This window comes from Mesoplodon densirostris, chromosome 16, assembly GCF_025265405.1.
Source record: "Mesoplodon densirostris isolate mMesDen1 chromosome 16, mMesDen1 primary haplotype, whole genome shotgun sequence".
Classification (NCBI taxonomy): Eukaryota; Metazoa; Chordata; class Mammalia; order Artiodactyla; family Ziphiidae; genus Mesoplodon; species Mesoplodon densirostris.
This window is the reverse complement of record NC_082676.1, coordinates 45,743,986-45,987,778: the sequence shown is the minus strand read 5'-3', so window position 1 is coordinate 45,987,778 and position 243,793 is coordinate 45,743,986. Positions and strand designations below refer to the sequence as shown.

At 49.2% G+C, this 243,793-nt stretch overlaps 2 protein-coding genes and 1 pseudogene across 3 annotated transcripts; 1 reads left to right on the top strand and 2 right to left on the bottom strand.

Moving 5' to 3' along the window:
• Positions 1 to 1,863: 1,863 nt before the first annotated feature.
• GSG1L (GSG1 like) lies at positions 1,864 to 227,367 on the bottom strand. 2 transcript variants are annotated; one of them, XM_060078770.1, is made up of 7 exons: positions 227,016 to 227,367; positions 145,183 to 145,230; positions 81,925 to 82,077; positions 43,016 to 43,127; positions 28,810 to 28,977; positions 13,951 to 14,021; positions 1,864 to 1,961 (listed from the first exon to the last, which is right to left on the bottom strand). In XM_060078770.1, exons 1-7 carry the CDS (start codon positions 227,365 to 227,367, stop codon positions 1,864 to 1,866), a joined length of 1,002 nt encoding a protein of 333 aa, XP_059934753.1. The 2 variants fall into 2 exon arrangements, with proteins under 2 accessions (XP_059934753.1, XP_059934754.1); XM_060078771.1 differs by lacking the exon at positions 81,925 to 82,077.
• Positions 75,050 to 75,591, bottom strand: LOC132477083 (histone H3.3A-like). Its single transcript, XM_060079380.1, has one exon. The coding sequence runs from the start codon at positions 75,497 to 75,499 to the stop codon at positions 75,089 to 75,091; it is 411 nt and encodes a 136-aa protein (XP_059935363.1). The 5' UTR covers positions 75,500 to 75,591; the 3' UTR covers positions 75,050 to 75,088.
• Positions 134,724 to 134,959, top strand: LOC132476859 (cytochrome c oxidase subunit 8A, mitochondrial-like; annotated as a pseudogene).
• Positions 227,368 to 243,793: the final 16,426 nt, after the last annotated feature.

The following is a 243,793-nucleotide window of genomic DNA, read 5'->3' as shown; positions in this document are numbered from 1 at the left end:
ACCTCCGCTGCTCTCCCTTCTCTCCGCACCTGCCATCTAGACTATCTTAAAGTTCCTATAATGTTCCCAACTTTCTTCCCCTCTACATTTTTGCCTGCCCAACATCTAGACAACTTCATGTCTCAGCTGAAATGTCATTTTCCCACAGGAGCCTCCCCTGACCACCACTCCCCCCCGCAACAAGCAGGTGCTGCCTTTGGGCTCCTGCAGCTTCCCCCCACCCTCAGTTCCCCTCATTGAGGTAACAGCAAACACCGACAAGAGCGTTTGTGTGCCAGGCTCTGTTCTAAATGCTTTGCATACATTCCCTCCTTTAACCCTCAGAATAGTTTCAAGAGGTAGGTGTGCTGATGATCCCCATGTGCCCATGGGGTTGAGGCACAGAGAGGTCAGGTAACTTGCCCAAGGTCTCAAGTGGAGGACCTGGGATCTGAATCCAGGCTGCCCGGTCCCAGAGCACTTCACACGCTGTCCTATATCATCATCTGTCTAGTTATGTGTCCTGCCCATCTGTGAGCTCTGTGAGGACAGATGCCCCCTCTGGATGGTTCGGTATCCTGTCTCAAGTGCCTACCACAGTGTCTGGCACACAGTAGGGGCAGAATGAATTATATCATTGGATAGATGGATACACGGATGGATGGATGGTTGAATAATGAGGATGGGTGATGCATGAAAGGATGATGGATGGTTGTCTGATACAAGGAAGAAAGACCACTGATGGGTGGATAATGGATGAATGGATGGGTGGCTGGCTGGCTGGCTGGATAGGTGGATGGATGGATGGAAAATGGATGATGGATGGTTGGATGATGGGTTTATGAAAGAATGAAAAACATTCTCTACTTGAGGGAAAGCTCTAGAAATCCTTCTGGGAAGGGATGAGGCCTCTTGGAGTCAGGAGTCCTGGTTCAAACCCTCATCTGCCGCTTGCTAGCTCTGTGATCTTGGGCAAGTTACGTCATCTCTGTGACCCCAGGTTCCCTCGTCTTCACAATAGGAATGTTTCCCCAGTCACCTAAGTCTTAAGATTCCATGTAAATGTGGCTCTAGACACAGGGTAAAGGGTCCCTGTGGGAGGCAGGGTAGCTTAGCGCCTGGGTTTGAGGGCCTGTCTCTTGTCCACCCAAAGTTCCCACCTGCCCGGCCCCCATCTCGCCCACCCTCTGGAATACAAGGCAGCCTGCCAGCCTGGCTCCATCCTGACCCCACCCCCCAGACCTAGCCTCAGCTCCAGGTTCCCCACTTTGCCCCACCTGCCCATGCTTCAGTGTCTGGCCCTGACCAGCACACTCAGGGCTGTTTCATCTTCAGGTTCCTTAGGGACCTGATGGGGGGGGCCAGAAGGGGGCAGCCACGGCCCAGAGAGCAACTGGCCTCCACACACGGCAAGGAAACAGATTCAACAAGCATTTATTGAGCCCTTGCTGTGTGCCTGCTGTGTGATCCCCCCTGGTGCCAGCGCCACTGCCCCTCCTTCAGGAAGCCCCACCCATTCCCTGCCCCCCGCAGGGCTCCACACGCTGGGGACCTCCTGAACTTCCCGGCTGGCTCGTGGGTCCCAGGTTTTCGGTGGCCGAGGTCTGTGTCTCTCCCCGCATCCCAGCTGCACCCAGGAGGGCTCTGCATGTGGCGGTGGCGAGAGTTAGGAGTTGCTGTCCCAGAGTCATGCTGTGCAGCCCTGTGCAGTCCCTCTGGCTGCCCTGGCCCCGTTTCCAGGACCCTGAGACCCAGGCAGTGGCGGGCAAGGCAGGCCACACGTGTCCCACACAGACCAGGTTTCCAAAGGCGCCAGACCAGTGGTCTTGCAGCAGGGGGCTGGTGCCGATGACGGTCCGAGGTCTGGAGCCAGGCTGGTCACTGTCACACCCAGTGCCCCAGGACCCAGCACTGGCGGTTCAGCTCCGGCACCTCCTGTGCAGAGCTCCGGGGCCAGGAATCTCCCATGTGTGGCTGGTATCCTGCCGAGAGACGGCGTGGTCAGTGCCAACGGCTGCCTTCCTCCACCCCCACCCCATCGGCCCACTGACACCCACCAGCTCCCCACCCACCCATCTATCAAGCTGCACCCAGCTCTCTACCCACTGTCCCACTCACCGTATCACCATCCGCCCACCCAGCTCTCCACCTCTGCCACGCCCCCATCACCCACCCATCTGCCCACCGGTCCACCAACACCTAGACATCCACCTGCCAGTATCCGCTGCCATGCACTCACCAACCCACCAAGATATCCACCATCACTCACACACGAACCCCCAGGAGCCTGCATAGCCCTAGAACCCACTCAAGCATCTCCCACCTCTCAACACCCATACGCCCACCACTGCCTCATCCAGCCCCCCAGCACCCCCTAATACTCCCACCAGCCTGGCTTCCCACACACACATCTACCCATAACCTGAAACATCCACCCATCCAGCCACCCAGCCACTCTCCAACTCACCCGGTTACTCATCGGCTTCCCAACCTGCCAACACATCCACTAACTCATCAAGTCTCTACCCCTTAACTCACCAACATACCCATCCAACAATCTCACACTGCCCCACCACCAACCCTGCACACCCACCTGCCCTGACGTTCACCCACCCCACTCAAGCCATCCACCTACCAACTTTCCATCCCCCCACCCTTCACCTACCCACACCCTCACCTGCCCCCCAGCCACCCACCCCGTCAGGCTTCCCTGGGCTCCGCTGTGTGCTCCCACGTGCTTGAGGAGCTGTGGGACGGTTAGAAGGAGAACAGTGAAGATGACTCCTGGGCCCCAACTGTACTTGACCTAAGGCCAGCAAGCAAGTACGTGGACGTCCCAAAGCCGGCCCCGAGCAGCTCCCTGGGCCGAGACATGGGGCAGAGACTCTACCACCTCCCACTACGGCCCTCTGCTCTTGACGGCCTGGGCAAGCACAGGGGCTGGGAGGCTCGACTGAGCCAACATGCTCACTCTTCTGTTTTTCTTGATTCTCGGAAGCTTGCTCCCTTGCCTTCACCCAAGCACCTCCTTCATGTCTTCCTAACACACCAGACCCATTTCCATCTCCAAGCTGGGACCTGCCTAAAATGCCCTTTTACCTACTGCTGCATTGAACACCCAAAGCCCAGCTCAAGTTTCTCCTCCTACAGGAAGCCCTCCGGACATCCTCTCTCCAGCCTCAGGGGTCTCCCTCTCTTGGAGCATCCACTCCAAGTGGTGCTCTGTCAGCGCTGCCCCCCCACCCCCCAGGATTAGACAGCCCAGGAGAAAAATGGCTCAACCCTTGGAGAATATTCCATGGTGAATCAATGGAGCCAGAAAGATAAGAACAAAGGAGATCACAGGGAGGAGAGACTGCCTGGCATGGTGGGTGGGACTGGCTCAAAGGGCAAGGGGGAAAACTAACAGTGACAGAGTGCTTATAGTCTACACACCATCCTAGGTTCTGTCCTCACAAGCCTAAGCCCATTTTACAGATGAGGAAACTGAGACTCAGCCAACATAAGCAGCTGCCTTAGGATTCACAGCTACAGGCCTGCTGGGTTGAATTAATTTCTTCCTGATTCGAAACTTCAGCATTAAAAGAAATGTGTTCTCTGCTGGTTTGTTTCCCCCTCCGAGCTCTAAAGGATGCTCAGATATACTTCTCATCCTTTAGGGTCAGACATCCTTCAGAGCAAGCCCCTTGAGGTGGGAATTCCTGCTGAAGCCAAGTAGCTGCTTGCACTCCTCCAAGGACAGACAGCTCATGACTCTTCCTCCACCCCCAAAGTAGTTCTGACTATTGGGAGATTCTTCCCCATAACAAAGGCTGGACGGGAACAGGCAAAGATGGGGATGGTTGTACCAATTGTGCAGAGTGGGCATGCGTGATTTTTTTTTCCTTTGGCGTTTCTTCTGTTTTTAATATTCTCTAATGTTGGTGCTTTGCTAATTTTACTATATTTTTAAAAGGGGTGGGAAACATTTGCCAAACATTCTGGAATCGTTTGGCCTCAGGAAAAACATTTGTTTTGGCCCCAGTCACTGAAACAGTTGCATTCTTTGGAAGTGCCTGCTGCCAAGATATAGGTGTTGGGATTTTTTTTTAAATCTAAAAGCAAATATTTGGTGCTCAGAAAGCCTTGATTGTTTTTCTAAATGAGTATTTAGAAATGATTGTAGCTGCTTACCATTGCCAACAGGCAGAACCTTGGAGAGTTTGTTGGAACAGAGAGAAAGTGATCATGTGATTTTAAGGAAAAAGAAGGGCCATGATCCTTATCCTTCTGTGAGTCAAAATCAGGTCAATTCGCTGATGACTGGGGTCCTCCTCCCTTCTCTAGCCTCCCAGGAGGGGCTTGGGGCCCAGAGCTATTTACAGTGAGGGGAGCCCTGTCCTCACCATACACCCCACCAGCCCACCACGACTCCCCACTCACTTCCCTTCTCCTGGTTCCTTTACTTTGGGGCCAGTCACCAGCCAGGAAAAAAGAAAAAGCCTTATGCTATAAATCAGAGAATCCCACCTCAAAATGCCTACTGGCCCAAGCAAATGACATAATTGGGTGAAGTGGCCAGAAGCAGCCTTTCCTTAGCTTTGGTTAACTGTTGTGGGTAATGTGGGCTGTGATCTCCCAAAATGATCTGAGAAACTGAAAATCGGGATTTTGAAATCAAATCTCCTGGCTTTTAAATGATGACAACTAAGGCTTTTAAAGCATTTAAAACCGTCTGTGGGCCAAGCAGCATCTCTCAGGCTGGACTCAGCCCACAGGAGGCCATTTCTGACCTCTGACTACTTCCCGGCCGGCATCTTTGTCCCATGACTCAGGTCTGTGGCTTCACACATTCCAGACCCTCGGCTGTGGCACCCTTCCCTGCTGTCCTCTGGCCGTTGAGTCCCCCACTCCTCACTTGTGAATGCGCCCTCCTCTGGGAAGCATTCCATGGGCCTCTGTGCCCACACGGCAAGCTGCACATCCTTCTCTCCCTGTGCATGTCCCTTTGTGCTGTCGGGGTCTCCCCAACTAACCTGGGGACTCAGTGCCATCAGGGAGTGGGTCTGCTTCATCCCGGAGCCCGCAGCCCCCAGCACCTGGCTGGGCACAGAGCATGTCCTGAGCTGACTTTTTATAACAAATGAAGAAACCATGCGGGAGGAGAAGGAGCGATCCCTGAGCTGGAGGCACGTGCTCGGCCCACCTTCCCTGAGATTCTGTACATTTGAGAGTCTCTTTGCTCAGCCTCTCCTCCTTTGGGTACAGACTCAGGGTGGGGAACTGTACTTGGAGTCTGATAGTCAAAGGTTCAAATCCAGGCTCCACCACTGACAAGCTGAGTGAACCTATTTTTTTTTTAAAGCTGTGTGACTTTTGACAAGTAACTTCACCTCTCTGGGCCCGCAAATGGATGTTAGTTACTAAGGAGCCAGCAGACCCTGCAGGCCCCCTGCTAGAAGCCTTTCATTATGTGACCTCAGAGAGATGTGAAAATTTTAAAATGCCAGTATAGAGGGGGTTTGGGTTCAACCACCTCTCTTCACAGATGAGGTGGCCAAGGCCCAGAGGTGGGAAGAGATCTATCCAAGGTCTCACTCAGAGGGTTGGCAGCAAGTATGGGGTTCAAATTCCCTTGGAACCTCCCAGGCTTAGCAGAGTATTCAGCCCATAGGAGGTTCTCAGAAGATGTGATTTATCTTCCATTTTTGGTCCAAATATCAAACATGAAGTTTTTTAACATTCAGCCTCTTCCAGTCCTAACATCTCAATCCCTCAGTGGGAAATCACTGTCTCGAACTCTCTCCAAGGCACCAAGATCCCGGGAGATCTGCTCTCAGCTCTGCTGAATTGTGTGAAGTCACATCTACTGTTCCAAAATGGATTCATTGGGTTGGAAGGATCCTTCAAGACCCAGAGCAGCATCACAAATGTGCAGACAGAGAAATGGGGGCGATCACAGAGGAAGTGACTTGTCCAAGGTGCTCCAAAGCCAGTAGAGGAATTAGTGAGGGTGGGCAGGTGGCTGGTATTGCCGTTCTTGACTCCATAGGAGCTCAGCCTATCAGAGAAGAGCCAGATGGACCCTCTCCACCCGCTGTCCAAGGTACTGAAGAACCCTCTCCAGGACTCATGGGCCCATCCAGAGCCTGCTGTCTGGCTGCCCAACCTTGAACTCTTACCTCTAGAAAGACCTGGGATGTGGGGAGAGATGGGGAGATGAATCAAGGTCGGCACTGAGATGTCTGGCTTTGGAGACCCTTCCAGCTAGTGACACCATCATCCCTCTTCCATTGCCGCCCTGACTGCCTCTCCAAGTCAACCCTGCTCTGTAAATCTGCATGCTGAGGGTGCTTCAGAAACTCCATCATATTTGGTAATATCTGTTTACTTATTTCCTTCCATTTTCTTCTTCTAGGCTGTATGGAACATGAGGACACAGACTAGCTCTGCTTTTATTCATCGCCGTGTCCTCGGCACCCAGCACAATTCCACACACAGTGCTGAGAGCATAGATTTGTTGAATGAATACGCTGGAGGATTTGGGAAGGATTTGTGTAGGATCCATGTGGAGGGGAAGGTTGGGTTTTCTGGTTTACCTTGGGGATGGGTTGTCTCCTAGGAGATCGAATGGGGGTCTCATCTCTCTCTTCACTAGAGTCCATCTGCTGGGGACTCCTTCCTGGGCCATAGCATTCTCTCCACCTCTTTCCCACACTCAAGATCAGGCTGAGTCCACTGAACCTGCCACCTCTCCCCAGAGCCACTGATTCCTTCATTTCCTCATTTGTTGAGCACCTACTGTGTGTCCGCCTCCATCTGGATGCTGGGTCTGCAGACAGGAGTCAGATGCAGACCTGTCCTCTGGGTGCTCACAGTCTAGTGAGGGGAAGAGATGACAAGAGCAAACATGCCTCCAGCTCTCACTGTGTCAGGAGCCATTCACTGTGCCTCGTGTTCACTGGCTCATTTAATCCTCAGAAATGGGAGTTAGGTGCCATTACTATGCCCATTACACAGATGAGGAAACTCAGGCTCAGACAGGTTAAGTGACTTGTCCAGGGTCTTACTGCTGGGATTTGAACCTAGGCAGCCTCACTCCACAGGCTGGACTTGTAACCACTATAAAATTCTCCCTCATCTACTCGAGTGCCAGGGAAGGGAAATGCAGAGGTGAACACATCACCTCTGCTAGGGGCTGGAGAGGGGACTGGTTACTATTGCTGGACATCTGAGCTAGACTTGGAAAGCACTGTGAAGCTCACAATTCCACTGGTAGGGTTTGGTTTTTTTGTGGGTTTTTTTTTTTGCCAAAGGGAGGCAGGGAGCAGGTCATTTCAGGCAGAAGGAACAGGGTGTGAAATAGGTTCTTGGCAGGTAAATGAGGTTTTCAGGAGGTGTGAAAAAACTCATGATGTTGGTGGTTGGAGGAAAGCAAGATGGTCTGTGAGGCTGGAAAGCCCAGTACACGGGGCTGGAGGGGTGAGGAGTGGAAGGCTGCAGTTGCAAAGATGCTGGGTGCCAGGGGTAAATGGCCCGGCAGGCCCCTGGGGGGTACAGGGTTTATCCTGCACCTGGGGTTTCTGCTGTATCATCAGACTTACCTGAAGCCAATTCCTGGCCTGCCCCAAACCAAGGAATTGGGATCTCCAGGGAAATCTTTATTTTAACAACTGTCCCCAAGTGTTTCTTAGGATTGGGGATGATTGCAGAAACACTGCCTTGGGCAAAAATGGGCATAAGGAACTACGACACAGCTTGAGCTTAGAGTCGCCCAGGCTTCTGAGCCAAGGAAAATGACATTGTTGCTCGGAATCCATGGAATGGATTTTAAAAATGGAAATAGTCCTCAGAGAAACTACCCCATGAAGACAAAGTGAGCTCAACCATTCACTGGAAAGGTACTGAGGACCAGCCCCGTGCTAGGCACTGGGGCTGCCCCACAAATGTGGTGACAAGGTCCTGGTCCTCATGACATTTCCATTCCAGTGGGGAGAGAGTTAGCAAAGGAGGATTCCAGGAGTGATGAGTGACTGAAAGAAAAGCTGAAGCACGAGCGGGATGGCTGGAGAAGGCTTCCCGGGGAATGTCCAGGAGGGTCGGCACAGGACCTGACACCCACCAGGGATGCTCTCACAGGAAGGTTTGGGGCTGGGAGGGGGTGGAGAAGACATGATTTTGTGTCTTAGGAAGATGGATGGGAAGAGAATCGGCCCGAGAAGCAGCAGTTTCCACCCAGAAGTTGCTGAATAGCCCAAACAGGTGACAAAATGCAGACTCCCTCCTGGCAGCAGCCCAGGGACAAGCGCAGTTCAGAATTTGGTCTGTGGAGCGGCAGAAGCAGCGTCTCTGGAAATGCAGAATCCCAGGCCCCACCCTGATCTCCTCAGCCAGAAACTCTGGGGTGGGACCGGGCAATCTGTGTTTCAGGGAGCCCTCCAGGGGATTCTGATGCTGACACTGGCTCAGCTCTCTCTACCCCAGTGGCAGGGTCTCAGGTATCTCCAAGCTGCATGGCTGTCTGTGTGCCCAGCCAGTTGGCATTGATATTTATTTCAGAAATATTTTCTGTTTCCATTTTAATAAAGGAAGCAGACTCAAGCAGTACTATATTGGATTTGATTTTGATCTAATAAAAATGCCAAGTTGCTCTGAGCCCAGAAAAGTCTGCCTTGAAATTCCCTCTGCTATTTTGAGGGCAGCAGCGGCAGAGACTCGTCTAGATGGAGCTCCCAGAAGCCACCTCTATACCCGGCGAGTGACAGCCTTTCACTCAGCCCAGCCTCACAGACACACCTGGCAAAATCAAAAGCTTGTCTCGGGCATTGAACTGGACAGCTGCAATCAGCTGCAAACCCCAGTTGTCCCTAAAAGGAAGACGCAGACACCTGGACCATATGGCAGCATTGCCACCATCAAGTGTCACATCTGATGTGCCCCCGAGCTAGCTGGTGGCACTGCAAAGCCCCAAAGGCAGGTTTCAAAGGCAAACTCTTTCCTCAGGAAGAAAAAAAAAAAATGTGGCAGAATCTATATCACAGTAGCCCAAGAAAAAATAGCAACTTTTGGAACAGTTAAGATAACCAAAAGTTCATGTAACTCTTTATGTAAAAGTGGCTTCTCGGGTGGGATATGGTGGGAGAAAATGAGAAGTTTAGAGAGGCAATTCAGCACCTACTGTGTGCCACCCACTGTTGTAGGCTCTCAGGATACAGGCGTGAACAAAACAAAAGACAGGGTGCCTAATCTCATTGAACCCAGCGGAGAAAGGCAACAAAACTAAAACCAGGTATGTAAGTATAATTTCAGAGAGGTACAGATATGATGAAGAAAACACAGTGATATGAGGTCGACTGGGGAAGCTGGTGCAGGTTAGGGGAGCTGATCTGAGGAAAAGCTCAGAGAGGAGACAAGGGACTTCCCTGGTGGCGCAGTGGTTAAGAATCCGCCTGCCAATGCCGGGGACGTGGGTTCGAGCCTTGGCCCGGGAAGATCCCACATGCCGCAGAGCAACTAAGCCCGTGCGCCACGACTACTGAGCCTGTGCTCTAGAGCCTGTGAGCCACAACTACTGAAGCCCATGCGCCACAACTACTGAAGCCCATGTGCCTAGAGCCCATGCTCTGCAACAAGAGGAGCCACCACAATGAGAAGCCCGCGCACCGCCATGAAGAGTAGCCCCTGCTCGCCACAACTAGAGAAAGCCCATATGCAGCAACAAAGACCCAACACAGCCAAAAATTAATTAATTAATTAATTAAATTTTAAAAAAGGGAGACAAAGCCAGCCATGCAAAGATTTAGAGGGAGAGCATTTCAGGTGGAGACAAGAGCACATGCAAAGATCCTGTGGAGTGAATGAGTTCTATATGTTCAAGAAAGAGAAAGGCCAGGGTGCCTGGAGCAGAATGAGGGAGGGGAGAGTGGGAAGAAATGAGGTGGAGAGTTTGGGGGCCAGAGCAGGAACGGCCTGGTTCCCAGGATAAGGGGATAGATCTACACGTCAAGCTGAGTTGTACTGCCCGGGGGGCCATAGATCTCAACAAAGTCAATCTGTGTCTCAGAGCCTCAGCCTCTCAGTCTACACAATAAAAACAATCAACCCTCCTTCCCAGGGCTGTGCCAGCCATCAGATGAGACAGCTGTGAAGTGCTCAGCGGGACCTGCACACAGTAAGTGCTTCATCATGCAGGTTCCTGGCACTCCTCCTCTCCCGTGCATGCTGCTGGCAAGTCAGTGCACCAACCAGATCTGAGCAGTTGCTCAGTAGAGGAATGTTGCAAAACTTGTCCAGGCCTTTCCAAAACATTTTCTTGGCCAAAATCCCACTAGCAGCTAAGAGGCCGCATTCTGGAGACGGTGTCATTTCCCTAGACGGTCTGATCAGGCTGCTCTCCAGCCCATGAACCATGTGAGGACCCAGTCCACAGGTGGCTGGGCCCCGCATCCCCAAACGCTGCCTGGGGTCTGGCAGATGGGGTGTGCCCAGCCCACATTCGGTGCCTCCCCCATCAGCTCCGACAGCACATGGGGTCTACCTCTTCCTCACTGTTGTGACTCTGAGACCCCAGCGCCTCCGCTGGTCCCCGGGGAAAGACAGCCATCCGGATAACTCGGCTACCTGCACACATGGCAGAGGTGCTGGGGACTCTGAGGTTCCTTTCTTCCCCGAGAGGCTGGGACCTGGAAAACCTGTGGGAGCCACAGACCCTTCCCCACCAGCTTCCATGCTTCTCTTTGAGCCCCAGGGTGTTAGGACTTCGTGGCTTCTCCACCTCTCCCCTCCCCAATCTCCCTCGATGGTCTCAAAAGTCCCCCAGCTTCAACCATCTCTGTTCTCAACCCTACACGCCCCTCAAACTTGTCCTCTCCAGGTCCATCAGTGGGTGACATCTGGCCCTTGACTGCTGGCCTGAAAGTTCTGTGCATATCTTAGGTTCCTGGCCGCCTCCATCCGTCACCTCAAGTCACCCAAGCTGATGCTGTGGGTGCGCCCTCCCTCCCAGTGGAGCAGGCTGCTGACCTCCTACGGGGCCAGAGCTTTCTCCACCCGCCCCAGGGGAATTCATGCACCCCACCCTACCCCAGCAGCCTTCAAACAACACCTGAGGAGAGCTACTGTCATGTCTGGAGGGAAAACTCAGACCGTGTGCTCTGCACTGGCTCCCCAAGTCACCCAGTAGGGCGTACAGTGATAACCAGCCTGGAACACGGCTTCCACCTGCCATCTGCCTTTCCCCGCTTAGTCTGCCTCCCTGGCACCTATTTGTATTTTCTGGGATCACCCAAATAAGGTACTTGCTGTTGGATCCTTATCTCAGGATCTGCCTCCAGAGGAGCACAAACAAAGCACTCAGACGACTCTTCCAGCAAAAAATTCTTGTATCCTCCCACTTTTATCTCTGTTGTCACAGGTCAGGCCACCGTCACTCCGGGGGATGAGGGGACAGCATCTAAGCTGGTCTGCTGGCCTCTACTCTTCCTCCCCTCCCATCCTTTTCCCACATTGCAGATGGATGGAAGGAGGGATGGATAGATGTGGATATAGGTAAAGATGATGTAGACACAGATATAGCTACAGATACAGATACAGATAAATAATCTGGGCAAGTCTCTTCTGCGCTCAAAATGCCCCTCCCCCCCACTGCAGAGCCAGCTCCTTCCCATGGTCCTGCCTCATGGGCCCCCCAGTCCCATCTCCTCCCGCATCCCAATCCCCACCCCCCATCGCTCTCCCTGCTCCGGCCACGTGGCCTCCAGTGCTGGCTGCTGTGGAGACTTGGCACCTGAAGGCCCCTCTGCCTGGAAGGCTCTTTGTTTGGCTGACTCCTTCTATTTCCTTAGGCCCCAGCTCCAGCGGCCCCTCAAAGAGGTGGCTCTAAAGAGGCCGCCCCCGATCACTCTTTATCATCACGTTCCTTAGCACCTGACATCACCATGTTTGTTTCAGAGTTCACTTCTTTCTTGATTCTCCCTCCCTCTAGACTCCCACCCCACAAGGCAGGAGCTCTGCCTGCTCTGGCTCCCGGCTGCAGCTCCAGTGCCAGCACGGAGGGTCTGCACAGCTCAGTATTTGCCGAGGGCACGAAAGATGGAATTCTCTGCAGGCTGTTGACCTGGGGAATGCATGTGATGCTTGGGAGGTGAAGTGGATGCCAGGACAGAGGTGAGGGGCTGGGTTGGGGGTGGAGGGCTTCTGCGGCTCCGCCGACGCTGGCTGTCCTCACTTTCCATCCCAGGGCTCGCTTTCAGGGCCAGATTTGCTCTCTGGACTCTTTCTTCTATCCTCAGCCCTCAGGGATCTGGCCTTTCCTCCTTCCAGCTCCCTAGCTGCCCCCAAGACAAGCCCCACGACCTCTTTCCACCCAGGGCTTCCTGCTCACTCTGCAGGGGCCTCAGGGGGCTCCAGCCCAAGCAGGGGAGCCAGTGGCACTCTGGAACGTGCCAAGGCTCTCAGCCTGTGTCCCTACCATGTGCTGCCTGAACCCCTGTGGTGGATTCCTGCTCTCTTCTGTTATCCCTGAGGCAGGTGCTCCCCAGCCTCCTCCATGCCCTGGCTCCTGACCCCTTCCTCCAGGAAGGCCCCCACCCTGACACCTGCCATGAAGCCACAGTCTGTGGGTCCAGCATCCACCCCAGTTCCTCGGTCAGGCAGTTAGCGTTCTGGACATCTCCCTGGGCTGGTGTCTCCTACAGGAGCCTCTTCCCTCAGCGTGAAGACCAGACCCTCTCCTCCTCTCCAGCCGGGCCTCCTCCCAGGCTCCTTCACCCACCTCCATCTTCTCCTCTCAGCAGAGCCATTTCTCACTCCGTTACTAGGATCCCAGGGGTTGGGGGCAGACAAACCTGAGTTTAAATCTCTGCTGTCTTAGTTCAGATTCCCCAGAAGCAAACCCTGAGATAGGAATTGGAGCAAAGGGGTGACACTACAAAGATGCAGGGAAACTTGACAGAGCAGGGGACATGGCCCAGGGGAAGGAAGGCGGCCAACCCAGGCAGCTGCTAGACCTGGTAAACCTGGCTAATCCTGCAAATCACACACCTTGGGGCGATACCACTCAAGGGGCGAGGGAGCCAGGGTGTCTATGTGGCAGCTTCCCTGGCACTTCCCGCCTTCTGTGGGTGGAGGTGGGGCAAGCCCCCAGGCACAGAGATGCAGATACTGGCAGCTGGGAGGCACTGTAGCTTCCTAAAAGGCCTGAGAGATACAGGCAGGGCACAGACAGCACCTGCTCTAACGGCTCTGCCACTGACTAGCTAAGCTGTGTGACCTTAGGCAAGTTGCTCCACTTCTCTGAGCCCTCATTTCTGCAACGTGTGGTTAGTAATCCCGGCTGTAGGGGTTGGCGGTCAGCAAGAACAGGAGATCAGGCATAAAAAGCCCTTAGTACAGAGTGGGGTGGGCAGGGAGCATGGGGTGTGCATTCAGCAGGCTCGGATGAGATTCTGTCACCTTAACTTTAGCCTCAGCTCCTTTCTTTTCTGTGCAGAGCAAGGCCTTTCTCTCCTTTGACCTCCCCTTTGCTTTCTGGTCCAGACATCTGTTTTCTGAATGGGAGCCCTAGGTTCTGACCCCCACAGTGAGGCATATGAAGTCAGTGCATTCTGAGCTGCTGCAAGTATCCACTGTTCAAACAGATCTTGTGAGCTACCACCTCCCTGACTTGGCTAGTTCTGCCCCAGAGCTGTTGTCCCTTCCAGCCAATGGCTAACCCCAGCCTGGATGGAGCTGTGGTTCGCCTGCCTGTCTTTAAGGCACCCCCATGTCCCTCTTGCTTCCTTAGCATTCCGACCCCATTGCAAGGGCTGTGGCTGCTGTGTGCGGAAGACTTGCTCTGCTAAGACCCCAGCCTCAGTTTCGCCATCTGCAGTATGTGTCTGGGGAAGAATGCAGGGGGGCAGGGAGAAGTTGGCCTGGCCCATCTCCAGGGTCCTCTCTTCTCAGACGGCTCATGAATCTGCAGCACTGGCTCCTGCAGGTGAGGCCACTTACGGGCAGGGTATCTCTCGTGGCGGCAATCCAAATGAAGGTCCTCCTCCTCGTGCCCATCCCCCTTCTCCATCCTGGAAAGAAAAGAAGCCAAAAGCCGGTGTAAGAAAGAGCAGGCTGAGCTGGCAGAGACCCGGGACCTGGAAAAGTGCAGCCCCGCCCCTCTGGGGAACATTTTGTGAAGCAACTTGGCCCATTGTCCCACGGGATCCTTCCCACGGCCCTGTGAGATGGGCATCGTTATCTTTCCATTTTATTGATGAAGAAACTGAGGTATTGAAAGGTGATGTGACCAATCAGGTGCCATGCAGCTGATAAATTAAAGGCAGAATAGGGATGCAAACCTACGTGCTCTCACAAAAAGATGTTCAATCACGTGCAAATAGCATGTGACACGAGAATGTGTACAGTTTGATTTGCTTAAAAATTACACACGAATATGCACAAAACATTACTTGCCAGAACATATACCAAAGGGTTAGTGGTGATTAACCCCAGATAGTGAGAATATAGTGGATTAAATCTAGAACCTTCTTTTTGAACTTAGCCCTATTTCCTGATTTGGGGGCAAAGGACTTTTATTAGCTGCGTCACTTTCTTTAACTAAATCAAAACGTTCCCTAAAGATGTTTCTACATAGAAACAAAGCCCTGGTCTTCTGACCTCTGCCACAGTGCTCTTTCCCACCAACCACTGTGAGAATTTCTCCTCTGGCATCTCAAGATCACTGCAGTTCCAGAGGGAGCTGTCTCTACTGGCCTGGCCGGGGATGGGATGACAAGCACAGAGCAGAGGAAGGGTCAGAGTGAAAGCAGCTGCAGATTCTCTAACACAGCTCCAGACCTAGACCCTGACCCCCATCCCACCAATGGCTGAGCCAGAGCATGGGCAGGGCCATAGTCCCACCTGGCACTCATCCATGTGTAACCCAAATACATTCCAGAGCTCCACGAGGTCCAGTCCACACGTGCCTCACCTTTAGACAAACATAACCTACGCCTCCAACGTAGAAACAATTCCAACCATTACTGTATGTCCTAAAGAACACTGAAAGCACCCCCGATTCCTTATCTGTGGCCCTGCACCTTGACATCGGCCCTCTATCCCTTGCTTTGCTTTTACTTGCCTTGCAGCTGTCCTAGAACATCTCTCGTCTCACATCTCACTTTCAGTGCCCCCTACGCTCTCTCCAGTGCCCCCAGCATGGTGTCTTCCCATTTCCCCACTGCCCTCTCCTTTCCACTGCTCTCCTCTTTTCTCTCACGCAAGGATGTCTCAATTCTTTCCAAAGCAGATGCCCCACCCCTGTTTTCTGACACTTCCCATCACCTCTTATTCCTAGCTGCATAGCTGTGTCCAGAAGCTTGGGGCTAGAGGAGACGTGGGGCAGGCGGTGACTGACAAGCAAGCAATGCCAGAAGTGTCCCCAGTAGAAGGGAAAGAAATACTCATGCAATGATAATTTGGGTCTCCTAACACTGTTCATTCACGCATTCAGCAGGGATTTCCTGAGGCCCTGCTCTGTGTAGTTTGTACCAGATGCTGCAGAGGGTGGAAATGTCTACTTCATAGTCTCTGCCCTCAAAGAGCTTCTAGTCAAGTAGGAAGTCAAGCACGCACACGAGTTAGAAAATGCCATGCATTAAATAACACACTTCAGGATTGCCTACGATAATGTCTGCACCAGGGGCTAGGCCTGTGCTTCCCAGGAGACAAACTCTGAACACAGATCTTATTAACAAGGACCTTCTGTGGCCTAGGAAGCCCCAGATGGCAGAACAAAGGCCTGAGTGTAGATGCTATAGGAAGGCAGATATCCTATAGATAACTGACGCTATAGGAAGGTTCAAGGGAGGTTCAGTATAAGGGAAGATGTATTTTTGTTTGTTTGTTTGGGTTTTTTTTTTTTTTCGATACGCAGGCCTCTCACTATTTTGGCCTCTCCCGTTGCAGAGCACAGGCTCCGGACGCACAGGCTCAGCAGCCATGGCTCACGGGCCCAGCTGCTCCGCGGCATGAGGGATCTTCCCGGACCGGGGCACGAACCCGTGTCCCCTGCATCGGCAGGCGGACTCTCAACCACTGCGCCACCAGGGAAGCCCTGTAATCTGATTTTTTAACTTACCCTTAAAGTTCCAATGTCTTTATATCAGTACACATAAGTCCCGCTCATCTTTCCTCATAGCTGTACATGAAAGAATAATGAATATTCAATAACCTATTGATAGACATTTAGGTGTTTTCCAGTTTGTTCACTCTTCCAAGTAATGGTGCATGTGTATCTAGCAAGGGGGTGAGTTTCCCTTCTGCAGAGGTGCTAGAGGCGGGAGAATGCCCAGTCAAGAAGGTGCAACTGGGGACTTCCCTGGTGGCGCAGTGGTTAAGAATCCACCTGCCAATGCAGGGGACACGGGTTTGAGCCCTGGTCCGGGAAGATGCCACATGCCGTGGAGCAACTAAGCCCGTGCGCCACCACTACTGAGCCTGTGCTCTAGAGCCCGTGAGCCACAACTACTGAGCCCACATGCCACAACTACTGAAGCCCGGGCACCTAGAGCCCGTGCTCTGCATCAAGAGAAGCCACCGCAATGAGAAGCCCGTGCACCTCAACGAAGAGTAGCCCCCGCTCGCTACAACTAGAGAGAAAGCCTGCATGCAGCACTGAAGACCCAATGCAGCCAAAAATAAATACATAAATAAATTTATTTAAAAAAATAAAAATAAGAAGGTGCAACTGGATTCAAACACTGGATAGGAGGCTGCAGCAGATAACTGAGCCCATTTCATCCTGGACATCACCTTCCTGGCCACGGCTAGAACCTCCGGGTCAATAGATACCAGCCCAGCCAAGTACTGGGCCTCCCACATCCTCCTGCATTTCACAGCCTCAACCTTGAACCCATTCCTCGATCTACTCCAGCTCCCAGTTCTCATAGCTTCTTATCCTGAGATCATCTTCCTCCAGGTCTCGTGCTGGGCACCTCCTTAGGCTCTGCTGGGAGCCCCGCCCTGGGGAGAGGGGCCAGCGAGTAAAGGAGCTGATGCTTTAGGAGAGAACAGCCCCACCTGGCATGGTAAGCCCCGTCCCTGGTCACCCAAACCTTGCTGCTAAGAAGCCCAAAGTTCAATAGTCAACATATAAGAACAGCTGCCAGTTAGTGGGCACCTGCTGAGCTGGGGGCCACGGGGACAGCTCGAAGTCCCCACCCTTGAGATGCTCACACCTGCTATACACATGAACCAATAATCACAACTTCATGTACTAAGTTTTAAGCTAGAAGGACATTACGAAGGTTGAATAAGGGTGACTGTCTAGACCAGGGGTTGGCAAACTTTTTCTCTAAAGGTCTAGATGGTAAATATGTGAGCCCTTGCGTACCACATGATCTCTGTCACAACCATCCAACTGCCCTTGCAGTTGGAAAGCAGCCGCAGACAATATGCAAACGAATGGGCACATTGTTTAATAGACGGTTATGTACAGCAGGTGGTGGCCTGGACTTGCCTTCCGGAAGATAGTAGGTTTAACCTCTGATCTAGCCAGTGGTTCTCCATGTGGAGGCCCCCTGAAGTCACCAGGGGAGTTTCAAGTTGCCCGGTGATCAGAGTGTACAAACAGGGTTGAGATTCACTTGTGTCGGGACCAGCAGAGGCTTCACAGGAGGAAGCGATGCTGGAACTGCATCTCGAAAGTCCACAGGACGCGCTCGCCTCTCAGAGAGGTAGCTGGGATCCAGCGCAGGTCTACCTGTCTTTCTGCTGTGCTGTGTGGCCGTTCTGCAAAAAGCTGGTTCCTTGCACAAATGCAGCCCTCTCCACCAGGTTCACCAATGAAAATAAACAGCCTGCAGGGTCCTGGCAGCTGTCTGGTGAGTGGCTAACGCTCGGTTACGGCAACGCCTGTGACCCTTTGTCCCCCTAACCACCGTGCTTCCTGGCAGAAAACACGCGAGGACAAGAGGATGCTTTGGGCACAACTGAGACCTTGGGCCCTGCAGTGAGGCGGGATTGTGGCTGAGCCCAGCTCTGTTATGAATGGACAGCTCACCCGCTCTGAATCTCTGTGATCTGGAGTTTTCTACATGGCCATGGGCAGGACAGTGGTGGTAGGAATGACCGTAGGACAGCTCCCACCACCCCATTGGTTGTTGTGAGGTCAGAAGCCCAGGACCTGGCACAGAGGGAGGGCTCAGAACAGAGTAGCACTACTACTGGTTTTCAATCTGTTTAATCATTGGTCTCCCCACAAACATTTTAAACTCAGAGAGAAGAAGGATGGAGTTTATCTCCTTCTCCACTTGTAGTCTCAGGGTCTAGCACAGCGATGGCACAAAGTATCCCAAAGAATGTCAGAAGGGAGGGAAGGGAGAGTGGGGTAGGTAGGGAGGAAGGGAATTGAGGAAAAAGCAGCCAAGGCTAAGAGCAGACCACCGGGGAGGCAGCCCAGGTTCATCCAGGGAGGCTGAGCTTTGTATTGAAAGAAAAGGAAATACTCAAATGTCACTAGATGACTGTCTTCTTTAATTTGAAGTACTTCCTGCAGGAAATATTATGTGCTTTCTGAAGACAGGGTTTTTTGTTTTTTGTTTTTTGTTTTTTGTTTTTTTTTATGGTGGTGTGAGGGGTGACCCACGAATCTAAATAAATGCCTTGAAGGGTTAGCGGGGGATGCTTGGGGTGAAGCAGTGCTCAGAAGGGGCAGCGGGTGGGTCCCAGGGCCCCTCAGGCCCTCCACGCACCTGCTGTGTCACCTTCCTCTCCAGGTCTCAGCGTCTCCTCTGTGAGGGAGTGGAGCAGTGGCTCCACCATGTACTCGTTCTCTGAGTCTGGACACGTCCCTGTCATCCCTGAGCCTCGATTTCCTCATCTGATAAATGGGCATTATAATGTACCCACTCTTAGGGTTGTCATAAGGATTCAGTGCATAATACATGCTCTAGCTCCATCTGTTTGGCGTTCTTACAGCACCGCCTGCACTTGCTCCTGGCACAACTGTTACTATCATCGTCAGCATCCTCATTGCTGGGGCCTTTGCGGTCGGTCACTCTGTGACTCTACCTCCCAGCTCCTGATGCAGAAGGATATTATTTTAACATATTAACCAATGCTCCCCCTCAAAAACCCCCACATACACCCCTTCTTCTCATTCCATCATTTTGACCTCGTTGCGTCAGGAAAGGGATGTTTTCCAAGAAGCAGTGAAAAGGCTTCAAAGTATGAAACACCTCTGGATTCAGGGCAGAGGGAAGCACAGGGAGTCACAGCACAGCCTTATGCCCCAGAAGAGAAGAGTCTCCCCAAACTGGGGACAAGGAGAGTCAGAGCAGAGGCTGAGTGAGCCGATGTTGTGACAGAAAGGTGAATGAGCCCTAGGGAAAGGCGACAGAAACAGAGGTAACTGCTCAGACTTTCACAGGAGAGAGAAATAAACTTGTACACTGTTTAAATCCTCGTTATTTGCGGTATAATTACACCTCATTATTTGCGGTATATTTACATTGATTCAAACCTGTATCCCAACCACAGAGGCACTACCATCGTCATCATCTTTACCATCATCCCCATTTCACAGCTGTGAAAACCTTGTAACTTGCCCAAAGTCTAGTGGTGAGCTGGTAACGATCAACAATCAGCTCTGCCATAGAAAGTGCTCTGTTCTGGGGTGCTTGTGGACCTCTGTTGGGTGAATACTCCCAGCATGGCTGATCTGAAGCAGAGAAAAGGCTTCAAGGTGTCAAACACGGGCTTCCCTGGTGGCGCAGTGGTTGAGAGTCCGCCTGCCGATGCAGGGGACACGGGTTCGTGCCCCGGTCTGGGAGGATCCCACATGTTGCGGAGCGGCTGGGTCCGTGAGCCATGGCCGCTGAGCCTGCGCGTCCGGAGCCTGTGCTCCGCGACGGGAGAGGCCACAACAGTGAGAGGCCCGCATACCGCAAAAACAAACAAACAAACAAAAAGTGTCAAACACCTCTGGACATCACTGAACGTGTGATGTCACTGAACGTGGCACCAGGAAGGCATCTGTACACTCTGCTCTCATGGGCCAGCTCCACCCCGGCAGCTGGCTGGTGGCAGGGCAGGGATTTGAACTCAGGTTTATCAAGAAACAGGCCCAAGCCTGTTTCCATTGTGCCCTGCAGATTCCCGGCTGGCAAGGGATGCTCTGTCAGACTCACCATGGGTACACCTACACTATGAGGTCCCCGTGGAAAGTGGGGCTGGGCATCATCCAACTCGGGCTCTCCCAGAACAGCCAGCAGGTGTGCAAATGGCAGTGAGGGGTGTGACCACACCGTCACAGAGTCACTGCTCCAATGACCCACAACATCTAGAATCGGGTTGACCCTGGGCATTTGCTCTTTTTGAGAGAAGAGAAGGACACAAGCGATGGAGCAGGGAGGCTCCAAGGATTTGATGGTTTGAACAAACGTCTTGTCTTACAGGGAGACCCCTGGCACCTGCCCATCTAATTCCAGAGCCAAGTGTGGCCACAGCAGCTGGGGCACTGGCAAGAGGTTTACCAGGTCTTACCTCTGTTGTGGTGGGAGCCCCGGGCCTCCCCAGCACACAGCTCCCAGCACGCTCTCCAGCTGCCGTGGCCCTCTCTGTGCCATCCTCAAAGCCAAACCCTTGCTTGCTGCCCCAGGCTGGCTTGTTTCCCAAATCTCCAGTCACTTCCTAGTACAAAGTGGCAGTCTACGATGTGTGCTTCTCAAACCGTCTGATAAAGGACTATGTTTTTCCCCCTTAATTCTCAATCTACCTCGGATCAAATTTTTAATAAAATACAATAAAAATGAGTTGCTAGAAAATGAAACACACACACACACACACAAAAGGTACGCTTGGGAGTACCAGCGATATCAACTCACCATGAAAGTTTCCAAACACGTGTCTCAGTTCCTCTCCCTATATCATCATGGACGTTTGCAAATGGGCCCTGGTCCAGGGACCACACTTTGAGGAGCACTGTGGTGTAGAACCCTTCTTTATCCACTGGCCCCTACTGGCCATGTCCACCTCCTGACCCATAACTGGGCTGCATCTGCTCTGTCCTCTAGCCCGACGTTTCCCAAATGTGCCGGTGACCACAGGTCACCGAGGAGCTTTTAAAAATGCAGATTCTGGTTCAGTGGGTCTGAGGCAGTGGGTCTGGGGCAAGGCCTGCATTCTAACAGGTTTCCAGGTGGGGTCGATGCTGTTGGGCCCCAGACCACACCTGAGGAACTAGGCATTGGACCCTGGGCTCTGGGCACTTGTGAGGCTCCGCAAAGGGTCAGCCCAGTCACCTTCTACGTCCTGGGCTGTCACCCAGTGGGCCCAGGCCTCCAGTGCCCTCCCCACAGTCCAAGCTGCAAATGAGCTTCACCAAAGAGCCCGCAGTAGTGACGGTGGGAAGGAGGGCACCCGGAGCCCTCCCGCCTCCACTGGGCTGATATTTGGAGAAAACATGGAGGTCAGGGAGCAGCTGTCCTGCAGGATCATTTCCAGTTCAAGGACCACTCTGTTCTTTTCGCTTTCCTTTCACACAGCATTGGTCATCGAGCTAATCTTGGGAGGGCCCTGAAATTTCCATGGAGCCATCTCTAATTTCTGGGCACCCCGCGAGAGGTGCAAGGCATCCCTGAGAAGTAATATTCAAGCGGCGAGAGTGGAAACATCCAGGTAAGAGGGAGCTGCGATCGAACACGTCTCAGAGGTTAAATGGCTAAGAAACAGTCACAGAGGACAAAGAACACAATGATTTTTTTTTTTTTTTTTTTTGGTGATACGCGGGCCTCTCACTGTTGTGGCCTCTCCCGTTGCGGAGCACAGGCTCCAGACGCGCAGGCCCAGCGGCCATGGCTCACAGGCCCAGCCGCTCCGCGGCATGTGGGATCTTCCCAGACCGGGGCACGAACCCACGTCCCCTGCATCGGCAGGCGGACTCTCAACCACTGCACCACCAGGGAAGCCCACACAATGATTTTTAAATGATGCACTGATGATGGAATGAAGGATGAAATGAAAAGAAAATTTGGCAAATGACCACAGGTAGGAGATTAAGATTCTATAACATCCCAGCAGAAGTGCCATTCCAAGACGGCGGAAATAAATGGGTTTTTTAAAAGATGCTTTTTTCTCTCTCTCTTTTGCTATTTTGTGAGTAAGATCATCATGATACAGAACAGTTGGAAAATACAGGAAAGATAAATAGCCACAGTGCCAACGCCCTCCCCTGATCTTTGTGTGTGGTTGACAGTTCTACCTCCTGTTTCTCTATTGGGTTTTAAAAAGAGACCTCTAGATATTAGCGCCTTGAGATTATTTTGGGAACAGCATGGGCTAGAAATTATTACTCAGAAAAACAATCACTAGCGTTAGTGGAGCCCCTACCCCCGCACCCCGTGCCCACCTTCAACAGTTCCAAAGGCCCCTGACAACATGAAAATCTCTACACCTGACTTATCTCAAAGATCAAAAGACCAGGTGAGCAGAGGTGAGCGCACCTGAGCAGCGTGCTGTTCAGCATGGCGGCAGCAGTGTGGGAAAGGCCATGGAAGCAAGACCAGTGGCAGCTCCTAGAGGACAAAGGTCACCTTGGCCAACAGACTGACCAGCGACCTCCCCACAAGGCTGCTTCCCCTCTGCTGTCACCCTCTCCATCCATCCCCTATTTGGGAATAAAGAAGGGAGTGGACCTGCATCCCTGCCCCGTGGAACTTGCATCCGTGGCCAGTGCTGAGAGAGGACGGGCGGGGGAATTCAGTCCAGTTCAGAATCGATGCTTGAGGACTTCCCTGGTGGCGCAGTGGTTAAGAATCTGCCTGCCAATGCAGGGCACATGGGTTCGAGCCCTGGTCCAGGAAGATCCCACATGCCACGGAGCAACTAAGCCCGTGCGCCACAACTACTGAGCCTGCGCCCTAGAGCCCATGAACCACAACTACTGAGCCGGCGTGCCACAACTACTGAAGCCTGCGCACCTAGAGCCCGTGTTCCACAACAAGAGAAGCCACCGCAATGAGAAGCCCACGCACCGCAACGAAGAGTAGCCCCCGCTCACCGCAGCTAGAGAAAGCCCGTGCGCAGCAACGAAGACCCAACACAACTAAAAATAAATAAAATTGATTCTAAAAAAAAAAAAGAAAAGAAAACAAAGAATCGATGCTTGAGGTAAGATCTGCAGGCCCAGAAACAACAAGGCAAAGAATGGGGGGCACCCCAGATAGAGAGGACAGCCATCCTGAGGCTGCATGGAAGCAGAACGACTCTGTCTGGGGAACTTCCAGGGGAGGGGCAGCTGTGTGCAGGGGAAGGGGCCCGGGTCCACAGGGAGGCTCATAAGTTATGGCAGGGAGCTGGGCCTTTGTCCTGGGGCTGTGGGAAGGCACAGCAGTGTTTTAGCAGAAAGATGAGGGTAGAGGCACCCTGATCACATTAGCCTAGTGAAGAGGCTTTGGCTGCTGGGGGAGGACAGATGTGGGGTTTACATCTCACCTCCATGTAGGATGTGAGAGCTGCTGCCCTGGTCGAGGATGATGGGAGTGAAGACAAAGAGACGTGACCCACCCATAGGGGAAAAGCACTGGATTTGGGGTGTCCTGACATGATGTGCAGAAATCTGCTTGCACAAGCAGGACCACCCTGGAGAAGAGCGTGGAAATAGGACCAGGTTTGGTGGAGACCATCATGAGTGGGTACTGGCCGTGTTGATTTTCGATGGCTTTGAGGATCCAGGGTGGAAACACCAGGGAGGCGGCTGGATATGGGGCTGGGGGTCAGGAGGGGACTAAGAACTCAGGAGTCCTGGCGCGTATGTGGCCGCTGAGGCTAATGTCGAGGAAGGGCCTAGAACTGACCTTGGGAGCATCTCCATTTAACAGAACAAGGAGGAGGGGTTGGGAAGGGCTGCCTGGAGCCCAGAAGAATGGCTGGTGGGAGCTGGGGGGAGGGTGTGTGCACATCATCTAGGCCTCTGGGAGCTGGTTCAGCGGAGTCAGGGATGGAGGGCAGCTTGCAGTGGGTTGAGCCATGAGGGGAGGGGAGGAGGTGAAGACCAGCCCTTCCAAAGGTTTCCCTACAACAGACAGGAGAGAGAGCAGAGCCAGTGGGGAGTGGGGTCCTTACGGCCCTTTCTGCTCCAGTCATGGGGATGGGTAAAGAGGGGGTGGTCCTCCACTATGCCAGAACGATTTATGGCCAAGCCAATCGCCCCCAGGTTGGGGTGCAGCTGCTCTGCGTCTGCCCAGAGCCCTGTGAGTCCTGGCACCCAGGAAGGAGGCTTGGGGACGGTCCCCATGCCGCCTTCTCTTCCCAGTAACATCCAGTCCGCTACTGTGCCAGCCCCCCCGCCCCAAATGCTGTGGGAGGACGAGAGAGATGAGACAGCCAGGCCAAACTCCCACCCATACCCTACTCTCAAATCACACCAAACTGCTTAGAGTTTCCTAACTACCCTTGTGTGTTGCCCGTCCTGGCCTTTGCTCGCACTGTTGCCTGTGCCTGGGAATGCCTTCTCTCACCCACTGCCCGTCTGGCCATGCGCGCTGTGCGTACCTTTAAAAACCTGGCTTGAGGGTCTCGTCTGTGAAGGCTTCTCTAGCCTCTGTCTTCCCCGGGGTGCCCAGCCCTCCACCTGGAGTGACCTCCAGGAGACCCCATCGCGGCACCCAGGGTGATTTGCTGCCCTCCCAAGACCAGAGCCGGGGGGCCGGCAGGTGATGGAAGGGGCTGGACGGCTCTGAGGTGAGTGACTCACCTGGGGACTCACAACTAATAAACTGCAGAGCTCATTCCAGCCCTGGTCTATTTCCTCGTGGCTTCCACAGGGTTAAGTGAGAGTGTACAGGTAAGGCCCTCGAACAGTGCTTGCAACAGGGGGGACTGCACCACGATAATGAACAATATAATTACTACGGAAAGTTAATAACTTGAGCATCTGTGGCTCTAGGTGTCAGGGACAGAGCGGAAGCCAAGAAAGCTCACTGCTCTGGCGCGGAGGCAGATAAAGTGCACACACAAGTTCAGAGACTGGGACGCGCGCCTCATGCCTTGGAGCAAGGGCATGTGACGGGGTGATCTGACCCTGGGGAGGGCAGCTGCGCTCCTCCCTGGAGGCCCCGGCCCTTTGCTCCGACCCACCCACTCACGGCGGCTTCCCCGGGAGCGGGATGCTGGCTCAGTTGAATTTCCCCTGGAGTCCGACCCAACAGGGTCTCATTTCCTTCCCCGCATTGTTAAATGAGATCTGAACATCAAGCATTCAAGAAAGCCCCGATGTGCAGATATTTACCTTTCGTCCTGCAGCTTTCGACCCTCCCCTGGGAGGCCCGATTAAGACGCCCTCCTTGGGGACGACAGGCAGGGTGAGGCTGGGAGGGTTTAATGCCAGACGTTTCTCAGAGCTGGGACAGGCAAGGCTGCTCAGAGGAAGCAGGTTCGCCCTCCCCCACAAGCCCAACATACGGGGCACACTGGCCCCTACACATGCGCGCACACACACACACACACACACATCCTTCTTCCACACACCGCTACATTCCACAACCTCTGAAAACGGTTCGGAATCTGCCCAATCACTCTTCAGACTCACAGCTGGCTCCTGCAGAGAAAAATCCAGCAAGACAGGGATGGGGTGCAGTGGGGCGGGCGGCAGTACGGGCCCTGCTACTCCATCAGCCTCCACAGGGCACCGTCTTGTCCTCAGTCAGGGGTGGCTCTCTCGATGATAGTAATGGCAAGGGCGGGGGCGGGGGGCGCCTGGGAAAACCTGCACCCTCTCCAAGGGCACGTCTTATCCCACACCGCTCTTCCGTATTCACAGCCCACTTCGTACCTCACCCACCTGTTTGCTGTGTTTTGTTTTTTTGTTTGTTTTGTTTTGTTTTGTTTTGCTGTACGCGGGCCTCTCACTGTTGTGCTCTCTCCCGTTGCGGAGCACAGGCTCCGGATGCGCAGGCTCAGCGGCCATGGCTCACAGGCCCAGCCACTCCGCGGCATGTGGGATCTTCCCAGACCGGGGCACAAACCCACGTCCCCTGCATCGGCAGGCAGACTCTCAACCACTGTGCCACCAGGGAAGCCCCTACTGTGGTTATTAACGTGCTTCTTAGATGCCCAATATCCACAACACTGTCTTCACCTCCATCCTAAGCTAGTCATTCCCAAGCTTTGTACTTTGTATCAGTCGCAGAAGGGACACATGAAATGCCCTCCATGTGTCACGCACTGTGCTTACCACGTGACCTGGGTCCAATTTGAGCCTTGCCAAGATGACGAGAGCTCTGGGTTCTCCTACTGTAGGTCAGCAGAAATCGACGCAGAGGGGCTCAGTGACTTGCCCCAAGTCACATAGCAGTGAGAAGACAGAACTGGAAAATTCAGGTGGGGGGGCCCTCAAACCCCTATTCTCTCCACAGCACGCCCTGTTCCCCAAGGAGTAAGAAACATGGGCAGGGGGGCTCAAGGATCTCTTCCCTCACGTCCCTGACTATGGTTTCAGGGACTCTGGCCACTGCAGGAGTTCAGCCCTGCTGCTGGGTCCCCACAGACCTGTGTAGACATCTGTCTGTGTGCTCTGAGCTCTTTGCAGAGAAGGTACCAAAAAAAAGAAAGAAAGAAAGAAAAAAAAAAAAATGAACAGCCCAGCTAAGCTGAAATGTTCTCCTTGGAGAGGAAGGGAAATAAAATTTGATGAACCTCTGCATAATGTTCAAGTTATGAACGTGTAAAGTGATATTCTGCACATATGCTGGGAAGCATTTATCTTCTCCCACGTCGTTGGGGCCTGAGCTGTTCAGGACCAGCAAACAGCAGCTTCTTGCTGATGAGGTACAAAGAGGTCCTGTCTTCGGCCTCAGCAAAATGAGGGTGCCCATGGATGCTCCAGGCTCTCCCACAGCACAGGTAACAGAGGAGGCAGTGTTAATGGAGCAGCTTTAGACACCAGGCTGCTCATGTAGCTGCTGTAAACATTTCCTGAGCACCTACTATGGGTCCCGTGCTCTGCCAGTCATCACCACCTTCCTAGTGGACATGCTCTGTCCACAGCCGTGGGCAAGGCGGGCCTGTGTGGCAGGCTGGCCTGACCTCCCTGACCACACCTGACAGGCCCAGGACTGGACAACTGACCTGGGACTTTGATGAAGGGGTGCTGGGATGCTGAACCTACCCAGTGATGGTGGGGCTTGAGCTGCAAGTGGATGAGGCAGTCAGGGCTGAGGTCTCCAAAGAGAAGTATTCAGCCAATCACACACACACACGCACACACACACCCCAAACTAACCCCCAAAATGTTAAATGAGCACCTATTAGGTGCCTGGCCCAGTCCTCGGTGCTCAGAATACAGGGGGGAAGAAGTCAGCAGAGCCCTTCCATCATGGAGCTCACGGTCTACAAACTATCAAACAGATAAACAAATAAAATAATGTCAGGTTGTGTAGGTGATATGAAAAAATAGCAATGATAAAGAGTGACCAGGACTGGGTGTATGGGGGTGTACAAATTTAGATGAAGTGATTAAGGAAGGCTTCGCTGAATAGGTGACATCTGAGCCAAGACCTGAGTGAGCCAGCCAGGTAAGGATTCCAGGCAGGGGCACAGCAGGTGCAAAGGCCCTGAGGTGGGGATGAGCTTGTAGTGTTCAAGAGACAGAAAGGAGGCTCAAGGGGCAAGGGAGAGATGATGGGGTCTGTAGCAGTCAGAGGGAGGTTCCGGTGTGGCCCCCACCATCCCCCACCGTGCAACTTCTTGGCTTAAACCCTTCCATGTGCCCCACGGAGAGTCCAAGTCCTCAATGCTGCCCAGCTCCACAGTCTCCTTCCCCCTTTTCCTCCTCAGACTCTGTCATCAGTTCTGAGAACCTTTCAGTTCCCTGCCACCGAAAGGCATTATGGCATGTCCAATCAGCTCCCCAAAAGCAGGCTGTGATAAAGATTTGGGCACAGGTAGTTTATTTAGGAGATGGTCCCAGGAAATATGATAACCATTTGCTTGTCCTTCCACTCATCCATCATCCATCATCCATCCATCCATCCATCCATCCATCATCCATCCATCCATCCATCCATCATCCATCCATCCATCATCCATCCATCCATCTATCCATCCAGCATCCATTCATCCATCCAGCATCCATCCATCCATCCATCCATGCATCCATCATCCATCATCCATCATCCATCTATCCATCCATCCATCTATCCATCCAGCATCCATTCATCATCCGTCCATCCATCTATCCATCCATCATCCATCCATCCATCCATCCATCCATCCATCGAATTCATCCATATACCCCCCCACCCAACCATACATACATCTGTCCATACATCCATCCATCCACCCACCCACCCAACCATCCATCCATCCATACATCCACCACTATTTATTGTCATCTTCTCTATTCCCAGCTGGACTCTAAGGACTCAGGTGATCAGATGTGGTCCCTGACCTTGAGGAGCCCTCCTCCTCTAGCAACCATCACCGATCCCACTGCTGAGTCTTTTTTTTTCACTCAGTGCTGTGACAGAGCCCAAGAAGGAAACCTTGGTTCTGCCTCTCTGTGACCCTATCTTGGTTCTAAGAAGCATGGGGCCCAAGGGCAAACACTCAAACTTGATTCCCTTCTTGGTTTCTCAGGCTCTGTTCACATAAGCCCAAGGCAACCTCATGCCCCATAAAACATTAAAATGTCCCAGAAATTCCAACATAGTGGGGTCCAAAGTCTGCCTCACCCAGCCTGCCCCTTCCAGCCCACAACCCCCCAGAACACTTCTGTCAGATCACTCTAGTTTTCGACTGGCGCCCTGTGGCCACTGAGGCCGGGCCTCGGGCTTCTGATTCCCAGTGGTGGCCAGAGGTGACCCCATGTGCACTGACCTCTCCCGGAAGTACTTGATGGCCTCAGGGTCTATGAAGGTCGGCTCCTCCCGGTAGCCCTGCTCAAAGACCTTGCGCTTGTGCCGGAACTCAATGACCGTCTTGGTGTAGGAGTTGAGCGTGGTGACAGAGGCTGCCATGCAGCAGGTAAAGGAGCCCCACGCCAGGCTGCCAAGAGATGAGGAGAGAGGTGCCACGGTGAGGGTGGGCAGGGGACAGAAAACCACACCCACCAGACATCCAGACCTGAGCACGTGCTGCCGCAGAGAAGAGTAAGACTTGATCCCTGCCCCACCGTGGTCTGGCCTGGGGGACAGCATTATCTGTACATTGTGATGCAGACACCACAGAGTTCATTACTGGGAGAGGCAAGAAGAGAGCGAGTCATTCCATCCACAGGTTGGCATCAGGGAAAGTGACCAGAATACAACAACACTTGCCGTTGGTCTTGGAGGATGAGTGAGAGCTTACTAGAGGGAACAGCATTCCAGGAGGAGGGAAGAGCATGTGTAAAGGCGTGGAGACAGGAGGCAGGAGGAAGCGCTCCACAAACTGTAGGAGGTTTGGGGTGCCGAGTGAGGGGGTGTGAGGAGGTTAGTTGGAGTTGATGATGGAAAAGTAGAGGGGGGTCAGATGCCCTAGTAGCTGATTTTCCATGAGAGTTAAATCACCCTTGTTCACGAGTGACCTTGGCAAAGGTGTTTTGCCTCTCTGCCTCATAGAGTACCATGTCACAGGCCTGTTGCAAAGATGAAAGGAAACGACCCATTAAAAATATCTTAGAACAGCACCTGGAAATAGTAGGCACTCAAGAAAGGTTTGCCCTTGTTACTGCCATCACTATTATCAACATCCTTCCTACCCACTTCTTTTTTTTTTTTAATTGGGATACAGTTGCTTTACAATGTTGTGTTAGTTTCTGATGTACAGCGAAGTGAAATCAGCTATATGTATACATATATCCCCTCTTTTTTGTCTTTCCTTCCCATTTAGGTCCCCACAGAGCACTGAGTAGAGTTCCCTGGGCTATACAGCAGGTTCTCATTAGTTATCTATTTTATACATATTAGTGTATGTATGTCAGTCCCAATCTCCCAATTTAGCTGGCTTGGTTTCCAAGCTCTTTCTCTGTTAGATTAAGGCTCTCTGCTCACACTTCCTCCAGGCACAGCTGGGGACTCCTGGCTGCGCTCACCTGATGTGGGTGTCAACCAGAGCTGGAGAATCTGTCCTGCCCACATCTGGAGAGAAGGGAAGGGGGGTGTGGAGCTAGGAGAGTCAGCTGGCCAGGATGCTGGTCTTCTCTGCTCCAGCGCCCACTCTAGAAATGGCCTCCTGCCTGCTTCCTCTGATCAAGACCGTGCAGTAACATGTAGAACCAGAAGTGGGGTACCCGCCTTGCTCCAGCTGCACCCGGTCTGGTTCCCAGGTACCTGTTGCCCAGTCTCTGTCTTGATAACTGGTTTCCTACACATCAAGGGCTCAGTTTTGTTGCTGCCAACGCTGCACTGTCTCAGGGCCTCCAGCCTCCCCTTCCACCAGCCACCCATTGGGTCTCTCAACGTCACCACCCCTGCATTCCTCAAGGTCAGTGCAGCCCACCTCCCATACCCACTGCTCTTCTCTGTGTCAGCCTCAGAGCCCCCAGAAGGAAAGCAAAGGGAAATCTGAGGATTCCACCTTTCTCCCAGGGATCCCCATTCATTGTCTATCCTTTATCGCAAAACCCTTTAGGAGATTCCCGTTTTTCATAAGAAACTAATTTAGGTCCTCTAGAAACTCTGAGTATCTATAATAGACAGCTGCAGGGTGTCAGTCTGGCCCCTCTAAGAACTGCCCTGTCCATCAAAGGGCCTAGTAGGTGACCCCACCCTACTGTTCACAGATGACTAGAGGAGGGCCAAACATCTGGCCCAAGCTGGTCCAATCAGATACATTGTTCTCTCTTGTGAACAATGAAACTTAAGAGTCTAGCTCAATCTGGGATGTCTGTTTGAACTAGTGATGGAAATTCAGAATATGAGGACAGAGAATGAAGAAGCAGGCTTTTTCTGGGATTCCATGAGTACACGTCTGTTGGTTTGGCCTGACCAGCACCCATTCTGTAAAGGGACCACTACTCCCCTCCTCTTGGGCCGTGTGGTTCCTGTGGGGTTGGCCTTACCCCCAAACTTTAGGGGTGTGCACATGACCTAGGCCTGGCCAATGAGAGTGTCACTTCCATCTGGCCACAGTAATTGGTTCAGGGATGAACATGTGACACCCTAATTAGGCTATCGAGACTCATTCCCAGGACTTTTGCTGAAGCTATTGGGAAACAGGGCTTATCTTTTTTCTGGGGTGCCAAGCTGGTGGGATTTGAGCCAGGAGCTGCTGGAGCCCATTTGGTCACCCCCGCCCCCGACCCTGAGAATGAAGCTGACTCTAAAGGAAGCAGAGCCACAAAAAGGAGCTAGATCCCTGAGTTGAAGCCATTACTCCTGGACTTTCAATTATAGGAGCCCAAATTCCTTTTTTGGATTTTTTCCCCCCTCAAGCCAGTTTGAATTGGGTTTCTTTCATTGGCAACAAAAGTTCTTATACAATTACTTTCTATAAATTCCCTTCTTTTGCATAAGTTCCTTTTGAAGTGATTTTCTAGTCTTTACAACCAGGGATCTTTACTCTGAACAGGTCTAACTCTTAACTCTGATGACCCAACCAAGATGGAGCATCACACACCCCTGTTTAATTTCACCACAGTCCTCATAACACCCTGTACTTCTCTTGTGTCTTCTTATCTATTATTTTTTTATTCTTTGTTTTTAAATTAAACATTTTATTTTGAGATCATTACAGATTCACATGCAGTTGTAGGAAGTGATTCAGAGAGATGCCTGTGTACTCTTTACCCAGTTTCCCCCAATGGTAACATCTTGCAAATATAGTAACAACCGGGATATTGACACTGATACAGTCAAGATACAAAACATTTCCATCCATCACCACAGTGATCCCTCCTGTTGCCGTTTTATAGACATACCCACATGGCTCCCAATCTCTGGCAACCACTCATCAGTTCTTCATTCCTATAATCTTGTCATTTCAAGAATGTTGTATTAATGGGATCACCCAGTATGTATGTTTGGGGTTGGGTTTTTTTGCTCAGCATAGTTCTCTGGAGATTCATCCAAGTTGTGTGTATCAAGGATTTGTTCCTTTATATTGCTGAATCAGATTCCTAGAGCAATGTATGAGTTGCTCCACACCCTCACCAGCTTTTGGCATTGTCACTATTTATTAGTTTTAGCTATTCTGAGAGACATGTAGAAATATCTCATCGTGGCTTTCATTTGCATTTCCCTAATGGCTAATGGTGTTGAACACCTTTTCATTTGCTTATTTGCCATCTGTGTATCCTCTTTGGTAAAACGGCTGTTCATGTTTTTTGCCCACTTTCTTTTTTTTTATAAATTTATTTATTTATTTTTGGTTGCATTGGGTCTTCGGTGCTGTGCACAGGCTTTCTCCAGTTGCAGCAAGCGGGGGCTACTGTTCCTTGCAGTGGGTGGGCTTCTTACTGTGGTGGATTCTCTTGTTGCGGAGCATGGGCTCTAGGTGCGTGGGCTTTCAGTAGTTGTGGCAAGCAGGCACAGTAGTTGTGGCTCGCGGGCTCTAGAGCGCAGGCTCAGCTGTGGCGCGTGGGCCTAGCCGCTCTGCGGCATGTGGGATCCTCCCGGACCAGGGCTCAAACCCATGTCCTCTGCATTGGCAGGCGGACTCCCAACCACTGCGCCATCAGGGAAGTCCTGCCCACTTTCTAATTGGATTGTTTTGTTATTGTTGTTATTTACTGTTGAGTTTTGAGAGTTTTTATATATCCTAGATATTAGTTCTTTGTCAAATATGTGGCTTCCAATAGATTCTATCAGTCTGTAGCTTATGTTTTCAACCTCTTAACAAGGTTTTTCGCACAGCAGAAGTGTTTAATTTTTTAAAATTAATTAGTTAATTAAATTTTTGGCTGCGTTGGGTCTTCGTTGCTGCGCACGGGCTTTCTCTAGTTGCGGTGAGCGGGGGCTACTCTTTGTTGCAATGCGTGGACTTCTCATCGCGGTGGCTTCTCTTGTTTTGGAGCACGGGCTCCACAGTGTGCCGGCTTCAGCAGTTGCAGCACACGGGCTCAGTAGTTGTGGCTTGCAGCTCTAGAGCACAGGCTCAGTCGTTGTGGCACACGGGCTTAGTTGCTCCGCGGCATGTGGGATCTTCCCGGACCAGGGCTCGAACCCATATCCCTGCATTGGCAGGAGGATTCTTAACCACTGCGCCACCAGGGAAGTCCCAAAAGTGTTTAATTTTGATGAAATCCATTTTATCAATTTTTCCTTTGACGCTTTTGATGTCAAGTCTAAGAACTCTTTGCCAGGTCTAAATCCCAAAGATTTTCTCCTAATTTTTTTCTAAAAATTTTATAGTTTTACATTTTATATCGAGGACAATGATCCATTTAGAGTTACTTTTTATATAAAGTAAGGAGTTTAGATCAAGATTGGGTTTTGTTTGTTCGTCTGTTTGTCACCATTTGTTGAAAAAGTTATTCCCTGTTCCACTGAATGGATTTACACCTTTGTCAAAAATCAGTTGGGCATATTTGTGTGGGTCTATTTCTGGATTCTTTGTTCTGTTCCATTGATCTGTAGGCCTATCCTTTCACCAATACTACACAGTCTGGATTACTGTAGCTATATAGTAAGTCTTGAAACTGGGTAGCCTGATCCGTCCTGCTTTATTCTTCTTTCTCAAAATTGTTTTAGCTATTCTAGTTCCTTTACCTTTCCTAATAAGTTTTAGAATAATCTGGTCTAAACCTACAAGAAATGTTGCTGAGATTTTAATGGGAATTGCATTAAAGCTCTATACCAACTTGAGGAGAATCAACATCTTTACCACGAACACGGTATATCTCTCCATTTATTTAGATCTTCTTTTCTTTCTTTCATTAGCATTTTGTGATTTTCAACAAGCAAGTCAAGTAGCTGTTTTGTTAGACTTATGACTATTTCACTTTTTGAAGTGTACATGGTATTATATTTTTTAGTTTTGTTGCCCAACTGTTTTTTCTAGCTTATAGAAATATAATTGATTTTTAAAATATTTTTATCTTGTATCCTGAAACCATACTGAACTCATTTTTTAGGTCTAGGCATTTTGGAGGGGGTAGATTTCTTAGGTTTTTCTACAGAGACAATCATGTCATCTGCAGATAGGTGTAGCTTATTTCTTCCTTTCCAATCTCTATGCCTTTTATTTACTTTTCATGCCTTACTGCACTAGCAAGAACTTCCAGCACTATGTTGAGTAAGAGTGGTGTTCCCAGTCTTAGGGAGAAAGCATTCAACCTTTCACCATTAAGTATAATGTTAGCTGTAGGTGTTTGTAGATGCTCTTTACCAAATTGAGGAAGTTTCTCTCTATTCCTAGCTTTCTGCAAGTTTTTTTAAAAAATCACAAATGGATGTTGAATTTTATCAAACTTTTTTCTTCATTGATTGATATGATTATGTGGTTTTCACTTTATGCCCCTTAATCTTCTGCCATCAATAATATAATTGCCTTAAGTATTTCCTCTGAGTAATTTAGAACCACATCAGACCACATTATAATTTTTGCTTCAATCATCATGCATGATTCAGAAAACTCAAGAGAAAAGTAAAAATGTTCTTTCTTCATTCCTAACATTCCAAGATGCCTTCTTTCATTTTTTTTTTTTTTTCCTGTTTAGAGAACTCCTTTGGCCATTCTTTTAGGATAGGTCTGCTGACAACAAATTTTCTTAGTTTTCCGTCATCTGAGAATGTCTTGATCCACCTTTCCTTTCCTAAAGGATATTTTTGCTAGAAATGGAATTCTGAATTCTTTTCTTTCAGGAATTGAAATGTCATGTCACTTCCTTCTAGCCCCATGGTTTCTGATGCAAAATCTCCTGTTTAAATTGGTTTTCCCTACAGTTAAGGTATTGTTTCTCTCTTGCTGCTTTCAATTTGTTTTTCTTTGACTTTAGGTTTTTTTAAAACACAGATGTATCATAGTGTGGATTTCTTTGGGTTTATCCTGTTTGGGTATCCACTCAGCTTGACTCTGTAGGCTTATGTCTTTTACAAAACTGGACAGTTTTTCAGCCATTATTTCTCTGAGTATTTTTTCAGCACCCTCTTTCCTCTCCCCTTCTGGCACTCCAATGTCAGATCTTTTGTTATAGTCCCAGAGGTCCTTGAGGCTCTGTTCATTTTTTTAAAGTCTATTTTCTCTCTGTTGTTCAGATCAGGTAACTTCTGTCTTCAAGTTCACTGATTCTCTCCTCTGTCCTCTCCATTCTGCTGTTGAGCCCGCTCACAGAAGTTTTTATTTCAGTTATTGTATTTTTCAGTTCTAAAATTTCCGCTTGTTTCTTTTTCATATTTTCTAGTTCTTTCCCGAGACTTATTTCTTTCCTGAGACTTTCTATTTTTTCATTTGTTTCAAGGGTGTTTATAATTGCTTGTTGAAGCATTTTCATGATTGCTTTAGAATCTTTTTCAGATGATTCTAACATCTCTGTTATCTCAGTATTGGGACCTCATCTTTTTACTTTCAAGTTGAGATCTTCCCAGGTCTTGATATGGTGAGTGATTTTTAGTTGCAAACTTGACATTTGGGGTATCTTTTTTATGAGACTCTGGATCTTGTTTAAACCTTCTGCTTTAGCTGACTTCCTTTGACACTGTTCTGACACAGGAAGGGGGAACACTGCCTTGTTAATGCCAGGTAGGAGTAGAAGTCCAGGTTTCCCACTGGGCCACCACTGACATTCAAGATGGAAAGGTTCCTGGTTACTGTTGGGCAGGGGTGGGAGTTCTGACCCCCTTAGGCCTTTGCAGATACCACTCTGGTTGGGAGGGGCAGAAGTGCCTCATTACTCCTCCCCAATTTGCCTCCACTGACACCACAGGGAGGGGGATGACTTCATCACCACTGGGCAGTGGTGAAAATCCTGACTCTCCACTACTTCTCCTCTGACACCACTCCAGCAGGGATAGGGAGGGTTCTTACTTGTTATTGCCTACTGGGGGTGGGAGTCCAGGCTCTCCAGGTGACCTCCACTGACACTCAGGGGTGGGTAGGGCATATTACCGTCAAGCAGGGCGAAAGTCACAGCTCCCTACTCTGGTACCAGCTTGGCAGGATGTGGGCGTGCAGTTGAGTGCCTCCTTATAGCCTGATGACATGAGATCTAAACTTGGCATGAGTGGGGTAGAGCCACGGGGTGGTTTTGCTGTTGTTGTTGTTTTGGGGTTTTTTTGTTTTGTTTTTGTTTTTTTCCTGTGATGGGTGACTGGGTAGAGCAGTTATTGCTAAAAGTTTTCTGTCTTGGTAGGCTGGCCCTTTTCTGGTTCTTTGACTAGAAAGCAGACTTTTAGAGGCGTTTTTGTTGGGGGGGTGAGGGGGGTCGGTGCCTTTTGGCATTTCTGAGTTGCTGATTTCTTCAGCTCCAAATCTGGGATGTAGGAGACAAAAAGTACTCACCAGTGTGTTATCCCTTGGGTCCTTAGCCAGCCTACTGTCTTCCCATCACCTCTCAGAGGCTTATTATGTTTGTTTTATATATAATGTCTGGGATTTCAGTTGTACTTAGCAGGAAGGTAGGGAGAAGTGTGTCTGCTCCATCTTCCCAGAAGTGCAAGTCCTTATTATTTGTTTTCCGATTGTCTTCCCCCACACTCCAGAATGTCAGCTTTATGAAAACAGGAGCTTTATTTCGTTCACTGCTATATCCTTAGCACCTGCAACAGTGCCTGGCACATAGCAGGTACTCAATAAATATTTGTAGAATGAATAAATACAGATAAAATAAAAACAGATAGAAAAAAAACCTGTTCTGGTTTTGATGTGGGTGAGGGGTTCAGGGGTGCATCTGTGAGTTTTCAACTTCTCTGCTCCCCAAAACCCCCGGCCCTCAGGCCCCCATGCAGGGCACAGATTGAAAACTTCGCATCTAGAATGCCTACTGGTGTTTGCAGCTTACATGGCTGGACTGGTACAGTGAGGTACATGGGTGGTTGGCCTGGTGTTTGGAGACAAGGACAGAGTGGACACTGTGACACGGATGGGGGAGGGGAAGGCGGTGGCTGTCAACTAACTCTCTGTCTTCAGGGAGCTATATGGGTGGGTCGGGGGATGCTAGGGGACCAGATTCAGAGATGCATGGATGCCACCTTGAAATCTACCCCAGGCCCTGCTCGGTGGAAAGATTGTACCTGGTCACTGAGGGAGGCAGCCCCCATCCACCTGCAGGCCAGATGGGCATAGAGTCACTGTCTGGGGCAGGACATGGTACAGATGCTCCTAAGGTAGGCCATCTTCAGTGCCTGTGAACTGAAGGAGCCAGGAGATGATGATGGCAGGTTCTGGGGCACCAGCTGGTCCATCCATGGCAGCAGGGCACCCTTGGGCACCACAGTGCTCTCTCCCTGCCCTGGTTTTAGAGAAAAGGAGGCCAGTGCCACCTGCCTAGGAGGGGGGATGAGTAAGAGCAAGAGATTCCTGCTGACCACACAGCCTCTCGGTAACACCAGCAAACACCCTGTCCAGTGGTTCTCTGTGGCCAAGGCTCTTCCAGAACCCCCCTCCTCCCACTGCAAGGGATCAACTTGCTGAAATGCTAGCTCGGCCCTGCAGAGAGGGCAGGGCAGCCTGGGATCCCCAGAGAGGGAAAGGGCTAGCTTGCTGTTTCCACAGGGTCATGTAGACTGAAGAGGAGGTGAGGGGAAGAAAGGAGGACAGTGGTGAGGCCACCACATGACACACAGATGGGCCCCAGAAGCAAACAGAGAGGGACCACCCTCCTGGGACCTGGCCTCACTTGCTACTCTCACTGCGTGACCTGGGACAAACTACTTAACCTCTCTGGGCATCTAGCTTTTATAAGTTACAACTCCATGATGTTCTACTACCCTCATTCTGTCATGTGAATGCTCAGGATTGGGGTTTCACCGTGTGTGCTAGGGTAGGAGGGCCCCTTTATCCACCCCTCTCCATTTTGATCAAATGCAAAGCGGAAGTAGAAAGTGACTAGCTTTCCATTCTCCCACCATCACCAGGAAAACTGACATGTTGACATTCCAACCGGAGTCACAAACTCCAATTCCTGCAAGGTCAGACAAATGACTAAGTGAGGAAATTGTAAGGCAAGGGAAGGCAATAGGGAGCAGTGGGGACTGGGGTAAAGTAGAGAGCAGGTGCCTCATCTAAAGGGGGCAGCCTCTACTCAGCTGAAGCTGCCTGCTGCCATGCGGCAATTCAGGCTAGACACAGACATATCTTCCAATAGTCAAGAGAAGCCAGAAACCTGGATTGTTTACGTAAAGTTTTTATGAATTTGAATGATAGAAATAAATGCAAATTAAAAAAAATAAATAAACCACTGTGTCAGGTCAAACATAATATCTACAGGCTGGGTTCAGCCCTGGGCTTCATGCAATTTGGAGCCTCTGAAGCTAATTGTGTGACTTGGGCCTTTGCCCTTTCTGAGCCTGTGTCCTCATCCCTCAAGTAGACATGGCAACCCCTCCACGTAGGAGTCAATGGCGGGACGGGAAAGTTCAGGGCTTGTAAAGTGCCTCCTGCTGTGCCTGGTATAAAGTTAGGCGCTGACCAACCTTGGTCTCATCCACCCCTTCCCCACACCAAGCATCTGCTGTGTCCCTGTGCCCCCCACCTCCCAGGGTCTTGCCTTGGCACTGTCATAGGAGGACCTGGAGAGAGTCAAGACAAAGAGCTGAAAAAAAGGAGCAGGCAGGAGAGCTGGAGGGACCAGGGTGCAGGGCAGGGATGGGGTTCCACAGCTTAGTGCGGGCCCACGGAGGGGAGTCTGGGCGTGAGGGGAGGGTGCGGCCAGGGCTGGATCTCAAGGAAACACTAAAGTCCTGAAAACAAGCGTGAGCATCAAGTCGGGGCAGACTGGGGAGAACGGAGTGCAAGGGGCTGCCTGCATGCCCACCGATGTCATCCTCTTGGACATTTGGGTCACATGTCTCTCCAAAAGTGACAGTGGCATTACCAAAGGCCCAATGTCATTATCACCACTTATAATCACTGCCACTTACACTTACTGTGTATACACACTTTAAGAGCTGGGTGTCACATGGCCCTCACAATAATAACCCCATTAGACCTGCATTACTGTGATCCCTACTCTAGAGATAAAGAAGCTGAGACTCGGAGAGGATGGGTAGCTTGCCTTTAATAGCAAAACACATCGAGCACATTCTCTGTGCTAAGTGCCTCATGTGCGTTATTTCACACAGTCTCCAAAGATGCCCCCCACCCCTGAGACACACCTCCTAGGGTTCATGCTTTGTGCAGCACTTTCTCCTTGACCCTGGCCCCATTACTTGCTCTTGACCATCAGAATGCAGCAGACGTGACACTGAGTGGCTCCTGAGGCAGGGTCATAAAATAAACTTGCAGCTTCCACTTGGATCTCTTGGGACACTCTCCAGGGACCCAACCACCATGCCTGAGAAGCCAGTCTCGCTGACAGCCGAGCTCCCAGTGCCAGCCAGCACTGACTGCCAGCATTGTGAGGGGCCACCCTGGATGCCTAGCCCAGCGGGGCCCCAGAGGACTGACCCCAGACAGCATCTGACTGAAACATCGTGGAAGAGCCCGAGGCAGGACACCCAGCTGAGTTGGGTCAACCTACTGAACCATAAGAGATAATAACACATTTTTTATTTTAAGCCACTAAATTTTCTGATGACGCTTGATAAATCAACAGAGAACTAGAGCACCACTCACAAGAGCCCATGACGTGGAAACTCAGGCTGTCTCCATTTTACAGCTGAGGATACTGAGGCGCAGGGAGGGTAAGTGACTTGGCCAGGCCCACAGTTGGTGAAGGTCAGGGTCAGGATCTGCTCCCAAGCTGCCTGATTCCCGAGGCCACCCCTCAACCACACCTTTATGCTGCTCACGGTGGCCGGCAGTGCCCATCAGGGCGAGGTTTGAACCCAGGCTGGTGGACCCCTAACCATGGAACCTTCGCCTTCCCATGCAGGTGTGGCTCTCGAAAGCTGGTCCCCAACATCCATTGAGCTCCTCAGAAGCCTCAGCCGACAAGCCCCTGCAGCCCGTTCTTCCTCTCCTGCTGGGCCAGGAGACAGAGGCTGGTGCTGTCTTGCTATGGAGCTGGCCTCCTCCCTGGTGGGGGGCTGGGGGCAGAATTTTGACAAATGGCCGCACACATATTAAACAAGAGAGATGACACTGCACAGCCCTGGCAAGGCCCCCAGATGCGAGGGATGAAAAATGGGGCTGATCCATCTTGCGGGCCTCAGTGACAAGGAGAAATGGAACAGACCTAATAGGGGCCGCACACTGGGCACCGGCCTTAAATAAGTCAAATGGGAATTGGGTGCCCCTCGAGAGGCTGGCCCGGTGGGGAGCTGAGGAGCAGGGCAGGAGGCCTGGCTTTCAGGGGAAGAAAGTTTCCCGTGGGAGACCAGCAGCCTGGGCTCCAGGCCAGGTGGAGAGCCAGGGGCTGCTGGAAAGAGAGGCACATCGGGGGAGGGGGTTCGGAATCCTGGGCAAGTGACCCAACCTTTCTGAGCCTCAGTGTCTACATATGCAACAGGGGGTTATGGTGTGTGTTAAATTTCATGTCAATAACGATAATATTAGAAGAACTAGTGTTCCCTGAGCATTTACATGTTCCACGGGCTAAACACACATGAACTGTCTTGCTATTAGCCCATCATCCCCTCTGGGAGGCAGAATATAGAGGTTGAGAGCGTGGGCTCCAGAGCTAGACTGCCTGGGTTCAAATCCCAGCTCCGCTGCTCACAAGTTGGATGACCCTGGACAGGTTACTTAAGTTCTCTGTGCCTCAGTTTCCCCTCCATGAACCACCTACCTCATAGTGCTGTTGTGAGGTTTCCCCACGACCGTTCTACTTAAAGGGATCAGGGTCTGTGTTGATGGGTCAAGGTCCCTTTAGGGCACATGGCTTTAGCTTTAAGGGGGCGGAGCCAAGCAGAGAGTGGGAAGGGGCAGAAACACAGCAGGAGTCCCCACTGGTCACAATCGAAGCCTTTCTTGCTCCATTCTGACCACCTTCCCCCCAAGACGCCCTCTCGCTGGCAAGTCTTTGCACCTGCCATTCCTCTGCCCAACACGCTATCTTATTCCCTCCTCCACCAGCTTGCCTGACCAAATTCTCCCCCTAGGACCCTCCCCAGGGGAAGCTGGGTCAGTGACCCTTTCTCTGTGCTTCCGTGGCTGTCTGTGACTCCCCCCTCCCGGAGCCAACCACCCACATCATAGCATGGTTCAGAGTACTGCTTGTGCATTGTCTTAATCCCCTGTTACCACGCTGTCTCAGCCACTGCTGTACCCCCAGCACCTAGGAGCCGCAGCACCAGCTGCCCCCAAATAAGTGCTCACTCGGTTAATATGTGTTAAATGACTGAGTGGATAAATGCCCCTAGGCACCAGAACCGGACCTGGATGCCCTGCGTAACAGACAACTGTGGTCACTGCCTTTTCCAGGGCACATTCCTCCTTTTGAGAACACCTCGCTCCGCCCTTGCCCCACCCCCAGTTTTCCATTAGAGGATCTCTCCGCCATCTTCCTGTCCAAGAGTTTGGATGGGGCAACCCCACCCTCTGCACCACATGACTTAGGCCAGACAATTAGAGCAGCTGAGTCTCCTCAGGGTCTAAATCAGTGGTTGCAGGATGGTCACATGACTTAAGCTAACCCAGTGAAAGTCATAACCAAGATTTTGTCTGGCGATATTGGAAAGAGGCCCCATCTCTCTGCTGGTATTGCTACATTTGTAACATGTAAGCCTAGAACTAGGCTTGGTGACCAAATTTGCTACCACTTGGGGAAAAGCTGCTTATGAATAAAGACACCACAAAGAGAATGGAGTCAGAAGTGGGGAGAGAATGACTGAGTTCCTGATCAATCACCTGACCACCTGGATCCAGCTGTGCCTGAAGCAGACATTGTGGTAGCTCACCCAGCATCCATTCCACTCACTTACCATTTGAGAGTTTTGGACTCATTCCTCGTTCCAGAGGAATGGTCCAGCTGAGCCAATGTGCTCATGACTCTCCCCCAGCCATGGTGACGACTCAGAAGAGAGAAAATGACTTAAGTTGCGCTCATCAGAGGGAGGCTTGGGACTTTAGTGAATCTTAGGGAAAGAGCTCTTTCCCCTCCTGTATGTGAAAGAAGAAGCACCAGCTTCAAAGAAGCTTTCTCACCACTAGGAGGGAAGCCCACCCAGGGACAGAGTTAACATGGGGAGTGGGCAATGCTCAGGTGACCACAGAGGAAGAAAACTCAGCCCTGATGACATCAGAAACCCTGGATCAAGCGTTCTCTGCCAAGCTGCACTTTCCATTTACAGGAACCAAGGTATTTCCTTATTGATTGGACTGAGGTGGGTGGGTTTTTCTGTTACAATCCATGCCCCCACCCCCAGCTGAGCCAACTGGGTTTTTCAGTTCCATGAACTAATACACACCTCCTGTTTACTTAAGCTTGGGACTCTATCACTCACAAGCCAAAGAATCCTGACGGATTCTGCCTTTCTCTTGCACACCATGCTCTGAGGTGCTGGCCCCTGAGGTGCTGGCCCCTGCAGTCAGAACCCTTCACTAGGCGCTCTACAGCTTCCATCCCACCTTCCAGAGCAGCCTCTAAGGCAGAGGCTGGCCAACTTTATCTGTAAAGGGCCAGACAGTAAATATTTTAGGCTTAGTGGGCCATTCAGTCTCTGTCACAACCACTCAGCTCTGCCATTGTAGCATGAAAGCAGCTGTAGACAATATGTAAACAAGAAGCCTGGCTATGTCCCGAGAAAACTTTATGGACACTGAAATCTGAATTTCCCATAATTTTCGCATGTCCCCAAATATTTTTCTTCTTTTGATTTATCTGTTCAAGCATTTAAAAATGTAAAAACCATCCTTAGCTTGAGGGCTACATAAAAACAGGTGATGGGCTGGATTTGGCCCAGAGGCCATAGTTTGTCAACCTCAGCTCTAGGATCTCAAAGCATCTTTGGACTCTGGGCTTCCCCCCCGACGCCCCACCTTCCTCTGTTTCCCAACTGGGTTGAGCTACTGAAGTTCCAGCATGCCTCGGGGCTCTGGTGTCTGAAAGTCAAAAGCCACTTACCAGAAGGACCACCCGTAGTCCCAGGAATGGGGCCTCCAGTCTTCAGGGCCGAGGCTCACGGTGACCTGGAACACCTGCGTGTACATCATGTGGGCTACCATTCCCAGGAGGCCTGTGAGGGGGGAGCAGGACAAGGTGTCAGGAAGCAAGGTGGGGCTTTGTCTACCCACCAGGGGCCTGTTAGTGCCGGGGAGAGCATGGACCCCCAGGGAAGGACAGTCAGCAGGACTGGAACACTGGAAGACCAGAGGGCGGTGGTTTTCTAAGCCTGCCAAGGAGTTTGAGTTGAGCCCGAGGGCAAAGGGAGACCCTGGAGAAATGTAAACCAGGGAGACACAGAGTCAGATCTGCTTCTGGATGGACAAAGTTTTTCTGCTAGGGACCAGATAAGTAAATATTTTAGGCTTTCTGGGTTTCAAATCTACTGTAGCAGCACAAAGGAGCCATAGACAGTACATAAAGGGATGAGCATGGCCGTGTACCAATCAAACTTTATTTACAAAAGCAGGTGTTGGGCTGGATTTAGCCTGTGGGCCAGAGTTTGCTGATACCTGTGTTAGAAGGTCATTTGGGAGAAGTTGCTTAGAGAATGTTTATCAAACTGCAGGTCTTGACTCACTAGACTAGTGGATTGTGAAGTCAACTTCATGGATTGCAACCAGCATTTAAAACAGACAAATATGGACTTCCTTGGTGGCGCAGTGGTTAAGAATCCGCCTGCCAATGCAGGGGACACCGGTTTGAACCCTGGTCCGGGAAGATCCCACATGCCGTGCTTCACGTGCCTAGAGCCTGTGCTCTGCAACAAGAGAGGCCACTGCAATGAGAAGCCCAGAACTAGAGAAAGCCTGCGTGCAGCAGCGAAGACCCAACACAGCAAAATAAATAAATTAATTTTTAAAAATTAAAAAAAATAAACAAACAAGAGTGGAATGGAATAGATATCTGATACCATCAAATGTAGCAGAAGTAAATATTGTTTTGTGAAACTTTTCAGTTCTATACATGTGCGTGTCCACGCGCGCATGCACGTGCGTGTGTATAGTGATTGTAATATGAAATGTTTTTCCATGCTCATGTCAAAAATCTTGAAACCCACTGGCTGGGAGAACTCTGATTCCAAGGGATATGAGTGGGAATCCTTTTCCACCACGTTTCCACTGTGTGGGCCTGGGCGAGGCACCTCACTCTTCTGAGCTTCAAGTCTTTCAACCCTAAGATGAGGATTATGACAAGTAAGGTGAAAAGTGGCTGAAATGAAGCAAGGCAGCCTCCATGTCTGCTGCCTAGCGGGCATGCAATCTTTACAGTTACCAGGATTATTATGAACCTGGGGACATTGCTCGTGTGGACTGTGGCATCTGGAGCCTCTGTGGGCTAACTGGCGTGGACCTAATTTTCAGATGGAGTGATACGGTATTGATGAGGAGGGAAGAGATAGACGACAAGAGGAAGGAAGGAAACCAACAATGCATGTGCACCTACTGTGTGCCAGGCACTCTGTCAGACTCGTTCACCTCTATTACAGTATTAATCTTTTAATCTTCATGACAACCCTCTGAAGTAAGTATGATGATGTGGGCCATGTACCGCTGTTCAGGCTGCCCACTGCACATCTCCATACGGCTCCATTCACATCACAGTCTATGTGCACATCACTCCCTGGTGTTGAAGCAGAACCACACCTCCAAGGCTGTATATAGTAGTCCTGAATATGATTATTCCCATTTTACAGGTGAGAAAACAGAAGTTCAGAGTGGTCAAGCCTGTCCCAGGTCACAAAGGGAGTAGATGGCTTCGTTGTGACGGGGGCCCAGATCCAAAGGCCCTTAAAGCCAGGGCTCTTCCCACGCTGCCTAGAATGCGTCTGTCCTTCCTTTGTTGCCCCAGTCACCCTTTCCCCTGTGGAGACCAGAGAAGAGATGGAGATAAGGAGAGGAGGGGTAGAGATAAGAAAAGACAGAAATAAAGAGGCAGTGAGGTACCGAGTCCTGTAACCCAGCCTTGCAGGCAGGTGTGAGGGCAAAGGGGGACATCCTGTGTTGTCATGGTGTGAAGGTAAATGTTTAACACCAGGTTCCCCAAAGAGGGAGAGAGAGAGAGAGAAAAAAAGCTATGATTTGTAGCGTTTGCCAGTTTCCATGGTGTGAATAATCCCACCATGGCCAATTTCAAGCTACCCGTGTAATGTCACTGAAAGCGGAATAGAGAAGAGGTGTGCACAGCCAGGTCTTGGAAGCTGAGCCAGCAGGATCCAGCACACCTGTCTCCTTCCAGCCACCTGACCCCAGGCCCCTCGGAGACAGAGGACTCAGAGCTGGTTGCCTGTATCTCTGGGCCGGGGCCAGCCCCTCATGGACCTCTGGCCTCAGATGAGAGCTGCTCTCCAGGGCTGGCGGGGAGCACCTGAGTCAGGAAATCCAGGGAGAGGGTGACTGTGACAGGTGCTGAGGCCCCCAAAGATCCCCTAAAGGCTCAGCCTTCCACAGCTGTCTCTGCCAGGCTTAGACCTCATCCCCAGTCATACCCCGGCAGGTATGCTAGAAGCCTCTCGGGTCCCCTCTGCCTTGGCTCCGTTTGTTAAAAGGAGACAAGGGCTGAGCCACTTGGGTATCTTATTTATCTTTACTTGACACAATTCCTGGTCAACTTCCAAGAGGTACATAACAGACGTACCTTATTCTTTGGAACTGATGCATAAGATTCCCTGATAATGACACACCATGTTTTATTTATCCAGTCAGTTGATGGTATTTAAGTTATTTCCAGCTTTTTGCTCTCTAAGCAATGCTGCAATGAACACGTTTCTACAAGTCTCTTTGTGCGGACAAGCAAGTATGTCTCCAGCGTGAACAACAAGGGGAACTGCCAGGTCGTAAAGCGTGTGCATTTTACATTTTAATCAGTGTCAGTGAACTGCTCTCCTGAGCAGAGGTACCGTGTCGTACTTCCGCCAGCTTCGTGAGAGTCCTCACCCAAATCCTCACCGATACTTGATGTTATAAGACATGAACAATTTTGCCCATTGCATGGTAAAAAATGACACCTCAACATTGTTTTAAGTTTTATAATTTCCCTCATTACTAGTAAGCTTGGGCATTTTTCATGTTATTTATTAACCATTTTTATTTCTTCTTCTATGACTGTGCTTGTCTGTATCCTTTGTCAATTTCCTTTTATTAAAAATCTTTCTCCTTATCAATTGATAGAAATTCTTTATGTATTCTGGATACTAAACCTGTCTATTGTATAGACTCCAAATAGCTTACTGCTTGTCTTTCCCCCTGTACAGCACAGGGGAAAAAGCACTTTTTTTTTAAACTAATAGATTTTATTTTTTAGAGCAGTTTTAGGTTTACAGAAAATTAAGCAGAAAATACAGAGAGTTCCAGAGTTCCCAAATGCCCCCTCTCTCTGCCTTCACGGTTTCTCCCATGATTAACATCTTTCAACAGAGTGTATATTTGTTACAGTTGATGAGCCAATAGTGATATATTATTATTAATGAAATCCATAGTTTACATTAGGGTTCACTCTCTGTGTTGTACAGTCTATGGATTTTGACAAATGCATAGTGACATGTATCCATCATTGCTGTGTCCAATAGTTATGGCCCTAAAACGCCCTGTGCTCCACTTGTTCATCCCTCCCTTCCCACTCCTTCTGAACCCCTGGTAACCACTGATTTTTTTTTTTTTTTTGCAGTACGTGGGCCTCTCACTGTTGTGGCCTCTCCTGTTGTGGAGCACAGGCTCCGGACATGCAGGCTCAGCAGCCATGGCTCACGGGCCCAGCCACTCCGCGGCACATGGGATCTTCCCGGACCAGGGCACGAATCCGTGTCCCCTGCATCGGCAGGCGGACTCTCAACCACTGCGCCACCAGGGAAGCCCTGATTTTTTTTTTTAAGTGTACAGTGGGGCTGGGAATCTGTATTTTTAAAAATTAATTAATTAATTAATTTTTATTTTTGGCTGTGTTGGGTCTTCGTTTCTGTGAGAGAGCTTTCTCTACTTGTGGCAAGCGGGGGCCACTCTTCATCGCGGTGCGGGGGCCTCTCACTATCGCGGCCTCTCTTGCCGCGGAGCACAGGCTCCAGACGCGCAGGCTCAATAGCTGTGGCTCACAGGCCTAGTTGCTCCGCGGCATGTGGGATCCTCCCAGACCAGGGCTCGAACCCGTGTCCCCTGCATTAGCAGGAAGACTCTCAACCACTGCGCCACCAGGGAAGCCCCACCACTGATTTTTTTACTGTCTCCATAGTTGGGGTGCTTTCAGAATGTCATGTAGTTGGAATCACACAGTATGTAGCCTTTTCAGATTGGCTTCTCTCACTTAGCAATATGGATTTAAGGGTTCTCCCCTATCTTTTCATGGCTTGTTTGTTCTTTTCTTTTTATTGCTAAATAATATTCCACCAAATGGATGCATCACTTATTGAAGGACATCTTGGTTGCTTCCAAGTTTTAGCAATTATGAACAAAACTGCTTTTGTCATACATTTTGATATTTAATACAGTCAAATTTAGCAGTCTTTTGCTTTTGGTTTTTGCTTCCTGTGTCTACCTTAAGAAAACCAACTCCATCAACACATTATCCTATATTTTTTCTAACATACTTATAGATAGTTATGTTAATTCATCTGGAATTTATCTTGGTGAATGGTGTCAAGTAAGGATCTAACTTAATTTTTTTTAATGAGTCGTTAATTGCTCTGAACACTTATAGAAGGGTCTGCTCTTTCCCCAATGATTTTTTTTTTTTTTTTTTTGCGGTACGCGGGCCTTTCACTGTTGTGGCCTCTCCCGTTGCGGAGCACAGGCTCCGGACGCGCAGGCTCAGCGGCCATGGCGCACGGGCCCAGCCGCTCCGCGGCATGTGGGATCTTCCCAGACCGGGGCACGAACCCGTGTCCCTTGCATTGGCAGGCGGACCCTCAACCACTGCGCCACCAGGGAAGTCCTCCCCAATGATTTTTGATAACACTTTTATACCACATTCCAAGCCTCACATTACATGAGTCTATTCCTAACTCTCATTCTGTGCCATGGATCTCTCTCTGTTCCTGTGACAATGCCACACTATTTTTTTGTTTTGCTGTGCTGCATGGTTTGTGGGTCCTAGTTCCCTGACCAGGGATCGAACCCAGGCCCCCAGCAGTGGAAGCTCAGAGTCCTAACCACTGGACCGCCAGGGAATTCCTGCCCCCTGTTTTTTTAATCGTTGTAACTTATGGTGGAGTCTGTTAGCTGGAAGGACAGGTCTCTCTTCCTTTCGGCCCACTGCTCATTCCCCCTAGAAGTGCTATCCTACCCAGAACCTTGCTCCCTCTGTGGGGCAGGACCCCTTCTTTAGCCCCACCCCCCAACCCCACCCACTGCCCAGGTCCCTTTCTGAAGGCTGGACTTGCTCTCCAAACCCTCAGCTGTTGTAACGGTCAGCTTCTTCCTCACCATGTCTGTCCAGATGCTATCCAAGCTATCTGACCAGTCAGTGCCTTGGTTCTCTCATCTATAAAGTGGGGATAACAGTAGACATAGGTAATTCCAGAGAACATCCACTAAAGAAGGAAAACATTCATGAGAACAACTACTCCATGTACTAGGACAGTGGGGACAGAACAGTATTTTAATACAAAAACTACCCACCAGACCCAGAAGCTGGACCCAGCCTGTTGGCAGAAAAATTAATTTTCCAAATTGTTAGTTTAGAAATGCATTGATTTCTCAATTGAATCCCATTTATTCCCAAATATGAAAGGCCATGCTTTAAGAAAATTCAATAAATGAAAATTACAAATCATTCAAAGATAGGCTGGTGAGATTTTCTGATTGCATTCTAACGATTCTGCTTAAAAAAAGAGAGTCCTCAATCAAGTTTCTGGAAGCATGTTTGTTCTGTAAAGTGAGGTCCCCCACCAACAGCATCTGCTGTAACAATCCTCAGCAGAAGGAATTGTTTCCAGCTCATTCTGAATTAAAAAGTGACTTTCTGCTGAGTTATGGCACCTCCTAAATCAGGGGCAACTGAATGAAGGCAGCTTTCTGTGCTGCTTCTGCTGCTTCCTGGCATGGACTCACACCACGAAACTCACAGCTGTAAATCTCTCATCCTGTGGTTTCTAGAATCTCCCAACTCCTGACACCATAAACGGCCTTCTCAGCGCCTGTGGTGAGGCAGGCATAGCTCCTCCCTGCCCCTTCGGGACCTCGGAGAGCACTGACAGGTGGGGGATGCTGGCTGAGGGCTCAGAGCTGGGCTGGCTGTGATGCCACCCAGAACCCAAGGCAAAAAGAGCTGCCATGACTCCCAGGCCTGCCCTCCGCTGGTCAGACTGAGGAAGCCGAAATCTGTTGTCGAGGCTGGAGGGGCTGGTGTCGGGGCCAGAATTAAGAGCCAAAGTCAGGAGAGTCAAAAGGTGAGCCCACAGTAAAGCAGGGGTGAAACAAAGGGAAAGGGAGGGTCTGGTTTCCAGCTCTGTCTCTTACAAGCTGTATGACCTTGGGTAGGTTACCTTGCCCGTCTGTGCCTCAGTTTCCTCAGCTGTAATATGGGGATAATAATAATGCCTACCTTATAGATTGATATGAGGATTAAGAGGCTTATACTGTAAAGCACTTAGAATAGTGCTTGGCAGATAATAAGCCCTACATAAGTGTTTCATGAATGAATGAATGAATGTATGTTTGAGACTCACTATGTAGACCTGCTCGACCACACACTAGTCCAGGGACCAGGTCTGTTTTCTCTCCACTGAATCCCTAGCACCGAGCCCAGGGTCTGGCACAGTAAGTGTTCCATACGTGTTTGTTAAATGAATAGATGGTTCGTTCCGTTCAATGCTGATTGCAAGGTGCTTCGGAGAGCTGCACTGCCTGGTGTAAAGGTCCAGGGTCTGGGATACGGGAATGAGCTAGGACAGAGCCAGATCTGAGAACTCTGGAGAGCAAATTGTCTCTGTACAGGAACAAACGTCAGACTCATCATTTGTTTATTTATCATTCATTCATTCATTCCATGAATATTTATCGCTGCTTTTCACATGCCAGGCACTGTTCCTGGGGGCAGGGGAGGGGTCTGGTCTCAGAAGTCTCAGGTTCTAGTGGACAGATCCAGACAATAAGCACATTGATTAACAAGAAAAAGTCAGGCAGTGAAAAGTGTGGCGATGAAAATAAAATAGGGCAAATGCCTGGGGCTCACTTCAGAGTGGGCGGTCATGGAGGTCATGGAGGGCCTCTCGGAGGAGGTGACACTTCAACAGAGGTTTGAATGGGGAACTGGAGGCAGCCACAGAGAGGTCTGGGAAAGAGCATTCCAGACAGAGGGAGTGACCGGCTGGGGCAAAGGCTTGAAGGCAACCAGAGCCTGACCTTAGGGGCAAGGGGAGAGAAGGTTTGGCAGAGTGGGAAAGGGGCGGGGCGGGGGGCGGGGTAGAGACGGGTCAGGAAGGCAGGCGAGGACCAGGTCATCCAGGACCTTGTAGGTCACAGTGAGGAATCTGGCTTTCTTCTAGGTACTATGGGAAGCCATAGTAGAGGGCTGAAGCAGGGGCCTAATGTATGTTTTCAGATCATTCTGATTACTGTGTGAAGACAGATGATGGAAGCTGGGGTAAAGAAGGGCACCCAGGCCGAGCTGCTGCTGCTTGGTCCAAAGTTGTTGCCAGCTCTGGGGCAGGTTTCGAAGGTGGAGTCCACAGGACCTGCTGATGGGCTGGGTGCGAGGGAACAGGGCTACCCAGAGACTGGGATGACCTTGGGGTTTGAGTTTGGGCTATTGGGGCAGACGATGGTGCCACTGATGAAGAAGAAGACGGAGGAAGTTGTCTGGGTGGGTCAAACCCCATTTGGGCTACATTAATTTGAAGTGCCTATGTTATACCCAGGCTGAGACAATACAGCAGCACTTGGGTGTACAAGTTTGGGGTCCAGGGGTAGTCAGAGCTGGAGATTTAAATGCGTGAGTCATTGGCGTAAGGACATGGGCCTAGAAGAGGCCTGTAGGGAGAGAAGAGAAGGGCCAGGATGGAGCCAACATCCAGCGCTGAGCAGAATAGGCGGAGCCAGCAGAGGAGGGTGAGGACCAGAGGCCCAGGCAGCAGGAGGAAAACCAGAGTGCGGCATTGCCGGGGCCAGGAGAAGGATGCATATCGAGGAGGAGGAAGTGGTTTGTTAGATCAGAGATGAAGACAGGGAAGTAACTGCTGGATTTGCCAACATGGAGGCCATGGGGGACAGATGCTCCATGGAATACGCTGAGCAGAGGACAGAAAATAGCCAAACGGTTAGAGAGAAGACGTCCAAACTTGCTGTATGGAGAAGCAGAAAAATGGGGTGATAGCTGGAGCAGGCCTGGGGTTCAGGGAAGGATCCTGAAGAGGGGAGATATAGGATGCTCCTACATTTACCCAGAGTGCTCGAGTAGACAGGGGGAGCCTGAGGGTGCGGAGGAGCCAGACAGCAACTGTAGAAGCAAGGGAGAGAGAAGGTTCTGGAAGACAGAGGAGCTGGCTTCTGATGAGAGCAGGGATGCTTGGCCCAAGGGAACGGGAAGCAGGGCGTGCGAGTGAAGATCCCAGTACTGGGGCGGCTTTGCCTCTCCCTCGCCCCGATGAGGCCAGGCCACCAGCCGAGAGCGAGACGGCAGATGTAGGAGTTTTGAGGAACCAGGAGATGGTGTGAAATGGTCCTTTCAGAGCGTGGGAAAGCATAGAAAAACCGTGTGGCCGGTGGGGCAGTGCTGCTGCGTGTGAGGCCTGAGCTCAGGAATTTAAAGTGAGGCCGGGCAGCATGGCCAAGGGATTCGGGTGAGGGGAGAGGAGTCAGCCTGGTCATGCAGAGTGGTGCCTCCTGGGTCTGGAGGACACACAGGAGGGCCAAGCCATGATGCCTCCCCCCAGATAGGGATACAGAGCAATGATGCCCAACTGAGTTCCAGAACTCCTCTTGCCTGCAGCCCCACTTCTCTTTTGCAGGGTTTGTACATACTATGTTAGTGGCATGCTCCGTTTAATTGAGATGGCAGAGGAATCAGCTGATGAATTAATTTATAATAGAGTTTATCATTAAAGATGCTGTTCAAGAAGTTGTTACTCAGAACACTCGGGGAGTGTTCATGTCTAAACAAACATTCCGTGTACGTGGGCACTGGCCTGGATTTGCCAACATCCCATGCATGTCATGTCAGGGACGTAAGACAGAGGGGCCGGTGGGGACCTGGAGGAAGCTGAAACCAGATGAGGTGAGACACAAAGGTAGCAAAGGGAAACCCCTGCTAGGGCAGCCTGACTTTTAGTTAGTCGCTGAGCATGTACTGAGCACCTGCTGTGTACCAGGCCTCCTTCTACCTGGGGGAATATGACTAGGAATGCGAGACCTGGCTTTCAATGCTCTCAGGGAGGTGAGAGACAGAAAACTAGGGACCACTGTGTGGCAGGGCAGCCAACGGGGGACGCCAGGGGCCTGCGGGAACCCTAGCTGGGCTCCTAGGCCAGGTTTAGGTGAGGAGGTCAGGAAAGGCGTCTAGAGGGGGTGACATCCAAGCAGGAGGGTGGACCAGGCAGTAGGGCAGCTCTAGCAGAGCCCACGGGCGAAGTGGTTTGGTGGGGCCTTAATGGGCCTTAGGTAGGGCATGTGGGTGGAGAGAGCGGCTGCTGGGAGGGTAAACAAGACGCTGCATGGAAAATTCTGAAGCCGTCCTGGGAGTTCAGGCTCTCTCCGGAGGGCAATGGGCAGGAATTGCATAATTGTAAGTTCGGGGGCGAGAACCAGGCGGCCTCTTTTTAATGCCCTCTCTTCCTGCTGGTGGAGGACAGATTGGCAAGTAGGTGGGAGCAGGGAGGTCCGGGAGGGGCAGCTGCAGTGAGAGGATGAGGCCAGGCCAAGGGTGCTGAGATTAAGAGGTGGGCAAGCAGGTGGCTGGAGGGAGTCACAGCTGGCACGGCTGAGATGGATGGATTCCCAGCAAAGCCTCAGGGCACTGGAGAGCCCTGACTCAGGAATGGGGACGGACTGGGAGAAGCTGGTGGGACTGACCCAATTAGCATCAGCCCTAAAACATCCTCCCACAGAAAGAAAACTTTGAGATCCTAAGGGCTGGTATTTCATGACACCAATCAACTGGGGGCAGACGGAAGAAGAAATCCCGTATCTATGCAGATCTAAAACATCCATCCAGATGTTTGCCCCGACAGGGGCTAAAGGCTGACTCTCCCTTCTGCCCTTTGGCCTGGGGAGGACCCCACCCCGCCCGCTGCGGGAGGCCTGCACTTTAAACCATCCCCAGAAGCTGAGCTGATGCTGTTTAAAGCTTGCCCAGATCTATTTTTAAAGAACAGGCTATTTTTAGATACTCTCCAGAGAATCCGCAGCCTCTCTTGGTAGCACATTTCAGGCTTTAAAAAGTTCTTCCTTACACGTAACCTAAATCTTTCCAGCGCCAATTGAAGCTAATTTCTTGCTCTGCCCTCTGAGGACAAGGGGGCTGGGGAGTAAGCTGGTTGGCATCTCCCTGAGAAGAACCTTCCCGGAGCTTGGCAGTTGCCGAGTCAGCCCTCAACTCTGTCTTCTTGGCACTACATCATTCCAATTACTCTGCCCTTGCTCCAAAGGTCTCCTTCTGGGCCCCTTGAGTTATCAGCACCACTCCTGATTGGATTCTGCCCATTTCTCTATTTGCCTTTTCAAGTGAAGTGGCCCAAATCAGAGGTGGCATTTAATGAGGGACCAAGGTTTACTGAACCCTCACCAGCCTCGTCCACCCGGCTGCCCCCATCCAGCCCTGAGACGATGAACGGACTAAGACAGACCCCTCACCCGGGGCGGGTGGGGGCGAGTGTCTAGAATGAGTCCTGAGGCCACGCCCCCAGTTCCCAGTGAATCTTGGGGTGGTCCGGGGCAACTTGGTGGTGGATGATTTTTTTTATATTAGTGGGTATGTCCCCATACCCTCCTTCATTAGGGTAACTAGATATAAGACCTCGATGGCCTCGGCTATCACAGAGGACTGAGAAAACAAGAATCAAACCCCTGGCTTTGGGGATTTCAAAAGCCTACATGCAGGTGTTCGAAGAAAGGTTTGGAAGCATATATGATCAAGCAGTTCCTCCTCCCCTCCACCTGGAGACTAGGCAAAGTTGCCCGCCTGGGGGAAGTGGGAGGAAGAAGAGGAGGAGGAGGAGAGGATAGTGGGTCCCAGGAGAGAATGGATGCAATGATGCAGGCGTGAGCAGGGCAGCCCCTGAGGGGGCCCAGCCTCCTCTTTATTCCCGGGAACACATGGGAGTGAAGTGGCCTCCACGAAGGGCCCTGTCCCCATCTGAGTGGACCGGGAACATCCTGGGAGTCGGGCCACGTGCTCACAGACAGGGCCAGTACATCCTGTTCAGAACGATTGCAGTCTGCCTGGGTCCCGGCCCTCGACTCCTGTATGACTCTTCACGTGGACAGCCCCACTGTGACAGCCCTGGATGCCCCTAAGCCCCCCAGGATGGAGGGTCGGGCCTCTGGCTTAGAGGATGATGGTGCGAGGAAGAGGAGAAAGTCCCCCAGCCTGTGATTGGGTGGGACTGAGTAAAGCACGCTGGGAACCTCACACAGACATCCAGGCAGAGGCCGGAGGCCCCCTTCACAGACACACACACCCAAGTCACAGTCCTGCCCCTTTCCCACATCTCCACCCCGGAAATCCATGCACCACGGCATGGGGTCTTGACATTCCACCCAAACCTTGGACTTGGGCTGCCTCTGTGGGGAACAGCCCTGACCCTATGAAACTGAGCAGGACCCTGTGGGGCTCCTGGACACAAAAGCCTTTCTGGGTCCCCCATTTCTTGATTACAGGAAATAGGCTTCATTCAGCCTCTATGACCTTCCCTCAGTTCCAAAGGGTAGGTTCAAACAGTTGCTAATTAGGGAAGGTACTGGATGGGGAGACAAGGGAGGAACAGTCAAGAAACAATAGTGCAGCCTTGGGGCAGGGTCCTGGTTTCCCCTTAAGGGATAGACATAAGAATATCTTTGAGCTGTTTTGCAGATACTGAAACTCCCACCAGGTGGGAGAAGTTAACTGTACACTGCCCACAGGCACGGAGACCCCAGACTGGTTGCAACCAGAAGGTTGATGAGGCTGACTCCCAGTTACCTCACTGCCAACCAATCAGAAGAATGTCCACGAGCTGACCACGCCCTCTTGGAACCATTACTGTAAGACTCCTCACTACCCACTCCAGGTCGGGACGCACAGTTTTGAGGGCCTTAGCCCGCTGTGGCCCCCTTTGCCTAACAAAGCAATAAAAGCTATTCTTTTCTATTTCACCCCAAACTGTCTCCGAGATTTAATCTGGTGTTGGGGTACAGAGGTCGGATTTGGCTTCACCTGGGCATGATGTTCCCAGCCACATGTCTGCCATGTGGCACCTTCTCAGAGGCTCCCAGCCAGCCCCACCTGCAGCCTCTAGGCCCTGCTGCTAAACGGAGATCCCCGAGGATCCCTGAGCACTTAGCGCAGGGTCCGGAGCAGTGGGGGCAAGGATCAGATTACAGGGTGGAGGAGATAGCCAGGGCAGACGGCCCTCTCAAGGCTTAATCACTGCTCACCTCTCCACTGCCCTACTAGGTACAGTGGCTGAGAGTGAGAGGGACCATATGACTGATTGCCTAAGCCAGGACACCTTTGAGATGAAAGGGATGTAACTAAAACTTACCCTGGGACAAGAGGAATACGGGCTCTTGACAATGTTGGTAGATAAATGAATGAGGGAATGAGCCCCAATCTCTCCAGGGATCCCCCTTCTACCTGTGGATGCCCCTAACCTTTACCGAGGGCTTTCCCTCTGCCAAGGACTTTTACACCTGCTATTTCTCTGATGGGGACAGACTCCCCTTACGGTGACCGTCTCACAAGTGAGAAAAAAAAGGTTCACCAAGGAGAGGTTACGTGCCTGACCGACAGTGGGCAATCCGGGAACAGAATCCACATCTTTTTTTTTTGCCCAAAACTTTCTTTTTTCCTTCCTTCCTTCCTTGCTTCCTTGCTTCCTTCCTTCCGTCTGCACGTAACAACGGAGCCCCTACTATGAACCAGCACTGTGCTAGGGGCTGGAAAAAGAGACCAATGAGACAGACATGGACCCTGCCTGCTGGAAGGTCTACCTGGGGAGACAGACACGCAGAAAACAACGGCCAAGGGTCAGAGAGTTAGGAGGTAGGAGGGTCAGGGGCCATAGGGCCTGACATCTGGAGTCCTCTGCTCTGAGGGTCAGGGAAGGCGTCCCTGGGGCGGGCGTTCCAGCTGAGCCTGAAGGATGAGGCGCAGTTAACCAGGTCAGAGCTGCCCAAGTATGGGGCATACCTCCCTGGGGTGCTCAGCTTATTTTAGATCAGGAGTTCTAAGCCTCAGCACTATTGGCATCTGGGGCCAGATAACCCTCAGCTGCGGGGGTGAGCTGCCCTGTGCATGGCAGGTTATTTACTCATTACATGCCAGGAGCATTCACCTCCCGGCTCCCCTGGTTGTGACAACCCAAAACGTCTCCAGATGTTGGGACTTCCCTGGTGGTCCAATGGCTAAGACTCCATGCTCCCAATGCACGGGGCCTGGATTCGACCCCTGCTCAGGGAACTAGATCTCACACGCATGCTGCAACTAAGAAGTCCGCGTGCCACAAAAAAGGAGCCCGCGTGCCACAACTAAGACCCGGAACAGCCACATAAATAAATAAATAAATAATCAAAATGTCTCCAGATGTTACCAAATAGCCCCGGGGGTGGGGAGGGAGCTGAGAGTGCAAAATCATCCCCCCCACCCCCCCGTGAGACCACCGTTTTAAATGCTACATAAACGTCTTTACAATGGTAATGTTTTTATTGTTACAGATTTACAATTCCCTTCTATTTACTGCAAGGGATATTGGCTTTTTATTTCCAAAAGTGATCTGAAGCTTCCTTGCTGGATAAATTTAAATTTCAGAAAAAGTGAGTGATTTAGAGGGAAAAAAATGCTAAGTAAATAATGGCACATGGATGTAGCTATAGTCGTGGAGGAAGAATGCCCAGGCCTGAGGGCTGAGAAACGCTGAGTCAGGTGAGAGTGGGGCGTGTGGCACCTAAGGGAGCTGAAGGCTGGGGTGTGTGTGTGTGTGTGTGTGTGTGTGTGTGATGCTTGGGAATCCCCCAGGGCATGCCATCCTGGAGAGCACGCCCTTTCCCTCGGGAGTTCAAGGCCAGCTTTCCTCCTGCCTGGCAACAGATTGTCTCTCTTGGGTTGGGCACCAGAAGAAGGAATTGGCTAAACTTTGGGGGCCCAAGTGGTATGAAAGATAAGAATCTTTAGAAGCACACTCGTTGAGGCAAGATGCTCGCCTTATGAAAGGCATTGGGAGCCCTGAATCAATGGAGGCAGGGCCAGCACACTGGACAATCCCATCTCACTGTCCTTCTGGGGCACGTGTTCATAGGGGCCACTAGGCAGACCCCCTCCTTTTGGCTTTTTTCTCTTTCTGCCTCTGGCTCTGTCTCCCTCTTTCTTCTATTTCTGCCTTTGACTCTCATTCTGTGTCTGGCACTCTCTCTCTCTCTCTCTCTCTCTCTCTCTCTCACTTTCTCATTGCCCCAGGAATATCTAGATACATGAACCCAAGTTATAAGCAGGAATAGTCACTGTACTCAGGTCTCATGCAGTGGGCCTCCACTTCGCCTCCCACTTGGCCCATGAGGGACCCTGGCCTTCACAGAAAAACCTGGGGTGGGTTTGGGGCTGAAGTTTCAGGCCCACGCCTCACCCCCTGCCCGCTGACTCTTTCCACCTCAGCACAGAGTGAGTGGAGACCTTCATAAGCAGCCTCGAGAACATTCCTCCCAGGGCTACCCTTCCATGCTTCCGTCACATAAGCTGAAATGCAAATCCGACTCTTCTGGCCGGTTAGATCTTAAGTGCTCTGAGCTTCCAACTTCCCCGCAGCGCAGCAAGGCTATGATACCATCCAATTAGTTTCACTGCCTGGGAAGCTGCCTGTGCACTAGGAAAATGAGATGCCTTACTGCAGAACCTCTAGAGAACAAAACCTCTGCACAGCCCTTCCCTTCCCTGGGGACCCTACAGTTTGTAAAGCACTCAACTGTCCCATATCTCATATAATCCTTGCCTCATCCCAAGGAGGCTATGTTTGGTGACACCCTATTTAACAAATGAGAAAGTGAAGCTCAGAGAGGTAAAGCAATCCACCCAGCAAAGCACAGCATGAAAGGAGTGTGTTTGAGTCCAGGTCTGCCCAACTCCAAGTCCAGATGTTTTACCATTCCATCATAGCCCTTTCCATCCATTCATTCAGTCAACACATACTTGTTAGGTACTTATTGTGTACCGGGCTCTCTTCATGGTTCAGGATATAAAGGAGTATGTAAGACAAGCAAGGTCCCTGCCCTCACGGAGCTGATAGTCTTATGAAGGAAGATAGAAAATAAACACAGAAGCATATCTAAAATTTAGAGTTTAGGGGACTTCCCTAGGGGTCCAGTTGTTAAGAATCTGCCTTCCAATGCAGGGGACGCGGGTTCGATCCCTGGTCGGAGAACTAAGATCCCACACGCCCTGGAGCAACTAAGCCTGCGCTGTAACTACTGAGCCGGTGTGCCAAAACTAAGAGAGCCTGCATGCCTCAACTACTGAGCCTGTGTGCTCTGGACCCTGCGCACCACAACTCGAGAGAAGCCCGCGAGCTACAGCAAAGAGCCCGCTTGCTGCAACGAAAGATCACGCACGCCGCAACAAAGTTTCCGCGTGCCACAACTAAGACCCAATGCAGCCAAATAAATAAATTAATTAAAACAAATAAATTAAAATAAAATTCAGAGTTTAGTAAATGCTGTGAAGGAAAAGAGGGGGCATGAGGAAAAGAGAGATTGGGTAGTTAGTCTGGTCAAGGAAGTCAGGGCAGGCATGTCTAGGAAGGTGACCTTTAAACCGAGACCTGCATTTTTTTGAAGATTTGGGGAAGAGAGGCTTAGGCGAAGATGAGGGCAAGCACAGAGGCCTGGAGATGGGAAGGAAGCCAGCTGTCCTCAGTCCAGGAGGCCAAGAGGGCAGGCGCCTCATCTCCACGGCGGCAGGGAGGTGTGGTTACGAGCTGTGAGGAGGTGGGGGCAGAGAACCATCAGCCCCTCCTCCTTCGTGAGTGACGCTGGCTCTGGGGGTCTCTCCGCAGGCCCCCTTCCTGACCTGGCTCAGGAGGACTCAGAGGGGCCCAGATGCCAGTGGACTGCAAGCCCCACTGGGCCCACTTCTGTCCTGGGACAGGAGCTAAGATGGGAGCCTTCAAGACTGGGACCCGGCCACGCATGGCCAGGGTGACGGGAGGACAGAGCTGGAGGGAGACGGTGCAACGAGTGGGAGCTGGATGTGGAGGGGCTGCCCCAGTCACCCTCCGGCGGCGCTAAGAGCTCCCTCGGGGTGAGAGGCTGGGACTGCCTGGGGCGCTCTTGGAGGACAGGATGTGTCACGCGCCTCACTGCGGGGGGCCGGACACCACTGCCTTTGCTCTTATCGCCCCGGTGCCCCTGTGCCTAAGACCTTCAGCTTTTCTCCTCTGGTCCTTCCTCAGACAGGTACGGGTTTTGCAGCCCCTCTTCCAAGGAAGGCCTGGGACTCAGGCAGGTGCCCCCACTGGGGCTCCCCGGGTGCTGAGAGCAGACATTAGGGCTGGGGGGGGGTCCTCAGGCCACGGGGGGTCAGCTGTGTCTGCGAGCTATGGAGGAGCACAGGCAAGTGAGGGCTGTTTTGTTTTGTTTCGTTTCACTGTTCAAGGTTTATTTATTGTTTTAGCTGGTATAACACTTAGTTGCCTGCATTATTTATGTCGATTTTTCTTTTTTACCTTACATGGCAATGTACACTATTCTGATCCATATAGTACATAAAATAAGACTCTTTAGAACAGTTATGCACAAGACATGCAATACTGGATTTATAATCAATCCCAGGATGTGATTAATTGGAGAAAAAAAAGTTGGACTAGGCATCTTGGCTAAAGGAACCAGAAGTTATATAACGCAGAGTTAAATACACATCTGGTTTGAAGGGCAACTGCAGCATCTGCAACATGGTCAGTGGTACCTTTTGAGGAAGTAGAACTATTTTACACGAACCAATTTAGGACCACACAAGATAAGTGCCATGCAGCATCAGGATAGAGCTACAGGGTTTTATGAACCATTCTTATTGCTAATGTTAGGAAACTGATGTTTTTCCTAGGCTGTCTTAACATTACTGCTTTAGTCACAGTTCAGATATAGAGGACAATATGCACAACCTCCATTTCCTGGCCACGTCCCTCAGGGTCCAGCTTCCCCTGGGCCAGTGCCTGGCCCCCCTCATGTTTCCCCAGAGACCAGGCCCCTGAGTACCTGGCATCCGTTGCTACACCCACTCTGCTAAGTAGCTTAAAACCACCTAGAACCAAGCAGTTCCAGGACTGTGGGTTTTACTTCCAATCTTTATTGAACTTATTAAAATTCTTTCTTCCTCCTATCCCCCCGCCAAAGCCCAATTGCTGCCCGGCTCTGTGCCTGGGGCCAGCCTCATTTGTATAAAAGGCCCAGTGGGCTGCACATTCCCCCAGTCCTTGCTTCCAAAAGCATGCAAAGGATGTGGCAGACTTTTAATCACCATGACCAGCCTCAGCGAGGTCAAGGACAGACACAGGCTGTGCCCTCAGCACCACCTCCTGAAGACACACCGGCTGCCCCCCAGCTGACAGGTCCTGGTTCCCTTCTAGAATCTTCAGACCCCTCTGCAGGTCCCTGACTTGCTTCTAACACTCCAACTCATTCATTCAGCTAACATTTTGGAAGCACTCTCTATATGCAAAGCATTGGATCAGCGACTGGGGATACAGCTGTGACTATGGCATGGCCATTCCCCCAAGGCTAATGAGGAGGACAACATAAATAGTGATGGAAAATCAATGATTACAAATACCAAAATAGAAATATATACAGTCACGACCGAAAACTGGCAGCCCATGAGCTGAATCCAACCTGCAGATGTTGGCTAGAGCTGTAAAAAATGATGAAGTTTTTTCGGCCAACATTTAAAAATCTGGAGGATTTCCATTAAAAGATGGGAGTTTGGCCCTCTCTAGTAAAAATCAGAAACTGTGGCAACACTGGGTCCACATTTCCCCTCGGTGACCCTCAGCTGGAGCTGATCAGAGCCATGCTGTTTAGTGAGGACTTGTGGTGGCTGAGCCTCACAGGCTACACGGTGCCCATGGGGCCACCATCTCCCTGTCTGCTGCCTTTGCCAACCCTGTAATATCCCCACCCACTCACACATCCACTTTTCCTTCCAGGCCACTCAAGGCATTTACATTTTCAACCCCTGCAAAGGACCGGAGGGAGAGAAGGGGTCAGTTTTACCTGGGCTTGGGGAAAGGCTTGGAAGGGGAAGCGAGCTTCGAGCTGGGTCAGGAAAGATCAGCATGTGTTCCCCAAGAGGGGGCAGGGGGAGGCGGGGAAGAAGGAGGAAGGCAGCCTGGACGAGTAAAGAGCCCAAGCAAAGGCAGGGAAGAGAGACACAGCCAGTTCTGGGCCTCCCAGTCCTGCTGAGTTTGGCACTGGCTGCTCTGATGGGGCTCCTGACTCAGGAATGTCCCAGCTGTGCTTCATCTCCTGGGACCTGCCACAGACAGGAGATGCAGCCCACAAAGGGTAGGGGACATAAGAAGGGGAGGTTTCCAACTATATCATCTGTAAGCCACCTTGTAACTCTTACTGGAATTTTTTTAAAACTCCTTTTTTTTGCGGTACGCGGGCCTCTCACTGTTGTGGCCTCTCCCGTTGCAGAGCACAGGCTCCGGACACGCAGGCTCAGCGGCCATGGCTCACGGGCCCAGCCGCTCCGCGGCATGTGGGATCTTCCCGGACCCGGGCAATCAGCAGGCAGACTCTCAACCACTGCACCACCAGGGAAGCCCCTAAAACTTCTTATTCTGAGATAATCATAGAGTCACAGGAAGTTGCAAAGAAATGTACAAGGACGTCTCATGCACCCTTCCCCCAGTGTTAACACTGACCCACCCTGCATGGTCCTAGGGTACAATATCAAAGCCAAAAAATTGACCACGGCACAATCCATAGTTGACTCAGATTTCACTAGTTCTGCATGCACCTGTTAAGTGTCTGTGTGTGTGTGTGTGTGTGTGTGTGTTCACTTGTGTAGCCTGGCATAAACACCACCACAATCAAGATACTCAACTGCACCATCACTAGACCCCATCATGTTGCCTCCTACTATCCACACCCATCTGCCCTCCATCCCTAATCCCCCATAACCACTAATCTGTTCTCCATCTCTGGAGATACTTTTGTTACATAAATGGAATCATGCAATATGTATCTTTTTGAGATTGGCTTTGTTGGCTCAGCACAATTTCCTTGAGGTCCATCCAAACTATTGTGTGTATCAGCAGTGGGTTTTTTTTGTTTGTTTGTTTTTTGCTGAGTAACGTTCTGTGGGATGGATGTGCTGCAATTTGTTTATTTACTCACTCACTGAAGGACATTTGGTTAGTTTCCAGTTCGGGGCTATTACAGATAAAGCCGCTATGAACACTCCTGTACAAGTTCCTGTGTGAAAATAAGTCTTCTTTTCTCTGGGATCAATGCCCAAGAGTGCAATTCCTGGGTCTCCTGGTAAGTCTTACGGTCAATCCATCTTTACTTTTGAAAATAACTGCTGAACTATTTTCCAGAGTGGCTGTACCATTTTACCTTCCCACCAACAATGTATGGGGTGATCAACTTCCTTGATAACTGGACTTTTATTTAAAAACAAAAAACTAGAGTTCTCACTGGGAACCCAACCTTTCTGCAGTCTCAACCTTTCTGAGCGACCCCAGGACTTTGACACCTGGGCATCCCATCATTGTCAGCCTTGGACAAGGCCTGTCTCCTCCCTCTGCCACTCCCAGGCCATAAGCTCATAGAAATTGGGGGCCAGGCCCTGATCAGGTCTGCAGCCCTGGGTCCAGCATAGGCACAGCGCATAGCAGGTACTCTGTGAAGGAAATTAAATTGCACAGAAAGACGAAGCAAGTCAGCAAAGACCCACAGCCAACAAGTCAGTTAGAGAGGAGGGTAGATGCCAGGCCCCCAGGTCCCAGGGCCATGGCTTAACTCACCTTCAGGCAGGCTCTGTGTGAAAGTGCTCAACCTAAAAGGTCACTGTCATCCTAGCACATGCAAAAAAAAAAAAAAAAATCTAACTGTGTAGAAAGCACAGATGTACAACATGTGTGTAAACAGATATATAGTGTATCTGTGGAGTTAAGATTTCATGAAGGGAGGGGCAATTAGGAAAAGAAAGTGTAAAACATGGAATAAGAATGAATGTAAGGTTGAGAAACGCTGTCCTGGCTGCACATCTTGGCCTTCCACCTGTGAGTCAGAGGGAGGCCTCCTGACTAGCAGAGCAGACCTTCCAAAAAGGCACTTTGACTATCTCACTCCCCTGATCTAGAACCATCACTGGCTCCCCACTGCCTCCAGAGGAGAGTCTGAACTGCCCAGTATGGCCGCCTCTCAAACCTCATCTCAACCCACAGTGCCCACGCCCACCACTCACATTGCAGCTGCAGGAAACTCCAGATTCACCTGCACCCTCCAAGCTCGGCCATGTCTCCTTGCCTTCACACCTGCTGTTCCTTCTGCCTGAAATGCCTTCCCCCGATTCTTTACCTGATCTTCCTTCAAAGAGCAGTCAACTTGTCACCTCTGTGAAGTCTCCTTCACCTTTCCAGATGCTCCAGGTGGCCTGCAATGCTGTGTTCACCCTTCTATGGCATCTTTAACACATCAGATTGTCACTAAGGTATGTCCTGGATGGTTTCTCCAGGCTAGACTCTGAGTTCCTTGGAGACAGGGGTTGCGTCTTACTCACCTGCAGCATTTAACGGGCATCTCAAGTTAGTGTGCCCCAGATCTAAACTCCTGATCCCCCAAACGTTCCACCCACCCCGTCTGCCCAACCTGACTGAAGGAGACTCCATCCTTTCAGTGGTTCAAATCCCTCTCTCTCTAAATCTCTCTCTTAATGTCCATCTCCATCTCCCCTACATCTGATCCATCAGTGCAGCCTGTTGTTTCTACCTCTGAAACACATCCAGAAGCCAACCCCCTCTCATGCTTCCACCACTGCCCCCCCAAGTCTAAACACCCACATCTCTCACCTGGACCACATGGTAGCCTCCTCACTGGTCTCCCTGCGTCTGTGCTTCTCAACAAAGCAGCCACTGTGGTCCCTCTAAGACTAGATCAGATCATGCTTCTCTGATCAGAACACTCCAATGGCTCTCCATCTCCTTGGGGTCAAAGCCAAAGTCCTCATAAAGGATAAAGTGGCCGACAAGGACTCCACAATCTAACCCCCGCTCTTCCTGGTCTTTCTCGACCTTCTAACACTCTCCACCTTGCTCATGCCACCCCAGACAGGCGGCTTCCATTCCTCAGGAAACACCAGACACACTGCTACCCCAGGGCCTTTGTACTTACTGTCCCCTCACTCTGAAATGCCCTTCTCCAGATAGTCCCACAACTCCCTCACTTCTTCCAAGTCTCTACTGAAATGTAAAATACCTCTGCTGAGAGGCCTTTCCTGACCACCCTGTCTACAATAGCCCCTCCTTCCATCACTCTCTATCCCCTTACTGTATTTTTGTCAAAGCATGTTTCATCACCTGACATTATATCATCATATTATCTTTGTTTATCTAATTATACGTCCATCTCCTCCACCAGACTGTACACTCCACAAGAACAGTGATTTTGTCTGTCTGTTTGTTTGTTTGTTTATTTGTTTGTTTGCAGTACGCGGGCCTCTCACTGTTGTGGCCTCTCCCGTTGCGCAGCGCAGGCTCCGGACGCGCAGGCTCAGCGGCCATGGCTCACGGGCCCAGCTGCTCCGCGGCATGTGGGATCTTCCCAGACCGGGGCACGAACCTGTGTCCCCGGCATCGGCAGGCGGACTCTCAACCACTGCGCCACCAGGGAAGCCCGATTTTGTCTGTTTTGATCACTGTTGTATTTCCCAGATCTAGAGCAGGGGTTGGCAAAATGTGGCCCACCCGCCAAACGTGGCTGGTAGTCTGTTTTTGTAAACAAAGTTCTTTTCCTCCCAGTTTTACTGAGATATAATTGACAGATAACATTGTATTCATTTGAGGTAATTGGTGATTTGCTATATCAAATCACGTGATGATTTGATATTTGTATGTATAGATAGTCCCCAATTTATGATTTTTCAACTTCACAGTGGTGTGAAAGTGATAGGCACTCAGAATTCTGAATTTTCTCTTTTCCCAGGCTAGTGATACGTGCTTCTTTCGTGATGCTGGGCAGCAGTGGCCACCTCAGCTCCCAGGCAGCCACTCAATCACGAGGGTAAACAACCGATACACTTAGAACCATTCGGTACCCAGGCAACCATTCTGGTTTTCACCTTCAGTACAATATTCAATAAATTACATGAAATATTCAACACTCTACTATGAAATAGGCTTTGTGTTAGATAATTTTGCCCAACCACCAGCCAATGTAAGTGTTCTGAGCATGTTTAAGGCAAGCCAGGCTCAGCTTTGATGGTTAGGTGTATTAAATGTATTTTCAACTTATGACATTTTCAACTTAAAACAATGGGTTTATCAGGCATAACCCCCTCACAAGTTGAGGAAGATCTGTATTGCAAAATGATTACCACAATAAGTTTGGTTAAAATCCATCACCTCACATAGCTATGATTTTTTTCTTATGATGAGAATTTTTATGATCTACTCTCTTAGTAACTTTCAAATATACGATACCATGTCATTAATTTCAGTCACCATGCTGTACATTAACAACCCCAGGACTTATTTATCTTATAACTGGAAGTTTGTCCTTTTGACCACTTTCACCCATCTTACCCAACCCAACGTGCCTCCTCTGGCAACTACCAACCTGTTCTCTGCATCTATGAGTTCTACTTTTCTTTTTTTTTTTTTGATTCCACATATAAGTGAGATCATACAGTATTTGTCTTTCTCTGTCTGGCTTATTTCACTTAGCATAATGCCCTCAAGGTCTAGCCATGCTGTCACAAATGGCAGAATTTCCTTCTTTTCATGGCTGAATAATATTCCACTGTGTGTGTGTGTGTGTGTGTGTGTGTGTGTGTGTGTCTGTATATATCTCACATTTTTCTTTATCCATTCATCCATCAATGGACACTTCGGTTGTTTCCATGTCTTGGTTATTGTACATAATGTTGCAATGCACATGGGAATGCAGATATCTCTCAAGACAGTGATTTCGTTTCCTTCCAAGAATTACCCAGAAGTGAAATTACTGGATCATATGGTAGGTCTATTTTAAAATTTTTTTAGGAACTGCCATCCTTAAAGTTGTTTTGGAAGATGACCATGCCTGTCATTTACATATTGTCTATGGCTGCTTGCAACAGCAGTGTTGAGTGACTCTGATGGAAGACCCAATGGCCTGCCAAGCCTAAAATATTTACTCTCTGGCTTTTTATAGGAAGAGTTTGTTGACCCTGTTCTAGAACAATGTCTTGTGTGTAGGAGCTCAATAAACACTGGTTGAATGAATGAATGAACCAATAATTGCTATCGCTATTCTCGGAATTCTGTCGTAATTCATTAAGGTACACACACACACACACACACACACACACACACACACAGCTGTATTCCAGACTTTATTCAACAGTAGAGGGTCCCCAAGGTCTTCGAGTCAGAGAGGGGGTTAATCATAGGATTAACTTTGATCATGGGTCTGGCACACAGTAGGGGCTCAGTAAAAATTAGTGTCTTTGCTACCGTTTTCTTGCTGTGTCTCTTCCTTCCTTCCCCCCACCCCCTTGGCTGTCTCTTTCTCCCTGTGTGTGTGTCCCCCTCCATCCTAGGGGGTCTGTCCATCTCCCTCTGCCTCCCCCAGTCTCCTGCTCCATCTCTTTCCTTACCAGGGACCTTCTACTCTCCTCTCTTCCCTGCCCCCTCCCTCCTAGCCCTGGACAGACTGAGACATGGTGAGCAAGTATTTCCCATGAGAGGTCCCGTCTCAGCCCTCACACACCCAGAATGCACCCCTCTGTCTTCCTGACCTCAGGGCATGACTCCCCACTTCCCCATCATAGTCACAACCTGGGCACATCAACAACTCCCACCCCTGCCCTCCAGGTGCTGCCAACCCTTCTTCTCTCAAATCCATCCCCATCCCTCTCTGTTCCCACTGCCACGACCTCCTTGTGGCCAGACACCAACATAGCCTCCTAGCCGGGCTCCTGGATCTGTGCCCACCCCCCTCCCTCTACCCCAAGAACCATATTTCTAGAACTCGCCCCTGACCTTACCACTTCTTTGCTTAAAGCCTCAGAGGTCCCCAACTACACCCCCACTCTGGCAAGGCCCACATTTCCTGGCCTGGCATCCAAAGCCAGTCACAATCAGACCCCAGTTTCCACTTCCCCGCCCTTGCCCAGCGCATCCATGTCCAGTAACTCCAGGGGGTCACCTTCCCTGAAACCTCCTTACTGAAAACCCCAAATGCCTGGCTTCCTCCCTGTGATTCTGCTAAGAAAACTCAAGCCCTGCACCATCCGCCTCTGCATCTCATCCCCAGCCCTCCTTTGCTCCCCAGTCTCCTCGCATGGCCACCTTCTCACAGATCCTCTGACATCCCGCCTGGATGGGGCCTTTGCATTTGCTGCCCCCTTGCCTGGAGCACTCTCTCTCGCCCCCTCCACCCCCGCTGCCTCCTCAACCAGCTAACTCCTCCCATCCTTAGGGCCTCTGGAGGGGCCCCTGAGCCCCCAGCAGTGCGTGGTCTTTAGCCTTGGGACTGTCTCTTCATATCACAGTCCCAACTGCTCACTAATTCACTGCTTCCCCCACTAGACACAAGCCCCCGAGGGCAGAGAGCTTGCCTGGTTGTTTTCCTGGTACCTGGTACAGAGGAAATGCTCTAGGACTCTTTGTGGAAGGAAGGGAAGAAGGAAGGAGAAATGAAGGATGGATGCCGTGTGTCCCTCCGGCCTCTGCATCCGTCATCCTGCTTCCTCCCCGGCAAGGGTTTTCACACCTTTCCACCCATCCTTTAAGGCTAAGAGAGTCTTTCTCTAAGTGTCTGTCAGCTCCAGGGTGGAATTAACACTTACACCCGAGGAGAGGCTGCTGTTACAGCCCCATCCCCCAGCTCCAAACAGTCCCCACCCTGCCTGGCCTCCCTCCCTGTTGCCCAGCTGTCAACAACCACAAGAAAAACAAAGCCCAGATGAAAGTCAGCAACTCAGAGCCAAAAAAAAAATTTTTTTTTTTTAAAAAGAAGTCCCATTGTTCCAGCAAGCCGAGAGAAACAGAGCGGAAATAGACCAAGCACTGGACTAGGAGAAAAGGAACAATTCAAAGGAGTGACAGCCGGAAAGGGCTGGCATTGGGGTGGGTGATTTCTGCCTTAGGAAAGAGATGGGGAAGATGTGGATTCTTTTAAGAAGAAACTCAGAGAATAAGGCAAGAGCAGGCCCCCAAAAGTGGGTGAGAAGACAGTTTATCATCTGAACCAGGACGCTTCTGGGAGTGAAAGGGGCCCTGCTAATAATGATGCTGGGACTGTCCTGGGCACACCTGGACACACGGTCGCCTACCCAGAAGTGTACAGCCTTGTACCCAATCCCATCGGTGTCACTGTTCTCACCCAAACTCTTCAACAAACAAGACCGAGAATGTGCTGCGTGTCCACCCGCTCCACTGGCTCTTCATGTGGTTCGGGGGATGTCATTTCATTGCTCAAACCCATCTTGTGCAGATGCTACAAGATGCTATAAGGAACTTGCCAGACCACGCAGTTTCAACGGGACCCAACTGTGGTTTGCTCTGATCTATCTGGTTTCAGAGTCCCTGCTTGTCCTATTGGGGCGAGTTGCAAACCCCAAAGCTCAAACGCCAACAACCCCACTGTGAGGGGTCTGGCCCACGCGTGTCGCTTCTACAGTGCACTCCTACATTCAAGGAGAATTTTCTGAGGGCCAGGCCCTGGGGATACAGCAGCGAAGACAGCCGCGGCTCTCAGGGAGCCCACTGTCCAGGGCAGTGGTTCTCAACCAGGAGTGCTTTTTGCCTCCCAAGGGACATCAGGCAACGTCTGGAGACATTTTTGGTTGTCACGACTTGGGTGGGGTACTACTGGCGTCTGGTGGGTAGAGGCCAGGGATGCTGCTCACCACCCTACAACACACAGGACAGACTCTCTCCCCCCACAGTAAAGAATGATCCAGCAAAGAGCGTGCCACCATTGAGAAAACCTGGTCTGAGGCGCAGAGGTGGGGTGGCAGACAAGTAAACAAATTAGTATATACGTTCTCTTATCCATTCAACAAATATTCATTGAGTGCCCGCCATGGTTTAGATGATGCTCAGAAAGCAGTAGGTGCCATTAAGAAAAACAAGCAGGGGACTTCCCTGGTGGTCCAGCGGGTAAGACTCCCTGATGCCAACGCAGAGGGTCAGGGTTCGATCCCTGGTCGGGGAACTAGATCCCGCGTGCATGCTGTGACTAAGTCCACATGCTGCAACTAAGAAGTCTGAATGCTGCATCTAAGAAGGCTGCGTGCATGCTGTAACTACGAAGTCTGCATGCCGCAACTAAGAAGTCTGCAGGCCGCAATTAAGATCCGGCACAGCCAAAATAAAGAAATAAAGAAATAAAGATTTCTAAAAAGGAAAGAAAAACAAGCAGGAGGGGATGGAAATGACTGGGGGAAAGGAGAGAGCTCCTAAGGAGATGCCATTTGAGTGACAGCTGGCTGAAGGAGGAAGTGAGCCAGGCTCATGCGGGGAAGGCAGCCCCATGGAGGGGACCACGGGCCTGGGCAGGGCCAAGCTCAGAGAGCGTGAAGGCCAGCAAGGAGGGGTTGATTGTAGGAGGTGAAGTTAGAGAGGACGGCAAAGGCCACATTTTGTGGTCTTGGGATGGAGTTTAGATTTTGTTTACAAAAGTAACATCTGATAAATACCAACTAGAAATGACAAAAACAGACTTTGTAAAAAAAAATCCCCTAAAATGTCCAATGAGGCGAAGTGAGAAAAAAGCCCTCTATATTTAAAACTCTAAAGGAGCTGGAACTTTATCACACGGAGAGCCGTACACTTGATGAGTATCAACCTGAGGTCAGTCGCTACGTATGCAAAATGACCATTCGGCAAATAGGTGTGCTGGAATATTTTTAGATGGTAATTCATGCTTTTTTCCCCTGTATTTTCCCCCCTTTTCCTTTCACTTCATTCAAAGGGTAAGAGGCGCTGGACTTCTTTGTCCCAGAGGTTTTGCAGCAAAGAGGAGAAACCCATCTGCAAAATCCTTCCCTCCTGGCTTTCATCTTTAGAAGCCTTAATTTACCAAGGAGATTAGGACAGGGACCTCTGAGTCAGGGAGAGAAAGAGTGAGCTGTCTTCTAGTCCTTAGGACAAAAAAAGGGTTGGGGACTTCCTTGGTGGCACAGTGGTTAAGAATCCACCTGCCAATGCAGGGGACAAGGGTTCAATCCCTGGTCTGGGAAGATCCCACATGCCACGGAGCAACTAAGCCCGTGGGCCACAACTACTGAGCCTGTGCGCTAGAGCCCGCGAGACACAACTACGGAAGCCCATGCGCCTAGAGCCCGTGCTCCACAATGAAGAGTAGCCCCTGCTCGCCACAACTAGAGAAAGCCCATGCACAGCAACGCAGCCCCCCCACAAAAAAAAACAAAAGAAAAAGGGTTGGATTGTCCTTGTCCAGGGCAGGAGAGGATGCTGAGGGTCTGCAGTGATATTTTCTTGGCTAATACAATGTTTTGAAACATCTTGAATTAAAAAGTTAAACCTAGGGTTACTAGGTAACCCAACAATTCCTCTCTTAGGAAAACATATGTCTACACAAACACTTGGACATGAATGTTCATAGCAGCATTATTTGTACTAGCCAAAAAGTGGAAAACAACACACATGTCCATCAACTGACAAACAGAGAAATAAGATGTGGTATATTTGTGCCATGGAATATTATTTGGCAATAAAACGGAATGCAGTGGTGATACATCTTACAACTTGGATGAATCTTGAAAACATCACGCTAAGTGAAAGAAGCCAGTCATAAAAGAGCATATAGTGTATGACTCCATTTATATAAAATGTCTAGAATCGGCAAATCCATGGAGATAGAAAGTAGATCAGCGGTTGCCTAAAGATGGGGTGGGGGTTGGTGGAAAAAAGGGAGTGACTGCTAGCGGGTATGGGGTTTCTTTCTGGGGTGATGAAAAGATTTTAAAATTAGATTCTGTGATGGTTACTAAAAGCCTTTAAACTATACACTTTACATGGGTGAACTTTACGATATGTAAATTCTATCCCAATAAAGCTGTTTAAAAAACATTTTGGGGCCTCCCTGGTGGCGCAAGTGGTTGAGAGTCCGCCTGCCGATGCAGGGGATACGGGTTCGTGCCCCGGTCTGGGAGGATCCCATATGCCGCGGAGCGGCTGAGCCCGTGGGCCATGGCTGCTGAGCCTGCGCGTCCGGAGCCTGCGTGTCCGGAGCCTGTACTCCGCAACGGGGGAGGCCACGGCAGTGAGAGGCCCGCATACCGCAAAAAAAAAAAAAAAAAAAAAAAAAACATTTTGAATTAAAAATCAGGTTTTCCTATAAAAAAACCAGCTTTGGGCTCTCCTTGAATGCTGTGCATCTTCCTCCATGGCAGCAATGGGGTGCTGATGGGGTGTGCACTCCCAAGTTTGCCGCCATCCCCACATCCACTGCTGTGTTACATCTGGACAGCTTGACTCACTTATGTAACCTACATGGTCCCTGTAGGCACTGCAGGGACTGAGGTCACCAGCCCCTTCTGATCACCACAGGCACTGAGGTCACCAGCCCCCTTCTCCCACCTCCCATCTGGCCCAAGAAGCAAAGAGCTCTGGGGACTGGAAGGGACCCTGTGAACAGGGAATTAGAGGAGGCTCAGTGGCAACCTACATGGACCCATGTAACAGTAAAGCACATGGCTTTGAAGCCAGAACCGCCACATACTAACTCTGTGCCTCAGTTTTCTCAACTGTAAAATGGGAATAATAATAGCACCTACCATTGTAGGCTTCAACAGAGGGAATATGTTTAGAACAGTGTCTGGCATAATAAATGCTCAATAAATGGAAGCTATTGAGCCCATAATTTCTTATCTGCAATTTCAAATTCCCAGAAGTTCTGAAATCCAAAAGCTTCTTCATAATTCATCTGGCCACAAAATCTGACTTGGCCTGAACTCATTTAGCACCAAAACCTGACCTGAATGGACATGAGGTTATTGACCGTCTTTATTTATTCCCCCCTAGAATGAATATTCACGTGTTTCACTCTGTTTGCTTACACAGTGCTGCCCCAGCCCCTACTGGGGTGTTCTGTAATGGATGGTTTATGTATTACGTTACCTGCCCAAAGCTGAAACGTTCCATATTCTGGAACACTTCTAGCCCTAAGGGTTTCAGATCAGGGACTAAGCTGTATGATGAAGATGATCATGACAAAGATTAAACCCCACCCCCTCTTTGTCTGACACTGCATAAGACCAGACAATTGCAGCACGGCCCCAGGCAAAGGCAGTAGGGAGTAAGCCCCTCAAAATTCTGACAATAAATCTTCTACCAGCCCAGGAGGATGGGAGCACAGAATCAAAATGAAGTTCTTTTCCAGAAATGAAAGAAATGCAGTGTGTTCCTTGCATAGCTGGATTCAGGGTATGAGAATCACACAGGCCAGGTTAGCTTTAGAGGACAAAACCTCACCTTGTCCTTGGTTTAGCTCCCAGACCTCGTTGGGTGTCTCTTCCTTTGGCTGGTCCTGATTTGTATCCTTTATGACGATACTGTAACCCTAAGTATAGTGCTTTGCTGAGTTCTGTGAGTAGTCCTAATGAATTATCAAACTTAAGAGGGTCATGAGAAAGCTGATTTGAAGCCAGTTGGTTAGAGGCACGGGTACCCCAGGGACCCCCTGAACTTACAGGTGGCACCTGTAGTGGGGCAGTCTTGCTAGGGACCGTGGCATCTGATGGCAAATAGCATCAGAATTGTATTGCAGGGCACAGGTTAATGTCAGAACAACACCCTTTGCCTTCGTTTGTCCTCACCCATACCCCCCTGGCCGGCACCAGAGGTCACCTGCAGCTTTAGCTGGCAGCTCCGGTGCATGTTGGTGGCTTCCTTCCTCAAACACTTTCCATCTTAGGTGGCGAAGGCCAGAAATGCTGGGGGAGTTACTGACTCAGGAGTGCCCCCTAAACCAGTGATGGATGAGAGATGGTGAATAAATTCCACTGCTTTCTCACCCCTTGGGTGTCCTACACAGTCTCTCAGAGGGTCCCCAGCAGGAGGGAAACGCAGTTGCCACCAGTGGTCACCCGCCTACCAACATTCCCTTTATTGGCCCTCCTGCCTTCTTGTCTTAAAAATCCACTGTCCGACCATACTTCCTGGGATCAGTTCCCAAATAAACTACTTGCACCCATATCTTCACCTTAGGGTCTGCTTTGGAAGAACCCAAATGAAGACGTCTACCATTCCTGGGGCTCTTGAGTCGTTTAGCTCCACTGCTGACCTGATAATCTCCCAACTTGACAAGCCAACCAATTCCCAACCACTAGGACTTCCAGTCAACAATGCCTTTGGGCAGCCACTTGTCCACCATTGCATAGTAATCCTGCTTGGTCCACGGCTAAGCCCACACCACAGGTGTGCTTAGAGCCCCAGGCCCGGCTAATCACAGTATTTCATCCTCCGGCATGATGACTGGTTCAGGAATGAGTCTATGAACCTAGGTGGTCTGATCATAGTCCTCCTTGGAGTTTTGCAGGAGGTACTTGAAAGGAGTCCTCTCTGCCTCTGGAATCTTATGTAAGGCTGGAGCTGCTTATGACTATCCACTCTCCACATGGATGGGCCTGACTGAGACAGAAGCTAAAAGAAGTCAGAGTTTGGAGATACAGCTAGATTCCTGATGACATGATCACCTGGATGCAGCCATGCCTGAAGCATAACCACCCTGTACTTTTCAATTACATGAATCAATAGAGTTCAATCACGCCCCCGCCCCCAACTTCTTCCGTTAGCTAATTTGATTGGGTTCTTGTCACTTGCAAGCAAAAGAAGCTTTTAATGATATTGAAAAACTCATTTCTCTGATTTAGACCCTCTGTACTTTTAGACACAAAAATATACAAAAGTACTTGCTCTCTCAGTTATGAGCAAGAAACCCAGTCTGGCCAGGGCAGAAGAACTGAACAGAGGGAGCTACGGGCAGGAGATTCTTTTTAGCACAGGCCCAAGGTGGCAGGGTAGCTAGTGGAATTAGTGTCTCAGGAAACTCACCCTAAAATACAATGGCAGTTTACAGTAGGAAGTTACAGATCATCATACCAAGAGTAAGCTCTAAGGAAGAGCCAAAGAATTAAGTGAAGTGTGGACTGGGGAGGAATTCAAGACCACAGGCAACCTCACTTGGTGGAAGCTGCTATGACTGAACATAAAACAAACAGATCTAAGCTTCCTGGCAGCCAGTGAAAGGCAAACCTGATGGGTTAACCAGCTTACATTCGCTCACAGAAGGCAGCCTCAGACCAGGCCATAGGGCCAATGGCTCTATAAAACTGCCTTCCTGGAACTCATAGGCTTCATGGCTCATGGGGCTGGAGGTGGGTCCAGAGGAGCAGGTGTGCGCACTTTGCATGCCTCACAGCTTGGCTCCTGAGGATTTTGGTGGTCCCATGGGTGTCTGTGGTGCAGTGGGATTTGCCTGCTTTGTCCCTCAGGCCCCAGGCCTCCAGATCCCCAAAGGTCTATCCAAAACACACGGGTAGGTGTCCACCTTGCAGGCTTGCCCTTCAACTCATACCTCACCTTGAAAATAGCCCCTGAAATTTTTTTTCTTTTTTAAAAATTATTATTATTATTATTTTTATTTTACAGAATTTACTACAAAACACCATAAAAACTGCCTTCACTTAAGCTCTCTCTCCCCGTATCCGGCGAGCCAACTGGATGTCTTTGGGCGTGATGGTGACTTTCTTAGCGTGGATGGCACACAGATTAGTATCTTCAAATAAACCCACCAGGTACGCTTCACTAGCCTCCTGAAGCAAACCAATGGCGGCACTCTGGAACCTCAAGTCGGTGTTGAAATCCTGGGCGATCTCCCTCACCAACCTCTGGAAAGGCAGCTTCCCGATCAGAAGCTCGGTGGATTTCTGGTAACGACGGATTTCTCGAAGCGCAACGGTCCCGGGTCTGTAGCGATGATGTTTTTTCACCCCGCCGGTAGAGGGGGCGCTTTTCCTGGCCGCTTTAGTGGCCAGCTGTTTGCGGGGCGCTTTGCCACCCGTGGACTTACAAGCAGTCTGCTTGGTTCGGGCCATTTTCTTTCACCCAATGCCTAAATATTACGCCGCTTCTCCGACAGCCGCACCGCTCCCGCTGCCCAATGAAGAGCCGCAGTCACCGAACTAACGGAAGAAGCTCCTCCGACTAACGAAGAAACCACTCTGGGTTCCAGGCGCCCCCTATACCTCCGTTTTTATACCCACGCTTCACGCTGCGTCTCTGCGTCATAGTACCCTAATTTGCATACACCAACGACTTTTTCTTTTTTCTTTCTTTCTTTCTTTTTTAATTTTTTTTTATTAATTTCTGCTTTATAACAAAGTGAATCAGTCATACATATACATCTGTTCCCACATCCCTTCCCTCATTCATCTCCCTCCCTCCCACCCTCCCCATCCCACCCCTCCAGGCGGTCACAAAGCACCGAGCTGATCTCCCTGTGCTCTGCGGCTGCTTCCCAATATCTACCTTACGTTTGGTAGTGTATATATGTCCATGCCTCTCTTTCGCTTTGTCACAGCTTACCCTTCCCCCTCCCCATATCCTCAAGTCCATTCTCAAGTAGGTCTGTGTCTTTATTCCTGTTTTACCCCTAGGTTCTTCATGACATTTTTTAAAAACTCCATATATATGTGTTAGCATACGGTATTTGTCTTTCTCTTTCTGACTTACTTCACTCTGTATGACAGACTCTAGGTCTATCCACCTCATTACAAATAGCTCAATTTCATTTCTTTTTATGGCTGAGTAATATTCCATTGTATATATGTGCCACATCTTCTTTATCCATTCATCCGATGATGGACACTTAGGTTGTTTCCAGCTCCGGGCTATTGTGAATAGAGCTGCAATGAACATTTTGGTACATGTCTCTTTTTGAATTATGGTTTTCTCAGGGTATATGCCTAGTAGTGGGATTGCTGGATCATATGGTAGTTCTATTTTTAGTTTTTTAAGGAACCTCCATACTGTTCTCCATAGTGGCTGTACCAATTCACATTCCCACCAGCAGTGCAAGAGTGTTCCCTTTTCTCCACACCCTCTCCAGCAAGCCCCTGAAATTTTTTTAAAGTGTATGCAATGGTGAAGACTTTAATGCTTCTCATCAAAATTCTTAGAAGTCATTCTGCATGCATAAGATTAGAATTCCTTCAAAGAAAAACATATAAGATTCAAACTTTAATTCCTAACCTAAGTTTCCACTAGCCCTGTATTTTTGGGTCACAAAAGCATCAAAACATCCTCAAGTCCCATCATACTCCATTCAATTGCCTTTCAAGTTTAAGATATTCTGTATTTTTAAAAAAGAAAATTAAAAATTTCAAATCATACATTATGTATATAAGGTTAAGAAATTGAATACGAGATTAAGAGTGGTGTACTGTGCAGTGAAATACATGCTTTATGACGAAGCCAAATATGCCAAGATTACATAAAAGATAAGGTTCTATTTTCCCAGATTCAAAGAGCTACCTCATCCTTGGTCATGTTTTGTTTTATCGCAAAATTTCCTTTTCTCGATACTTAACAAAATAGACTCTGGCTGACTTCTCCATGAGGTCTGATTTTTTCCTGGAAACAGACGTGCTCTTCTTCATTCCAGTGCAGTTTTTACTAAAAGCCCACCTGTGTTAGCCTGACCGTCCAGGAGTTCTCCAAATGACTTTCTTTTCTTCCTAAGTAGATCAGCCTCATTTTTCAGAGAAACTGGGGAAGAACAGACATCTTCCAGCCTGCTTTCACATCCCCTCCAAGATACAAGACCCTGGCTGCTGGGGGAAGAGACAGCGACACAGGGAACCCCATCTTCTCCAGCACCTCTGCTAAAGTCACAGGACTGGGTGGGCGGGGGGACACTGGCAGCTGGAGCCACACCCCCATCTGGAATTAGTCTTGCTCAGGCCTGAGAGATGGAGAAAAGCCGTGGCCCAGTGCAGGGCCACATTATGACTTTCAAGGGCCCCAGGCACTTCTGACTTCATGGGCCCGTTCCTCCATAAAAGAAATATTAAAAATTACATTTTATGATGGCAGTGGTATAAAAAATACTAGTCCAGCCTAGATTCATTCTTATGCCTTCATTATTATTCTATTTTTTTCTTCTGATTTTAAAAGCAGTCAAAATTAAAGCCCTTTGTGGGTCCCGAGAAGCACTGGGAGCTCTAGGCTCTGGACCAGCAGGCCAACAATCTGTACAACCACCCTCCTGCCAGAATTGGGAACATAGCTCTGTTGGCCCTGCCCCACCACCGCTTCTCCCTTGGCTGTAGAGTCCAAATCCCTCACCCCAGCCTCACTGTGACAGGGCTGGTCCCTGGGGCCCTGATCTGCCCTTCAGTTTATTCAGGGACAACTAGGAATAATAATAATAATAACAGCGGTGACAACCTGAAGTCCTGGGGGCCAGGCCCTGCTCAAAGCACTCTGTGTGGCAGGCTCTGGGCTCAACCACTGGCTAGCTACGTGACTGCCGGCAAGTCAGTTTTCCCATCTGTGGAATGGACGTAATGTTCCTCCCACAAGGACACTGAGGAATAAAGATATTAACACATGCAGCAGGCTCAGCCCAGTGCTGGTGCAGCATGGCATCTCAGTCCGTGTTGGCAATTACGATTAATCCTAACCCACTGGCTCATTATAATAATTAATTATAATAATTGGCTCCCGTAGGGGCTGCCCTGCCTCTGCTTTCTCCTCTACCTAGAAGGCGTTGACCTTGGGCTGAGGACCCCTCGGTGTGAGCTGGTCCGGCAGCATCACAGCCCTGGCAGCATCAGAGCCCAACCCTCTCCCCACATGGACTCGGTGGATGGGCTCTCCCCCACCCTGCTTGCCCACTCCTTCCCCTCCCACAGCAACAAACCAGAAGCCCACCCACCTCCTCCAAGCTTCTCACCCTCCCCAAACACCCTCCCCCCCAACTCCCCCCCCACCAGCTGCCTTGTTCTCAAGGGGCTCCTGAAAGGCCAGCTTCCTGGTTCCTCCAGGCCAGGCAAGTCGGGGGCTTGGCTCTCTCCTGGTCTCATGTTTCTCCCGGGTTTATTTTCTCCCAGGCATGAATACAGAATCCTTTCTCTCCACCACTTGCTTATCACATCATCTGGCTGCTACATCCTTCCCAGTTACTGTTTTCTGAGGACTTAAAAGTCTTCTCCCTCCCTGCCCGCCCGGTCACTCCTGCAGTACATCCTGAGAAAAGAGCAGAGCTTTGAAGCCAGCAGGAGCCGGGTTTAATCCCAGCTCCAAAACTGACCAGCTGTGTGACCTTGGGCAAGTCAGTTAACCTCCCTGAGCCGTGCATCGTGTATCTTCCTGAAATTACGGAGATGATCTTATTTTCTTTAGCAGTGGGACTCCCCGCTAGAAGGAAACTAGGGTTTTTTGAGGGGTGAAAACTTTGATAAGCCCTTTGAGGTAGGGGGAAGAGCTCCCTATCCGCTTCCCCACGAGAGAGGCTTGAAGAACCAGAGGCAGCTGCCTTGGGCTGGCCACCAGCTTTTGTTTTGTGACAGGAGTAAGCAGATTGAGGGGGGGGCTGGATGCTTGGGATAATGGAGGGGATTCTTTTTTTTTTTTTTTTTTTTGTGCTGTACGCGGGCCTCTCACTGTTGTGGCCTCTCCCGTTGTGCAGCACAGGCTCCGGACGCGCAGGCTCAGCGGCCATGGCTCACGGGCCCAGCCGCTCCGCGGCATGTGGGATCCTCCCAGACCGGGGCACGAACCCATGTTCCCTGCATCGGCAGGCGGACCCTCAACCACTGCGCCACCAGGGAAGCCCTGGAGGGGATTATGTGATGCTTGGTAGAGAGAAAGAAAAGGAGAGATGAAACCACTGACAAGGAAAGGAGCCTGGACACCCCGCAGCACCTCACACCCAACGTGTTCAAAAGGGACCCATCGTCTCCCCGAGTTGCTCTTTCCCCACCTTCCCCATCTTGATGGTACCATCCCATCCTGGCCAAATGCCAGCCCAGATCAGGGGTCTGGCCATCTGGACCTAGGGGCCCCTCCCCAGAATAATGTTTTCAGCTCCATAAAATAAAATAAAAGGATTGTAGAAGAAACCAGTTACACTGAAATGCAATTAGAAAAATATTCAAATAAATGTGTTGCATAGTAATATATGTGCTTCTTCATTAGCATGTTAGATAAGATTCAGCGGAAGCTCTCAGAAGTATTGCCCTTTTGAAGGAGTGCATTTTAAGATATGTGCATATGAAAAACGTGGTTCCTATTGGTGACTATGTCACAGGCGCCACCCACGACTGTGATGCGTTGCCTCCGTTCCTATTTGAAAGATATTCTAAATGTCAGTTACGAGTTAGAGAAATAAAGATGTAACTTCTCCCCCATCCAGGTTCATGGACTCTCTGAATTCTGTGGACTCCACACTAGGAACCTTTGACCTAGAGTCTCGGTTTTTCCAACCCATTCATTCCCGCCCACCTCTCCTGGTCAGTCTGCAGGCACTGTGCCTGCATCTCCTATCCCCACAGCCACTGCATGGGGTTGGGGCCTCACCCTTTCTCACCTCCTGGCCGGCCTCCTCACCTCCATTCTGGCTCCACTCCTCCCGTGCTGCACCCTGAACCCTCGTCCCCAAATGCAAACCTGACCGTATCACCCTTTGCTCTGGATTCTTCGATGGCTCCCTGTTGCCTGCATGATAAAACCTACAGACCATGGCAAAGCACAAGACCCCTACCCGGCTCTCCAGCCTCATCTCTCAACACTCCTACTCGCCTGCCTTTTCACGTTCCCATTATTTTGAACTACGTGAAGTTTCCAGAATATGCCACCTCACTAAGCTTTTTCCTGTGCTGTTCCTTCCACCCAAAATGCCCTCCCCGAGTTGTCCATCAAGGCAAACTCTTAAAGTTTTTTTCCAAGTCTCAGCTCAAATGATTGCTTCCTCAGGTCCCACCCCACCCATTGGCACCCCCTGGGCAAACGTAGGTGCCCCCTTGCAGGACTCACCACACCCAGTTCATGAAGGTCAACTGGCCATGTTACAAGGGTTTGATGAGTCTGTGTCGCTACAAGATGGCAAACTTCAGGAGGCCGGGACTGAGTCATTTTTTCTTCGACTCCCCCAAACCTAGTACGGACCCCAGAGCCCAGGAGGCCTTCAGTGAGTGTTGGTTAAGTAAATGAATACAATATGGAAAAAAAAAAACTGATTTCAGGCATAATGAACACACGTAATAACAGCAAACAAAGAATAACCCATCTCTCGATCTGGAATAGCCGAAAACAGGGTCACGGGGGAAGGGGAGGGCGGCCAACATCGACACTGTGCTGTGAGGATCACTCTGTTTTTCTTTTCTTCCCTTTACTATTCTGGTTAGATTTCCCACATCCTGGGAATGACAATGCGTGTGTTTTGATCTATGCAGCATGCTATAATTTCTTGAATTCCGCTTTCTATTCTTTCAGAGATCCTTCTGTTATATACACATACCTCAATTAGGGGGCGATTATTTCCCTTACCAAAAGGCTCATCGTTTCAGTTTCATTAAATAGAGAGTTCTTCCAGCGCATGAAGAATAAGATTAGATTTATAGAAATTCAGTTTACATTTGGCTTTTTAGGAACAGATGTCGTACACAGCCAAGCCACTGCTCCGTCAGGCTTCCTGAAGTTATGGTTTACTGGCTCCTTTGACTGCCTTCTGGCAAACTCCTGGCTTAATCCCTTATGAGCCGGGTCTGCTGACGCTATTCGGGGCACCTGGTCACCTAATCCAATGACCTTTGCTTGGAGCCTTCTGTCTCCACCTCCCTGAGTCATGCTGCCGCCGCTGACCATCCAATTTTTCCTAAAACCCTCAAAGTCCTTGGCCTTTGTCCACAGTCTCTGCTCACCCCATCCTCACCATTGAGATTCCAGATGTGTTTGTTCGTCAAGCTTCCTGCTGGCCATCTCCCCATGGAGGTCTCAAGGGCAAATAAGATAAAGCAGATGAGTGATGTGCCCACCACACCCAGCAGGCTCCCCTTCCATATCCCTGTGAAAGACGCCACCGTCCGCCCATTTTCACGACCACCTCCCTTTCCCTCGTGCCACAAATCCAATCCATCACTCGCCATGGGGCGTTCACCTCCTGAATACATCTCCAGCAAACCCATCTCTCTCTCCCACATGTGTTAAGCTCCATGAAGCACTGGAACTGTCTGTTTCCATTCATTACTATAACCCCATACTTATTAAACACATGACCTGGCACACGAGACACTCAGTAAACACATGCTGAATCAGAGAATAGGGGAGCAGACAAATCCTACTTTACAAACTGTAACGCTGAGGTTCAGAGAAGAGAAGTGATTGGCCCATGGTCACCTAGGGGGACCAATCAGGACTTAGCCCGAGGGTGGCTCCAGCTCCCGCATTCCTCTCTGCTCTGGGCACAGGGTTGGTTCCGGTGTGTTCTTGCCCCACTGCCCGAGGCCCTCTGCCTTACCTGAGAGCACCGTGAAGACGGCCGCAAAGGCATTGAGCTTGAGCCCGTCGATGACATTGCTGGAGTGGAAGAGCTCGAGACACATGAGGCTGAAACCAACCACCAGCAGGAGGATGTAGAGCACCTCGGAGACGACCGACAGCCACAGGACCCCTGCACGGAGGAGGGAGGGGGGTCGTGAGACGGGGGCGCACAGGGCGGACCCTCCCTGGGTTCGTTCCACCCCACGCCCTTGGGTTGGGGGATCAAGTCGGTTTAGAGAAGACCTCGGTTCCAGGGTGGGTCCTGATTAGGTAAGGCGATCCTGGCCAGCCATCCTCCTCACCAGGACTGGCTCAGGAACCCCAGCCTAAGTCAGTCGGAGCGTGGCGCTCTCAGGATGACAGTTACTGGTCCAGGGAGGCATGTGACCAGTAAGCGGGTCCATTCAGACTGGAGGGAGGAACTTCCAACCTGTGGCTGGATGGGAGGCTCTCTTTCTCTTCTCATCTGTTACATGACTGCCACTGGGAGCCATCTCATGGCCCAGAGAGCACCTGCCTTAGAATGAAGCTGACACTGGTTGCTGAGCAGAGCAGTGGAAAGATGACCTCACTGGGCCACGCAACCATCAGCCCTGAGGGCTTCCCTGTGGCTAAGCTGGCCAGTATGATGTTCTCTGTTACCTGAAGCTATAAGCATCCCAACTCTTACACACATCATGCTTGCCCTCAAGGTACACCTACATTTTTATTTACCCTGTTCCCTACTCCACTTTTTTCTAGAAACCACCACTGCTATTCCCACAGCTTCAACCAACCTTGTGATTCTCTTGGGAGCTGCCATCTTCTGCTGTGGTCCCACCCCACTGGGCACAGCTAATTGATCCAATGTGATCACGTGACCTAGAATTGGCCAGTCAAGGCCCTTCTCTAGGAATCTGTGCTTGGAACCCACTGACGTAGACAGGAAGAGAGGCCCAGATGGGAGCCCAGGCACTCTGCCAGTATGAGCGACTGGTTCCAGCTGTTCCTGAAGGCCAGCTGCACCCCATCCTGCCAGTGTTTTGGCTACCCAAACCTTCTTTTTATTCCCTAAGATAGCACAGCTCCCTCTTCCCCCAAATTGGTCCAAATTGGGTTACCATCATTTGCCACCTAATTTAGGGGGCATCTTCTATTTCTCCCATCCTACATTATTCTTCCTTCTTCCTACATACTTTTTATTTGAAGAACCCCTTTCCTCTCTCAGTCTGTGCGGTTTAGTTGCATCAGATTCACACCCTGGCTCCATGACTCGTATCTGGCCAATCAGAACTCCGTGTCCTTCTGACTCTAGTCATTGGTTCAGGAATGAACCTCTCTATGCCTCAGTTTCTTAACCTATAAAATGGGAATAATAATAACTCCTATCTCATAGCATTGTGGTGCTGCGAGGATTCACACAGCAACGTAATGAGCTTGTGCTTAGCATATAGTAAGAGCTCAGTTCACGTGCATCATTACCATTGTTGGATGGGAGGAACACGGTGGGGACTGAAAATGGAGCCAAGGGGTCCTTGAGTGAGGTCAAGGCTAGAGACAGTCAAGAGGGAGACAGGACACTGTGGGAGCAGACACGATTTCTGAGAAAAAGGGTGGCGAGTAAGAGATGGAGCACATCATGTGACTTACCTTCCAAGCCACACTAACCATAGGTGTTTTTTTTTTTTTGCGGTATGCGAGCCTCTCACTGTTGTGGCCTCTCCCGTTGCGGAGCACAGGCTCCGGATGCGCAGGCTCAGCAGCCATGGCTCACGGGCCTAGCCGCTCCACGGCACGTGGGATCTTCCTGGACCGGGGCACGAACCTGTGTCCCCTGCATCGGCAGGTGGACTCTCAACCACTGTGCCACCAGGGAAGCCCTAACCATAGGTTTTGAGAAGGGACTATGGATGGACCAGGCCTGGCCAGCCGGAGATGGACACATGACCCAAATCAGTTCAGTGAGTCAGGCACAGGACTTTTGCTGAAACTATTGGGAAAGAAAATTCCTTTTTTCCACTGGGTTTGAGGCTGGGAAGATGGAACGATGGAAGTGACTGCATCAAGTAGCAAGGGCCTCCCTGAGGGCAGAGCCAAGGCCAAGGAAGGCGGCACCAAGAGATGGAGGAAGACCGTGTCCTGTGACGTTGAGCCCCCAGATCCAGCCATGCCTAAAGCTGCCAGTCATTTGTTCTTTCAATCCCATGAACCAAGAGATCCTTGTCTTTGCCTGAGCCGGTTTGGGGTAGAACTTCTGTCTCTTACAACCGACAGTCCGGATCTTCAGTTTTTCTTTTCTCGGAAGCTGTCCTTCCCTACCGCTCTGCCTTTGCACAAGTGGTTCTTTCCACCTTAATGCGCTAGGGACACCCGATATACACCATTCAGTGAAGGAAGCAAACAAACAGCAACATCTGAGCCCCTATCTATTCTCTGATGAAGGATCCAGATTCTCAAACACCCACTATCATTCCTAATGCAACGGGGCTTTCAGAGCTTTGAAGAACTTATTTCTTTTCTTTTTCTTTTTTTGCTACAAAAATATCGCATCTCCTGGGCAATCCCTTGGATTTCTGTAAGAGAATAATGTGCTCTTGGCAGCCTGGATGTTGTTAAAACATCCCCTGGCACCGTACACTCGCAGCCTCTCAGGCCCTTTGCTGGCCCGAGGCCCACCGGGCAGCGAGGAGGAAGGCAGGAGGTGCAGGGTGAGCTGGGCCATGCAGGGGTGCGGCTGCCCTCCGGGAGGCCTGCTCTCCCTCCCAGCAGCTTTCACCTCCAGCTGCTGTTGCCCTGCTGGTGGGTGGAGCCTCACCAGGGTGAGGCTCACCGACTCAGCTGACTCCCCCGCAGTGCCCCCGCTCCCCCAGGGGATGCTCTCATCCTGCCCAAGTGGGCCCCCGGCCAAGCCTCCACCCCACCCACCACCCCTCATAGCAGGGCCCAGCTCTGCTCTTTCAGATGGGATGGGCGTGGGGGACTGAGATGCTCCAGGAGTTAAGTTAACCATGGAGAAACAGGCAGTGGAATCTCAGCTGAATGGCTGGGGTTATGCTTCTTTTTTCTGCCAGATTTATTTCCCTGTCTAGCCACTGGGCTCAGAGCACCTGTCTGCAAGTTACAGCTCACCTAAGCCAAGGAAATTAATAACTATAGTAAGAAGCGGAATTGTTGCTGAGGTTATGCTAATAGCAGCAACAATGTCACAGTAAGGGCCAAGGGATATTAGGTGTTTACCACGTGCCAAGTCATACTGGACAATGTTAATGTTCCACCCAATGTCCTTGCACCTCTTTTTAGCATTTCTGTCTTTGGAGGATTGTCTTTGGGAAACTGGACTACATCTTGCCCATATTCATTCAGAAAGTGCCTGGAAACTTACATTTTCCTCTCTGTTCTATTGTCAACCAGTGGCCGACTGGGGTAGTCCTGCCCCATGGCTCCGGTGGAGACCACCCTGGGTGGTGACCCACACTGCAAAGCTCCCTCAGGGCCAAAACTGAAGCCGCCCTCTCTGGGCCCTGGTCTGACATCACCCCCTCACTTGCCTTCCTCCCTTCCCCGTTCTGCTCCCCTCAATTCCCTTACCGTTCTCCTCCGGGGCATTTCCTTTATAAATGACTTGCACATGGATCCTCAGCCCAGAGTCTGTTTCTAGGGACTCTGGCCTCAAACACCAGCATTCACATGCATGATCTCCCCCAATCTTCCTGACAACTTTGCAAGGCAGCAATGCAGCACCCATATTACAGATGAGCAAACTGAGGTTCAGGGGGATTAAACCACTGGTCTACACAGCTGAATAGTGAGTGATATAGTCAACCTGGGTTCAAACTCAGGCCTCTCTGACTCCAGAAACCATCATGGGTAGGGAGGTTGTAACCTATCAGGATAGAATGGCCACTCTGAAGTCATATCGGGGGAGTTGGGTACCCTGGCGATGGCTCTCATCTACATGCACTCCAGCATCCCAAAGAATTCCTGCATCGGAATTCTTGAAAGAAGATGGCCACAGAGTGGGATTATGGTGGGGGAGGGGGTTCTCAGTGATCCTGAGCCCAGCTGGCCACCAGGTGTGGTGGCGAAGGAGGTCGCAGGGAAGAGCAGATGGGTCTTGAGGATGCTGGTGACTCAGGCTGGGACCTAGGACCTGGGACCCTTTGCTGCAATGCTCGTACCTGGACAAAGTCTCTTCAAGCAACGAAACACAAAGAAACTATAAAGGACTAAAAATAATTGCACGCATTGGCAGTTGGGGCAAATTATGATTATGGACAACAAGATACGAAAAGACAAAAACCCCAACTGCTGGGGCTTCCCTGGTGACGCAGTGGTTGAGAGTCCGCCTGCCGATGCAGGGGACACGGGTTCGTGCCCCGGTCCGGGAAGATCCCATATGCCGCGGAGTGGCTGGTCCCGTGAGCCATGGCCGCTGAGCCTGCGCGTCCGGAGCCTGTGCTCCGCAACGGGAGAGGCCACAACAGTGAGAGGCCCGCGTACCGCAAAAAAAAAAAAAAAAAAAAAAAAAAAAAAACCCAACTGCCACTTCTGAAGAGCCAGGAGCAAAAGCACAGTACTGCGCATGCCCCTGCACACAGCACCACCAAAGAGCTGGGCAAACCACCTAAGCCATGCCTCTGGCCCGACCCCTGGACCCGCCCCTACCTTCACCCCATATAAGGAACCAGCTCACCCCTACCCCCACCCCACCCCCACTCCGGGAGCCAGCAAGCAAGGGAAACTAACTGTTGCTTGTTTTCGCTCCCTCTTGCTGCAGCAGGGGCCCGGGTAAAGCCTTGCCTGAATTTCTTGTCTGGCCTCTTATCAATTTCTATTGATTAAGGAGGCCAAGAACCCTGGTTGGTAACACTGGGAACCGGGCTGGAAAAGATGGGTTTGACCCATGCTGCAGAGGCAGGTGCAGTCCTAAAGGGCTTAGCAAGGGAAAGACATGCAGGGAGGCTTGCTCTGGAAGGGGGCTGGCTGGAAGACCCGGTGGAGGTTTGGGCCGCGCTCCATGAAGAGATGGTGGTGGCCTGGGCCGTGGCAATAATGGGGGGGGGGGTGAGGACAAGTGGGGAGCTTGATAACTCCAGAGGGGTGGGCTCAGTGGACTGCTGACCCATGAATGCGATGGCAAAGGAGACGGAGGAGTCCAGAGTGGGGCCATGTTTCCAGCACAGGCATCTGAGCAGACAGTCATCGTTCCTCAGTGAGAATGGGATGATGCTAAGGCCGGAAGGTGGTGAGGCCACTCCTACATGTGCAGAGTCTGCAGCAGCTGCAGGACCTCCAGTGGGGATGTGCAGGAGGCAGCTGGAGCTCAGACAGGGATGTGGGGACATTGGCAAGACATGGGCACTCACTAAATGTTTGCTGTGATTGTTAAAGAGATGGATGCCCCAAAAAAGCATTTAGAGCAAAAGAGAAAAGGGTAAGAAGTAGAATCCACAGGAACATTAATACTCAAGGGGAGGGGTGGGGAGGGGCTGCGAAGGTGTAGTGACACTGTGGGTGTCCCACCCATCCCTGCCGACAGCACTTCAATGCACCTGCCACCTGCCAGCACCTCTCTGCCCCAGGGGTTGCCCTGGTCACCAGAGCCTAGTCCCCACCTGCTGGGAGACTGACACCACCCTGCCCTCCACCTCAGCAGCAGCCCTCAACCAATGCCTAATGTTAGCTGATGAATAAGTACAAATTATACCTGTGTTTCCCACTGTAATAGGGAAGAACAAATCTGACTCCATATTGGATTAGTTTCTTTTCCTTTAACCTTTATACTCTATTGCTTTTGCTACAAGTTAAGAATATCGCCTATAGCCTGAAATATACAGGATGGCCCATTCTCAAGGTTCTGACCTTTATAGGTGTAACACTTTTCCATTCATATAGAGATAAAAAGTTGCAGAACAGAGAAGAGCATTTGTCTTGTTGGAGGTTTACAGGAACATCGTGACCTGACCTAGCTGGGCAGTTGCAAGAACAAAGGATTCCGGCACCAAGAAGTTTACATCAACAAACCACACCCCCTCCCCTTTCAGTATAAAAGAAGCTTGAATTCTAGCTTGGGGAAGATGGTTCTTTGGGACACGAGTCCACCATCTTCTCAGTCTGCTGGCTTTTGGAATAAAGTCGCTATTCCTTGCCCCAGCAACTCTGTTGTCCTGCCATGCATGAGCAGTACAAGCTTGGACTCAATAACACCACCACCAGGGGAGAGATGGTGTTAAGTGTGAAGAACCACAACATTAAATTGTCTGCATCAAAGAGTGAAAACGCTATTCGCTTTTCCATTATGTTTAAAATTCTTATCAGCCCAATCAAAAGAGTCTCCACTTGGCGATAATATGTCCTTAACACTTTCCTAACACTTGTTAATTGTTTGAAACAATGAGAGGGCTCAGATCTTCAGCAGTTCCTAAGCAGACTTGAAGAACATTTTGACAGTTGCCCTCTGTGCTGGGGACTCTCCATCACCCCCATCCTCTCCCTCCCCGCCCAGGCCACAGCTCTCCACCCCTCTCTGCCCTACTCTGGGCCCCAGGGGACTGATTCCTTAGAAGGGCATCCCCAGGCTCCTGGTCCTCTGACTCAGCAATGGGGGACACCAGTTGGAAGTCGGCACATGGGAGGAGAGAGGTCAGCGTGCTTCTGCCCTGCTCCCTCTCTGTCTCTGTCTACTTCTCTGGCATCAGCTTCATCCTCTTGCCCATGACTACAGCTCCATTGTCACGGCTACTATTCTTACAGACCCCAGAACACTGTTCTTGCCCTTTTCTCCTTCCTGTCCAAGGCTGGTAACAGCTCCCCTCTGTCATCAGCCCTTGGGGGCCTCAAATTCTCTTAACCCTTTCCATGCCTCTGTTAGGAGTTCTTTCATCCAAGTGCCTTCATTTGAACCTTTTGGGAGATTCTGTTTCCCGCAGACAGCCTCCCTGGCACATCATTTTTTATGGCAAGGGATCCAATTAGAGGAGTGATCTTAGCCAGTGGTCCCAGAGTAGGCCCCGAATAGCAGCAGCAGCAGCACTTGGGAACTTGTGATGCAAATTCTTGGGCCTTACTGAATCCAGGAACTCTGAGAGTAGAACCCATCTGTGTCTTTTTTTTTTTAAATAAATTTATTTACTTATTTATTTTTGGCTGCTTTGGGTCTTTGTTGCTGCGCGTGGGCTTTCTCTAGTTGCAGTGCATGGGCTTCTCATTGTGGTGGCTTCTCTTGTTGCAGAGCACGGGCTCTAGGCACGCAGGCTTCAGTAGTTGTGGCACATGGACCCAGTAGTTGTGGCTCGTGAGCTCTAGAGCACAGGCTCAGTAGTTGTGGCGCACAGGCTTAGCTGCTCTGCAGCATGTGGGATCTTCCCGGATCAGGGCTCGAACCCGCGTCCCCTGCATTGGCAGGCGGTTTCTTAACCACTGCACCACCAGGGAAGTCCCCCATCTGTGTCTTAGTGGGCCCTCCAGGTGATGCTGATGCACATTCAAATATGAGCATCACTGATCTGAAGTCCTCTTTCAAATGTATGTAGAAAAAAGAGAGTCGACTTGTGTGGGGGAGGGGATTGAGTCAATAAATACTAGACCTTAGGTGTTGGCGTCTGGCCAACGGAGAGAAGGTATAATGGGAACAATGAAACAATTAGGGAATCATCGTAGTGTCTGGTCTAAAATCAATGCCCACTATTAGCGTTATGGAACGCACCCACGTGTGAATAAAGGAAGCTGGGAAGGACAGTGGGCTGACAGCCTCTGGGCAGGACCAGCGGGGAGCCTTGGTGACACCCGGAAAGGCTCAATAATCACAGAGATGATTGTTTCAAATCTCTGAAACTTGCTGCTAATGGCTCGATTTGCAGCTGAGAACTGGTGACCTCCCGGGGCAGAAGAAATGAAATGATTTCTCATCAGGTGCGGGGCCTGTGGGGTGACAGCTAATCCTGTTAGCTGCACTTTTTGCCTTTTTAAAAAACATCTTCATGACGCCAGCTCTGACCCTCCACTGATGCAATTGATGGGTTTGCAAGAACCATTTCCCTTTTGCCCAGGAATCCCTCCCTTGCTAAGACACTTTCCAGGGCCAGCTCGTTGGCTGAGGGGAAAGTCATAGGTGGGAACCATCTTGGATGTGTGACATTGGCTGGGGGCCTTAACCTTTTGCCCTCTGTTTCCTCAATTGAAAAATGGGCGTGATAGACTTGTGAGCGTTAAATGAGACAATAGCTTTAAGTCACACAAGCCTGACACTTGGAAAGTATTCAAGAGAGCTAAGTATTAATATTACTTCCTAATTAGTATAATTATTAGCAATTACAATAATTACAAGAGGCAGTGAGGCATAGGGGTGAAGAGCCAGACGTGGGCCAGGCCACCTAGATTGACACTAGCTCTGCCAGTTACTAGCTGGGAGACTGAGCAAGTGGTATCACACAGTGTCCCTGTTTTCTCGCTTATAAATTGGGGATAGATCTAGTACCCACTTATGGACTGTTGTGAGGATAAAGCAAGTTAATTGATTAGTGAAGTGCTAAGGGCAGTGCCTGGCACATAGCAAGTGTTAAGTAAGCGTCAGTTACTGTTACTATTATTGTTATCATCGTTGTTATTCCCATGGGACGTAGCCAAGGAGTAGGCAGCCTGGAACAATTGCATCTCAGCCACTGGACAAATAACATTCTTATGGCGGCGGTGGGGGGGGGGTGGCGGTGCACAGGGGGATTGTGGTAAAATCATATGAAATCCCAAGATGCAATGGCATTTTAAGAGAAAACATTTTTCCTCCCCAAATCCATCAGTTTCATATGTCAAATCAATAAGTCGTGGTGCAGGGGCCACTGGCTGTGGGCTCGGTGACACGCCCCCTGAAACCCAGCATGTTAAATCATGTAAATGGCGTGGGCCAGGACCTCTGAGGCTGGAAACAGCTCCATGATAGCTGCTGTTTGCGAAATGTCAATACTGGAAGCTCAGAGGCAGAGATGCACAGGGGATGGGAGGAGAAAGCCAGAGGCCTCGAAGAACCGTGGGGAGGGACTTTGGGGGTCACCGAGCCCCCAGCCCTCCATCTGCAGATGAGAAGTTAGCCCAGAGAGGAGTTAGGATGTGCCCCTGTCACAAAGCACGTTGGGGGCAGATTGGGGTAGGGGTGGATTTGCCACTTCCCCGGCTGCTCGATGTTGCATGATTGGGGTGACTCTTATCACAGGCACTGGGACTGAGATTTTAGGGGAAAGGGGCTGCCTTGAAGATGGTGGCTGCACCGCACGTCTGTAGCCCTGAGTTCCAGCCCTGATGCCGTGGGACCTCTGGAAGGCCCCCCGTGTCTCCAGGGGCCTCAGTTTCCCTCCTGGTAAAACAAGTGGATTCTCAAACAAGCTGCCAACAGGCCGAAGCCAGTCCGCAAAATTGTCTTGTTTGGCCCACACAGTATTTTAAAAATATCTGAATTCATTATCAACATTTAAAAATAGGAGACCACATAAAAATCCAGATTTCTGGATTTGTTTGCAAAATGGGTGGATGCAGCAATATAAAGACCAGCATCCCCATATGATGATGACTGTGAGGCTGAGCTGGGGTGGCCCCCCTCAAACAGGGCAGCCCAGACCCCAGCCAGCGCCCTTCACCCCTTCATGGTTCCTTCCTAGCACTCTTGAGCATTTGGGTTTACAGCCCCCCATACAATGCTGTCTAAGGTCATTTCTATCCCTGACACTCGGCAGTGATGCAACATTTTGAGGCCCTGTATGGTCCTCCCTGATATTTACATGTGGGAGTGAAATACATAGCAAAGCCTCAGTTATCCAACTTCCTCAGGGATAGGGGGTTCTAGCAAATACCATGCTACCCCACACATGAGGGTACCAATTTTCAAAGAGTCAGATTCAGAGGAAAGGCATTCAGCTCTAAAAATATGCCCAGATTGATTTAACTGAGCCAAGAGCCTGGGTCTGAACGCTATTTCCAAGAGTCATCTTGTCCACCCCAGCCCTACATCCTGTCCATGAAGGCCTGAGAGGGCCGGTGAGTAGCCCGAGGTTACGACACTGGGAATCTTCCTTTCGTGAGTCAGACGGAACCTTTTAGGCTTTGACTGGAGGTCATGGTGGAGACCCTAGGTGGCTGCTCTCATGGATGTGCAAAAAACGTTGGGTAACAGGGCGCCTGGGAATGGAATGCCATTCAAACGCCCATCAGCGCGTTGCTCTGGAAACACAGGGCCTGCACAGGGCTGTTTTCTGTGTCAGTCGCCGTCTTTTCCAGAACTGTCCTTTTCTAGAGCCTCTCTACTCAAAGCAGACCTACTGACTCAAGGTCTACATTTTAACCAGATCCCCAGCTGACCCGAACACACGTTCAAGTGTGAGCAGCACTGCTCTAGAGGATGAAGTTCATATGTTTTAATGTGGGACCCGCATCCTTGACAAGCAGGTGCTAAGTAGCCCTGCCCACCTCAGCACTGGCTGCTTGCTGAACGTTCCATGCCCTCCTGTGCCTCCAGCATGGCCCTGGCCCTTGGAGTGTTGTCCTCCTCTGGGGTCAGCTGAATAATGGCAAAGATATCCATGCCCTAATCTCCAAAACCTATGAGTATGTCACCTTATACGGCAGAAGGGACTTTGCAGACGTGATTATGATCTTGAGATGGGGACATTATCCTGGATTAATTGGATGGGCCCAATGTAATCACAAGAGTCCTTATAAGAGGGAAGCAAGAGGGTCTGAGTCAAGAACAGGAGATGTGACAATAGAAGCAGAGGTTGGAGTGATATGGGGCCACGAGCCAAGGAATGCAGGCAGCCTCTAGAAACTGGAAAACGCAAGGAAACAGGTTCTCCCCTGGAGCCTCCAGAAAGGGATGACAACACTTTGATTTTAGCCCCATAAGGCTCATTTCAGAATTCTGATCCCCAGAACTTTAAGATAATAAATCCAGGGACTTCTCTGGTGGTCAGGTGGTTAAGACTTCGTCTTCCAATGCAGGGGTGCAGGTTTAATCCCTGGTCGAGGAGCTAAGATCCCACATGCCTCACGGCCAAAAAAACAAAACATAAAACAGAAGCAATATTGTGGCAAATTCAATAATGACTTTAAAAATGGTCCACATCAAAAATAAATAAATAAAAATAAAAAAGAATACATTGATGTTATTTTAAGCCATTAAAGTTTGTGCTAACTTGTTACGATAGCAATAAGAAACTAATACATCTTCTTTCTTTGTTCAAGATCACCTCTTCCAGGAAGCCTCTCCTGACTACCCTAGCCCCCACTGCGGCCCCCAGACAGACCTCAGCAAACAAGAAAGCTTCTCCATCACTTCCAGGTAGGTGCCTCGCTGAGATGGAGAGACCCTGGACTTGGGGTCAAGCAGGTCTGGATTTGACCTTGGACCCTTACCTAACTTCTCTGAGCCTCAGCCTCTTTGGCTATAAAATGGAGTCAACACCACCAATCTCACACATTTTCTGGGCAAGTTAAATGAGATTGTGGCTGCAAACCTGCCCCCACCCCCCAATAGTCCAGTTCCTGGCACATGGTAGGTCCTCAGTAAATGTTGTGTATCCAGCTGACAGGCTGGGCCCAGAGAAATGAGTCGTTCTCCTCCTCTGAGCTCACAATTAATAAACGAGTTTATCACTGGAATGGATTTTGACAATGTTTTATGGCCCCCAGAGTTCCACAAGGTTCCAGTCCTTGTCAATTTAGAAATGACTCTGGCAGACATGCCCTTTAGAAATGCCTCTGTTGGGACCCTGGGACAATCACTGAGCATTTGAGATGTGTCTTGGTGACCTTGGCCTTCAGCATCAGGCTACAATGATTTTTCTCTCTCTTTAGGATCCAGAAGCTGGTCTTGAAAATAATCCCTGGCCCACACAAGCCGGGGCCTGGGGAGGAAGCTGGGACGGGGAGTGTGGTGGGAAGAACTTAGAAGTTTGAGGTTGAGTACTGGCCACTAAACCCCACCCGGACCTCCCATCACTTTAGCAAGTCCTCTCATCACTCTGGGCCTCCCCCCTTCCCCATCTCTAAAATGGGGTTGCTGTGTAGGCAAAGGAAGTAGGACGGGGTAGGTCAGAAGTTGCAAACTGGCCTGAAGACAAGTTTTTGAGGTTTTTTTGCTGTGTTTCCTGGGTTGGTGTTTTGTTTTGGTTTGGTTCCTTCTCTTTCTTTGTCTCTCTGTCTTTCTGTCTCTGTCTCTCTGTCTCTGCCGTTCTGTTTTCCTCTCTTGTTATATGTGGTATTTTTAAAATTTTTAATTAGAAAAATGGGAAAATCACATGAAAATCTAGATTCTTTTGGAAATCTGGTTGACCAGGGCCACCTTCCTACAGGAAGATAATGGCTGGAGCCCGGTGGTGGCCGCTCCCTGCAGGCAGTTTCTCTCTAGTTTGCCAGAGTCCTCACCCTTCCCTATAATTTCCTGCCCTGGAGGCTGAGGGCTACAGCCCAGGGAATCACCCCAGAGTGCAGGCAGGTTCTTTTACAATGAGAGCTGGGAGAAAGCCGTTGCGGGGTGGGGAATGCCAAGCGGTGCGCAGCCAGGGGACAGAGATGGGCACGGCTTGGGGAGGAGGTCTGCAGGGGATGCTGGGGAAGGCGCTGCATCAGAAGGGCCTCCCAGACACCAGCTGGTTCCTACTCCAGCTGCCACCTGCTGCCAGGTGGGAGGAGCAGTACCCTGGAGAACACAGCTGTGAACATAGAATTGGTTTGGTCACTGCAGAGGGGAAAGAAGGAAATGATTATCTCCTGTGAGATGGTAGTGTGCCCAGTGGTTAAGGGCATGGCCTGGGGAGCCAGACCACCTACAGGCAAATCTCATCTCTGCTAATGACTTGCTGTGTGGCCTTGGGCAAGTTACTTCACCTCTCTGAGCCGGTTTCCTCCTCCGCCTCAGAGGGTGGTTTAAGAATTAAACATAGGGGTAAGACAGGAATAAAGACACAGACGTACTAGAGAATGGACTTGAGGATATGGGGAGGGGGAAGGGTAAGCTGTGACAAAGTGAAAGAGCGGCATGGACATATATACACTACCAAATGTAAGGTAGATAGCTAGTGGGAAGCAGCCGCATAGCACAGGGAGATCAGCTCGGTTCTTTGTGACCGCCTGGAGGGGTGGGATAGGGAGGGTGGGAGGGAGATGCAAAAGGGAGGGGATATGGGAACATATGTATATGTATAACTGATTAAATTTGTAAAATAAAAATAAAAAACTCACTGAACTATAAAAAAAAATAAAATAAAATAAAAAAAAATAAAAAAAAATAAAAAAAAAAAAGAATTAAATGAGACATGTAAAGAGGCATAATCCAGGCTCAGCTCATGATAGGCCTCAATATATGTCAGCTATCCCCATTTAACAGATGAGAACATTGAGACTTGGAAAGAAGAAGAAAAAATTCATCTGTCTCAAGCCTGACAGAGCCAGGCCGAGTGGGTAGTGGGGAGGTACTGTCAACCGGGTGATCTGGATTCAACATTTGCCCAGGATGTCAAGGAGAAGCACAGTGTAGCCCTCTGCCTTTGGCCTCCCTGTGGTCCCCTTGCTAAATCAAGGGCATTCTGACTTGCCCTCCCCAATCCTCCCCACACCTCTAGAGTGTCCCTCTTCCCTTAAACTCACCTGAAAAACCATAGTCTCTGCACCAAACAAATTTCCCAAACCCAGACTCTGCAGAGGGCACTGTGGGGAATGCAGAAGGGAACAGACTTGGATCCAGCCCTCTGGATTTAACCTTAGGGCAAAGGTTCACCCAATAAGGACAACCACGTTATATATCACCTAAGGAGGGCAAAGCACCATGCTGGGGCCTTGGCAAAGAGAAGCTCATTTCAACCCACAAGAACCCTATGACTTGGGTGCTATTATTTTCTCTGAGTTATAGATGAGAGGAAACTGGGCACAGAGAGATTAACTACCGAGCCCAGGAACATAGCTAATAAGTGGCAGAACTGGGATTCAAAGGCCAGCCAGCCCAGGTCCCCCTGCATGCCAAGCCCAGCTGGCCTCAAGGTCTGGTGAGCCAGTGGAAAACAGGGCACTTCCTGATAACCTCTGGGTGGCCTCCCTGGTCCCTTCCAACAAGCATTCAAAACAGCTGATACAGGCTCCATCTGACAAATGAGGACCCTGAGGCACAGAGAAGGAGAGTGATTTGCATAAGGTCCCACAGCACTGGCAAGGGGAGGAGTCATGAGTGGTGCCCAGCTCTGTCTGAGCCCCCTTCCAGCTCTCTGCAGGGGCTCTGCCCCTCTTCTGGGCCATGGACCCCTATGGCATCTGATGAAGCCTAACATTTTTCTCTGAAAAATGTTTTTAAATAAAACAAACATACAGGATTGCAAAGGAAACCAATTATATTGAAATGGAGTTATCAAGACATTTTTAAAAATCAAATGTATAACATTAACCTATGTGCTTTTTTACAAATGCACAAAATAACAAGATCTAGTGCAAGTCTAATAACTTCGGTAACTTTCAAGGAGCAAGGAAGAAAGTGATATTTTCAAGACCTCTGCAAACGCTGTAATGTGTTATGAAAACTGATTCCAGCTGGCGACAAAGTCCCAGGTGGGGCTAGGACTCCACATATCATGGAAAGAAATGCTTAGCTGCCAGTTAGAAGCTAGTGAGAGCAAAGATGTAATATTTTGCCACCCAAGTTCTGGGATCCCCTGAATTCTGACCACTGACCCCTTGGGAATTTCCAGGTTAAACATTTCTTCCTGAAGCAGTTGTTCTCAAATATGTAAGTGCTTGCTAAAATGCAATTCCCAGGCTGGCCCTAGGGACGCTGATGCTGCAGAGACGAGGAAGAGGCTGGGCTCTGCATTGTGAAAAGCACCCCAGGTCATGCTGATGCATGGGCCATATTTTGAGAAAGAGGCGTCTTTCAAAAGCGCAAATACCATGAAGTCTCTTCTTTGTTGCAACCTTCTGGAGATTTCCCACCGCACTTGGAATAAACTCCAACTTCCTGCCCGGCTTTCAAGCCCCGCCCCCAGATTGTCAAGCCTCTGCCTACCCTTTAACACCTCCTCACCCACCGTGCTCCAGCCACCTCAGGGCCTTTGCACTTGCTGTGACCTCTTGTCCAGAATGCTCATCCCCCAGTGCTACTTGGTTGACTGCTTCCCAGATCAGACGCCACAGACCACTCCATCTAAATGAGCCACACACCCAACACACACAGTCACTTTCTGCCCTTCACCCTGTTTTATTTTTCATTATTTGAAATGGCGTCTTCTCTTGGCTAACATGTGTGGTCTGTTCTCCATTCACAGTGAAAGTTCCACGCGGGCAAGGATTTTGTCAGACCGTCCAGTGCTGTCTCCTGGAACAGTATCTGGCGCTGGCCCGGGAGACACTAAGTAAAAAGTTGTTAAATAAATAATTAAGAAAGGACACAAGCCAAGAGGAAAAGGAGGAGACGGCCAGACTCCCTCAGTTGCAAAGAAGCCAAGGGAAGAAACTGCTTCAAGGATGAGGCAGCTGCTGCTGTGAATGCCACCCAAAGGTCAGGAAAAAACGAGGCCCAGGAGATGAGAAAAAGGCCATGGGCTTTGGAGATTTGAGCCCATCTAGTGACATCTGCGGGGAGAGAGGCAGAGTCTTCAGAGGGGATGATGCCAAGGGGAATCTGCCTTGAGGGGCTAGGGAAGGAGTGGGCGGTGAGGCTGGCGGTGCAGACCCCCTGGGTTTTGATGATGAGAACCGGCCGGCCCAGGGGAGGTTTGCTCAAGCTTCAGTGCAGAGGGAGAGAGAAGGAGAGGCAGCCAGTTTGGAGGTTTGGTCATCTGGACTGGGTGGGTGCCCGAGTCATTAATTCAATTTCGGGGGGGGAGGGACAACCCCAGCAGAGCAGTCCAGGAGTCCAGGGGGGAAAAGCGGGGCTCTTGGGAGCCCTGACAGAGTGGATTCAAATCCCACCTCCTCCACGTACCAGCTGTGTGATTTGGGGCAAGTTATTTACATCCTGCTGGGCCTCAGTTTCCTTATCTGTAAAATGGAATGCCTACAATGCCTATTTCAAGGGTTGTAGCACGGATTCAATGACCTATGTGGAAATAGAGCCTGGTACACAGTGAGCGCCCAGCAAGTGCCCAGCAAGTTCAATCTTTTATTTCCTAAATGTGCCGGCACTGTGATGGAGCTGGAATGTCAGGATGAAAGGCCACTCTCAGGACACACCAGAGAGATGAGGAGAAAGACCAGCTAAGCACGGATGGTCCACGCGTGAGCCTGTAAGCAGGGGCTGTGGCCAGGCTGGGAAGTTCCAAGAGTTTCTGGAGGAGATGCTGCCTCCAATGGGACTTGAAGGACGAGAGGGGACCGGGAAGGGCAAAGGCCTGGAGGAGAAGGAGTTAGGACCACAGGGAACTTCAGGTGTGGCTGGACCACAGAGGCCGGGAGGTAAAGGGCTGGGGCTGGGCAGAGGAGGCCACTTTATCTCGAGGGCAACGGGGATCTAGTGTCCAAAAGTTCATGCTGGTGCCACGCAGAAAGGGGAGGGAGGGGTGAGCCTGGAGTCGACGCTGACCTGTGGGGAGACCACTCTGGGTATCCAGAAGGCAATGCTGGATAGTGTGACCAAGGCAGCCACAGGGCTCACCCCTGAGGACTCCAGGGCGAGTTAATTGGATGCATGTCCCACTAGGACAAGTACCTGAGGTGGCCACCAAACTTCCACCTGACACCATCAACCCTTGTTCCCCCAACTCCATCATGGCCGGTTGAGGGTCACAGATGGAGCCTATTCGTAGTGCGGGGGCGAGGGGACTTCAGCTGTTGAGACTCCATCCTGGGGGCTGTGGACAGAGAACAGCCTCAAAGCTGGAATGGGCCACCAGGGCATCAACCCCTGCAGAGCAGGCCAGGAGTCCAGGGCTCAGTGGACAGACTGCAGCTCCACCCTCCTCCCCAAGCTCCCATTTGGAAGTCCTGGCCCCAGGAGGGCCCAGCCAAGACACAGACCCTCTCCGAGGTCCTCCACGAAGCCAGTGCGAGATCCTCCAGTGGGCTCAGCCTGTTGGGGGCATCAGTACAGTAGCCTTTAACTCCCCCACACCTCCTGACCCCATTTCCTACCCTCCTCCCCCTTGCTCACTTCCTTCTAGTCATACTGGCCTCCTTGCTGGTCCTTAAATACATCAGGCACACACCCGCCTCAGGGCCTTTGCACTTGTCTTTCCCTTCCCCTGGATCTCCCTCCCCTTCCCTAAGTTTTGCCCAAATGTTATTTCTTAGTGAGGTCTTCCCTGATCCCACTGTTTAAAACTGTCACACCCCTCCCCAATATTCCCTGGCCCCTTCCCCTTTTTATTTTTTTCTTTAGCACTTATCACCATTCAGCAGCCACAGGGATCTTTCTAGAATGTAAATGGAATCTCATTCCTTTAAGCCCTCCAATGCTCCAATGTTTTCCCATCACACTCAAAATAAAATCCAAGTTCCTTCCAGGACCCTAAATAACCTGGCCCCTGCCCACCTGTCTGGCCTGATCTCCCTTCCTCCTTGAGCCAAATGCACAAAACTCATTCCTACCTCAGGGCCTTCGCACATGCTTTTCCCTACCTTTGGCAGAAAACATGGGTGCAAGAAGTGTCTTACTTTCTTCCTTAAGTAAAGGCACAAGCACAGTAATAAGTGGAACTGACACCCGGCTTCCATGTCAGGAAGACAAGAGGGCAACAGGGTGGCAACTGCAGCCACCTGGAGGGCCCTACCCCAGGTAAAAGGAGAGGCTGGCTCAACTCAGCCAACTGGTGGGAGGGTGTAACCAGGGTTGCCAGATCTTCCAACTTTTCAAAAGCCAGGAATCCTGATTTTTTAATGTGAAATCTCCCCATTCTGAAACATCAGCAACAAATTCTAATATTTCCAAACACCACGTGAGTCAAACACGGATGAGCGGTGGCGGGGTCCTAGAACACTAGTGTGCATCCTTCACAGAACTCAAAACCCAATCATAACTGAGTCCTCTCCACTTCATTATTCAGATGGTAAAAATTCACCCCAGAGAGGGAAGAAGAATTAAACAAGGTCACACAGCAGCACACTGGACTCCAATCCAGGACTTCTGATTCTTAACAGACATGTCTTTAACTCCTACAGTGCTACACTAGACCACCACACAAAGAGGAAAATGCTAGTCAAGGTCATGTCAACACCTTTAAGGCATGCACGGAATAAGGGGGAAAAAAATGCTTGTGGGCAGAAATCTTTTAGGACTTATCTGCAAGGGTGTGAGAAGGGCTATTCTAGCACAAAGGAAGGGCTTCTTCTATCTGAGTAGGACATTCATCATGGCGGGGGTTGGGGAAGTAATGCATGATTCTGCCTGAGTCTCCCTTGCACTGGGAATCTATTTTATTACCCTGGAGCCAGACAGCATCTTTTCTCTTGCACCCTCCCTCACCACCCCCCACCCCGCCGTCACCACCTTGGTCAAAAGGATCCTAGTTTTATGCCTCTAGCAGAGATTCTAAAAATACTTAAACTTACCAACTTCAGGGCTTTATTCTCTCATCTGGGAGGCACTCACAAAGCTTTTGCCAATATAAATGGCATTTCCTTTGGTATTTTTAAAGATCAGAGAATCCAAGAGAATATGCAAGCTGGACGGGGCCTTTGAGATCACAGCTTCCAAATGCCTCATATTTCAGGCTTTAAAAAAAAAGGCGGGCGGGGGCAGATTTTAAAGAGGCCCAAAAGGTTAGGTTTCCAGATAATTCACAAAAGAAGAAAAGAATGTAGTTAAAATTTTATGGAAAAATAGATTCAACCTCATTAGTAGTAAAATTTAAATGAACACATCCATGAAATACCACCTCTAACCAGCATATTGAGCAAAGGTTTTTCAGGTAAGAGTTTCTGGCCAGAGATGTTAAAGGAAAGTGGGTTTCCCTTGCAGGAACACTTCTTACTCCATAGCCATGTGATCCCCGGTGTTCCAGACCCCTTGCAGACAGGAAGGGCTGTGTGACTTGTCCTGGCCACTGTGCTCTGAGCAGAAGCATGCATCACTTTTGAGGAAATGCATAGAAAAGCCGGCATGTGACCTCTGTAGCCCTCACCCCTGCTTACGGGGAGTGTGGGAGACCACAGGTCGAGATGTTGGTGTGTAGACCAAGTTTGCTTCAGCCTGGGGCCCTCTGCACCTAAGCTGTTCCTTCTGGAATGTTCTTTCCCCTTATCCTCACATGGTTGACCCCTTTTCTCCATTCAGGTCTCAGCTCAGATGTCATCTCTTCAGACAGGATCCTGAAAGGTCCCAGTCTCTCCGCCAATCCAACCTTCCTCTCCCCAGGCCCTCCCCACTCTGACAGCTTGTTCATCTTCCTAGCAGCTTTCCCATTTAAAATGATCATATCCTTTGCTCAGTCTCCTCATCTGTGAAATGGGCAGTTGGACTCAACAGTTCCTAAGGGCCCATCCTCTGCGACATGACTTGTGGGACTCGTGGTAGGTACTGACCCCCACGCCCATCCCCCTCCCCCACCCCCACCCCGTTTCCACCACCTCTCCCGCTCCTGTGCCCTTGGCCAGCCCAGCATCCCTTTTGGGAATGGAATCTGCTTTTCCCTCTAGGGACCACCGCTCCCCACTCGAGTCCCTGGAATGGGTGGGATAGACCCCCCCACCCCCACCCAGTTCCAGTGGGGCTGGGACTCAGGCCACGGTGATTGGTTCAGGGATGGGCACATGACTCAAAGCTGAGCCAATCAGAGTCAGTCCAGAGCTTTGCTGAAACATCTGGGAGGAAGGTATTCCTCTTCCATGGTGGGTTGCTAAACTTGGGAAGATGGAAAGCTGGAGCTGTCAGGGGCATCTCTGACACTACATAACCCACTTGAGAATGAAGCTGACAGGAACACCAAGCTGAGAGCCAGAAGCTGCTCCCTAGTGGACCCCGCTGTGCATTTTGAAGATCTACCCGACTGCTGGGTTACCTAGGCCGGCACATTCCTCCTTTGACTCAAGCCTGTTGCAATGAGTTGTCTGTCTCTTGCAACCAAAACAGCCTTCAGCCTTCACTGGCCCTTTAAGAATGCCTGTCACAGCCCCCGGAATGTTTGCTTATTGGCCAGTGTCCCTTCAGGCTGTGAGCTCCCCACAGCCCCTGGCAGGGCCTGTGGCCTCTCTGCCCCTCCACTGCCCTCCACAGCCCTGGCCAAGTGACGAGAGAAGACAGAAAGCTCAGTAGCTCGGAGTCCTCAACTGGGGAGCTGTTCTGTCAGTCGAGAAGCTTCAGACTGTGTGATCTGAGCAATTAACCTTTCTGCAGAGGCCAAGGCCAATTATATCCCCGGGCCATCTGTGACATCTGTGTAACAGACCCAGTACCTCAGCCTGACTGCCTGGGTTTTTATAGGACAAAAGTAGCATAATCAATCTCTTCCATCCCCACCGCTCTTGCCGTGGTCTGAGGCTGCGTCCTTTCCCATGGCTGCAGCAGCCTCCTCACCACTTCCTGTCGGCCCCTCCAGTCATTCTCCACAAACTTGTCCCCAAGACAAGACAAACGACCTCGGCTGCCTCATCTGCAGCTACACCCCAGCTCTCCAATCCCCCAGACTCCCGGTGCAATAGATGGCAGACATGGCCCCAATTCTTCACCCCTCCTTGGGTCTGCGTCCTCTGCACTACCTCCCTGCTGGGACTTTGGGCTCCACCGCGTGACTTGCTTTGGCCAATGGGGTTCGAGTGGATGAGACACAAGCATAGGTGTGCCCTGTTGCTTGCACCTCTATTATTGCCACAAGGTCATGCCCGTGGCAAAGGGTAACTGACACATAACTCACATGTCATTACCTTGGCAAGAGATCACTGACACATCTTCCAAGTCCCCCAAACACCTCCAGCCTTGGCAAGGGCTCTTCCATCTGCCTGGAAGACCTCCCCATCCCCACTCTGATCTGCCTGGCCAACTCCTACACATCCTTCAATACTCAGCTCAAGTGTCTCATCCAATGATGACCTTCAGGAACTTCCTCCTCCCGTCCCACCCCAAGGTAGTTCATTTCTTTGTGCCCCTGCAACAGCCCTCTGTTAAAACAGGCTGGAGTCAGACAGGGTGGTTCAAGTTCTGGTGCCACCACTCACTAGCTCTGGGGGCTTTGGACCATCATGTCACCTTACTAAACCTCGGCTTCCTCACCTGAAAATCGGGACGATGATAACAGCACCCACCTCATAGATAACCCACAGGAAGGGCTGAGCACCGCGTCTGGAGCACAGATTTCAGGGCACCATACACCTAGCTGTTACTCTTGTTACCATGGTGCTTATCACACCACAATGCAATTATCTGGCTCCCTCATCAAGGCATGAAGGCATTTGGGCTCTAGAAGTCAGGACCCACACCTTGTTCACCACCACCACCTGCCTGTGGCCTGGACCATAGAAAGATGGAAAAGGTAAAGTGACCCAACACCCCCCATGACCCAGGTCTGGATAAGCTGGCACTGCTGATTCTCTGAAGAGGGCATGAACAGTCCCATTTCATTGCTAAGAAAACTAAGATGCAGAGAAGCAACATAACTTGCCCATGATCACAGAGCAATTAAGTGACGTACATGCCCCTCCTGTCCTGTCCATATTTGGGACAAAGAGACAAGAAAAGTGAATGATTCTCTTTGGTATAAATAATAATAATAGCTAATATTGTAAAGCATTTGCTGTATTACTGGTGCTGTTCTAATCAACTGACTTATTTCAACATATTTAATCTTTGCAGAAACCTCTCTGAGGTATGACTATGATTATCCCCATTTTACAGTCAAGGAAACTGAGGCACAGAAGGTTCATTGACTTGCTCAAGGTCACACAGCTAGTAAATGTCAGAGCTGGGATTTGAATAGGCTGCCTGGTGCCATGGAGCTTTCTAGGCTGACGGGCTCTCGTGGAAGACAGGATCCAAGAGGTGGAGAGGGCACCCCAGCACCACTTCAACCTGTGGCTACTACCCTGTTCTGGGCTCAGCCTGGTTGCCCCGGCACCTCCTCCAGACTCAACCTCACCCCTACCTGAGTCCCACCAGCCTGTGAGTTCTGGCATTAGTCTTGTTGCCCCAGACTAGGAAATGAATACTAATGATCGCCAGTCTTCCCACTAGAGATGCCCAAACACACATACAGGTACACACACCTTGTCAACCTGCCTTACACAGTGGGAGCTTGCCTCTGTCTCCACCAAACACTCCAGTTCCCTGCGCAGAACCCCAGGCAAGGGTTGGGGCCCCAACAGTCTCTTTTGATACCAACCACTTCCTCCCCAGCAGCTGCCAGACTCTGCCACCCCCACCAGCCTGATCGGACTCTCTCAGAGTTTCTTGGCAGCCAGAATCAAGCCTGCCGTTTGCACAGCCCAGCACAGTCTGGCCCCTTTCCTCTCTAGCCTCACCTCCCTAACTCTCCTCTGTTCTCTCTTTACTCCAGGCACAATGGTCTCTTTGCTGCTTGGCTGTTCTTTGAACATACTGTGCATTCTCCTGCCTTAGGGCCTTTGCACCTGCTGTTCCTGATGCTTAGCACATTCTCCCCCCAACTCCCCCCCCAGATATCCTCATGGCTTGTTCCCCCACCTCCCTCTGATCTTTGCTCAGATGTCACCTTCTCAGTGAGGTCTGCTCCGGCCACCCCATCTGAAACGCAAACACCCCTTCGCTCCCCGTTCCCTCCTTTTTCTCCACACTTATCACCACCTAAGAAAACCATGTAATTGATGACTTTTACTTTTTGAATGTTTGTTTCTCTCTTCAAGAGGGTAAGCTCCATGGAGGCAGGGATTTTTGTCCCTTTTTACACCACTGAACCCTTGCATCTTGACCAGTGCCTAACACAGAGTAGGCATTCAATATCTGTCAAATAAACAAATGATTCACTTGCCGGCTTTGAATTCAAGCTACAAACTGCTGACTACCTACTGTGGAGGTTCAGGCTGAGGCTTGGTTAGTTCCTACAAATTCTACAAGGGTCTGACAGCCACCACTGTCCCACTATCTGGCACCCAAGCTCCCAGCCTGCCTGGGGTCCAGGCCCAGCCACTGGACCACCAGGGAAGTCCCTTACTGCATTTTTATTATTGGTACTTTGAACTTATTTTCATAAATATTCTTTTGTATCTATTCCAATATTTAATGAAGTCGGGTGTTTTTAACAAGGAAAACAGGGACTTCCCTGGTGGTCCAGTGGTTATGACTCTGCGCTTCCACTGCAGGGGGCACAGGTCATCGGGGAACTAAGATCCCACATGCCACAGGGCATGGCTTAAAAAAAAACTAAAAAAAGGAAAACAATAACTAGGGAAGGCTAGAGCAAGGAGGGTTGGCAAACTATGGTCCATAGTGTGGCTTACATCTTGTTTTTACAAATAAAGTTTTATTGGAACACAGCCATGTCCATTTGTTTATGAGTTGTCTGTGGCTGCTTTCACACTACAATGGCAAGGTTGACTAACTGCAACAGAGACCACAGGCCCACAAAGCCAATGTTTACTATCCAGATATTTGCTATCTGGCCACTTTGCAAAAAAAGTTTGCTGAACCCTAGGCTAGAGCCTTGAGCCAAACTCACACACTAAACTAATTATTTTAAATGTTTGTACTTATTTTTTTAATTTAGAAGTGATACATGCTCATTGTGAAGAATTTGAAAAATATGGCAACATGAAAAAATAGCAGTTTTCCATATAAGGTCAGCACCCAGCAATAACCATTAGGAAAATTGGGAGATATTTCCTTCCTTTTTTTTATGCATCTGTTCATTCCCCCCCACCCATAACCAGGAGCACGCTGATTATGCAATTTTGTACCCTACTGCGTTCACTCAATATCATCTTAGAAGCATTTTTCTGTGTAGCTTAATTACATTCAATTTTTGCTATTATAAGTAATGATGCAATTAGTATCCTTGTACACACATTTTTGTTGACAATATGAAATATATAGTCATCCAAAATGAATTCTTCAAGGAATTCTTAATGATATGGAGACTGTCATGGCTGCATTATTTATACCAGCAAAGAGACTGGAAACAAGATGAATGGGCTGGCAGTAGGAGAATCATTATAGGAACTTGGTACATTATTGGATGGAATATTCTGTAGCTACGAAGTGTGACGATCGTAAAGAATAGAAAAATGGCTGTCTTTCAGAGCCTCAGTTTCCTCATCTACAAAGTGGAGACAATAACTTGCAGAGTTGTTTTAGGAGGATTACAGGAGATGATGCTTTGGAAGCATCTAGCACAAATGGCCTTCATCCTCTGTCCTAGAGCTATTATAATTAAAAATAATAATAAATAAATGGGGAAAAAAGGATATAATCAGGCTGATAGGTCAGTCCTGCATCCTACCAGCTGCTAAATTTTTGAAGATCGCCCCTGGCTACACCCACACTTAAGTAAAAAATAACAAGCTTCTGGAAGGGGCCCCAGCAAAGTGGCAGGAGGCACTCTTCTGGCTCAACTTTGCAGCCCTGTGAGGACTGTTTCCATATCATTTGTCGAAGGACTGTGATCGCAAATGGGCTTTGATGAGAACATACCTGCAACCAAAAAAGGAGCAAATGGCTCTTGACTGCAGACAGAACTGAGCCGCTACTACGCAGGTATTGATCGGAGCTGAGGCAGAACCGAGCTGAGTGATGGGGTGATCCTCTCCCCTAGAGGATGTGTGTGCACACGCATGCACACACACAAGCACACCCAAATTTGGTTTCCAAAACAGGAAGGAGGGAGGGAGGGAGGGATGGGATGGGGTCTGAACACGTGACCTGCTGCCCAGGAAGTCTGGTGATTTAGGGAGCGTTTGCCAGACTCCTATTTCAGTTAGGAAAGAAATATTTGAAAGCAAAGAAATCCATCAACAGCAGGAGGCCTTTGGGGGCCATAAATAAAGATCGGGCATACAGGGCACGGTAGTGAGCAGACAAACCACAGGGGAGAGTCAACTGGCTTCCTGGGCTCATGGCCCCACCAGTCCTCATTCACACCAGGAACATTTCCTGAGCACCTTCTATGTGCCAGGCACTGTTCAAAGTACTGGGGATGTAGCTGTTTCTTTCGAAATGATGAGTCGGATCCCTTGAGGAGACTGAAAATAAACAAGCTTTAAGAAGTCAATGAATCTTGTAATAACCTATAATGGAAAAGAATCTGTAGCTGTACACCTGAAACTAACACAATATTGTAAATCAACTATAGTTCAATAAATAAAATTTTTAAAAATTAAAAATTAAGAAAAAGAAGGGAATGAGATCATTTCACACAGTGCCAGCCAGAGCAGAGTGGCTGAAGGTACAGACTCTGGAGCCAGACAGCCTGGGTTCAAATCCTGACTCTGCCACTTGCTAGGTAGGGACACTGGGCAAGTCATTTAAGCTCTTTGTAGTGAATGCTACCCGTGCTCTGCCCTCATCCCTGGCTGCCCTGACTGTGGACCACTAAATGCTCACGTGGCTTCACGTTGCCCCCTTTTGCAGATGTCCTTGGCCGATTTACAGCAACCTCACCTGGAAGGTCATGTTCATTCCCTCTAATTCTTGAGGCAGCCAATGAGGGGAAAAGGCCCGCCCCCTTTGTCTGAAGGTGGGACCAGCTCTGCGGTGCAATTCACGCTCCAAAGCTCCCCGCGGGATCAGATTGAAGCCAGTCTCTCAGAGGCCACAACCTTGCTTAGCCCTTCTCTGCAGCATCTTGCTTCCTTCACACCCCTTCCTCCTGAAGGTGCCTCTCTCAAAAACCTTGGGCACCAGAATACACATCTTAGGCTGTGTTTCTAGGGAACCTAGCTTAAGACACTCATTCTTATCAGTAAATGGAGGCTATAATGGCACTTCTCTCTGGGAATTGTTGTTGAAGACTAAATGAGTCAATATATTTCTTTTCTTCCCCAAGCTTTATTGAGATATATAATAATAATATTTATTGACATATAACATTGTGTAAGTTTAAGATACACAACGTGATGATCTGATATATGTATATGTTGTGAAATGATTACCACAATAAGGTTAAATATACTTTTAAGTGCTTAGGATAGCACATTACAAGTGCTATTTAAGCATTCATAATTATTAAAGAAAAAATAAAATTGTTTAATGCAAAATAAGTGTCTAAGGGGCCACAGTAGTTAAAAGTGTCCAGGGAAAGTGTCTATGAGGAGGTGACATTTGAGCTAAACTCTGAGTGGTGGAAAGGAGTCAACTAAGAGCTGGATGAAGAGAAATCCACACACAGCAAGTGCAAAGGCCCTGTGGTGGAAATAATGTTGTTTAGTGCTTTGTTCCTGTAACAGAAGGCCAGTGTGGCTGCAACCTCAGAGGGTTTTAAGTAAGGGTGTAGTCTAATTTGATTTACACTGCAGATCACTCTGGTTGATGAGTTAAGAATGGAGTTGTTGGCTTAACGAGTACTTCCTGGTGGCTTGTTTTGTGCAAGGCAGTATAACAAGTATTTGGAAGGATTCAAAGATGAATCTCACATCAAAGGGTTCATATCCAGAAGAGGCAGCGAGCCTTAGCATCAGGACTCTACAATCTAGAAAGTGCTGATAGAGGGGGGCAGGTGAAACCTGGGGGAGCCTGGGGGTGGAGAGCTGCTGGACCTTAAACAGTGACAGGAATGTAGATGTGAAGAGAAAGAGAGGATGTTCCAAGCAGCGGGAACAGAATGAGCAAAGGCACAGAGGCGGGAAAGGAGGAGACGGTTGAGGGCAGTTTGAAAGCCCAATTAACCTAGAGCACAGGATACCTTAATCTGAAGCCAGAGAGAGAGAGTGGAGCCAGACTGTGGGAAATCTTGGATGCTGGGTGAGAACTTGAACATTCCTCCCAAGGCAGCGGAGAACTATTCACAAAGTTTTGAAGAAATGAATATTAAACCATCTGTTTTTTGCATATTGAAATATAAAATTTATAGCAGGTCTTCTTTTAGTTGAAAGAGACAGAAAATACAACCCAAATAGGCTTAAACAGAAGAATCATTTATCAGCTGAAAAATATAAAGGCAGGTGTAGCTTCAGGCACAACTGGATTCAGGACTTGGTCCTCTCTCTTTGGGCTCTACCTCCAACTTTGTGGCTTGGGTCTCTGGCTCTTTGCAGTGGCTAGAAAGCTTCTGGCAGCCCTCAGGCCAGTGGAGTGCGGGCAAGTCAGCTCTCAGGGAAAAAAACGTCCCTGATTTGTGGCAAATACTTCCACTGTGGCTGACTTCGAGCTACCAGTGTGACATCACTGACCGTCAAGTTGAGAAGAGGTGCAAAATGAGCTCTTAAGAACATGGGAAACAGCCTCAGCACACCTAGGCCTATCTCCTAGCACCTTCAAATCCACGGGCACAGTAGCCTTCCCTAGGGGTTGCAGCACATATTTCACTACATCTCATAGCCTCTGTGGGGTCATGGGTCCACCACTTGACCCATTGCCATGATGAAGTGACTATCATGGTAGAGGCCTGGCTCTCGTATCCTGTCCTCAGCCCCAAAACACACAGCCTGAGCACAGGAAGGGATTGGTGCCCAAGAAAAGAAACAGGGTATGGTTACCAGAAGGAGGGATGCTGGGTGTGAGACAAACATAATAGATTGCTAGGTTTGAGTGAGAAAATGGCCATGAAAACTCTTTGTAAAGTGGGAAGCCCTGTGTAAGTTTCCTAACTTGCTAGACATTTTTATTCCTGGTCTGGTGCTCCAAGCTGCTGATACATCTGACTTAAAGTCTCATAAAATGCTATAGAAGACACCTCCGGGAGCACGTGGTCTTGAGGTGAATGATTCACCACTCCTTTTTTCTTTACCCATGGCAGACATTGCTAATGGATCATAGCACTCTCCCAGAGACCCTGGGTGATACTCACAATCCTTCTCTCCATAGCTGTCCAGGCAAACTACCAAGTGAACAGAGAAGGGATGAAAGATGAAATCTTTTTGTTATCCTTGAACGAGTCCAATTCCATCGTGAGCCAGAGTGGAAACAGGCCCAGAGAAGGGTGCAACTGGCCCATTTCACTGAGCAAGTCATCAGCAGGGCTTGGGGATGCCCCTAGTCTTCTTACTCCTAATTAATCCTGGTAATAACCAAGGTGACTCATATAAAGGGATGAGTCAGGAGCAAAGAAGGTTTGAGGGTGTGGAGATGCCCAAAGTGGTGATAGCTTCCCACTGCTGTTAGAATAAACTCCAAATTCCCTACCATAGCCTGCAAGGTTTTTCATAGGCTGGCTCCTGCCTTTCTCTCTGACTTCATCTCATACAAAGCTCCCCTCACCCTGCAGCCCCAGGCATCCTGTCTTTTTGTTCCTCGAAACATACCAAGCTCAGCCACTCCTCAGTGCCTTTGAAAGGTTTCCCCATGGGGAGACAAAGACCTCCACCAGCAGCTCAAGCCTAACATCCCACCAGCTTAGCCCACAAACCCCACAGAAGGAGAGCTCCACTTTTCCACTAAGTGCAGCAAAACCCCTAAGCCTGAGTCTCATTAGCCTACTAGACTCCAGAACCCACTGTGGCAGCCAAGAAGATGGAACGCTGACTGGCCAGGCCTGGATCCTGAATCCCTGGAGAGTAGAGTCAGCCTCATCCTGATCACGCAGGCTGACAGTGATGGAGAGGTGGTTGCCCATGAGGAAATTACAGCACACTGGCAGAGGAAGGGAGGAAGGGCTCCACAGACACTCTAGCTGGTAATGTAGAGTCCATATCATTTGGTTTTCACCTGGAAGGAGAAACCTGAGAGACAGGAGGTTTGGATGCTTATTATCCCAGGACCAAGAACAAAGAGTGCAAAGGTAAATGGATTTATCCCATCTCTCCCGATGAGGGTCCATCCTACTCCATGCAGATGGCATATTCAGAGAGGGCTGTATTGGTGAAATACTGGGGAATCTTGACAGCAGGGAAGGAAGCTCGTTAGCCAAGATCAGAATGTCTTCCTCTGAGGCCTACTGAGGCCTTACATGACCATTGTACTTCAAAAGGACCCCCCAAAAAAGATCTCTCATTGTCTTATTTTAAGATACCCCCAAGCCCTGAATAGCCAACATTCACGTCCACGCTCCTGTAACATTCAGGGTTAGTGGTGCCACGATCAATTAGCAATGTCTGCCGTGGGCGGAGGGGTGGGAAACAGTGGCATGCCTGCTGTGTATTTGCTGACCCTAAGCTACCAACTTTCTTGGACTCTAGAGTGGCTGCCTAAGGCCAAAAAGATCCCCCCTGGACCTGAGCTGTCAGCACACCAGGTTGACATAATTAAAGTGAGCAGAATTACTAAGTCATTATTTAACAGATCTAAAGAGTTTCCAGAAGTCCTTGGGAGCACGTATCACCTCCAGGGGAACTGCTGTGCTTTCTGTCCTCTGCCCTGGCTGCATGGCTCTCTTTCTCTTTTATCATCTCTCCCGCTGCAAGCATTTTCCCTGCTTGCTAACTGATCTCGCAAAATGGGAATGAGACATGTTTTGCTTGGGAAAACACAGAGTGGCCCAAGGAGCGTGGGTCAGCCACTGGGGACAGCCACTGGGGACAGCCACCATGCCGGGAAGCTGCTGTTCATCACTGCATGTTCCTGTCACCCTCCCAGTGACAGCCTGCAGGAGCCTTGTGATGGGCTGAAAAGCCCTCAGGGAACCTGTAATTAAATCCCAGAAGATTGCCAATTCTCTCGCTGGCGAGGGGAGAAAAGAGCAAGGCACAGCGGGCATGTCCAGACAGGGCTGAGCAGAGACAGCCAGCCAGGGACACAGGCAGCTTGGGCTGCAGTGGCCAAGAGCAGACAATGTGGGGAGCTGGGGATATGTTTAGTCACAGGGAATGAGGGGCCAGATGGAAGCAGGTGATTTCTGGCCAGGCCCAGGCTGAGAAGGACTGGAAACTTTTATATTCTGTCAGGTGGAAAGAAATCAGCCCAGACCCCTACCCATTCTAAAATTCTATTACCCATCAATCCACCTGGTGAACAAACATTTGCTGTGACCAGAGCCACTTTTTTTTTTTTTTTTTTTTTTGCGGTCCGCGGGCCTCTCACTGTCTTGGCCTCTCCCTTTGTGGAGCGCAGGCTCCAGAGGCACAGGCCCAGTGGCCATGGCTCACGGGCCCAGCCGCTCCGCGGCATGTGGGATCTTCTCGGACCGGGGCACAAACCCACGTCCCCTGCATCGGCAGGCGGACTCTCAACCACTGGGCCACCAGGGAAGCCCCAGAGACACTTTTTAAAGCATAAATCCAATTGTATCATTCCCTTGCTCCCAACTCAGGTCTGCTGGTCAGCTGATATGCACCAGTACAGCCATTCTGATGGTTCAAATATTGAAATACTTTCATCTCAGTTCATACAGGTAAATAGTTGCTATCTTGAGCACCACCTCCCTGTCCCCAGTGTTCCTCCAACACACATACACTGTCCTCGCCCCTCTCCAAGACCCTTAGTTTTCCCTTCCAAGACTTTCTCCAGCACCATGGCCAGAGTCTGTACTTACGGTTGGTGCCTAAGTGTTATTAAAAGATTTTGAATATCACTCTCCACTATTTAAAGTCCATAGCCTTTCATCTGACATATTCTTTTATACTCTCGCTCCTACTAACTTTTCTGGGCTTATCTCTCGCAACACAATCACCATGAACCCCAGTAACATGAATTTCCCACCATTCCCCAAGCAAGACTAAACAAGGCACATTCTCCCTACCTAGCTTTCGGTCTCCCTCATCTTTCCTTCAAAACCCCTACGCATCCTTCACAAACCTTCTCAGTTTTGCCCCAGTTCATACACTTGAGCTTCCTGCAAGTTGAGGAACTGGCTTGATAGCTTGAATTCTGCTCTGTGTATAACCAGATCTCTGCCTTGATTTCTTTTCCAAGTTTCTGTTTTGGTGATGTGTCTTAGACTGTAGCCCCCTCCTAAGATGAGGACTCTACCTTGATCGTACCTGTCACCCATTTTTTTTGGCAGCAGCAAGAGACAGGGAGGGAAACCAAGGCATCAGGATGTCACAGTATCTATATAATAACTCAAGCCAACCCCCTAAAGACCACCAGAAGAGTATCTCTAGCCTTCCCTCCATCCACCATGTCCTCTAATCAGCTGTGCTGATGAGCAAACATAATAAACAAATTTATCAACATTACATTTATTTACCCTTGTTGTGACCATGCCTGTACACATCTCCTTTATCCATCACTCATCCTTTTCACCCTGAAGATGACTTATTTCTCTCTCCTCTGCACTACTCTAGTTCCTCCATCTCTCTTGTGGCCATAAGAATGTCAAAACTGCCGTTTTCCCCTCTTTATCATGCATGTGTCTCCAAGTAGCTTGCTGCACAAGATAGTTGTCTATTTCCATTGATCCAATATATTCTATTTCTCCCAACAAAACAGGCCTATAAAACATTTTCCAACACACACGGCCATATAATTATACCCTTTTCCTTCACATACCTATAACCAAATACACTTTATATACTTACTACTTAACCTAACAAGTTTCCCTACTTGATTACAATAGATTGGCCCCCGATCAATACTACCAATCACCTCTAGGGGAAGATGGGACTCTTTGATGCAGATGCTGACCTGATTCCCAGTCTCTGTGACTCCCTCCCTATCTCCTTTCCTTTGTTCACTCTGCCTTCTGCTTTCTCTCGTGACCCAAGCCTTCAGCACTGCCCGCTGGACAGCTCCCCAGCACCATTTACCCCAGGGTTCGGAGTCCAAAGGTGGATGCACTGAATCCTACACAACAGCCTTCTCCCCAAACACAGACAAGTGGAGGCATCCCATGTTGATGCTCTTCAATCTCCTCATCCCCCCTCATTCTCCACATCTGATTCAACATATCACCATTTAAACATACTATTTGCATATACAGATTTGACAAATTGGACCAGTATTTACTGGCTGGGTAAAGCCTGGTGCTGGGAGATGGGCTGGGCATGATCATTAAGCTTTGCTCTGCTGCCGCTGGCTAGGGTCAGGCTCTATGTGGTCCTCAGCACACCACGGCCATCTGGGCACCTGTTGCTGAGCTCCTGCCTCTGTCCCTGTGCTCCCAAGAGGCTCTAGACAGCCCCAGGATGAGGACCACCTCTCACTTCTACACCCCTGATACACTCTGTCAATGCCCTGCCCTGCTGCAAAAGGGGAGACCTCACCAGAAATCCATGGTACACGGCATGCTTCAGGAAAGTTCCAAAAGACCAACTACAAAGAGTACTGTGGGAGCCATTTTTTTCAGGGACACTCAAAAGGAGTGTACCATGGTGATTAAGAGCACAAACTCTGGGGAGTTCCCTGGCAGTCCAGTGGTTAGGACTCGGCGCTATCCCTGCCATGGCCAGGTTCAATCCCTGGTTGGGGAACTAATATCCCCCACCCACGCGGCACAGTAAAAAGAAAAAAAAAAAAACAGGCACAAACTCTGGACCCTAGCTATCTGTGTTCAAATCTTGCCTTCCTCCGCTTACTAGCTTTGTGCCCTTATGCAAGTTACCTAACCTCTCTGGGCCTCAATCTCCTCAAAGTATTATTAAATAGGAATAATAGTACATTCCTCAGAGGGTTTGTGAGGATTAACTCAGTGTGTTAATGTTTAATGTTTAAATTTATGAATATAATATTTATATTTATAAAGTGTTTAATCTGTAGGAGCAAAATTATATATATATGTATGAATATACATCTATACATACACAAATATATATCATTATATATATCATATATAATTAGTATATACCATATATACTTATTGAACTATGTAACCAATATTAGATGTTATTATAGTACACTATATACTATACTTTATACAGTATATTTAGTATAATGTATATGTGCGTGTGTGTGTACACATTACTAAATGTAGCAGGAAGCGGGGGTAGAAATGAACAGATTCACTACCCTAACAGCTATCATCATTGTTTAAATTCTTTTCTTCTGATCTTTTTTTCATTTGCATACATTTTTATATCATGTTGGACCTACACTTTTGTGCCTTGATTTCTGGGCATAAATAATGGTATCAGCACTGTTTCATGTGACTACACAACCTTAGAGTTCCTTTTTAATGGCTGTATAATACTCCAATGAGTAGATAGACCCGGATTGACTTAGCTGTTGCCCTTATATCTGCTAGGGTGCTTTAGGCTGCAAGTAACAAGAAACCCTGATTCAACTACTTTAAACAATAAGGGATTTTCTTATCTCACATAAATGAAACCTTGGAAGGAAAGCATCTCTGGGGTTGATTAATTTGGCAGCTCAACAGTATCATCACAAAATCCTTTCTATATTTGGGCTCTGCCATCTGCAGGGGTTGGATGATGGATTGTCCTAAGACCCTTACGATCATTATATGACTGCAGCGATCCGGGCTGAAGTGGAAGAAGGGACTGATTCTTATGTCTCTTCTTCTTTTTTTTTTGAGGTACACGGGCCTCTCACTGCTGTGGCCTCTCCCGTTGTGGAGCACAGGCTCCGGACGTGCAGGCCCAGCGGCCATGGCTCACGGGCCCAGCCGCTCCACGGCATGTGGGATCCTCCTGGACCGGGGCACGAACCTGCGTCCCCTGCATCGGCAGGCGGACTCTCAACCACTGCGCCACCAGGGAAGCCCCCTTATGTCTCTTCTTAAGAGTAGGAAAAGCTTTCCACTGTCTCCCAACAGAACGGGGTCACACACCTACTTCTAAGCTAATCACTGCCAAAGGGACAGGACAACCTTGTTGATTTAGACCAACTGGGATTCATTCCTAGGCTGGGGATATAGGGTTACATTCCCCAAAAGTGGATACATGTGGATAGCTGAACAGAAACCAGTTCCTTTGGAAGAAGAAAGGTAGGGCGGACAGATAGTGGGGAGACAGTTAACATATGTGCCTTGTTCCTCCTTTGGACGTTTCACTTACATCCAACTTGGAGAAGCAATTAAGTCTGAGTAAAGGGATTAAAATGCTTAAAGGAGGTGACATTTGATCTGGGCTTTGGAGGATGTGTAAATGTCAACAGTGTGGGAGGAGCCAACATTTCAGGCTGAAGTTCCAGCATGAGCAGAGTGAGAGGTGCAGTAAACTGTGGGGCATTTTCCAGGAAGAATGAATGTCCCAGGGAAATTGGGATGTTGGGTGCTAGAAGTGAGGAGGGGTGGAATGTAAGGCTACATGGAGGCCAAATTGGAATAAATGTTTAAATGCTAGTTGAAGAAGGCTGGACTTGGAATCTGGGGCCATGGGAAGCCACTGAAGGTTTCAGAGAAAAAAAAAAAAAAAAAACACAGAAAAGCTGAACTTTGGGGGAAAAATCCTGGGCATAGATACAGGATGCAGGGCAGGAGAGAGGTGGGTGAAGGGAGACCGGTTAGGAACAAGGCACAGTCGTCCAAGGGTAATGCCACAGGCTCACCCCAGCGCAGCATTCATGGGAGGGAGGTGAGAGAGCCTACCCATCCAGGGAGGTGGGATCCACAGAAGCAGCGGTGCTTTCATGTTAGGGCAGGGGCCAAGGGGCAGGGGGTGATGAGATGAATGATGACATCATTAACCAAGTCAGCAAAGAAGCAAAAATAAAGAACACTACCCGACCTGCGGCAGGCACAGAGTCCTAGATTTCCAGGCTATGTGCCAGCACCTCGAATGGCGACAGCAGAGAGCAGCCCAGGAAGTCCAAACAAAAATGCATTTATGCCAACATCGGAGGGGAAGGGGAGACATTAGCTGAATGAAATGGTGTGTGTTGTTAAAGTTCCAGAGGCATCCTCCGTGAAAGTTTTTCTGCATTAATTGAAGTGGGGCTTCTCACTGGATTTCAATAAAACGGGCTTCAAGAATACAAGATGGAGAAAAGGAATGACAAAGCCTAATCTACAATTATAGTTCCATCTTCTCCAAGGAAAGGCCCTGGACGTTAGATTGTAAGCGTGGGAAGCCATCACTGAAGGGTTCCACAACCCTGACCATAGGTCAGTCTGGACTCAGTCCTGGCTCCGTAAAATGCGGGAGGAGTTCTCCATTTATTTATTCCTTCTTGGCATTCATTCATTTACCCACAAACATTAAGTGTGTGCTATGTGCCAGGCACAGAAAAAGAACCATGAAAAAGAATCATAGAAAGAGAGCCATGATCCAAGTACTGATGGTCCCTGCCTTTGCAGAGCTCGTGTTCAGTCTAGTGGGGGATGCAGGTGAGTGCAAGACAAGCTGATAAGATGCATTGACAAGGAATCCCAGTGGAGAAGCAACGAGCTGGAAGACGTGCCATCTGGGGCGACGACTGAAGAGTGAGAGGGTAACACAGAAGGTTGACCTCAGTGAAGTATCCACTATGGAGGCAGGTCATTATCTCCCATTTAATGATCACGACAATCCAGTGAGGTGGCTATTACTACTATCCTCCCTTTTCAGATGAGTAACCTGAGGCTCAGAAGGGTTAAGAAACATGTCAGAGACTGATGTCAAACCCAAGCCCCTGACTCTATATTGAGCCACCACCTCATCCAAGCCACCGTCTTTGCTCACCCAGATGACTATGGTAACCTCCTGATGGGTCTCCCATGTCCCCTTAGATCCCCCTTCAATCCACCCTCCACACAGCAGCCAGAGGGATCTTTTGAAAATGCAAATCTGACCTTGTCACCTCCCACCAGGATCCTTCAGAGGCCTCCCTTACCGTTAAGATGGAGGAAAGACTCCTCACCACGGACTTCAAGGCCTTGTGCAGTCTGGCCCCTCCCATGCCTCCACACTCATCCTCTCTGTGCTCCAGCCACACTGGCCTTTTCTCAGACCCCCTCCCCAATGCCAACTTCCTTCATGCCACAGGGCCTTTGCCCATGCTCCTCCCTGTCTTGAGCATTCTACCTCACCTTCACCCCAACCAAGGTCCTGCCTTAGTTGGCTCACACCCATCCTTCAGCCCACCTGTCACCTCCTCCAGGATACCCTCCCTGACTTCCCAGTGTGGGGAAAATCTCCCCAGGTACAGCCACAGTGGAGAATCAGTGCCTTATCATAATTTCTTCAATGCATAAATCATAATCTTATTCATGTTTGTCTCCTCCACTAGACTATAAGCTCCATGGGGGCAGAGGGTTTCCCCAAGCACCCCTCACAGTTCCTGAGAAAGCAGGCACACAATAATACTTATTCTGTGGGTGAGGATCACCATTGCAGCCAGTGTGTGCCAGGCCCGTGGACTTCACATGCACTGCCTGGTTTCATTCTCACAAAAACCCTATCAGGTGGGAATTCCTATTAGCCCCATTTGACAGATGGGGAAACTGAGTCTCAAACCAGGATCAAGATCACAAAGAGAAGCGAGTCCCAGAGGGTGGATTCCAGTCCCGATCCATCTGATTCCAGAACTTTCTCCCTACCCAACCCTGCCCATCTCCTCACATCATGGTAAAAAATAACATCTGTGAAGCTGCCGCACCAAGGGAGACTCTGATTAAGTGTTTGACTCGGTCTTTCCCAGCCTCTTCACCCCCGAGCCCAGCTCTAAGGAAAATAAAACCCTTGTGAGTGGAGAGAAAACAAAACAAAGACCAGGGCTCCAGGTGTCAGGCCTACTGCGCACCAGGGAGAGGCATCAAATTGGATTCTGTCCAGCTGAACTGGATCTTCCTGCGGCCACTTGGCTGGTGCTGGAGGGTGCAACAAAGGCCTCGCTCAGAGGGTCCTCGGAGTGGCCCACGGCCCGGGCAGTATGACTTTAACCTCAGTGGCTTTGATGCCCATCAGAAGCCACATTCTGATGAAGCCCACCCTGATGACCTCCATCCCTGGAGACCCGAACACTGGCCTGGAGCTCAGTTTAATATAAGCCAGAGACTGGCTGAGGGGTTTAGAGTCTGCTTATGGATTTCTGTCCCTTTTAACTTTCTTCCTTCTGAATTGGGAGACTGAAAAAATCTTTCCTAATCACAGAATGATAATACATGGAGTGAATTAAGGAGTGGGAACCCAGGAAAGTGATTCTCAGCTCTGGCTGCCAGAGGAGCATTTAAAAAATAATGGGGCTAGGGTCCTACCTCAGACCTGTGTCTATCCAGGTAGGGCCCAGGAACCTGTATTTCTTAAAATCTACCCAGGTGGCTTTAACCTGCTGCCAGACTTGAGAACCACTGCACAAGAGGTTAAATGGCTCCTTGAAGGTGACAGAGGGTAAAATCACAGTGGAGTCACCCAGTCCATCCTCCCTTCTGGTAACAGCTGCCTGGTTTTCCTTACCCTCCCTCCACTCTTATCCCTTGGTTTGGGACAGTCTCACTGCTGGCCCCAGGAAGGTCACATGACCCAAACCTGGCCAATCAGAGTTTTCCGTCTCCCTAATGACAGTGATTGATTCAGGAAGGGCAAGTAGCTCAGGTCATCCCACTGAGAATCAGCCTGGGGCTTTTGTGGGTACTGCTGAGAAAGAAAAGCTGTCTCTCCTCTGGGATTGCTATGTATGGACTCTCCAGCAGTCACTGGGCCACCTCCTGGAAAAAGTCAGCCAGATAATGAAGCCATAACAGAGGAACTGTAAAGCCAACAGCTGAAAAGAAGATAGAGTCCAGAGATGTAGTGTGAGTCCTGGATCCAGCCATGCCTGAAGGTTGTTTTCAGTTACTTGGGCCCATGAAATTTCCTTTTTCCTTTCAGCTTGCCTGAGTTGTGTTTCTGTCATGTACGGTTTTTAAAAGTCTTGATGGCTGGAGTTGGGATTAGTCTGCCTGCTCCATGGTGAGCTCGGTGAGGTGAGGCTGTGGGCCAGATTCCATTCCACATGCCTGGGGCACCCAGCTCAGAGTGAGAGAATGAGGAATGGGTGGGCAGAATCCCAGCTCTCTGATCTCTTGTGTCACATTCTTATCTTTCCTGCTCTTATGGGTCTCCTACAGCCCAGATCACACCCCAGAAAAAACTCTCTGTGATGAAGCAGTAGCTAAGCCCTGCACAGCTGGCCATCCCCACATGTGCAGCACTTACTGAGTGCCCCATGCTGCATGTTAGAGAGCAGGTTTGAGCCCAGCTGCGCCTCTTGACCAGGGCTGGGACTTGCATGCCTCCAAGAGTGAGGGTCTCCTTATATTTTGTTTTTGGCTTTTTTTGGGGGGGGGTTGTTTGGTTTTTTTGCGGTATGGGGGCCTCTCACTGTTGCGGCCTCTCCCGTTGCGGAGCACAGGCTCCAGACGCGCAGGCTCAGCGGCCATGGCTCACGGGCCCAGCTGCTCTGCGGCATGTGGGATCTTCCCAGACCGGGGCATGAACCCGTGTCCCCTACCTCAGCAGGCGGACTCTCAACCACTGCGCCACAGGGAAGCCCCTCCTTATATTTTGTACCCAAGGCCCTTCACCTTAGTCTCAGCCTGCTTCTGTGGGCAAGAGGAGCTCCTTTGGGCAAGTCACAAGACTCCCCCGAATCTCCGCTTCCTCATGTATAAACTATAGTCGTTGTACAGAGGGCCTACTAGGTGTCAGGAGCCACTCAGTGCTTTTTTGTAATGCCTTGCTGACCCCACGAGGTCAATCCCCTCATCCCCTTTGGGTCTTTATTCAAAGGAGCCTTCCTCCGGCCCTATTTACAAGTGCATTCACCCTGCCCCACTTCCCTGCTTAGCACTTAACACCAACCACCTAAATAATCTACATGACCCACATTCACTTCTTATCTGACTCCCCACTGGAAGGTGAGCTGCAGGAAGGTAGAATTGTTTCCCTTTTATTCACTGCTGTATCCCAGGGCCTAGCATACGCAGTGCACATAGTAGGTGCTCAATCAATGTTTGTTGACTAAATGAACGAGTTCAGTCTTCACAAGGTTCTGGTATCGTCCCTGAGGTGATATCATTATCTTTCAGCCCCCGGAGCATAGGTCCTCGACTGTGGTTCAGAAATGCTCTTTTCTTGACTTCCATAGCAACCTGAGAAAGAAGGGTTTGGGGGTACCTCTCAGGTCACTCATAATACAGCAAATAATGTGACATCTGTTTCTTCACTCAGGCTCTTCATGGGGCCAATCAAGGGACTGCTAATAAAGGTTAAATAATTAATGCCACCGGGACAAAGCAGATGAGTCTGGACTTCTTTCCGGGTGAAATCTCCTGCCTGTGCTCTGACCTCAGCCCAACACGTCCAAATGGGTGGCCTGCACACCTCTGCCCCCCGCCCAGCCCCCTTCCCAGCGCCCCCCCCCCACTCCCCCAACCTCTCTCTCCTGGTAGGAAGCACACAGTGTGAAGGATGTGAAGAGGCAGTTTCCAGAAGCGGAAACTCAAACCTGAGGGGCACGTGAAGAGACACTCAGACGCATTACTAATCAGAGAAATGCAAATTAAGGCAAGGAGACATGCCTTTAGGCTTTCTACTGATTAGACAGGTAAACATTAGAAAGCTGGCTGATACCCGGATGTGAGTCCGATGGTCTGAATATGGAGGCTGTGGGACCCTCCAGCGGCGCTGGCGTTAATGTTGCAAAGTAAGAGTATATCCTACCCTATGACCCCGTAATTTTGCTCCTGGGTGTACACCTCAAGGACATCCTCACAGGGCAGACGCAAGGATGTTCTTTGCAGCATCGTTTGTGGTGACAGAGAGTGAGAAACAACCTTGGTGTCCATCTCTAGGAGAACAAATAGCACCAGAGGAGATGCTCAGCGTGGCGTATCAGGCAGGTGTTGGACTAGGTGTGCACACAGCCACATAGATGGAGCTTAAACACGCAGTGCTTAATGGAGACTTAAGAAACAAAGTGAGACCTAAAACAGATACTGCGATCAACTGCATTACTGTTCAGCAAACAGTCTCACCCCTCCTTCTTGGGGCAGGAGATACTTCCCCACCCTACTAACTTTGGGGCTGGCTGTGTGACTTGCTTTGTCCACTGGGATATGGACAGAAGTGGCCATGCACCACTCCCTAGCCAAGACTTAAGAAGGCATCACAGATTTCTTTTCTTTTTTTAGGATTTTCTTTTTGTTCTTGATGTATTTCATGCGTGAATGGGACTTTCATTTATTTACTTATTTATTTAATTTTATTGAAGTATAGTTGATTTACAATGTTGTGTTAATTTCTTCTGTACAGCAAAGTGACTCAGCTATATATATGTGTGTGTGTATTCTTGTTCATATTCTTTTCCATTATGGTTTGTCACAGGATATTGAATATAGTTGCCTGTGCTATACAGTAGGACCTTGTTGTTTATCCATCCTATATATGATAGTTTGCCTCTGCTAATCCCAAACTCCCATTCCTTCCCTCCCCGACCCACCCTCCCCCATGGCAGCCACAAGTCTGTTCTCTATGTCTGGCATCACAGGTTTCTCTCATCCCTTTTGCATTTCTGCCATCGCCATGAGAATATCCTCCAGGTAGATGCCGGCCCCAACGTGACAGGACACGCCCAGGGCAGACCTGAACCCAAGGCACAGCCTGGAACCAAGCCCAGTCAGCCCACAACCCACAGCAGTCACCACCCAACTCTCAGACCCACGAGCAAGAAAAATAAAGCTTGTTTTTGTAAAGCCATTGAGTTTTGGGGTGATTTGTTATAGTACAGCCTTACTGCAGAAATAGTAATACGTGTACTATTTATATAAATTTAAAGGATGCAAAAAGTGATACATGTGCAAGAATATATACAAACATAAATACTTTAAACAGAACTGAGGGTTGCCAGTATGGAAGAGAGGGGAATGGGAGGAGGGTGCGGGGGATAAAGAGAAATCAATCAATCAGTCACGTACTCGCACGGACCACTGATGGTCACTGCCTTGATCAGAGCAGCAACAAGGGCTCACTCTCTTCCCCTGAGTTTCTGCCTCAACAAAGCCAAGCCCAGGAGGGCAGGGACCTAAACTAACCCTGGGAGGGTGGGGTCCACAGTTGGTGCCCAAGAAATACCCATTGAATCAATGACTAAGATAAAAAATCTGAAGCCAATTTTTTTTTCTTTTTTCTTCCCTTCTTTTTCACATCTTCATTGGAGTATAATTGCTTTACAATAGGTGAAGCCTTTTTGACTCTCAGAACCCCAGAACTCTCCCTTCCAGAAGAAAGGTTCACACGATTTTGTCAGAATGCAAAACTCAAGTGCCTGGAGGGAGAGTCTTTGTCACCTTTACCTTGCAGGTCTCAGAGAGGTTCAGAAGCAAGTCCAAGGTCCCCTGGGTGCTGGCCCTCCTTGGCCCCAGATCTGCTGGAGGTGAAGGCCCTATTTTGAAGCCCGGCTCAGTGGTCCTTCCGTTGGCATGAGTGCAGGAGGGGGAAGGGCCAGAGTTGAACTAAATTAAATCGCTCTGACCGTCTCAGCCAGTTTATTTGTCAACTTCAGTCGTAAAGGGATGTTGATGAGAACTCCACGGGAAATAATGAGCCAACAGAGGGGAAGCCAGGAAGGCAGGGCAGCCTCCTGTGCCCAGCGGGTTACCGGTCCATTTGTAAGGGCCCCTCCCCCTTCAGCTTATTTAACTCTAAATAAACCTCAGGATGGAATGCCCTTGAGGTGCAGAGAGGGAAGGAAGACTTAAGTGAGCTATGAATTTTATTTCCAAGGAAACTAGATTTGGAAGAGAACAAAAAGTAGAGGAAACCCAGAGCGAATGCCTCGGAAACCACCACAGAGCCTGCTCTGGAGGCCAGGCGGCCCCGGGTTGAACCCCAATGCTGTCACTTTGCAGCTGTGTGTGTGTGAGCAGTGTGCTCAGCCTCTCTGAGCCTTAGTTTTCCCATGTATAGAATGGGGACAAGAATCGCCCCTATCCCGTGGGGCTGTTAGGAGAATTCAGTGAGATGCTCTGTGCACAGTGCCTGGCTCAGCAGAGCCTCCAAAATGTACCTTTGATGTTGGCTGAGCTCCTGCTGGGCGCCAAGCACCATGCGGGGATTCAGCACCGAATGAGGCAGGCTAGGCTGTGCCCTCGTGTAGCTCAAGGTGTTTTGGAAACAAGACAGAAAACAAGTAAACACATCCGACAAGACCATTTTAGGGGTTTGCAGAAGGGGTAAATCAGAGTGATTAGAGATGGGGGTGTCCATTTCAGACAGGCTGGCAGGGTAAGGCTTCTCCGAGGAGAGAACATTGAGGTGAGACCGCAAGCTGGGAAGATGCCCACGTGGGAAGTGTTGGTGCAGATAGGGTGCAGGAAGAGATCCCCCCACTCTCATCAGCAAACAGTGCCCCCTTCCCAGGGGAAGCACAGCCAGGACGGCTGAGAAAGGCCCCGACCACAGGTCCTCCAAAAGTGGCCTTAGCCACACCTCCTCAGCTCTTCACACCCTATTGGAGGAAAGGAGGGCTTCAGAGTCAGCAATGGGGGCTTTAGTTGGGCCTTTATTCCCAATGACACCTGAAGTCTATGACACAGGCCCTGATTCTGGGCTCTTTCTACCCTGAATCCGTAGGACATGTAGTCAGAATCTCAACTGAGAGCTAACTCAGTGCCAGTCTCTCAGCCACATCTGAGAGACAGACGACCCTCTCAGGCCCTCCCCAAGCTCCCCCAGAGTTCTAGGGGCTGCTGCTTCCAACCAAGGCCACCGCTCTGCCTAGGGGTAGCTATGAATCAGTTTCCAGAGTTCAGGTCGGATCTACCACTGTTGATCCTGTTGCTGACCCTCTGGTGGCCTCCAGGATAGAGACCAAGCTTCTTTTTTTTTTTTTTTTTTTTTTTGCGGTACGCAGGCCTCTCACTGTCGTGGCCTCTCCCGTTGCAGAGCACAGGCTCCGGACGCGCAGGCTCAGCGGCCATGTCTCACTGGCCCAGCCGCTCCGCGGCATGTGGGATCTTCCCGGACCGGGGCACGAACCCGTGTCCCCTGCATCGGCAGGCGGACTCTCAACCACTGCGCCACCAGGGAAGCCCGAGATCAAGCTTCTTGATACGATATTTGAAGCTTGTTGAGACCCAGCCCGGCTGACCCCTCTAGCCTGTCTCCTAACTGCCCCCCACCTATCAGTGTCCAGCTAAAGCCAGTAGCTGCTGCAGACAGAACGGGCCACGGGCATCCGATCTCCTTGAATTTGCACCTGCTGATCCTCCCACTTGGAATGCCTTTCCATACCTTAACCATTAAACCTGCAAAGTGCATCAAGATGATACCGCTCAGTACCCCCCACCTGATAATCTGATCCCTACCCCAAGCATGGTCAGGCCTAGCTCTGGGACCCACACTGTGCCATAATCTAAGACCCCTCAGTCCCAGGACCCAAGGGTCAACCCCACCCGCTCAGGACCCCACCTGACCTTCACCCAGCCTGCCCAGGACACTAAGGATTTCACATGCCCAGTGCCATCACAACCCAGGCAAGGAAAAGGAGGTGCTAATATTCACAATACCCTTAACTGGGGGATGATCCTGACCATTTTACAAATAAGGCAACTGAGGTTCAGAGTTGGTAAGGACACCTGGCATGCAAATCAGAGCTGGGATTTGAACCCAGATCTTGGGTTTCTCTGGTTCAAAGTCCTCCTCTTTCTCCTAAACCAAACAATGGTTCACTCCCCATCCCCCCGCCACAGTAGCCCTGCCAATCATCTCCTCCCTGACCACAACCCTGGGGTGTCCTGGGTGATCCCTCCCCCTGCTTCAGCTCATCCAATCTGAGTTGTTCCCAGCTGCAAGCTGGACCAATCAGATTCTCTGTCCTCAAGTATTTGAAAATGGGACCTAGAGATTTAGTTAACAGATGGAAGGTCAGTAGACTACTATAGGGCTACGGTCATCACGCAGGAGAGGCCACAAGAAAAGAAACAGATGTGCAGAGGAAGAGAAGTAAGACTCCTGGTCAGTCCCCTTCTCATATCCTAAGTTTTGGTCTTTAAATACTTCTCATCCGGACTTTGTGGGGTTGTCCTGTCAAAATCGCCTTTGTAGTTAAGCTGGTCTGAGCAGGCTTCTGGCTCTTGCAGCCAATCTTCCTTCTTTTCTAGAACCTCCCACCAGTCCCCAGTCCAACAATGGTGCCAAGGATTTTGGGAGCACTGAGCGATTGCCTGGGTCTGTCTCACTAGGAGAATGATCTAGAGGTAGACTGCCCATTTCAGATCCCCCGTCAACAAGGGAGATGGTCTCCTGAGAGAGCATAGGGCCATGCAGGATGACCACTGACCTTCCAAGAGTCCAAACTTTATGGTCCCCAAAGGCTTCCATCGAGGCAAACATGCCTCGACACGGGCTGGAGTCCAGCAGGGATGGGAGCAGATGCCCTAATAGGGAAGGAAATCTCGAAGGCCCTGTAGGCAGGGTGTCAGGATCCTGTCGGGATGGGTAGGCGCCCACCACCAGGGACTGAGCTGGTGAAAACTGCTGGCGAGAGCAAAAGTGAGCTCTGCAGTTCTGTTCAGAACAAGAACAACTGGGCAGGAACAAACAGGCTGCTCAGGGCCATCAGTCCGATGTCAAAGCATGACAGGAAGTGATCGGAACTCCCTAAATTATGCTTTATTTCTGACTTCTGTGGCACGAAAGAGGATCAGTTAAAGTGAAAAGGGCAGAGTGAGCACTGGCAAGGTAGAGCCGAAGTCCGAAGGGAAGCGAAGTTCTGCGCTTCCTGAATCAGCCCCCAAAGCAAATAAACACAGTCCAGGGTGCAGGGACCCGCACCTGGGATTGGTGGCCCTTTGCTGCTGTGCAGGGGGGAATCCTGTGGAACCAGTGAGGAATCAAGAACTGAAAGCAGGTAATGGGCGTTTTGATTTTAAAAAGTGCAAGAAACTAGTATCTGCAAACTAAAGGGTGGCAGACACACAACTGGATTCTTGAGTTAACAGTAGCAGGATAATTTTTTGAGACATTAGGTAAGGTTTCCCACAGCCTTCCTGAACCCCTTGTCCTTCCCCACCTGTATCCACTGCTGCAGGGGAGGGGGTCCAGGGGAAAGCAGGGCCGGGTCTCAGGACACAAGAGCAAGGCTTCTGAGCTGCAAAAGCCTGGACTTTTAAGTTTAAAAGCCACAACTTTTACTGTAAATATTGTATTTAGAAAAAGAGAAGAGGTCTGGGCTACCTCCCCTCTCCTGCCCCTTCTCCCTCCGACATCCCACACTTAATAAAGCTCCCCTGGCCTGGGGGACAGAGAAAGGGAAGACAGAGGGTATGGCAGAGACTTCCATGTGTCACCAAAGCCCATTTCCTTTTCCTCGTGGGCACACAAATAAGCTACATTTCCCTATAGCCTTTGTAGTTGAGTACAGCCATGAGACTGAGTTCCAGCCAAAGGAATGTGGGTGGAAATGAAAGGAGCCACTTCCCAGCCCAGCCGGGCCCACAGGGACCTCCCACACCATCCTCTTTCCCCAACTTCTGGCTGGATGGAGAAGACTCCAAAGCCTGCAGGGGAAGGAGCCTGGAGATCTGGATGAGCATGAGGAAGGGGGTCGGCCATGGGATCACCTGCACAGGACCTCCCGTGTTGGGAAAACCAACTCTTATCACGGAAGGTGACAAAGATTTGGAGGTTTCTTTGTTACAGCAGCTAGTGTTGCTAATTCAAGGGAAGCAAGAAAGCACAGATGCTGGAGTGGATCACTGAAGGGGGCCCCTGCACCCTCTGCCAACGCGCACGCGTGCACACACACACACACACATGCACACACCATCCTGCCAGGGAGAGAATAACAGACTAGGAAATCTTAAAGCAGAAATCACCCAATCTCCCAAGGAAGACAAGGAGAGTAGCAAGACTCAAGAGCTCTCCTGCACCCAGTACAGCACAGGAACATGAATATTTGCAAAGGTTTTCCAGACAAATGGGCCTGGGACAGCCTTGAAGTATTTTTCATGAGGCCAGAAGGATATGCATGCAGCTGGAGAATCAAAATTATTGGATGGATGGATGGATGGATGAATAAGTTTTGGGTGTGTGTTCATGCTCTTAGAAGGAAACGGGGAAACTTCATGACATTGCATTTGGCAATAATCTCTTGGTTACAACAACAAAAACACAGACAACAAAAGAAAAAGCAAATAAACTGGACTTCATCAAACTTGAAAGCTTTTGTGCATCAGAGGACACTATCAACAGAATGAAAAGGCAACCCACAAAATGGGAGAAAATACTTGCATAGCATTTATCTGATAAAGAATGATATTCAGAATATATGCAGAACTCCTACAACTCAACAACAAAAACCAAACAACCCAATTCATAAATGGGCAAAGGACCTGAATAGACATTCTCCAAAGGAGATACACAAATGGCCAAAAAGCACAAGAAGATGCTCAACATCACCAGTCAAATCAAAACCACAGTGAGGGGTTTCCCTGGTGGCACAGTGGTTGAGAGTCCGCCTGCCGATGCAGGGGACACGGGATCGTGCCCCGGTCCGGGAAGATCCCACATGCCATGGAGCAGCTGGGCCCATGAGCCATGGCCGCTGAGCCTGCGCGTCTGGAGCCTGTGCTCCGCAATGGGAGAGGCCACAACAGTGAGAGGCCCGCGCACCGCAGAACAAAACAAAACAAAACAAAAAACCACAGTGAGATACCACCTCACATTCATTAGGATGGCTATTATCAAAACAGAAAATAACAAGCATTGGTGAGGACGTAGAGAAATTGGAACCCTTGTGCATTGTGAATGTAAAATGGTGCAGCTGTTATGGAAAACAGTATGGTGGTTCCTCAAAAAATTAAACATAGAATTACCATATGATCCAGTAATTCCATTTCTGGGTGGAAGAAGTGAAAGCAGGGATCTGAATGGATGTTAGTATACCAATGTTCACAGCACTATTATTCACAATAGCCAAAAGGTACAAACAATCCAAACGTCCGTCAACCGATGGATAAACAAAATATAGTATATAGGCTTCCCTGGTGGCGCAGTGGTTGAGAGTCCGCCTGCCGATGCAGGGGACACGGGTTCGTGCCCTGGTCCGGGAAGATCCCACATGCCACAGAGCGGCTGGGCCCGTAAGCCATGGCCGCTGAGCCTGTGCGTCCGGAGCCTGTGCTCTGCAATGGGAGAGGCCAAAACAGTGAGAGGCCCACGTACCGCAAAAAAAAAAAAAAAAAAAAATATATATATAGTATATATACCAGACCACACCAAAACATTTTGTTTCTGACACATCCACAGTGAGGTACATAGATGAACCTCAAAGACATTACACTAAGTGAAATAAGACAGGCACAGAAGGACAAATATTGCATATCCCACTTATATGAGGTACCTTGAGCAGTCTTATTCATAGAGACAAGAAGAAGAATGATGATTGGGAGGGGGGAATGGGAATTAGTGTTTAATGGATACTGAGTTTCAGTTTGGGAGGATAAAAACGGTATGGAGATGGATGGTGGTGATGGTTGCATAACAACGTGAATGTACTTGATGCCACTGAACTGTACAGTTAAAATGGTAAATTTTATGTTATGTATGTTTTACCACAATTTTCAAGATTAAGAATTTATATTCATCAAAAGACATCTGTGAAAAGGCAAGCCCACAGAGTGACAAAAGGAGTGTGTAATACCTATAAGCAACAAAGGGTTATAATATGTAAAAAAAAAAAAACCCTTAAAAAGCAATAACTAAAAGACAAACAATCTAATAGGCAAAAGATGTGAACAGGCACTTCATGCAAGAGAAAACCCAAATAACCATAAACATGAGGAGATGCTGAACTCCTTTAATAACCAAGGAAATGCACATTGAAAACCACAGTATGATACCATTTCTCATCCACACATTTGGCAAATTTTAAAAATCTGATAAAGCTAATCATTGTCGAGAATAGAACAATGGGAATTCTCATACCATGTGTGTGGGAGTATAAATTGGTATGCCCGCTTTGGAAAACAAGACGACTAATAAAATTAAAGATATACAGAGTTGACCCAGTAATTCTATGTCTAGGTAAACACAACAGCAGCGATTCTCAAGCTGGAGGATGCATCAGAATCACCCTAAGGGCTTGTTAAACACAGATTGCCAGCCCCAACCCAGAGTTTCTTGTTCAGGAGGTCTGGGGTAGGGCTTGAGAATTTACAGTTCTAATAGGCTCCCAGGTGATGCGGATGCTGCTGGTCTGGGGACCACACTTAACTAACAGCGTTATTCATAATAAAAACTGAAAATGTCCCAAATATCCACTGAGAGTAAAACGAACAAACAGAAGGTCATAGAGTCACACAATGGAATATTACACAGCCATAAAAATGAACAAACTACAGCTACGTGATTGCTGTAGACTGAATGTTTGTGTCCCCTACACACACACAGATTCCTATGTTGAAATTCTAACTCCCAATGTGATAGTACTTGGAGGTGGGGCATTTGGGGGTGATTAGATTATGAAGGTGGACCCCTCATGAAAGGGATTAATAACTTATAAAAGAAACTCCAAAGAGCTCCCTCACCCCTTCTGCCCTGTGAGAACATAGCAAGAAGACAGGCATCTGTGGAGGGGTGGGATAGGGAGGGTGGGAGGGAGGGAGACGCAAGAGGGAAGACATATGGGAACATATGTATATGTATAACTGATTCACTTTGTTATAAAGCAGAAACTAACACATCATTGTAAAGCAATTATACTCCAATAAAGAAGTTAAAAAAAAAAAAAAAAAGACAGGCATCTGTGAATCAAGGAACAGGTTCCCACCAGACACTGAATCTGGCGATGCCTTGGTCTTGGACTTCCAGCCTCCGAAATGGTGATAAATAAATTTCTGTTGTTTTTAGCAGCCCGAATGGACTACAGTAATGATCATCATAATGTTAAGCAAAGGAAGCCAGACACAAAAAAGGTTCATCATTTGATCACATTTATGTAGAAAGTTCAGAAACAAGCAAATCTATTGTGTTTAAGTTTGCATACTTGATGGTAAATTATGAAGCAGGGTCAGCTAACCTTTTCTGTAAAGAGCCAGGGAGGAAATATCTTATGTTTTTCAGGCCATACCATCTCTGCCACAACGGCTCAACTCTGCCATTATAACATGGAAGCAGCCAGGGATATACATAAGGGAATGAGTGTAGCTGTGTTCCAGTAAAACTTTATTTACAAAAACAAGCAGTGGGCCATGCTTTGCCAGCCCCTGATGTACAGCTAAGCAAGGCAGTGACTACTCTCTTCTGGGGACAGGAGTTGGTAGTGCTCAGGAAGGGGCACATGGCATGCTGGCAATGATCTTCTTCTTTGACCTCAGTGGTAATAAAGTTTTTGCTTTCAACTATTTGTTAAGCTATATATTTTATGTACTTTTTGGAATCGTGCTGTATTTCCCAATTTTAAAAAGTGTTGATAAATAAATATCTACACAATGAAATATTATTTGGCAATAAAAAGAAATGAAGTACTGACACATGTTACAATATGAATGAACCTTTAAAACATTGTGCTAAGTAAAAGACGTTAGGCACAAAAATCCTCATATTATATGATTCTGTTCAAATATGTCCAGAATTGACAAATCTACAATGACAGAAAGGAGATCATTGGTTGTGTGAGTCTGTGGGGTCTGGTGGATTGAGGGATGACAGCTAAAGGAAACAGTGTTTCTTTCCAGGGTGATGAAAATATTCTATAATTCATAGTGGTGATGATAGCACAACTCTGTGAATACACTAAAAACCACTGAACTTTAAGGGGACAAACAAATGGTAAGTGAATTATATCTCAAAGAAGCTGTTACCCCCCAATCAAAAAATTTTTAAACTAATGAATAAAACCAACAGCCTCTGCCCTCACCACCAGAGACGGGCCAGGGAAGGGGAGTGTGTGATGAGACCAACAGACAGACACCAGCTTCGGAGAAACCACTTTCCTTCCTCATGTCTCCGGAACAAGTGCACGCGCGCGCGCACACACACACACACACACACACACACAGGGCCTTTCTCTGCCTTTGGCAAAACACGTGCTGAATACTAGAAGCCCACGAGGCCAGAGATTCTGTGGACAAGCAGGGGACCAGGGCATCCCTGCCAAGAGACACAGGACTTTTTTAACTCAAAATGAAATTTCAGGGGAAAGCCTAAGCGAAGCAGAGCCCGTGGGAGTCAGGCTGGCTCCAGAACCGGCACCAGGTCTGCAGGAGCCAATTCCTGGGTAGCAAACCAGGGCAGGGGCTCCAGCCCTCCAGGGCCTGAAAGGGCCTCTAACTTAAGTCCAAGATATAGATAAGGTCTCAGGGGCTTAAACCCCTCTGCTCCTCACACAGGCTAAAGGCAGGGGATTGGGGAGATTCTGTGTCACATCACAGACTTAGCGCCTCCAGGGAGCCCGGCAGATGATTGCAAATGACGAGTCTGCGGGAGCCAGCAGATGTGGTGCGTGAGGAGCAGAGGGTGCCAGGAGCAGCAGCAGCCATGGGTCCCCTTAGCTGCCACCTCCCTCTGCTCCACGCAGACCCTGACAGCTGTGAGCCAATGGGGCCACCTGGCTGGGTCAGAACACACAGCAAAGCCAACCAAAGAACTTCCTGGGCCCAAGGAGTGGAAGAGGGGCCAGGAGGCCCCAGGCAGGGTGGAAAGACCTGTGAGGTGTGGCAGAAATAGCACATGACTGATGGGATACATGGCTTTGCTGTGTGACCTCAGGCAGGTAGCTCAACTTCTCTGAGCCTGTTTCCTTGGGTGTAAACCAGAGATAATAGCACCTCCTCAAAGAGCTGTCAACAGAATTAAATGAACCAAGAGATGTGAAAGTATTTAGCAGGGAATGGAATTCTGTGCATGATTCAATGAAGGTTAGTTGAGTAGAAGTAAACACAAATTTGAGTTCTTTCCAAGTTAGCTTTCCAGCTGGTTGGGCCGAACTGAGGAGATGGCAGAAATAGCTGGAATATTCATTCAAGCTAGTGTTGATTGAGACAGACCCTGTGCTAACCCCTCGCGTGGATTATTCCATTTGACTCTCGGAAGAATTCCACAAAGTGGATGCTATTTATCCCCATTTTTCAGATGAAGAAAGTGAGCCATAAAGAGGGTGAGAAGCATGCCTGAGGTCCCACAGCTAATGAGGTAGAGTCACAATTTGAATCCAGAGCCCACGCTCTGCATTAACACCGCACTCAGCTCTGTGATTAAATCCAGGCTCTGCCCCTCCCTGGACCGGGAGCAAGTGTCTTAGCCTGAGCCTCAGCTTCCTGATCTGAAAAGGGGGATAACAGTAAACCCACTTTGTGGGCTGTTGAGAAGATTAAATGGGATAATATGCCTGAAAGGGACTGGTATGTAGCAGGTGCTCAATAAGTGTTCCAAGAATTGCCAGGGCAGGGCCGGGGGAGGCCGCCCCAGAGTGGGGACTCCACTTCTTAGGGATTGGTATGCCATTTGTACACTCATTATACAGGCACACCTTGTTATTGCATTTTGAAGATACTGCTTTTTTTACAAATTGAAGATTTGTGGCAATCTTGCATTGTCAGACGATGGTTAGCATTTTTTAGCAATAAAGTATTTTAAATTAAGGTATGCACATTGTATTTTAGACATAATGCTGTTGCACACTTAATAGACTACAGTATTGTGTAAACATAACTTTTCTATGCACTGGGAAACCAAACAATTGGTGTGACTTGCTTTATTGCGATATTTGCTTCCTTGTGGTGGCCTGGAACTGAACCCGCAATATCTCTGAGGTCTACCTGTATTCAGGCCATGGCAGCCATGAAGAGTTTTATCTCAGGGCCTCAGTTTTCTTATCTGCAAAATGGAGCAGGTGAGACCAGCTCTCTGAGGCTTGCCCACCTGACAGCCCATGTGTGATGGTTAGACTCCTGTCTTGGAACTAGAATCATAACAAGAAGGAAGCAGCATTAGATGCATGAGTCATAAGGGCTTTGGAGGATGACAAGTGTCATCCCATGTGGTATGACGGCCCTTTCTCCCTCCCAGCCGCACCCAGACAACACTTACCTCATCCCTTCCTTTCATTAGATTTTAGTCCTTCCCTAGTCGCGGGGATTCTTTTTCTATTTTAATAGCTCGCATCAAGGCAACAAGTGGAATGGTAAAGCACAAGGACTCTGCAGCCCACCTGCCCAGGTTCCAACCCAGCTCCACCATCGCAACCCATATGGTCTTGGGCAAGTTAACTTAACCTCTCTGGGCCTCAGTTTCCCCACCCATCACATAGTTTAACGACAGCACAAACTCACTGAGTTGTTGGGGGAATCAGCTGGGTCTGACACATTGGCAAAACAGAAATAAGTTTTTGGTATTATTATTATTTATTTTAAAGCACCTTGGAAAAAAATAACATGGCACGTTAAAACCGTGCATTGACAGATCTCATTGCTCAGGATGGGGAGAAAATAATTCGACTTTGTAAGTGAATCAACGTAAAGAGAAATAGTAAGTGAATAATAATATGGGGGTGCAGTATACAGTCCAAATCGGGAAGGCAGTGCAAAATGAAAATTCGGGGGACTTGCCTGGTGGCACAGTGGTTAAGAATCCGCCCGCCCATGCAGGGGACACGGGTTCGAGCCCTGGTCCGGTAAAATCCCCCATGCCACGGAGCAACTAAGCCCATGCACCACAACTACTGAGCCTGCGCTCTAGAGCCCCCGAGCCACAACAGATGAAGCCCACGCGCCTAGAGCCCGTGCTCTGCAACAAGAGAAGCCACTGCAATGAGAAGCCCGCACACCACAACTAAGAGTAGCCCCTGCTCGCCGCAACTAAAGAAAGCCCGCGCACTGCAATGAAGACCCAACACAGCCAAATTAATTAATTAATTAATTAATTAAATTTTTAAAAAAAAGAAAATTCAGGGCCTCTTGTTGAAAAAATTATTAAGAATTTCAAGACAGATTTTGACTTCGCGACCTTGGGTTCCGGCTGCCTGCTACCTGCAGTCTACTCTGTGCGGTCATGTCTGTGCTGACTCCACTGCTGCTGAGGGGCCTGACAGGCCTGGCCCAGCGGCTCCCCGTGCCGCGGGCCCAGATCCATTGAAGCCGCCGCGGGAGCAGCTCGGAACTATGGATATCGCCATTGGGCTCACCTCCTGCTTCCTGTGTTTCCTCCTGCCGTCGGGCTGGGTCCTGTCACACCCGGAGAACTACAAGAAGCGGGAGAGACAGTAGCTGTCCTCTCCCTCACCCTGTGACCTGGCCACCCCGGCCTGTCCTGATCATGTCTGCTGCATTCCTGGCCGGCCTCCCCGGGATCATGTCCTTCAGTTACAGTGACCTCTTCTGTGATCATGACCTCTTCATTGCTCCAGGTTGACATCCTGGGACCACATGTATCCATTTAGAAGGCGCTGCTCGGTAGGGCTTCCCTTGTAACAATAAAGTCTATTTAAACCCTGCTTCAGGGGGAATTCCCTGGTGGTCCAGTGGTTAGGACTCCGCTCTCTCACTGCTGAGGGTGTGGGTTTGATCCCTGGTCAGGGAACTAAGATCCTGCAAGATGTGTGGCCTGGCCAAAAAATAAATAAATAAATAAACCCTGCTTCAGAAACTCAAAAAAAAAGAATTTCAAGACAGTTACAGGATAGCATTAAACCAAATGGAGGGTCCTTCCATGCACGGAACCCTATGCAACTATAAGGTCACGTGCCCACGAAGCTGGCCCTGGTTCTACATCTTGGCAAGGATGTGGGCTACGTGGATGTATGCATTTCTTGAAACTCACTGAACTGTACATGTAAACTCTGTGCCGTTCACTCTTTGTATATTATATAAATGAAATTATATCAATTAAAAAAGAAACATGACAAAATAGGGTTATAAATTCCCTGCTCATCACAGGCCGTGTGGTTCAGCAATGAGGTGCAGGTATAGACCTGTATGTGGAATGTTGTCTTCTTTTAACCCAGTCTGTGTATCCCCAGGCCCTGCCTACAGTCGTACAGGATGTGCACTGCCCAACCCAATGCCACTCACGTAGATGAATCATGACCCCCAGAGTTGCACAGTGGGTAACCTACACAACTGTACCTGGTGGCCTTGATTGTAAACTTCATTTGAAGGACTCATCGTTTGTCTAAAGTGAAGGCCCGGTGTGAATGCAAAGCCTGGGCCCAATGGAAGGGTCTTATGGCAAGTTCCATCCCAAGGCCTCCCATCCAGGCAGAGATCCAGAAGGAAACCAGCCCATGCAAAGACTTTCCTAGAATGTGCAAAGGAGGCATCCTTCAAATTCCTCCACCCCCGTGCAGTTCAGCAAGCCCTATTTCCCCAATGCTGCTGAAACCTCTGCTCAGAGGGGCAAACAGCTGGATTTAAGCATCCGAGGTAATTTCTCACACCAAAGTATGAAAAGACCGAAGAGTCATTTCGAAATGTTAATTACCACTGTTTACACTTAACAGAGTCTTCTCACCATGGAGAAACTGTTTCCAATTATGAAACATGAAAGCTGGTCACCGTTTGGGGTTAATATGACACTCTCTGAGAGAGCGAACAGGCGAGACTATCCAGACACCTAATTACCTGGAAAGATAATCTTGAATAATTGGAATTAGAGCAACTAAAGCAATTATTGGATGTTGTGATCTCCGGGAGCTGTCCTCCACCGGCACGGGGGTTTAATCACTTTTAATAAGAGCACGTAATTAGAGGAATCCAGAATTTCAGAACTAAAGTGGCAGAACCAGCACTTCAGAATGAGGGAGGTGGGAGGACCATGTGTGATGCTAGAGAAAATGAGGCTGGAGGAATGGGTGGGAAGGAAGGGTGAGATGAGAAAGGATGGGTGGTGTTGGCAGGGTGGGCGGGATGCTGATTAAAAGCCCTCAGGATCCTGGCAGGTGAGGCTGACTCTAACCTAAATTTGCTGTGTGACTTTGAGCAAGGCACTTAACCTCCCGGGGCTACACCTTCCTTCCACTCTTCAGTCATTCAGCAAGTGTCTGTTGCACATCTGTCACGTGCCTGGCACAAGGATACTGGGTCTCACGTCTTTGCACATGTCATTCATTCTACCAGGAATGACACCCCACCCCCCGCACCGCCGTGCCCCTTATGCAGTAGAAGGAATGCCACTCATCCTTCAGGATCCTCCCCATATGGAACCCTCCACACAGCCTTCTAATACTGCCATCTTTCTTTCACAGGCCTCTGGGCACCCCCATGGGTCCCTGATTCACAGATGTGACTCTCCACCTCCTTGTGTGTCTCCCCCACTAGAAGGCTCCTCAAGATCGGAAGCTGTGAGGCGTTCTCCTCACTGACCCAGCTCCTGGCACACAGCCTGGCACCGAGGGATGCTGCCCACGAGCCTGCCCTGGGAAGGTGGAGGGAAGGTGGACAAAGGTCCCTGCAGCCCTTCCCCGAAAACAAGGGCTGCAGCCTGCCCTGCTTCCAAGAATGAAATGGCTCCAGGTGAGGTGGCCTGTGTTGTGAGTTTATTGAGAATGGCCAGGAAATGATCTCCTTCTGTAGGAGGATTCCAGAGCTCTGCTGTCTCCACAGAAGGACCAGAGCCATTCAGACAAATGATGGTTCCCACCCACGGTCAGAGGGCTGCAAAAACCAGCTCAATGTTGTCTGGGAATGGCAGGTGAGAGGGAAAAATGGACGTGTGGACCACTCGGGCCAGTCCCGTGCCTCTTTGTGTCCTGAATTGTCTGTCTTGTTGGGATGAAAGAATCAGAGTTCCCTTTTTGTCAGGCCCTGGACCACAGGCATGTACTCGGTGACTTGGGAGCCCAGGGCGGACATAACTAACTCAGCCTGGGGGCCAGAGAGGACTTCACAGAGGCAGGGCCTTTGGGTTGGCAGGTGAAGGTGACAGTGAGTCCCCCAAGCAGCCAGGGAGAAAAGATCGCCCAGGATTAATGCACAGGCACAAGGATGCACCAGTGACTCGGTGTGTTCAGGCTGCAGCCAGCAGGCTGACCTGCTTGCAGTTCGATGTTAGAGTCTGGGCAACTGTGGAAGCTGGTTCCCCTCTCCCTTTCCTGTCTGGCATGTTCTGATCTATACACCTTTCAGTTCTATGACATAAATCAATAAAATGCACTAAATAAATTAAGTGAGCAGCAGAATTGTAAATCGATTTCAGACGGAGAACAGAGAGGTTGAGGGAACCAACAAGAGACTATTATAGGAATTCAGTTGAGAAATGATTCACGCAAGACTAGGGATTGTGGCCACGGAGCCACCACACTGTTGCATATCCCTGAAATATTAAACAAATGAAACCTACAAGCTTAGGAGATTGTTTCACAAAAATTGCCAGCTGGTAGCTGCCAAAAATCCCAGCTCCCTGGGAAAGAGGGACAGGGAGCCGGGATGGCTTAAAACACAGCTCAGCCCAGGCGGGACAGAGGAGACCACGGCTTCCAGAGTCAGGATCCAGATTTCCAAACCCAAATGGGACACCCAGTATCTATAACATGGCCCCTGTTCCTTCTTTCCTTCTTTCCTTCATTCAACAAAACTTTATTAAATTCTTGTTGTGTGCCAACCCCATCTGGGGCACGGGAGCCACTGGAAAGACAAGATCCAGAGCCTGTCCTCAGGGAGTGTCCAGTCTGGTGGAGAAGATCATCTCAAGGCAGTGTGATGGGTGCTAATAGGACCAGTCACCATGAGTACTTCTGGGGTCTGAGGTGCCTTTTCAGAAGAGTTCATGTCTTAACTGGGTTTTGAAGGATAAATAGAAGTTTTCATGGCAAACAAGAGGTGGTAAAAGTAGGTCAGGCAGAGGGAAGAGCATATGCAAAGGCACAGAGGCATGAGATATGATGGAGAGTTTGGAGGGAAATGTATGCAAGTAAGGAGGCGGGGCTGGAGCACAAGGTCCACATGAGGGATTACAGGAGGTGGAGTGGAAAAGGCAGACACACAGTAGATCACGAAGGGCCACGAGTACCGTGTTACATGGTGTATGTTTAGGAGCCAGGAGAGGCCTTTAAGCAGGAGGCTGATGGAGCCGGATTTCCAGTTTAGGAAGATAATTTAGAATTCAGTGTGGGAAATTTTTGTTTTACTTTTTATGGAAGTATCACATATACAGAAAAGGGCATTGATCACAAACGTACAGCTTGATGAACTTTCATAAACTGAACGCATCGTGTAACTAACACCTGGCTTAAGAAGCATAACATCGCCAGCTGCCAGAGCCCTCCACTGGCTCCCTTTCAGTCACACTCGCTCTTCAAGGGTAACCCCTGTCCTGACTTCTGAGGGCACAGATCCGTGTTGCCTGATTTCCAGTTTTATACAAATGGAATCACATACTGTGTGTTCTTTTGAATCCAGCTCCATTTGCCCAACAGCCATACCGCTGAGAAAAGTTGGAGACTGCACAGTACTCCACGGTGTGTGTTGATGGGCATTGAGGAATCACAGTGATTTACCAGTACAGCCTTGATGGCAAACATGAATCAGGACGAGCTCAATTCCTTCCCTCCTTCCTTCCTTCATTCATTCTTCATTCATTCATTCACAGTGAGAACCCATCCACCGGTGAGGGGAAGCTCCAACCTGGGATTTAGGAACTGAGAATTTTCCCCATACCGCACCTTGACAAATGACTTGGGACAGATCTTTACTGGGGGGTCCGGTTAACATAACAAAGGGCAGAAAACCCCAAAATCCTCATGGACCCCCCCACCCCCGCCCCACGGCAGGATCGGAGGTGGCAGCCATCATGTCCCCAGCCTTTTGCACTGGAGGGTGGCCTCCTTGTTCCTCGGCTGGAGCCCTCCCACGATGCCGGATAACCATCTCCGTAGCTCTCTCCCACTCCTGTAGGGCAGGGCCCTTCACCTCATTCGTCCTTGCATTGCCCCCCATACCTAGCCCAGAACTTGGATCAAAGTAGGTGCTCAGGAAATGTGTGTTGAATTGGAAAGCATGTGTGCAGATGGCTGGCATGCAGAGGCTGCTCAGTGGATTGTTTGGGGAAGGAATAAATTACCTCTCTCAAATATTTTGGTTACTTTTGGAAAAATAAATAAGTCACTTTGGGATGACAATGACCAGAGGAGACCTTGATAAGCAAATTAAGCACATACACCCAGAAATCCAGCTGGGCCAGTTCCAGCACAGCCAGCTGTCAATCATCCTTAAGGCCTGTGGTCAGGCCCAGGTGTGGCAGATTAGACCGATTTTAAATTTTAAATATCACTCAGCAAATATCCATTCCCACTCCACCCTCCACGTGGGTCGTGTATTTCTCGCCCCATTGATGTTGGATGCAACCCCATGACTTGCTTTAGCCAACAGGATGTTAGCAGATAGGATGTAAGCAAAGGTTTTAAATGTGCTTGTGCATGGGACTCCCCCGGCGGTCCAGAGGTTAAGACTCCACGCTTCCATGGCAGGGGGCATGGGTGCAATCCCTGGTCAGGGTACTAAGATCCTGCATGCTGCACAGTGCAGCCAAAAAAAAAAAAAAAAGAATAATTTTTTTTTTCTAATGTACTTGTGCAGTTAGCCACCTTGCATTTCTGTCCCCTCTATTTGGCCCCCAAAAAGAATATACATGGAGTGGACTTGAGCCCAGTCTGCAGCCTGGAACCAAGACAGCCTACATCAGCTAAACCTAAGTCAACCCACAGACATGCAAGCAAAAAAATACATGCTGAGTGCCACTGAGTTTGGGGATGGCTTGTTACACAGCATTATAGTGACTATTGCTGACCAACACACTAGGTTTGAAAAGTATCCAGTTGGTCACAATTATTTGGTAGGAGAATCTGGCCCCAGGGGATAAGAAGTTGAGATTTGGAGAGACAAGGGAAACCTTGAAGAGGAAGATTAGGAAGCATATGAAGCTTTTCCTCTGCATTTTCAGTAACAAGTTCACAATACACAGACGTTGCTGTTTATCTGCATTTGCACATTTCATCTTCACAAACTGCTCAAGTGTCCTTAATTCATTCCTCCTCCTCTGCCTCTCATGGGCTGCTGGGCAGATCTTTGTCAGAGAACTTATTACTCTGCTCTGCCAGTAGGGCTCCAGTGCTAGGCTGGGCCCTGGAGGCACAGAGGTAAATAAGAAACCACTGCTCGGAGGGCCCCATTCTTGTGAGGGAGAAAGATATGTATGTGTACAGGTTACTATTACTCAGCTGTGATACAAGACTCTCAAAGTGTACTGGGGACATAATCCGAATGTCCAGTGATAGGGCTTGTTTAAATAAATTGTCTCTATGTGATGGGCTATTATACAGTTGTTCCAAAAGATGAGTGAGTTCTATGTATTGATATAAAAAGCAATCTATGATTTTATACAGGTGTATAAGTATATATGTGTATATACGTATGGGTGTGTATTTATCTATCTACCTATCTATCTATCTTTCATCCTTCTAACTTTCTTCAGGGACTAATAAACCAAACCATTACCAGTGAATATCTAAGGGCGGGCTTATAAGAGACTTTCATTTCTCATTTACACATTTAAACATTGTTATAATTTTTATAACAAGAGTGTATACAGTTAAGAATCAATGTTCATTTTTCATTAATTCAACAGTGCCAGGCATTGCTTTGGGCCCTGGGGATACAGTAAGTCACAAATAAGACAAAAATCCCTGCCCTCATGGAGCTGACATTCTTTTAGGGGAGACCACTGTTAATCAAAGAAGCACCGAGTACATTTCATATGTGATGTAAAGACAACTAAACATTGAAGAGAGTAGAGAAGGACTTGGCAGGAGGAAGGGCTGCTCTAAGGATGTTCAAGGAAGGCTGCCCTGAAGATGTGACGTTTGAGTGATGAGAAGGGACCAGCTGTGCAGAGAGCTGAGAGAACAGTGTTCCAGGAGCAGGAAACAGCAAGTGCCAAGGCACACACTAGCTTGGCTGACTCAAGGAACAGTAAAGATTTTGGAGACCTGAAGTATGGTGAGGGAGGGGAGATTACAGGAGATGAGATCCCGGATGTACAGGGCCAGATCCCCCAGACCCCAGGCCTCTCCCCCAGGCCAAGATGAGAACACTGACTTTTACTCTGAACGAGATGGGAGCCAAGGGAGGGTTTTAAACAGGGAGCCACATGAGATGATTTATGCTTTAACAGGATCATTCTGGCTACCAGTGAAGCAGGGGTCAAAAATGGAAGGACATAACCAGTTAAGAGACTGTGGCAGGAATCCAGATGAAAAATGGTTGTGGCTTAGGCTAGTTTAAAATGAAAAGATATTTCCCACGTGAAGCACAAAGCTAGAATGATCAGGAGAACTAACAAAAATATGCCATGGTAAAAACACTGATGACAGACACATATTTTGCCAGGGGAGAGGGTAGGGAGGAAAGGACAGAGGGTATTGGAGAAAATGGCAAAGACGGGGCCCATTTCAGAAGGGCCTCAATTACTCTCACACACACACATGCACACACACACACGCACACACACACACACACACACAGAGGCTTGGAAGGCCTAGCTTTTCAGCAGAAGAACCAGGCATTTAAGAGCCAGACAGCTCAGTTTTAAATCCCAGCATCCTAATTGTGTGACTTTGGGCAAGTCAATTAACTCTCTAGGCCTCAGTCTCCTCATCTGTAAAATGGGGATTAAGTGAGCCACCAGGTATAAAGTTCTCAGAACAGCACCTGGCACGTGGTAAGCACCGCATGAAAGCCAGTTTGTGTTAGTGTCACCTAACACTAATTATTATGATCGGATTTTGCAGAGCAGGAAGTAAGTCACAGCGGGAGTGGGTGCAGCCAGAATCTGGGAGAAGAGTGTTCTTTGGGAGAGAACACGTCTGAGCTCCAATATCGGCCCAGACTCCCTGTGTGACCCTGAACCAGTCCCCCTCTCTCTGCAGCCTGGGCTCCTCATCTGTGAAACAGACAGTGTGGAGAGGACTCGGCGAGCACACGGAGGGGTCCGGGGACACCAGGCTCCTGCAGGTGCCCCTGGGAGGGCTGGGTCGGGAGGTTCGGGAACAGGCCACAGAGCTGCCTGACCAAACCCCGCCAGCCCCAAAGGTGAGCCTAAGTGCTTGAGAGGCAGTGAGTCCATGAAAACTGGTCTGCAAAGCCAGCCCGCTCAGGCTTCTTATAAACATTTTTATACACACAGCCAGAAGGTCTTTGGCGTGGCCACCAAGCCCTGAAAGTAAAATCACGAGGCCAGTAAAACACAAAGATACAACCCCTCTGGGGCCTCGGTCCTCATACACGAGGCAGGAATAAGCCACCATACAGTCCACACTGTATGTGGACACACACATGCATGTACACACATCCACACGCTCATATGTGCACACATGTGTACATGCCTCCGTGCCCACACTCACCCACGAGTGTGCATGCAGGCACACACACGAGACCCATGTGCACACTCTCACAGGAGCACCTGCCCACGCATGCATACCCTCGCCCTCAACCAGACATGCACACACATTTACATATGCACATACGGGCCCAGCTTCCTGGAAGCCAGATTTGGAGCGGAGGAGACCCAGGAACTCCAAGGCCTTGGGGATTATGGGATGAGCACCGTAGAGGTTGCCTACAGGTACTGGCTTCTCAGATGCAGTACAACGGAGGGGTACGGAGCATGGGCTCTGCTCCTTATGAGATGTGAGACGTGAGTGGTTTAATGTCTCTAAGGCTCAGTTTTCTCATCTGTCAAGTGGGGTGAGAATGTCAGCCCCTTCTTAGCAAGGTTGTGGGGAGGTTTCTCAATTGATACATTTAAAGTGTTTGGCCCAGTGCCTGACACATTGTACCTGCTCAGTAAATATCAGCCATTTATTAGCAGCTGTAGTATTTTCTGGAAAACTCAGTTTGGAAGCTGTGGCCCAAGTTGCTCAGCTCGAAACTTCAGGGATGGCCACAAGTAGCCACTAAACAGGGCACCTTCACTGGGAAGCAGAGGAAACAGAGGAGGTAGTCCCCACTGCAAAAAGCTTGCTCAGAGGGGGAGCCCAGCCTCTTCCTGGACCCGGGAGCACTATGGGCTCCCTGTCACATGCCCCTCAATCTCACCAGCTGCCACTTGGCTGGAGCTCTTCAAGGGGACAGCGTCTGTGAGACAGGAACGTCACCAGCCTCAAAGACACGCAGCCCCCTTGCCTGTCCCACCTCTCCCAACACCCTGGAGGGGTCAGAGACGGGGCACTTCAGGCCCTTGAACCTCCTGGCACTGCAGGGAAACTGCAAACTCAACCCCACCAGCAGGGGGCGAGGGTGACCGCATATCCTGGATTTAAGAATTTCCCCTGAGCCTCGGCCCACCAAGGCCCCCCATGTCGGGACAGTTTAGGACTGAACTCTTGTCTCAGTTTCCCCACCACGACTCCCAGGACCAGAGCCCTCTCCTAATCTCCAGGCTGTCTGAAGAGACCTGCACACCTGTTCTCTCTTGGCAAGGGCTCTCCTTGGTGGCAGGGTAGGGAAGTAGGGAGGTGGCCATGCCCTACGCTCCTGTGGCAGCATATCCTCCAGTATCCATTCTCCTGTTCTTTCATAATGATAAAACCCCTGCCTTTCAGCTGAGCACATGGTTGCCAGGATAAAGACCTCATTTCCCAGCCTCCCTTGCAGCTGTGATCAAGTTCTGGCCAAGGGGATATAAGCCCGTGTCATGGGGCAACTTCTGGGAACCTTACTGTTGACATGCAACCTTTGCCCTTTCTTCTTTGCCTTTCCTCTGCCCTGTTGCCTGGAGTGCAGATGTGACAGCTGTAGCTCTAGCCATCCTGTTAGTCCATCAGGACAAACGTCACAGGGATGATGGAGAGGCCCCCAGGGGCCGGAATCCTGAAGACCGCATGAAGCAGAGCCACCCTAGATTTGAAACTTTTAAAAGGAATAAATACATTTCTCCACTGAAGCCAGTTACTGGGGTCGCCATTACTTGCAGCTCAACCTGATCCTGACTACTCGGCCCCCTACACAAGCCGCAGCCCGCTCCTAATCATGTATCTGAGCATCACTGGGCTCAGAATCTCTGCTGTCAAGCCCTGCACACCAATGGGTCCTTTCTGAATGGCAGTGCCCGATCAGGCTGGACCTCCCCACACTTGTGAGATGACAGAGACAGAATGTCTGGCTTCCCTCCCCCAAGGTCAAATCCTACACTTGGAAGCAATGCCACCACTGGTCTTGCCTGATCCCAACTTCCGCACACCCATCCTACCTCCCCCAAAGTCCCAGCACGCGCTGGAAGTAAGGGACGTGTAATGACTCTCAGAACCATCCCACTTGGGGGGCGGGGGAAGGCAAGATAATGTCCCTCTACCTGCCTCTCCCCCTGCACTAACTGCTCAAGGAACTCAGAGCTTTGCAACAGGATTCTGGCCCCTGGGGCACCATCACCCAGGGATGCTGAAGGACAGGATCACCCAGGGCTTCGGGAAGTGTCCCTGGAGAGGGCAAGGTTGGCACACCTGAGCTGGGGCCACACCTACCTTTCTCTGATGCTGGGGCCAGGTCAATGAAGCTGCGGCATTTTTCACCTTTGAAAAAAAAAAAGAAAGGTTTTCAGAATATGAAAGGAAGTGAGAGCTTCAGGCCTCTCCCCCTCCCACGAGCCCTGTACGGATCTGGGGGTAGGGGGGCCCAAACATCTCTAACCCGAGCAGCATCTTTCTCTAAAGCCTAATTCCCAGAAAGCCAACGTCCTGAGGAATGTGGATGGCAAAGCCGCAAGTCCCCATGATGCCTCCTTCCGTCACCTCCCAGTCCAATCCATCCAGCCCTGTCACTTCCACCTCCTCAAAGCCCTCCTGCCCTTTCCACGGGCTCCACCCCGTCCAGGCCCAGCAGGACAAGGGCAGAGGCCGTCACTGGGCTCCCTGGACCTCCACTCTGGCTTCTGTCGGATATACTCTCCACACTGCAGCTGGAGGGATATTTTCAAACCACGCAGCTCTGATTACATCACATGCACACACGCAAGTACACACACTCTTGCTCAAAACACTTTATCCCAAAATAAAGCCCAAATTCCTTCATATGCATCCAGGACTGGCCCTCCCCGCCCCTCCTCCCCTCCCCCTCCTCTCAGCTCCTATACTCTTCGTGTTCCCTTCCCCGACCCCCCGACTGGGAACACAATTCATCCCTATTAGAAGCTCTTATGGCACTATGGCCTTCTCCTAGGGGGCAGCTAGTCACCTTATAACTCTTATCATTTTGTGTTTGATTCTCAGATGGATGGTTCACAAGCTGGAAGCCCCGTGAAGGCAGGTACCACATCTTCAATTCATCCCCAGCTCAGAAAATGGTACCTCCATCCTCCCAGATGCTGAGGCCAGAACCTTGATGTCACCCTTCGTTTCTCTCTTTCTCTCACACCTCCCCATCTGATCTGCAGCTCCAGCTTCCCAATATACTTAGAATCCAACTATTTTTCACCACCTCCTCTGGTCCCAGCCCCATCATCTCCTCTTGGATTACCGCAGTAGCCTCTGCATGGGTCTCCCTGTTTCTGCCCTTATCCACACAGTCACCAGAAGGGTCCTGTTATAACCTAAGATGGATTACGTCTCCTCTCAGAACTTTCCCACAGTCCTCAATTCACTCAGAGTCAGAACCTAAGTCCTTACCATGGCCTATAAGGCCCTGTGTGATCTGTGCCCCCATCACCTCCCTGACCTCATCTCCTACTGGCTTGCCCCTCGCTCACTCCACTCCAGCCACACTGGCCTCCTTGCTGATCCTTAAATGTGCAGTCCTGCCTCAGGACCTTTGCACGTGCTGTTACTTCCCCCTAGAGCATTCCTCCCCCAGATAGCTGAATGGTTTACCCTTCCTCTCCTTTATCACTTTCCCCAAGTTTTACCTTCTCAGGGAGGCCCTTCCTAGCTAGTCTATTTAATATTCCAAACAACTTTTCCCTGACTCTCCCCATCTCTCTTCCCGCTGGACCCCTAGCACCTAGAACACTGCCTGGTTCATAGAGAGTGCTCAATAAATATTTGTTGAAGGGGTATACAAATAAGTAAATGAATGAATGAAAAAATGAATGCCTTCCACCCAAACCTTATGCCTATAAGAAACTTCAACTCTTCAGTCTTTCCGTCCAGCCTCCTTGATGCCAGGCCCTATGCTGGCCATCAAGGACACAGTGAGAGCAAGATGTGACCTAGCCTTAAGGTCCTTTCTCAGATGGGACACGTGCTCTATACTTTGCCACAGTCCCCACCACACCCTGTTGCTTTACCCCTAGACCTTAGACCTCACTGGTCCCTGAGACACTAGATTCGCTGACCTTTAGGGTGAGCTTGCAACTCCTAGTTCAAGGGTTTTACTGCTGAGCATAGCAGCAAGAGATAGATTTCACTGCTGAGCCCAACAAGGAGATAGACTTTGAGTCCAAAAGGAGTCAATGTAGGTTGGGGATGAAAAGAATCTGGAAGCTCCCAGCATTCTCAATTCTCGTGTCTGCTTGAAGCTTCCTAAGTTTTCCTCTAAGAAGGTCCCTTGAAGCCCGTTTGGGCTCCTGAACCTCCTTCCAGCCCCATACAAATGCAAAGGCAGATATCAGGGAGTGGTGAGAGATGAGGCTGAGAAGGAAGGCTGGGGCCAGATCACGAAGGGTCTTAAGTGCTGAGTTAAGGAGTGGATTCCTCTCTTATATATGTCACCCCTTCCAAAGAATCATGAGGCCACAGGTGGATGGATGCTGCTCCTGTGATTCCATCGTGCTTGCTTCCTCCCCAGGCTCTATACTGAGATGTAGGACCCTCTCCTTCCTTTATAGAAAAAGCTCAGGGCCACTGAGTGATCAGCCAGGACCACACAGCAAGTCAGTGGTACCGAGATTATAAAGAGATGTTTGCTGACAGCCAAGAACCAGAAGAGAGGATTTTTTAAAATGAGAATAGGTAGTGTGCTAAGAATGGATGGATTTTGAATGCATCATCTTAAACTTTCTTTATGTTATATTGTTTTCTCAGAGCTAGAGAGGGAAAATTTTAATGGCTAAATTCAGACCAGCAGCCAGGGCCCCATTAATACTTTTGTGGACCCTAGGCTCTTTTGCCTTTGGAGTCTCTTCCTCAATAAAGACAAATTAAATTAAAAATTGTATTTTACAAATGCATTGGTTAAAGATTAATATATTAACATTATATATTAAAATTTTTCTTCACCTAAAAGGTTTTTTTTCTTCTGATTCTGAAAGAAATTAAAACATTTTATGGGCTTTTGCTCTGACCTTGTACCCTGAATCCTGCTGAATTCATTTATTAGTTCTGATAGTTTTTAGTGGATTCTTAGGATTTACTATATACAAGATCAAGTAATCTACAAATAGATATAGTTTCACTTTTTCCTTTTAATCTCAATGCCATTTATTTCTTTTTCTTGACTAATTGCTCTGGCCAAAACCTCCAGTATAATGTTGAATAGAAGTGGCAAGAGCAGGCATCCTTGTCTTCCTCCTGATATGAAAGGGAAAGAATTTATTCTTGTACCACAAGTATGATGTTAACTGTACTCTTTTTCATAGATACTCTTTATCGGGTTGGGGAAGTTCTCTTCTATTTCTAGTTTGGTGAGTAGTTTTATTGCAAAAGTGTGTTTACTTTCTCTTTAATTCCACAACAACCTACAATGTAGTTCTGAGAATCCCCATTTTAGAGACAAGCAAACTGAGGCTCTGAGCTTTCAGTGACTTGCCCAAGACCACATAGCCAGTAAGTGATGGACTCAACCCAGCACACAGACTCCAAACTCCATGCCCTAAAGTTTTTCCAGCTATCTACTTCCATTTGCAGCTAGCCATTCCCACTGTGCAGAGCTACTAGGTCCTAAAAGTAACTCTCTGAGAACATACCTCTATGCAGATAGGGAAAATCCACCAGGGACTAAATAAAATGGCTCTCACGCTTCTATTTCTGCTACATGGACAAGACTGAACGAAGATGTTTGAGCAGAGATGGTCAAACTTGGCCCACACTCCCTGTGCAGGGCAAAGCTGAGGTTTAAGGAAAAATCATAGTAATGACATAAGGACAACTGGATATTTCAATGGTCACCAAGTCTAATAACTAAAATCCAAACACAGAAGAGATTCTTGGCTCCAGACCCTCAGTTCCATGATAAAGGTTAGCTAACCATTTGTGAGAAAGATATCAAAGTGTACCATATTGGCTAATTGCTTTCAGAAGTGGCCCTAAAACTTTAACATCTTTATCAGTTATTATTACATTTGTATGTTCAACAAGGGATTTCGTTTGGGTGTAAAACTGAAGAAAAGTGCACTTATCTCTTCAGACCAAACCTTGTCAATTAGATCATGGAGCTGTGGCCTGTTACTGCCACCTGATGGCAGCATACCTTCCTTGCACTGCGGAACTAGAAAGCTGGAAAGAATCTTTTTTTTTTTTTTTTTTAATAAATTTATTTATTTTTGGCTGCGTTGGGTCTTCGCTGCTCCATGCAGGCTTTCTCTAGTTGCAGCGAGCGGGGGCTACTCTTCGTTGCAGTGCACAGGCTTCTCATTGCGGTGGCTTCTCTTTGTTGTGGAGCACGGGCTCTAGGCATGCTGTTTCCAGTAGTTGGAGCATGCAGTCTCACTAGTTGTGGCTCACAGGCTCTAGAGCACAGGCTCAGTAGTTGTGGCACACAGGCCTAGTTGCTCTGGGGTGTGTGGGATCTTCCCAGACCAGGGCTCGAACCTATGTCCCCTGCATTAGCAGGCGGATTCTTAATCACTGCGCCACCAGGGAAGTCCCTGGAAAGAATCTTAAAGGTCATCCAACGTAAGTGGTTCTCAGCCCTGGGAAGCCCAGGCCCCACCCACAGACATTCTGGTTTAACTGGTCAGCAGCAGGCCTAAACATCAGTGGGTTTTCAAAGCCCCCAGGTGATTCCAGTCACAGCCAGGGTGAGATTCACATTCCAATCTGATTTGCAAAAACAACTATTTTCAACATTAGAAAAGCAATAGTAAGTCATTTTAGTGACAGCTGGTGCTATCTCACGGGACACTCCTTCCAGCAACAGTGTTTATGGGGCAGGATAGCAGAGTGGCCAAGGCCTGAGCTCTGGAATCAGCAGAGGTGGCTTCAAATCCTGGCTCTGTCACTTCCCGTCATGTGAGTTCACAGTCTTTCTGGACCTTGAGTTCCTCGTCTGTAAAATAGGCACAGCACCTACAGGGGTGTTATAAAGACTCAACATGGGCAAAGAACTTAGGCAGGATGCCTGGAACAGAGTGGGAACTTAGGAGATGGTGCTTGTCATCACCATCATAATCATCACCTGCCACACAGGGGTCAGAGGAAACATGGAACATCATGGGAAGAGACACAAGACTGGTGCCTGGACCACCATGGGGGTGGTGGCATGTGGCTCTAGAGCCAGACCTGCGTGGGTTCAGCCTGGCTCCATCACCTACTAGATATGTAACATCACCGTTAGCCTTTTGGTGCCTCAGTTTCCCTACCTATAAAAAGTGAAAATCACTAATGCTGGTGTTTCTGTAGTGCTTATTACAGGGTGGTTCTGTAGGGGTTGGTGCCAACCACCAGGTGACACAGCTAGGACAGCTCAGCAGGCAGGAGTCCTGCCAAGTGGCAGCTGCAGGGATACATGGGTTCCCCTACGGCCCTGCACCTTCCGTTGTCTTCCCCTAACCATTGGACATTGCCTGGTAACTGCCTCATTTTTGCCCCATGAAGATGCCCTTCCTCCCATCACTTCCTCCCACTCTGATTCCCTCTGACCCAAGATGAGCTACCAAGATCAAGAGGATGAATGGCTGTCAGCCTTTCCTCCCCAGGAGGAGAGTTCCCTAAAGATCCACTGTTTTCCCAGAGGCCCCCTGGAGGGTAACGCTGCCCCACTTCAGGGAGAGGCAGAGGAGGGAATTTGTGCAGGAGGAGGATAGAGCCAGCAGACCCCTTGGGAGAAGTTTTGGGGGGTCCATGAGCTACAGGACCTCCACAGCCCCCTATGGAGATGTCAGGACCTTCTAGGAAAACAGCCTGGGAAAGCTGGGATTTGGGGTCAGAGGTCACAGGTTTAACAAAAATCCTGCACCCCAGTGAGGGTCTCAGGGCCCCCATGGGCCCAGGAAACCATCAGCAATGGGGAGAAGAGGGGCAGAAGAAGACCAGAGGTTCTCCCAAAAGTTCTGAAAACTTCACATCACCCCAGGGCTGTGAGGGAACCTTCACTATGTGAGGTCTGAATTTCTCACTATCCCAGAGAATGGACGTTCAGTCCCATTAGACCAGAGGAATAAATTAATGGGAAGTACCTTGCCTGTAAGAAGAGAGCGTGCCGATTCAGACCCACCATAGCCTCGAAGGGAAACATCCTGCACAAGACTCCTCGTCATTGCATCTTGCTCCAAGGTCCGTAGTCAACAGATGGGACTTGGAACCCAGTCCCAATGCAAGGGTGGCCAATACATGAGATCTCAACACCCAGCAATGACTGGGGAAGCCTGTGGGGACTGGTAACCTGGAGGAGGTGTGCCCTGTCTAAAGAATATGAATTAACATCCTGGCCATCTGGACCAGTCAGGATCCTGGCAGGAAACAGATGGCACCCTGGAAAGGGCTCACTGAAGACTGCTGAGTGAAGGGCCTTTTCATAGACATGTGGACAGGGGCGAGGGGTGAGCAACAGTGGGGGGCCCTCACCTCTTCCAGCCTGAAGGGGGTGGGGAGGGAAAGGAGGCTGCAAGAGATGATGCCACAGAGGAGGAACTGCCCCTCGGAGCTTAGCTGCACCGAAGCAAGCATCAGAATCAGAATTTCTGGGGCAGGGCCTGAGAATCTGCATTTCTAACAAATTCCCAGGGGTTACTGATGCTGCTAGTCTGGGGACCACACTTTAGAACCAGTCCTTAGAGGAATTCAGTCACTGTCAAAACCTCAACAGGCCAAGAACGAGGCAGGGGAGGGGGAAACACCCCGACCTTTCTCCCCTTCTGCCCTCTGATTTCCTTCCTATGCCTCCCACTGCCCAGAACCAATAAGAAACCAGAGGACGCAGGAGTCCGGGCCATTGCATCGGCACAGGGCAGTCTTCCACGGCCCAGGGGGCAGTGGACAGACATGGAGGGGTGAACGGCGAACAATCAGCATGCCCCCCTACCCCAGGTGGCCCTCACCCCTCCTCACCCATCACTCTCATCCTCTCACCCTGCATGCTTGTCTCTTTCATAGTCTTCCCACGATTACTATCTGAAATGATCTTGTGTACACATTTGTTCAAGTGTTTATTATCTGTGTTCTCTACAGGATGTGTGTGGACTTCTCCTCTGCTGTGGGTTGTATTTACATGTAGGTATGCATAGGCTGTGGGCTTGACCACATTCCGGACCAGGCTGGAGGCTGCACACAGTGATGCAACAGTGAAGATGAGATCTCTCTCTCTCTCTCTCTGAATCCTAGGAATCCAAATCACATCAAGCAGTGAATTTGGGGATGTTTGAATTAATTTTTTTTAAATATTTATTTACTTGTTTATTTTTGGCTGCATCTGGTCTTAGCTGCGGCGCGCAGGATCTTTCGTTTTGGCACATGAGCTTCTCTCTAGTTGTGGTGCGCAGGCTCCAGAGCACGTGGGCTCTGTAGTTGTAGCACAGGGGCTCCAGATTGTGTGGGCTCAGTAGTTGCAGCGTGCAGGCTTAGCTGCCCCATGGCATGTGGAATCTTAGTTCCTCCATGGCATGTGGAATCTTAGTTCCCCAACCAGGGATCAAACCCGAGTCCCCTGCATTGGGAGGAAGATCCTTAACCCCTGGACCATCAGGGAAGTCCCATGTTTGAATTAATTTTGATCCCTAAAAATATACTTCTCTTTGGTTCCCAATATCAGTGTTTAGTATTCACGCATTTATATTCAATGAACTTTTTTTTTTTTTTTTTTTTTTTTTTTGCTGTACGCAGGCCTCTCACTGTTGTGGTCTCTCCCGTTGCGGAGCACAGGCTCCGGATGCACAGGGTCAGCGGCCATGGCTCACGGGCCCAGCTGCTCCGCGGCATGTGGGATCTTCCCGGACCGGGGCACGAACCCGTGTCCCCTGCATCGGCAGGCAGACTCTCAACCACTGCGCCACCAGGGAAGCCCAATGAACATTTATTGAGCACCTACATGCCAGGCACCATTCAAGGTGCTGGGGGTGCATCAGAGAACCAGAAGGCAAGTGCCCACCCTTGCAGAGCTGCTGTTCTAATATTGAAGTGTATGTATAGACACTTGGAATCCTTGCACCAAAAGAGGGCGTCCCCCAGCTCATCTAAACAGTGCCCAGATGCATATATCCAGACAAAACTCTAATTCAAAAAGATACATGCACCCCTATATTTATAGTAGCGCTATTCATAATAGCCAAGGCATGGAAACAACCTAAATGTCCATCGACAGATGAATGGATAGAGAAGATGTGGTGCATATATACAATAAATACTACTCAGCCATAAAAAAGAATAAAATAATGCCATTTGTAGCAACATGGATGCAACTAGAGATTATCATACTAAGTGAAGTAAGTCAGAAAGAGCAAGACAAATACCATGTGATATCACTTATATGTGGAATCTAAAATACGACACAAATGAACCTATCTATGAAACAGAAACAAGACTCATGGACATAGAGAACAGACTGGTGGTTGCCAAGGGGGAGGAGATTGGGGGAGGGAGGGAGTGGGAGGTTGGGGGTAACAGACGTAAGCTTTATACACAGGATGGATAAACAACAAGGTCCTACTGTACAGCACAGAGAACTGTATCCAAAAGCCTATGATAAACCATAACGGAAAAGAATATTAAAAAAGAATGTGTATATATGTATAACTGAATCATCTTGCTGTACGACAGAAATTAACACAACATTGTAAATCAACTAACATCAATTGAAAAATTAAAAATAAATACGTAAACAGTGCCAGACAGCATCTCTGAGACAAACGGAAGCTCTGTGATCAGGTGTCTTATTCGCTGCTGTGTCCTCAAAACCTGGGACACTAACGGGTGCTCCGGACATGACGGTGGAATAGTAAATGAAGAGCATTTCACAGATGGCCTTTATTAAGGATTACACCAAAGGGGGGCGCCTCTGCAGAACCCTACAGGTATGGCCAACACACCTGCAGGCAGAGGTGAGAATGAAAGTTGAGCTCAGGAGCGTCTCGGGGCCCATCTGGGAGGGAAGAGGCAAACAGAAAGGGGGGGTCTTCACTACCCAGGGAAGAGCAGCCATGCCCAGCCTCATGTCTGCCACGACGCAGAGGAGCCCGGAGATCAGCCTGGGCGTGAGGTCTTTGATGGTTGCCTTTCACCTCCTTTTCTGCTGTTTTGCGCCTGCTGATTCAGATTTACAACCTACCTTTTCCTACCTCTCAATCTCGACGTCTTCTCTCCCTCCATTTCCCCATGTCTGACGCAGCCCCAGCCTTCAAACCCACCAGCTCCCCCACCGTGAAGCCTGCCTTGTTCACCAACCACCTGCCCCGCCCCAAAGAGATGTCTCCCCGCTCTGAATTCCCAGTGTTCTATCATGATATCTCCCATGATACGGTCACTTTCTACCTTGGGCACAGCTTGGCCCGTTTTGACCCCCTTTGGGCTGTTAATAGCAGATCTACCCACCATCAGGTGGAAGCTTGAGTTTGTCACGTTGCCTAAGATCCAGGATCCAATGACCCAAGGAGAATCCAGGGCAAGCACCATGCTAAGAGCATGGCACACATCACAACTGTATGAGGTCAATATCCATCCCCACTTTATAGATGAGGAAACTGAGGCTCACACTGGCAAAGCGACCGACCCAAGGTTACACAGCCAAGAAGTAGCAGAACCAGGAGCTGGACCCAGGTCTGTGTCTTTCCAAAGCTCTTTCCATCATGCAAGGGACTGACTTGTCCAGAGGGAGACAGGGACCCAGGACATTCCATGACCAGACCAGCTTGTTTGGACTCCAGCAAATCAACACTGTCTCTGAAATATCTTTTTTTTTTAACATTTTATTATGCGAAGTTCCCATCTTTTACAAATCAGAGAGACCAGTATGAAGAGTCCCATGTCGGCAGCCCAGCTTGGAAACTCACCTTGTCTCTCCGCACCCAGCAGCCCACCACTAGTGGGGTTATCTTGAAACAAATACCAGAGGTTTGAATCTAGATGCCTCTTTGAAGGGTTTGCTCCCTTGCTCAGAAAAGACAAATGGAAGGTCATTTCTTCTTAGACACTCTGGCATCACCCTACGGGGCTGCTGACTTTTAGCACCACAGGAACAAAACATGCAACCCAAGAGGCCCTGACCTACCCTAGCTGCTGACTCCTTTTGACTCGCTGTCTGTGGGACCTGGCTGAGCTAAGGGTGAGGGGGCTCAGAAATTGCCCTCAACACAGCATCTTCAGCTTGGCAGCCGGTGCTCCAATCCCACCACCAAAGGGAACACCTGGCAAGGCCCTTGGCAGAATCGAGGCTTCCAGGAATCCACACCAGAGACAATGGGAGGGTCACAGCTGCCTTCTCTCTGGCTCAGCACTCTTGCCTCATTCCAGGAATCTTACCCCGAGGTCCCTCCTCCAGGTCTGATCTACTTGAGAAAGAAACTCGTGGTGGAGGCCAAGGAAGGCGGGTAGCCTGGGGTCCATGGGAGCCAGGCAGGCTGTGCTCCCTGGTGAAAAGCCTGGGCTCTGATTTCACACAGACCTGAAGCCAAATCCCAGCTCTGCCACCTGCTAGCCGTGGAACTCTGGGGGAACCATCGTTTTTATTCGTTTGGTTGGGTTTTTTGGCCAGTAAAGGATGATGATTCCAGCCTCACGAGGTTGCTTGAGGGCTAAATGAGGTAACGGGTATAAAGCAAGACGTCTTCAGTTAGGATTTAAATCAGGCAGCACCTGCGAGGGATCAGCTTGATGTGCTGACACCCACATCCCCAGCCCGTCATTCATCACAGCTCTTGGGCTCCCTCCTCGAAAGGGGGTGCTCTGAAGGCAAACGGAGGTGTCTGGGTTCAGAAGCCACAAGACGTGCGTTCAAACCCCTCCTCTGCCTCCCCTGGCCCCGTGACCTCAGGAAGTGGCTTCACAAATCTGAGCCTTTTCCTCAGGTGCCAAATGAAAGTCATTTCAGCTCTGCCCTCCAGGCTTGCAAAAAAGGATGAAAACGGAAGGGAGTGTGAGAAAATGCCTGCCCCGTGCTCGGCTCCGTAAATAAGCGCTATTTTTGATTCCATCCCTGGATCCTAAGTTACAGTCACACTGCGCTCCTCCTAAGGAGAGCCTGAGGCAGAAGCAGGAGGCTGTAATTGTGCCACTTCAGCGGGAGTAGGTGGGGGGAGCCTGGCAGGGCCACGGGCAGAATCCAGGGAGGCGGCCAGAGGCAGATGCCCAAGGCTGGCAGAAGGGTGAGGAGTGCTGAGGGTCAGCCAAGCTGCCCTCGGCATGAACACGCAGGAGCCAGATCTGGTTGGCAGCGGGAAGACGGGCAGCAAGAGGAAGGGGCACTGGGGAGCCCAGTGTCCTTGGCTGGGTCCCCAGATCATGGGTCTGAGGTTCGTGACTTAATTTCACAACCCATCTGATGGTGGAGTTGAGGTTTCTGTGGCTTGCAAGGTAGGGAGAGGGCACCCGGAGGGAGCCCCATGGTGAGGGGCTAGGCCCAACATGCTTTACAAACTACCACCCCCATTTTACAGATGAAGAAACTGAGGCACAGATAGACTGAGTAACTTGTCTAAGGTCACACAGCCAATGGTGGAGCCTGGATTCAAATGGAGACAGACCGCCACAGAGCCTTTGCATTTGGCCACTACCCTGTGCTGCCTCTTAGGAGAGTAAGCAGGTTCTAGAAAAAAATCTATTCTTTTTTTTTTTTTTTTTTTTGTGGTACGCGGGCCTCTCACTGTTGTGGCCTCTCCCGCTGCGGAGCACAGGCTCCGTACGCGCAGACTCAGCGGCCATGGCTCACGGGCCCAGCCACTCCGCGGCACGCGGGATCCTCCCGGACCGGGGCACGAACCCGCGCCCCCTGCATCGGCAGGCGGACTCCCAACCACTGCGCCACCAGGGAAGCCCTAGAAAAATCTATTCTTTCTAAGGGAAGTCTCAGATGCCCTCCAAGAGGACTCCACATGTGGCAGGAGAAATCAGCATCCATCAGGATGTGGCTGCATTTCGAGATGTCCACCAGATGCCCAAACATGGCTGGTTCTGCTTTTGACTCTGGTTCTAAGACCCAGATTCCACAGAGCCCAACCTCTGGGCAGGTGCATGGCTAGTTTTCTCTATAGTAGGAGCTTTCAACTTGCTGGGAGGGCAGAGAAAAACAGTCCTGGCCCCCAACAAATGTGGCCAAAGAGAAACAATTTTAACTGTTTGGCAAGGGTGAAAATCCACACACCTTCGCTAGGCTGGATTCAAGGAATTCAGCACCGAGAGCGGGGAGTAAAGAAAAATGCCAGCAGATCTTGCATGAAGCTTCTCCTCGCGCTATCCAGGCTGGCGGCAGAGCCTTGGCAAGCACTTCCTTGGAATTCTCCGGAGGCCTCTGCCAGTTCAACCGACAGGGCAGCAGATGGCACACACTTATCTGCTGATGATATTTTGATTTATTTATCTCTTACAGATGGTACCAGGCCTTGATTTCTGGCAGGAGTTCAAAATATGGGTCAACTTTCTGGAGATAATCATTTCTCCAAGTGGATGAAACACTGGGAACTCAAATCCTGCCTGGCATCATGACTGCATCACCATGGCCTCCAGACGTACCTTGCTTGGGCATTTGGGGGCATTCTGGGTAAACTGAAGGGAATAATTTGTTCTGAAGAATTTTACAGCCAGAGGAACCTAAATACTTATTTAAAATTAACACCATAGTGGTTAAATGTAAGAGCTTTGAACTCACAGAGCCTCTGCCACTTACAACCCCTGGGACCCAGGCCAGACTCTCTGGGTCTTAGTTTCCTCATCTGTAAAATGGGTATAATTGTCTTCTCCACCACATAAGCTGTGACAGAATTACCTAGCTATCCACCAAAAAATGTGCTACTCCTTCTGCAGTGTGGAGTTATTGCTAGAAAGTGGCTGCCCCACCAGGCACAATATTTCCCAGCACCCCCTACATCCTGCCGGGGTCATGTGACTGGTTCTTGCCTATAAAATGTGAGCGTGAGTGATGTGTGGCACTTCCTGGGGTGGGCTTTTATGAAGTAGACGTGCCTTTTCTTTCCTCTTCCACCCAGATGCAGAGGTCTCCGAGGTCCTAGGAGATGGTAGAGGCACAATATGGAAGTTGCCAGGTCCCCAAATCACTGTGTGGAGGAGAGCTGCCATCCACCAGCATCACCTGTACCGAAGTGTTACATGAGCTACTGTGTTAATCCCCTGCCATCTCAGGGGTTTATTTGTTACAGCAGTTGTTGTTGCCTTATACATAGTTGGGGATAAAATGAGACCCTACATGTGAGAGAGCTGGTGCATGACAAGAACTCAGCAAGTGTTCACAATTATTGTCATCTTTCAAGGGAACTTGATAAATAAAGGATATTGTGATTTTTTTTATGTCATCCCATATGTTGGGGTTAGTTAAAGCAAAGCAAAGCTGCTTTTCCTGATACCTCAGTCTTATTTTCACCCTTTTTTTGATACTATCAGGAATCCTTCTTGCATTGTCACTCCTCAAAAGAATGTCCTGAGAGAAATTAGGGAGGGAGAAGGTATGGGTAGTTTCTGGGGGGCACACTCTGGCTGACACAGGGACATCATGGCCCACAATCATCAGTGTTCCCGTTTGGCTCTTCTCCTCCCTCAGCACAGAAGTCTCCACCCGGGCTGGAGATGGGAGGGGGGACTTGGGGACCATGAATCCCACCACCCTCAGCTTCCGGACGTGGAAACCAAGGCCCAGGTAGGGCTCGTAAGTTGCTTACGATCTCATCACCAGGCAAATATTGAGCTGAAGCTGGAACCCAAGTCCTCTGCCTTCTCATCCAGAAGAAGGGATGGGAGGACAGGGGCCCCAGGCTACAGAAAATAACAGTAGCCAACACTTACTGGGCACTTACTAGGTGCCAGAAACTGTTCTAAATCTCCATATGCACCACCTTCTTTAATTCTCATAACAACCAGAGGAAGGAGACGCTATTACTGTTCCCATATATCAGATGAATAAACTGAGGCACAGTGAGGTTAAGTATCTTGCCCAAAGGCACAGAGATAGTAAGTGGTGGATCCAGGATTCCACCCAGGACACTCCAATTCCAGAAGCTTCGCTTTTAATCATGTTTGGAGGGATGGAACTTGTAGGAAGCATTTTTTTTTTTTTTTTTCTGCTTGACTCCAGGGAGCAGAAGTAAACCCTGTGGGCCCAAGGAGCAGCTCTCTACCTGGCACAACCAAAGAAGAGTCCAGCCATAAAAAAGGCCCCTCCAAGGTGGCATTAAACTTCCCAGTGGTGAGGGAATTTCCTGGCGGTCCAGTGGTTAGGACTCTGCACTTCCATCGCGGGGGGCCTGGTTTCGATCCCTGGTTGGGGAACTAAGATCCTGCAAGCCACGGCACGGCCAAAAGAAAACAAAACCAAGAACAAAAACAAACTTCCCATTGCTGAGGGGATGTAAGAAAGGGTTGGATTCCCACGTGGAGATGTTGCCAAGAGATTTAAGTAGCCAGTGGGATATCTGACTGGGCCAGGGCTCCCTCACGTGTCCCACAGGTGGTTTATGATGGGGGATGTGGCACTAAATTACACTGAATCACATCATGGGTAAACGATTTCCCTTCCCAATTCTCTTCCAACCCTTCAAGATTACTTCCAGGAAAAAAATATCAGTTTTGCGCTAGCCTGTCCTTAACATGGCTCTAACACTTGCTAATCTTCTCTTTTAAAAAAGGAGAAAAGGCAAAAATATCCAGTTAGCATTTGATAGCATTGTTGTCTTGTACGCATACACATACGCATGTGTATATATTTCTTCTATTTTTGGCAAGCCGCGCTGATTTTCTATTTCCAGTTGGAATTGAAAGCTCCCCTTCATTTATGTAAGGAAAATATGAGCCAATATAGAGCCAAAAAAAAAAAATTCATAGTAGAACAGGAGGATGTGACTAAGAACTAATTCATAAAGGTGTTATAAGAATAACTAAAGTTTGGCAAACACTGGGATAAAAGCCTTCTATGCTTCTAGGCCCCCTCCAGGCTAAGAGGTTGCGGGTCACCATCCTGCACAATGCTGGAAGCACAGTCCACATCGTGGTTTATACACATGAGATTCCCTGGAGTCATGCAGTGCACAGCCTGCATAGCTGTACACAGCAGGCATGGATATTTTTAGAGTAACAAATACTCCAAACATAGGATAAAAGAGAAGTAATCTTCTGTTCAGCTGCCCTGAAATTGGCAGTCAAAGTTCCTCACTCCAAATTATAGCACTCTCTGATCTTTCCACAATGTCCCCTTGCTCAGGGGGCCCCCAGGCTGCCCAAGCAGCACTGGCACCCAACCCATCCTCAGGATGAATGGAAGAACCCCAGGCGTGGGGTTCTCCTCGGGGGATGCAGCAGGAAGATGAATGGCAAGTGAGCTGCATGTTCAGCTACAAAGGCAGCGGGCAGACGTCCACAGACACAAAGGCACTTGGAGAATATAGAGTCTATGAACCATTCCTGGAATAGCTAGTTGACACTGAAGATCCAGCTCACCCGGGGATGAACCAAAATCAACTCAAGAATGGAGAATTCATAGTAAAATCACCAAGGTGAGGAAGGAATCTATGTGAACACACAAACAAAATGAAACTATTGTAGATATTAGGGGCTTACAAGCCAGAGGCTGTAATGCAACCATGACTTTGTAAAACTCATACAAACATCAAAAATTGTGAGGTCAGAGCAGTAGGAATGCTGGTGCTCTCATGTTTCTCAGGTGGGGTCTAATACTGGAAACACCTTGTTCAAAGGCTGCAAGCACACATTTTTTTCCTCCCCTCCCTGCCAAAAATCACAAAGGTAACCATATACCCAGAGTCAAATGACCGGGCAGAAGGGAAAGGAGATTAGAATTCAGGCCTGACATGTGAACACATGGACTCACTTGTCCCCAGGGACCCCAACATGGCTCTCTGACCCAGGGTCACTGAGAAAGAACCTCTCATGTCCTATGAATTTCCCAAGCTGATAAACAAACAAAACAAGAAAATCAACTTACACTCACCCATGCCAGGTCAGTCCTAAACTTCTCTCTCTCTCTCTCACACACACACTCACACACACACACACACACACACACACACACACACACACTCATCTCTCTCGAGGTCCACTCCCTCAGCCTCTCCTCCGGCCTCCCTGCCTCTACACTGTCAGCCACAGGGATGTTTATGGAGCCCAGATCTGAAATTCTGTTCAGGAGCCTCCACTTAATTTCAGTTCTCACCAGAATCATCGTGCCCTCAGACATTTATTAAAAATGCAGATTCTCGGGCCTCCCTGGTGGCGCAGTGGTTGAGAGTCCGCCTGCCGATGCAGGGGACACGGGTTCGTGCCCCGATCCCGGAGGATCCCACATGCCGCGGAGCGGCTGGGCCCGCGAGCCATGGCCGCGGGGCCTGTGTGTCCGGAGCCTGTGCTCCGCAACGGGAGAGGCCACAGCAGTGAGAGGCCCGCGTACAGAAAAAAAAAAAAAAAAAAAAAAAAAAAATGCAGATTCTCAAAGATGCATATTCTCTGTGACCCAACAATTTCGTTTCTTGGAATTCACCTTACAGACATACTCACACATGTGCAAAACAACACAAGGTCAAGATAATTTGTTGCATCATTATTTTAATAACAAAGGACTGGAAATAATCTAAATTCCCATGAATTAAATAAGAAATACACATTCGATTTATGGAATATTCATGCCCATTAAAACAAACAGGTACAGAGCACAGAATATCCATATTCCACGAAAAAGTGGATACCCCGCTGAAGTTTGAGACCCACTGCTCTTACAGAATAAATCTAAACAATTCTATCTGCCCCTTCTTTTATCCAGTGTGGGCTCAATCTTCTCCCTCAGATACTGTATCAGTTTCCTATGGCTGCTATAACAAGTTACCACAAACTTAAAGACTTAAACAATACAAATTTTTTATCTTATAATTCGATAGGTCAGAATTCCAACATGAGTCCCACTGGGCTAAAATCATGGTGCTGGCAGGGCTGTGCTCCTCTGTAGAGGCTCTGTGGACAATTCCTTAGCCTTGCTTTTTCTAGCTTCTCACACTCCTTGACTCTCGGTCCCTTCCTCCATCTGCAAAGTCAGCCGTGTTGAACCTCTTCTCTTCCATAGACACAGCTCCCTGTCTGACTACAACTGGAAAGGTTCTCCTCTTTTAAGGACTCATGTGATTAGACTGGGCCCATCTGGAAGATTCAGGATAGTCTCCCCAACTCAAAATCCTTAACTTAATCACATCCGAAAAAGTCTCTCTCACCATTAAGGCAGCATATTCATGGGTTATGGAGAGTCTGATGCCGACCTCTTGGGGAGGGGATATTGTTCTGCCCACCGTGGATACTCTGGACTCCAGCCACCAAGGCACTGGTCACATCTCATCAAACCCAAGATCTCGTATCCATCCCTCTGCCTGAAATGCTCTTTCTCACTTGCCAGACTCCTACTCAAACCTTCAAGGCTGAACTCCATAGCCCCCTCCTCTGTGAAGCTCTCCCTGATTCCCCCAAGCAGAATTAGGGACACTGCTGGCACTCTGGAAAGACCCTTCTGTATGACACTTGTCACTTGGCATTTGAGTTATCTGCCTATACGTGCATCTCTCAGTAGCCAGCAAGCAACTTAAGCGTGAATACTTATTCAACCACACATCCCCACCATTCAGCATGATGCCTGGCACACAGTAGGGTTAGCAAACACTGAAGGGATGAATGACTTAATCCTTTCTATTTTACTATGGCATGAAAAATATATATAAATATACATATAAAATACATATATTATGTATATGTACAATACATATATGTATGTATAGATGTGTATATATGTATATATGTGTGTGTATATATATTCATACATATATTTACTTACTGATATTTATATAATTTGTCATCCAAATATGGTTTTATGTGTCTGTTGTTGTTACAGTATGTTGTCGTTGTCATTGTCAATCCACGTGCCTGGCCTATGATAGGAGCTCAATAAATATTTGTCGTGTAAATAAATTAATAAGCATACCCAATATTTATTGAACTTTTCCTGTATTCCAGGCACTTGGCTAAGCTTTTTATATGCTCTGCCTCCCTCCTTATTTTTTCCACAATGACTCTCAAAGGACTACTACAGTAGCTGGGTAATAAATACTAGCTGCTGTTACAAACACCTCAAAACCCTAAACGTTTCTTTCTCAGATGTCTCTCCTGCATGACTCCCATCCACGAGGTGACTCAAGGACCCCGGCTCCTTCCATGGTGCAGCTGTACCACCGACGAGGGAGAGAAAGCATGGGGAGAACACACTGGATACTTACCCACCTTAGCCCAAAGAGAACATATGTCACTTCCATTCATATCCCACTGGCCACACCAGTCACATGGCCAATCCAACTGCAAAGGAGGCTGGGAAATGCAGAGGAGCTCATGGATACTGATAGGCATAGCAGTCACCGCCACAGTTATTACCTGCCTCCTCTTACCGCTGGAGAAACAGAGGATCAGAGGAATGGAGACACGGCCCAAGACCGTGCAGCTAGTGTGTGGAGGAGACCAATTCAACCCCAGGTCTGTCTGCCTGCACAGACCACACTCTTGACCACTGTTTGCTCATAGGCCACCACAGAGGGCAAAGGCCTGCCTGGGACCTTGCTGAGTGGCAGGAAGGATGCCACCCTGGAATGGACATTTCCTCTGGACAATCCCCATATCGGATAATCCACACAGAGATAATCAGAAGTTGGCCAGGTCCGGTTCCACCATCTACTTGCTTACCCCTCCAGTGTCGGTTTATTCATAAGCATCTGAATGATGACACGAGGCAGATGTTTTGTGCTTGATTTTCCCCTCCAGACTGCTGCAAGAGGGGAAACAAAATCTATTTTTTTTAAGAGAGCATCAGATGATGCTTGAACAATACCAATAACTCTTTCAGGACAAGCAGCTCTCTAAGCTTCCCACAGACGTTCTCCGAGTGTCATTTCTGGCGTTTATTTGGCAGTTGTTTACCGTCTGCAAAGAAACATCGCTCCTTCCTGTATATGTTTCTCCTCTCCTCCTCCCTGTAACCTTCCCCCGTGGCGTTAGCCCTTTGCCCTTGCAGTTTAAAATTGTAACAGAAAGATTTCCCCTAACTCCGGCCCCAAGTTGCTTTGCTATGCATCAATCCCAGATCCTGCATCCTCTCTCCAGATCCTATCGTTCCAGTCTGCCTGTTCCTTGCCTTGTAGCATCAGCATCTCAGCTGACACAACTGCAATTATAAGTCAATTCGCAGTTATTCAGGGCTGATTATTCAGGGAGTGGATTCCTCGGGCTTCTAGCTTCCCCCCTCCCTGTGGGCCTGGCACCACTCATTAGCACTTCCATCAGCAGGGAAGAAAGGAAAAGAAAGTTTGCCAAACTCTTAGCCACCAAGAGGAGTTCCTGGTCAGCCATTTCTGTTTGGCAAGGAGGCAACTCAGACACTGGACTCATCTGCTCATGCTACCTCTTCTCCAATCACACAGATGATTCGATGTTTACAATCATTTCTCCAGGAAGGAAAAGGGAGCTATGGCCGGTACCAGACTGGGTCTCCCATCCTCAGGGTTGCTCCCACCAGCCTGTGATGTCTGCACACTTCACAACAGCACGCGTACTTTTGTGAGCTGTGAGCGTGTTGTCAGCTACGGCGCACAGCTTGATGGCAGGGGCTGTCTCTTTACATCATGAAATATGTCGAGGGGTCAACGTGTAATGGCTTATCTAATAAATGCAATGAACTTTTTTAAAACAAGGCAGAGAGAGACAGATGGAAGGCAACTCACCCTCGCATGAAATCATCTTTGCCAGCTGACCCAAGAAGGGGCTTGTTTTCTGACACGAGGCCCTTCCCCAGGCCAAGGCCCCCATTCCTAAGGAATCTGAACCATGGTCCCCTACTGAAGGACTCTAGGAAACACAGGGGACCCACTTGAGGAGATCGTCTCCAGGGCCCACAAGAGAAAGAACAGACACTGGCCCAGGAGACAGAGTGCACATCAGCCCAGTAGGGGACCCAAGGTCAGTCCAGGTACAACTGGGCCACCTCTGCTGCACTCACCACTTCCATGCCGCCTGGCAGCCCAGTCTCCACCCACTGCTTGGGAACCTTTAGAACCATCATCTAGTGGGTCAGAGCAGCCAATGGGCAAGAGGTGGGGGGTCCTATGTGAGGAGAATGAAATGGGTCCTTTACCTTTCTCCCAGCAAACCCAGCCAAGCTCCAGCTGATCTAACCCTCAGTCCTTTTACCATTTTCTTGCATTCAATCAACAAATCTTCATTAAGCCCCTACGAGGCACTATTCAAAGCACTGAGGAGTCAGCAGTAAACAAGACATTTCATCCCAGCAGAGAAGACAGACAGTAAATAAGTAAACAAATAAGTAAATAATAGATGGTGATATACACTCTGAATACAACAAAACAGGACGGAATGACTGGGGTGGGTGAGACTTCTTTGACAGAGTGATCTCCTCCTCTCTAATGAAAGAATAGTCCAGCTGCAACCTGATGAAGACAAGCCAGCCATGTAAGGGTCCAGGGGGAAAGCATCCCAGAGAAGCTCATCACGTGCAAAGGCCCTGGGGCAGGAATGCACTTGCAGGGCTGCAGGAGCAGCCAAGAGTCTGGAGGGCCTGGGGCTGAGTGAGTCCTGGGTGAAGAGAAGCAGGAGTCAGCAGGGCTGGGTCTTGCGGGCCTCGGGCTGGGGTTAGGCTGAGGAGCTATGCTGGGGCTCTGGGAAGTCACTGGAAGAATCCAAGCAGCACAGTGCTGTGATCTGATTTGCATTTTTAAAAAGCTCTATCTGGAGGCTGTGTAGTTACAAAAGACTGAACCAGCTCACAAGCTAATGCACAGAACCTTGTTAACTTGGAAGGATACAAGAGTATCTTGCTGAACCCAGATGCAGGGACTGCAAGGATCTGGGAGTAATCGGGAGCCAGGGCAGCCTTTCTCTGGCCATCTCCGCTCCGGGGTCTCTCTTCTCAACCCCTCTCTGCTCCTCAGACCACAGGCCCAAAGCACGTGCTCCGGCCCCTGCTCTGCATCCAGCCCTCCAGAGTCTGACCAGTCCTCCAAATGCCCAGGAGGCTGAGGCTGATTGGCCCAGCTCAGGCCACGTGCCCAACCTAGTGGCCAATCAGCACAGCCCCCAGCAAGGGCGAGGCTGCCCAGGAAAACATGGCTGTCGGCAGCGGCCGCAACTGTAGGTGGGGAAGCTCCCAGAGAGGAGGGCTGGGCAGACACCTCCAAGTGCCCTCTGCTTGGCGGTTCCCCAGAATTCCCTCTCGGCAGCCTTCAATGACTTCCTGCATTTCCAGTCTCCATCTCAGTCCCCACCCCCAACTCTCCAGGAGACCGTGGGCTGGCCAGACCACCAAAGTTCCCTGGGGCTTAGGAAGTGGGAGAGCTTCCCACTCAGAGAATCAGGGGACCCCAGAAGCAGGGGCAACAGAGGGGACAGGCCAAATCCTGAAGACGGAGGCTGGGGTCTGACAGGGAGAAAGCCTACTCTGCAGACCCTGGAACCAGAAATCAGGTGCAGACAAACAAGAGTCAGTGCCGCAGGGTCAGGGTGATTGCCAGAACAGCTGCTGGTGCCTATGGCTGGTGTCAAGCGCCAGCCAGGCCTGGTGGGGCTGACAGCCACTCTGCCGGAGGCTCATGTGTGCAAGGCAGGCTCAAGGAGGAAGGACAGAGCCCACGGGGAGCACAGAGAAAGTGGGGGGCTCAGCTTGGCTCCTCTGCGGCTCAGGTGCCCTCTCTCCCAGGTAGGGAGGTATCTCCATTGTCAGCTCAGTGGTGCTGCCATCAGGGCTCCAAGCTGAGACAGTGTGGGCACCCTGGGACCCGGGCATGTCTGGGCCTTGATTAGTCAGCGGTGCAATACAGAGGGCGGCTCTGGGAGGAACGGTGGCTGGAGGGGGATGGGGGACCTGGGAGGGGTCCTCTCTCATCTGCAGGGCCAGGAGGAGAGGAGGGAAGGAGGGAGGCAGAGAGATGGATTAAGGGGGGTTAGCAGTGAGGAGACAGAGGAACAGTGAGTGAGAAAAAGACAGAAGAGAGAAAGATCAGGACAGAGTAAGCAGAGCCAGAGAAACCAAAGGGAGAGAGAGAGACGGAGACAGAAGCAAGGAGAAAAACCACTGGAGAGTCAAAGAGGGAGAGCTGCCTGGGTTCAAATCCAGGCACCACAACCAATGACAAGTCACTTGTATTAGCTCGTTGGTAGTACCAATAACTGGGCAGCTGAAACAACAAGAATCTATTGCCTCACAGTTCTGGAGGCTATAAGTTCAAGATCAAGGCATTGGCAGGAATGGTTCCTTCTGAGGCTGTGAGTGCAGAATCTGTTCCAGGTCTCACTCCTTGGTTCATAAATGGCTGTCTTCATGTTCACATGGCGTTCTCCACGTATGCGTGTGCATCTCCAAACTTCCCCATTTTATAAGGACACCAGTCGTGCTGGATTAAGGCCCACCTTAGTGGCCTCATTTTAACTTGATTATCTCTGTAAGACCCTATCTCCAATCTCCTATCACATTCTGAGGTACTGGGCCGTTTAGGACTTCAACATATGAATTCTGGGAGGACACAATTCAACCCATAACATCACTTAACCTCTCTGTGCCTCCATTTTCTCATCTACCTTCCCCAGAGGATCATTCTGAGGATTCGTGAGTTTCTAAACATAAAACCTGGAAAGCTGTAAATGCTTATTAAGTGTGAGTCACGTTACCATCTTTATTATCATTATTTGGTGTGTTAGGCAGGATAATGGCCCCCAAAGATGTCCAGGCTCTAATCCTCAAAACCTGTAAGTATATTACTTTCCACGACAAAGGGACTTTGCAGATGTAATTAATTGCATATCTTGAAATGGGGAGATTATCCAGGATTATCTACGTGAACACAATGTAATCACACGAGTCTTTAAAAGCAGGGAACCTTTCCCCCCGCCACTGTGAAAGGACTCAGTCACCATTGCTGGCTCTGAAGATGGAGGAAGGGGTCACAAGCCAAGAACACGTTGACCTATAGAAGCTGAGAACAGTCATCGATTTACAGCCAGCAGGAACCTGGGGACCTCAGTCCTACAACCTTGAGGAACTGAATTCTTCCAACAATCAAAATAAGCAGAAACAGAGCCTACACTAGGGCCTACAGAAAGAAATACAGCCTGCTAACACCTTGAGTTTAGGGGGGTGAGATTGTACAAGACTTCTGACCTCCAGAACTGTAAAATAATAAATCTGTGTTGTTTGAAGCCACTACATTTGTGGCAATTTGTCACAGCTGGCCCCTCCCCCACCTCCTCACTCACTGTACTCCAAACCCCGTGGCTTCTGTGCTGCTACCCACACCATCCAGGCTCAGACTTTTGCACCTACTTGCCCTCTTCCCCCGACATCTGTGGGGTTTGCGCTCTCAGAGGCCTGACCCCCATTATAAGACAGCACTCTGCCCCTGCCCCCTTGACCCTGCCGGACGTGGCTCATCAGCACTCAAACCTGACTGTGGGACCAGATGCCTTTGCTCCTGTGCTGCGTGTGCTCATCGTCTGTCTCCACGGACTCTCAGCTCCGTGAGGGCAGGGGGTCCCCTCTGTCTTATTCACCACTAATTCCCTAATACAGTTCCTGGCACAGAGCGTGGGCACATCATATACTGGTTGAAGGAGTAAACGAATGCTTTGCTGTTACCCACATCTCTGCTCATACCAGGAAGGCTCACAATGGAAGCAAACTCAGCACCACGCTCCAGCAAAGAGGTTTTGGTGCCCCAGGCAGAGGTGCCCCAGAAAGGGGGCTGGACTTGGGAGTCAGTGGGCCTAGACTTGTGTCCCAGGGCGCACCTCATCCACCTGGGTCACCCTGAGAGATTCACTGCACCTCTCTGAGTCTCGGTTTCCTCATCTGTAAAATGGGGGTGATGACTTACTTCAGCCAACCTCACAGCTGTGAGCAGCACGACCAGTACCAGTCTGCCAGTACCAGAATCCCTCTGGGGGATAGAAATGACCTTGCTGAACAAAATGTTTGGATGGGTGCTGGAGTACAAGGTAAGTGTCCCACCACACATGCACACACAAGGTTGTATGTTGGCTCCAATGGGGAAGGCTTCAGGGGAGAGGCATCAGGCACATCTTGGGAAACCCAGGGGGAAGGAGGGGCCTGTCAGATGCCAGAAGCTCCACACTGTGCGCTGTAGCCTCCCACGGATCTTCAGTAAAGTCAGCTAAATCCCCCAACGCTCTCACTCTCTGAAGAGGGGTTTGTCACCATGGAAACCAAAGAAAGGACAGCATCTCATCTTGGAGCTAACCCTATTCATTAGGGGTGTCAGCTGTGGGAAACCCAGACCCTGAATGCACAGGGGGCCTCTGGGAACTTGGAAATAGTAGGGGATGGGCCCCAGAGGCCGTATGCTTTGTGGAGAATTGTGCCAGATGGACCTGGTTCTCCAGGGGGACAGAGGTCCCAGCTGAGAGATGGTGCTCAGGAAGAGCAAATTAGACCAGACTCTACTGGGATGGGAGAGCCTTCTCCACACTGTGGAGCGCTGGCTGCCCTTGAGGTGGCAATGCCTTTTCCTGCCCACAGGGACCTTTGGTCTCCAGGAGTCCCGCAGCCCCTGGAAGGCAAGCTTCTCTGCTCTCCAGCTCCACCTGAGTATCTTCATCGACATTCACCCCTAAAAGGAGACCTATTCGTCCCCCTCCTGCCTGATAGTCCCAGCTACGGAGGCGTTGGTGTCAGCAATCGTGGATACCGATGGATGGCGGCAAATATCCTGACACAGGAAATCATTCCTTGGCAACTGGCCCCCCAGCAAGAGTGGGAAGAATATAGTCTAGAGCTTCCATGGGGCCTCGACTGCAAAATCCATATGCAGCCTAACGGCCCACAATTGCCTCTGACTGGAGGAAGTCTGAACAGCATCCCAGGCCAAAAGGCTCCCGCTATGCCAGCCTCAGCCCTTTCGGGGATGGGAACGAAGGTCAGGGAGCCTCTGAGGGCAGGGCTGAGGAGGGGGCTCTGCTGGGCCAGCCACTCTCACCCCTGCGTGGGGACCCCCAGGGAGAGCCAGCTCCCAGGGCAAGGAACTCACATGCCTCAGGGACCAGGTGGGTGACGCAGGTGAGTGAAGGAGCAGATATAAGATGGTTGACACCAACAAACGGTCAGGGATACAAAAGGGAGTGGTGGGGACTGTGGAGAACTGAGGATACAGGCCCTGTCCAAAAGGGTGGATGCTATTCAACTCATGTCTGTGTGGCCCTGTGTGACCCACCACTGCTGGCGTCTTCCTGTTGTCCAACAGCCTGAACCCTGAGGCTTCCATGAAATCTCCTGATCTTTCCAGTTTGAAGTGAAAGAGACTCTTATTCAGCCCCAATATCCACCCTCTCCTCCTTTGGCGGCTGGAATCTGGCCATGACCGTGGTCTATCTCGGACCATGTGGACGAGGGCAGTATTTGGGGATGCCACAGTGACAATCTAGGAGAATCCTGGGTCCCCAGTGTGGAGCTGAGATGCCTGACTAGTTCAGGCTCTTATGTGAGAGAGGGAAAAAAGCTCCGATCACATGTAAGCTGCTGTTATTTTGGGGTGTTTGGCTCAGCGGTCAGACTTAAAATCCTAACTGATACAGTTGGCCCCAAATTCCATTGTAGGAGGCTAAGTGAGCCCAGCCAGCTCTGTCAGCCAGCCGGGGCCAGTTTGCAGCCCTGACCGCAAGTGATGTTCTGAACGGACCCTATGGGCTCACGTGGCTCCTCTGGTTACGAACCTCTGAGATTTCCCGTCAGCTCGGCTAAGTCCAAACTCCTTGGAACCCCAAAGCAGGGCTTGAACAACCAGCCCTGCATTTGGTTCCATCTTTTACACTCCCACGCAGTCGCGATAGCTACTCCAAACTACCCACAGTTTCTAAGCCTTCAAGGTCACCGCCTCCTCCAGGCAGCCATCCTCTCCCCCAGGCTGAGTCAGTCATGCCCTCCTCTGCCCTCCCACCACCCCTTAAACATACCCTATTAATACCCTATTACATCATGCGGCATTCTAATTGCATCAAGCTGTGAAAGCCAGGGCTTTGGAGGCAGACAGACTGAAATCTCAGTGCCCAGACTCACAAGCTGTGTGATCTTTGGGCTGGTTCGTTAGTCAGCCTCTCTAAGCCTCAATTTCCTCATGGGTGAACTGGTGATAATCGATTAAACAAGTAGAGACAGAATACCTATCGTGCCAGGTGTCCTGCTAAGTGCTGAGCATACAAAAATGCACCTGTCATCGTGAAGCTTACAAACGCACGGTAAGGACTGCCTTGAAAGAAAATCTTATACAACAAAAGTTACTTCAGTGCAGTTGCGATTAAATTTACAAAGGAAAAGTACCATGTGTGGATAACGGGGGGATCCAACCTAGTCTTGGGGAGGGGGTCAGAGAAAGCTTCCTTGAGGAGGTGGCATTTATGAAGAGACGGAAAGTAGGGGCTGGCTAAGGCCCGTGAGGAGAGCTGCAGGGAAGGCAGTCCCAGAAAGAAGGAAGGGTATATACAAAGGCCCTGAGGCAGGAAGAGAATGTCCTTTTCCAGGAACCCAACAGGATAATGATACTGATGTCTGAGAGCAGAGCAGCTGTGTCTTTGCGTCTCCAGGGCCCAGATCAGAGCTTGGCACGTAGCAAACATTAACAGATATCTGCTAAATGAGTGAAAGATTCTGTTCAGAGTCCACCACCCTCTGTTTCAATGACTAACACGTTACCACGCACTGGCTGCGTGTTTGCCAAAGCACCAACCACACACCAGGTGCTGCGTGGGACTGAAGGGAGATGCAGACATGGATCAGTCCTGGGTCATGCCCTCAGCCTTGCCACTCCCAAAGCAGGAAGCACGAATAGGGGACCCCAAACATGAGGTTAAGGCTCAAGGCTTGTGGCAGAGACTAGCCGTTGTCCACCAAAACCTGTTTCCTTTCTTCCATGGTACTGATGCCACGCAGGCCTCCTGGGCAGCAGGCATGGCCACACAAAGCTCTTGCCAAAGGCTTATGAGTTGACACTCCAGGTCAGGGATGAAGACGCCAGGCAGGCCTCCTCCACACTCTTTCCCAGCTTCCTGGGTGGCCCAGTTTCAACCATGCAGACAACTGGGTGCCCTAAGTGTTGGCAGAGTGATGACTTGGACGGAACCAAGTTCCTGAAATGACCGGCAGGGGCAGAGCTGCTCCACCAACCGAGACTATTACCTAAGAGAGAAACAGCCTCTCGGTTCTGTAAGCCTCTGTATGGGGGGGTCTCTTTGTTACGGCAGCATAGTCTTACCCTGACTAACACAGCACCTGATAAGAGACGTGGTTCTAGGAGTTTGGAGCAGGAAGTGGCCATTTTGTACTGCAGGAATCAAGGAAGACTTCCTGGAGGAAGATGGCATTTGCACTAGGCTTTAAGGAAGTCTGTATTCCAAATAAATAAGTGTGTATCCATTGTGGCAATACTAAACAGCTAATAAAGACAATGAGGCAGATCCATACGTGCAGACATGGGGAAATGCCCGAGTTCTGTTGTTACGAGAAGAAGGCAAAGTGCATACATCCATGTTTCCATTGCTCTGCAGAAGAATGTGGTTATAGATGGAGAGAAAATAATGGGGAAAATACAGGCTAAGCTGAGGAGTGGGGCCGCAGCACAAGGGAAGAAGAGGGATTTTCTTTATTTTCACTTCTCTGTTCTACTGGGCTATTGTTTCTTTTGACGATGAATACCTATCACACTATAATAAAACTTTCCTGTATTTCTAAAGCAAATTGGAAATGTGCTTGTCCTACCCTGCCCGTCCAGGACGTGAGCTCTGGAAGAAGGCCCTGGTGTAACTACTGGTCCTCAGAGTGTGGGACTCAGGGATTCTGGGACAGGGAGGTTAGGAATCAATTTCCAGTTAGTCAAGTCTGAGCTTAGTGGCTTCCCAGAGACAGAAGTCTCAGAGGCAGGGAGTTCACCCTCTCTGCCTGGGCCAGGAGCGAGGAAATGTGACCTCATAGGGCCAGGCCATGGCTAAACAGGGAAGGCCTGGGCAACATCCCATCAAAGGCAGGATGGGTCCCTTGTCTCCTGTGGTACAGGATGGACGGTGACTCAGAGAGCGAAGCCCACCCACAGAAAAGGTGGCCAAATGAATCCCAGCTTTTTCAATTAGTGACTCCTCACATCTGATCTGTCCTCGGCCATCAGGGAGGAACTGAGGCAGCCCAGCTGGCAATGGTGAACTTGTACTCCCTGTATGGTAAAGCCTCTTTGTTATAGCTGCAGACCTTTATCACAACTGCACCTGGCTTCTGGGAAAGGGATGGGGTCCTGGGACCGCAGAGCAGGAAGAGGCCATGGACCTAGGAAGTTGACCATTTTCATAATTCTAGAACAGAGGTCAGAATACCTTTTCTGTAAAGAGCCAGAGAGTAAATATTTTAGGTTTTTTGGGCCATCCGGTCCCTGTCACAATTACCCAACTCTGATGTTGTAGCAAAAAAGCAGCCATACGAGATACATAAACGAATAGGCATGACTGTGTTCCAATACAACTTTATTTACAAAAACAAGCAGTGGGCACAACAATGTGGATATACTTATCACTGCTGAACTGCATATTAAAACTGGCTGACGTGGGGCTTTCCTGGCAGTCTAGCAGTTAAGACTCCACGCTTCCAATGCAGGGGGCATGGGTTCAATCCCTGATGAGGAAACTAAGATCCCGCATGCCGCGCGGCCAAAAAATGGCTGAGATGGTAAATTTTATATTATGGTTTTTTACAATTAAAAATTAAAATTTTAATTTAAATTAAAAAACAAAAAATAAAAACAGCCAGTGGGCTGGATTTGGCCCCCAGGCTGTAGTTTGCCTACCCCCTGTTCTAGAACATCGCAGCTGGAAAGACCCTCTGAGGACACAGTCGCTTCTGCTATAAGGCAGGTTCCTTTAACAAGGGTACTTCATCTGTGATGGGTAAATAGGGAAAGGATGTTGAAATAACAGGGAAATTGTGCCCATACATGATTTTCCCCAGCACGCTAGTATTTTTAAATAGTCCAGAACAAGCACAATTTAAAAAAATATCTTTAGCAGGATTTAAAGGACTTAAGAAAAAGGCTAGAATTCTGTAGAAGTGCCTTCGCTTGTTATAAGTAGTAGCTGGATCAGTGGCTCCAAGGACCTCCATGCTGTCACGGGATTAAGCAATGTGGAGACATGGCAAGTTAAGATGAAGAAGCTATAAAGTCATTCCTACTCCCTCTCCTGAAACAATGGATTAATGACGAAGGCTATCCTTTCAATCATATTTTTAGTGAAAATGGTCCCGATTAGAAGCCACTGCCCCCCAGGACCTCCCTCTTAGGAGGCAAAAGGAGCCTCAGGGTTTAAGGCTGAAACGTGTGAATGAGTGTGTAGCTGGGCTCAAATGCCCCTGGGCGTCTGCACATGCTCAAGTGTTTATTAGAATTGGTATTGATTTTGTGGTGCTCTGGTAGATTCTGAGCAGTCTACCCGAACTCTTCTTTTCTCGTTGGCCCTGTTCTTATTCGTGCACAATTATACAGATCACAATGTCTCACAAGAGCGCATTTATGGCAAGAGAGCAGTGACACCTGGAACTTTTCTCAACCACACCGCACCACTCTGGATGAGAACTACGACCAATAGTGGCTGCTAACATTCATTGAGGGCTTACTGGATGCTGGCGTTGTGCTAAAGGACTTATACACCCCCTCTCTCCACAGTAATCCTACATTATCATCCCCGTTTTAATAGAAGAGAACACTGAGTCTCAGAGAGGGTAGGGGGCCTGCCCAAGTCGGTAATTAGAGCCAGGGAGGGCCCTCTCGCATCCTTTCAAATCTCCTTGCCTGCCCCACGTCCTCACCTCCCTACAGCACGCACGCCTGAGAATCCTAGAATGTGCCTCCGCCTGCAGAGTGGATTATTCAAAATACATAGTGAGAACCAAGGGAGAGAAATTGGATGCTGACCTTGAAGGGAAGTTCCCACAGACGTGTGAGGAAATTGAACCAGAGGCAGTTTTGATGACTGAGGATGTCAAATCAGTTTTACCCTTACTGGGAACTCTAAAATCAGCAGAACCCAGAGATAAAGCCATGAGTGAAGCAATGGCCTTAAGGCACCCAAAATTACTTGGAGGTGATCACTTAAAGAAGTATGAAAGCCGACATTTAATGGCAAATGGGGCAGGGCACCTCTAAAGATCAAAGGTCAACCCTGCTTGGCCACAGGGCCATTCAGAAGAGAACACGCCCAGGACTGAATGTCGGTGAGGGTGTAAGCAACACAAGCATTCAGCCACTGCTGGGGGAGTATAAATGGGTGCAGCCACTTTGGAAAAGCATTTGGCATTGCCTAACCAAGGTAGCATGTGCATTCCTATGACCGAGCAACTCCACTCAAAAGCATATGCCCCAGAGTGACTCTTGCCCGTGTGTACCCTGAGACATGGACAAGAATATCCAGAGCAGCCTTGCTGGCAATGGCGACAGAACAGCAAGCATCCCAAATGCTTCCGTTTATATACAATTCAAGGATAGGCATCATTAAACATCATATGTTTGTGGACACATGGGTGAAACAACTATAAAGAACAGCAGAAAATGATTAGCATAAAGTTAAGGATAGTAGTGAGCTTTGGCGAGAATTAGGGTGTGATGGACAGGGAAACAGGGGGTATCTAAGGTTTGGTAATGTTCAAATCCTTAACTTAGGTGGTAAGTATATCGGTTTTTTATTATTATTTGTTAGACTATACATTTACGTTTTAAACACTCTTTTGCATAAATGATATATTTCACATTTTTTTAGGTTTACAAGTAAAAAAAAAAAAAAAAAAAAGAAAAGAAAGAAAATGGCCTGGGGTAGGATAGAGCAAATTCAAGACTCTGTGGATGTTTAAGGGGCAGCCAATTCTCCATAGCCTCAGATAACATGCTCAAGCACTCCCTATAATATTAGGAATGCAGCTTTCGGTTGAAATCAAAAACTCCACTAGAAGTGGCCTAAATAATAAAGGCATTCAATGATCTCTCATAACAAGAAGGTTGGTGGTTAAGGGTTGATCAAGTAGCTGAGTGATGCATTTCTCTGAAATTCTCCTAGAGGCACAAGATGGCTGCTGCAGCTCCAGACATCACATCTTAACCCAACCACTTCCAGAAGTAGGAAGTAGTGAAGGAGCCAGGATAGTAAGGAAGACTTCCCTCATATGCCCACATCCTTTCATCAAGGGGAAAATATTTCCCAAAAAGTCCCAGCAGAGTTCCACTTACATCTCACTGGCCAGAACTGGGTCATTTAAACACTGCTAGCCACAAGGGAGGCTGGGTAAATATCTGCCTTTTTCAGCCTCCCTGTCAGATAGACAAGGAAGGAGAGGGAATGCCCACTGGGCAGGAAACCATAATGCCTGTCCCAACCCACGCCCACCTCTAGGCAAATGAAGTACATCTGTCCTACCACTGATGCCTTCAGATCTGTCAAATAAACCATGCCTCACGTGGAAACTGGAGTGGATACTACACAGCCCCAAAACGAATGGTTGAGATGTGTCTGTTTCCTCCATGAGATTCTTGGGAAGGGGGTGCTCTGAAAAGCGTTTGCTCTCCAGCCCCCACCCCAGCTCAGAGTGATAAACCTCACTTCGTCAATCAATAACAGTCGTTATCAGATGATGAAGTAAGACAGCAAGTCCTCCTGCTGTCATGATCTGGTCATTTGGAACTCTGGTGTGTGATGGTGATGACCCCAATGCCAGACCCTATAGAAAAGGGAGAAGCTAGTCAGGGGAGGCCACTAGCCACTTTACCCACTGGTTGCAAATCAACTGGCAACTTGAGCTTCGAGGGCCCAAAAGTTCACTACAGTGGTAGGCATGGCAGCAAGGCACTGAGCGGGGGAGCAGAAATCCAGGCAGTTCTGGCCTACCGTCCTGCAGACAATGACTGCCTGGCACCTGAAATACAACGGCCCTGGAGACAGGGCATCTGTTGTCCTGTCTGCCACAGTCCCCACCGCTCCCTATTGTTTCTCCAACACTGAGGCCAGGGGTTGACTGCTGTTTATCATCACGCTCACATGGTTCTTATTGCCCTTGGCCACTTCCCAAGTTTGGGTTACCTGTCTGGTCTTACACTTGAGTTTTAGATCCTTGAACTAAAGCAGTGAAGACAGTCAAGTTTCCTGTTCTGTGGTGAAAGGAACAAGTCTACTCTCACATCAATGCCTTCATTCGCTCTGGGGCATTGATGCGGTAAATGATTGAAGTCAGACTCAATGCTTGTTCCCAAAGAGATGAAAATCAGCCCTACCATCTTGCTGGGCATCAGTCCATGCAGTGAAGCCGACATGCAAAATGGCTATGTGGGGTGCCATCTCTGCACACTGGCTCAAATGCTGCTCTGGCGATTACTCTAAAGCACAGCTCTTTGTGACTATTGTTACATGGTGTGTCATTCCAGGAAACCTGAGCACCGACTTACAGTTACAAAATTAGGAAATAAAATGAAGCCCAGAAAAATTCATGAAGCTGATGCATTTGGCAGCATTTCTGAAATAATAATGACAACTAGGGCTCCTATGAAGCTTATCGTGTCAGCCATTGTTCTAAGTGCTTTTACCCAGATTAATTCACTTAATCCTCACAAAAACCCTACGAGGTGGGTACTACTATCCCTATTTCAGATGGGATGTGGTAACCAGCCCCTACATGACTCCAGGGAGCCTTACCTCCTGCTCTACACACCCTTGTGCATGAACCAGGGATAATGGACTACTACAGAAGTGGCAGTGTGTGACATCCAAGGCCAGGTCACAAAAGGCACTGCAACTTCTGACTTGGTTTCTGGACCGCTTGCTCTGGGGGAAGTCAGCCGCCATATTGTGAGGGCTCTCAAGCAGCCCCATGGCAAGAGGCATGTGGAGAGGAACCCACTGGCCAGTGCCAGCCTGGCAACAAGACAGTGAGCCACCTTGCAGGCCAACTCTCCAGCCCCAAGAAAGCCTCAGGTGACTTCAGGCCCAACCCTCATCTACTGCAATCTCATGAGAAACTCCCACTCAGAACCACCCACGAAACTGCTCCCAGATTCCTAACCCATAGAATCCAAGAGAGAGAGTTGACAATTATTGTTATTTTAAGCCACTAGGTTTTGGAGGTGATTTGTTAGGCAGCAATAGATAACTATTACAGGTGGGAAAACTCAGGGAGGGAGGCAGAAGTTAAATAAACTGCTGTTTATTTATTTTAACTGGCAAGTAGTGGAGCCAGGATTTGAACCCAGGCCATCTTGAGCCCCTGCATCTAACCACTCCACTATACTGCCCCTCTGGCTGTTTCCAAAAGAGATCCAGCTTGTGTTTAACTGTATTCATCTCCCTTTCTCTGAGTGCCTGCTCTGTGTTCCCAGTGTTACCTATATTAATTCATTTCACTCTCCCAACCACTCTGGCAAACACATAATATTCTCTCCATTTTATTCTTTCTATTAAAATGTAATTAGCCAAGTAATGCATCAATGCATTCCTCCTTCAAAAAAAAAATCAATTAGAAGATAAGATCCCTAAATCTCCTTAGAACACTCCCATCCCTACCTCCAGGTCCCTCTCCCAAACTGACATCATCAGTTTGGTGGGTACCTTTCCAGATCTTTTTTTCTAGTCATTTATATTCATGTTTATGTCCCCCCAAAACTACACAGCAGAACAACTACGGGGTGAAGTCTCACGAAATAATGTTGAGCAGGACACCAGTCACAACAGAGTCCACTGTGTGACTCCTCTAACGTAAATACAAAACATAGGCAAAATTATACTATGGTGTTTAGGGTTGTAGGCTTAGGTGGCCAAATTATCAAGTGAATCAAGGCAGTGACCACCAGAAATGCCAGGGCAGTGGGTACTTCTCAAGGTAAAGGTGGGGGTCATTGAAGAAGTGTGAGAGAAGTTTCTGGGGTGGTGGCAATGTTCTATTTTGACCTCCGAGGTGGTTCCACGGGGTTGGCTTTGCAATAACTTATTAAACGGGGCGTTTCCGTTTTGTGTACCTTTCTGTAAGTACAATTCACAGTTTTAAAAGGCTTAGTTTAAGAAACTATGTGTTCTCTACTTCTGTTTTATAGCAAATTTCTCGTTCTATCTTTCTAAACACTGCTTCTGTTCACTCACCAATAAGTGTATCCATTTGTCACCTGAAAATTTACTTCATTCTTTTTAACAGCTGCAGTATATACTACAGAGTGGATATTCCACAATTCACTTAGCCATACCCGACTGATGAATATTTGGTGTGTTTCTAAGTTGAACAAGACGGCAGTGAACATCTTTGTGGACATGTGCGTTTCCTTAGGGATGACCCCAGCAGTTGCGATTGCTGTGGCAAAAGGTAAGAACATTGATAGTTTTAATAAACGTTGCCAAAATAGTGTTCATCGTGGTTGTACTGGTGCCTCTCCCCCCAGCATCATGTGAGGATTCCCATGTTCCTTCATCCTTACCAACTCATGATATCCTCAAAGTGCTCCATTTTTTGGCCATTTGGGGGAAGGAAACTAGTGCCTCTTAATTGTCCATTTCACAGATGAAGAAACAGAGGCTCAGAGAACTTAAGCGATTTGCCTGAGACCACACAGCAAGGAAGTTGCAATACAGGGACTTGAATTCAGATCTTTTGCCTCCAAACCCAAGCTCTGGCCAAGATGTGGGGTTTTGATCCTTAAAGAACAGGTGCTCTTGAGACATGCCATGGATACCCCCTACCGAGGGGCTAAAGGCAACCTGATGTCCCCAAGGTCACAACCAGGTGAGATGCATGTGGAGCCTGGCCTGGGGTCTGGCAGGTAGACCACCACCTGCATGGAAATCATCGGGGAGGAAATGAGCTCGAAATGGAATTGACAAGGTGCCACCGCCAACTCTGATGGTAAATTAGATAAACTTGCACCTGACACGATGCATTTACAGCATGGGAACACGAGGTTCTAAGCTGCTCTCGAGTAACAAGCCACTGAGAGTAAAAAATAAAACAATCTATGAAGCTACAAAACTCAATAATGAATGATAACAGGCCCCAGAGCAGCAAGGGAGAATTATTGGAAAATCAGCTAAGAGCCCATCAGACTGGAGGCCTGAGCAGCTGGCAGCAGGAGATGGTGAACAGTGGCAGAGAGGACAGGACCTGCAGTCAGAGATGCCTGGGTGCGAAACGACTCCCACACTCGCCGACTAAGTGACCTTAAACAGATTCCTGAAGCTCTCAAAGACTCAGCTTCCTTGACTGTAAAACAGGAATGAAAACAGCACATACGACCTCCTAGCGCTATTATGAGGATTAAATGAGATAGTGACTGGACAGGGCCCAGGGCTGCCAAGCACAGGTGTTCAGGTTGTGCACAAACAAGGACATTTACCTGAGGCTGTGAGTGGGGCTTCAGTCAAACCCATCCTCCATGCCCGAGCAGGAGGCTTTCTCTATTTTGCCAGAGCCTGCCGTGTGCTGCAACAGCCCTGAAAGTGCTGGGTACATAGCAGGTGCTTGATAAATGGGAGTGTTAGGATCACGGCAACCTGATTCCCCACGTGGGGGCTCAGGCCATTCTGACGGTGTCTGTAACAAGACCTCCTCTCCTAGGACCAAGAGAAAGTCCCCATGCAAGGGTCCTGAAAGCAAACCTTGCAGGACTGAGAGGAATGAGTCGTGTTCCCCCAGCAGCCCATGTAAGAAAAGCTGGAGTTCCAGTAAGTGCAAATGAACCAGGAGTTGCTGTGTCCTGTGCCTGCCATGGAGCTGCTGGCGAGCCACATCAGCAGGGAAGGAGGCGAGAAGCCAAGGTGATGGGAGAGCTTGACACTCCCCATATGGGAACTCCCAGGAGGGGAGGGCTTGGGAGGACTGGAGCCCCACCTCTAAAGGGCCACCCCAACCTCCATGTCTTTGTGCTTTTCTTTCTGCCTAAAATGCTCTCTGCTTTGTCAATCTCACCCATCCTCCTAGACCCAGCTCAAATGCCACCTCCCTGGCTCCCCCAGGCCCTCGCACACCTGTCCCAAGCTAGAAGGACTAACTGGGTCTTATTCTCCCTGGAACCGCCACCCCCCAACTGGACATAATTGGTTATCTATCTGCCTGATAAATTAATGAATAAGTGACTGAGAGAGAGAGAGCGCACGCCTGGCCTTCCTCTAGGACCCTATGAAAGAGCGGGGACCCCCATCCTTGCCTGTCCTTTTATAATTAGGACCAGTGAGGTCTGAAGTCAGAGAACAGTGTGTTAGGACAGGAGAGCGCTGACAGTTAGGCGTGATGTGCCTGTCATTCTGATGGCCCCAAGGGCTACAACAGAGTAAAATGTGACCCACAGCCAAGGCAGAGACATACCATGGCAGGCGCTGGTGGAGGATAATGAGCTGGGGAAGGATGCTCCTTGCTACAGAAAGAAGGTCTCTAGAGGCTTTCAGTCTTGCTGGACTACCTGCACTTGTAGGACCACACTTCTATTCCAGGGTCATTTTTAAAGAAATTGATCAGACAAACACGGTGCTCCAGGTCCAAGGCCAGCCCCGTGTTCAACGAAGCCAAGCTCCCAGGTCGTCTTGGGCCTGGGTCTACCAGAGCCCTCCCTGGTCCTGCTGCCCCTTCGTCACTTGCTTGCCAATCACTCTCCCTTCCAGTTGTGAGCACCTGGAGGGCAGGGACTGAATCTTGTAAGACCTTCCAATTCCAGCCCCCGGCATAGGGCAGGAGCTCAGAAAATGGTTCTGACTGAATGAACGGCAGCAAGCTCAAGAGGAATCAGGAGAGGAGCCCCTTCTGCCCTGGCCTGAGTTTGGTCCTCACTGGAGTCTGATGCTACCACAGGTTTCCGATCCCAAAGTGGATGAGAGCAGGAAGCAGGATGGTGCAGAAGGAAGAGGATCAGGATGTGTAGGAGGCAGCTTTTGCTGCAATGATGAAGAGTCCTAAAATCTCAGCTGCTTTCAGTACCAAACGTTTATTTCTTATGCTTGTTACACAAGGGCAGCAGGTTGGCCACAGCTCAAGCAGGCTCAGCTGGGCTCAGCTGGGCTTGGCTGCACTGGGCTCTGCATGTCCTCTCTCTGGGACCAGGCAGAGGAAACAGCCACTATCTGGGGCTCTGTGTTCTCATGACAGGGGTCTAAAGCTGACGGAGGGCAGAGGCTTGCCATGCTTGGATATGGCAGACATCACGTCAGCTCACACTTCAATGGTCAAAGCAAGTCACATGACCATTCCAAAGTCAACGTGGTAGGAAGTACACAGGGCCTCCAGGGACACATGGTAATGGTGGAGAGGAAATGAATAATTGTGAATAAATGATACTATCGAGCAGAGTATGTTATTTTTTCACTCTCCAGCTTCCCCTCTCCTCCACTCCGGAAATATATTCCATGTGGTGTGAGCGGACCTACTCATCCCCACCACTGGGTAGGCAGAGGAATTAAACCAGCCAATCGGAGTATCCCATTCACACCCCCAGGCCACGATGATTGGTTGAGGAATGGAAATGTGGTGTAAACAGGCCAATGAGAGCTCTCCCTGAGACCTTTCTGCCAGGGCTACCAGGAAAGATGTTCTCTTCCCTCTGGGGTTGCTAAGCAGGTAGGGTGTGAGTGCAGGGCTTACAAGTGTCCACACCAATCTCCACAGAGAGCAGCACAATCCAATATGGCAGCAATGGTGGAAATGTTCTGCACTGCCCACATGTGACTGTGGCTGGTGCAGATGAGTTACTGAAGTTTACATTTTCTTTCGGGTTTAATTTAAATTTTATTTTATTTTAATTCATTTTTCATTTCAATCTTATAGCCATAGGTCGCTAGTGGCTAACATACTGGATGTAACCAATATAGAGTCATCTAAGAAATGGAAGACACTTTTATGATTTTTGGGGATCCCGGGTCCCATCAGGTTGAACCTGATGCCTTTGTCACTTATAAGAGCAAGTAAATTTCTTCGCTTTGCTTAAGCTAGTAGGGTTTCCATCATCAGAAGTGGAAAGAGTCTCAAGTAATGCCATCAGCAGCAGTATCACCTCCATTTATTTTGCCCTACTATGTGCCAGGCATTCAGCTGATATACATGTGTCATCTCACCGATCTCTCTAAATAAGCCCATGAGGAACTCGGGAGCCAGATGGCCTGGGCTTGAGTCCCACCTTCACCAAGTACTGGCTGTAGGGCTTTGGGCAAGGTATGCACTTCTTGATGCCTCAGTTTCCTATTCTGTCCAATGGGGATGATGGTCATCCCTACCTCAGAGGGCTGTGAAGGCCAAGTGAGTTATTAAATGTGGATTGCCTACAACAGTGCCAGGCACCTAGCAAACAGTCCCTACTGTTAACTGTTTTTTTATTATTATTATTTTCATCCTGATCCTGCAGGTGAGTAAACTGAGGCTCACCCTGCAAAGTGGCAAAGGTGACAAAGCCAGGACTGGAACATCAGCCTATAGGATTCCAGAATGTAAACTCTTTACCACCACGTTATGCTGTCTGTGGCTTTTAAACTCTGTCCATGGTCATGATAAGACTAATATTAATAAGCTCTAGAGATATGGGAACATATGTATATGTATAACTGATTCACTTTGTTATAAAGCAGAAACTAACATACCACTGTAAAGCAATCATACTCCAATAAAGATGTAAAAAAAAAAAAAAAAAAAGCTCTAGCACTCATTGCATGCCCAAGAATATACATCCCAGGCAGTTTTGCCTCAGAGCCCAAGCTTTTAACTCTCAGAGAAAGAAAATTCTTCCCTTTTCAATGCTCCTGTCATCCTTCTATTAATACCAAGGAGAAAGTCCCAGCTTAGTGCTGATGTGTCTTTAATGCCTCTCTAGTACTTGCGCAGAGAGATCCAGCCTAAGGCTCAAAGCCAACCATACTATCTAAAGGGGATTTATTACTATCTAATAGGCCCTGTGCTTAACCTCTATGCTATATGCCTCCAGAAGATGCAGCAATTCTCTCTCTCTAGAGGTACTATGGCTCCTGGTAGCCAGAAAGGCAGTAGTTAGAGACGGGAGGCCTCAGCTTCAGGGAGCTCTCGGAGCCTGTGGAAGTGCCCCACAGTCTGCCAGGCTCTCATTCCCAGCCCAGGTAAGTTTCAGAGGGTGATGGATGGCAGGGCACTGGGGGACCAGCAGCCTTCTGTGACACCACCAGATGTCATACAGCCTGCATCAGCTGGTGGACAGATTCTCAACCCGCAGTGAGTGGAGGTGCAGAAAGTGCCTTGACTCACAGCATGCGATCAGGAGCCAAAGGCCCGTATCTGAGTACCAAGGTGAGGGTCCTTGGGCAGTTCCCTGCCCTCTCTGGGCCTCAGTTTCCTCATCTGAAAAACAGACATAACAATACCTACCCCCAAAGAATGGTCCTAAGAAACAAACGAGGCCATACATGAGAAAGCACCGTGTAAAGAACTGAATAAACATGAACTGATGCCATTTTTATTATTTGAGTACAAGTGTATTATTTGCATGTAGGAATCATCAGCACAAAGTAAATGGCTGACACTAAGGTGAGATGGGAGCACCTGTAACTTTTTGAATTTTCTTTGTTTTTGTATCTGTCTCTTGCTCTTTCAGGGCAGGGATCTTCTTACCCATCTGGGGAGCTCACTGCCTAAGGCAGTGCCCAGAACAGCAGAGACAGCAACAAATATTTGTTATATGGATGGATTATGGATAAATGGAGAACTGGATGTGTGGGAGTATGAGGGCATGGATGGACGGATGAAGGGATGGATGATGGATAGATGGATTGTGGATGGATGAATGGATGGGTAGTGATGGATAGACGGAAGGAAGAAGGATTGATGGGTGATGGATGTATAGCAGATGGATGAAAGATGGATGGATGAATGGATGGGTGGTGAATGAGTGGGTGATGTATTTATGAGTGATGGATGGATAATGGATGGATAAATGGATGGAGGAGGGATGGGTGATGAAACTGAAATTTTAGGATGCAACTCTTGGCTGGGTCAGAATCTTACTCTGGTACTAGATCCCAATACCCAAAACCCTCAAGGCACAGGGAGCGTGTGTGTGTGTGTGTGTGTGTGTGTGTGTGTGTATTGGTTGTGCTGTCCTGAGGAAGAATTTGGCAGAGGATGTGGGTCGTGAAAAAAAAGTTCAAATTAAAATGTACTTTTTTTTTAAGTGCCGGGCAGCCTCCGGGGCTGGTTTCCAGCTTGGGCATGGAAGGACTGACAGACTCACACACCTGGCCTGGCACCACTTGGTCGCTCCCTAAAATGTACTTTTTAAAACAACTTCTGGAGTATGCCCTCTGCGAGCCTGCCTTCTCCCCAGTCTCCTACGCCAGCTACACTCCCAGACCCACGCAAGGAAGGCTTGTGTTCAAGAGGCTGCAGGTAAGGTTGGTCAAGGTGAAAGATCCCCAAAAGGCATCCATCGTGCAGTTCAGCACAGCCCAGCCCCAAGGGGCACTGATTTATCTCAAACGGATTTTCAAGAATGGCTGGGACCAAGAGCTCTGGCCTCTCACCAGAATTCTCAGTTACCTGGAGTGGGCTGTCCTCCAGGCAGCCTACCTATGATGGGTTAGTCTCAGTATTTGTCTGCCTCACTGTAGGTCTCTGGGGCCCTCCTTGAGCCAGAGGTGGGACCAGCAGGTAGTAACCTGGTGCAGTCTAATTCCCAGCCCCTCTCAATACCTCAGTGATGGGGGCACAAAGCGGGAGCAGCTAACCCCACCTACAGGGGCCAAGGAAGCTTCATCAGGGAAGCAGCGTTGACTTTGAATTAGGCTCAAAGGACGTGTGGGTGACCCCTAGATGACTCACAGTGGCTTGACTGCACCGGGGCTCCCCTCATGCATACTGCACTTTCACTGGTGAACAGGTAATTATGACAGAGGGTGGGCGGAGAGATGACTCCGCACTTCTCTGTGAGCTGGGGGGACGGAGAACAGGGCGAGATGAGGCACACCAGGTCACAGATGGCGGGAGCCTCGCTTGCACAACCTCGAAGCAAGAGGAGGAAGGACTTTTCCAGGAGGACTGGGTGGGGGCCATTTCAGAAGGGAAGTGCTTGCAAAAGACACAGAGGCATGGAGAAGCTCTTTGAAGAAAGATGTAGCAAGATGCCTGTCTGTGGTTCTGCCGGCCCAGCACCCATGCTCCCCAACACTGGTAGTGGCATCTTGACTCTCCTTGGGGCACCACCACCCTCAGTGTGTGAGATTCTGTTGGGGCTGACTCCACCCCTCACTCCAACGGTGAGCAGGTGACCCAGGCCTAGACTATCAGGGCCACATTTTTCACAATGGCAGGGTTAGTGATGTCAAGTGACCCAAACCTGGCTAACGAGCCCTGCCTGGGAGGTTTACTGGTGCTAAACTGGGGGGAATAAAAACACGGAGCTGTTGGGGGCTACCATAGGGTGAATCCAACAAAAAATAAAGAATTCTGACATGGAGAGGAAAAAAAAAACAGAAACAGAAGGAGAAACAAAGGGAAGTGGAGAGAAAGACAGACACTGAATCCCATTGGCAACATAGGAGCACCTGGATCTAACCGAGCCTGAAGCCATATCTTTTCCCTTGCGTGAGCCAATAAAATTTTGTTTGCTTAAGCCTCTTTTTCCCAAAGTCTTTTTGCTTCAACCAGTTTGAGTTCTGTCACTTGTGGCCAAACAAGTTGCCTTATTCATTTTTGTATCTCAATTCCCATACCAGGAACTCAGAACTGGGAAAGGGATGGGATTCAGCCCCACCCTTTATGGTAACTGTGCACAGGCCATGCTTTAGTGGTTCATTAGTATGAGCATCATTGCTTGAGCTCATCCATTAACTTTCCCAAAGCAAGGTGTCCAAGAACATGAGGCCCCTCTAGGTTCCAAATGGATGTGTCCATTTGTCCACTCATAAGAGGCTTCACCAGAGGGGTGACCTTAATTTCCTGCCTACTTTAAGATCCCAGACTCTTTGTAGCAAGCTGATGTGACCTGAGAGATAAGCACAGTTGTGACCCCAGCACGCGGATGGTGCTCCATAAATAGCTGCCCGATGAATCGGTTAATGCTACCTTAGGTAAATGTTAACATAAATACGAGACTCGCTTTCTGGATGTGCAGAACGCAGAAGGTGAACTCCATGCCAATTTCCATCAGCACGCCCTCCAAGGAGAGCCTTGATGTCACAGAGGGAAAAAATGCATCCTGGGGCTTTTTGAGCCTTGACAGGAATTACAACCCTGCTGGAAAGGAAAATAATCTAGAAATAGAGAATATTATGATTTATAATGAAAAAGCAACGAGAATGTATTATGCCAAGATCAGCAGGGAGCCGCGTCTCTTGGGTTTTCAAGATACACAGGGAAGAGAAGAGACAGCTCCAGCTCTATACAGGAAGGTTCCTCTCCAGTGAGCACCCCTGGCTTTCAGGGTGGAAATGGCTGGAGACGCATGAACTCAATGAGAAACACTTTCTTTCTTAATTTGGGTATCCGGCAGATTTGATTCTCCCATAGAGTAGGTAAAGCTACTGAAACAAGTAAGAGAGTTCCTAAAATCCAAATACAAGCAGCCAACCGATGTCTTTAAATTCACTACAGGCCACGTTTGTTTTGGAAAATTAGAAAGTTACAAAATAAAAAACATGAATGATAACATGCAGAGCTGGTATAGTTAGGGTGAAACGAATAGATTCCTACACTGATGTATGCACTAAGCACTCCCAGGTAACCTCAACCCATCCTCCCCGCCATCTCCCTTCCTCACCCCATCGCCCCTACCATGCCCCCTCTACTTGACATGGTCTCTGCGCTGTCACACAGACACAATAAACTTAACACGGCCAGTCTGAACTCAAGATTCCCTCCCCTCCTGCTAAATAAATTAATAATAAATAATAAAAACAAAAATCTGTTCCCACTTCAACCTTCTCCATCCCAATCGTGGACACAATCATGTGTGTAGAACCAAAGTCTAGGAGTTGTCCTCAGTGTCTCCTTTCCCTCACTCCACATCCAATTTGTCAGTTGATCCTGTTGGCTGTATCATCAAGCTATACCCTGAATCCATCCAGTTCTCTCCACCTCCCCCCGAGGCCAAGCCACCAGCATCTCTCACCTGGCCCATCACCTGTTAAGCCTCCTATTCCTGCCTCTATCCAATATTCTCCACTCATCAGTCAAAATGCTCTTTTGTTCAATGCAAATCATATCCTTTCACCTCTCTGCTTAAAAGCCCTCAAAGGCATCCCAGTGTATTTAGCATAAAGTCCAAATTTTATACCACCGCCAACAAGGCTCTGTATGACCAGTTCCCTCCCAAGCAATTTGACCTTTCTTGCTCCACAACAGCCCCACGGACCTCCTTCGAGGTCTTGCAATCTGCCAGCCCATTCCTACCCCAGGGCCTTTGCACTTGCTGCCTCATCTTCCTATACCACTCTTCCTTCCATTCTTACCATCTTCTAGGCTTCCACTCAAATGTCACCTCCTTAGAGAGGCCTTCTCTGCCTCCCCTCCCGTCCAAAGGAGATCTGCTCCCGCACAAGCCCACAAACAGAACAGTGAGCAGAGCGTGACCCCATTTCTAAGACATGAATATAGACAAATGCTTGAAAAGTGCTACCAGAAGTCACCCCTGGGAGAGGAAGTGGGTGGCTGGGAAGAAGGAGATTTTTTACTGTGCATTGTTTAATGCCTTTGAATGTTAAATCATGTGCATATATTATTATTCCAAAATGTTTCATTAAATCAAATAAAATAAGGAAGGAAAGAAGGGAGGGAGAGAAGAGAAAAAGAAAACAGGGAGAGGGTGAGAGAGAGAAATACTCTTGGGAAATTGTCCTAAGGAAACAATTCCACAAACAAAAATGTTCTGTTCAAGAAGATAATCATTGTGGCGTTAAACTACAAGGAATCCAAAAACTAAAAATAAAATAAATGCCCAGCAACACAGGAAGGACTCAGGAAATACTGCTTTGTGAATAGGGCGGAGTAGTATGAAGCACTTAATAATGATCATTATTAAGATTGCAGAAATGTGGAGAAACATTTATGACAATAATGGAAAAGCAGACTCTAAAAGAGTATATTGAGAAGGGAAAATACTGTCAAACTGTTGAAGAGAGAAGACCCATAGATTTCATCACTTTCTCCAGGGAGTGTGCAACACAGAAAAACATTGGTAACATCTCAGCTCTAAGCATGGGCCCATCTTCGAGATCAGAAACTGAGGCTCACAGGGTGCCCACGCAGGACTGGCATGGCAACAAAGGCAGAGTTAGGACTCCAGGAGATCTCAGCAGGGTGATACCAGGCCAGGGTTTCATAGCCTCTGCACTATTGACCTACGGTGCTAGATAATTCTCTGTTGTTAGGACTGTCCTGTGCACTGTGAGATGTTTAGCAGCATCCCTGGCCCTGACCCACTGGATGCCAGTAGCAGCCCCCGCCTGCAGCCGAGAACCCCTATACTAGGCAAATTTCTGAACTTCTCTGACTGCCAGTTTCCCCCACTGTAAAATGGGAGAGTGCCTAGCACGTAAACTCTGTCCCCTCCTTTATTACACTAATTACAGCTACATATTTTTTTGTTCTATTATTTGGCTGCATCGGGTCTTAGCTGCAGCACGCTGGATCTTCCTTGCGGCATGCAGGATCTTTCGTTGTGGTGGGCGGGCTCTCTAGTCGTGGCGCACGGGCTCAGTAGTTGCGGCGTGCGGGCTTAGTTGCCCCGCGGCATGTGGGATCTTGGTTCCCCGACTGGGGATCCAACCCGCATCCCCTGCATTAGAAAGCAGATTCTTAACCACTGGACCACCAGGGAAGTCCCAACAGCTCTATTTTTTAAAGAAGATGTATATTAATTGGGTTTCTATGGTGCCTTTTTAGTTTAAATAAAATAGGTGAGGATCCTTCTCTCGTGGGAACCCCAACTGCCAGCTTTTCAGTAGCCCGTCTCACTGACAGTAATTATTTATCATCCACTCACCCCCACGTACATACAGGTCCGGTTTTATAGCACACGGGTGCCCCTTCACAGCAGGGCTCTAATGGGGCCACGATTAATTCATAAAATATTAGGAAGCACTTCACCACACACCATGATAATAGCCCCGATTTCCACACAGGGTCTTTGTAGTTTAATGGCAGCTCAAATAATAAATTGCTTTAATGTCTTATTCAAGCTTTTCCAGAGACTGGAAATGTCAGCTCTAGAATTAGAGATTTCCTCATCCAACTCTCATTTTTCAAATGGGAGATCTGAGCTCCTTCCACCTAAGGGGACGTGACCTGTCTGAAGTCTCACAGCTCATAAACAAGAAAGCTGGGATGAGAGCCCGGTCCCCTGGGTCACTGGGCCACCTCGGTGCCACCCAGCCACACTCCCTTGGGAAAACACCGTTAATCAGTGTAGGAGTCGTTTGGGTCAGCAAACTGGGCACTTCTGACCAACAGCTGAGCATCTGAGTGGGCTCCCAGGCTTGGAATTAGCCTGGGAGTGAGGCTGCAGTGGTGGTTAGGAAGAAGAAAACCAGCTGTAAAAGCTCTTCTTCCTCCATGTCCACCCACCTCCAAACTCCCCCAGTCACCTGTGGGATAAAGAGCCGGGATTACAGCACCTCTCAAGTGGGCAACATGGACTAAATGCCTTCAAGATTCCACATCGCCCAGGGCAGACTCAGCCCAACTCCTCCCCAGCGGTCATCCAGGCACTACTTCCCTAACCCCATTCAGGAGGCTCACTGCCAGCTCCCAACACCTCCCTCTCACCACCCCCCGGTGCTTCCTCTGGCCCCAGCGCGTGCTCAGCCAGCACCCAGAGTGGGGAAGAAGTCAATGACGCCCTCAGCCGATGGCCCATGGCAGTTGGTGGGGCACATGCCTGACTCCCCCGCGTCTCAAGCTGTCCCCCAGAGTCCTCCATGGGGTTCCACATTGGAACACGCACTGTACCAGCTGCCTTCCCTACCCCGCCTCATGACCCCCCCTCTTCACCAGGGCTTCTGGAACCCCCTCCCAAATAAACTGCAGGCACACAAATCAAGTCCTCATTTCAGAGTTAGCTTCTAAGGCAGTAGCCGAGCAGCCCAGGCTGGTCTGAGCTAAGCCTCCTTCCATTAGCTTTTGTCAGCACAGTCTCCCGCTGATGGTGACTCTGGGGTCTCCTAGGACAAGTCAGGGCGCTCTTCACCGCAGAAGTCCTTGAGACATTTCAAGACAGCTCCCAGATGCCCCCAGACCACTCCCCCTTCCCTGCTTCTCTTTCCTCGGCTTAGAATGCCTTTCCCCACAGTTGAAACCCTCTGCCCAACACACACAGTGTTCATTGCACTTCCCATTGTGTATGAGAACCACGGGCCTGGTTTATACTCCCTAGAAGAGTGTCCACTCCATGAGGGCAGAATTTCTCTTTGTACCTTTCTTAATTCTTAGAACTGCAAGCCATTAACAGATGAATAAGACACAGCCTCCACTTCCCTGTGAAGAAGTCACCCTCCTGGTTCCTCTCCAGAAGACCCATGATAGTTCATTAATGTCCCTCTTAAGGCCAAATGCTTTGGGTGTGCCTCCACTATAGCAGAGAAGAGAGGGGCCACACCTCCCTCATGCTATACATAATATTTCTAGTGATGTAACCCAAGGTCACATTCTGGTTTGGGGAAGCCATTTTTCACTGTTGGCACAAAATCACAGTAACAACAGTAGCAGCAGCAGCAAAGATAACAGTAGTGTGTGTATATATATATATATATACGCACAGACATTATATATATATATATATACACACACACTATATATATATAGGTACTATACATATATAGTATATATCTAAGTGTGTATATATATATAGGTATATAGTATATACCTATATATAGTACTATATATATATATATACATGCCAGGCCCTGTTCTTATACCAAATTCACAGTTAACCAGAGCCTTGCTGAGTCTTTCATATGTTGCTGGACTTGCTCATTAGATCCTGTCATTTGCTCTCTGGACCTGAGCGCCTCACATTACGTTTTGCTATCTAATATTTCCCCTAGTGGGATACAGCCACCACCACCCTCTCCCCATCTCTCTGTACCCTGAACCCTCCCGCTACTGTCTGACAGGTACACGGTTGGTCAGAGTGCCCCCAATCCCTCTTGCAGGTCATGGATTAAATGTGTCCACATCAGCATCAAGGACAGATCCTCACCACCACCTCTAAACCCCTGGTCCTCTGGTCTGGATGCGCAGACACCCGCACGCACAACTGATCCACTTCTCACCATCTTGCCATGGCTTTGCAGCAACCTCTACAGAAACTGGATATCATACCAGGCTTGTTAAGTTCATGGACTTTTTTTTTTTAATATTTATTTATTTATTTATTTTTGGCTGCATTGGGTCTTCGTTGCTGCCCACAGGCTTTCTCTAGTTGTGGCGAGCGGGGGAGCACAGGCTCCAGGTGCATGGGCTTCAGTCGTTGTGGCACGTGGGCTCAGTAGTTGTGGCTCGTGGGCTCTAGAGCGCAGGCTCAGTAGTTGTGGCGCACAGGCTTAGTTGCTCCACGGCATGTGGGATCTTTCCGGACCAGGACTCGAACCCATGTCCCCTGCACTGGCAGGAGGATTCCTAACCACTGCGCCACAAAGGAAGTCCCGTTAAGTTCACTGACTTAATGAACACTTACGCAGCCAGACACGGTCCTAAAAGCTTTACAAATATCAATCCATTTAATCTTCACAACAACTCTGTGGTAGGTACTAGTATTATCCCACTTTACAGCTGAGGAGCTGAGGCACAGAGAAGCTAAATAACACATCCAGTAAGGCTAGAGCTGAGACGTGCCCAGCCAGGCTGCCCAACCTGGCATCAGCACGGCTCCAAGCTGCCGGCTGCCAGAGTCATGGGCTAGTCCTTGGGTAGTCTCATTCTCAAGGGTTCTTATCAAATACATAAATAAAACACAGTGAGGCCACACATCGACCTTTGGTGAGAGGACAGCACGAACCACAGGTTTGGTTTTGTTGAATGTGTTCATTTGTTTGTGGGTTTTTTTTTTTTTTTTTTTTTTTGCGGTACGCGGGCTTCTCACTGTTGTGGACTCTCCCGTTGCGGAGCACAGGCTCCGGACGCGCAGGCTCAGCGGCCATGGCTCACGGGCCCAGCCGCTCCGCGGCATGTGGGATCTTCCCGCATCGGGGCACGGACCCGTGTCCCCTACATCGGCAGGCGGACTCTCAACCACTGCACCACCAGGGAAGCCCTGTTTGTGTTTTTTTTAATCAAGGATTTAGATTCCTATCATTATGGGTTCCTGAGGTCCCTATTAACAATACAGCAAGTGAGGCTACACTCTAAGAGTTTTTGAGAGTTCACAGGGCTCTCCCCCACTGGAGATGGAGTTTGATCCTCCCATAACTCTGCGGGGAGGGGGGAGTACTTTATCTTCATCTCACAGATGAGGAGACGGAGGCTCCCAGAGGCTGAGCCGCTTATCCACAGTCACATGGTCAGGGAGGGGCAGAGGCAGCACTTGAACCCACAGCCCTGGCGTCCGGATCCCACAGTGCTGTCCCTCTCTAGGGTGTCCTCTGACTCCTCGCTTCTGCCCAAGCCAGGAGAAGTCTGGGTAGAGGGGAGAGGGAACGTGCGTGTGTGGTGAGTACATATGTGCAGGAGTGTGGAATCAGCTCCACAGAAAGAAGGTGGGGGAAAGTCTGTCTCCATGGTTACACGGAACCTGAACAAAACATCATACACCACACAGATTACCGTAGCCGTGAGCATTGCCACTCCTCCTCCCAGCGACAGCCTGTGACAGCCAATTGCAGGGCCTTCCAACCTGCCCGCCCGCTTCTGAGAGCCTTCCTTTTTCATTATTCCCATTATTAAATATGGCACTTGATAACAGCTAAATGTTTTCTAGTCATTTACAGGTTCACCTTCACAGCACGCCGTGAGATAATGATCCACTGCACATTTCTGTAATGTTCTGCCCACCTCCAAAAACTCAAATTGAGTTACCAAGATTATCTCATTGATCCTCCCACTTAAGGCTCAGATCCATAGAAAGCAGTTAGAATTGCTTTCATCTGACTTGGAGGGACACTGAGGCACAGATGGATAAAGGCTGCTGTCTAGGCTTTTACTGTAAATCACTGTGTGGGCCACAGAGAGCATTCTGGGTTTTTATTTTTTTCTTTGAACCCTAGAATAAGGAGAATAAATGGGCTTCCCCTCATTACCAATCCCAGTCATAGATAAGAGCTACTGGTCAGCTGTGTTAAGGATTCTGAGGCGGTATCGAGATCTGTAGGAAAAAGTAGTGTGATCAGTTAGGGACGTTGACCATGGTAAGGGAGAGAGTGGTGCTAGCACTTGTACTGTGCATTTTCCATTTCTTCCTATGACAACGGCAAACGTCCCTGAGAAGGTTTCACGTTGATTCTCAACCAGGAGCGATTTCGTCCCCGAGGAGACATTTGACAATGTCTGGAGACATTTTGATTGTCACCACTGGGATGGGTACTACTGGCATCTAGTTGGTAGAGGCCAATGAGGCTTCTAAATACTCTACAGGGCAAAAACAGTCCCCCACAACAAAGAATGAGCCAGTCCAAAATGTCCACAGTGCCAAGGTTGAGAAACCCTCAGCAGAAGCAGAACACACCCACGCATACACACCACACACACACACACACATTCACACAACAGTTTGGATTTCCGTCCTTGATCCTCAGCAGGTCAGATGTCAACATGAGTATCTAGACGTTAATATGACAAAAAACAAAATTCCTGATTTTATCCCTAAACGTGTTCCATCCCCTTTTCCTCCGTCTCAGTAAATGGTACCACCTGTTTGTCAGGCCAACATCCTAGGGCTCATCCCTGACTCTTCTCCTTCCTTTGTGAGCCTGATCATCAAGTTCTGATGTTTCTTCCTGCAAAACAATTCCCACACTCACCCACCCTTCCTCCAGGCCCCCCACCCCAGCTCAATCTACCATTTTGTGTGGACCACTGTAACTGCCTCCTAACTGGACCCCCAGCCATACCCACCTTTTTCAGTTCCTTGCTCCCACCTCAGGCCCTTTGCACATGCTGTTCCCTCTGCCTGTTCTGCTTTCCCAAGATCTTCACTGGGAGGCTCCTTTTTGACATTCAGGTCTTAAGAAAAACATCACCTCCCCAGAGAGGCCTCCCTGCACTGATGACCCGAGCTAAAGTAGCTCTTCAGTTACCCTCCAGCCCATCACTATTTTTTTCCTTCTTCCATTGTAATTTCACTCTCTGAAACCATCTTATTTATTCATTTGTTGCCTCATCACTCCCCTTAAAGAGATTTAAAAGTTCATAAGAGTAGAGACCTTTTTCACCACTGTCTCCTCCTCGTTACCCCCATGAAACCCCAACAAACACAAAACAAAACACACACACAGCATTTGGCATGCAACATGCACTCAGGGAATTCCCTGGCGGTTCAGTGGTTAGGACTCTGCACTTTCACTGCCAAGGGCCAAGGGTTCAATCCCTGGTTGGGGAACTAAGATCCTGTAAGCCACGTAGCATGGCCAAAAAAAGCAGAAAAAGAAAAAAAAGCAGCATGTACTCAAAATGTTTTCTAATAAATGAATGAATGAAATTTCAAGGATAGATGCCTTTCCAGCAACCTAAGAAGAGACCCCTTTTGTTGGGTAAGACCCAGGAGATGAAGACAGTCTCACAGCCCCAGAACTGAGAACCTTCTCTTCGCTGAGCTCTGGCCCCTCTGGACACTCAGGCAGGTGGGGGGTTTGCGGGTAGCTCCAGGGCCTCCCACCCACCCCCCTGAGGCAGGGCAGTGCCAACTGGCTTCCCAGGCATTTCTTGGAACCAGTTAAGATCTAACCAAACTCTCTTTTCTCAACAGTATTCCCGTCCCAGGCCCTCCTTTTAAATTCCAAGTGCTTTATTCAGACTTGAAAGTAGCAAATGTGCACATAGCTGCCTATGCCAAGTGCTATGGGAGAGCACTCCTTGCCTGCGTCCTCTCGACCTCACCACAACCCTCCAGATGTTTGGGGTTTTTATGGCCATTTTAGTGATGGGTAAAATGAGGCACCATTAAGTCAAGTCATTTATTCAAGATCACACAGAGCTGGCAATGAAAGAATTCCTCAGAGGACAAAGACCCAATGCTAGCCGTCTTTTATCTCTAGTACCTATCAGGTAAGCACCTGATATAATATGAGCTTAATAATTCAGAGCTTAATAAATGGTCGTGGAAAGAACGAGTGAGTAAATGAATGAACAACTGAGCCACAATTCCAATTCACATCTTCTTATTCTAAATCCAGTAGAGATCAAGTTTCCCCTCCTCTTTATCAAAACCTATACTCAGGGCTTCCCTGGTGGCGCAGTGGTTGAGAGTCCGCCTGCCGATGCAGGGGACACGGGTTTGTGCCCCGGTACGGGAAGATCCCACGTGCTGGGAAGATCCCACGTGCCGCGGAGCGGCTGGGCCCGTGAGCCATGGCCTCTGAGCCTGCACGTCCGGAGCCTGTGCTCCGCAACGGGAGAGGCCACAGCAGTGAGAGGCCCGCGTACCGCAAAAAACAAAAACAAAAACAAAAAACCCTACACTCAACAGAGGGTGCAGGGCTTCTGGGTTAAGACTGGTGGCACACCAGGGATGTATGACTTGCCCCTTTTACCCATCTTTCAATCAAAATGCTCAGGGAGACACATGAAGCAGTGAAATGTTACAAGGGGACTAGAAATTGGGCTTAGAGTCAATGATCTCTGCCAGACCAAGAAGGAATTTCTATTAATCGATTTATCTTTGCAGCCAAGAAGGAAGACCAAAGGGGTCCCACCGCCCTAGTGCAGTGACATCACTAGGTCTGGTAGAGGTGGTGCCCACCCTCTGTAGCGCAGGACCCACAGGACTGTTCAGTTCCTGGCCTCCATCCATCCGGTATCTGTGATGCCCAGTGAGGGCACATGGCAAGAGTCTGAACGGATGAGCAACAGTGCATTGCATCTTGAGCTGAAGTAAAATGGGGCAAAGACAAGAAGAAATGTAGGAATGGTGTGCTGTGGGAATTGGAGTTTTACATCAGCCATTTCTGTTAAGAAAAGAACTAGAAAGCACTGCATAGAACAAGAAGGTCATTCCTCCTTTCCATACTCAAACCACCAGGAGGGAGAAAGGAAGGTCCCACCTCCAGCAAGCTGAGTCACAAAATGTAAATAAATCCTGAAAAAAACAGAAATCGGCTTAAGGATATAAATGCCAACCATCGGTACCACTTAAGATACATGAGGAAGAATCTAACAGCAACCAGGTGAAAAGTGAAATGGATGAAAGCGAATCCACACATCCTATTTTAGAGTAAACATTAGGGCTGGAGAGACCTTTCCAGACCCAAAGATGAGGAAAACAATGACAAACAGGGCATTGGGGATAATTCTACAACCTAAAAAAGAGGAGCAGAAGCACATCTTCGAAATGTACTTATTCCAAGATAATTCATGAAAGCATTTGTTTGTGTCCCTGAGAAGATGTAAACTCTATAACTGAGACTCAACAGATTGGAGACTAAGACAACAGATTTGGTTGAGAAAAGCCACCAGGAAGGCAGTCTAGGTGAAAGAAAGGACTTTAAGGAACTAAAGATGCAAAAAACAGAATCCAAATACACATGTGAAGCAGTAAAGAGTAGACTCAACCCTACAGAAAATGGAATCGACATTGCAGCATGCCAGTGACACTGAGCTCCAGAAAATTACACCACTGCCCAAGAGGAGATGTTTTGATATGAGTTAGGGACACAAGGAGGCACAGCTCAAAGGCAGAGAGAATCTTCTTTTGTGTCTCTGCTCCTCCCAGCTGGAATTGAAACTAGGGCCTGGAGCATCCTCTTGCTTTGGTGGATGCACCACATTTCACACCCTTAGAGGTCCCAACAGAATCAGTCTGGGCACAGGGAAGAGGAAGCAAGGGGACCTCTGAGACTAGACCAGGGCACCCTCAGAGCTGCCCGAGCATGGTCTAACCGTGATCACTAGAATAAAAAAGCATCAAGGATATAGGGTCTGGAATCCACTCTCTTGAGCATTCAGAGATACCAAAAGCTGGAGAACAAACTTTCTAAACTATGTTGGCATACAAAAGAATGAGACAGGACTTCTGGTTTCTGGACCAGCATGGAAGAGGCTTGCAAGTCGCCAATCCATCCTAAGAACAAGTAAAAAAGCTGAACAAACTGAAAAATCAACAACTCTTCTTAGAGCCCTAAGAGAAGTGAGGTCACAGGGCAAATGGCTGCCCCCAAAACTGGAGACAGGTGGATTCAGAGAAATACAACTTACTGCAGTAGAAACCACTGTGGAACCAGCACTGGCTTAATGCATCCTGAACTGTAATTGACGAATTGCTTGAGGCTCAGTGTGGACAAGTCTGAGAGATGAAAACTCCCGGGGGGACTCCAACATCAGGGGTCCTCACACTTTTGTGATTTTACCTCCAGAAGCTCGACCAGGTCCTCACAGAGGAAAATCCCCTCATGCCTCAGGACAGGAGGAGGAAAAGGAACCATTCTGAAATTCATCAGAGCATTCTCTTCTCAACAAGGCCTGCCCTCAGGACAAACTAGTTAACCAGAGCCTAACCTACTGGGGTGTTATCAGAGCCTAACTGACCTGGGGGAAGGGAAATACCCAACTCCAGGCATCCTATGCCACCTAACAGGATAGGGGACTGAGAAGCACTTGGGAAACTCACAGCCCAGGGGCACAGGCTTACGAAAAGGCTGAGACCTAAGTCACAGGGCGACAGGACACTCGCCCTGCCCCACACCTCACAACCACATTACTAAAGACTATTTACAGCAGTTCCTCTTACCCAGCACATCATGTCCAGCTATTAAGAAAAAAATTACAAGGTACAGTTAACATATGATCCAGCAATACCACTCCTGGGCATATATTCAGAGAAAACTTTAATTTGAAAAGATACATGCACCCCTGTGGGACTTCCCTGGTGGTCCAGTGGTTAAGACTTTACATTCCAGTGCAGGGGGTGTGGGTTCAATCCCTGGTCAGGGAGCTAAGATCCCCCAGGCCTCTGGCCAAAAAACCAAAACATAAAAAACAGAAGCAATATTGTAACAAATTCAACAAAGATTTTAAAAATAGTCCAGATCAAATAAAATCTTTAGAAAGAAAAGATACATGCACCCCAATGTTCATGGCAGCACTATTTACAACAGCCAGGACATGGAAGCAACCTAAATGTCTATGGACAGATGAATGGATAAAGAAGATGTGGTACATATATACAATGGAGTACTACTCAGCCATAAAAAAGAATGAAATAATGCCATTTGCAGCAATATGGATGGACCTAGAGATGATCGTACTAAGTGAAGTAAGTCAGACAAAGACAAATATAATATGATATCACTTATATGTGGAATCTAAAATGTGATGCAAATTAACTTATTTACAAAATAAAAACAGACTCACAGACATAGAAAACAAACTTATGGTTACCAAAGGGAAAGTGGGGGAGGGATAGTTAGGAGTTCGGGATTAGCAGATACAAACTACTATACATAAAATAGATAAACAACTAGGTCCTACTGTATAGCACAGGGAACTATATTCAATATCTTGTAATAAACCATAATGGCAGAGAATATGAAAAAGAATATATATATTTATATATAAATGTATTTCCCAAATTAACATCAGACACCAAACCACAGATCCAGGGAGCTCAGAGAATACCAAACAGGAAAAACTCCAAAACAATGAGCCAAAAAGAACATTAAGATTATGTGACAGACAATAATAGCCATAGAGGTCAGGGAACAGAAAGCAATCCCATAAATATGAGGTGGGTGTTTCTGAAGAAGAGCCCAGGACAAATGGAATAGTAGAAATAGTTGAAAATATAATACAATTAACCTTTCCTAAGCTGATTGCAAAGGTACCTGGCCAATTTAAAAAGGGATTTATTGGGCTTCCCTGGTGGCGCAGTGATTGAGAGTCCGCCTGCCGATGCAGGGGACGTGGGTTCGTGCCCCGGTCTGGGAAGATCCCACATGCCGCAGAGCAGCTGGGCCTGTGAGCCATGGCCACTAAGCCTGCTCGTCCAGAGCCTGTGCTCCGCAACGGGAGAGGCCACAACAGTGAGAGGCCCGTGTACCGCAAAAAAAAAAAAAGGGATTTATTTATTCTGTGATGAAATTCTATTTTGAGGATGAATGGGGAAAAAATCATACAAGGATCAAGGAAAAAACATCATACAAGGATTAAGAAAAAAACAAAACAAGTTGCCTACAAAGGAAAAAAATTAGGCTGACTTCAGGCATCTCTTCCTCAATGGTAGATGCCAGAAAACATGGAGCAATGCCCACAGGATGTTGAGGGCAAAGGTTTAAACCTGTGGCTTCTATACCCAGCCATGGTGTTGTCATTCATAGCCAAAGGTCACAAAGAGCTGTTCTTAAATAAACAAGAGCTAAGAAGTAGATCATGTGCATTGGGGATAAAGCACAGCCCTCCACGCCTACAAAGCTCTCATCTTGTCTCTGCTCCCTCTTCCACTTCGCCCCACACCACTCTCCCTAGCTCACTACCCTCCAGCCACATCCATCTTCTCTCCATTCTTCCCACTCACCAAGCTCTGTCCCTCTGCAAAGGCTCTGCACTGCTGTTTCCTCTGCCTGCTCAGGGCCAGCTATTTCTCACTCTTCAAGTCTCACTTAGATTCCCCTCCTCAGAGGGAGATGGGTTTGCTTCGTTGTGTATTGTTTATATACACATGAGCACATGAGCACACATGTGTGCACACACATACACACAACTAGAAGTTCCAGGAGGGCGGGAACCTACCTCATTGGCCTCATCTCCATTGCATCTCAGCATCTAGCATGGGATCCAGCACACAGCTGGTGGCAAGAACATACACCATCGTATCTAGTGTTCAAAGCCAACCAAGATATGAATAAAATGTGTGGGAAAATGAACTAAAGGGACTTGCAATTAGTACTGAAACCAGTTACACAAGGGATCAAGCTACAATTATTATTACAAATATGAGCAAAAAGCAGAAATCAAGAGCAACTAATCTCATCCTACCATGGAAGATGCACTATATACAGCTCTTCATAGTTAGAGAAATAGAAACCCAAGTTTTAAAAACAGAATTCACAGCAATGTGTATACTTTTTTTTTTTTTTTTTTTTTTTTTTTGTGGTACGCGGGCCTCTCACTGTTGTGGCCTCTCCCGTTGCGGAGCACAGGCTCCGGACGCGCAGGCCCATCGGCCATGGCTCACGGGCCAGGTGCTCCGCGGCATGTGGTATCTTCCCGGACCGGGGCACGAACCCGTGTCCCCTGCATCGGCAGGCGGACTCTCAACCACTGCGCCACCAGGGAAGCCGTGTATACTTTTTAAATCACTAGTAAAGCAAAAAGAAACAAAACTGAATCCACATACCAAAGGATAAAAACAAAGAAAACGTTTAAAGAAAAAGGAATAAAGAACTGAAGCATTCAACAAAAAGAGAGAGATGAGATCAAATTTACTGACTATAGAAATAAATGTCATTTGGTTAAGACCCCTAGGTTGTACCAAAAGACAGAATCTAACTATGCTGTTCTTACCAGATATGCGCCTAACAGAAAGACATGAAAAAGTTAAAATAACAAGGCTAGAAAGAGATACAGCAAGAGGACACAAATAAAAGAAAACTGGGATAGCAATATTAAAATATGAAAAAATAGAAGCCAAGGCAAAAAGCATTCACTAAGGGAAAATAGTCATTTTATCTTGACAAAAGATAAAATCCACAATTCCACAGTGAAAATATAACTGTCACAAATCTTTTTGTGATGAATAACAAAGAATCAACCTTTATAAAAACAAAAACTATCAGAAACACAAGTAAAAATGGAAAGAATTCTATTGAAGAGAAAGATTTTGACCTACCTCATCCAGCTTTTGACAGATCAAGAAAGCAAAGAGAAACAAATAACAAAATGATCCTTGAAATTCTAAATTCTGTAAAGCTGCTTTCCCTTACATACAGGGAAATTACCTGCTTTTTCAAGTAAAACTTTTACCAGAAAAAGTATGAAGTAGAACCTCACAGGCCACCTCCTCCAACATTCAGTAAAACTAGACATTAATGACAAAAATTTAAGCAAATAAGGCAAAGCACCAAGAAATTTTTAATGCTCCACTAAATTATTCTTGGATCAATGAAGAAACAAAACTAAAATTTCAGAACTGCTAGAAACAAAATTGTAATTACAGAATTTTTAGAAAACAATTTTGAAAAAGGCACTGCATTTTTTTTTTTTTTTTTGGCCATGCAGCATGTTGGATCTTAGCTCCCCAACCAAGGATCAGACCTATGTCCCCTGCATTGGAAGCGTGGAAGCTTAACCGCTGGACCACCAGGGAAGTCCCATGCATTTTAAAACTCACAAGATATGACCAAAGTGATGCTCATAGGCAAACTCACAGCATTAAACACATTCTTTTTTTTTTAACTATGGAAACAAAGTTTTCAACTCAAATACTTGAAAACACTAACAAAACAAACCTCAGAAAAGTAAGCCAAAAGAAATTTAATGATGCATTAGGAAATCTGAACAAACAGAATTTATAAATACAAGAGTACGGATTCTTTGGGGAAAAAAAAAAAAAGTTGGGGAGGGCAAGGCCTAGCTGGCAAGACCTGGACCAAAAACAAGGGAGGAAGCTGGAACAAATTACCAGAGCCTCCAACCCGAGGATATGACATCTCAGTTCAGATCCCATGTAAATATTTCAAGCCAGTCTGCTCTTTCTGGAAGGTCTGAGAAGCAATTTTCACCAGGACCCATATCACCCTCAACAGATCTCAGCAAAGTAAATCAAGAGAAAGAGAAAAAAATACACAGGACTAGGAGTACAAAGAGGAAACTCATCAAAGAGAGACTTTTTGTTCTAATCATAAGAAAATACTTTGCTAAATTTTATGCAAATAAGTTCGAATCTCTTGATGAATAAATTATTTTCAGAGAAAATACAATCCACTAAAAATTGACTCAAGAAGTAGAAAACAGATGAACTTATTCTGCCTAGAATGCCCTCCCCCGCACCAGAACTCTGAGTGGCCACCTTATCCTAGTCATTCAGGTCTCAGTTCAAATGTCACCCCTTCAAAGCGAAAGAGAGGCATGGACATATATACACTACCAAACGTAGGCTAGATAGACAGTGGGAAGCAGCCGCAGAGCACAGGGAGATCAGCTCGGTGCTTTGTGACTGCCTGGAGGGGAGGGATAGGGAGGGTGGGAGGGAGGGAGATGCATGAGGGAGGGGATGTGGGAACAGATGTATATGTATGACTGATTCACTTTGTTATAAAGCAGAAACTAATAAAAATAAATAAATAAAAAAAAAAAAAAAAAAAAAGTCACCCCTTCAAAGAAGTTTCCCTGACACCCCATCAAGAACTCCACCCTCACGTGCTACCTCATGACCCTGCTTCATAGCACTTAGGTCTATATTGATTGATAATAAATGAAATTATTGCTTTTTAACTTATTTATTTTATCTCTCTCCACTGGAATGTGAGCTCCTTGTGATCAGGGACCTCATTCATCGAGTTCACCAAGTATTCCTGATATAGAGGAAAGGACCCAGCACAGAGTAGGTGCTCAAAAAACATATCTGAATGAATGAAAACCAAAGAAAACAAGAGGATAGCTTCCAGAAAATCCTTCCAAATAATCTCTCATTACAAAGGAGGACAAATCTTTCAAGATGGAAATAACTATCCTGGAAAATACTTCAAGGGTCAGGACAACTGGGCCAGCAGGTGAGGGTTCATATAAGGGAAGGTGACCACAGGTCTCAAAACCCTACTTCAACACCATTAGAGGGGAATGAAGAACAGGCTTGAGGAGCAACCTAAATGTCCATTGATGGAGGAATGGATAAAGAAGATGTGGTACGTATATACAATGGAATACTACTCAGCCATAAAAAAGAATGAAATCATGCCATTTGCAGCAACATGGATGGACCTAGAGATTGTCATACTAAGTGAAGTAAGTCAGACAGAGAAAAACAAATATCATATGATATCACCTATATGTGGAATCTAAAAAAAATGATACAAATGAACTTATTTAAAAAACAGAAACAGACTCACAGGCATAGAAAACAAACTTAAATTACGGGGAAAGGCAGGGAGAGATAAATTAGGAGTTTGGGATTCACAGATACACACCACTATATATAAAATAGATAACCAACAAGGACCTACTATATAGCACAGGGAATTATACTCAATATTTTGTAATAACCTGTAAGGGAAAAGAGTCTGAAAAAGAATATATATACATATACACACACACACACATATAACTGTGCAGTACACCTGAAACTGAAACTAACACGAGATTGTAAAACAACTATACTTCAATTTTAAAAACTCCATTAAAGAGTGAGTATTCTGACTCTACCACAGATTAAAAAATAAAATAAAATATAATAACAACAAGGACCTACTGTATAGCACAGGGAACTATATTCAATATCTTGTAATAACCTATAATGGAAAAGAACCTGAAAAAGAAAAAAAATATATATATATATATATCTGAGTCATGTTGCTGTACACCAGAAACCAACACAACATTGTAAATCAACCACACTTCAATTTTTTAAAAAAAGCAGCCTTGAAAAGTCACAGAGATGTGACTGGCTTATACAATTAACAACACACGTGGAAGCAGTGAGTGGCCTGTTAGCCCTCAGGGGGTCCAACTGCTTCCCTGGCCCCTGAGTCCCAGGGAATCTGGTGCTGCATAAGCCATGATGAGCGATAAAACCATTCTCATTGTCCGTCCCCTCTAGAACGTAAGCTCCATGAAGTCAGAGCCTTTGTCTGTTTTGTTCACCACTGAATCCACAGTGGCCTCAACAGGGACTCAGTTAAATGTAGGTTAAATGCACAAATATATAAACAACCTCTTACTATCTCTTTCCCTGCTCTAGAATGTAAGCTCCATGAGATTAAAAGCTTCATGCCTTGTTCGCTGCCATAATCTCTGCACCTAAACAAAACCTAGAAAGAACATAGTAGGTATTCATGAACATGAATGAAAAAGTGAATAAAAATTTGAAGTTTTCCAACTTCCCACCAGTCCCAGGAAATGTGGCTTTGGGGAGGCCAAGGAGTGCCATTTTTTAAATAACAGCTCTTCTGACAAATAGAGCAAAAGTCAGGAAACTAGAAGTCAAGGTCTGTGGATCTTCAAGGGATAATCGAGGACCAGCAACTAGAAGCCAAGGCTGAGGGGGATGCAGTCCAGGACCCAGCACCAGTTCTGCTAGTGACAGGTGTGGTTTACAGGAGGTCTGCTCCCCTGCAGAGACCTGAGTGTCCTTGGCCATAAAACAGAGTTAAGCAGCTAGTGGTTCTCAGAGTGTGGCTGGCAGATCCCTGGGGCATTGAGGTAGGCCCAGGGACTGATAGAATGTCACAAGGGAAAAGTGTTATGAAAAAAAAATTAAGCTGAGTGGTGGAAGAGGGTGTGCTGGGGGTCGCAATTTTAAATAGGGTGACCAGAAAAGATCTCGAACGAAAGGAGGCATTTTATTAAAGTGAGGGGGCAGAAATCTCAGGGAAGAGTGTTCAGGCTGAGGGAACTGCAAGTGCAAAGGCCCTGAGGCAGAAACATGCCTGGGGCATCTGTGCAAAAGCCCAGAGGATAGCGGGGCTGGAGCTGAGGAAACAAGAAAGTATGTAGTGAGAGACGAGGCAGAGGGACATCAGGGACAAGTTACATCTTGCAGCCACTGGGAGGACTCTGGCTACACCCAAGTGAGATGGGAGCCACTAGAGGGCTTAAGCAGAGGAAGGAGGTCTGATATGTAGTAGGGTCCCTCGGCAGACTGTGGGGACACGTGAGGCAGAAGGACCAGTGAGGGGGGGCTGGAGTCGTCCAGGTAAGAGATGGTGCTGGCTCAGACCAGGGTAGCAGAGGAGAGAGGGAGAAACAGTTGGACTCTGGAGGTATTTTTAAAAGAAGCCAACAGGATTTGCTGATGGATTGAATGGTGGTGGTGGTGGTGGTGGTAGTGGTGGGGTGTGTGTGTGTGTGTGTGTGTGTGTGTGTGTGTGTGTGTGAGAGAGAGAGAGAGCAGAGAGAGACAGAGAGAGACAGAGAGAGGAGTTAAAGAGGACTCCAAGGTTTTGCCTGGGAAAGATGGCATTGTCCTTTATTGTTTCTTGAGATGGAGCTGAGAGGGGTGGGTGAGGTAGCCTTTCATGGTGTCACCAATCTTCCCAGTCCTCTGCTTTCTAGGCACCTGGTAGGACAGCAACACTCCAGCCCCCGAGGAGATTAGCTATGGCCATGTGACTTGCTTTGGCCAATGAAATGCAAGCCAAATGGCATGAGCCACTTCTGGGCAGAAACTCATCCCCGTTTCCTGCTTCTACAGCCAAGGAACCCGGAGACAGAGGCTCTTTTACCTGAGTCCCTGATGGGGACAGCAGGGAACAGAGCCCCCAGGGTTGTTTGAACCCTCCCGGATTTGCACATGATCAGGGCAGAGTGACCCAGCCTACCCCAGCTGGGGAGGACAGCAGAACAGGCGGCGGGTTGAGGGCTTGTTCACTGGAGATGCTGGTTAGAGCTCTGAGCAGAGATATCAACTGAGTGGAGACACTGAGACTTGGGTCCACCCTCTCCCACCCCGGCTGTGTCTGGGGAGGGTCTCCCTCCCTCTGCACCTCTTCCAGGACCACACAGATTTCTCCTGAGGTGGGGTTCGGCAGAGTGGGGCAGCAGGGGACAAAGCCAGCAGCCGAGAGCATGGGAGGGACAGACGGGAGTTCTTCCAGAGCTGCACCCTCAGAGAGAGAAAGCAGGGTGGACAGAGGCCCAGAGAGAAGGGGGGACAAACAGGACAGAGGGGAGGCTCCACAAGTGTGTCCCAGAGGTGACAAGGGTACAGATCCAGTTGACTTGCGGAGAAGCTGCCTCCCATGTACTGAGTTTACTTAGGCTGTGAATGATTAATAAACCATAGTTTTAAGACAAAGAAACCACCCTCAGAATGGGAGAAAATACCTGCAAACGAAGCAACTGATAAAGGATTAATCTCAGAGATGTACGAGCAGCTCATGCAGCTCAATATCAAAAAAACAAACAACCCAATCCAAAAATGGGCAGAAGACCTACATAGACATTTCTCCAAAGAAGACATACAGATTGCCAACAAACACATGAAAGAATGCTCAACATCACTAATTATTAGGGAAATGCAGATCAAAACCACAGAGTCGAATCACCTCACACCAGTCAGAATGGCCATCATCAAAAAATCTAGAAACAATAAATGCTGGAGAGGGTGTGGAGAAAAGGGAAGCCTCCTGCACTGTTGGTGGGAATGTAAATTAATACAGCCACTATGGTGAACAGCATGGAGGTTCCTTAAAAAACTAAAAATAGAACTACCATATGACCCAGCAATCCCACTCTTGGGCATATACCCTGAGAAAACCATAATTCAAAAAGAGTCATGTAGCACAATGTTCACTGCAGCTCTATTTACAATAGCCAGGACATGGAGGCAACCTAAGTATCCATAGACTGATGAATGGATAAAGATGATGTGGCACATATATACAATGGAATATTACTCAGCCATGAAAAGGAATGAAACAGAGTTATTTGTAGTGAGGTGGATGGGCCTAGAGACTGTCATACAGAGTGAAGTCAGTTAGAAAGAGAAAAACAAATACCATATGCTGACGCATATATATGGAATCTAAACAAAAACGGTACTGATGAACCTAGTGGCAGGGCAGGAATGAAGATGCAGACGCAGAGAATGGACTTGAGGACACAGAGGGGGAAGGGTAAGCTGGGGCGAAGTGAGAGAGTAGCACTGACATATATACACGACCAAATGTAAAATAGCTAGTGGGAAGCAGCCGCATAGCACAGGGAGATCAGCTCGGTGCTTTGTGTCCCCCTAGAGGGGTGGGATAGGGAGAGTGGGAGGGAGACACAAGAGGGAGAGGATACGGGGATATATGTATATGTATAGCTGATTCACTTTGTTGTACAGCAGAAACTAACACAACATTGTGAAGCAATTATACTCCAATAAAGATGTGGGGAAAATATACCATAGTTTTGCTAAGATGTTTTTATTATTCTCTTACATGAGTCATCACCATCATCATTATTATTGACTTGTGACAGTTCAGAGAGGGGCTGGAGAGCCGTGATGGACAGAAGCCCCTCCGGCACCAAAAAACCAGGCCCACCCACTCCCACCAGCAGCGGGGGGATGGAGGGAGGAGGAGGGAGGAGCCTGGGGGAGGGACTGGCCTGGCTGCCCTGCCTTTCCCACCTGCCGGTCACCGGGAGCTGAGGCCCCTGGGCAGAGCCGCCTCTTCTCGCCATGGACGCAGCCGTCCTGGAAAAGAGCAGCAAGAAGGGGCCATGTGTGCTCCTTCCTGCCTCCCGGGGGCTATTTCAGGCTCCCCTCACTCGCCTCTCCTCCCAGCTCCTCAGGCCTGCTCTTGTGCGTGTGTGTGTGTCTGTCTGTCTGTCTGTGTGTGTCTGTGTGTGTTTCTCTCTCTCTCTGTATCTCTCCCTTTCAGTTTCTCTGTTTCTCTCCTGGTTTCGGTCTCTGTGTTTATCCCTGTGTCTCTCCATCATCTGCATGTGTGTCCCTGTGTCTGTGACTCTCTCTGCATCCCTGTGTCTCTCTCTGTATCTCTGTGTGTCTCTCTGCCTCGCTGCCCCCAACTCCCGCTCTCGCCCCACCTGTATGTGTCCCCTTTCTCTCTGTCTCTGTCACTCTCTTTCATTACCTCCCTTCCTGGTTCCTCTGTCTGATCTCAGCCTTTCCCTGGGTCCCTCCCATATGCTGGGTGTATCTGCCATCTCTGACCCATCCCTGGGACGTTGAGACACAGGACCAGGTCCCCACAGCCACTGCCCCTCCCCCAGGCTCCAGCTCAGCTCCCGGAATCTGGAGCTAGGACACCCCCGCTGGTGTCCACCAGCAGGAAGGGGGCAGCCCCTGAGAGAGGAGCCTGCAGCCAAGTTGTCCAAAAGCCACTAGGAGGCAGCCTCAGCGTGGGCAGGCTGGGGCCAGGCCACCTCTCACACCTTGCCGACACCAGCACCCAGCTAGAATCCAATGACAGAGGCCAGTGCCTTTTTGACAATCACTTTTTGACAGTGATTCTGCCCTCCCAGTTAGAGTAGATTTAAGCAACCAGGAATCACAGGAAGGAGCTGGTCCAAGAGCTCAGGACTATCACCCCACTTGTCAGATGGGGAAACTGAGAACCATGTTTCCTCTGAAAACTCAGAAGAAGAAAAGCTCCTGCTTGCTCTGCTCTAAACCCCTGTCCCCATCCAGACCACATCTTCCTCAGAGTCCTGCGAGCCTGCCCAGGCTTCCACTCCAGCTGTGCTGAGGGCCTCTCCTCGCCTCTGACCAGCACCTGCAAAGTCCTGGAGCCCCGGGCTCCACCCTCCGGAACAGGCCTGGGGGGCCGTGGGGCACTCCCCACTGGCCAGGAGGGCCTCTGTGCTTGGCTGGCCGATCCCGCCTGTCACCTTCTACCCCCCCTACACACACACACACACACACACACACACACACAACCTGGTCCTCCTGGCAGCCCTCAATGCTTAATTTTGCTTTAAGCATGTCCAAGGTAACGTGCACATCCCATGGAAGACCCGCACCCTGGGACATTGAGACCCTGGGCATCAGCTCTCCCACCCAAAGGGATTCTGCCACTTCCTAAGGACCACTGCGTTCTGGTCCTGGGACACCACGGTGAGAAGTTGAACATGGTCTCTGGTCTCCTCTCAGCTGCTCACTTTAGGATGAGAGGTACAAATCGTAAATGTGCACAGAAATAAAAAAAAAAAAAACAAGGTCATTTCAGCGAGTGGTAAGTGCTGTGAAGAAAAGAAACCTTGGGAGGACACAGCAGTGAGGGCTGGGGCTTGGGGAGGGTCTGCGGACGTGACAGCTGAGACAAGTTCTTCATATTTAGAGGGAGGGAACAGCAAACGCCCAGCGGTGGGAAGTAAGCTCGATGTGGCTGGAAGTGGAGGGAAGCAGCCAGGCACAGCAGGGAGCAGGAGGCTGCGGTGGGCTGGCGGTCACGCTCTGCCCGCGCTCTGCGCCAGCCCTGCCTGCCGCCTCCGTCCCAGATGCAGAAGGAGAGGCCTGGATGGGAACACTGGAGCCCATGCCTGCTGTGCTCTGGAACCCCCTGCGGAAATACAGATCCCTGGACCTCACCCCGGACCCATCCAGCAGTAAGTCCAAGGGCAAGACCCTGGGAATCTGTATTTTAACAAGTTCTCTAGATGACTCTGGGGCACAGCCAACTTTGGGAAACATCAGATGAATCAGAGGTTCTCAACCTGGTGTGGTCTCCAGTGTGGGCCTCGGGAAACTGTAGGCCAAATTGTGTGTTTAGGGGGACGCATTTCTCTGGATAGAGGCCCCTGGTTTCATCCCAGCATCACAGAGCCACAGAGCCCCACACAATTAAGAACCTCTGACTCAAGAACAGCTGTAGTGTCTTGGCTAAAAAGGAATTAGGCCAAGGATGGAGGGCATGGCCACAAACTCCTTCAGTCCCCAGATGTATCCTTGTGTAAGTAGGGGGCATCTGTCATTCTTATCCGACCAGCGTCTATTTCCCCTCTTACTGGGACAAGTCCCCGATGTTGACGAACCACCTACAATACAGTGATTGCTTTAATGGTCCCAATTCTTCACCCCTCCTGTATCCATGCCCTTGGCCATTATAACTCTGTGGTGCCCCCCCGACAGTGACTCCAGGCTCAACCGCGTGATTTGCTTTGGCCAATGGGATATAAGTAAATGTGACGTAAGCAGAGGCTTGAAAAGCGCCTGCACAATTTGGCTTGCTCTGGCTTTTACATCTCTGACACCACCTGAGAACACGCCCAGGCCAGCCTGTTGAAGGACAAGAGGCACTTGGCCCACCTGCCTCCTTCACTCCAGCCAAGAGCCAGCGACCAGCACACATGTGAGTTACCTAACATTTAGGCCCAACCTAAATGTGGACCCACAGACTCTTGAGCTAAGTAAATGCTTACAATTGTCTTCCCCTGAGGTTTTGCTGTTACACAGCATTGCTGAGGCAAGGGCCAACTGACATACCCCTCTTCCACTCTCAGGCCTCATGGCTCAGGGGGACCCATCCTCATCAACACCATCTACCCCTCTGGCTACACCCATCAGTTCAGTCCAAGTTGGTCCAATGAGAACCAGTTCTGGGACTTTTGTTTGGAACTTTGGGGAGGAGGATCTTTTTCCCCTGAAGTTACTGGAAGGACAGGAGGTAAGCTCAAAGTTTTTGGGGCTGACCACAGTGGGAGAGTGTACTTGAGAATAAAGCTAACCCAGAAGAAGGCAGAGCCAAGGGCTGGAAAGAGAAATTCCCAATGACACTGGGATCCAGCCATGACACAACCCTGGACTTTTCTTAGGAGACTTTCTATCAAGAGCGACCATAGGAGAGGAACCAAGATGGTGGAGTAGAAGGACGTGCTCTCACTCCCTCTTACGAGAGCACCAGAATCACAAGTAACTGCTGGACAATCATCAACAGGAAAACACTGGAACTCACCCAAAAAGATACCCCACATCCAAAGACAAAGGAGAAGCCACAATGAGACGGTAGGAGGGGTGCAATTACAGTAAAATCAAATCCCATAACTGCTGGGTGGGTGACTCACAGACTGGAGAACACTTATACCACAGAAGTCTACCCACTGGAGTGAAGGTTCTGAGCCCCACGTCAGGCTTCCCAACCTGGGGGTCCGGCAATGGGAGGAGGAATTCCTAGAGAATCAGACTTTGAAGCCTAGTGGGATTTGATTGCAGGACTTTGACAGGACTGGGGGAAACAGAGACTCCACTCTTGGAGGGCATACACAAAGTAGTGTGCGCATCAGTATCCAGGGGAAGGAGCAGTGACCCCACGGGAGACTGAACCAGACCTACCTGCTAGTGTTGGAGGGTCTCCTGCAGAGGCAGGGGGTGGCTGTGGCTCACCGTGAGGACACGGACACTGGCAGCAGAAGTTCTGGGAAGTACTCCTTGGGGTGAACCCTCCCAGAGTCTGTCATTAGCCCCACCAAAGAGCCGGGTAGGCTCCAGTTCTGGGATGCCTCAGGCCAAACAACCAACAGGGAGAGAACCCAGCCCCACCCATCAGCAGTCAAGCAGATTAAAGCTTTACTGAGCTCTGCCCACCAGAGCAACACCCAGCTCTACCCACCACCAGTCCCTCCCATCAGGAAGCTTGCTTAAGCCTCTTAGATAGCCTCATCCACCAGAGGGCAGACAGCAGAAGCAAGAAGAAATATGATCCTGCAGCCTGTGGAACAAAAACCACATTCACAGAAACATAGAAAAGATGAAAAGGCAGAGGGCTATGTACCAGATGAAAGAACAAGATAAAACCCCAGAAAAACAATTAAATGAAGTGGAGATAGGCAACCTTCCAGAAAAAGAATTCAGAATAATGATAGTGAAGACGATCCAGGACATCAGAAAAGGAATGGAGGCAAAGATCGAGGAGATGAAAGAAATGTTTAACAAAGACCTGGAAGAATTAAAAGAACAAACAAACAGAGATGAACAATACAATAACTGAAGTGAAAACTATACTAGAAGGAATCAATAGCAGAATAACTGAGGCAGAAGAACGGATAAGTGACCTGGAAGACAGAATCGTGGAATTCACTGCTGCGGAACAGAATAAAGAAAAAAGAATGAAAAGAAATGAAGACAGCCTAAGAGACCTCTGGGACAACATTAAACACAACAGCATTCGCATTATAGGGCTCCCAGAAGGAGAAGAGAGAGAGAAAGGACCAGAGAAAATATTTGAAGAGATTATAGTCGAAAACGTCCCTAACATGGGAAAGGAAATAGCCACCCAAGTCCAGGAAGCGCAGCAAGTCCCATACAGGATAAACCCAAGGAGAAACACACCGAGACACATAGTAATCAAACTGGCAAACATTAAAGACAAAGAAAAACTACTGAAAGCAGCAAGGGAAAAATGACAAATAACATACAAGGGAACTCCCATAAGGTTAACAGCTGATTTCTCAGCAGAAACTCTACAAGACAGAGGGAGTGGCATGATATACTTAAAGTGATGAAAGGGAAGAACCTACAACCAAGATTACTCTACCCAGCAAGGATCTCATTCAGATTCGATGGAGAAATCAAAAGCTTTACAGACAAGCAAAAGCTAAGAGAATTCAGCACCACCACCAAACCAGCTCTACAACAAATGCTAAAGGAACTTCTCTAAGTGGGAAACACAAGAGAAGAAAAGGACCTACAAAAACAAACCCAAAACGATTAAGAAAATGGTCACAGGAACATAAATATCAATAATTACCTTAAACGTGAATGGATTAAATGCTCCAACCAAAAGACACAGGCTTGCTGAATGGAAACAAAAACAAGACCCATCTATATGCTGTCTACAAGAGACCCACTTCAGACCTAGGGACACATACAGACTGAAAGTGAGGGGATGGAAAAAGATATTCCATGCCAATGGAAATCAAAAGAAAGCTGGGGGCTTCCCTGGTGGCGCAATGATTGAGAGTCCGCCTGCTGATGCAGGGGACATGGGTTCATGCCCCAGTCTGGGAAGATCTCACATGCCGTGAAGCGGCTAGGCCCATGAGCCATGGCCGCTGAGCCTGCACATCCGGAGCCTGTGCTCCGCAACGGGAGAGGCCACAACGGTGAGAGGCCCGCGTAATGCAAAAAAAAAAAAAAGAAAGAAAAGAAAGCTGGAGTAGCAATACTCATATCAGATAAAATAGACTTTAAAATAAAGAATGTTACAAGAGACAAGGAAGGACACTACATAATGATCAAGGGATCAATCCAAGAAGAAGATATAACAATTATAAATATATATGCACCCAACATAGGAGCACCTCCATACATAAGACAACTGCTAACAGTTCTAAAAGAGAAAATCAACAGTGACACAATAATAGTGGGGGACTTTAACACCTCACTTACACCAATGGACAGATCATCCAAAATGAAAATAAGTAAGGAAACAGAAGCTTTAAATGACACAATAGACCAGATAGATTTAATTGATATTTATAGGACATTCCATTCAAAAACAGCAGATTACACTTTCTTCTCAAGTGCCCACGGAACATTCTCCAGGATAGATCACATCTTGGGTCATAAATCAAGCCTCAGTAAATTTAAGAAAATTGAAATCATATCAAGCATCTTTTCTGACCACAACGCTATGAGATTAGAAATGAATTACAGGGGAAAAAACGTAAAAAACACAAACACATGGAGGCTAAACAATACGTTACTAAACAACCAAGAGATCACTGAAGAAATCAAAGAGGAAATTAAAAAATACCTACACACAAATGACAATGAAAACATGATGATCCAAAACCTATGGGATGCAGCAAAAGCAGTTCTAAGAGGGAATTTTACAGCTATACGAGCCTACCTCAAGAAACAAGAAAAATCTCAAATAAACAATCTAACCTTACACCTAAAGGAACTAGAGAAAGAAGAACAAACAAAACCCAAAGTTAGCAGAAGGAAAGAAATCATAAATATCAGAGCAGAAATAAATGAAATAGAAACAAAGAAAACAATAGCAAAGATCAATAAAACTAAAAGCTGGTTCATTGAGAAGATAAACAAAATTGATAAACCATTAGCCAGACTCATCAAGAAAAAGAGGGAGAGGACTCAAATCAATAAAATTAGAAATGAAAAAGGAGAAGTTACAACAGACACCACAGAAATACAAAGCATCCTAAGAGACTACTACAAGCAACTCTATGCCAATAAAATGGACAACATGGAAGAAATGGACAAATTCTTAGAAAAGTATAACCTTCCAAGACTAAACCAGGAAGAAATAGAAAATATGAACAAACCAATCACAAGTAATGAAATTGAAACTGTGATTAAAAATCTCCCAACAGGGCTTCCCTGGTGGCGCAGTGGTTGAGAGTCCGCCTGCCGATGCAGGGGACGCGGGTTTGTGCCCCGGTCCGGAAAGATCCCACATGCCGCGAAGCGGCTAGGCCCGCGAGCCATGGCTGCTGAGCCTGCGCATCCGGAGCCTGTGCTCCGCAACGGGAGAGGCCACAGCAGTGAGGCCCGCGTACCACACACACACACAAAAAATCTCCCAACAAACAAAAGTCCAGGACCAGATGGCTTCACAGGTGAATTCTATCAAACATTTAGACAAGAGCTAACATCCATCCTTCTCAAACTCTTCCAAAAACTTGCGGAGGAAGGAACACTCCCAAACTCATTCTATGAGGCCACCATCACCCTGATACCAAAACAAGAAAAAGATACTACAAAAAAAAGAAAATTATAGACCAATATCACTGATGAATATAGATGCAAAAATCCTCAACAAAATACTAGCAAACAGAATCCAACAACACATTAAAAGGATCATATACCATGATCAAGTGGGATTTATCCCAGGGATGCAAGGATTCTTCAAAATACGCAAATCAACCCATGTGATACACCATATTAACAAACTGAAGAATAAAAACCATATGATCATCTCAATAGATGCAGAAAAAGCTTTTGACAAAATTCAACACCCATTTATGATAAAAACTCTCCAGAAAGTGGGCATAGAGGGAACCTACCTTAACATAATAAAGGCCATATACGATAAACCCACAGCCAACATCATTCTCAATGGTGAAAAACTGAAAGCATTTCCTCTAAGATCAGGAGCAAGACAAGGATGTCCACTCTCACCACTATTATTCAACATAGTTTTAGAAGTCCTAGCCACAGCAATCAGAGAAGAAAAAGAAATAAAAGGAATACAAATTGGAAAAGAAGAAGTAAAACTGTCACTGTTTGCAGATGACATGATACTATACATAGAGAATCCTAAAAATGCCACTGGAAAACTACTAGAGCTAATCAATGAATTTGGTAAAGTTGCAGGATACAAAGTTAATGCACAGAAATCTCTTGCATTCCTATACACTAATGATGAAAAGTCTGAAAGAGAAATTAAGGAAACACTCCCATTTACCACTGCAACAAAAAGAATAAAATACCTAGGAATAAACCTACCTAGGGAGACAAAAGACCTGTATGCAGTAAACTATAAGACACTGATGAAAGAAATTAAAGATGATAGCAACAGATGGAGAGATATACCACATTCTTGGATTGGAAGAATCAATACTGTGAAAATGACTATACTACCCAAAGCAATCTACAGATTCAATGCAATTGCTATCAAATTACCAATGGCATTTTTATGGAACTAGAACAAAAAGTCTTAAAATCTGTATGGAGACACAAAAAACCCCAAATAGCCAGAGCAGTCTTGAGGGAAAAAAACTGAGCTGGAGGAATCAGACTCCCTGACTTCAGACTATACTACAAAGCTACAGTAATCAAGATGATATGGTACTGGCACAAAAACAGAAACATAGATCAATTGAACAAGATAGAAAGCCCAGAGATAAACCCATGCACCTGTGGTCAACTAATCTATGACAAAGGAGGCAAGGATATACAATGGAGAAAAGACAGTCTCTTCAATAAGTGGTGCTGGGAAAACTGGACAGCTACATGTAAAAGAATGAAATTAGAACACTCCCTAACACCATACACAAAAATAAACTCAAAATGGGTTTGAGACCTAAATGTAAGACCGGACACTATAAAACTTTTAGAGGAAAACATAGGAAGAACACTCTTTGACATAAATCGCAGCAAGATCTTTTTTGATCCACCTCCTAGAGTAATGGAAATAAAAACAAAAGTAAACAAATGGGACCTAGTGAAATTTCAAAGCCTTTGCACAGCAAAGGAAACCATAAACAAGATGAAAAGACAACCCTCAGAATGGGAGAAAATATTTGCAAATGAATCAACAGACAAAGGATTAATCTCCAAAATATATAAACAGCTCATGCAGCTCAATATTAAATAAACAAACAACCCAATCCAAAAATGGGCAGAAGACCTAAACAGACATTTCTCCAAAGAAGACATACAGATGGCCAAGAAGCACATGAAAGAAAAGCTGCTCAACATCATTAATTATTAGAGAAATGCAAGTCAAAACTACAATGAGGTATCACCTCACACCAGTTAGAATGGGCATCATCAGAAAATCTACAAACAACAAATGCTGGAGAGGGTGTGGAGAAAAGGGAACCCTCTTGCACTGTTGGTGGGAATGTAAATTGATACAGTCACTATGGAGAACAGTATGGAGGTTCCTTAAAAAACTAAAAATAGAATTACCATATGACCCAACAATCCCACTACTGGGCATATACCCAAAGAAAACCATAATTCAAAAAGACACATGCACCCCAATGTTCATTGCAGCACTATTTACAATAGCCAGGTCATGGAAGCAACCTAAATGCCCATCGATAGATGAATGGATAAAGAAGATGTAGTACATAATGGAATATTACTCAGCTATAAAAAAGAATGAAATTGGGTCATTTGTTGAGACGTGGATGGTTCTAGAGACCATCATACAGAGTGAAGTAAGTCAGAAAGAGAAAAACAAATATCGTATATTAACGCATGTATGTGGAACCTAGGAAAATGGTACAGATTAACCGGTTTGCAGAGCAGAAGTTGAGACACAGATGTAGAGAACAAACGTATGGACACCAAGGGGGGAAAGCCACGGTGGGGTGGGGATGGTGGTGTGATGAACTGGGTGATTGGGATTGACATGTATACACTGATGTGTATAAAATTGATGACTAATAAGAATCTGCTGTATTAAAAAATAAAAAAAAAATAAAAAAGAGTGACCATAAATTGTTTGTTTGTTTGTTTTCTTAAGCCCATTTCAGGTGAGTTTCCCTCACTTTCAGTGAGTCCTGGTGTCCTGCCTAACAGGGTCGACTCCTTTGGGGATGTCTGCCCAAGCCCCTACCTATTCCCCTGGCTTCCCCTTCCCTCTATCCACAGGATGGAGCTGTGTAATCCTACATCTCCACTCCCAGAACAGAGCAGACTGGACCAGCCATCATGGCCACCAGCACCACACTGTCCAATCAGACTGTCTCTCAAGACCATGAACCAATAACCATGGAAACAAGGAGCTGGGACTCCAATCACATGAACTACAGAGCTCTGGCCTAGAAGTTGCGAACTGGCAGGACAGGGCTGCTCACCCCTCATAAGTGTTGGCTTTGGGCCTGCAGAGCGGGCTTCTTATTTTTAATTGAATTCATTGCCAAATTTCAACCATCAAAAAGTTTGGTATATATGTCAAAACAAAATTTGAGAAATTACACTTGAAATATTTTCAATTTTTCAAAAATTTTAAATAAAAGCAAGCTAATATACCTCAACAACTTAGCTAAATTTTTTAAAATGTAACATCTAGGGCCTCCCTGGTGGCGCAAGTGGTTGAGAGTCCGCCTGCCGATGCAGGGGATACGGGTTCGTGCCCCGGTCTGGGAGGATCCCATGTGCCGCGGAGCGGCTGGGCCCGTGAGCCACGGCCGCTGAGCCTGCGCGTCCGGAGCCTGCGCGTCCGGAGCCTGTGCTCCGCAACGGGGGAGGCCACAGCAGTGAGAGGCCCGCATACCGCAAAAAAAAAAAAAAAAAAAAAAAAAAAAAATGTAACATCTACAATTTTTAATATAAGTAAGTTTCCGTTCATCTATTTCCATGATTTAATAAAACTATATTATTTTAGGGCCTCCCTGGTGGCGCAAGTGGTTGAGAGTCCGCCTGCCGATGCAGGGGATACGGGTTCGTGCCCCGGTCTGGGAGGATCCCATATGCCGCGGAGCGGCTGGGCCCGTGAGCCATGGCCGCTGAGCCTGCGCGTCCGGAGCCTGCGCGTCCGGAGCCTGTGCTCCGCGACGGGGGAGGCCACAACAGTGAGAGGCCCGCATACCGCAAAAAAAAAAAAAAAAAAAAAAAAAAAAAAAAAAAAATCTGAAACTATATTATTTCAATTGCTCTTATAATAACCATTCATCTACAAATGTATTATTTTATTAATAAATATCCATCTCCTGTTAATGTTTTCCTAACAGAGAAAGAATAAAACAAATAAAAGTGGCAGGTATCAATTCTTACTAAAAAAAAGAGGTTTGGTATAAAAACCTAGAGTGTTGACAAAATGGACAACTTGGCACCACGTGGGCTCCCCTCCCCCAATGATAATGGTCACCTGGAGCTGAACAGTAGCTGCCGCTTTAGGCCAGGCAGCCGCTCCCGGTTCCCCACAGTCCCCTCCACTCCCTGTATGTTTACTCTCTTTGGTTTCCAATCTGGTCCCTGTAGGATTTTAGTTGGTGGCTCTAGACCTGAGGGAGGACTCATCAACTCTGGCCTCCAGGAGCCCAGGAGGTCCCGGCTCTGACCTCCGAGGCCTTTGCCTGGATTCTGTAGGCAGCAGCAGCATCCTTCTTTAAAACTCCCCTTTATCCTTAAGTGGCCTGAGTCTGCTTCTATCACTTGGGACCAGAAGAGCTTAACCACCACGGATGGTCCCACAGGCAGCACAGAGGCCCGAGGTCACAGCATTCCTGCAAGATGGTTCTGAGTCTGGTACCCCAGCATTTAAACAGGGAGGATGACCACAGTGAACCCCCTCAGCCCTTCACAGCAGCCCACTAAATACCTCTTCTTGGGAGCAGAACAGGGGAGGGAAGAGGGCAGAAAGAACATCTGACAAGTCCATGGGAATGATGGGCACAGAGCTTGGGGCCTCTCACTGCACACACAAGTCCTGAGAAGGTCCTAGAATCCCAAATGCTTTCAACAAGTATTCACCAAACCCTTACTCAATGCCAGCTCATCTAGTTTCTGGGATATGGCATTACGTGAAATGGACCAAGTCCTGCCACCATGGAGGGCAGAGACATAATAAAGAAGACAAGTGAAAAACAGAAACAGAGTCACAGGTATAGAAAACAAACTTACGGTCACCAAGGGGGAAAGGGGGGCAGGGATAAATTGGGAGATTGGGATTGACATATACACACTACTATATATAAAATAGATAACTAATAAGGACCTACGGTTTAGCACAGGAACTCTACTCAGTACTCTGTAATGGCCTATATGGGAAAAGAATCTTAAAAAGAGTGGATATATGCATATGTATAACTGATTCACTTTGCTGTAGAGCAGAAACTAGCACAACATTGTACATCAACTAGACTCCAATGAAAAATTTTTAAATTTTTTTTAATGAAAGAAAGACGATAAATGAGTGTGATATGTAGTGGGTAAGACAATAATCAGAGTGATGGGGGAATAAGGAGGGAGGGAGAAGTACTTGGGGGTGGTGAGGTCACTGATATACATCGTGTGGTCTGGGAAGGTCTCACTGAGAAGAGGACATTTGAGCAGAGACCTGCCTTAGAAGGGAGGGAGCTGGCAGACATCTGGGAGAAGAGTTCCCACACAGAAGGAACAGCAAGTGCAAAGGCCCTGAGGCAGGAGGTCTTGGCCTGTTCTAGGACCAGCAAGGAGGCTGGTATGACTGGACCAGAGCAGTTGCGGGGAGAGATGGTCAGAGAGGCAATAGGGGCAAATTTCAAAGGGCCCACAGGTTTTGGAGGATGTTTGGCTGTAACTGAGTGAGATGGGATGCACAGGAGGGCCCTGAGCAGTGGAGGGAAGTGACCTGACTCGGATTTAACAGGATTCCTCTGGCTGCTGGGTGGAGAACAGATGGTGGGGGCCAAGGGCAGGAGCAGGGAGCCCAGGGAGGGGCTACTGCCCTAGTCCAGGGGAGAGGCACCAGGGGCCCAGCCAGGGCAGAGCTGGAGGAACGTGATCAGGCAGGGGCTGGATTCTGACTGAAGAGCTGGCAGGATTCACCCATGGATGAGACGTGGGATGTGGGAGCAAGAGGCACCAAGGAGGACCCCAAGGCTTGGGTCCTGAGCGCCTGGAAGGTGGCAAAGTTTACCTCAGTAGTGAGGAGGGGCGGGCGATGGACTCCCAGAAGGGGCAGCTGCCACTCGCACAGGAACCTGGGCCCAGCACTGATGGATCTGCCAGGTTTTTGAGAAAAGCCATAAATCCAGATGTTTCTGTGAAATGTCTCAATTTTCAAATATTGGCAATTTATTCAAAGATGCTGAAGACACTGCAGGGCCAAACAAACAGATGGACAGTTTGGACCTGACCCGATGGCCATGGGTCTGCAGCCTCTGACACGAGGTCAGGTCACCGAAAGCTCCATTATTGAGTGATTGCTGTGTACCAGCCAAGCATCCACATTATCTGCTTTAACTCCAAGGACACTATCATGAGGCAGATATCATCGTCCTCTTGTCCCAGCCAAGGAAACTGAGGCCCAGAGAGGGCAAGCCCCTGCTAGAGGTCACACAGCAGGTGAGTGGTGGCATGGGGGCTGGAGCCTGAACTGTCTGACCACAAGGCCTCTGGTCATGGGGGGCTCTGCCGCCTCCATCAACCAGACAAAAAACAAAACCAAACCCTCATTTTACACATAAGGAAAGAAAAGGCCACAGAGAGAGGGAGTGTGACTTGTTTAAAGTCACTCAGCAAGTTGGCACTGGAGGCTGCACTTGAACCCAGGGTTCAAGACACCTGGTGCAGCACCCTTCTCAATGAGGCCTCTTGGAGGTGCCTGGGGAGGCTGCATGAACTGGGTTGGGGGGACGGGGTGCAGCACAGCACCGCAGGCAAGAGCCAGGCTCTGGAGCCTTCTGCATATCACAACTCTGCCATTTGGAAGCTGTGTGACCTTGAACAAGTCACTTCACCTCTCTGTGCCTCGGTTTCCTCATCGGGTGTAACCATGGCACCTACCTCATAGGGCTGTTATGGGAACAAAAGGAAGTAACACTTTTGGGGGCTCAAGCCATGCCCTTCAAAGTCCAACTCTTCATGTATCAGCTGCTCCTGGCCTGTCTAATATTACACCAACGTATTCCCAAGCGCCGCAAGTCCCCAGGTTGGGGACATCACATACGTCCTCATACTTGTGAAAATGTAGCAGCATGATATAAGGGACGGACAGAAGAGCTGGGGGTTTCTGTAGAAATGAAGGGGAAGCAAGAAAGCCAGGGGGGTGGCAGGGGTCTTCTCCTGAGGGGCTATGGGCCCGCCCCACACTCATGCGTGTGTGTGTGCATGTGTGTGTGTGTGTGTGTAAGGAGGGGTAGATGTAGCAGAAGCCTCAGCGGAAGGGGAGGGGTCCCCGGCTGGGCCCCCTGCTGCCCTGCAGCATAAGAAGACACTTAGAGCCTGGCAGAGAACCAGACACAAAGAACAACAGGCATAACAACCAACATCTGTCCCACAAATGTTGACTGAACACCCACTGCTGCTAGTGTCCTGAGCACTGGGGAGCCAGCCGTGAAACAACACAAACTCAACCTCCATCTACCTTCACGGAGCTGGTGGACCACACAAAAAACAAATGAGGAACACTGAGGAAAAGTCAGTGGTGGCAAATGCTAGCAGAAAAATCAAGCAGCAGAAGTGTGGGGAGATCAATATTGAATGGGGTGCTGGGAAAGAGCTGACTTCAAGAAGTTTCCAGAAACAGTCTTTTGGCCAACTGGGGGAAGAGCATTCCAGGCAGAGGGAAAGGCAGTGCAAAGGCACTGAGGTGGAGTGTGCTTGGTGTCAGGAGCCAGTGTGGCAGAAGCCAGTGACCAGGCGGGAGAAGGAGAGGACCCCAGAGGGGCAGAGAGGCCATGCAGCCGGGGAGGGGCTGAGGGCCACCTTCACGCAGGGCCTCAAGCTTTGGGGAGGATGTGGCTTTGACTCTAAGTGGGGGGGAGGGGCAGTTGTCAGAGGGGGGCTGTGCAAAGGGGAGACAGGATCTGATGATTACTCAGATGCAGGGTGGACAGGGGACTGGCAGGGGTGGGGGCAATGGTGGAAGCGGGGAGGCTGCTGCAGAAGTCCACAGGAGAGACGTGGGTGGCTCAGACAGGTGGCAGCCCAGAGGTGACCAGGTGCACTCATACATCCAACAGGTACCCGGCACTTCCCTGCACTATTTCACTGAATCCTTGCACCATGAGCAGCTGCTAGTTGCTCTGATCTCCCTAACCCCATTCTACAGGGCAGCAAACTGAGGCCCTCGCCCAAACCACATTGCTAAAAAGAGGCAGCACGTGGCATCCATCCTTCACAAGAGAGAGTGGGCACTGTCCCACCCATGACAGGGAGAGAGTGGGTCTAGAGTCGGGACACCAAACGTCCAGCTCCTCCTCCCCATGACTGGTCTCTCCCTTCTCTCTGGCCGCCCCAATCCCACTTCCCGCCGGCCACCCTCACAAGCCCTCCTAGACCCTGCCACCCCATCAAGCCTCCGGAGCCACCCATTTCCTGAGGTTCAAACACACACTCCCTGAGACTGAAGTCCAACATCACCTGTGCTCCCAGTCAGCATAGCCACCTGCCTGCCATCCCCACCTGCCCGTCTCCAGACCTTCACTCGTGACCCTCCAGGTCTTTCTCTGCTGCCCCTCCAACCCCAGTGCTTGCGCCTGCACCCACCCGAGCCTTCTGAGCATCTAATCCAGAAGAGAAATGCAATCTGCGTGAAGGGCTTGGGGTAATTCTGTGTCGAGGCCACACTTCTCTTTCTGTTTGTTGAAGGAGACTGATGCTCCTTCTTGGAGGAAGGAGAAAAGCTTCCTTTGTGCCGGGTCTGGGGAAATTGTGTCTGTTTAGGACAGGCTGCAGTTTTCTTTGTGAACGCCGTAGATTTTTCGTGTGGGAAAACAGTTTATTAGATTTCCCTGTGGCTGCCCAGAATGGGAAGAGGTTTTTCTGAGCACAGAAAGAAATTACCAAACAGGCGTTTGAGAGGAAGGAACATTTAGCAGCTGCTTCTCACGGAGAGGTTAGTATTTCGTGGTCGGTGTTTTCATTGGAGTGAACATAAAATGCAGAGAAAGGAAGAAAGCCTTCCCTGTAGTTTCATGGGTGTGAGGGAAGGAAGTTGGTCCTTGATGTTCTGGCGGGGAGGGCAGGATTTTGTTCGGGGGGGAGGGCTGTTGGGGTGGGTTTTTTTTTTTTTTTTCTCTTCAAGTAGAAAATAAATTTTAAAATGGTCGCAGAACCCATAAGAAAGGTTGTCATAGCAACAAAAGTTTGAGGCCAGGTACCTCCTGACACCCTTTCAGTACCGTGACCGTGGAGGGGCAGGATTTGGGCACTGTAGGATCAGTGGGGGAAACCATCCAAAGCTTGGCTCAGATCTCCCAAATTTCTCACCAGCACTGACAGGCTGATAACTATTTTCCAAGCTCCCAGGGAGGAAAATTGTGATTTTCTGGGAGGGGCGATCTCTAGCCAACAGTGATCAAGAGGAAAGAGAAAACTGTGGGTTTGGTTTATTTACCCAACAAACTAACCATCAATGTTTTTACTAACCAAGGACTGGGGGTGAGGGTCTTATGCTGAGCCCCCCAGATCACGCCTTTCTCTGACCTCCAACTGCACCATTCTCTTCCCTGATCACTTCATTTTGATTCCTTTGTGCCCCATGAAGACAATTCAGGACCCCTCATCAGCTGTGAGGCCAGACGAAAACCTCTCTTAGCTTCAAATTCCTCATCTGAAAAATGGGCACCACAGAAGTGCCTGCCACAAGGGTGTTGGCAAGGATTCAACAAGATCCGGCCGGTGAGAAGTTTTAACAATGTCTGGTACACATGAAGGGCTCAATAAATGTGAGCTAGCATTGTTTTTAATTAACACATTTTTAATGCTTAGCTTTAAACATCCTGTATCAAGCCCTGGAGGAGCTACACAGACAAGCTACAGGGAAATAACTGCAAGAGTTGGGGGGCGTGACCTTCAGGAAGAAGCTAGGAGAGACCTCAAACAATTGAGAGGCTCAGCTGGCCAGTTGAGGGCCCAGGCACTCCATGGGGCAGAGACAGGACAACTCCGCTGCAGGACAGAGCATGGTATTTAAGTGTGTACATAAAGGAAAGGGCAGGGAGTCTGCGTTTTTACATGAAGGAGAAACTTGGTGAGAGGCGGAGGTGAGGTGGGGGGACCCTACCCCAAAGGGTGCATATATTTCCCAGGACGAGGCATTCCGAGGCCTCCATGGGAGAGGATTGGGCTGAGCGGAAAGCAGGGAATTTTAGCCAAGATGTCTTTTAAGGTTAATTATTATTAAATCATTAAATTATTATTATTATTACATCCCAGAGTAAAAATTCAAGTACTGAGTGCACACCAGAAGTGAGTCTGATGGGGTGAAACTGGTCAGGGGTGGGACCCTATTCAGAGTGTCTTTGGCAGACAGCCGGCATCAAGCAGGTGGTCCCAGAAAAGTTCAGTGGGGCACCCCTACAGGCAAGACAGAGCAGGCAGCACCCCGGGAAACCTCTGGTTCATGGTCCCGAAGCCTCATCCAACATTTATCCTGCAAATAGGTATTGAAGACCTTCTATGCACTAGACAGTACCCAGAGACTGGGCATGGCAATGAACAAGACGGCTGGGACCCTGCCCTCATGGAGTGACATCCTATGGGTAAGGGGGACAAGAAGCTGGTGACCAAAGGCATGCCCCCAGAAAACTTCAGGTGTGCCAAGTGTGATGGGGGAGATAAAAATGGTGATGAGATACAAAGATGGGGAGACCCTGCCTCCAGAGGGGGATAGGGAGGTCTTCTCTCGAAGGGACCCGGCCTGGGAAGGCGGGTCAGGAAGTCCCATTGGAGCTCAGGAGGAGCCAGCCAGGGAAGATGTGGGGAAGGGCATTCCAGGCAGAGGCAGGCAGCAGCCTCCCCGGGTTTATTTCACACCTTCCTCCCTCTGTCCTTTAAACCAGTCAGGCCAATGCCGTATTCAGGGCAAACTAGCGGTTGTGGCCCACTCCTGTCTACATGAGACTACACACATAGCCCACGCTGACATCAAAGTGCTAGGCAGGCACGGGGAGTTTTAACCTTGGGCAAAGAGGTCAATTCAACTCAAGAGGGTCCCCAGACTTGGACTCGGAGCAACATCGTCTGGGAGGTACCGGGTGGTGTGGACCAGCATCCTCAGCATGTGGTACAACCACTGCCAGGCAGCTTTCCCCCTGAGCCCTGCCCTAGCCTCAATGCCTGCCTCAGGGACACTTACTCCGACCCTGGCTGCCTCCGGCGGCGGGTCCAGGAAAGGGTGCGAGGCCGAGGGAACAGTTTGATCTGCCTTCTGAAGAGTGCCCCCCCAACCCCGCGCCCCAATTCTGATCCGAGCCTCGCCGAGCTGTCCCGCTTTCCCGCCGCATATTCTCCCGGGCGGGGGCCGGGACGCGAAGGGCTCCCTGCCGGGAACCCACCGGACTGCCCCCACTCCTCACTCCCGTGCTGCCCAAACCCGGTCCGGGAGCGGTTTAGTGCGGGCTGGGGATGGGGGTGGAAGAAGGAACCCCTCGGCTTCTGGCTCTGTGGAGCTGCGGTGGAAGGGGCGGCTGACAGCAACAGTCCCTGCGCCAACACCACCGCCACCCCAGGCGGGAAGGGATGGATGGGAGTAGCCAGTGCCCCGCGAAAGGAAGAGGGGGAAGGGGCGAGCATGGAGATGAGTTCTGGCTCGGAAAGGAACGGGGTGGGTGCCGGGAGACGCGCCTCTCCAAGGCGCGGCGACGTCCCCACAGGCGCCGGGTGCTCGCAAGGGGCACGAGCTCTGCCCGAACCTTGAAACGGCGGAGCGTCCCGAACGCCATCATTCGACACCCCGGACCTGCCCACCGCGCTCCCCGCCCCCGAACGTTCGGCCGAGCCTGCGGAGCGCGGGGCACGGCGTCCCGGCGGTGGCGCGGGCCCCCGGCCCGGGCGCAAGGAGGGAGCGCGGGTTCGGGTCTGGGGCGCCGGGGCCGCGCAGCCCGGGGGAGCCGGGAGCGGAGCCCCGGGGCGCCGCCGCTCACTCACCAAGCCCGCCGAGCTCCTCCTCGCACGAGTACCAGATGCCGGTGTGGAAATTCCTGAAGAGGAAGCGGTCGTCGCCCGTCTCCCAGCTGTAGAGCGCGACGCCAGGGGGGCCGTTCCCCGCGGCGGCGGCGGCGGCAGCGGCGGCGGCGGCGGGGGCGGCGGTGCCGTTGGCAGTGGCGTTGGCGCCCGAGTTGGGGCAGTTGGCGCTCCCGCCCTGGCCGCAGACCGGTTTGGGCACCCGCTGCGTGCCCTGGCACCAGTGAGTGGTGAGGAAGGCGGTGGTAGCGAAGAGCAGCGCCAGCAGGTTCAGGGCCACGGCCAGGAGCGCTCGGCCGCGGCGATTCGTCTTCATGCCGCCCGCGCCGCCGGGACCGCGCCGCCGGGGAGCTCCGCGCGCGAAGTTGGCAGCCGGCGCCCCGCGTCAGCGGCCGCTGCCCGCCGCGCCCCGGGGCTCGGGCGCCTGCGATGGGCGGCGGCGGACGCGGCGCTGGCCCATGCCCCCGCCCCCGGGGTGGGGGCGCGGCGCACGGGGGGCGCGGGGGGCGGGCGGTGGCGGAGCGGCTCCTGCGCGCCCGGAGCCCGGAGCGCGAGTGCACCTCGGCGAGGAGCCGCTGGCGCCTGGCAGCGGCCACGGCGCAGGGACGCGCGCCCCTCCGTGGGGAGACACCTGCAGGCGGCCGGCGACGCTGTTCTGGTTCCCGCCCTCACTGGGAGAGGGGGCGCCCCACGCCGGGCGCTGGCGGGGGCCCGGCAGAGAAGGGCGCCCCCTAAAGAGACCCGCACCCGAGTGGAGAGTCTGAGAAGCAAAGAGAGTGCCAGAAGGCGCTCTCGGAGAAAGAGGCTTCCCACCAGAGACGTGAGGCAACAAAACCAGCCGGGAGGGGTCATCTCACACAGGAACCAGAGAAGTCCCGCCCTCTGAAGAGAAGGGCAGAGCCTGCCGGGGCTCCCCACGAGGAGCATGGACCCGCATCACCCTCCCCCGGAGGCCCGGTAGGGAGCCCCAAGAAGGAGCCCCAAAGAGTCTGAGCTGCAGAGTTGAGTTTTTTGGGCTTCCCACACCCAAGAAGCAGCAGGGCCCACTGAAAAGGATGCCTCATGACTGATCCTGGAGTTGCAGGACCTGTCAGGAGGGGTACCTCACCAGAAATGCGGGGTTGTAGAGTCTAAAGGGCTTGTGTTTCCCCTGGGGGTCTCCCAGGGAGATTTGGGCTGTGTGAACCAACAGGACAGGCTCCCCTGGCAGGATGAAGCTGCAGTCACCCGGGCTCCTTATCATGGCATGGTACAGCACGAAGGGTGGCAAAGAAGTGTGCCACACAGGATGCCAAGTGTTGGATATGACGAATGGGACTTCCCCATGCAGGCATCCCCACCCACCTGAGATCCTTAGCAGTAGGACCCAAGGAGGTACCACACCAGACACAAAGTTGTTGCAGTTATCAGGCAGGGGTGCCCTACAGAGGCTGCCAACCCAGAATCTCCAAGGTGGGGGGTGGGAACAGAAAGGTCAAGAATACTGACTTTGGGGTCAGGCGACCCTGGGGCTTGACCAGCTGTGGGCTTTGAACAAGTTATTGTACTAAACCTTTCTGGGTCTCAGTTCCATATCTATAAAAGAGAGGAGGAATATTGGGCTGTCGGAATGAGCTCACACCTGCAAAAAGCACTTGGCACATAGTAGGTGCTCAATAAACACTGGCCATCATTATTATTATTATTAACATCTGAACCAAGATCAGAGGACTAAATTCGCACAGACATTTTCAGGATCTCTTGTGCAAGGTGGGATTGCCCAACTATGAACGCTCCATCCCCACCTCTGCTCTAAAATAACCATGTCCCCTGAAGCCCCATCATCACACTGCAAAGCAGAGGGTGCCCGGATACCCAGGATGTGCAACAGTTAATTGCATGTTGATTACAAGAGCTCATCTGAATTCTGCCCAAGCTGAGAAATGCTCCAGCAACCCCCTGCTCGTGGAGTGGCAGGGCTTGCAGAATTCAAGGTTAACGGATTATGAATTGCCTTACTCTAGTGGGTGAGCCTGTGCTCCCTGGCAGCTGCTGCTACTTTGCCTGGGGGTAGGTGAGAATAATTCTGGGCAGCGTTCCTGGCAGGAACCCATATGAAGGATGGCCAAGGGTCTCCAGACTTGTTCATTAGATCCCTTTTCTGGCCCTAGGTAAGGCGTCCCCAGCTATTTTGAGGAGGACCTCCATTCAGTATTGAGGGTATTGGTTGAGAGAGAAAATACATCATGGCCAAACAGCTGAAAAGAATTCAGTGACACTTTTAAACGGCCTAGCAATATTCATCGGAGGAGTATCTGTACACATTTGAAAACCAGTCCCTCAGAAGTTGGCTTGAGATGGTGGTTCATGTGCATGTGTGTAGCACTCAGGGACCTACAGGCTGGGAACCCTGTCCTGGGCATTCAAATCCGGGAGAGCCCAAGTGACATATGTCTCAGGGACCACACTCTCTTAAGTACCCAGAGGAAGCACAGAGGGGTTTGAAATTTCCATCTAAGACACTCTTCCACTCTCTGAGTGCCCATTGGATGCTCAGCACCAGAGAGAAAAGAGCATGAGCAGCATTAATAAGTACTTTGTAGAGTCGGCAGGTGTTAAGAGCCAGGGAGAACAATAAAGCAGGGAGGAGGATAGAAGTGAGGGTAGCAGACTGTGATTTTAAATCAGGGCTTCAAGGAGATCTCACTGGGAAGTTGACATTGGAGCAAAGGCTTGAAGGAGGGTGGGAGCAGGCCATGGAGTTATCCCAGGAAAGGAGGTTCCAGGAAGAGGGAGCAGCCAGTGCAAAGGCCCTGAGGTAGGGGATAACTGAGAAAGCAGCGTGGCTGGAGATGAGTGAGCAGGGAGAGTAGAGAGGTGATGGGGGGAGGGGACAGGTCCTGGTGTGTGGAGTCAGTTACAAGGACTCCAGCATTTACTCTGAGTTGGGTGGGAGCCTGGGGAGGTTCTGAGTAGAGGAGAGACATATCTGACTTGGAGTATAACAGGACCACTCTAGATGCTGAATTAAGAAGGGGGAAACAGAGACCAGCTGGGGGCTAGTGAGTGAATCTGTGCAAGTAATGCCAGCGGCTCAGACCAGGGTGGTTGCAACGAGGTTCTGCATCTGTGTCAATTTTCAAAAGCAGGTCGAGCAGGATCTGAGGTGGGATGTGTAAGATGCCTTTGAAGTGTTTGGCAGGAGCTCCTGCAAGGACAGAGCTGCCCTGTGCTGAGCCGGAGCCGGTGGGGTCGGGGCGCGGGGAAGCTCCAGAGTTCTGACTGATGTTGCCCTGGACCTTGTACTCAAAGTGAGGATAAGGACGAGGGGGTGGAGATTGTGCCACCAGAGGGAGCCACTGCATGTGTCTACACACCCTTCCGGAACCGAATCCAAACTCATGAGCAAGCCCCTTGGATAGGATACCTATTTTTATCCTCAAATAATGTTACAATTGCCTTGGGTGTGGACAAGTGTTAAAGAAAAATTATTCATGACACTTGTTAAGACAGTAAGGCAGCCTTTATTCAGGGACCACTGCAAAAGGAGTTTTGCCACAGGAGAGAGATTGGGTTGAACTCTGAACACAGGGACAAAGGGGATTTATAGCCACGGAGCAGGGGGGCGGTCAGTGGATGGAGGAAACCTCAGGGCTGGGGGGATTCTGGCTAAAGTGACTTGACAGGATTCCTGCTGAAGGCGGCCCAGCAGGATAAGCTGTCTGGAGTGGGGAATGAGGAACTTGATTGGCTTTCAGGGATGAGGGATTCTTGCTAAACTGAGCCTGTAGGATTCTTGCTAAAACTGGAGTAAGCCGGCCAAGGACAGAGCCCAAGGTCAGGGCCTAGTTGAGAAGAAGGCTCAGAGGAGCCCGACTAAGGTTTGGTCAAGGAGGGTCTTTGTCTGGGGTGGGGCTGGGGTGGGGAGGGAGCTTGTTTAGGAGGCCAGAAATGTGGGCCCAAGCCCCTGTCCCCTCCTCTTCAGACATTGTCAAAGGCCAAGGCCTCCTGTCTCCCAAGACCCCTGACCAGGGATTGAATCCAGGCCACGGCAGTGGAAGCACCGAGTCCTAACCACTGGACAGCCAGGGAATTTCCCCCAACGCCTCTGCTTAACCTGCTCAAGTACTGCCCTCTGCCGGCCCCAGGACAAGGTCTAGATGTCCCAGTTTGCCTTTCCAGGTCCTGTACGGCTGGCCCTGCCCACATCTCAGCCCCTCCCATGCCCCCCGACACACCAAGCCGCTTTGCGCTTCCTGATAACCGTGGGCTGGGACAGTCCCCCAGGCCTCGCCCACCTCCCTCCCTCCCTCCCCCTCCCCCTGCCTGGATGCCCTTGCTGTGCTGATCCTGTGCCTTCTTCAAAGTGCTGGTCACACATCGCTCCACGCACGGCAGCGCCTTCCTTGGCTCTGTCCTCCTCCGTCTGGCCCTTCCTCACCCCTCCTCTGAGCTGTGATGTCTGTGTTCACGCTCGTCTCCCCCACGGGCCTGGGGGTCCCTCAAGGTCACCTCCACCGGCAGTCTGCAGGCCAAGTTTGGCCCATGAGCATGTTTTGTTTGGCCTGGTTGGAGTTGGCCTCCACAGGGTGCTAAATTTTCATGAGTTGCCAACATTCAATAATCATGATTTCACATAAAAATCTAGACTTTCAGCTTCTCTGGCAAGATCAAGATACCTGCCGACACTGGGCCTGCATTTTTGCCTGGCAACCATTGCCAAAGTTCCCTGTAAAGCGGATCACAAGGGACCACAGTCCCACTGGGCCCTTCCATCGTTAGGGATACCTGTGGGGAGCCCCTGGGGGCATTCGAATTTGAGAACCTGGAATCAAGGCCCCAAACATTTTTGATAACACCATTTAGCACGTCTGTGGTGCTAAAAGTCAGGGTGATGGTTAGTCTCGAGGTGGCATAGTGACCGAAAGGGGCCCCTGGGGGTGGGGCTTCTGGGGGCTGGTCACATAGGTGTGTGCACTTTATGAAAACTCACTGAGCCATACAGTTGGGAACTGTGCCCTTTTTTATATTCAACAAAATTTACCAGAAAAACTGTTGCTGTTAATAATGAAATTCATACTTTTCAGGAACCATGAATATGCTTTGAAGGGACACGACCCAAATGCATCTCACTTTCTACTTGGAGTGGGCTGCTGCAAACACTCTCACCAGCTTCTGGACCTCCTAAGTCACTTCCTGTTTTCTTTTTCTTTTTTTAAAAAATTTATTTATTTGTTTTTATTTTTGGCTGTGTTGGGTCTTCGTTGCTGTGCACGGGCTTTCTCTAGTTGTGGTGAGCAGGGGCTACTCTTCGTTGCAGTGCGTGGGCTTCTCACTGTGGTGGCTTCTCTTGTTGCAGAGCATGGGCTCTAGGCACGCGGGCTTCAGTAGTTGTGGCACGTGGGCTCAGTAGTTGTGGCTCACGGGCTCTAGAGCACAGGCTCAGTAGTTTTGGCGCATGGGCTTAGTTGCTCTGTGGCATGTGGGATCTTACCAGACCAGGGCTCGAACCCGTGTCCCCTGCATTGGCAGGCGGATTCTTAACCATTGCGCCATCAGGGAAGCCCAGTCACTTCCTGTTTTCTAAACCTTCAAAATAAAGCCTGGGAAACCAGAGCATCTCTGGCCTCCAGGCCCTCCTAATTATAGCAAGGGATTAGCCAATTTCCAATTACTGGTGAGGTTTTTTAAACATTGACTCCCAAGGTATCTAAGCCTAATACACACTTTACTCCCTGGTTCATATGCCTCTCCAGGGCTTCAGTGAAAGCCGGCCTCGCAACGCTGGTGTGTTTATGAGGCTGCCTACTGCTTGGGGCCAGTGTTCCCAGGGGAGGAAGGGACCCTGGAGCTCTGTGCAATCAAAGAAGTCCCAGGGTGTGGGGTCTCCGGAGGAGAAAGGAACCCACTTCATTAGCAAGTGATCAACTGGAGTTTCTTTGAAACTGTCTTAACTCTTCCAACAACTATTCAAGAAGAATTTAACAGGTCCTGACTCTGTGCTAGGCTTTCAACGAACAAGACCAACCAGGTCCATACCTTCATGGGGCTATGTTCTAGAAAAGGAGACAATAACGAGCAAGGAAACCGCTCATACATTCAATAATTGCAGATGGTAAAACAGGATGCAAGAGACAGCAGCCAGTGGCCTCACTGAGGAGGGACGGTTGAGCTGGGTTGTGTTAGCAGATGTCCCGGATCGAGGGTGGAAGGTCTGAATTTTAATCCTGGCTCTGCCACATCTGGGCCACCCCTACCTCTCAGAACCTCAGCTTTCTCATCTGTAAATGGGGAAGGGGTCTCCTCACCACAGGAGGAGACTTCCATCCCCTGTCACTCTCAACCCTCACAAGGCTAGTTGCCTCCATTTGACAGATGAGGAAACTGAGGCATGGAGAGAGAAGAGGCTTGGAGTGCAGGGGGTTGGGGAGAGCTCCTATCCCACGGCCTTGAACACCAACCCAGGAGCTAAGATCTTACCCCATCAGCGATGAGGATCCAGTGATGACTGTGGAGCCTAGAGCATGACACACCCAGGGTTGTGTTTCTGGAAGGTTGCCCGGGGGCCGGCAGGGTGGGTGGCTGGGAGGTAAGGAATCCTGGAGATGTGTCAGGAGGCTTATGCTGTGGTCCACACCTTCTCTGGTGATGAGACGGAAGCCTGGGCTTGTTATCTGGCCACATTCACAGAGAACAGGCTAGGGCACACATGCACCGCAGGACGTCTGCTCAAAAATTTGCTCAGAAACCACAGCCATAGGGTGACCAACAAATCAACCTGAGCTCTGACGTCCGGGGCAGGAGGGAAGTGAGCCAGTCCTGGAGAGAAGTGGGAGGAGGACAGGAGGGCCTCACACTGGTCCCCACCATCAGCAGTGATGTCCTCTGGATGACAGGCCAGGGAAGATCTCAGGGGGATGGAGCATGAATGAATCACGAGAAAGAGTGTGGGAACATTTATTTAGGACTGAGGGCACGTCAGGCACTTTGGCCGAAGGGATGTAACTGAACCCTTATGGAATTCTTAATCTCAGCTGGAGAAACTGAGGCTCAAGAAGTAGCAGGGCAGGGGCCGGAGTCCAGGGCCTGGATGGCTGTCGTCTTCAGGTGAATCAAGTGTCCAGGTGAAAGCCCCATAGCCCACTGACTCCCCTCCTTGTTTCCAGCACTCAGTGGGATTTTTCTCAGTCCTCAGGGCTGTAGCTGGTTTGTTTTACTCCAGTCTTGAGGAGGGACAGTGAGGAAGGCTGGGGAGAAAACAGACATTCTAAGGTGTCTCCTGAAACCAGCCGTTCTTGGGCTGTCTTTCCGAGTCCGTTTTTCCCCCAAGCTGTTTTTTGCTTCCCTCTTCTGCCCCCTAGAGGCTGAGAATGGGGCAGCAGGCTCTGCTTCCCTGGACCAGGAAGAAAGCCCCCTTTCTCCCCATCCACCCTCCACCAAGAAGCTAAAATTGCCTCCACAGCGACCTGAGGGACACCTGGGACTCGATTAGGTGATTGAGAGCAGAGGTCTCCAAGTGGGCGTAAAAGTTTATAAATTACAAATATATTACCAGCAGTATAAAGCATATATAAAAACTAAAAATATTTAAAGGACATAAAGATTAAATAAACACGGCTTTTAAATGTTTTTATTTTACTTACTAACAGTATAATAGACCTTTTGGCCTTCCTTTGAACATTCTTTATAACATGTTTTTACAGCTAGCAATGCAACTGCATATGCTTTCTTAAATTTTTTTAAAAGCATGGGTTAACACTCTGTGCTGTCGTGATTCAGGAGTCTGGTTCTATGTAGAGTTATTTCCATACTTGATTTGGCTGTTAGAGCTGAAAAGAGCGCTTTCATTTGGATTTATACAACGATTTCTAAATCCAAATGAAAGAAGCACCTCATGGGCTGTGCTTTCTAAATACCAATATTCATATTTTAGTCCCATTCTCAAAATAGGGAACTGTTTTTGGTGAAATCTGGCTAATCTACATTCGTCTTTCTAGATATCCATCACTAAGTCCGGCAAACAAATCAGAAGATTAGTATTCATGTATTTTTAACAAATGGATTCAAAACCCCCTGAAAGTTTTCTTTTTGGAAGCTTTTTGAAATTGGTTGGAATCTTCCGTTTTCAAGTTCTTAAAGTGTGCAGACTTGGAGAGTTTCTAAGGGAAACAAACTTTCCTTGCTTTTTGGCAATACAAGCTCATAACAATGGAAACATTTCCAAACATCTGCTTTCAAAATGCTCTTTCCAAAGATGTAAAAAAGCAGTTACATTCTCTCCCATTGTTTAAAAATTACCTTCCTCTTAGAGGAGCAGATTAGGTGCTTTATTTTCAGGGGGACAAATAGTCGACAGTCATGTGTCACCCCAGAAGAGGTCAGCGAATGTGGGCGCTTGTCTGTAAATACATGAGCCTCATCTCCAGGCTCAGCAGCTGTTTGAAGTCACACTCAGGGTCCCTCCCCATCTCGTAACAAGCAGCCGCATAGCACAGGGAGATCAGCTCGGTGCTTTGTGACCGCCTGGAGGGGTGGGATAGGGAGGGCTGGAGGGAGGGAGACGCAAGAGGGAAGGGATATGAGAACAGATGTTTATGTATAACTGATTCACTGTGTTATAAAGCAGAAACTAACACACCATTGTGAAGCAATTATACTCCAATAAAGTTGTAAAAAAAAAATAAAGGCAACTCCAATGTAAAAAAAAAAGAAGTATCACTGAAGAGTCTTCTATGCAAAGGTCTTGTTCTTAGTAGTAATAATATAAATCATAAATACGATGATAGAGAATAGGGACTCTGTGCCGGGCCCTTTGTAAGCGGGCTCAGACGGATTAACTTACTATATCCACGAACAGCCCTGTGAGGCAGGTCCGATTCTAGACCTTTTTGACAGACGGAGAAACTATGGCACGGACGTGGTAAAACCATGAGAAGCCAACTGGACAGCATGTTTAGGACATCGTTGCTGTGACTGTGACAGATGATACTGGCAAAGGGGAGACTGTTGATGGGGCCAGTGTGAGAACATGGGGACCCTCAAACTTGGGAACCAGAGCTTCTCCCACCACCCAGGAGACACCATGAGCTTCTAGCGGATTTGAGTCCAGGTCTGTGGTTTCGGCACAGCCCACAAGGGACACCCACACTCTGATGGGAGGTGAGGGACACAGAACTCACTGAAAAAGGGTGAATCTTGCCTGTGCTCGCACTGCCTTATCTTCCTCAGGTTTCTGATCAAGACATATATTCTGGAGCCTCTTACCTTTACCACACAATCTGTTAAACAGTAGAGATGCTCACACACACATACACACACACACACAACTGCCTGACACTCCTTTTATTGGTTTAGTCTCCCAAGTAAAGCAAAGAGAAAGACGATTTATTGAACATCTACTAAGTGCCATACGGTGTACCCAGACCTTTATACACATGACCTCATTTTCTCCTTGCAATAGCCCTATGAGTCAGGGGCCCTTGTATCCCCACTTCATAGATGAGAAAACTGAGGCTGAAAGAGGAGTTGACCTGCCCAAGGTCAATGGCAGAGCTAGAGTTCAACCCCAGGTATGTGACTCCCATTCCTGTGGCCCAGGATACCTTGACCTGGCAGCCATCACTTCTGGAAGTTCCACCTGGCAACTCTCTGAGTGGTCAACTCTGTTCTGTGTGTTGGGAGGGCATTTCATTTATTTGTTTGTTTTTTGGTTTTCCTAATGGAATAAATTTGACATGTAACATTGTGTAGAGTTTTTGAGCAGAAAAGAATTCTACCAAGTTAGAAGAGGGTTACATTAAAATAGGTGAAGGCAGTGAAGCATGGAGAAACAGAAGTAGGAAGAATGGGATGTATTCCATTCCTGTCACCCCAGGAGTGAGGAAAACCAAACACTGGGTTCAACCCAGTGCAAGGGAGAGAGGTCCCTCATTGGGGTAAGTTTATCATGAAGAGAAAATCTACCGCCTGACCAGCACCCCCGAGGGGAGGCTGCCCCAGGAAGGGACTTGGCTGGGGTTTGTGAGCCAAGGGTGGGCACACAGTGGGTGGATTTAGGCTGTTGAGATGAATAAATGAGGTAGATCCCATCCTCGGCCCCCATTCTTTATCCATCCTGTATCTGTACCCTTTGCCATTTTACACTGTCCTTCCACAGTGGGCGGGGCCTGCTTCCCTGCCTCTTGACTTCGGACACGGCTTTGCCAAGAGCATGAGGTCAAGATGTTGGTGGCTTGGTCCTCAGTCTAGGCCTCATGAGATTTTGCAAGTTCCCACTTGCACTTCTGTCGTCGCTGTGATCAGAACACACCTGGGCTAGGCTGCTGGCCCCAGGAGGGGGACCTTGATTGACAGCCCCCCCAAATGATTCCCAGATAGGTGACCAAGCCAGCCAAGACCAACAGAGCTCCCTCGCCAAGTCCAACCTGCCTGGATTCCTGACCTCACATTCTCACACCACGCCAGCTCTTTCTTAGATGATGGGGAAGTTTCTCTTTCCCAGAAGCCCCAGCAAATGGCTCTTGACGTCTCACTGTAGACAGAGAGAATGGGATGCTCCGACTGGCTTAAGACAGTCAGGACCCACCCCTGGAGCTGCGTCTGGGGTCAGTCCCTGCCCAAACATCATGGAGGAGACAGAGAGAGGTGGCTACAACAATGATCTATTGCTGTGTTAACAACTTGCAAAACGTAGCAACAATTACTATTTCTCATGATCCTGTGGGTTGGAATCTAGGCAACTATATTTCTCTCTCCTGGTACCATTCATGGGTTGCAGTCTTCTGATGGCTTGACTGGGCCATAGGATCAATGAGGAGCTCACTTGTACACCTGGAAGTTGGTACTATGTTGGTGGGGTGCCTTAGTTCATCGCGTGAGCCTCCCCTCCAGTCAGCTAGATGGAGCTCCTGTTTTGCGTGTGTCTTGGAGGTCTTAGAAGGCACAGGTGGAAGCCACAAGGCCTCCTAAGCTCTGCCCTAGGCACACACATGGAGTCACTTCCATGCATTCTATTGGTCTAAGCATTTCTGCCCAGATCTAAAGGGAGAGGGAGTATTGCAAAGGGTTGGTAGGTCTGCAAACAATCCCCACAGGTGATTAGGGCAGATACAAGAGAACAGGTTCTGGATGGCCAAAATGGCCAATGACCACCACGAGAGGGCAGAGGGAAGCAATGGCAGAGAGTCCTTCCCAGGCAGTGGGTGGATCTTTCTGCCCACGGGTGCCCTGGCAACTCAGCCAGCGATGCCCCTAGAGACAGTGCTCGCGTCAAACACAGGAATGTTCCTGGGACCTACGCCCAGGGATAATCTTTGAGATCAGGACAGTAGGGGGTGGGATTACATGTCTCCCTCACTAAATTGAGTCATGAAACTTTTATTAAGGGATATAGTTTGTCAACGTCAAGAAAACAAGGCAATTCTGGGCAGACCCATTAAAAGCAAATCCTTCTCCACTATCGCCATCGCCGGTCCTGATGGAATTGTGAAATGACAGGGTGAAGAGGCGGGTGGGGGGTGGCAGAAGGGGCTGTCTAATTTGCTAATTGCATGCAAAGTGCTTTCCCAGGCCCCTAAGAATGCAGGCACACAGCAGCCACATCCAATTTCCCAAGGTTTCTTTGCAGAAAACTGCCTCCTTCACAGACATGAGTGACAGCTGCTTCCATCAGACACGGGAGTGTGTACCCGGCCACTTCTCCATCAACCAAGAAGGAGGGTCAAGTGTGGCTATGTCATTCCAGGAACCTGAACACCCCCCTCCTGCCCCCCTCTGACTGAAGGCATCAGGGACCCAGACCTCCTAGCTGGAGAGACCCTCTGGGCCCTCTGGACCACTCTGCTTAGGGAATGGGGTCACACAAAGCCCCCACTTGGAAGACTATGATGTCACCCACATCCAGATTGGCCATCTCATAGGTGTGTGTTGCTGGTCAAGCAACTTAGCCCCTCTGAATGTAAGATGGGTATGACAGAGTCCACTTAACCTGTGGAAAACTCCTGGTATGACTTTTTTTTTTTTTTTAATATGAGCCAAGATTTTAAATCAGGAGATCAAATACAAATAATTGGATTCTCCAGCTTCTTAGGGACAATCTAAAAGTCTGCCAGCACTGGGCCTGCATTCCCAGCTAGCAGAACTGGCTGGAACTGAGTAACTGTTTTAAATAGGATACAGTCTCCCCACTTTGCCACAGTCCCCACCACTCCCTATTGTCTTACATCAGATCTACTTTGCTCATTCCTATCCCTGACCTAATCCCAGCAGGCACTGGAGTTTGCCACCACTGGGTTAGAATTTTAGTTCCACTGTCCTCAGAGCTCCACCAGATCGTTATCCCAGGGTCCACCATCACTAAACCCACAGCTCAACATCTGATCTTTGTAGGGAGCCGTCATTGCTTCCTTCTGCATCCTCCATCGCTCCAGCCACCAGGGGACTTGGAAACAAGCTCCCTAGGCAGGATTGGGGAGTAGTACTTTGTACTATTGTTGATTTTCAATTATTGTTTAAAATTCATATTAAAATTAACATGTACAGATTTGGATAATCAAATAATATCTCATAATACTCTGCCCACTCGCCCTCTAAATTCCAGCCATACTGGCCTTCCTTCTGTTCTCTAGCACATCCAGCTGATTCCTGCCACAGGGCCTTTGCACTAATATTCCTCCTTCCTGAAGACCGCGCTTGGGTCTCATTGGGTCTCAGCTCCAGGTCTTGAGGTCCCCGGCCGTTCATCCTGTGACGTGCAGGCGTCCCATCCCTAGCACGGTCTCCTTCCCTCGGCATGATCCCAAATGGCCACGTTTAGTCATTTATGACTGTTGTTCATTTATGGTCTGTTCTGTCTTCTCCACTGGAACACCAGCTACATGAGGGTGGGACCAGGCCTGCCACTCACTGTTGAGTCCTGTGGGCCTAGAACAGAGCCCGGGATGTAGCATCCCTGAATGTTTGTCAAAGAAAGAAGTGAAGAAGAAGTGGGGGCCGGGGGGAATGGAAGAGGCAGACACAGCCACAGGCACCTTGCCCACCTCCTTTCTCACTCTGCCTCTGGCGAATGGAACCCAACCCTCACCTGCAAACCTGACCCAAGTATAGCAGCTGCCCATCTGGGGGAGCAATGGGGGCAAGTAGAGGGGAGCCCTAAAGAGATTCTTCCAGAAGTCCCAGGCCCGTCTCAGCCCAGACTCCATGAGGTGGCCAGAGAGGGATGCTGGCTTCAACCACCCAGTTGAGATTCTTTTCCGTGGCATGTGGCAGGACTAATAGCATGGGCTCCTTTGTCAGACACGTGTGTTGGGATCTGGGATCCATCACTTACAACCTTGTGCAGGACATTTATCATACTGACCTCCATTTCCTCACGTGTAAAGCGGCGGCAGTCTCACTGATGCTGCAGACGTTAATTCAGATAATATGCAGGTAACAGGCCACCCAATGAGACTTTTTTTCCTGTTTTGTCCGTGCTTAGCAGCTAAGGTCCGAAGCCAAGGACCAAAGCTTCCAGGGATCCCACATTCTAAGTAGAAGGAGGCTCTGTGAGAATTGTATAGACAGACTGGGGATGCCTTTAAGGAAAGGCATCTTGTTTGTCAGCTGGATGCTGGTAGAGGTAGAGGCTCCACAGGCCCACACTGGTGCCTCTACAGGAGAGAAGCATGGGCAGAGAGCTTCCTCGGGGCCCACGGAGGTGCGTAATGCATCTTTATTTTCAGCTCTTCTCCTCCATTGTGGGGTAGAAGGTGGGGATGTGTAGCAGTTAACTAAAGGCCAAGATAACACTGTGTAACAAAGAGCCACAAAACCTCAGTGGCATCAACAACACACATGTATTTAGCTCAGGAATCTGCAGTGACCGGGGTTGGATGATCTAGAATGAGCTGGCTAGGACAGCTCTGCCGATCTCCATTGGGCCTACTCACATGTCCAGGGGCTAGCTGGGGTCAGCTGGTCTCAGCTGGGTCATCTGGGCAGCTCCACGATCTCAGCCGAACTCACTCTCATGTCAGAGGGGTGGCTGGGGTCTGCTCATCTCAGCTCGGCCTGCTCGCCTGTCTGGGGGTGACCGAGGCTGGGCTCTGCAGGGCAGCTCTGCCGAGCTTGGCAGGCTCACTCAGGTGGCTGCAGCTGACTCGTGTTGGTGACCTAGGGTGGCCTCGGCTCCTCCCCGTGTGTCCTTCATCCTCCTCTTGGGATCAGGAGGGTGGTCCAGGCCTACTCTTCATGACAATAGTACAGGTACAAGGAAGTGAACACAAGGCCTCTGAAGGTCTAGGTCAGAACTGACATGCTGTCCCTTTTTTTGCCAGAATTCAGCCTCTGTTCACCAGTGCGGAATAGAAACACGGAGACAGAGTTTTGGATGAAGTAGAAAAGAATAGCTTTACTGCTGTGCCAGGCAAAGGGGGTCACAGCAGGCTCATGCCCTCAAGACTGTGTGTGCCGCCCTGGAGCGGGTAGTGAGGAGTCTTATAGTGTTCAAGGAGCAGGGCGTGGTCAGCTCGTGGACATTCTTCTGATTGGTTGGTGGTGAGGTAATCGGGAGTCAGCATCATCAACCTTCTGGTTCCAACTGGTCTGGGGGTCTACGCGCTTGTGGACAGCGTACAGTTAACTTGTTCCACCTGGTGGGAGTTTTAGTATCTGTAAAATAGCTCAAAGGACGTGGCTCAGAATATTATCTATAGTCCCTGAGGAAGAACTAAAAGTCCTTGACTTTGTTTAATGGCTAAAGTATTATTATATTGTCTTGCTCGACTGTTTTCCTTTCTTTCTGCATTTTCTCACTTCTCTGATTAAATTTATTCTTTGACTAAAGGTTTTCTACAGACAAAAGACAGGCAGAGGACATGGGTAGGGATCTATTCTAGGAAGGCCTCATAAGTCCTGCTTGGTTACACTTTTATTTTACCTTACTGGCCAAGGAAAGTCCATGGCCAAACCCAAGTTACACTCCGCTGTAGTGGGAGGAGCTGGAAGCCACAGACAAAGGGAGGCATAGGAGGGGTGAAGAACTGCAGCCGATAGGGCTCCACTGCATGGGCCTTGGCTCCTGGAGTTTGGGGGTGCACTTGGGAACCTGGCATCGGTGGCCAGAGACTTCTGAAGGTGAGAGGCCCCCTGCAGGGACCCTGGCCCACAGATGATCTCCACTTGAAGGGCCTGGGTGGTGTGCACCTGGGGAGACCAGGGGAAATCGCATTTCTTCTCTGTGGCCCTCAGAAGGGTGGGAAAGGACTCTTTTTATCCCCAGTAGAGATTAGAGGAGGAAAGGAGGTCTCAGGACCACTCCTGGGACCACAGAACTGAGACATGGTGTGGACTCCCGGCCTGAGTCCGTGGTCCATGGTGGGGACTGAACCATGGTAGGGTCCAGGTGAGGCTGGCTTCTGCTCCATGATGTATGTGGGACCCCTCTGCAGGCAGTTTGCAGGGTCGAGGGGAGGGGAGGAGCTCTGAGGTGAACTGAAGACTGAGATTTCGAAACATGCAGGCCTGAGCCTACGACTGAAATGAGGCGGTTCCAACAGAAAGGGACCAGAAGCTGCAGAATCAGGCCAACATGGCACTGAGGGACAGAATATAGTTGAGGGCAATTATGTGAATAATAAAAATACAATAAATACAATAATAATAACAATGTTACCAGCTAACATATACACCGCTTCTTGTGTACCAGCCAGTGTTCTAGTGCTTTATTTATTTATTTTAAATATTTATTTATTTATTTATATTATTTATTTATCTTTGGCTGCGTGGGATCTTCGTTGCTGTGTGCAGGGTTTCTCTAGTTGCAGCGAGCGGGGGCTACTCTTTGTTGCGGTGCACGGGCTTCTCATTGAGGTGGCTTCTCTTACTGCAGAGCACGGGCTCTAGGTACGTGGGCTCAGTAGTTGTGGCGTGCAGGCTTAGTTGCTCCGCGGCATGTGGGATCTTCCCGGACCAGGGATCAAACCCATGTCCCCTGCATTGGCAGGCATATTCTTAACCACTACGCCACCAGGGAAGCCCCATAGTGCTTTATTTAGATTTAGTAACTCTCTTAACCTTCACAACAGCCCTATACTACTGTTATTATATTAATCATTATGTTATTATTATCTCCATTTCAAAGATGAGGAGGCTGCAGCAGAGGTGCTCAGAAACTTGCCCAGGGTCACACAGAAAGAGGCAGGGGCCAGGATTTGATCCCTGGCAGTTGAAATTCCGAGGCTTGTAGCTATTCTGTCTCCTTATTTTTTAAGAAATGAAACCATTTCATGTTTACACACCAGTGAGTTAGATGCCCCAATAAACCAGTCACTTAATAGGTTCTCAAGAAATGATAGTTCCCTGGCCTATTCCTCCCAATGACCTGGGCCCCGTTACCATGGTGACCCCTCCCAGGGGCGCTGTGGAGGGAGTTGAGCTGCGAGCTGGGATTCTAGGTTCTAAACCTGGCTCGACCCTGGCTCTCATATCTGGCTTGTTCCCCACTCTGGCCTCGGGCTCCCAAGCTATAAAACAGGGGCATTGAACTTGGCCGTGACTAGGGAGGCCATGTCAATACCACCCAAAGAGGCCATGTGCTCTCTGCCTCCTCAGACAATTCCTGCTCTCCCAGACGGTATGCGTGGATGTGCATGTGTATGTCAAAGTCACAGGCTGTGTCCCCAGGGTGGCAGCCATACAGAACAGGGCAGAGCATCTGGAGGCAACAGGCGGCCATAGGGACAGCCCAGGAAAGCCTCACTGTCCACCAGCCCCCCTGGACCTGC

Bases quoted from the DNA above. Each gene is read 5' to 3' on its own strand.
- GSG1L (XM_060078770.1), bottom strand. From the start codon at position 227,367: ATGAAGACGAATCGCCGCGGCCGAGCGCTCCTGGCCGTGGCCCTGAAC. The intron at 43,128-81,924 runs GTAAGGCAGAGG...CCCCCCTCACAG, and splicing joins CGTCTTCACGGTGCTCTCAG to GCCTCCTGGGAATGGTAGCC. The intron at 14,022-28,809 runs GTCAGTGCACAT...TTTTCTTTCCAG, and splicing joins ATCAAGTACTTCCGGGAGAG to GATGGAGAAGGGGGATGGGC.
- LOC132477083 (XM_060079380.1), bottom strand. From the start codon at position 75,499: ATGGCCCGAACCAAGCAGACTGCTTGTAAGTCCACGGGTGGCAAAGCG.